This window comes from Ranitomeya variabilis, chromosome 3 (genome assembly GCF_051348905.1).
Source record: "Ranitomeya variabilis isolate aRanVar5 chromosome 3, aRanVar5.hap1, whole genome shotgun sequence".
In the NCBI taxonomy this organism is placed as follows: Eukaryota; Metazoa; Chordata; class Amphibia; order Anura; family Dendrobatidae; genus Ranitomeya; species Ranitomeya variabilis.
In genome coordinates this window covers 115269038-115544953 of record NC_135234.1, presented here as the reverse complement: position 1 = coordinate 115544953, position 275916 = coordinate 115269038, and the positions used below count along the sequence as shown (strand labels likewise).

Here is a 275916-nt window from a genome sequence, read left to right as displayed (position 1 = left end):
CGCATGGACATCAGAGGCGACAACCCAGGAATTATCCTCCTGACCATAGCCCTTCCACTTAACCAAGTACTGAAGCTTCCGTCTCGAAACACGAGAATCCAAGATCTTCTCCACCACATACTCCAATTCTCCCTCGACCAAGACCGGAGCAGGAGGATCAACAGAAGGAACAACAGGCACCACATATCTCCGCAACAATGACCTATGGAACACATTGTGAATGGCAAACGATGCTAGGAGGTCCAAACGAAATGACACAGGGTTGAGGATTTCCAAAATCTTATAAGGACCGATGAAACGAGGTTTGAACTTAGGAGAGGAAACCTTCATCGGAACATAACGAGAAGACAACCATACCAAATCCCCTACAAGAAGTCGGGGACCCGCACAGCGACGGCGGTTAGCAAAGCGCTGAGCCTTCTCTTGTGACAACAACAAATTGTCCACCACGTGGTTCCAAATCTGCTGCAATTTATCCACCACAGAATCCACCCCAGGACAGTCAGAAGGCTCAACCTGACCTGAGGAAAAACGAGGATGAAAACCAGAATTGCAAAAAAAAGGCGAAACCAAAGTAGCAGAACTAGCCCGATTATTGAGGGCGAACTCAGCCAATGGCAAAAAAGTCACCCAATCATCCTGATCAGCAGAAACAAAACATCTCAGATAAGTCTCCAAGGTCTGATTAGTTCGTTCGGTTTGGCCATTCGTTTGAGGATGGAAGGCCGATGAAAAAGATAATTCAATGCCCATCTTAGCACAAAAGGACCGCCAAAATCTGGACACAAACTGGGATCCTCTGTCAGACACAATGTTCTCAGGGATACCATGCAAACGAACCACATTCTTAAAAAATAGTGGAACCAAATCGGAGGAGGAAGGCAGCTTAGGCAAGGGCACCAAATGGACCATTTTAGAAAAACGATCACAAACCACCCAGATAACAGACATCCTCTGAGAGACTGGAAGATCCGAAATGAAATCCATGGAAATATGCGTCCATGGCCTCTTCGGGACAGGCAAAGGCAAAAGCAACCCACTGGCACGAGAACAGCAAGGCTTGGCCCGAGCACAAATCCCACAGGACTGCACAAAGGAATGCACATCCCGTGACAAGGAAGGCCACCAAAAGGACCTAGCCACCAAATCCCTGGTACCAAAAATCCCAGGATGACCCGCCAACACCGAAGAATGAACCTCAGAAATGACTCTACTGGTCCATCTATCCGGGACAAACAGTCTCTCCGGTGGACAACGGTCAGGTCTATTGGCCTGAAATTCCTGCAGCACCCGTCGCAAATCAGGGGAGATGGCAGACAAAATCACCCCCTCTCTGAAGATACCAGCCGGTTCAGAAACTCCTGGAGAGTCTGGCACAAAGCTCCTAGAAAGGGCATCAGCCTTCACGTTCTTCGAACCCGGAAGGTATGAAACCACGAAATCGAAACGGGAGAAAAACAGCGACCATCGAGCCTGTCTAGGATTCAGCCGTTTAGCCGACTCGAGATAAGTCAAATTCTTGTGATCTGTCAAGACCACCACACGATGTTTGGCTCCCTCAAGCCAATGTCGCCACTCCTCAAATGCCCACTTCATTGCCAACAACTCCCGATTACCAACATCATAATTCCGCTCTGCAGGCGAAAACTTTCTTGAAAAGAAAGCACATGGCCTCATCACAGAGCCATCAGAGCTTCTCTGTGACAAGACAGCCCCTGCTCCAATCTCAGAAGCATCAACCTCGACCTGGAAGGGAAGAGAGACATCCGGCTGACGCAAGACAGGAGCCGAAGAAAACCGACGTTTCAGCTCCTGAAAGGCCTCCACGGCCACAGGAGACCAATTAGTCACATCAGAACCCTTCTTGGACAAATCCGTCAAAGGCTTAACCACACTGGAGAAATTAGTGATGAAGCGACGGTAAAAGTTAGCAAAACCCAAGAACTTCTGAAGACTCTTTACCGATGTAGGTTGAGTCCAGTCATAAATAGCCTGGACCTTAGGTGGGTCCATCTCAATAGTAGAAGGAGAAAAAATAAAGCCCAAAAAGGAAACCTTCTGGACTCCGAAGAGACATTTAGAGCCCTTCACAAACAAGGCATTGGCTCGCAGGACCTGAAATACCATCCTGACCTGCTTCACATGAGACTCCCAATCCTCAGAAAAGACCAAAATATCATCAAGGTACACAATCATAAATCTCTCCAGATACTCTCGGAAGATGTCGTGCATGAAGGACTGGAACACAGAAAAGGCATTAGAAAGCCCAAAAGGCATCACCAAGTACTCAAAATGGCCTTCGGGCGTATTAAATGCTGTTTTCCATTCATCGCCCTGCTTTATACGCACAAGATTATACGCTCCACGAAGATCTATCTTGGTGAACCAACTGGCCCCCCTAATCCGAGCAAACAGGTCGGACAACAGTGGCAAAGGATACTGAAATTTGACCGTGATGTTATTCAGAAGGCGATAATCTATACAGGGTCTCAGAGAACCATCCTTCTTGGCCACAAAAAAGAACCCGGCGCCCAAAATGGACGAGGACGGGCGAATATGCCCCTTCTCCAAAGACTCCTTTATATAACTCCGCATAGCGGCATGTTCTGGTACAGATAAATTAAAAAGTCGTCCCTTAGGGAACTTACTACCAGGAATAAAATTTATAGCGCAATCACAATCCCTATGAGGAGGTAGGGCACTGGACTTGGGCTCATCAAATACATCCTGGTAGTCCACAAAAATTCAGGGACTTCAGAAGGAGTAGAAGAAGCAATTGACACCAAAGAAGCATCGCCATGAATTCCCTGGCAACCCCAACTTGACACAGACATTGCTTTCCAATCCAGAACTGGATTATGAGCCTGCAGCCATGGCAGACCCAACACGACAACATCATGCAAATTATGTAACACAAGAAAGCGAATCACCTCCTGATGTGCAGGAGTCATGCACATGGTCACTTGTGCCCAGTGCTGAGGTTTATTCTTGGCCAATGGCATGGCGTCAATTCCCTTTAGTGGAATAGGGAATTGCAAAGGCTCCAAGATAAAACCACAGCGCCTGGCAAAGGACAAATCCATCAAATTCAGGGCAGCACCTGAATCCACAAAAGCCATAACTGAATAGGATGACAGAGAGCAAATCAAAGTAACAGACAAAATGAATTTAGGCTGTACAGTACCAATGGTGACAGACTTAGCGAAGTTTTTTGTGCACTTAGAACAATCTGAGATAACATGAGCAGAATCACCACAGTAAAAGCACAACCCATTCTGACGTCTGTGATTTTGCCGTTCATTTCTGGTCAGAATCCTGTCACATTGCATAGACTCAGGCTTCTGCTCAGAAAATACCGCCAGATGGCGCACAGGTTTGCGCTCCCGCAAACGCCGATCAATCTGAATGGCCAAAGACATTGACACATTCAGACCCGCAAGCGTGGGGAGCCCCACCATAACATCCTTAAGGGCTTCAGAAAGACCCTTTCTGAAAATCGCTGCCAGGGCACACTCATTCCACTGAGTGAGCACAGACCATTTCCTAAACTTCTGACAGTAAACCTCTACTTCATCCTGACCCTGGGAGAGAGCCAGCAAAGCCTTTTCTGCTTGGTCTACCAGATTAGGTTCCTCATAGAGCAATCCAAGCGCCAGAAAAAACGCATCCACATTTAGCAATGCACGATCTCCTGGCGCCAGAGAGAATGCCCAATCTTGAGGGTCACCACGCAACAAAGAAATAACAATTTTAACTTGCTGGACAGGATCACCAGAGGAACGAGGTCTCAGAGAAAGGAATAATTTGCAATTATTTTTAAAGTTCAAAAACCTAGATCTGTCTCCGGAGAACAGCTCAGGAATAGGTATCTTAGGCTCTGACATAGGACTGTGGACCACATAATCCTGAATGCCCTGTACCCTTGCAGTGAGACGATCCACACTAGAAGACAGACTCTGAATGTCCAAAGCTGCAGCTGTATTCTGAACCACCCAGAGATTAAGGGGAGGAGAGAGGCTGGACACACTGCAGAGGAAAAAAAAAAATGAACTCAGGATTTCTCTTATCCCTCTTTTGCGATGCATTAACTCTTTACCGGCCTGCTGTACTGTTATGATCCGGTGGTAGGATCACCAAACTGACCTGATAGGTAAACCTGAATATTAGGACAAGCTCCGGGGATGTGGGAACTATACCGACCGCAATCCTGATCCTATCCACACACACTAAAGGCAGCAGTGGAGCGTTACCTAAAAACCTAGACGCCTCTTCACAGCCTGAGAAGCTAACTACCCCTAGAGAGAAAGCAAAGCCTCACTTGCCTCAGAGAAATGACCCCAAAGTTTAGACAGCCCCCCACAAATAATAACGGTGAGTTAATGGGAAAATACAAACGTAGGAATGAAAAACAGGTTTAAGCAAATGAGGCCCGCTAACACTAAATAGACAGAAAATAGCAAGGAGTCTGTGCGGTCGGTACAAAAACTATCAAAACAATCCACGCAGAAAGTGCAAGAACCCCCACACCGACTCACAATGTGAGGGGCGCACTCTGCACCCCAGAGCTACCAGCAAGCAAAAAATCACATATAAGCAAGCTGGACTGAACTCATCATATAATGAGAAACATTTTCAAGGAAACAATGAGCAAAAGAACTAGCAAGACTTAGCTTCTCCAGCAGGAGACACGTCACAAGGAAAATCCAGGAGAGGTCAGAACCAGTACTGAGTACAACGACAGCAGGCAACAAGTGAAGGTCCAGGTGGAATTAAATAGGGACCAGCAGAGCAGGAAATGAGGCAGCTGAGCCCTGCTACAGACCTGCAGTATCGCTAAAGGCCACCAGAGGGAGCCCAGACGGAATTCACAACAGGCCTCTATATAGTATAATGTACTACCCATAGGCCTCCATATAGTATAATGCACTATATATAGGCCTCTATAGTATAATGCACTCCCCATAGGCCTCTATATAGTATAATGCACTCCTCATAGTCCTCCATATAGTATAATTCACTATCCAAAGGCCTCCACATAGTATAATGACTCCCCATAGACCTCTATATAGTATAAAACACTCCCCAGAGGCATCTATATAGTATATTGCACTCCCCATATGCCTGCATATAGTACAATGCACTCCCTATAGGCCTCCGTATAGTATAATGCACAATCCATATACTTCTATATAGTGTAATGCACTTCCATAGGCCTCCATATAGTGTAATGCACTCCCCATAGGCCTCCATATATTATAATGCATCCTGTAGTCCTCCACATAGTATAATGCATTCCCCATAGGCCTCCATATAGTGTAATGCACTCCCCATAGGCATCCATATATTATAATGCACTCCCCATAGACCTCTATATAGTATAATGCACTTCCCAGGGGCATCTATAGTATGCATTCCCCATAGGCCTGCATATAGTACAATGCACTCCCCATAGACCCCTATATAGTCTAACATACTCTCCAAAGGGCCTCCATGTAGTATAATGCACTCCCCATAGGCCTCCATATAATATAATGCACTCCCCATAGACCCCAATATAGTCTAATGTACTCCCCAAAAGGCCTCTATGTAGTATAATGCACTCCCCATAGGCCTCCATACAGTATAATGCATTCCCCATAAAAAGATACAATTCTCACCTCTCCTCATTCCCCCACTGCTCGGAGCACCCGCTCATCTCTGCACAGGGGGCGCCATGTGCTGATGTCATCATGCCCTCTGTCGGTATCTGCATCATTGATGTCAGACAGAGGAGGAATGATGGGAGAGGGAGTGTGTCGCTCCCTCTTTCATCATTGCTTTTAACTGTACCAGCATCCAGCCTCCTGGTCATGGGCCACATAGCGGTAGGGTGGCAGTGCAGGGAGATCGAGTCTCCCTGCACTGCTGTACAGTGTAACTGTACAGGGCACAGTGCACTCACCGTTACAGTAGCATAGCTCCGGGTGGGCCCCTCAGACCCTGGGGCGACTGTCCTCCCTCCCGCTAGCTATGCTACTGATCAGAGAGGTGGCAGTTAGACACCATCAATAAGCATTTACCAGCTGTGGTGGGGTTTGGATATAAACAGCACGCTGAGCATAACACCACAGGTCCTCCACACTATATAGTGGTTGGTGGCTGTCAGGTACTGCAGCTCCGCTCCAATTCATATCAAAGAAAAAAATCATCCACTGTTAGGACAACCTCTTGTCACAATATTCCCCCATGTAAATAAAACCAGGCTGCACTCCGCTCTGGTGCTGTTGCATCGCTAGACAAAGGCAGGGAGCCAGCACACCGAGGAAATGCAGAAAGCACGGATCTCCGTCCTGACGTGACGTAGCAAATATCCAAAATGAAGAGATGATCCAGCTTCCATATAAAATGTAAAAGTTTAATCCAACATATTAAAATGAGGAGACGACTCCTGGGACGGCATCATACACATAGTAAGGCTGTTGCATCGCTGATGGTGCCGGATGTCCCTTGGCATTGTTGGGTCACGTGAGCTCTGAGGGGCAGCAAAGTCTCATAACAAATTCACTCCTATAAGAATATATTGTGGTACAACACCAAACAAATGCTAAAAGGGTTGTCCACTATTCGGACAAGCCCTTCTCAATCACCATGTTTGCCACCAGTAAAATAACAACACTTATACTCCCCTTCCTTGTGTTTCAGCAGTGTCATTACTGGCTCTCCCGGGGATTGTGTGACATTGTTGTGTCATGCAGTCCCTGCATCCAAAAGAGGTGAGTATAAGTGGTGTTCTTTTACTGCGCTGCAAACATGCTGACTGTGAAGGGGTTGTCTGAGTAGTGGACAGCCCCTTTAAAAAACATCAATGTGCCTTTTTCTTAAGGGTACTGTCACACAGTGCAATTTTGATCGCTACGACGGTACGATTCGTGACGTTCTAGCGATATCGTTACGATATCGCAGTGTCTGACACGCAGCAGCGATCAGGGACCCTGCTGAGAATCGTACGTCGTAGCAGATCGTTTGAAACTTTCTTTCGTCGCTGGATCTCCCGCTGTCATCGCTGGATCGTTGTGTGTGACAGCGATCCAGCGATGCGTTCGCTGGTAACCAGGGTAAACATCGGGTTACTAAGCGCAGGGCCGCGCTTAGTAACCCGATGTTTACCGTGGTTACCAGCGTAAAAGTAAAAAAAAAAAAACCGTACATGCTCACCATCTGATGTCTGTCAGGTCCCTTGCAGTCTGCTTCCCGCTCTGACTGTGAGCGCCGGCCGGAAAGTGAGAGCAGATCACAGCGGTGACGTCACCGCTGCGCTCTGCTCTCACTGTACGGCTGCACTCAGTCAGAGCGGGAAGCAGACTGCAAGGGACCTGACAGACATCAGATGGTGAGTATGTACGGTTTGTTTTTTTTTACTTTTACGCTGGTAACCATGGTAAACATCGGGTTACTAAGCGCGGCCCTGCGCTTAGTAACCCGATGTTTACCCTGGTTACCAGCGAACCTCGGCATCGCTCCAGCGCCGTGATTGCAAAGTGTGACCGCAGTCTACGACGCTGGAGCGATACTCATACGACGCTGCGACGTCACGGATCGTGCTGTCGTAGCGACGAAAATTGCACGGTGTGACAGTACCCTTAGTCGCACAGTAGAGCCATTGGATTTTAATGTTGAATTCAGAAAAAAAGTACGTAGGGTGATATTGGTATTTCCCTATTTATTTGCTTTCCTTTTTCATATTAAACCAACACATTTTTGTAATTTTTGGTACAATATTTGTCATGAGTTCCCCTAGGTTGCAGCCCTTCCGAATCTCCCGTGTTGCACAATGGTTGTAGCTCAACCTGGTGTAAGGGTATGTGTCCACGTTCAGGATTGCATCAGGATTTGGTCAGGATTTTCCAGCAGTATTTGTTAGCCAAAACCAGGAGAGGAACAATTAGAGGAAAAGTATAATAGAAACACATGCACCAATTCTGCATTTATCACCCACTCCTGGTTTTGGCTTACAAATACTGACGTAAAATCCTGACCAAATCCTGATGCAATCCTGAACGTGGACACATACCCTAATAGCGATATTGCACTTCAGATGCTTAGAAATGTAGGCTGTCACGTGTCCGTAGTGTTCTCCAAAGCTGTACTTATGTGGAAGTTTACAGTCTTTCCACTAGATGTCACTGGTACTTCTGATAATTCATATGAAAATGTAACTGTAATTGTTTTGTAATTCAGTTTTCCACCACCAGGGAGCTCTTATTTGTAATAAACAATAGGGAACATTTACAGAAAAAAAAACCTTGTTTTGATTACAATGTGCAGATTTTTAAATTTAGAATGTGTGTATATACACAGCTTCTAATACCTCCAAAGCCATATGATATAAATGAACAAATTATTAATGAAAATTCTACATATAAATATCATGCCTCGTTCAGATGGCTCAGTGTAATGTAAGCACATTTTATCATTCATTTTATGTCAAGCCCAAGCCTGGTCGTGAGTCAAATGACCAATTTTCACAGCAGACTAGAGATCACATTATATACCTCTCATTGGGGCTGACTTGCAGCCATAATTCACATGGTAAAATGCATCCACATTGTGACCATCTGAATAAGGGTCCTCTTTGTAAACGTGTAAAAGGGTATGTGCACATGTTGCGGATTTGCCTGTGGATCCGCAGCGGATTGGCCGCTGCGGATTCGTAGCAGTTTTCCATCAGGTTTACAGTACCATGTAAACCTATGGAAAACCAAATCTGCTGTGCCCATGGTGCGGAAAATACCGTGCGGAAAAGCTGCGTTGTATTTTCCACAGCACGTGAATTCTTTGTGTGGATTCCGCAGCGTTTTACATCTGCTCCTCATTAGGAATCCACAGGTGTAAAACCGCAGGTGAAATCCACACAAAAAATGCAGGAAGTCTGCGGTAAATCCGCAGGTAAACCGCAGTGCGTTTTACCTGCGGATTTTTCAAAAGCAGTGCCGAAAAATCCACACACGAATCTGCAGCTGCAGAGATCAATGAGAAGAGGAGGGGGGCGTGTTGTTTTCTCCTCTGCATGAGGCTGCCTGCTTAAGATTTGTCAACCTCATGCATGGGAAGAAGTACACGCCCCCACTGACAAACCTCTGGTTACGCCCATGTGAACTTTAACATTATAGACTAAACTTTACAACCTAATATCTCTGAAACAGAAAGGAGAAAATAAAAAATAAAAGCAATGTTTTATTCAGCTCTGCAGCCACTATTCCATGATGTGCCCAGTTTAACAAGCTCAAATTAGTGACATGTCCACTTTAAAACAAAGGGTGGTACATGTACTCAGTAAATAACATACACTATGCATCTTGCTTTCACCCACTCCCATAACTGGTGAGGGAGGAGAGTCTTCGCCTATCTCTTTATTCTCAGCAATTGAGCAATGTAGAGATGAGATTTGTGAATGTTGCTTTGCCAAGAATGTGAGGAATTGGGCAAAGAGCCACTCACACAGCGTCACCTTCTTATCAGACAGAGCAATGTGCAGCCACGGGCTGGGGTGTACACAGAAATCAAAAGGGACCCTAGCCAAACTTAGTATATGCCCAACCTCCACTGAGAACTCCCATGAATGCACTATTTTTTATAAAGCGTTACTCCCAAACTAACAAGTTGTCCCCTTTTCATGGGATAGGGAAATACTTACTGATCGCTGGGGGTCACATGAGTGATTGGGTTATTTGTGTACTTCAGGTGAAAAATAAATTGCAGCAAACTTTAGTCAGATTTATGGACCTGGCTATTCCATTTAGATATGAGGCAGCCCTCCATGTGGCCGGGCACACTGTACTTGGGCCAGTCATAGCTGCAGCTTGCGGACATGCCTGATTCAGTGACCCATGTCAACGTAGCCTAAAGTACTCTCTTTTTTTTTTATCTCTGGAGATGCAACCTTGTATCCTTGAGTACTTTTCTCTAGTAGAGCTGTACCTGATGTATGAGGGGGCACCCAAAAATTAAACTATTTTATTCAAGATAACATCTTGAAAACATTACTCCCCATCAAAATACTGTCCATGAAATGATATACACTTGTCCCAACATTTTTTCCACTGTTCAAAACATTTTTTATATTCTTCTGAACTATTGCTGTTAAGAGTCTCCAGCATTTTTTTCTTAACCTCTCCTACGTCCTGAAAACGCTTTTCCTTTAGGTTTTTCTTCATTCTTGGGAATAAGAAGCAGTCACAGGGGGCTAGGTCGGGTGAGTAAGGGGGGTAAGAAACTGTTGTCATGCCGTTTTTCGTCAAAAACTGGTTGATTTTCAATGGTGTGTGAGCAGGCGCGTTGTCACGATGAAACAGCCAGTCCCCGAATCAGCACAATTCAGATTGTCCTTTTCTCACTGCCTCAGGAAATCGCTTTAGCACATGCAGATAGTAATGTTGGCTCTCTGTGGTGTCCTGAGGAACAAATTCAACGTGAATTACTCCTTTGATATAAGAAAACCAAACCATCATGGACTTCAAATTTGATTTCACCTGCCATGTTTTCTTTGGTCTGGGAGATGAAGCTGTCTTCCACTGGCAGGACTGCTTTCAGGATCATAGGCGTAACACCAAGATTTGTCTCCTGTGATCTCTTTTGACAAAAAAAGTCAGGGTCAGTTTGTGCCCGTTCTTTCAATTCCTGACGGTTCTCTCTCTGGTCATTTAATAGGAAACAGAATTTGATTTGGCGCATTGCTCCTTAAAGTTGCTATTGCAAAATAGCCAAGAGTGGGACATGAACATTGGTGGGACATGAGAAAACAGTCACTCTGTCCGCTGCAATAGTTTCTCATGAACGTTACTTGGCCAACTGAGCAGGGAGAGTGTGTAGTAAGTGTACCTAGCAGGAGAGGGCAGCACCTCCAACCCACCTGACTACAGAAAATAATTCTCTTTTTTTGGGTACCACCTCCTATTTTATGATCTCTCTGAAGTAGCGGCTCCTATCAAAGCTGGCCAGACGTATGAGTTTTAGACAGCCAAAAGGTTTTTTGTGACACAAACTAACATCATAGACCGAAGGTGATACCTCTGAATTACAGCAAATAATTTGTCGGGTATACATTATGGAGAGTGTCATCCTACAGGACCTGTATGATATAACCTTGTATGATGTACCATCCTGGTAATTCCACATCACCTCATCAGTGCTGAAAGAAAGTATCAGCTGGAAGGCAAAACCTAAGCGTAAAGCGATGTGATCTCATAGCTGACAGTCATAAAGCAGTTACTGGATGGCAGTATCATATTAAAGCATGTTGAGAAAACAACCAGGATGAGAAAAGTGTATTAATTGCACCCCTATAAAATGTGATTGTCTGGTATATTAGTTATATAGATGCTGACATTGCTACATGTAGCATCAGCCATATTTTAGTTTTCATTCAGTTGATAGAAGAAACAACGCAGTAGCTGGAATCCCTCATTTAGAGAGAATGTGACTCATGCAGCCTCTCCTACATCATGAAACGATAAAGCACTGCATCTGGACTCAAGGCAGTATAATGAGTACATGATGTGCTATTTGGCTCTTTTTCCTTCACTTTCCAGTTTCCTCCAAACAACAAGGAATGCATACAGTGCAAAGATGCCGGTCACCAGGGGTGGACAATAGTAAGAGTTTCTATCAATAAGCAGATGGGATTATAATATAAGTTTTAGGGCAGTAAGGTGGCTCAGTAGTTAGCACTGTTGCTTTGAAGCTTGGGTCCTGGCTTCCAAGGACATCTGTAAGGAGTTTGTATATTCTCCCTGTGTTTGTGTGGGCTTCCTCCAGGTTCTGTGGCTTCCTACCACAATCCAAAGACATAATGATACGGAATGTACAGTTGTGTGGAAAACTGTTTGTCTCCTTCATGATTTCCTAATATTTTGCATGTTTGTCACACCAAACAAATTTAAATATTAGACAAAGATAACACAAGTAAACACAAAATGCAGTTTTTAAAGGGAATCTGTCACCTCATTTTGCTGCTATAAACTGCGGCCACCGGCATCAGGGGCTTATCTACAGCATTCTGTAATGCTGTAGGTAAGCCCACGTTGTAACCTGAAAGAGGAGAAAAACAAGTTAGATTATACTCACCTAGGGGCAGTCCCGGTTCGGTTCGGGTCCAATGGGCGTCGCAGGTACGGGTCCGACGCCTCCCCTCTTCATGCGATGACGTCCTCTTCCTTGCTTCTGTTGCGGCTCTTGCGCAGGTGTACTGATTTGCCCTGCTGAGGGCAGCGTAAAGTACTGCAGTGAGCAGGCGCTGGGCCTCTCTGACCTTTCCTGGCGCCTGCGCACTGCAGTACTTCGATCTGCCATCAACAGGGCAGAGAATTACGCCTACGCCGGAGCCGCGACAGAAGCAAGGAAGAGGACGCCATCGCATGAAGAGGGGAGGCGTCGGACCTGCACCTGCGTCGCCCATCGGACCCGAACCGGGACCGCCCCTGGGTGAGTATAATCTAACTTGTTTTTCTTATCTTTCAGGTTACACCGGGGGCTTATTTACAGCATTACAGAATGCTGTAGATAAGCCCCTAATGGCGGTGGCCACAGTTTATAGTGGCAAAATGAGGTGACAGATTCCCTTTAAATGAAGGTTTTTATTATTAAGGGAAAAATAAATCCAAACCTACAGTTCCCTGTGTGAATAAGTGATTACCCCCTCCCACCTTAAAACATAAATTAACTGTCATTTATCACATCTTTGGGAAGCTGAGTTCAAATTTTGTAGCCAGACCCAGGCCTGATTACTGATAAGCCTGTTCTCAATCCATTAATCACTTAAATAGAACCTGCCTGACAAAGTGAAGCAGACCAAAAGAACCTCAAAAGCTAGACATCAAGCGGCGGTCCAAAGGAATTCTGGAACAAATGAGAAACAAAGTATTTGAGATCTATCAGTCTGGAAAAGCTTATAAAGCCATTTCTCAAGCTTTGGGTCTCCAGCGATCCATAGTGAGAGCCATTGTCCACAAATGGCAAAAAATATGGGACAGTGATGAACCTTCCCAGATGTTGCCGGTAGACCAAAATTACACAGCAACGACTCATCCAAGAGGTCACAAAAGACCCCACAACAACATCTAAAGCACTGCAGTTCTCACTTGCCTCAGTTAAGGTCAGTGTTCATGACCTCATCATAGCAGAGTTCCAAGATGAAAAACCTCTGCTGAGCAATAAGAACATAAAGGCTCCTCTCAGTTTTGCTACAAAACATCTTGATGATCCTCAAGACGTTTGGGAGAATACTCTGTGAACTGACGAGACAAAAGTTGAACTTTTTGTAAGATGTATGTCTCCTTATATCTGGTATAGAAGTAATGCAGCATTTTAGAAAAGGAACATCATACCAACAGTAAAATATGGTGGTGGTAGAGTGATAGTGTTGGGATGTCTTGCTGCCTCAGGACCAGGAAGACTTGCTGTGGTAAATGAAACCATGAATTCTGCTGTCTACCAAAAAATCCTGAAGGAGAATGTCCGACCATCTGTTCGTGACTTCAAGCTGAAGCACACTTGGCTAATGCAGCAGGACAATTATCCGAAACACACCAGCAAGTCCACCTCTGAATGACTTAAGAAAAACAAAATTAAGACTTTGGATTGGTCTAGTTAAAGTCCTGATCTTAATCTGATTGAGATGCTGTGGCATGACCTTAAAATGGCGGTTCGTGCTCAGAAACCCTCCAATGTGGCTGAATTTCAACAATTCTGCAAAGATGAGTGGGCCAAAATTCCTACAGAGCGTTTTAAAAGACTCATTACCAGTTGTCGCAAACACTTGATTGCAGTTGCTGCTAAGGGTGCCCAACCAGTTATTAGGTTTAGGTGGCAATCACTTTATCACACAGGGCCCTGTAGGTTTGGATTTATTTTTCCCTTAATAATAAAAACCTTCATTTATAAACTGCATTTTGTGATTACTCATTTTATTGTCCCTTACATGTGTTATCTTTGCTAAAATATTTAAATTTGTTTGGTGATCTGAAACATTTTTAGTATGACAGACATGCAAAAAAATAGGAAATCAAGAAGGGGGCAAACACTTTTTCACAGAACTGTAGGTTGTGAGCCCCAACGGGGCCAACGATGATGATGTCTGTAAAATTCTGTAGCATACGATGGCGCTATATCATTAAGCATATTAATAAGTAAGCAAACTATACCTCCTGCCTCCCTATATTCATGCACATTCTGCTGAGTGTGCATGTGTTATAAACAGGAAGAGGGAATAAGCAGCTAAAAAACTCCTCTGGCTGCAGCTAAAAGAAGAAAGGATCAAATATGTTAAAATATAACATGCCTGCTATTGATTTACCGTGACATCTCCGAGGCAGATCTGGGCTCTTCCATAGATAATAAATAGTGGGCTAGTAGTGATGAGCGAGTGTGCTCGGATAAGGTGCTGCCTAACAAACAGGCAGGGCCGTATTTAGAGTTTCTCCTGCCCTAGGCACTTTTAGTGCTGCCTCCCCCTTTGGTGAGTATGACACTATCGGCAGTGACTTTGGCAAGAATTGCTGATGTGAAAGTAGCCTTTTGCTGCAGATCCGGCAGTTTTTCTGCATCTGCCGCGTAACGGATCACTTACGGCGACACTGCGTTTGGCCTCATTCATTCCCTATGGGATTTGCGGCACTTGCCGTGATCTGGCAAATGCGGTACCATACCTCCCAACTTTGAAAGAAGGGAAAGAGGTATGTTTGCGGCACATGTAGTGCGCCGCAGCAAATTTTAGGCCACGCCTCTGACCACACCAATTTCACAACTAGTCACACCCATATCTACGTCCCAACCACACCCATTTAGCACTGCTGATCACACTGTTTCATATACAATAATTATAAACAAAAAAATATGGCCACACAGTGCTCCATACTGTATAATGGCCACACATGATGCTCAATACTGTATAATGGCCACACACATGATGCTCCATACTGTATAACGGCCACACATGATGCTCCATACTGTATAACGGCCACACATGATGCTCCATACTGTATAATGACCCCACATGATGCTCCATACTGCCTAATGACCCCACATGATGCTCAATACTGTATAACGGCCACACATGATGCTCCATACTGTATAATGGCCACACATGATGCTCTGTATGGTATAATGGCCACACATGATGCTCAATACTGTATAATGGCCACACATGATGCTCTATACTGTATAATGGCCACACATGATGTTCAATACTGCATAATGGCCATTGGCTACACATGATGCTCCATACTGTATAATGGCCACACATGATGCTCCATACTGTACAATGACCCCACATGATGTTCAATACTGTATAATGGCCCCACATGATGCTCAATACTGTATAATGGCCACACATGATGCTCCATACTGTATAATGACCACACATGATGCTCCATACTGTATAATGGCCACACATGATGCTCCATACTGTATAATGGCCACACATGATGCTCAATACTGTATAATGGCCCCACATGATGCTCAATACTTTATAATGGCCACACATGATGCTCCATACTGTATAATGGCCACACATGATGCTCTGTACGGTATAATGGCCACACACGATGCTCAATACTGTATAATGGCCACACGTGATGTTCAATACTGTATAATGGCCATTGGCTACACACGATGCTCCATACTGTATAATGGCCACACATGATGCTCCATACTGTACAATGACCCCACATGATGTTCAATACTGTATAATGGCCCCACATGATGCTCAATACTGTATAATGGCCACACATGATGCTCCATACTGTATAATGGCCACACATGATGCTCCATACTGTATAATGACCCCACATGATGCTCAATACTGTATAATGGCCCCACATGATGCTCAATACTGTATAATGGCCACACATGATGCTCCATACTGTATAATGGCCACACATGATGCTCCATACTGTATAATGACCCCACATGATGCTCAATACTGTATAATGGCCACCCATGATGCTCCATACTGTATAATGTCCACACATGATGCTCCATACTGTATAATGGCCACACATGATGCTCCATACTGTATAATGACCCCACCTGATGCTCAATACTGTATAATGGTCACCCATGATGCTCAATACTGTATAATGGCCACACATGATGCTCCATACTGTATAATGGCCACACATGATGCTCCATACTGTATAATGACCCCACATGATGCTCAATACTGTATAATGGCCCCACATGATGCTCAATACTGTATAATGGCCACACATGATGCTCCATACTGTATAATGGCCACACATGATGCTCCATACTGTATAATGACCCCACATGATGCTCAATACTGTATAATGGCCACCCATGATGCTCCATACTGTATAATGTCCACACATGATGCTCCATACGGTATAATGGCCACACATGATGCTCCATACTGTATAATGACCCCACATGATGCTCAATACTGTATAATGGTCACCCATGATGCTCAATACTGTATAATCGCCACACATTATGCTCCATACTGTATAATGGCCACACATGATGCTCCATACTGTATAATGACCCCACATGATGCTCAATACTGTATAATGGCCACCCATGATGCTCCATACTGTATAATGGCCACACATGATGCTCCATACTGTATAATGGCCACACATGATGCTCAATACTGTATAATGGCCACACATGATGCTCTATACTGTATAATGGCCACACATGATGCTCCATACTGTATGATGACCCCACATGATGCTCAATACTGTATAATGCCCCTTTCCCATCTTGTATGCATGGCTCATCTCCCTCCCATCCCATATGCATGGCTAATATCCCCCCTCCTGTATGCATGGCTCATATCCCCCCTCCTGTATGTATGGCTCATATCCCCCCTCCTGTATGCATGGCTCATCTCCCTCCCATCCCATATGCATGGCTCATATCCCCCCCCTCCTGTATGCATGGCTCATATTTCCCCCCTTCCTGTATGCATGGCTCATATTCCCCCCTTCCTGTATGCATGGCTCATATTCCCCCCTCCTGTATGCATGGCTCATATTCCCCCCTGTATGCATGGCTCATCTCTCAACCCCCCTGCTCCCGCTCCCATCTTGCATGGCTCGGCTTTCCGTCCTCCTTCATCCCCCCATCCCCTGTCCCCCCGTCCCTCATACTCACCTTTCCCACACCGCGCGGCCATGCTGAACATCCCTCTAGCTCTGTCCCGACTCCCGGTGCAGCACCTTCCTGCGGTCATGTGGTACCGCTCATTAAGGTCATGAATATGCCCATATTCATGACCTTAATGAGTGGTACCACGTGACCGCTCACTCAGGACGAGCTGCAGACGCTGAGACCAGGCATCGCTGGAGCAGGGTAAGTATGACGTCTTCAAGGAGGGTGGGTGGGAGGCAGGCGGCTGGGAGGCAGGCAGGCGGCCGGGGGGAGCTGGGGGCGGTCGATCGGGAGGTGACCCAGGACTTAAATAAAAAAAAACCTTGCTCAGGTGCTGCCCCCCACATCATCCCGCCCTAGGCACGTGACCTCAAGTGCCTAGTGGCAAATACGGCCCTGGTAAGGAACATTCTACTGTAGTGTTGGGGCACATTTTCTTATGCACCACTTTTAACGGTTGTGCCATGGTTATTTCTGATACTGAGGTATCAGTGACTTGTCAGAAGCCATACTGATGAATACCTAATCAGAGCACCACATGAAGACCCCCCACAGGCCGCCCCAGAGTATGAGCATACCATTAACTCAAAACTAAAAATAAAGATTAAACAACAACCACAAGACGGATTTCATCAACCAAGGTATCATTTTCATCAGTATAATGGCGACATCCTGACAGTCTGTAGGTTATTCAGCATAATCCTGCTGACAGGTTCACTTTAAACAGTATATGCTGGAATCGGGATCTCTGTCCCCACACCATATTGTGAATAAAAATCTGGTGACAGATTCCCTTTAAGGGTGCGCTCACATCTGCGTATAAAAAGTAGCTGAGATTCTAGCCTCACCTAGCATCCATATGTCATGCGAGTGTGCCTTTTTTCTCATCTAGCATCCATCTGACATGCGTGTGCAATCCATATACAATGTGTTTTTAACATCAGCTTTTACATACTATAATTTTCTGTCTTTTCAATCTAGTTTATTAACTAATAAAAATCCTGTATACAGATATAGATGATAGATATGTCATTGAGTTATGCAATCAGTGCAGTGTGTGCAGCTTACTGTACATGTACATGTATTTAGCTGACAATAAAATATATAAAAGAAAAAAAATGTGAGGTCCCCCATATTATTCCTAACAGCTGGGGGCTGATATGATTATAGTCTGGGAAGGTAACAGTAAACATGGAGCTTCCAAGTCTATTACGATTAGCCCAAAGCTGTCTACTTAGCCTTTACTGGCTATTAACAAGGAGTGAACCCGCCCAAAAATGATGCAGGGTCCTTCCTATTATTGATAACCAGCAAAGGCTAGGCAGACAACTGCACGCTGATATTAATAACCTAGGAAGGGGCTGTGTATATTGGTCCCCTCCCAGACTAAGAACATCAGCCCTTTGCTGACCCATAAATGGAGCATCCATTAGATGCGCCAATTCTGGCTGTTGACCTCTGCACATCTCAATAATGTAACTGCTCGCTGCATGAGAAATTCTCTTCCTAGGCTACTATTATCAGCCCGCAGCTGTCTGCCTAGCCTTTGCTGGTTATTAATTATAGGGAGACCCCACGTCATTTTTCTTTGGGGTAACTCAATGTTAATAGCCAGGAAAGACTAAATAGACAGCTGTGAACTGACATTACTAGCCAGGAAAGCTTGTTGTTTATTACCCCCTTCCCAGACTATAAACATCAGTCTCCAGCTGTCAGCTATCCCTCAGCTGATTAAGAGAAATATGGGGGAACCCACCCCATTTTTTTCCTTTTATATTATCTATGTATCTTCTATTTTGACGGTTGATGCTGTGAATTTACTGTACTCGGCTGATTAAATGTCGGGATTCCTAAAAGATGGGTGCGTTTAATTACTGGGCCATGGCAGTTTTACATGGCCATACACAGCCAATTCCAGGTGAGGAAAAACTCACAGATCAATCACATTGAATAACATTGGCCGGTTACAACGCTGATGTAAGCGAACCCTAAGGCCATCTACATTTAAACCGTGTGAGTACGATAAATCAATATGTTTATATGATATCGTTTGAGCCTCAGATCATTTGTATATTGTTGGCAGCAGATTTTTACACAAGGAGATGAGCTGCTGAAAATGATGTTCTAAGGTAGGAGTCCCCAACCGGTGGCTTGTGAGCTACATGGAGTTCGCTGTGAAATATAGACGTGTGAAGCCAGTCTTAAAGGGGTTGGACGTCTGTATTATCAATTCAATGCCTTATAGAAAATAAAAAACATTAGGAGCTCACTGCCCACTGCAGCACTGTTGCAATGATGTTGGCTGTGCTGTTCCCGGCGGGTGAAGTGACATAGTTTTGTCACGTGGCTGGCTGCAGCGGTCATGTTAACTATAGTTGTGCTGCATTTACTGCTAACATTAGCAATATTTCATATTTTAGCTATGTATTTTGCTCTATAAAGAATAGTTTTATAGTTGTTGTTTATGCACAGATAGGGCTTATACACATGACCGATTTTCTCATCCAAGCGCTATCCGTGGTTTTTACAGATAGCACCTGTACCTATGATATTTTATGTGGCACATGTCCGATTTTCTTCCTCGGACTGAGTGGTCAACGAAAAAAATATGGAAACGTCCAATTTTGATCCAAGTGTCGAATCAAAATCAGCAATGTAAGTCTATGGGTCTGTGAAAAAATCACAGTCTGAAAAAATGAGAAAGTGGAAAAACTTTTTCTCTCCACGTCTAGAAAAAACTGATGCCACTAATCAAATTCTTATCAAAGTCATGTGACCCTATCTTTTCTGAACATTAGCTGGTTTTGGATGGCCCTCATTCATTATTTGTTCATTTTCTTTTCTGCCTTGTGGTATTTATTACCTTTTTTTTTTTTTACACCAAATTCTTCAAAATAGAGCATGTGGGTTGAGAGCTTTTTTTTTTGGTCTTTTACCTTTCTTTGTACCGTTTTAGAGTAAAAAGCACAATCCTTTAAAATGTTGCACATGTAGCCAAAATTTGCACAAAAATTAGTGACAAACCAAAAATTGCTCCAAGGGGAAAATGAGTACATTTACTCAAACAATTTGAGACTTTTTGAAAATTTACAAATGATGAATCGGCTGAAAAATAAAATGGCGAAAAAGTAAAAAATCGCCTTCAAAATAGGGGACAATTTAAAAGAAGAATATGGCGCAAACCAAAAACCAGCCTAAAAATTGAGACATTTGATAATAATAATGCTATAATAAATCAGGCGTGATATCTTTTTTTATTATTAAACACAATTCAAGGAGGCACAATAGCTTATTATTTATTCTCCCGGAGACATATCTCCAGGGTGTATCCCACCTTCTGTGCCTATTCATTGTCTGTAATTACGTTATTTTTAGTTGGTAGGGATTAGTGATGTTTTATACTGAAAGCAAAAAAAAAAAAAGGCATCACAAATGAACAAAGGAAAAAAAAACAAAATGCTCCAGCTACTGCTTATGTAAATGAACGTATCATTCATTAAACAGAAAAAAAAAGGTTACGACTCTCGTTTCAGTACGGTTTGCTGCATGGAAACAATAAACTGTACATTATGGCCCATGGGGCGCAATAAAAATGCAGCCGCTGTCTATACACTGTTTTTCCATCTCCTAAAAAGAGGGTTGATCCCAACCTTTTGATAAGCCAGATCGTGCAAAATAGAGAAGGAAAATAAATAAATAAACTTTTTTTTTCTGGGAAATATATACTTTAAAAGGTGTTTTTGTTCTTTTTCAAAAATGTATTTTTTAATAGATTTGCAATAGATTTTATCTTTACCTGCATTTTGTAACCAAGTGTGCACCAGTTAAATTGTCAGAAAAGGTATTATTGAATGATATGACCTTTTCTTAAAGGTTAGCGGAGCCAACAGTCTTAAGATTTCCAGCTTGGAAAAAAATAAAATAACTGTTATTGAGAGATTGTCCTAAGTCCAGGAACCTCTGCATAGTGGGGGACCGGAGTGGGGGTCCGGAGCCGGACACAATGGGAACCTGCAGAGATGGACTTGGATTTTGCTGTATTGTGAATAGAGTTCAAAAGCGTCAATCTAAACAGGAATTTCCACTTTCTATTTAAACAAAGCAGCAGCTTGGGCTAAACCTGTAGCATAGCAAACATCACATAGCACAGAGGTGACTGTAATCCTTCTAATAACTAGCACATTAGTCCTTACATTATTAAATGGCTGCAAATATTGTAGTCCTAGGTCAGAAAATGATGTGAAGTAGAAAGAGCTGCTGGGAAGTCATTCCGGGGGTGGAAGATATGTTTTTGTGGCTGATATGTAATTCTTGTATCGTGACCTTGAAAGATAAAGAAATAGACTAGAATATAAAAATGCGTAATTTGAGGCACAATTTGGTGCTGGAGGCATTACTCAGAGCTGCCCGGTAGGCAATGCTGCCCACGGGATGAGGAAGAGGTTAACCACCGTCTTCCCCTCCACCCCTCCTTCCCGCACCTGTGGCAGTATCGATCATGTGACACAAAAGTTTCACCTGGCTGCTGAGAGCGGAACGTAATCCAGAGGGAACCTTAGCTGGAGTGATGGGAGGAGGTGGGGGTGGTCACACAGCAACAGGACTCTGCAATTACACAAACACAGGCACAAGCCAGACAAAGAGATCAGCACAAAAAGGAAAAGGAGTTCAGAAGTCGTAATCAGGAAACGGCCTTGGGTGCCACGGGGCAGGGGGAGAAGGGCATCTTGTGAGCCTTCAACAAAATCCTTCTGCATTAGGCATTATAAAATGTCAGCTTCCTGGACGGAATGTGAAGTGGAATCTCTGGAATGAAGCGGTGTTACGTGTACAGGAACCGATAACACCGCTAGATATGGTGGTACATAAGGAGAAAGGAACATTTTACCTAAAAAAAACCCCCTATCATTTTTTTGGATGTTTAATCTGACTGTAGATAAGAGGGAAAATCTTTCATTTGACCCTTTATGAGATATAATAGGTGCAGGGCTTGTTATCGTTCCCGGACTCTGGAACCTAGTCAGGCCCCAAAAGTCCCTATGACCCATGTGAAATAGACCATTACTATTAAAGACTTACAATAATTGGGGGACCTGTTGGAGCTCTTGCATTGAGGCCCACAAGCTTCAAGTTACACCACTGATAAAATCATTTGTAACGCTATGCAGGTGAATACTTTCGCGCTCTATCACACATGACGTTGGTTCTTGTGTATGTGCATAAATATGTAACGGGAATTGATGGATATGCAGGATAATCAATCACTGCTGTTATCGACAAGATTATATGATTGAGTAAACTTACAATCATGCCATTTAGACACATAGTCCTATTAGGTCACGTTCACACGCTCAGTATTTGGTCAGTTTTTTACCTCAGTATTTGTAAGCCAAAACCAGGAGAGGAATAATCAGAGGAAAAGTATAATAGAAACATGTCACCACTTCTGTATTTATCACCCACAAGTGGTTTTGGTTTACAAATACTGAGGTAAAATCCTGACCAAATACTGAACATGCGAACAGGGCCTCAAGGTTAAAGCTGGAAATACACTGGCTGAACGATCCTACGGCCAATTGTGCATCCATCAGCCATCTTGGCCGTTTCTCCCATACATAGGAGCACTCGTTCAGCTAAGATGAATTTTAGTTTTGGACAGACTTACGGACCTTTACTGCTCTCAAACTATCACGGTTTACACGGACCGACATAAGTTAGGATAGGATAGGTCGACCACAGTCAATGATGGGCAATGAACAATCTGTAGTACATCGCTCAGGACAGATAGGCCGCCATCGTTCTCGGCAGCACAGGTTCTGTTAACACAGCACGATGCACCACGGAGGACGATGATCCTTTGCCCTGCACAAAAGATAATTTCACCCAATGAGTAAGCATTTTGCTCACGTATCGTGTGATCGACACCAGGTTTACACTGAAAGATTATGGTGAAACGAGCACTCATTCATGATAATCTTTCAGTGTAAACAAGAATATTCTGGAAATCCCCATTGTCCTTTTCTCCGCTGTTGCTGATACCTGACCTGGATTTGAAAATGGAGAAGCATTGTCATAAGCCTCCTGGCAGTCAGCATAGGAAATACTACGTTTGTCCACTGCCTCACATAATGACAATATGATACCTGATCAGCACCGGCTGATGGTTTACAGGAAACACCATCAGTGACTATAAATAACAATACCAGAGTGTCATACAGTGCACTTCTCATCCAATCAGTATTTTCCAGCACTTTTCTTGTTAGGAAGGTATCACAGGAATGTCTCAAATTCCCTCACAGTGTGAACAGAGCCTAAATGTTTTGTTTTTCTTTGACAGTCCTGCAAGGCATATTTTGGCTACTAATTAATATGATTACCCATCCATGAGCTTCATGCAATCATTAATGTCAATGTAATTTAAAATAATCTTGCACTGTGTGCTCCTGTAAAAGTTAATCCGATATTGCCACATTTTTTAAAACTGGTCAGCTATGGATGTATCCCTACTGTCCTGCTAAGGTTATTATAAGATTCTAGCCTGAGAGCTTATGCAGGTGGCAGATAGCATAGACATTCTGTGTTCTGCCACATCGTGCCTACACACAAAATTATGTGGGTATTTACTGGTAGAAGCAATGCAGTAATACTCCACAATTTTATTTTGTGCTGTGAGATTCGATCACATTCACAGCTAATCTCAGGCAGATGCAACAGACTTCTATGTCAGACATATGTTAATGGAAATCTATCACCAGGTTTTTGCTACCCCATCTAAGAGCAGCATGAAGTAGGGACAGAGAAACTGATTCCAGCAGTGTTACTTACTGGGCTGCTTGCTGCAGTTTTGATAAAATCGCTGTTTTATCTGCTGCAGATCTAGCAGTTCTCTTACTGCTCAGCTCTGTCTAACTCCTCCCACACCACTGATTGGCAGCTTTATGTGTACACTGTGCATAGGCAGAAAGATGACGGTGGTGGTGGTATTATACACAACTTATGAATATGGAGTACTACATGGCAGCAGGTTTACTAGTCCTCTAGTGATAATCTCCTGCTGATAAAACAATGTTATTATCAAAATTATGGTATGCAGTCCATAATCATCACTGGATTCATTGTCTCTTTCTCTGCTTTACACTGTTCTCAGATAAGGTTGCGAAAACCAGGTGGAAGTTCCCCTTTAAAGGGAACCTGTCAGGTGATTCGGTGATTCATGCTGCCTAAACCACAGTGACATGAATCGCCGCCTTTTTCTACTGCCTTTCCACTTTTTTTTAATAGTTTTTATATATCACTTTTGTAATTTATAGCACTCAATAAAGTTTCTAGTATAAGCATTAACTGTTTGTGTCCTCTCTTTGCTGCAGGAATGCAGCCAGGTACATTATTCTCTGAAAACGCTCGTGTTTTAGTGAAAATATAGTTTGAAGATCCTGCCAGGGATCATAGCCAGACATGACTAGAGCCGACCCGGGGTCGGTGCAGGACAAGTCTAGTTTCCTGCTATGGTTCCCTGATGGATCGATGGATCTTTAAGGTATATTTTCTCTGAAACCTTCCAAAATTTGGACAAGACTGAGTTTCATAGATATTTTTTTTTAACCCTTAACATGAAAGTAAGGTTGATAATATATCTTTCATTTCAAAATCTTCAGTTTTACTCAAATAACTTGAGGCAAAAATGAATGAACCTCATCAAAATCTACTACATCAACTATTTTGTATGACCTCCATGATTTTTAAGGACAGTACCAAGTCTTATTATGGAATGAAAAGACCATAGAAAACAAGGACCCCTAAAATATTACTTTTAATTTTACAAAGCTAAAGTCATGTTCCAAATTGCGGACAAGTAAAAACAGACATAAATAGGGAATAGGTCTTGATCAGGAAGGAATGAAAAAAACAAAAAAAAACAAAGAAAAACATTATGTATCCTAGTAGACCCTATTAGGTCACTATACTAAATCCTGCCTGACAGTGGAGGTTGGCACCTTTAGTTTCTGTGGTATGGCATCCCCACTCATTGACGGCGCTCCCTGATGTCCCTATTATTCCCTACCAAAGAAAGAATGTCCCAATACACCATGTTAACTGTGAAAAAATAAAAATAGTGAGCTGTTGGAAACCCACCAAAGACAAAGGTGTCCTTCCACCAGCCCAGGAGCAAGTTTGCATATGTGGGGGGGATATGGATCCCAGATTGCCCGCCATGCACTGTATTGACATGGCGGGCCAGAGATGCATCCCTGCCATGCAGTTCTCGTTTAGTTTTTCCAACATAATCTTTGGGGCAGGCACATGTGCAGAGATACACCACCCCCGCCATCTTACGGTTTGCGAATTGTCTCATATAATATTTTCTGTCTGTCACTGAGCTCTTGAATGAGTTTGAGGGTTGTATGTATCTACAGAAGGAACAATGTCCACATCTGAAGGTCCCAAGTGACCTGTTCACCAACCACGTACTTTGCTTTTTAGGTGGAACAAAGTGACTATGGACAATGCTGTCCTTAATTGACTTTCCCCTTCTATAGTATATACTAATGGATAGGGGGAATAAAATCACAGATATCTGGATCCGATTTGAGAATCTGCCAATGTTTTTTGAGGATATTAAATACCATTTTAAACTGATCATCGTAGGTACCAATCAGACGCACGATCGGTTGAGAGTCAGTTTTAGGTTTAGGAACTAGGAGTGAAGTTCTACTAGCATTGTAAGCAAAATCACATGCAGAGTTGATGACATCTTCCAGGTATCCTCTGTCCATAAACCTATGTTTAAGATCCATTGATTTTGTCCTAAAGTCACTTAGTGATGAACAATTCCTTCTCAATCTCAAGAATTGTCCCTTTGGAATACCTCTCTTCAGCGGGAAAAGGCGATGGCTCTCCCATCTCAAAAGGCTATTTGTAGCCATAGGTTTTTGATAAATTGTGGTGTTTAGAGAGCCATCAACCTGTCTGGAGATGGAGACATCAAGTAAAGTGATACAATTACCTCCAATCTCATAAATAAATGCAATACCCTCCAGATTGGTATTGAGGTTGTAGGGATTCGGAGAAGAACCCGAGAGTGGACCCTCTGGGTCGTGACTCTAGAGTCCCCGAGGACGAGTGGACCAGATGGAACGACCCCCTATACAGGGAGCGTTAGGAGCAGGTCCAAGGGGGAATGGAGACACAGCAGCTAGAGCCAAAGGGGCGACCAAAACAAAAGAGGGAGACAGAGGACTGACTAAAGGGAACTGGAACAGACTCGGGAAGGTAAATATATTCGGAGACACAGGAGAGGGACACGGAACCACAAGGCTGCAAAAGACAAAAAGAGAAAGAACTAAAGAACTGGGATACCAACTGGAAGGGATAGGAACGGGAAAACTGGTGCGGAACTGAGAAAGAGCAGATAAAGCGGAGACACACTGTGGACTGGAACACTGGACTGACACAGCGGAGACACAGAGCGGGCAAAGCTGGAACCAAGGACAAACACAGCGGAGACACAGGAGACAAAGGACAACAGGCGAAGAAAATGATACAGAGACCGGGGAGCCTAGGGCATAGGAACGCTGAACAAAGTTCAGAGAAACCTACAAAGCAAAGGCATCTTACCTGGGAAGACGCCGGGAAGAAATACCCGATGGACGCCGCCATGTTGGGGCGGAGCCATTGGGTCGCGACCTCCCAGGAGACTCTGCGGCACAGGAGACGTGACTGCGCATGCGCAAAGGACCCAGATGCCGCGACCCAGCGAAGAGAGAAGCAGAGCGGCATGGGACAGAGTTGAGAGCGCGCCGAGGGATAGGTGAAGACAGGTGAGTATGTGCGGTCGTAACAGTACCCCCTCCTTACTCCCCCTCTTTTTAATGTTAGAGAGAAATCTCTTCATGATCAGAGGAGCATAGATGTTCTCTCGGGGCTCCCAGGATCTCTCCTCAGGACCAAATCCCTCCCAGTCAACCAAAAAATAGGTTTTGCCCCTAACTACCTATTTGGCAAGGATATCTTTAACATTAAAAATACCATCAGAAGTACTGAGTTGAGGGGAGTGAGAGGTAGACGAGTGAAAACGATTGAACACAGCGGGTTTGAGAAGAGACACATGGAAGGCATTAGGAATACGTAAAGAAGCAGGTAGCTTCAATTTGTAGGAAACATAATTGATGCGACTTAAGATAGGAAAAGGACCTATGTAGCGAGGCCCCAGTTTGTGAGAGGGAATCTTCAGCCTAATATAGCGAGAAGATAGCCAAACTCTATCGCCGGGAACATATGGAGGAGCATCCAAACGCTTCTTATCAGCAAACCTCTTCATATTACTGCTAGCTCTTTCGAGAGCCTCTTTGGTCTCGCGCCAAATCTAGGAGAACTCCTGGGACAAGAAATCTGCCGCCGGTACCCCCCGAGGTGAGAGAAACAGGAAGAGGAATGCCCGGATGTTGACCAAAGACCACAAAGAAGGGAGATTTGGAAGAAGATTCTCTGGGAAGATTGTTATAAGAAAACTCTGCCCAAGGGAGAAGAGAAACCCAGTCATCCTGATGAGCATTGGAAATAAGTCGCAGGTATGTAGTTAGAACTTGATTAACTCGCTCCACTTGGCCGTTGGATTGTGGATGATACGCGGAAGAGAAATCCAGGTTAATCTTCAATAGTCCGCAGAGGGCTCTCCAAAAACGTGAGGTAAATTGAACTCCACCGTCGGAGACAATATGTTGTGGGAAGCCATGAAGACGGAAGACTTGATGTAAAAAGATTTTTGCCAACTCTGGGGCAGAAGGCAAACCAGGCAAAGCAACGAAGTGAGCCATCTTGGAAAACCGATCCACGATAACCAGGATGACAGAGCAATTCGAGGAACGGGGCAAATTGGTGATGAAGTCCATGGCGATATGGCTCCAAGGGACGGAAGGCACTGGCAAAGGATGCAGGAGACCAGACGGAAGTTGCCTGGGAACTTTATTTTTGGCACAAGAAGAACAAGAAGCTATGAATTCGGAGACGTCTTGATGGAGGGACAGCCACCAATAGTGCCGGGAGATAAGGGAGAGTGTCTTCTTGACTCCAACATGTCCTGCAATCTTGGAGGAGTGACCCCAATGTAAAACTCTCTCTTTGTCTTGATTCGACACTAAAGTCTTGCCAGAAGGCGGAGAAACCACTCTGTCAGGACTCTGAACATTTTTTACCTTTTGTGCATTACTGCCCTTTTCCAAGATGGCGTCTTTGGTCTCATGTGCACTGTGTCTTCCTGCTATAAAACTCCACCCCAGCCTTCAGTCTGTGCTAGAGTATTCTGCCTTGCATCCAGCTCCTGACCTCTGATTACTCCCTGGCTATATACCTGCTCCTGTGAACCTGTGTGTTGATCCTGCTACTCTGCTCTGAGTTCCTGCTGCATACACAAGTATCCAGTAATCCTCCTTCATCTGCTACTCGTGTTTACTTCATCTGCATTTGCTGGACATGTAAGCTGCTGCTGATTGACATGATTAAGGGAGCTTAGTCTCCAGAAACGCGTTGAGATTCTTACCCATATGGTTCATGATGAAGTCTGTATCCTCTATGTTTAAAGTTTGTGAATAAAGAAAACTCTTTTTTACGGACTCGGTGAAGCTGGACATTATTTTCTTTTTTGGTGTTTATTATTTGCACCAAGTGTTGTGGACTTCAGTTTCTCTCTGCACCTGTTTGAATCACCGTGTGATAATATGGACTTTACCACTTAGAAAACTGTGTCCTGTAGTTATCTTGTTCCACGCAAAGAGTCTCCTGAGTTATCCCATATAATTATTACACACTCTCAGAGGAGCAAGGGTGACGATTCTGGCTGGATCAATGATGTGAGCCGGAGAGTCCTCTACATCCAAAGGCTGAAAGGATCTTGAGAGAGCATCCGCCTTGACGTTCTTATTTCCAGGTCGGAAATTAAGTTCAAAATCAAATCGTCCGAAGAATAAAGACCATCTGGCTTGTCGTGGATTAAGTCTCTGAGCAGACTGAACATAGGCCAAATTCTTGTGGTCGGTGTAAATAATGAACGGGTGAACGGCTCCCTCAAGAAAATATCGCCACTCCTCTAACGCTAACTTGATAGCCAATAGTTCCTTATCTCCAATGGAGTAGTTCCGTTCTGGAGAAGAAAAGGCTTTGGAGAAAAAACCACAGGTAACTAAATGTCCGGAAGAGGATCTTTGCAAGAGTACAGCTCCTGCTCCGACAGAAGACGCGTCGACTTCGAGGATAAATGGTCTATTCGCATCAGGGAGATGAAGCACAGGAGCTGCAGCGAACTTTTGCTTTAGAGACTGAAAGGTTTCTTCAGCTTCAGAGGTCCAAAGATTGGAGTTGACTCCCTTGCAAACAAGAGCAGAAATAGGCTTAGCAATCGAAGAGAAATGAGGAATGAGTGTCTATAGTAATTGGAAAAGCCAAGATAACGTTGGATTGCTTTTATTCCAAGAGGACGAGGCCAGTCAAGGACAGCAGAGACCTTCTCGGGATCCATCTCCAGACCAGACTTCGAGACAATGTATCCAAGGAAGGGCAGGGAGGACTGCTCAAAGACGCATTTCTCAATCTTTGCAAACAGATGATTCTCCCTTAGTCGTTGCAGAACACGACGTACGTCCCGTCTATGAGTGGAAAGGTCCGGAGAGAAGATGAGAATGTCGTCAAGATAAACCACGACACTGGAGTAGAGTAAGAAATAAACAGAAGGTTGACAGCACTCACTAGCTGGGGCGCCCGTCCAAGTCCAGGGAACCATCCAGGACCATAGAAATTTCAAGCAATAGAAGAACAGCGCTCCATCCAGGTGTGTAGTATAAAAAAGAAGTTTTATTTTGCCATACAACAGCAACGTTTCGGCCCTAAGGGCCTTTATCAAGCATAACATAGAGAGCTCATAACCGGCTTTAAATAGTGTGTGTGCCACGCAGGGCACCAATCACCATTCAGCCGCCCACCACCCAATAAAATTTGCAATATATTACAAAAAACAGACATCAAAACACATTAAAATACAGTTCACCAACCGCCCATACCACCCCCTTAAGTCACCCACATAAATCCCTTTTCCTCTCATTAATAACATAATCTACTGTTGGTGTCTCGAGCAATCAGCCTCCAGCATCTAGGTCGTCACGGCAACCTCCACCAATCCTTGTGCAGCCATGTGGAAATCATAAACAGAGCGGAGCCAATAAGATTCCATCTTCAAGTGGCGCCAAAAGGCTTCATGCCGCCAATCTGTATCCTCCACATATAAGGATTCTGACGTCCGACCTATCAGGCAATCCCTGACATACCTCAAGGCTCAGGGCGTCATAGACCGGCGTCATCACCACAGGTACGACTCACCCCATGGTCCACGGTGCAGCAGTGGGCGGGACACAGGAGCGCACCGCCAACCGGAAGTATCCGTGTCACGTGACCGCGAGGCGGACCTACCATCGGCAGCGCACACCCACCCGTCCATCTACAACACCGCGTCCAGTCGGTGTTGTAGATCAGCGATCCCAAAATACATTATAACATATCGTCATACATGTGCAACAGTCGAAAAGCACAAGGAGGGGAGTTGATATAGAGCTTCAACGATATTTTGGGATCGCTGATAACATGTAGAGATTTGTCTTAATATTAGTTATGCTTGGATCTGCCTTCTTGATTAGTGGTGTCATTTGACCGTTTGCGTCCTGGTCACCTAGGTGACGCTCCCGACTGGACGCGGTGTTGTAGATGGACGGGTGGGTGTGCGCTGCCGATGGTAGGTCCGCCTCGCGGTCACGTGACACGGATACTTCCGGTTGGCGGTGCGCTCCTGTGTCCCGCCCACCGCTGCACCGTGGACCATGGGGTGAGTCGTACCTGTGGTGATGACGCCGGTCTATGACGCCCTGAGCCTTGAGGTATGTCAGGGATTGCCTGATAGGTCGGACGTCAGAATCCTTATATGTGGAGGATACAGATTGGCGGCATGAAGCCTTTTGGCGCCACTTGAAGATGGAATCTTATTGGCTCCGCTCTGTTTATGATTTCCACATGGCTGCACAAGGATTGGTGGAGGTTGCCGTGACGACCTAGATGCTGGAGGCTGATTGCTCGAGACACCAACAGTAGATTATGTTATTAATGAGAGGAAAAGGGATTTATGTGGGTGACTTAAGGGGGTGGTATGGGCGGTTGGTGAACTGTATTTTAATGTGTTTTGATGTCTGTTTTTTGTAATATATTGCAAATTTTATTGGGTGGTGGGCGGCTAAATGGTGATTGGTGCCCTGCGTGGCACACACACTATTTAAAGCCGGTCATGAGCTCTCTATGTTATGCTTGATAAAGGCCCTTAGGGCCGAAACGTTGCTGTTGTATGGCAAAATAAAACTTCTTTTTTATACTACACACCTGGATGGAGCGCTGTTCTTCTATTGACTGGAGTAGAGTAAGTCACGAAATATTTCGTTCACAAATTCCTGGAAAACCACAGGAGTGTTACAGAGGCCAAACAGAATAACCAAATACTCATAGTGGCCGTCGAGAGTGTTAAAGGCGGTTTTCCACTCATCTCCAGCACGTATTCGAACAAGATTGTACGCACCGCGCAGATCCAGTTTGGTAAAAATTTGCGCTCCTCTGAGGCGATCGAAGAGTTCCGGAATGAGTGGCAGTGGGTATTTGTTCTTCACCGTAATATTGTTTAGGCCTCTATAATCAATGCAGGGACGAAGTGAGCCATCTTTCTTCTTTACGAAAAAGAAGCCTGCTCCGGCAGGAGAAGAAGATTTGCGAATGAATGCCTTAGCAAGATTTTCTTGAATATATTCCGACATGGCTTGTGTCTCCACAGGAGAGAGAGGATAGATTCTTCCTCTAGGCGGGATGGCCCCAGGCACGAGATCTATGGGACAATCATAGGCTCGGTGTGGAGGTAGACCTTCAGCTTCTCTCTTGTCAAAGACATCCGAGAAAGAACTGTAGACATAAGGTAAGGCAGAAAAAGAAGAAGAAGAAACACCCACAGGACGCACCGGCAGCAGACAACGTTCCCGACAGAGTTCTCCCCAGCGCAAAATATTTCCATTGCGCCAATTTAAAATGGGCTCGTGACTCCGTAACCATGGAAGACCAAGAAGTACAGGGTGAGACAGACCAGCTAAAACATAAAATACAATTCTCTCCCTATGCAGAACCCCTACTTGAAGCTCCACCTCGAGAGTAACTTGCGTAATGATCTCCTGTAAAGGTTTACCATCCACGAAAGCAAGAATTAAAGGACTTTCCAAGGTTCTAACAGGGACAGAAAATTTTAAAACCTATTCTAGTCTAATAAAATTCCCTACTGCACCCGAATCGACATAGGCATCCAAAGAAATGTCCTTTCCAGAAATATGCAATAAGACAGACAAAGTGAGGGGTTGAGAGGTATCACGAGCACCTAGGGAGGCCTCTCTTACCTGACCTAGGCGGAGAAGTTTTCTGGACGTTCAGGGCAGGACCGCAACAGATGAGAGGCACTCCCGCAGTAGAAGCATAAGCCTTGAGTACGCCTCTCCTTACGTTGTTGTTCCGACATCTTGAGACGGTCCACTTGCATCGGCTCTGGAGCGGACGCCATGGAGGAAGTTGCGGGCAGCGGACTGAATGGTTTGCGGGTGGCAGGGGAAGGCCGAAGAGATCTCCGCTCCCGAGCGCGTTCCTGGAAACGAAGATCAATACGGGTAGCCAAGGAAATCAAATCCTCTAAAACCGTAGGAGTGTCCCAACCAGCTAACTCGTCCTTTATACGCCCAGAGAGGCCTCGCCAGAAAGCTCCCACTAATGCCTCATTATTCCAGCCTAAATCGGAGGACAGAGTACGAAACTGGATGGCGTATTGACCACAGTTAAGGATCCCTGATGGAGGGAAAAAAGAGCCTCAGTAGTAGAGGCCAGACGTCCAGGTTCATCAAAAACATGACGAAAAGTCTCCAAAAATTCAGACAATCGGGAGACTAGGGGATCGTCTTGCTCCCAAAGGGGATTAACCCATGCCAAGGCGTCATCCTCCAGATGGGAAATCAAAAAGGCTATTTTAGCCCGATCGGTAGGGTAATACTGGGGCAGAAGTTCAAAATAAAGACGACATTGGTTTAACCCTTTCGCGACATGCGCCGTACATGTACTGCGCATGTCGGGTCCCCTGCTTTGATGTGCGCTCCGACGGTGAGCGCACATCAAAGTCGCGACATGTCAGCTGTTTTGTACAGCTGACATGTGCGCACAATAGCGGCGGGTGAAATCGCTATTCACCCGCCGCTATTAACCTGTTAAATGCCGCTGTCAAATGCAGACAGCGGCATTTAACTACCGCATCCGGCCGGGCGGCCGGAAATGACGTCATCGCCGACCCCCGTCACATGATCGTGGGTCGGCGATGCATCAGGAAGGTAACCATAGAGGTCCTTGAGACCTCTATGGTTACTGATGCCGGCCTGCTGTGAGCGCCCCCCTGTGGTCGGCGCTCACAGCACACCTGCATTTCAGCTACATAACAGCGATCTGATGATCGCTGTTATGTAGCAGAGCCGATCGGACTGTGCCTGCTTCTAGCCTCCCTTGGAGGCTATTGAAGCATTGCAAAAGTGAAAAAAAAAAGTTTTTAAAAATGTGAAAAAAATATTAAAAATATAAAAGTTTAAATCACCCCCCTTTCGCCTCATCCTAAATAAAACAATAAAAAAAAAAAACCTACACATATTTGGTATCGCCGCGTTCAGAATCGCCCGATCTATCAATTAAAAAAAAGCATTAACCTGATCGCTAAACAGCGTAGCGAGAAAAAAATCCGAAACGCCAGAATTACGTTTTTTTGGTCGCCGCGACATTGCGTTAAAATGCAATAACGGGCGATCAAAAGAACATATCTGCGCCGAAATGGTATCATTAAAAACGCCAGCTCGGCACGCAAAAAATAAGCCCTCACCTGACCCCAGATCACGAAAATTGGAGACGCTACGGGTATCGGAAAATGGCACTTTTTTTTTTTTTTTTTTTAAAGCAAAGTTTGGAATTTTTTTTCACCACTTGGATAAAAAATAACCTAGACATGTTAGGTGTCTATGAACTCGTAATGACCTAGAGAATCATAATGGCAGGTTAGTTTGAGCATTTAGTGAACCTAGCAAAAAAGCCAAACAAAAAACAAGTGTGGGATTGCACTTTTTTTGCAATTTCACCGCACTTGGAATTTTTTTCCCGTTTTCTAGTACATGATATGGTAAAACCAATGATGTCGTTCAAAAGTACAACTCGTCCCGCAAAAAATAAGCCCTCACATGGCCATATTGACGGAAAAATAAAAAAGTTATGGCTCTGGGAAGGAGGGGAGCGAAAAACGAAAACACAAAAACGAAAAAGGGCCGCGGCATGAAGGGGTTAAAAAACCCCGACATAATTTGGGGTCACCGTTGTACCGAGGTGGTTTAGCCAAATGGGGAGGAGGGTTGGGAGCAGAGGCGGAGGTAGAAGCAGCTGTTTGTAAAGAAAGCTGCCGATCGTCTACCGAGGCCATGTAGCTAAGAATGTGAGCCTGGGTATCACGTTGCTGAGCCAACTCTTGCTGTAGGCCAGCTAGTTGGGAAGCGTTACCAGGATCCGAGGACTAGAGCGAAGAAAGACGAGAATCCATTGCCTTCATGAAGGTCATGATGCGGGTCTGGTTCTCTCGCAAAAAGACTAACTCTTTTTGTGCGTCAGAAGCTCCAGCGGGGTCCATGGCCTTTGCTTACTGTAGGGATTCGGAGAAGAACCCGAGAGTGGACCCTCTGTGTCGTGACTCTAGAGTCCCCGAGGACGAGTGGATGAGATGGAACCACCCCCTATACAGGGAGCGTTAGGAGCAGGTCCAAGGTGGAATGGAGACACAGCAGCTAGAGCCAAAGGGGCGACCAAAACAAAAGAGGGAGACAGAGGACTGACTAAAGGGAACTGGAACAGACTCGGGAAGGTAAATATATTCGGAGACACAGGAGAGGGACACAGAATCACGAGGCTGCAAAAGACAAAAAGAGAAAGAACTAAAGAACTGGGATACCAACTGGAAGGGATAGGAACGGGAAAACTGGTGCGGAACTGAGAAAGAGCAGATAAAGCGGAGACACACTGTGGACTGGAACACTGGACTGACACGGCGGAGACACAGAGCGGGCAAAGCTGGAACCAAGGGCAAACACAGCGGAGACACAGCAGACAAAGGACAACAGGCGAAGAAAATGATACAGAGACCGGGGAGCCTAGGGCATAGGAACGCTGAACAAAGTTCAGAGAAACCTACAAAGCAAAGGCGTCTTACCTGGGAAGACGCCGGGAAGAAATATCCGATGGGCGCCGCCATGTTGGGGCGGAGCCATCGGGTCGCGACCTCCCAGGAGACTCTGCGGCACAGGAGAATCGACTGCACATGCGCGAAGGACCCAGATGCCGCGACCCAGCAAAGAGAGAAGCAGAGCGGTGTGGGACAGAGTTGAGAGCGCGCCGAGGGATAGGTGAAGACAGGTGAGTATGTGCGGTCGTAACAGAGGTAATGCATAGTCAATAAATGATCCATTGTCTCCCCTTCAGAAGACATTGATGTCGTCGATGTAACGGCCCAGAAAATAATCCTGGGGTTCCAGACATCACCCTCGTCCCTGAAGACAAAGGTATCCTCCCACCAGCCCAGGAGCACCTTAGAGACATTAGACTCGGCAAGGATGCACGTCTGGTATGCGATGTCAATACAGTGCATGGAGGCTATCTGGGATCTATATAGTTTTCTGTTATATAGAGGTGGTTCCATCATCAATGAGACAAGAAGATTGGGATAGGAAAATTATCCATCGCAAAACAAGATGGATTTATTTGCTTGAATTCATGAGCCCACTGGGTCTCAATGAGCAGTTATCCTTCACTAGCTTCTTTTTAACCGCCTCGTATTTCTATTTCTGGTCCTGGAAAAATTATTGCTGTGTATATTTGTGCTTTGGACTAATACAGGAATACCATAGGTCATATATTTGTTGACTATTGCATCTTTTTTATCATATATGTACCTTTTTTATTGTCCCTTATTGATGACTTTATCATGAGGAGAAATAGTATTTAAGATGTCAGCATTATCGCTTATGATTGCTACGATTATCTTACTTTCTTTAATGATGAACCCCTAAAGGCCCCGTCTCACACAGCGACGCTGCAGCGATACAGACAACGATGCTGATCGCTGCAGCGTCGCTGTTTTGTCGCTGTGTGGTCGCTGGGGAGCTGTCACACAGACAGCTCTCTCCAGCGACCAACGATCAGGGGAACGACTTCGGCATCGTTGAAACTGTCATCAACGATGCCGAAGTCCCCCTGCAGCACCCGGTAACCAGGGTAAACATCGGGTTACTAAGCGCAGGGCCGCGCTTAGTAACCCGATGTTTACCCTGGTTACCAAAAAAACAAACAGTACATACTCGCCTTTCGGTGTCCAGGTCCCTTGCCGTCCGCTTCCTGCTCTGACAGTGCCGCTGTACACTGAGAGCAGAGCGCAGCGGTGACGTCACTGCTGTGATCTGGTCTCACTTTCCGGCGGCTCAGTCAGAGCAGGAAGCGGACGGCAAGGGACCTGGACACCGAAAGGCGAGTATGTACTGTTTGTTTTTTTGGTAACCAGGGTAAACATCGGGTTACTAAGCGCGGCCCTGCGCTTAGTAACCCGATGTTTACCCTGGTTACCAGTGAAGACATCGCTGGATCGGTGTCACACACACCGATTCAGCGATGTCAGCGGGGCCTCAACGACCAAAAAAAGGTCCAGGCCATTCCGACACGACCAGCGATCTCACAGCAGGGGCCTGGTCGCTGGTACGTGTCACACATAGCGAGATCGCTACTGAGGTCGCTGTTGCGTCACAAAACTTGTGACTCAGCAGCGATCTCGCTAGCGATCTCGCTATGTGAGACGGGGCCTTTATCACTCTCTGACCTTTCAGACTCCGGGTTTTATGAGGTTAAGTTTGATTACATGAAGTTGACATATACCTTTCCCGGGGAGTGATTTTTGTGATGCACACTCTTGGAACTCATGCCATATTACAGATGGCACCTAATACTATCATGCATCCCAAGCTTCATTTGTATGTGCGGACGCAGTGCTTACTGCATCACTTCTGGTACCCATTGAACTGTGGGCCGGAAGGTGCGTTCCATATCCATACTTTATTGTAACTTTGGGTGCGTCTCAAGTCTCATTTTAGCTTAGAGGCAGGTTCACTGCGTCAGTTCCGGTGCACATTGAGAGGTGGTATGCAGAGTGCCCTCCACGCCACCATTACGCCAGATGTAACATTGAGTACGTTCCACATGTGCATCACATCGGATTCATCAGCATGGCCTTTTAAACAGTGGCGGTGAGTAAATTTGTTCATAGCCTACCTTATCTTTGATGTGGCCTTCTGATCCCCTGATGAACTCCTAGGGAATCTGCTGGAGGGGAAACACGTTGGGTAGTTATATGGGATGTTGCTACATACCGCTTAACACCTTCACCCCCGGAGCTTTTTTAAGTTTTAAGTTTTTGTTTTTCGCTCCCCTCATTCCCAGTTTTCGTGATCTTGGGTTGAGTGAGGGCCTACTTTTTTGAGCACTGAGCTGACGTTTTTAATTATACTATTTTGGTGCAGATACATTCTTTTGATCGCCTGTTATTGCATTTTAAATGCAGTGTCGCGGCGACCAAAAAGTCGCAATTCTGGCGTTTTGACTTTTTTTATCGCTACACCATTTAGCGATCAGGTTAATCCTTTTTTTTAGATCAGGCTATTCTGAACACGGCGATACCAAATATGCGTAGGTTTGAATTGTGTTATTATTTTATTTTCAATGGGGCAAAAGCGGTGTGATTAAACTTTTATGTATATATTTTTTATATATTTTTAAAAACTTTTTTTTTGCCATGCTTCGATAGTCTCCATAGGAGATTAGAAGCTGGCACAACTCGATCGGCTCAGCTACATAGAGGCGATGATCAGTTTGCCTCTATGTAGCTGAATTGCTGACTTGCTGTCAGTGCCAACTACTGGGTGGAGCTCATAGCAATTCGACACTGACAACCATATAGGTCTCAAGGAGACCTCTGGTTGTCGTGCCAACGAACCAATGACCCCCGATCATGTGACGGGGTCACCAGTGCTCGTATTTCTGGCCCGATGGCACGATTTAGATGCCGCTGTCGGAGTTTGACAGCGGCATTTAACTAGTTAATAGCCGCGGGTGGATTGCGATACCACCCGCGGCTATTGCGGGCACATGTCAGCTGTTTAAAACAGGTGACATGTCCAGGAAAAGATGTGGGCTTACCGCCGCAGCCCACATCAAAGTGGGGGATACCGAGATCGGCGTACTGTTACGCCCAATGTCGGTAAGGGGTTAATTATGGATGGTGCTTGATTAAGGCTTGAACATAATGGGAATCCCTGCCATTGAGATGATGAACTCCAGTAGAACAACCAGATGAGTACATGATTATTACATCCTGTTTACCTATTTTTTTCTCTAGTGTTCTTTTTTATGGTTATTGTTACATATTTTGCTGTGCATATTATGCACTTGCCCTGATATTAACATAGATGTAGAAATTATTCCTGTCTGCCTCCTCTATTATTAAGGACTAGACTGTGGCCCGATTCTAATGCATCGGGTATTCTAGAATATGCATGTCCCCGTAGTATGTGATTCGCGGCAGACTGTGCCCATCGCTGATTGGTCGAGGCAACCTTTATGACATCATCGTCGCCATGGCAACCATTGACATCTACGTCGATACTGTGCCCGTCGCTGGGGCGGCCTCGACCAATCAGAGATGCGGGATTTCCAGGACAGACAGACAGACAGACAGACAAACAGGCAAACAGACGGAAAAACCCTTAGACAATTATATATATAGATTATCATTATCAGAAAAAGGATAACTAATTTAATTGTTTGATCTAATACACAATTACTAGTTGTTTTTTTCAGACTTAGGGTACCGTCTCACAGAGGCACTTTGGTCGCTACGATGGCACGATCCGTGACGCTCCAGCGTCGCTCCAATATCGTTCCAGCGTCGCTTGATTATCGCTCCAGCGTCGTAGACTGCGGTCACACTTTGCAATGCACGACGCTGGAGCGATAATTTCATGACGTATTTGCGATGTAGAAGCCGTTGGTTACTGTGCGCACATCGTATACAACCTTTGTTACACGACACGATCATACCGCCACAGCGGGACACGTGACGACGAAAGAAAGTTTCAAACGATCTGCTACGACGTACGATTCTCAGCGGGGTCCCTGATCGCAGTAGCGTGTCAGACACAGCGATATCATATGGATATCGCTGGAACGTCACGGATCGTGCCGTCGTAGCGATCAAAGTGCCACTGTGAGACAGTACCCTAACCATTAGTGCTTATCTATCTGAATCTACTACATCTTTGATAATGATATAGGTGCTGAGGTAATCTGATCTGCCTCTACTCTAAGTATTATTTATTTTTGTTTTTTATCATATTTTGGTGGGTTTTCACCAGCTCACTATTTTTGTTTATTTTTTCACTGGTAACAGGATGTATTGGGACATTCTTTCCTTGGTAGGGAATAATAGGAACAGCAGGAAGAGCCGTCAATGAGTGAGGGCGCCATACTGCAGAAACTAAGGGTGTCAGCCTCCACTGTCAGGCAGGATTCAGTGACCTAATAGGGTCTACTAGGATACATAATATTATTTTTCTCATTCCTTCCTGATCAAGACTTTGTCCCTATTTATATCTGTTTTTACTTGTCCACAATTTGGAACATGATTTTACCTTTGCAAAATTAAAAGTTATAATTTAGGGGTCCTTGTTTTCTATGGTCTTGTTTCTTATCTAGGACCCTCATCTAATTTATTATTGGTTTGCTCTAAGAATTGTTATGGCTGGTTTCCTTTCAGGACCATTAGACACAAAGAGGTGGTTGGATGTTGCATGGGAGGTATTTTCTGACATTGAGGGCACTAGTAATTCTATGACTACCCCTACTCTAAAATTTCTCTTTAGAGACCTCCTAGGTGCCTATAAGAATAACATTAAGTCTTGGTGGGTAGTCCAATCATTGGACAACTACATTAAACATAAAATTATCCCACGTGGGCTTTGGATACATGTCGCACCGGCCCATAGGTGCATTTCCTCTACACTGCTAGCAAAGTGGGAGGAAGAGTCAATCTCTTCATCTTTAAGATTTATGCAGATCTTAAATGATGAAGAGAACAAAACCATTGAGAATACATCCTCTAAACCAGAGGTGTCAAACTGCATTCCTCGAGGGCCGCCAACAGGTCATGTTTTCAGGATTTCCTTGTATTGCACAGGTGATAATTTAATCACCTGCACAGAATGATTCCAGCACCTTGTGGAATGCTAAGGAAATCCTGAAAACATGACCTGTTGGCGGCCCTCGAGGAATGCAGTTTGACACCTCTGCTCTAAACTCAAAGAACTGATTGAGAACGCCCTGAAATTTAAGACTGATCCAGACTTTGCTATTAGAGAAGAAACCTTAAAAGTAGCAGTAGAGAGATTTCATCTGGAAATAAAAGATAGAAAACATAAACGATTAGTAAAAGATTGTTCAGAGTTTAAAGAGAGATGGGCTTACCCCTCTCTACAGGTTACTCCAATACCTACTACAGAAGTATTGTCTTCTGGTATAGACTCGTCTGATATAGACTCTACACCTAGCGGATTTCTATCAAGACAGTTTCCGAAGTCTAGAGGTTGGCGAAAAAGGGGGAAGTCAGAGAAAATGGCAGGCTCATAGCTCGGAAAGCAGGCATCAACCCTCATTTGGGTCGGTTGCCTCCTCCTCTTTTTTAGAGGATCGAGATGGACTTCCCTACCATCTACGGAATCGGACAGTGCCTCTAAACAACCAACAGAAATAACAGGGCTTTATAGGATATCTTCACAAAACAATCAGATTATCAACCTCTCCACATATAATCTAACTATGATGGAGAAACAGGTGTTAAGGAAGGGCCTTTACTTTGTCCCCACAACAAGGTTTGATCCTTTCATTTCATAAAGAATCTTAACCTCTTCACTAAGAAACTCAAGTGGAGGCGATTCTTTCAAAAGAATGATTTACACAAGTGTCATCAGCTGGGGATTTCTCATGAAGATTTGTCTGACCTTGAGCTATTTACAGATTTGGCGGAGAATGGGAGTAGGGCAATTGGAGATGGCCCTTTCTCTGATTTAAAGTGTAAAAGTAAATGAATGCCCCCAACAAATGATTTGGATGTACTGAGATATTCCAAAAACTTGTGACAAAAGAGATAAACGATATAGATCCCAGTTTTGATACCACCCGCCCTAATCTGTCTGTCACTGAAAGGACGGCACTTCATGACTTGAAGGATAACAATGTGATTGTCATCAAGCCTTCGGATAAAGGCGGTAATGTCGTTATAATGGATAACACTAAATATGTGGATATGTGCCTTTTTGATTCTATCAGATAGGTCTTCATATGAAGTACTCAGAACGATCCTAAGGACTATGCTTCTGAGTTATCACAGATCCTCACACGGGCTTTCCAACTCAGATTGATCTCAAAGAATTAATTTGATTTTCTACTTCCTAAATTTCCTGTTACATCTACCTTTTACGCACTATCAAAAATTCACAAGGACGTCAGTCCCCTGAAGGGACGTCCTATCAACTCAGGGGTTGAAGCCCTATCTCAAAATTCAAGTATCTATCTAGATAAGCTTCTGCTGCTTATGACGGCCCTTCTCTCTTACATCAGGAATACTAGTGACCTTCTGAATAAACTTGAGGGCATTTCTCTAGACTCAGACACTATCATTGCCTCCATAGATGTGGAGGCACTTTATAGTAGTATCCAACACCAGGATGACCTTGGAGCCGTTAAACACTTCCTGAGTGGTAGAGGGATCCATCTTGGGCCACACAGACTTGAACTTCTTGACTTTGTTTTACAGTGGAATTACTTTCTCTTCAGCGGGAAATATTACCATCAGTTCAGGGGCACAGCGATGGGGAGCCCTTGCACCCCCACATACGTAAACTTGCTCCTGAGTTGGTGGGAGGACACCTTTGTCTTTGGTGGGTTTCCACCAGCTCACTATTCTTGTTTATTTTTTCCCGGTTATTGAGACATTCTTTCCTTGGTAAGGAATAATAGGGACATCAGACAGTGCCATCAGACATACCGCAGAAACTAAGGGTGCCAACCTCCATTGTCAGGGTCTACTAGGATACATAATATGTTTGTGTTTTTTTTCATTCCTTCCGTATCAAGACCTATTCCCTATTTATATCTGTTTTTACTTGTCCGCAATTTGGAACATGATTTTAGCTTTGTAAAATTAAAAGTTATATTTTAGGGGTCCTTGTTTTTTATGGTCTGTTGTTTCTTACCTAGGACCCTCACCTAATTTGTTATTGGCTTGCTTTTATTATGGAATAAACAAGTTGGTGACATATTGCAACATCTATCTTTTTCAAATATTTAAGAACAACAACCTCTTGTAGACCCTGGATGCTGGATGGAGAGTGATGGTCAACTTGTCTCTTGTCTCTTCAGAATTTCCATAGGTATTCAATGTGGTTCAGATCAGGAGACATACTTGGCCACTGATTCACTTTTACCTTGTTATTCTTCAGTAATGCAACAGATGTGTGCTTTGCATCATTGTCATGATGGATAAGTGCAAGTCTACCAAGGGCCACAGAGTGATGGTAACATCTTCTATTTCCATATAGATCAGTATATCTGTGAACACATGACACCATCAATTAAATGTAGCTTCTTGGCACCAGGAGAGTTCAAGCAGCCCCACAAAAGTACACTGCCACCACCATGTTTCACTATAGGCACCATGCATTTTGAAAAGAATCTCTGATTCCTGAGACGTTTTCATGCTATAGATCTATTGACTCTATTCATAGACAACAATGTTTGTACAGATACATTCGATTCCATAGGGCTACAGTCCTCCATATCTTATTTTCAGAGCAGAACTGATGCAAGAGGTTTAGAAGAAAGTTTCCGCTAGGATGCTTCTGAATGGTAACATCCAACTGTTTAATTGTGTTACATTTTCTACTGAATTTCCATCATCATAATGTGCATTTTGGTGGCACGCCAAACTTTAAACTGTACGCCCTGTGAGGCTAAACCACAACACATGCATTCAACATATGTACAGTTCATGTTTTTTGCCATGCAAACACGCATTGGAAATTTTGCAAGATTATCTTGTGTGAGTCACATGGCAGTAATTATAAGGCTGATGTGATAACCTAATATACAGTACACTACACTAGGTGTATTTATCAAGCACTTTAATTATTGTAATTACCCTTATGAATGACAGTAGTGTTTAGTTCGGCATATCTAGATCTAGATCACATGTAACAATATCACGTGTAAGTGAAATTATTATATACTGTCCACATGAAAGTGAAAATAGAATGTCCCCATACTTCCTAGGCCTAGATTGTGTATAGCATGCAGGGGTGGACGAATCCAGGATACGAGGTAATCAAGACACCTAGATATTTTCTGGAACTCATTGGCATGTTATCTTTTGCTATAAATTTTGTTTTTGATTTTTACAGGACTTGAAATGTGTCTATGGATCTTTCTCTTTTCCTGGAACATTATATTAAGAGGGATTGCTTATAAACTTCATTAAATCCTTGGGGATCTACTAATGCCAAGAATGAGGCTGCCCGAGACACCTTTTTGGTTATGTATGATCATTATTTTATTTGCTTCTGGGATTGACAGCTTGGATACTGTATCTCCATCTATTCCATCAAAGTCAATGGAGCAGTGATCATGCACGCATCCCTCGTTTCCAATAGGAAGGTAGCTACTCTCAGTATAATATTGTAACAACAGCAAACAAACAACATAGAAAAATAAAGAAGAAAGAGAAAGGGAAAAAAAGAAAACTAGAGAGGAGTAAGAAAGGATTAAAAAATAGGGCGGATTGCGTGGTTGTCTCCTGAGTCTCACATGATGACTTACATAAAATAAGATTGAAATTCTTTGGAGGTTTGGCAAGAAATTTGATTAGGACAGAATCTACTGGAAATATTTCCTCTTTCCTCTAGAAACACAACAGTCACATGGCTACAACGTTGTTGTAAAGGTAGGGGGGCTCATGGTGTAAACATAAATGTTATATGTAGGCATAGCAAAAAGGCAATGGTACTCAGTAAGCCTTAGCCTTAGCTAGTAAATACCATTGCATTTTTGCTATGTCTACAATGGAATTATTTGGGGAATTTTTAAAGTTCCTTTCATTGCTTTTTTGTTTTTTATTCTAAATATGATATGACTATTACTAAAATTCCATAGGTTGCTCAGAGGATCTCTGCCGATATATTGCGTCTCCCGCCCAAGCTATGTACAGTATGGGAGGGGAGAATACAATAGTGGCGCACTTGTAGACTTGGCGATCACATGGTATTTCCATCCATTATACAGGGTAAGTAATGCCACTTGTCATATAGCCAGTAGCATAGCTACCAGGGGGGCAGAGGGCCCAGGGCCCCGCGCTCTGAGGGGGCCCACCCGGAGCTAGGCTTTGTAACTGTATTGGCATGCACAGCGCGCCAATAAAGTTACATTCTGCAGCAGAGCAGGGAGATACGATCTCCCTGCTCTGCCGCCCAGCCAATATGGGGCCCCTGAGCAGGGTGGGGAAGGGGGGCCGGTGCCTGCAGTAGGCCCCCCGCCTGTCATTGCAGGGTCAACTGTATCTAGCCGATACAGCTGACCGCATTGATGGGAGAAGGAGTGTTACGTTCCCTCTCCCATCATCCCCCTGTCATTGTCTGACGCAGACACTGACAGCGGGCGAGATGACGACACTACCCGGCGCCCGCTGTCAGGAGATGAGCTTGGAGCAGTGGAGGAAGCAGGAGGAAGAGAGGTGAGTATTTATTTTTTATTTTTTTAATGGGGCTGCATTATAGTAGAGAGACTGCCTATGGGGGCTGCATTACAATAGAGAGACTGCCTATGGGGGTTGCATTATAATAGAGAGGCTGCCTATGGGGGGCTGCATTATAATAGAGAGGCTGCCTATGGGGGAAGCATTACAATAGAGAGGCTGCCTATGGGGGCTGCATTATAATAGAGGCTGCCTATGGGGGGCTGCATTATAATAGGCTGCCTATGAGAGGGGGCTGCATTATAATAGAGAGGCTGACTATGGAGGGCTGCATTATAATAGGCTGCCTATGAAAGGGGGCTGCATTATAATATAGAGGCTGCCTATGAGAGGGGGCTGCATTATATTACAGAGGCTGCCTATGAGAGGGGGCTGCATCATAATACAGAGGCTGCCTATGAGATGGGGCTGCATTATAATACAGAGGCTGCTTATGAGAGGGGAGCTGCATTATATTACAGAGGCTGCCTATGAGATGGGGGCTGCATTATAATACAGAGGTTGTTTCTAAGAGGGGGGCTGCATCATAATACAGAGGCTGCTTATGAGAGGGGGGCTGCATTATAATATATAGGCTGCCTATGAGAGGGGGGCTACATTATATTTCAGAGACTGCTTATGAGAGGGGGCTGCATTATAATATAGTATCTGCTTATAGGGAGTGCATTATACTATAGACTGTTCCTATCGGGAGTGCATTATACTATAGACTGGCTATGGGGATTCATTATACTATATGGAGACCTATGGGGAGTGCGTTATACTATATGGAGGCCTATAGGGAGTGCATTATACTATATGGAGGCCTATGGGGAGTGCATTATACTATATGGAGGCCTATGGGGAGTGCATTGTACTATATGGAGACCTATAGGGAGTGTGTTATACTATATGGAGGCCTATAGGGAGTGCATTATACTATATGGAGACCTAAGGGGACTGCATTATACTATATTGAGACCTATGGGGAATGCATTATACTATATGGAGGCCTATGGGGAGTGCATTATACTATATGGAGGCCTATGGAGAGTGCATTATACTATATGGAGGCCTATGGTTAGTGCATTTTACTATATGGAGACCTATAGGGAGTGCGTTATACTATATGGAGGCCTATAGGGAGTGCATTATACTATATGGAGACCTGTGGGGAGTGCATTATACTATATGGAGGCCTATGGGGAGTGCATTATACTATATGGAGGCCTATGGGGAGTGCATTATTCTATATGGAGACCTGTGGGGAGTGCATTATACTATATGGAGGCCTATGGGGAGTGGATTATACTATATATTCTGCCAATGGGGAGTGCATTATACTATATGGAGGCCTGTGGGATGTGCATTATACTATATAGAGACCTGTGGGGAGTACATTATACTATATGGAGGCCTATGGGGAGTGCATTATACTATATGGAGGCCTATAGGTAGTGCATTATACTATATCAAGACCTGTGGGGAGTGCATTATACTATATGGAGACCTGTGCGGAGTGCATTATGCTATATGGAGGCCTATGGGGAGTGCATTATACTATAAATTCTGCCTATAGGGAGGGCATTATACTGTATTGAGGACTATCTGGTGTATTATGCTATATGGAGGCTATCTAGGGGGCCATCATATAGTGTGGGGATTATAGTGATGGGGCCATCATACATTGTTGGAGCCATTAAATAGTTTGGGGGATATTAAGGGGTCATTATATATATGCAGTGAGGGGGCATTATACTGTGTATAAGAGAGCATCATACTGTGTATAGGGGAGCAATACAGGGGGGAGATTCAGGAGATTATTAAATGTAAAGTGGGCACTTATTGTTATAGTGGAACTCAGGTTACTGTGACTATCAAAGGGGCACACAGGGCATTATTACTTTTTAGGGGACAAAATATGGGCACTGTTTTCTAGGGCACTTGCACCCTGCATTACTATATTATAGAGGGTTGCTTTAGAATTTAGAAGGCACAGAGAACCACACAGCAGGTGCAGCAATAGGGGCACATAGAGCAGCTGCGGCTAAGCATTGGGATATCAGCAGGATGAGGAGTTTGTGCAGGTTGGGAACAGATGGTGATGGCTGGAATATGAGAAGTGAAATGTGTCTTTGTTGTATTCTCTGCAGCCGAGTTGTGGCTGGAAGAAGTTGTCATGTCGGTCTGGGCCAGATGGAAAAGATGGGAAAAGTGAACGATTCCATCAGAAAGAACGTCAGCGGTAAGTCATTATCTGTAACTATGCAGTCATCTCTTATATGTTCCGTAGGACTGGTATCTACCACTGATCATATGGCGGTAATATCAGTATTGGTGTTTATATATTATTTTCAGTAACAGCGCGGTCATCTGCTGAGCCACCCAGTTATAATCAAGGTTACCTGGTTAGGGGCCTACTCAGAAGTTTTGCCCCCCCCGAACCAAAACCCTAGTTACGCCTCTGCATGTAGCACATGCTATTCCCATAGTAATTCAAACATCAATAAACACGTAATATTATAAAATATTGGCATTAATTTTGTGGCTTTTGCCATCCTTAATTTAAATAACTACATAAAATTACATCAAAGGAAAAGCCTGACCAGAATAGCAACAAACCTTAACCAGCTTATATGCGGCTCACCACCTACAGCAAGGCTTGCCTACCACGGCGTCCATCCATTGTGACTGCCCAGACCCAAAATATCATGGGACTTGCCATCTAAGAGTAAGTGTCGGTTTAATTTTTATTTCATAAATGAAGAGCACACATAAAAATAAGCAACATTGTAATCTATCTTATCATATAAATCTGCTTCTTTCACCTTAATTCTTGGGTAAAATCTATTTTTAGTGAAGACAGATTTTCCAGAGCTTGAGGCAGACACAGACATTCTGCTGAAAGTTCTCCTAAAATGTCAGTTACAATTCTCTGTAGAACTTTATGAGCACCAATTGTCATCTATCTCAGAAATGGGAAAATTTGTCTTCACTAAATACTGCTCACTCCTTGAAGAGACAGAAGCAGATTTCTCTAAGTTTTATTACGTATCTTATTGTCACGTGCACTATTATTTTATACAAAATAAATAAAATGACAGTTAAGTCGTTAAGTTTATGTCCCTCTCTCCTTTACATACCTGTTCACCCTGCCTCTATTTCACCCTCCTTAATTTATACCTGCAAAATTCCTTATTTTATGTCTATTTCTATTTTGAATAATTGTGTCCACCCTCCCACTGTAGACTCCCTAAGTGACTACCTGGACACTTTATACCCCCTTGTTGCTAATTAACTATTATATTATATTAAGAAAGTGGACAACTCCTGTAAACGAGATGTCTCATCAAGACCACCTCTTATATTAAAACAGATCGTCTGGTCACCATTGGTCTGGCGTTAATTGTGGCTCCTGCTCTGAAAGACTTGTCACAATGTGATGCCATGTTTCTTCTGAAACAAAAGGTGCCCAAAGATGTTAGTCTATTAAAACTAAGGACAAATGATTGTTTTAGCCTACCGATCACAGCCTATCATGCTCCAAAATGAAGTCGGCCACATTTGATTTTTTTCATTTGAAAGTTGAACCAAAGATATTTCATTCAGCAAAAGATCTGTTGTCAACAAAAGATATTTCATTGAAAGAATATTCCATGAAAGATTATTCATCCTGTATCACTGAACATGTATTGGCCAGGCTGAACAAATAGAAGAGGCCATATGGGCTAAAATGTGAATGGCTAGCGATCTTTCTCAATCTACAACAGTAAAGAGTTCAATGGCTGTTAAACTACTTTTATCTATTGTGTACACCTTTATGATGTCTGGGGAAGCCTTAAAAAAACAGTCAAAACACCACTAAAATAGCATATGTCCAAAAAGACACATATGATATCGTCGTGCCAACAAATATCTAATAGGTGCAACAAGTATACAGACTGAGATTGAATATGTACTGTATACACAAAATAAAGAGAGAGACGGAGTGGTAAATTTATCAAAAGGGTTTTACACTTAAAAAGTAGCCCCTAAGGACAGCAGTCATATAAAATATCAAGACCAGTTAGTACTCACCCTTCCGGGTCTAACTCCGGTTCTCCTCCGCTACTTCCTGTCTTTGCCAGTGCATTCTGGCCATGGGCAAGAGCTGCGCGAACATCCTGAGCATCCAGGTTCATCAGTGTGGCATTTGATTGGCCAGAGCAGAGTGATGTCATCTGTGCTGCGCGAAGGTGATATCTGGTCAGACCAGCTAATCGTAAGCCCAGCCTGGCATCCCGGAGGGTACAGAAACTCATGCAGCTACTGTCCACAGCCAGAGAGCACTGACCGTGTAGCACAATGCAATCCGCTCATCTCTAAATACTGTCCTTTGGGGACTACTTTTTTAAAAGTGGAAAAACCCTTTAATACCGGCATTTATATCCTGGGCTTAATATAAAATACCTGCAGGAGTTAGATGCACCAAATTTATTAAGAGACGCACGTTTCTTTCTAAATTAGGCTGGTATCTGCAGGTCATCGGCTGGCGCAGATTCGCACCATAAATTACAGCAAGCTCCGGTGTAAATTATATTGGATGAGATCAGGTTTTCTTCGGCAAAGCTTGACCCATTTTTTCCAACTGCTGTGAGTGTCTGAAAAAGGCAATAGTAGCAAATTATTGTGCGAATATGATGTTCGCCATAAATTCTGACATATTTTATGCCTGAAAACTGATACAGAGGAATGATGAATTCCACCCAATGTGTATAAGGAACAAGATCACTCTTTTCCAAAATCTATAATCCAATCCAAAATACATTTTATTACAAAAAAAGCAAATCAGGACAATTAGAAGCAATAAAAGGTAAATTCACAAAATTTGGTGCAATCAAAGAACGCGTGACCAACTCAAAAACAGCTTCCCACGCTACATACTGTAATCAGGTAGGAGGCAACAGAGGCGCCCAGGAAAAGTCAGGCCAAACCTGTTGGCTGCAGATAATATACTGTATTCCTATAATACACGCTCATGATGTCGAGGGGCCAAAAAGTAACAAAAATGCCAAGTAGATACCGGGCCGAAAATCCTGGCCGCGGAAGTAAAGTCAGCAGATGACCGGACTAGAGATCGGATCTGGGTACTGTGAATCTTTCTGCTCATCTCTTCTTTCCTGTTTGATCCCCCTCTGCTCCAGGGCTGATGCAATGGTGATCCACTCCAGTTTTTCAATCACTTCCATGGGTTTACAGTCAAACACTTGCATGTACCGCATGTAACTGTGGGGCAAAAACAGTCACATGATCAATGGACATGACATCATACCGACTGGATCGGTAGGGATCACTGGAGCAGTGCCCCAGAGCGTGTGCTACATGATTATATTCTTATTATCACAGACTACAGATTACACTTATTGTAATTAACATATGGATTATTATAATTTGTGTGATAAATTACCCTGTGGATTCAAACTCAATAGATATGGAAATTATATCTAAAGAAAGTCAGCAAATGGGACTTGATAATGACATTTCAAAATCAATGAAAAAGATATAAAGGATTGCGGTACTTTGCTAAAGCCTTATCTTATATAGTAAACCATGCACCAGCCGTGTATATTGCTGGGCAAATTAACCATATCGCTAACACGATCCTGGTTACACCCAGAACTGCAAAGTACATAGGTTCACTTAGTATAACAGAAAGTTGAACAGAGAGCAACATCAGAGATTTTTTTAAAGATTACAGTATCTTTAGAAAATCCTATGTCTATAGTTAATGGCAGGCTCACCATGTAGCTAATCTGTCTGTATTGTTTCTCCCTGAGATAAGTGGCATCGAAGGTGTGTGGTGTCTGGTTATAGTCCCCCATAAATTATAGAATACTGTGGGCCAAACCATGTTTCATCAGATCATTCACCGGCAGTTATCTCCACTAACTCCCCCATACACAGAAGCGATCTCTCTCTCAAGCGCTCCTGTGCTCTATGAGAGAGTCACTGCCAGACATCTCTGACGGTGACTTATCTGAGGAGGAACAAAGGATCAGCAGTCTGAAATAGGACACGCACACTGGCCGGGAGCATGTATAACTCATACATACCCTCCGGTAATGGGTCGGAAATCAGCAAATTTCCGCAGCCCACAGTGGAGGCGCTGGGGGGATTCATAAGTCTGCAGTCACACAGAGTGACTGCAGACTTATTGATTTGGACCAGATAACCCCTTTAAAGCAAACAAAATCTTTAGGACAGCATACACATTCATATGGGTGACCTCAGGCCTGAGTAACCCAACCACCACTCGCAATAGCCATGGAAATACTCCCAACAGTATTGTATACAAACAAAAGAGTACCAAAATCCAGAACAAAAAGTGAAATCAAAATAATTTTGTTTTCTAATAGATATAAAGCATCAAAATAACATTAAACATGATCATATCATTAACAGAGTTTTTACAAGACAAAGATTCAGGTGCAGCAGAACACATGCAAGCAACCAGCACAACCAAGCAAGATCATTTAAGAAGATATACCCTTTTAAGTAAAGTGACAGAGCTTCAAGTATCTCCAAAGTTAAATGGTGATGATAGGGGTAGCCATGTCAAAACAAAATGTGGTCAATGTGACATATAGTAAACGTGAAGCTGATCATATTACCACATGGCGTCCACTAAAAATCACATAAGTTCAATAGTTTTTACCTATAGATGTGGTGCCCGTCGCACGTGTGACCCTTATGTGCGTTTAGCGTGGGCTTCGTCAGGGGGCTGAGATGGTGTGATCTGTCCCTGTGTCCCTTAAAACCCCCCAAACACAGCTGTGGAGAATTGCCGTAAACGGTGCATGTCACTGAAAGTCAAGACCCGGAAGTTGCGTCAGCCAAAGGTGCCAAAATGGCGCTGCGGGTCACCCGAAATTGCCGGGTGACGTCACTGACCCGCACATGTCATCAGGCGGCACCAAGACCCCTTTAAAGCAGCAGAGTGCATTGTATGCCACTGTATGGGCAAAGGATGGCATACATTGTTCATTGACTCCAGTTAGAGTTATAGGTGTCATCTGCCCATCTCCTCTCGGGCCTGTCTGGTGGATGCTATTTTTGTCCGTACTATAAAGGTAAAAGTAATTATATTTTGTTATTGAGAGTATATTTTATTATATTCAGTTTGCAAGGTTGATTTTCTCTGGATTTCTTTGGCATATCTCTTCACAAAAATTCTAAATGTACAGTATAAGCAGTGCCATGTATAGCCACAATGCAGAGGATTTCCTCTGGGGTCCCTAAATGCACCTATCAAGGACTAGTCCAAATCTCGCACATACTCTTTGCCATACTCTCAGCTTCTGCGTGTGTACAGTATGTGAACTAAACTTTTGCTTCATAGTACCACAAGTTAAAAGATGAAGATGATGGAGAACACAGTTGACTTACTCTGTGCAGGGGGTGTAGTGTACATTGCATGCACAAGATTTGAAATCAGGTGCAATAAATCCAACCTGCAAGGGAGTGTTAGGGGGTCCTGATTTAAGGACCCTTCTGCATTGTGATTACAGCCAGCAAACACTTTTTAGCATTTTCTTACATTAACATTTCTTATTCTAAGGTAGGGTTCATCATATATCAACGGGCTGCATGATGGCTCATTGGCAGGACAGTTGCCCTATTGCATCACACCAGCGTTTTTGTTTTAAATTTAAGCGCTGGATTGGTGCTTCTAATGCAAGTTCTCTGCACCTAATAATATACTTACCAGCAGCCGTCTTCATCTCTTCCCGGTGCCCTTCTGGTCCCACGTGCCATCTTGTGACTGTAATTTTTGACTGACAGGAAGTGAGAAGTAACGGTCACAAGCTCTCAATGTAAATCTATCAGAGCCAAAACTATAGACTTCCATTGAAAAGTGACCTTTGGCTCCAGCAAATACTGGAGCGATCCAGCGGGTCACAAACTACTGGACAGCGACAGGAGCTGTGGCGATAGAAGGTGAAGACGGCGGATAGTAAGTATGAGACTAGGATCAGGGTTTGGACCTTTACGTTATTGGCATCACTCCAGCACTGCAATAACAAAAACGCTGGAGTGGTGCTATAAAGCTCTGGGGTCCAGAATTAAAATCTGACCAAAGATGACATGTGCAAGGAGTTAATATGTTCTGATCATGTTTGCATAGGCAGACATTGAGTAATCAAGCAGTGCCAAATATTTGGTTCCATATAAACAGGTACAATAAATAAAGATCATCATCTGCTCACGGTCAGCTGGTGGTAAATGCGGGTCAAATCCGCCTGTTCGTAGCCACCACGTGAGATCTTTCGGCATATTGATTATACATTGACCTGAGCGATAGCGCGGTATGCCGTATGCTCATAACTCCCTCTAGTGGTGGCTGCAAGAAGACAAAACTCCATAGTTGAGCTGTACATTTATGCATGTGGTGATCTGGATATAAAATTAATTCTGATCACTTTAAAGATATATTTTGAAACCAATCACAGAATGTTTAATCTAAAATTGTATTCAAATGTGGAGATTTACTTTAAGTTGTGTCTGTCAATTGTTGAATCTCATTATCTCGGGTGAGCCATAGTCACTGAAGATATAGGAGTTTTCTTATTTGTATGTACAAACAAGTCATTAGTTGTTCAAGCAGCAGTCAAAGGTTAAGTGCTACTGTGTTACTCAGTTACACATTTACTAAAGGTAGGGGCCAAATCCCCTTCTACATGTCACCTTTGTTCTGCAATAAATAGTGCTCACAACAGGCATTGCTCTACAGTTTAATTCCAGTATTCAATGACCACTCCCTCCATCTTTAAACTTCCAACAGTTTCGACAAACAACATTAAAAGCTACCAATACTCACAGATTGGCTATTTAAAGACCAGAAAAAAAACCATAAAGTTCAAGGTTCTTTTGCATCCTGTGATAGAGTGGATGTGTGAACCAGGAAAAGAAAAATATATAACTGGTATGACGGAATCTCACATGGTTAGTAGGGAACACGCATGATGACATGTGGAACCTTCCTAAACCTGCATGTTCCTTGCACACTTTTGCCATAATTCTGTCCTATGTTATAAAATATGTCTGCATATTTTTTTTGCATGCATACTGTAACAATTTGAGGGTGAATTGCCGCATTTTGTGGATTATAAGACGCACCGGATTATAAGATGCACCCCAAATATTGAGGAGAAAAATAGGAAAAAACTTTTTTTGATAAAATGGCGGTGCTTCTTATAATCCATGTATTTTATTGCTTACCAGGGGTGGTGGCTGCAGTGAAGCGGGGTCCCAGGATCTCTGCTGGAGGAGGCAAGAGTGGAGCATTGCTGCAGGCTGGGATGAGGGGGTGTTCGGATGTGCGCAGCTGCGGGTGCTCAGTGGTGCAGGGGCTCTGCCGACATTTTGTGAAAGACCAGAGCCCCTGCACTTACATGGTTTACTATGCTGTGGACTCTGTGAAAATGGCTGTCGGGGGCGGCGCATGCGAGAGCTCAGCGCTGAGATCTCATCCCCAAAACATCAGCGATCCACCTCAGTGCTTTGCAGTAGGAAAGGTTTTCCTTTCATTATAGGACTTGTTGACCTCTCTCCAAATGTAACGTTTATGGTTGTGGCCAAAAAGTTCAATTTTAGTCTCATCTTTCCAAATTACCTTGTTCCAGAAGTTTTGAGTCTTGTCTCTGTGCTGTCTTGCGTATTGTAGGCGAGATACTTTGTGGCATTTGAGCTGTAATGGCTTTCTTCTGGCGACTCGACCATGCAGCCCATTTTTTTTAATTGCCTCCTTATTGTGCATCTTGGAACAGCCACACCGCAAGTTTTCAGAGAGTCCTGTATTTCAGCTGATGTTATTTGTGGGTTTTTCTTTTCATCCTGAACAATTTTTCTGGCCGTTGTGGACGATATTTTTGTGGGTCTACCTGGTTTTGTTTTTACAGTGCCCCTGATTTTCCATTTGTAAAACACAGTTTGAACGCTGCTGACTGACATTATCAATTCCTTAGATGTCTTTTTGTATCCGTTTCCTGTTTTATACAGTTCAACTACCTTTTCCCGTAGATCCGTTGACAATTCTTTTGCTTTCCCTATGACTCACAATCCACAAACCTCAGTGGGTGGATGAAAGATGCAAGAGTCTGTCTGGATCCCAGAAACTCACTCAGCTTTTATGCACCCACAGTGATTACAAGCAAACAGGTCACAGGTGATGATGTTACTTTTAGTAGCCATTCAAACCCATTTGTGTCAACTTCTGTGCATCTTATCAGGCCAAAATCACCAGGGTATGTGAACTTTTGAACAGGGTAATTTGGATGTTTTGAGTTGTCATTATGATTTAAAAAGAGAAAATGAAGTCATTTGACAATAAATGGCTTCACCAAACCACTAAAGTTACCTTCACACTAAGCGACTTTGCAGCGAGAAAGACGACGATCCGTGACGTTGCAGCATCCTGCATAGTGATCTCATTGTGTTTGACACGCAGCAGCGATCTGGATCCCGCTGTGATATCGCTGGTGGGAGCTAGAAGTCCAGAACTTTATTTCGTCGCTGATCACCCGCTGTCCATCCCTGGATCGGCGTGTGTGACGCCGACCCAGCGATGTGTTCACTTGTAACCAGGGTAAATATCGGGTAACTAAGAGCAGGGCCGCGCTTAGTAACCCAATATTTACCCTGGTTACCATTGTAAAAGTTAAAAAAAAACACACTACATACTCACATTCTGATGTCTGTCACGTCCCCCGGCGTCCACAGGGTTACGCGCTGCTGCTCAGAGTTTCCTGCACTGACTATGTCAGCGCCGGCAGTAAAGCAGATCACAGCGGTGACGTCACCGCTGTGCTCTTCTTTACAGCCGGCACTGACAGTCAGTGCGGGAAGCTCTGAGCAGCAGCGCGTAACCCTGTGGACGCCGGGGGACGTGACAGACATCAGAATGTGAGTATGTAGTGTTTTTTTTTTTACTTTTACAATGGTAACCAGGGTAAATATCGGGTTACTAAGCGCGGCCCTGCACTTAGTAACCCGATGTTTACCCTGGTTACCCGGGTGCTGCAGGGGGACTTCGGCATCGTTGAAGACAGTTTCAACGATGCCGAAGTCGTTCCCCTGATCGTTGGTCGCTGGAGAGAGCTGTCTGTGTGACAGCTCCCCAGCGACCACACAACGACTTACCAACGATCACGGCCAGGTCGTATCGCTGGTCGTGATCGTTGGTAAGTCGTTTAGTGTAACGGTACCTTAACCATGAGTGGAGAAAGGGTTTTGGAGTTATCATTCATATACTCGGAAAAAAGGCCAAGAAAGCTAAAATTCTTCTGGAGTATGTAAACTTTTGACACAACTGTACCTATAGTTGGGTTCCTACTATGGGTACTCTGCTTTCCCAGATTTTCCAACATAAGATTGCAGGTGTGTGATTGTTATACACATGATTCATTAGGTGAATTTGTAAATGAATGGTATATAGAGCATAAGTGGCATGTGAGACCTTTGTGCGTTAGGGTGCTTTCACATTATGTTCAGGCACCCGTTCAGTGGCCCCGTCGGGGCTTGCATCCGAACTCCCAGCCAAACAGGATTCGGACGTATGCACCGACGGGGTCATGGTGTCGACAGAGCAAATGTGCTCTCTGACGTGCATTATGTTCGAGTGTGTGTGCCTACTAGAGGTGGACACTTAGACATAGTAGACTGCGTCTGAGTGTCTGCCTCCAGTAGGCATATACGCTTGAAAAAGATGCACGTCAGAGTGCACATTCGCTCATTTGCACTTATATAGTTTATGGCCCGTCGGCGAATACATTCGAATCCAGTTTTGCTGGGGGTTCGGACGTAAGCCCCGACGGGGCCGCTGAACGGGTGCCTGAACATATTGTGAAAGACCCTTATTATTTGCTTGGAAGAAGGTGAGGAGCTGGGGCAAACTGGGCAATTACTCAGGGCTCCCATCCATTAAAAGGCCCCAGCAACACCCTTTACAATTGCAGGTTGAATGAGCCGATCAGTGTGTGACATGGTGACATACTGAGAATGGGCTGTGTGTGCACTGCAGTAAAGGTGATTGATGTTGGTTATAGGGGTGATACCTGATTGATGACCTTTTCTATGGATGGTCAGCAAAGTAATATCCCGTATAAATCTTTTTATTTAACTATATAGTCTAGTCTGCAGATTCAAAAGCCATAAACAATGTTATAGCCCTTTTTGACCCATTTATATAGAGCAGAGTTAACAGGCATACTGGAATAGGCTAAACAGCATCTTTACAAAGCTTTCACAATATATTCTCAATAAAATGAAGGTCTGGTGAATCATTTAGTGTGTCATCTGAAAGTTTTTTCTTCTTTGTCCTTTACCTATAAAAAAGAGAGTTTCTGACTTTTCGAGTGACTCATGGTCCTGACTCCTGACCACAGCAAAACATGCTTTATGAACTAAGCATAAGCACTTTATATGAACTCTAACTTAGAGGGGTTCTTTGTGATTTTAAAAAGGTTATGTAAGAGAAGGAATTGGTATAAAATGAAAATTAACTATTACATGTTAAGTCCCCACTACTGCTATGGTCACCTCTGTTCCATGAGGTGATCGCTGCAGGACCCCAGAGAACCTCTGCAGTGGTGGCGCTGGAATGGCACTGGGTTTCAGAAGTAAGGTTTTTTCTCTTATTGTACAGTATCTCCCACTTCCAGACATTTTTCTTACAATCCCAGTCAATCGCTTTTGTAGCAAATACAGAGGGTTATTTATTTATTTTAAAGTGGAGATTTGTTGCAAGTTTTGCATAAGTAAAAATGGCTGATATTTATCAGACGTGCATTGTGTTAATGGAAATCGCATGGTCATGCTGTTGATTCATTAATTGCGGCATAGGAAGTGAGGCAAGATTTACTTATACATAGATATTTCCGGTATTATGTACATTATATTCATTTACAAGGTGTGTGCTTATTGGGCAATATGGAGATGCTTGTGAGTAACAATAGGTTGTGCCAGGGTTTATTCATGCCACCTTAAAGGGAACCTGTTACCTGAATTTGGCGGGCCCTTTTTTCGGTCCGATGGGCGGTGTTTTCGGGTGTTTTATTCACCCCTTCCTTTCCTGCTGGCCGCACGCTGGCTGCAATATCGTCTTGAAGTTGATTCGCTTTCCTTCGTAGAACACGCCTGCGCAAGGCAATCTTGCCTTGCGCACGCGCAGTATGCGTATTCTACAAAGGAAAGCGAATCAACTTCAAGACGATATTGCAGCCAGCGTGCGGCCAGCGGGAAAGGAAGGGGTGAATAAAACACCCGAAAACACCGCCCATCGGACTGAAAAAAGGGCCTGCCAAATTCAGATGACAGGTTCCCTTTAAGGTGAGTTTACATTTATTGACTTTGTGGCATTAAGTGAATGCCGATTGGTAAATTATTATTATTCATTTTTCAACCACCATTATTTCCATGTTGCTGTACATGTGAAGAGGGTTTACATACATGTAATTATTTTATTATTATTTAATGACCTTCGGCTCGATATTGAGCCATGGCGAATTAACGGATAAACGCTCTGCAGGAGGATCGATTTTGTGCAATCCTAGATAGGTCCAACAGGATCTTCTCAGCCATTATCTTGATAGAAAAAATCCATCAGGTTGCTGATCTTCCCTTTCACCTTGTTCCTCCTATTCCTCCGACCATGATGTACTTCTCCAGTGCGCTCTTGGTATGATGCTTACAAAGTAGGCAAGTTGTAGCTTGCTGATCCCTGATTTGAGGGACATGTCTAGCTTCTTCTGTTCCAAAATTGATTTGTTTGTTCTTCCTGCCATCCATGGTATTGACAATATCCTTCCCCAGAACTACGTCCTCGATGTGAAAACCTTGTCCAGTGACTTCATTGTTGAATTGCCCATAGCTATTTTCCTTTTGACTTCCAGTGTCATCACTGCATCTTGAGTAATCATCGATCTGAGTAGATAGAATAGAAGTCCTTTACAACTTGCAGAACGTCGCTGTCCATCTCAAATGTGTCGTGGTCGTACCTGGCAGTAGTAATATCTTTGTCTTTTTTTGTGTAGAGTAGTGGTCCCGTGTTTGAGCTTTCCAATTTGATACTCCTTATTAAGTCCTTCATTCCATCTATGCTTGTTGCTATCAATATTGTATCAGCTGCGTATTTAAGATTGTTGATTATTTGTCCAGCAATTTGGATTCCTTCTATTGAAAATAGCTTCTGCATATAAATTGAAGGGAAATGGATACAGGATCCAACCTTGTCTGATGCCTCGCTCTACTTTGAACCATGCTGTGTTGCTGTGTAGCGTTCAGTCATGGTTGATAAAGGTTCGTAATGAGGATGGTCAGGTGGTTTGACACACCCCCATATCCTTCATGGTATTCCAAAGTTCTTGGTGATAAACGCAGTCAAAGGCTTTGTAGGCGATGAAACAAAAACATCTATTTGTTGCATTCATAGGATCATAAAATCTTAGAATGTTAGTTGGAAGGGACCTCCAAGGTCATCATGTCCAAAAAAGTAAATGAATCTTCCTCCAGCCTCATTTCGTTCACTGAGCCCAATATTTCAATGTTACAACAGTTCTTTGTTTGCCATGGAACACTTTGGCATTCAAGTCTCCCATGAAAATGATTATGTCTTGTTTGGGCATCTTGTCGATTTCCTCTTCAACTTGATCATACAATAGTTCAAAGTCCTTCTCCTCTGTATCTTTCTATCTTGGTGAGTAGAGTTGTATAACTGTGACATGGATTGGCGCTCCTTACCTGCATTCTACTTCAGGATGGTGACGGACAATCTTCAGTTGAGAATAAAAGCGATACCGTTTCTTCTTTGGTTATTGTTACCAGAATAGTAGACCCAATGTTCGTTTGACTGAAAATGTCCGGATTGAGACCATCGTAATTCACTAATTCAGAGTAAGTTGAGTCCAGTTCTGTCAATTTCGGTTATGATGATGTTAAGTTTGCCTTGGTTCATGTTTCATACATTCCAATTCTGAACTTTTTGATATCTATGTATCTTGTAATCTTCTCTTTTGACCAAGCAATATCAGCACCAAAACATTTTTGCGGCTTTGATCCTGGTGCATGATGAGCATTGATCAGGTTGACCATCAGCTCTTCCCCAGTAGCTTGTTGAGTGTCTTCCAACCTAAGGGTGCATCTTCCAGCACTATATCGAATTCCATTAGTTATACTCTCCATCAAGTTTCCTTTGCATAATACGGAAGTAGATTGCCAGGCATTTCTTTCGCGCTGTAATGTGGCACCCGTGAAGGAGCCACATTGACTCAGCATATACATACATGGTCAAAATTACTCTTATTGTGAGTAGTTAAGCAAGTTGAAGATGAAATGATCTCTAAAAGGCCTAAAGTTAAAGATTTTATTATTTATTATTTTTATTTTTAGATTTTATAAAAAAAAAAAAAAATTGTCATTTTTTATTTTTTTTTATTTTAAAAATTACAAAAAAAGAAATGGGCTGATGCAAAAGTTTGGGAACTTTTGGAGGTTTGTGTGCTCAGATAACTTTGAACAAGGTTTCAGACTTTAATTAGCCCGATAGGGTTATGGCTTATTCACTGTCATCGTTAGAAAAGGCCAGGTAATGCAAATTTACCAGCTTCATAAATTTCCGAGCCTCCTCTAACCTTGCGTCGAAAAACAACAGTCATGTGGTCTTCTAAGCAGCTGCCTAGCGCTCTGAAAATGAAAATGGAGGAGGTCCTGAAAGCAGGAGAAGGCTATAAGAAGATAGCAAAGCATTTTCAAGTTGCCCTTTCTTTTTTGAAATGTGCTCAAGAAATTGCAGTTAACAGGAAGAATATCTGAAAGACCAAGCAATATTTCAGTGAGAGCTGCACGTAGGATTGCTAGAGAGGCAATTCAGAACACCCGCTTGCCTGCAAAAGACCTTCAGAAAGATTTGAGCCGACTTAGGAGTTGTGGTACATTAGTCTACTGTTCAGAGACACCTGCACTAATGGAAGACTCATCAGAAGAAAACGTCTCCTGCAATCTCACCATAAAGTTCAGCATCAGAAGTATGGAAAAGAACATCTAAACAAGCCTGATGTACTTTGGAAACAAGTTCTGTGGATCAATGAGGTTAAAATAGAACTCTTTGGCCACAATGATAAAAGTTACGTGTGGAGAATAAAGGCCACATAATTTCAGGAAAAGAATATCTTGCCAACCATTAAATAAGGGGGTGGATCAATCATGCTTTGGGGTTGTGTGGCAGCTAAAGGCACAGGGAACATTTCACGGGTAGAGGGAAGAATGGATTTAATGAAATTTGAAGTTGAAAAGAGGATGGCTTCTATAATTGAATGATGATCCTAAACACATGTCAAAATCCACAATACTCTCCCTCAACAGACACAAGCTGAAGGTTTTACAATGGCAGTCACAGAACTGGAAGAATGTATGAAAATCCCTAAAACAAGAGTTGAAAGACTCTTGGCTGGCTGCAAAAAGGGGGTCCTACAGGGTACTAACCATGCCGGGTGCCCTAACCTTTGCATTGGCCATTTTCCATTTTTTATGGCCCATTTTCCTTTTTGTAATTTTTAAAATGTAAAAGATGAAAATCTACGTGTATATATTTTTTTAAAATACAAAGGAAATGTGTCATCTTTAACTTTAGGCCTTTTATAGATCATTTCATCTTCAACTTGCTTAACTGTTCACAATAACAGTAATTTTGACAAGGGGTGTACAAACTTTTACATGCCACTGTACATACATATAATACACTAGATGGTGGCCCGATTCTAACGTATCGGGTATTCTAGAATATGTAGGTAGTATATAGCTCAGGCCATGTACTATATTGCACAGTGACGTAGTATATTGCACAGCCACGTAGTAAGTGCAGTTACGTAGTATATTGCACAGCCACGTAGTATATTGCACAGCCACGTAGCATATTGCACAGCCACATAGTATATAACACAGAGCACATAGTATATTGCACAGCCCACGTAGTATATTGCACAGTCACGTTGTATATTGCACAGTCACGTAGTATATTGCACAGCCACGTAGTATATTGCACAGCTACGTAATATATTGCACAGCCACGTAGTATATAACACAGAGACGTAGTATATAACACTGCGCATGGAGTATATAACACAGGTTACGTAGTATAAAGCACAGCGATTTAGTATATTGCCCAGCTACATAGCGTATAGCACAGAGATGTAGTATATAACAGAGCCCACGCAGTATGTAACACAGCCCACGTAGTATATAGCAATGTGGGCACTATATGCGTGGTTAAAAAATACTTAAAATAAAAAATAAACATATACTCACCTTCCGAAGGCCCTTTGAAGTCCTGGCGCCGGTGTGCGGTACACGTGGCAGCTTCTGGTCCCAGGGTTGGTATGAGCGCAGGACCTGTGATGACGTCGCGGTCACATGACCGTGATGTCATGGCAGGTCCTTCTCGCATAGCATCTTTGGCACCGTAACCTGCTGCTTGCACTGCCGAGGACAGCGCGCGACGGAAGGTGAGAATAACCTTTTTTTTTATTATTATTATTTGTAACATTAGATCTTTTTACTATTGATGCTGCATACGCAGCATCAATAGTAAAAAGTTGGTCACACAGGGTTAATAGCAGTGATAACGGAGTGCGTTACACCGTGGTCCGTAACGCTGGCATTAACCCTGTGTGAGGGCTGACTGGAGGGGATTATGGAGCGGGCACTGACTGTGGGGAGGAAGGAGCGGCCATTTTGCCGCCGGACTGTGGCCGTCGCTGATTGGTCGTGGCTGTTTTGCCATGACCAATCAGCGACTTGGATTTCCATGACAGACAGAGGCCGCGACCAATGAATATCCGTGACAGACAGAAAGAAAGAAAGAAAGACAGAAGGACAGACGGAAGTGACCCTTAGACAATTATATAGTAGATACACACATTGGTGAGCAAAAGGGTAACAATGTTTTGAACTTTTGACTTTCAGACTCCATATCTCACCATACACTACTGATTCAAACGGGAGACTACCATCACTTGATAGACAATCATGTTGGCTATCTTATACATAAACTTGACTTGCTGATATTTTTAATTTGATTAGTTATGCAGATTCTTGTCATGTCACTCTATTTTTATTGTTTTGCTCAGAAAAATCTAAATTTTATTTTTTATTATTTTGTTAGTATTTTGTAAATCTACTTTTGACTTTCAATATTGCCTGAATCCTTCTGGGCATGCTCTCAATCTAATTCAAGCATGTCTCAACCAAAATCTGATCCCAGGTCTCTTATATACGTTCTCAAAGTTGTTGCATACTGATCGACTCCCTTGGGTATGTACACAGCTTTTTCTTCAATTCTACCCACAAGTGTTCAATTAGGTTGAGGTCTGGGGATAGTGGGTTCAAATCCAGCACCTGTACCGCATTGTCATTGAACCATTTCTTTGTCAATCTCGACATATGCTTCCGATCTTTGTTCTGCTGGAACACTATGTTGTCCTTTTCATACCCATAGTACTCGAGTGTACGAAGTAACTCGTCTTGTAGGATACTCACATTGCTGAGAATCGGACATCATGAGATTCATGACTTTTTGAAACCACAGTAGATTTTCTACCTCCTGACAGGTTTTCTCTCAAAATCCTCCTGATGAACCATGAACAGAAATGAGGGAAATGCGTTAAGGTTGTGGTGAATTGGTAACTATGAGGGGTTTCTAATATCAGTGACAGGTTAAGATTTACTGCAATTACTATGGATCAATGTTTCATATTTTCATTGTAACATGTGGTCCATTTCTTATTTGATACCATTTGAGCACCACTAGCACTTTATTATGGGCACTGACACTTTATCTTATTGTATCTACTGGTTTAGAATTAATTGAGATCCTCACTGTATCTGTGAAAGCATATATTTTGGTATTATCATTATTTCTGCCTTATGCACTGTCACTTTATACAGTATAAGTAATTTGTTGTTATGTGTTTTTTCATACCATGGGCCGTATTACTGGCCTTTATGTATTTCTCCTCTGGTGAGGGGTTCTAAAACCTAGGATTATCTAGGGTTTACCAGGGCAAGACAACAGTGAACGGGGGAGCTACAACTTACATGTTCTATTAATCTGCCAACCTCCTTGGTAAGGTACTGGTATTAATAGGGGATAACTATAAGGAAAGTATTGAGGTTTTCTCTTTCCTCCTCCTCCCCTCAGCTACCTTAAAGCCCTGGTTACACATTTGGCTTATTATTTGTACACAGGACTATCTATGAATGTAGAAGTGTCACTCACAAGCAGAAAACAAAATCTTATCTGTGACAGTTTTCATAAATGGCACCATAATTTAGGGTCTTTTCCACTATAGAGGAAATAATCTATTTCTTGACCTGATGGATTTTTAGGTATGCACATGGAATTATATATTAAATTTATTTGCAATACGAGAGCTTTTCTGTCTCTGCTATGCGTAAAGCCTATGGAGATAATGTTGGTTATACTGTATGTATCAGAAAGCTTTTCATAACTAGAATTATAACTAGAAGTAGTTCTTAGTAAGTGGCATGACAATTATAGTGTTAATGTTGCAATTCTAGATAGCACAGGATAATGTACAAATGTTTGTTCATGTACAATGAAAGAATTTTATGGGAACAATCTCCCCATCCAATGCCTTGGATTATATGGTGATGACGCTCTGGACTTCCTGTTCCAGTAACAGGTTTCCTCCCTTGCAGGAGGTATCATTGTATTCTTGTATGTGGCTTAGGTTCAGTCTGTCTATAAACAAATATTGCTCAGATCTCCATTATATGCAAACTAACAGACTGTCTCCTGCTGCTGCTACTGACGTGACATTTAATAGAGATGAAAATGTCCCTCTTATAACCACAATGTAAAATATAATTTATGCTGCATTTACATGGGCAGATTTCCTGGCCTAATGAGCACCGATCTACAATATTTGCAAGTCAATCAGTAGGCCTTTTACGGGGGCTAGTCCAAACTATATGGAGAACAAAAGATCGTTATAGGTGCTGTTCCATAAACAACTTTTATAAATTATCCAAAAATGTAATGATAAATGAATTATTTCTGGGATCTGGTTCCTGAGAACCCCATCCGTCCTGAGAAAGGAGGCCCAAAGTCACCTGTTAGAATGGCGCAGCAGTGAGTATGTATTGCTTCTCAGCCTTTTGGCTAAGATCAATAGTAGTATAATAATAATAATAATAATTTTTATTTATATAGCGCCAACATATTCCGCAGCACTTTACAATTAAGCGGGGACACGTACAGACAATAAATTCAATACAAGTTAAGACAATTTAAACAGTGACATTAGGGGTGAGGTCCCTGCCCGCAAGCTTAGAATCTACAAGATCATTTGAAAAGGTGGCACACTGCATACAATGTGCTAAGTTGTATACCGGGTGGCTTATATAGTTGTCTGGTGTAGAACCTGGCCCTCCAGGATGAAGGTCATTAGGTCAGGTAAAGGTACCTTCACACTCAGCAACTTTACAACGAGAACGACAACGATCCGTGACGTTGCAGCATCCTGGTTAGCGATCTCGTTGTGTTTGACATGCAGCAGCGATCTGGATCCCGCTGTGCCATCGCTGGTCAGAGCTAGAAGTCCAGAACTTTATTTGGTCGTCAGGTCGGCGTGTATCGTCGTGTTTGACAGCAAAAGCAACGATGTCAGCAATGTTTTACATGGAGCTAACAACCTGTGAGAACGATAAGTGAGGCGCCGTTACGTCACAGGATCGCTCCTGCATCGTTGTGGAGCTGCTGTGTTTGACGTCTCTACAGCGACCTAAACAGCGACGCTGCAGCGATCGGCTCGTTGTCTATATCGCTGCAGCGTCGCTGAGTGTGACGGTACCTTAAGTTTTAGAGCGTGATGTTTGAAGTGCCCCAGATGTGGTAACTCAGGAGTGCCCTAACTCACTGGGCATGGGAAACCCACTTGAGTTTTGGGCATATTTGCACTGCACTTTACCTTTTAATTCTTTTTGAGCACACACCTTTTTGCGGGCCTATGGCTAGGATGGGGAATTTTCAAATTCCCAATTGAAGGTCCAGCTAGTATTACACTAGGAACACCTCCATTATTTAATTCATTGTTTTCACTTGTGTGTCACTCTTTGCACATGTGTCTTTGTCACTATTGATTCTATTGACTCAATCTATTGATTGAGTGTGGTTCCACTCTCCCCTGAAAACCTCTGGCTCTCCTCTCTCGGTAGCAGTCCGGGCAGATGCTGGAAGCAAGATAGGGTCTCCCTTGGCTTCAGCTAGGAAACATGATATTCATTGTTTATTGGACAACCCTGTTTGGGACAATCCGCTTTTTACACTAGGAAATGTGTTGCTAACCAATACACATTTTTTAAACCATGTAAAATGTTTGATCAGCCAATGAACGAGTGATTGCACTTTGTCTGATCACATCCCTGTTTACACAGGCCAATGATTGGGAATGAGGATCTTAACGAACATTCATTCAGACGATAGTTGCTCAATGTAAAAAGACCTTTACACTAGTCCCCCTTGCTACTTCATAGTTTCTCTACAAGAAAACAACCACATGATAGGTTGTAACCTCTTCCACCATCACAGAGCTATTGTCTGGTCAAAGGGAAGTCAGACATTCTGGAAAGGAAATTTCTGTTGTAATATTTATGTGTGGGAAAGGCTGATAAACATTCACAATGAGTCTTTTATTAGCATTCATTTGACTATGCATATCGTACTTACTGCTGAAATAAACGTCCAAAAAACTTATGTATCACAACAGACACAAATGAAGCCAAATGGACCCTAATAGCTTATAATGAGATGCATTAAGTTGAGATGAGATGTAGCTCATGAAGGGGAACCTATCAAGTGACTTATGCTGCCCGACTCACAGGCAGCATGGATCAGAGACCGACTCTGTAATTAAAATTATCCATGTTTTATTCTGAAACACTGTGTGTACTCTGCATAGGTCACTCCCTATACACTTTACCGGTATGCTAAGTGGAGAAGAAATTATGTGGGGACTCAGATAAAATCTTACCCGGAAGGGTTGTGTAGTGGGCACCAATAGCCTGCATTTGGCTGAAACCAGTACGAGATCCACTGCTTCATCCAACAGCAGATCCAGATGGATCCTCCTACTGATAAAGACCTCATGCCAGGGTCGAAACGTGTTGGTCTTGGTATGCACTAACTCTCCTTACACCTTTCCACATTATGTACCTTAGTAGTAATACATTGTGAAGTGCACATCGCAGCTTTTTCCAGCACCCCCTACAAAAGGCCATTTACAATATGAGGATCCATCTGATCCATCTACTGTTTATTCCCTATACAGAAGAGACCTGTCAGTCAAGCAGATCTGGGGGAGAGGCCGGTAGGACCTGCCTTTTGTGACAACTTTGCTTAGTCCTCTTATTCCTGGTTCTGTTTAAAATATATTTTTGGCGAAACACTGCAGGTTTTCAGAGTACAAGACAGATATTTGTAATGATAAGGCTTTCTCTGCCCATAGTTCAGGCAGGATGACTCACCTGATAGATCTCCTTTAATTGTTATAGAAACTGCAGTGGAGGCTTTGATGCTGGTGTGAACAGAGCTACTTGTCCATTGCAAAGGATTTATGCTTCTTTCAACACAGTATAGTTTCTACAGTGTAGTAGCTGATGGGTATTATCTGTATAATACATTGTTTCGTAGCACTGCCTAGTATAGAAACTATTTACATATCTGGAATGAGAAGTCATATATATTAAGAAAGATAACTTTGAGGGGGCACCACGGATCGTGGGATCACATAAGACCTGAAACAAGCAATAACAGTAACAAGGAAAACAGACCAGGTCTTTAGAAACAGGGATCACCAGTGGTATTGACTGTGTGGCTATGCTGTTTATGTAGATACGGTGGTATTATACACTTATTCTACTACTTGTGGGAGTTCTGTGCGGGCTACTAGCCCTATTTTGGGCTTTTGTATATGGCATAAAAATTGCCTTTTTAAATGTTTTTAACTGTTTGTGTTTTGCTACTTATTTGTGGTACATCTCATGTGTGGTGATTCACCACACATGAGATGTACCACAAATAAGTAGCAAAACACAAACAGTTAAAAACATTTAAAAAGGCAATTTTTATGCCATATACAAAAGCCCAAAATAGGGCTAGTAGCCCGCACAGAACTCCCACAAGTAGTAGAATAAGTGTATAATACCACCGTATCTACATAAACAGCATAGCCACACAGTCAATACAACCTTAAGGGATTGGTAGTTTTTGGACGTAGAGAAATTCCAGGAGCATAATGAGAGTTAGTAAGACCCTATAAGTATCTCAATAACAAATGGCCCGGTATGCCCTATCCCCTATGTGATAAAGAAAACCTTATGAAAGCATAGCTAATATGGAAGCTTAACAAATAAGCTAAAGACCCATGTACAATACACAAACCACAGTGCCCCAAACACATATGAACACCGTGCAATCAAATAACCTGCCCGTAAATGGACATAACAGCATGGGTCTACCATAGCTATAATAACCAAATGATGTCAAAGCATTATGTGCAGCTGAGCAGAGTCCTGTAGCAGGCAACGCGGATGACCAACGCGTATCGCCACCAGCCGGTGGCTTCGTCAGGGGTACTATCCAGATGCAAGGTCTGCTACTTAAATAAGAATATCATGTAATACATTACCGAGATCAGCTGTGTCGCTGATGATTCAGCCGCATGGAGCTCAAAGGCAGCGGTATTCCCCACTCAGAGCGCATGCTCCGTCGTATCAGGGTCAAAGGCACACCCATACAGAGTTGCCTGGGTTACTGAACTCAAAGAGAAACGCGCAAGCGCAGTAATTCACTGTGCAGCAAGTGCGCATGCTCCATCCTCACAAGAGCAGAGGTGCACCCATACAAGGTTGCCTGGGTTACCAGACGCTATGAGATAAGCGCATGCACAGTAGTTCACTGCTCAGCAAGTAACGGCGCTGTAACACCCTCAACAGAAGCTGTTGAGCACCTCTGCTCTTGTGACGACGGAGCATGCGCACTTGCTGCACAGTGAATTGCCCGCTACAGGACTCTGCTCAGCTGCACATAATGCTTTGACATCATTTGGTTATTATACCTATGGTAGACCCATGCTGTTATGTCCATTTACGGCCAGGTTATTTGATTGCACGGTGTTCATATGTGTTTGGGGCACTGTGGTTTGTGTATTGTACATGGGTCTTTTGCTTATTTGTCAAGCTTCCATATTATCTATTAGCTATGCTTTCATAAGGTTTCCTTTATCACATAGGGGATAGGGCATACCGGGCCATTTGTTATTGAGATACTTATAGGGTCTTACTAACTCTCATTATGGTCCTGGAATTTCTCTATGTCCAAAAACTACCAATCCATTAAGGTTGTATTGACTGTGTGGCTATGCTGTTTACGTAGATACGGTGGTATTATACACTTATTCTACTACTTGTGGGAGTTCTGTGCGGGCTACTAGCCCTATTTTGGGCTTTTGTATATGGCATAAAAATTGCCTTTTTAAATGTTTTTAACTGTTCCTTACCTACTGTATCCTCACCCATCCCTTGTAGATTGTGAGCCCTCGCGGGCAGGGTCCTCTCTCCTCCTGTACCAGTTGTGACTTGTATTGTTCAAGATTATTGTACTTGTTTTTATTATGTACACCCCTCCTCACATGTAAAGCGCCATGGAAAAAATGGCGCTATAATAATAAATAATAATAATAATAACTGTTTGTGTTTTGCTACTTATTTGGTTGTTCTTTAAATAAAGCTGTGTCTGAACTTGCGTTCTTATCTCATGTGTGGTGATCCCTGTTTCTAAAGACCTGGTCTGTTTTCCTTGTTACTGTTATGTCATATATATTATCTACATGCTCAGTGTCGGACTGGGGTACAAAATGCCTACCAGAAACTTTGACTCTGGGGGCCTACCATTCAGATACATGCAAGTACTACATTATCCTCTTTCACAAATTTACCTCTATTTCTTTTTAATAATAATCTTGGTAGTTTCTGGAATAAATTATGAGATGTTTTTGTTTGTACATAGTGAGTCAAATGTATTGGTCCAACTACTGCTAATGTTGGGCACAGAGGCCCACCGGGGGATTCACCTCTTCCCCTGTGGGCCAGTCCGAGTTTGTACATGCTATTATATCTGATAACTATACACATCTAGTATTCTGATTCATAAGCCCTATGTAAGAATATATAATACTCTATTGACTAGTATTACTGGGGAATAACACTCCAGGCTCCAGAATGGGAAAACAGTTATATCAATAACTGTAGCTGCATTTTCTGTGCTTATATTCATTGCTATAATTAATAATTATAATGATTCCTGACCCATCTAGTAATAAATAAAACTCTTGATTTGCTTTATTATAGGAGGAGTCCACTTTCTGCACACTGTTCTGGAACCATCAGTGGAGCTGTCCAATTACAGAGAGGTTCTGGACTGAGGTTTTTGTTCTTAGGCCCCATTCACACATCTGATTTTCACGAATGAGTACGGAAAATCGTGGAGACGTGTCCAATTTTGATCTAAGGGTCAGGTCAAAATTGGGAATGCAAGTCTATGGGTCAGTAAGAAAGTCATACTTGGATGACATTTGAGTGTCGTCCGATTATCATGGAGTATCATAAAGGTGAAAGTGGAGAAACTTTTTGCTTTTCTCCGTGTGCAAGAAAAACTGATGACACTTGACAAGAAAATCAGATGTGAGAATGAGGCCTTAGGCTTCCTGGTATACCTATTACTAATTTTATACCATAGATGGATTCTTATAGCGGCCACTAGCTCAGTGCCAAGTCACCTACTTTATTGAGCTGGAAAGGAGATCTTTATGAAAACTGAGCTACATGACATGTCTGTCCATTTGGACTGGTAAAAACTTGACAGGACTTTAGGAATTCTTTTGATTAACTTCAATGTTTAATCTTTATCAGGGGCGTGATAACATGGAAAGAGAGCTGACTAGTCTGGGGCAACTAGCGTCCCATCAACTAGTCAAAGCCCTCATTAACATAGTAAATGGGGAAATTATGAATGCTTTTTTAAAGCATTTATTTAACTGAACTACGTTATACAGGGCAGGGTAGAAAAGGAGTTTAATCATACATAGTTGGATGCTGCTGTTTTAGAGGGCATAGGGGCCTGATAGGTTCCCTTTGACAGTTCCCATCAAACACCCTATCACATACATAGCCATCAGCTTTTGTTTTGACCAAAAAATTTATAAGCCTGCTACCATGACAAGGTAGACTGTTTTGGCAGGGCCCTACTCTACCCTAACCTATTAAAAAGTCTTAAAATATCAATACTCCTTTTAGGTATATTTTTATTTAGTTTTCTTGAAGGGAATATGTCACAATATAGACAGGTATCCTCGAGCACTCAATTATAAAAGTCCATGTGATGAAGTAAAGCAAAGTTTATTGTGGAAATTCACAGCCAAAAAAAGAGAATGCCCAGAAAGAAATAACCCAATGTTTTGGCCTTTTCGGCCTTTTTCAAGGGTTTTTCTACATATAAAACCATGTGTCACATACATTTTTAAAAATGATCAATAATACCACATACAGGGGACAAATACCTTCACACCATGGGGGAACCACATATTACCACCACATAGTGACCGAATAATACCACATACAGGGGACAAATACAGCCACACCATGGCATTACCACCACATAGTGAAAAAAACAAAGCTAATATTACTATGAGTGCCATTATACACAAGAGCTCTGTACTTAGCATACAGTGTATAGTGTCAGTGTACAGGTAATACAGGGATCACCAGTGACATTATACATAAGAGCTCTGTATACTGTATAATGTTAGTGTACAGGTAATGCATGAATTACCAGTGACATTATACACGGTATCTCTGTATACAGTGTACAGGTAATACAGTGACTCAACAGTGATATTATACACATATGCACTGTATGTAGTGTATAGTGTACAGATAATACAGTGGTTACCAGTGACATTATACACAGGAGCTTTGTATATAGTGTCAGTGTACAGGTAATACAATTATCACTCATAACTTTATACAGAGGAGCTCTGTATATAGTGTCAGTGTACAGGTAATACAGCGATCTCTACTGACATTATACACAGCAGCTCTGTACATAGTACTGTATAGTGTCAATATACAGGTAACTCACTGATTCACCACTGACATCTCTAGTTGAAGTCATTCATCTTCGTTTTTCTTCTTCAGCCAGCACAGACCACCTTCACTTCTTCCAGTCAGGACACTGCTTCCAGGTCAAATTCCCCAATTTTTCCCCAACTTCTATACTACACCAGATGAAGAAAAAACAGCAACATGATGCTGTCCTTCACAGTAACAAGATTCCCCCCTGCACTGAAAACAGTATCCTCAAAAACAAAATACATCACAGCAGTATTAATATCCCTTAATAAGCCCCTATGGTAATAATACGGCCCCTTGTGTTCTCTCATTCCTGGCCCCTTATGTTCCCTCATTCCTGGCCTCTTGTATTCCCTCATTCCTGGCTTATTATGTTCTGTCATTCATGGCCCCATATGTCTCCATCCTACACCCATGTGTCTCCATCCTGCCCCCATCCACCTCCATCCTTCCTCCATGTTTCCATTCTGCCCCCATTGTGTCTCAATTCTGTCCCATGTGTCTCCATTCTGCCCCCATATCTCCATTCTGCCATCATGTCTCCATTCTGCCTTCATTATGTCCCATTTATCTCCATTCTCCATGTCTCTAATCTGCCCCCACATGTCTCCATTCTGGACCCATGTCTTCATCCTGCCTCCATGTCTCTCCATTCTGCCCGATGAACAGAAGCAGAAAGAGGAGGGGAGCAGGCAATATTGCCCTGATGGCTGCCCTGGTTATGCAGATTCATGTCATTACTACATTGTTAATCTAAATTTAAATTTGTATTATTTTGTCAGTATTTTGTAAATCCACCTTTGGCTTTCAACATTGCCTGAATCCTTCTGGGCATACTCTCGATCAGATTAAAACATGTCTAGACTGAAATCTGATCCCAGGTCTCTTCTACACGTTCCCAAAGTTATTGCTTACTGATCGACTCACTTGGGTATGTATACAGTTTTTTCTTCAACTCTACTCACAAGTGTTTGATTGGGTTAAGGTCTGGGGACTGTCGGGGCTAATCCAGCACCTCTACTTCATTGTCATTGAACCATTTCTTTACCAATGTCGATGTATGCTTTTGATCGTTGTTCAGCTGGAACACTATGTTGTCCCTTTCAAACCATAGTTCTCGAGTGTACAAAGTAACTCTTCAAGTAGGATACTCACATATAGCTTAGCATTGAGACCACCATTGATCATGGTAAAGTATCCAACTCATCTGGCTCTGAAATAACCCCCTATCATCAGGCTTCCTCCTCTGAACTTGATAGTTCCGTCAATTTCTCAATTCGCTAGTCCCTTTTTCCCTTGTTTCTTCCAGACCCATTTCCACAAATCAGAGCCTAGTCTATTGACTTTTGTCTCATCACTCCAAATCACCGTTTCCAATATTCTGCTGTCCACTTTTCATACTTTTTTGCAAACTCGAGTTGATTCTTCTTATGACAATATTGAAATCGAGGCTTCATAACCTTTTTTCGAGATACTCTGTTACCCTTTTGCTTGTCAGTGTATTACTTGCTATCCTGTTGGACTTTTGTAACCCTACGTTCACACTTGCGTCCCGGGGCTTTGTGGAGGGCTGCGTACTTCCTTCGTGAAGCTTCGCCCACTTCCACACTTCTTCCGTTTAGGTCTGCCTACTTCTGCATGCGTCCTGCGTACTTATCTTTAACATTGGGTACGCAGGACATGCGCTTGTCCTGCATACCCAATCTTAAAGATAGGTACGCAGGACGCATGCAGAAGTAGGCAGACCTAAACGGAAAAAGTGCGGAAGTGGGCGAAGCTTCACGGAGGAAGTACTACGCAGCCATCCGCAAAGCCCCGGTATGCAAGTGTGAACCCTGCCTAAGAGAAATGTATACCATCTGTAGACATGCCTAAATGCCATCATACACATGAGACAAATGTCAGCCGATTCCGCAGACATCAACATTATAATGTGTATGGGCGCCCCCAGCTTTTCCCTAACAGATGATGTCAAGGAAGATAAGGCTCGATCACGTCTAAAGGTACCTTCACACTGAACAACGATAACGATAGCGATCCGTGACGTTGCAGCGTCCTGGATAGCGATATCGTTGTGTTTGACACGCAGCAGCGATCAGGATCCTGCTGTGATATCGCTGGTCGGAGCTAGAAGGCCAGCACCTTATTTCGTCGCTGGATCACCCGCTGACATCGCTGGATCGGTGTGTGTGACACCGATCCAGCGATGTCTTCACTGGTAACCTGGGTAAACATCGGGTTACTAAGCGCAGGGCCGCGCTTAGTAACCCGATATTTACCCTGGTTACCATTGTAAATGTAAAAAAAAAACAAACACTACATACTCACCTTCTGATGTCTTTCACGTCCCCCGGCGTCCGCTTTCCTGCACTGTGTCAGCGCCGGCCGGCAGTAAAGCAGAGCACAGCGGTGACGTCACCGCTCTGCTTTAGGGCCGGCGCTTACACAGTGCAGGGAAGCGGACGCGACAGACACCGGAATGTAAGTATGTAGTGTTTGTTTTTTTTTACATTTACACTAGTAACCAGGGTAAACATCGGGTTACTAAGCGCGGCCCTGCGCTTAGTAACCCGATGTTTACCCTGGTTACCCGGGGACTTCGGCATAGTTGGTCGCTGGAGAGCTGTCTGTGTGACAGCTCTCCCGCGACCACACAACGACGAAACAGCGACGCTGCAGCGATCGGCATCGTTGTCTATATCGCTGCAGCGTCGCTTAATGTGACGGTACCTTAATTTAGAACAGCTTATCTTTTTGTTTTCTAAGAGATAAACCAACACCAGTGGTTTTCTCTCATTGGTACAAATGCTCCCAATGACAGAGGCTGGCAAGATAGCTATCAGCCGAACAATCAGCTATCTAAAGTGTATAGAGGCTTAAGACCGTGTGACAAATTTTGGTGCCATGTATACTCATTTCTCCTTGTGAAAATGTAAAATCTGGGGCTAAAACAAAATTTTTGTGGTAAAAATGTAATTATTATTTCTTCACTGCCCAATGGTATAGAATTCTGTGACACACCCGTGGTGTCAATATGATCACAGCATCTGTAGATGAATTAATTGAGATAGTTCTGCTGTTTTGGCACCTCAGGGGCTCACCTAGTGGGTCATAGCACCCGCAAACCATAACAGTAAGAGGGGTCACAGGAAGCAGAGTCGCTGCTTCAGGAGGCCGGTGGAAGCGGTGAAGCAAGGTTGCAGGAGGCAGGGTCGCTGCCTCAGTCTTCCAAGACCTCAATCTGTGCATGCGCCACCTCCAGTGGCCATTTTTTCAAAGCCTACCGCAGAGAACCATACAGTAAAAGTAACTCTGCGGACAGCTTATAAGAGCCCAGGGCTCGTATCATCGCCCAAGTCCTGCCGCCGTCACTGGCCTCCTAAAGCAGCAACCCTACCTCCTGTGACTCTGCTCCACCACAGCCGCCCCCCTGGTAAGCTCACTTCGGATTAGAAGATGTACCCCAATTTTCATCCCAAATTTGGAGGAAAAAAGTGCATTTTATAATCCGAAAAATATGTCAAATGTTCATTTTTTTCCAGCAAAAAATGGATTCAGTTCCTGTGAAGCATCTGAAGGGTTAATAAACTTCTTCAATATTGTTTTGAGCACCTTGAGGGATGGCAATTTTTAGAATGGTGTTAATTTGGGGTATTTTCTGTCATATAGGCCACTTAAAGTCACTTGAGATTTGATGAAGAAAAATGGTTTGGTAAATTTTGTTGTAAAAATTAGAAATCGCTGGTCAACTTTTAACCCTTCTAACTTTCTAACAAAAAAAATTATGTTTCAAAAATTGTATTGATGTAAAGTAGATATGTGGGAAATGTTATTTATTAACTATATTGTGAGACATATCTGTTGGGTTTAAGGGCATAAAAATGTAAAGTTTTAAAAGTGCTACATTTTCTAAATTTTGCCGAATTTCCAATTTTTCACAAATGAACACAAGTCATATCTAACAAATGTAACCACTATCACGAAGTACAATATGTCACAAAAAAAATCTCAGAATCAATGGGATAGATTGAAGCGTTCCAGTGTTATCACCTCATAGAGTGCCTCTGATCAGAGTTGTAAACTGTGACCTGATCAGGAAGGTGAAAACAGGCTTGGGGGCGAAACAGTTAAGCTTGCAGCATGTACTCCTGTGTAAGTAGGAAGTGCTGCCGTGAACAGTAACACGCACGCACGCAGATGATCATATTAAAGATCTCTTTGTGCACATGGAAAGTGTGGGTGACTTGTCTGAACAAACTAGTAAATGTCTTGCATGTAGCAGACTAGCAATTGTTTAACAGCACCCTGAGAACTCATTTACATTAGATGATTTGACTGCCTACTCCATGTTCGTCAATCTGTAGTCATTTAATATCCTGTTTACAGAGGTCAACTGCGCTTATGATATGCACAAAACGATCACTAATAGATCGTACTGTGTACATAGGCTGTCATTGTTCTCAGCAGGACATGTCCGTTTTACACAGGGCAATGTCCCGCTAAGAATACGTTTTTTAAAAGAAAGCCGAAATATCATTTTGCTCGACAAACAAGCATTTTGCCCGTTCATAGCATTAACGGCAGCCTGTTTACACTGCACGATTATTGGGAAACAAGAGTTATTAAGAACCTTCATTTTCAATAATTTTGTAGTGTAAATGCACTCAAAGACCAGGGTCACACTTGCGAGTGTAATGCGAGAAACTTGCGCGAGTCTCTCGCATCAATACCCAACACTGCCGCTGGCACTCGGGACCAGAGCCGGGTATTGATGAGAGAGACTTGTGTGAGTTTCTCGCACTCCTGGATATAGCATTAGGCCAGTCATTACACTGGCTACCCATCCACTCCAGAATCCAGTACAAAACTACTACCCTCATCCACAAAGCACTCCATGGCTCAGCACCACCCTACATCTCCTCTCTGGTCTCAGTCTACCACCCTACCCGTGCCCTCCGCTCCGCTAATGACCTCAGGTTAGCATCCTCAATAATCAGAACCTCCCACTCCCGTCTCCAAGACTTTACACGTGCTGCGCCGATTCTTTGGAATGCACTACCTAGGTTAATACGATTAATCCCCAATCCCCACAGTTTTAAGCGTGCCCTAAAAACGCATTTGTTCAGACTGGCCTACCGCCTCAACGCATTAACTATCCCTGTGTGGCCTAAAAAAAAAAACATAATCAGGTTCCTCGTATCATGTTCTCATACACTTTATGCAGTTAATAGCACTCTGTGTCTGTACTGCTACATACTTAGGCTGTTAACTGGTTCATGCAGCTTTACATGAACACCCGAGCCTTACACTATGGCTGGTCCAAATAACTAAAGCAATTGTTACCATCCTCCTCTCGTGTCTCCCCTTTTCCTCATAGTTTGTAAGCTTGCGAGCAGGGCCCTCATTCCTCCTGGTATCTGTTTTAAACTGTGATTTCTGTTATGCTGTAATGTCTATTGTCTGTACAAATCCCCTCTATAAGTTGTAAAGCGCTGCGGAATATGTTGGCGCTATATAAATAAAATTATTATTATTATTATTAGGCAGGGAATAGAGCTGGAGTGACAGAGGCTCCTGATATACAAATAGCTCTTTATTTCCTTAGCAACTCAAATGCTGATTTCTCAGAAATGGATGAACAGCCTGGCCATGTAAAGGTGTAGGCACTTTTTTGCACAGAGACAAACCCTGTTCTACCCTGGAACAAATTTTGTGTCTTCATGCTGATGTCCCCCAATAGCAAGTACACTCATCTGATAAATTCTCCTAATGGAGAAAGAAACGCGTCGGGAGAAAAACTTTTTTGGGGGGGATAATAGCTTCACTTGTGTACTGCCCTTGTTGGGGCAGGAGCAACTGCAGAGGGCACGACAAGGCAGAGTGAGGGAAGCTTCTATCTGTATGGACGTGACCCGGAGAACAGTCTGCACTTCAATTGGGTGAGATCCACAATTTTTCTTCCTTTTCCATTCAACTTATTACACTTTGACACTTTACTCATTTAGTCCTAACCAGGTGCGGACTGGGGCTGAAATTCAGTCCTGGTATTTGAAATCACACAGGCACATATTGTCCCCATCCCCGAGCCCCAGATGGGACATATTACTAATATTACCCTGGCTGGAGGACAGCAAGGTTTACTACAAGACCAATATTTCTAATGATACCTGTGGCCTGCTGGGGAAAGGGACAGTGTCAGCAACTTTGTGCTCCATCCCAACTCTTAACAATATGGATGTCTTGAGAACACCGATTTTGTTAATAATGTAGCAGACAAGGCAGCCCAAGACCAGACAGGCCCTTCTGGCATTTGCCAGAATTGCCAGATGGCTTGTCCGGCCCTGGTCCTAACATTGCTAGTTGGATATTTATGTCATCAGCATCTTTACAATTGGATGGGAATGCTTTTCTGTGACAGTAGATGTAAGGTTTTGGAATTGGGTTCTTTGCTGCTCTGCTGAATTTTAAGTTATGTTACAAATAAAAGCTAATTTTTAATAGTATCCTCTAGGATGGATGTGTTGTTTAATCTGCCTCTAAAGTTTTCTTCTAATGCTGTCTTTGCATCTTAGCGAGCCTAGGGGTTAGGGTCTTCTGATTCTGCACCTCATTGCCTGCCTCCTCTATTCCTTTTACAGGTCACTGTGCCTCCTTTTTGATATTCTGCGCCGCCGAAATCTCGATCTGTGCACGCGCCACCTCCGGCGCCATTTCATTGAAGACCATCTGTGGAATCACACTGTGCACCTGCTGCCTACCTCAATGATAGAACCGGAGGTATCAGTTTAACCAGCATAACAGCACCACTATGGCCATGCCTTTACTTTATAGTGCTAAATCCGGCTTACAGGTCCTCATCAGTAATTCATCCAGGAGTGTCCAAAGCATTTTGAATCCACAAGGGATTCACAGAATTTTATACCATCTGGTTGTGAAGATACAAATATGATGTTTTCCACTAAAATATTGTTTTAGCTCCAGAGATTTAATTTTCACAAAGTTTATCAGGAGAAATTGGATCTCAAAATTTGTTACACAATTTCTCCTGAATACAGCACAACAAGGAAGGAGCGATATTTGGATTTGGGAGCACAGATTTTCCTGGATAGCTTGTGGGTGCTTTTGGCAGAGCCTGTAAGTGCTAAGGTAGCAGACCCACCTCAAGTGACCCCATTTTTTTTAATTACACCCCTCTGGAAATCTATATGTTGGTGTGGTTGCTATATTGAGTCCACAGATGTTTTCCAGAAATAAGGATGCAGTGGATGCTGCAGAGTGAAAATGGCATACGTGCCAGTTTAGTACCCATGCATTGTGCCCAGCTTGAGACTCGCACCCCATAAATTGTTATGTATACTCTTCCTGCTACAGTAATGCGGCTTAGGCACACTGGGGAGCTCAGAAGGGAATATGCATTTGGATTTGGGAGCACAGATTTTGCTGTTTTTTTTATGGGAGTGGTGAGAGGGGAGCAATGCCACTTTTCCAAACCTCCTATTTTGCATTGACAGATGATGGACCTAAGTGGTGGCTTATTTTTGTGAGATGAGATGAAGTTTTTATCCGTACCATTTTTTGGTAAATAACTTTTTTTTTTTTTTATTTCTTTTAGGCTAGGTTCACTTTTATTGGAAGTACCATGATAAAACATTTATATTTCAAAAAACAGGATTTAGAAAGAACCATTCACTCTAATGAAGTAGACTGACTGACTTTGGACTCTGTCTGCCTTTGTTCTTTTTGAAGGTGCACAAAAGCATAATTGACTGCGCGTTTGTGGATGCTGAAAAACACGAGATGCCACCGTAATACAGGCAGATGGAGTTTGTCAGAGGTCATTTCGTTTTCAAAGTGCCTCTGTCTGCCTCAGTTTAGGGAATGGTTCCTCAGGGGTTCTGTCTGGATTTCGGAGATTTAGACATAAACCCCAACATAAATGCTCAGCGGAGACTGGAGCACAGGGAATAGATTTATATTGTTTTAAAGTTTTCTACATTAAAAACACTTTTATGTGTTGCAAAAAATGTATATTGGTATATGTTTCCTAATCCTATTTTACTACTTTTGAATACACCAAACATCCAACTAGGACTCCAGATGAGCTACTCATGAACATGTTCACCCCATGTAATGACATCCCATAGTTAAGTAATCTGTACGGATTGTGACTACTGTACAGTAAGAATCACTGGCAGGAATCTTTGAGTTGCTGCATGCATAGAAAGGTTTACAGAGGGTCTCTTTTACACAAAGGATGACTGCTATATGACACCACCTGACCTGACTGATTCCCATAGAGAAGGCTGGGCATAATGTCTCATGGTCCAGAGGGGATGATTCGGTTACAGTAGAGCAAGGTTCAGAAGGCTGGGGGTTTTCCTGCTTAAAATTGCTGAAACAATAGTTTCTACAATTTCAGCAATTTTCTGACAGTGAAATTTGTTTTTGAAGAAATCCTTCTTTTGGACAGAAGCTCGCATACACCGTTATGTATAAGATATTCCTGTAGAACATCTACCTGGAAGGAACAAATGTCTTCCCATAGAATGAGATGCTACAATTAGCATCTACACAGTAGACTATAGACTGTGAGCCCTCGCGGGCAAGGTCCTCTCTCCTTCTGTACCTGTTAGGCTACGTTCACATTTGCGTTGTGCGCCGCAGCGTCGGCGCCGCAGCGCACAACGCAAACAAAAACGCAGCAAAACGCATGCACAACGCTGCGTTTTTGCTCCGCATGCGTCCTTTTTTTAATTGATTTTGGACGCAGCAAAAATGCAACTTGCTGCGTCCTCTGCGCCCGGACGCGGGCGCCGCAGCGACGCATGCGGCGCAAAACGCAAGTGCGACGCATGTCTATGCGCCCCCATGTTAAATATAGGGGCGCATGACGCATGCGGCGCCGCTGCGGCGCCCACCGCTAATGTGAACGTAGCCTTAGTGCCTTGTTTTTGCTCATGTTTTATTGTATTTGTCTATATTTGCCCCCTTTTCACATGTAAAGCGCCATAGAATAAATGTCGCTATAAAAAATGTATAATAACAATAATTATATATAATACATTGAATTGTTTGGGGAAGGTATACGAAGGAAGCATTCCACTATGCTAATAATTCCTGATAAGTGTTTTCTTCACTTCCTGAGCCTCATCTTAACCTTCCTTCAGAATTACAATGGAGGGAGGGTATGTACCTGCAGTGACTACAGGAATGCCAATTGTCTCAGCTCTGTAAAGTTGTGCAGTTTTTATGTTCTGTTCCGCACTCATCTGATAGGTCCTTGTTACCTGAATTTGGAGGACACATGATATCATAAACTGTGACAGATACGAGGGATGCTATCTCTTTACCTGGGGCAATGGTCTTTGTTTTCCCTTGGGAACATTGGGGCCATGGTCTTCATGTAACACAAACCCAAACATCGTATATAAGAGCATATTTTATTGAAAAGTTAACTTAAAAACCTAAACAAACAGCAGTTTCACAATAAGAAATGCAAATAGTATATGCTGCAATCTTAACAGGTTACAAGCCAGGCACTTACAGAAACGTCCTGGTATTAGGTACAACTTATTCCCTTCCTGGATAAATAAATACGGTGGGAAGGTGTGATATGTCACATGAATGTTTACTGAATGTCATTTTTATTAACCCTTTCAGTGCCAAATATATTAGGTGGTGTTCACATTGGTCAGTAATATACTTTACGTTTTAGTTTTTTTTTTTTCAACCAGGAGTAGGGTGTATCCTAATTATAAGATGTTTAAAGAATGTTCTATACTTCTGTTTATTTTTATTTATTTATTTTTTATTAAACTAATTCTAGTTTTATATGAAAAAATGCAAGCACAAAAACTGCTAGTAAAAATATAATATTTAAATACAGGCTATCTTTATCTTTCTGCAAAGCTCTGTGCAGCCATATATGAAGTGTGAGTTTATTATGAGGCCATTTTTTAACGATATTCCTCCTACTATACATGCACAGCACTGGATTGAAAAACACAATTTAAGGCCATGTTCACACCTTCAGTATTTGGTCAGTATTTTACATCAGCATTTGTAGGCCAAAACCAGGAGTGGGTGAAAAATACAGAAGTGGTGACGTGTTTCTATTACACTTTTCCTCTGATTGTTCCACTGCTGGTTTTGGCTTACAAATACTGAGGTAAAATACTGACCAAATACTGAAGGTGTGAACGTGGCCTAACAAATACAACTTTTTTTTTCTCTTCATATTCCTAGGAATGGGAAGACGAACATCTAAAAATCGGAGCTGTGTACTATTAAGGCAACAATCACACATTCAGCATTTGGTCAGTATTTTACATCATTATTTGTAAGTCAAACCCAGGAGTGGGTGATAAATGCAGATTATTCTACTTTTCCTCTGATTGTTCCTCTCCTGGTGTTTGCTTACAAATACTGATGTAGAATACTGACCAAATACTGACCGTGGCCTAAAAACAGTTGCATGTTTCTTCATGTTGCTTTTTTTTTCCTTTTTGTCTCCGCAACTGTATAACACAGCCCACTTCATATTACATTACAGTTCAATTATTGTAATTCTTTATTTTATTATTCATTTATTGGGGTCTTTATATTAGATTTGTCTTAGATGTTTCAAGATTTTAGTTTTTTTCTAAGACAAAAAATATTTTTCATTATTTTTCTTATGTCTTTTTTCTTTTACAAACATTTTTTGTAATCGACCTTAATAACTAAAAGTTGTGTTTCAGCTGCAACCACAATAAATATAGATTTACAGATGTGCACTTTTTCATCTCTTGATTTTCCTTTTTTTAAATAATCGGAATTTTTCCAATCCGGGTTTTTCTTCTGTGCTGATGTTACATATGTCTATATACAGTTTAGAAGACACATCAATATTCCATTATGAAAAGTACAAAATGCAAATATGAAAATTCTTGTAAACCAAATCCTCCATTCAAATTCTGCTCATGGGGTTTATCTGCTCAGCGGAGGATTGAGAACAGCAGGGTCTGGTAGACCTATAAATTAATGTAACTTAATCTGATTTTTTTGTTGCCCCTGCTTTTTTGTCGGAGACTTGTAGGCACACACTAACTCAGCCAGTGAAACTCTTTGAAATTGTTAAACTGAGCTAATTAATGTGAATGTGTAACTGGCTCATTTATTAAAGGAGAATGTTTAGAATGTTATTTATTAACAAGGGTCTAATTTATCTACCATGTAATTTACAAAGCTGTAGGAAAAACAAAATTCTGGACAAACTTCCTAGGGGAGATGTAAAAAGTCAATAAAAGAAAGACACACACTTATACAATAAACAGGAACTAGGAGAAAATTAAAAGCAAGAAGAAAAGGGTCAAATTCCAGCCGAGCATTAATGTTTTAGAGGAGGAGGGAGGGGAAAGGAGTGGACAAAGGACAAGAGGAACCTGAAGCCAAGAAGTATGTACTGATACTATCAGTAAAGTCTATAATTTAATCCTTAATTAGAGATGCTTCTGTCAGCCTTTGAAATTGTACATTGGACCCAGAAGGCCATAAGGTTTTACGATCAGCCCTTCCACATGCATTGCCGTAAGCATCTATTGTTCTCTGTTATCAAAAGCCTCGGAGATTTGTAACTACATCTATGCTTCGGCAAAGTGTAGATTTCTAACATTAGTGAATGTCAGCATGCATAAAGCCTTGGTTTATGACCGGTAATATTTACAAGCTATAAAAATTCTAGTATTGATATGTCTGTGCGGTTGGATAAATAAGACATTTACTAAGGCATAAATCTCAAGCCGTTTAATAGAAATAATATCTTCATACATAACCAATAAAAAAAGCTATATACATTGTCTTCATCGATTAAAATACAAATACTTTCTCTGTCTACCATTAACTAAGAAGTGGATGAAGATGGAATGAGTAGGTGAGTACCCCCAGCCGACCCTGCAGCTGTAGATCATTGACTTGGGTCTTGGTATGGAAAGAGTTACATGTGTTAGGCCACCTCATCTCTGCCAGGAGAGATTGCCCCTCCCAGTTCAAGAATAATCTACCCGCGCCAGGACAATGGACAATGGAGAACTACCATTCATGGACCTTCTATATTCACATACATGCACAAACACATCTATAGGCAATGCTGTCTACAATAAATGGTATATAAAATGCTACAGCTTACAGGAGAAGCTTTGTACATGTAGGGCTTTAAGTCAGTGATACTGAGTTTTGTCTCCTTTGCAGGTCAGAAGCCCCTCTATGCACATGATATGTGAAAGTTTTTAAGTTCGTAGAAGAGTTGTTTTCCATTTAAACATAGTCTTTTCGGTCATATCCAGGATTTGTAGACCTGGCTGCTGAATATGCCACTCTTGAAGCAGGGTATTTCTCCTGTTTTGGTGGGCAAGTGCAGCAGAGCATGGCACCACCAAGCATTAGAAGAGCCGATGCTGCCCACCCAATGTACATGGAGGCTCCCAACTCCCTTTTTTGAGCATCCACAACTAGAGGGTTATAGAAATCACGAATAACTGTATTTGCTGACCAGGAGACGGGGATAAGGGTCATGAGTCCTGAAAGAATAAAGATAACTCCAGATACGATCATGATCTTGGCCTTTGCTGATTCATCTTGGACACAGTTGGTGCACTTGGCTCCAATAATGGAAATGAGGACTCCAATTATAGCTATGACGATGGAGATGACAATCAAGGCTCGAGCGGCTTGCAGATCTTGAGGAAGCGCCAGTAGAGAATCATAGACTTTGCATTGCATTTGCCCAGTGCTTTGCACTACACAATTCATCCATAGTCCTTCCCAGATAATCTGGGCCACCACAATGTTGTTGCCGATGAACGCAGTCACTCTCCACATAGGAAGAGCACAAGAAACAACAGCACCAAGCCAGCCGATTATAGATAGGGCCACACCTAGGATCTCAAGTCCCATAGACATAATGGCAGTTGCAAAGTGTCAAATTTTGGGCAAAATTATTATTCTGAGTCTGAGTCTAGCCGCATCTGAATTTTAACACTCCGTTGGAAATGATTTCTCCTCTTTTTTTCAGATTAAACACTCACCACCAAAAAGTGTCCTGTGTAGGGAATAATTTTCTCTTGTTGAATGAGATTCCTCTATCTCCTTCTCTCCAGGTCAGAGATCTTTAGAAGTTGCTCCTACAATCTTTCAAAGTTGTGGAGGAATACGACTTGGTATTGTTCAGTACCTCCTGGTGCTCTCTCGTGATCTCTCCCTGGCTGAGTGTTCTCTCTGGACTACTGCCCAGGTTAGCCCAAGTAGAATATTCTTCAGATATCAGATGGTGGTTTGTCTACCAGTGCCTTCAGACTTCGCTGTCTGAGACGAGCCAGTGTGTAACGGATCCTTGCACCTGTCCTTTATATCTGCATCAGGTGCAAGTGATGTCACAGCACTCGAAGGGAGGAGGGAGTCTTAAAGGAACACTGACACGTTACAGAATCAGATGTTGGGCACATATATTTTTCCCACAGAACATATAAAGAATATAGCAAAAACTCCAAAAGTAAAACACTAAACAGTGGAGTTTAAATGATCTTCTTATCAAACAATTAAACATGTTTTGATTGTAACTACAGAAACACACAAGTATTGTCACAAATTGTGTAGCCTCTTCTGCAATGGAATATTTATCTCTATAGGTACATGATCATACATATGCCTGTATCCAAACTACTTTTACAACTTTTCCTATGCTAAAATAAGACTTTTATCCATATATCTCATTGTAGCGGCAAGTGAGACATTTGACAAGGTATTTATATGCTTTTCATTACCATGTGACATACAGATACAGTCCATCATTATTCTCAGCATACCTTAAGAGATTATTGAAGATTTATGCAATTTCCTTTGTATAGTTTTGCCTTCTAAGCTGTAAAAAAAGTTATTCAGCAACAATTCACCAAATGATGGACTAGCCAATTAAGATCTTTAAACCCTTATACAGATGCTTATACTATGGAAAAAAAATCCATTACCTCTGGATTTTATTATTTTCTTTTTTTACAGTTACATTAGAAATACAGGTATATATATATATATATATATATATATATATATATATATATATATATATACATATATATGCTGCTCAAAGAATAAGGGGAACACTAAAGTCCCACATCCTAGATATCACTGAATAAAATATTCCAGTAAATCTTTATTCATTACATAGTGGAATGTGTTGAGAACAATAAAGCCTAAAAATGATCAGCGTAAATCACAACTAATATCCCACAGAGGTCTGGATTTGGAATGATGCTCAAAATCAAAGTGGAAAATGAAGTTACAGGCTGATCCAACTTCAGTGGAAATGCCTCAAGACAAGGAAATTATGCTCAGTAGTGTGTGGCCTCCACGTGCCTGTATGATCTCCCTACAACTCCTGGGCATGCTCCTGATGAGGCGGTGGATGGTCTCTTTAGGGATTTCCTCCCAGACCTGGACTAAAGCATCCGCCCATTCCTGGACAGTCTGTGGTGCAACGTGACGTTGGTGGATGGTGCGAGACATGATGTCCCAGATGTGTTCAATCGGATTCAGGTCTGGGGAAGGGGAGGGCCACCCCATACCATTATTGACCACTGCCGAACCGGTCATGCTGAAGGATGTTGCAGGCAGCAGATCGCTTTCCACGGCGTCTCCAGACGCTGTCACGTCTGTCACATGTGCTCAGTGTGAACCTGCTTTCATCTGTGAAGAGCAAAGGGTGCCAAATGGAGAATTTGCCAATCCTGGTGTTCTGTCGCAAATGCCAAGCGTCCTGCACTGTGTTGGGCTGTGAACACAACCCCCATCTGTGCACGTCGGGCAATCAGACATCTTCATGGAGTAGGTTTCTAACCATTTGTGCAGACATGCACATTTGTGGCCTGCTGGAGGTCATTTTGCAGGGCTCTGGCAGTGCTCCTCCTGTTACATATGCACTGCTCAAAAAAATAAAGGGGACACTTAAACAACAGAACATAACTCCAAGTATATCAAACTTCTGTGAAATGAAACTGTCTACTTAGGAAGCAACACTGTTTGACAATCAATTTCACATGCTGTTGTGCAAATGGAATAGACAACAGATGGAAATTATTGGCAGTTATCAAGATGCACTCAATAAAGGAGTGGTTCTGCAGGTAGGGACCACAGACCAAAGCTTACCACACTCGTGGTAGCATGAGACAGACTCTACAACCCACACAAGTGGCTCAGGTAGTGCAGCTCATCCAGGATGGCACATCAATGGGGGCTGTGGCAAGAAGGTTTGCTGTGTCTGTCAGCGTAGTGTCCAGAAGTGCTACCAGGAGACAGGCCAGTACAACAGGAGACGTGGAGGGGGCCGTAGGAGGGCAACAACCCAGCAGCAGGACCGCTACCTCAGCCTTTGTGCAAGAAGGAACAGGAGATGCACTGCCAGAGCCCTGCAAAATGACCTCCAGCAGGCCACAAATGTGAATGAGTCTGCACAAACGGTTAGAAACCGACTCCATAAGGATGATCTGAGTGCCCGACGTCCACAGATGGGGGTTGTGGTCACAGCTCAACACCGTGCAGGACGCTTGGCATTTGCCACAGAACACCAAAATTGTCAAATTCACCACTGGTGCCCTGTGCTCTTCACAGATGAAAGCAGGTTCACACTGAGCACATGTGACAGACGTGACAGTCTGTAGACTCCGTGGAGAGCGATCTGCCTGCAACATCCTTCAGCATGACCGGTTTGGCAGTGGGTCAGTAATGGTGTGGGGTGGCATTTCTTTGGAGGGCTGCACAGCCCTCCTTGTGCTTGCTAGAGGTAGCCTGACTGCCATTAGGTACCGAGATGAGATCCTCAGTCCCCTTGTGAGACCATATGCTGGTGCGGTTGGCCCTGGGTTCCTCCTAATGCAGGACAATGCCAGACCTCATGTGGCTGGAGTGTGTCAGCAGTTCCTGCAAGATGAAGGCATTGAAGCTAAGGACTGGCCCACCCATTCCCCAGACCTGAATCCGATTGAGCACATCTGGGACATTATGTCTCGTACCATCCACCGCAAATAGATCAATGGCTGCACTCAACTGTACTTAAGCAAGGAAATGTGCGATACATGAAATGTGAATAGCTTAATGGCTTGTGAAATCTATGAAAAAACACATGAGATGCTTATCACAAGATTTGGCCAAAAAATGTGAGCCCATCCACCAAACGTCAAGGTAATCTCAGATCGGATGGGTACCTGACCTGACTCGCCATGAAGAGCGATCTGCTGCCTGCAACATCCTTCAGCATGACCACTTTGGCAGTGGTCAGTAATGGTGTGGGGTGGCCCTCCCCTTCCCCAGACCCGAATCCGATTGAACACATCTGGGACATCATGTCTCGCACCATCCACCAACGTCACGTTGCACCACAGACTGTCCAGGAGTTGGCGGGTTCTTTAGTCCAGGTCTGGGAGGAGATCACTCAGGAGACCATCTGCTGCCTCATCATTAGCATGCCCAGGCATTGTAGGGAGAACACACAGGCACGTGGAGGCCACACACTACTGAGGATCATTTCCTTGTCTTGAGGCATTTCCACTGAAGTTGGATCAGCCTGTAACTTCATTTTCCACTTTGATTTTGAGCATCATTCCAACTCCAGACCTCCGTGTGATATTAGTTGTGATTTATGTTGATCATTTTTAGGTTCTATTGTTCTCAACACATTCCACTATGTAATGGATAAAGATTTACAACAGGATTATTTCATTCAGTGATATCTAGGATGTGGGATTTTAGTGTTCCCTTATTTCCTTATTTTTGGAGCAGTATATATATATATATATATATATATATATATATATATATATATATATATATACATACACACGACACAGCTCTGACAGAAATTAAGAGACCACTGCCAAATTTTCAGTTTGTCTGATTTTTCTCTTTATAGGTATAGTTTTCAACATGTCCCCGAAGTCCCAAGCAATAAATTTTGTATTTATTTTCAGAATATGAGAAGTGGCCAAAGTAACAAAAAGATGCATTGCTTCCAGACCTCAAGTAATGCAAGAAAACAAAAAACAAATTCATAATCATTTAGAAACAACAATACTAATGTTTTAACTCAGGAAGAGTTCAGAAATCAATATTTTGTGGAATAACCATGATTTTTAATCACAGCTTTATGGATGCTTTCCACCAGACTTTCACACTGCTTTTGGGTGACCTTTTGCCACTGATGTTACAAAATTTAAGCAGTTCTTCTTTGTTTGATGGCTTGATTCCATCTTCCTCTTGATTAATTGCAGAGGTTTTCAATGGGGTTCAGGTCTGGAGATTGTGCTGGCCATGACAGGGATTTGATATGGTGGTCCTTCCTCCACACCTTGATTGACTTAGCTGTGTGGCATGGCGTATTGTCCTGCTGGAAAAACTAGTCCTCAGAGTTAGGGAACATTGCCTGAGTAGACGGAATCAACTGTTTTTCCAGGATAACCGTGTATGCGGCTTGATTCATACGTCCTTCGCAAAGAACAACCTGCCCAATTCCAGCCTTGCTGAAGCATCCCCAGTTCATCACCGATCCTCTACCAAATTTCACAGTGGGTGCAAGACACTGTGGCTCGTACGCCTCTCTAGGTCTCTGTCTAACCAATAAACGACCAGGTGTTGATCTGGGGATGCTGAAAACAACCCCTCAACGGTTCTACATATATTTTCATTTAGCTTAGGCTACTTTCACACTAGCGTCGTGTAACGGACGTCGCAATGCGTTGTTTTGGAGAAAAAACGCATCCTGCAAAGTTGCCCGCAGGATGCGTTTTTTCTCCATAGACTTGCATTAGCGATGCATTGCGACGTATGGCCACACGTCGCATCCGTCGTGAGACGGATGCGTCGTGTTTTGGCGGACCGTCGGCACGTTGCATGTAACTTTTTTTGTGCGTTGTGTCCGCCATTTCCGACCGCATATGCGCGGCCGGAACTCCACCCCCTCCTCCCCAGACATTACAATGGGGCAGTGGATGCGTTGTAAAACTGCATCCGCTGGCCACGTTGTGCTACATTAACACACTGTCCGTCGGTACGTCGGGCCGATGGTTTGCAACGGCCCATACTGACGGACTAGTGTGAAAGTAGCCTAAGAGAAGAAGAGGTCGCACTCTGTATAGAGGACAAAAGTGTCAAAAAAATTCTATGCCAAAGGCACATAGGAGTATGTGCACCATTGGCGGGAAATACATTTTTCTTCACACTTTTGCTGTTTGGAGTGCAACTTTTTTCTCCTATATATCATTATCCATTTGCCAATACACAATAGTGCGACCGTTTGTCACGCTTGGTAGACGCCTTCATGTAGACTCAGGAGCACTTGAACATAAAACACCAGTGGGTTTATTATCTGCAGCATAAGCCACGGTGTTGAAAACAAAAACAGCCCTCCCGGCATGACAGAAAAACCAAACAAAAATAATAGCATACAGTTCAGTCCTCCTTTGTGCGGGGTCCTCCTGAACACTGTTAGGGAAAATCACTCTCAGTCCTCACTTCTGTGGGAAGTACAGCTTCTCCCCACAGCACCACCACAGACTGAACCACAGGCCCAGGTATATCATCACATGAGCTGGTCACGTGATCATGACATCACTGCAGGTCCTCAAACACCTGCAGGGAAAAGGGTACGGTGAGCACCCTCCCACCCGCACTGCGGGTGCTCACATAAAACCGGCCCATGACTGCGTATCGCCAAGAATGGTCCTTAGTGATGCCGCAACATTCCTACCCCAAACCACATTCCCCAAATTATTCTTCATGCCATTCGAATTAAGACATGACAATTATTTCTTTGGATAAATTGGCCACAGCGGCCATTTTTATTAACAGAACAAACATAAATAACACCATTTATACAATTGTATAAACAACTTGAGGGGAGGGTTCTTGGAGCTAATAAATCTGGCACCCAATAGGCAAAAGCCCAAACCAACTTTTTAAACAAAAACCATGTTTACCCTCAGCCGTAACCACCAGCTCGAGGGCACCATGTAACCCGTTTTTCGGGCAAACAAACCCCAAAGCTCCCGAGGTAAACTCCCCGTCCAGAGCCCGTAAACCAAAGCCAGATCAGCCCCATAAAACACCAACTCCAAGAACCTCACCCCCCGCCAACCACGAGCAGCCCTGAACACCTCAGGCTCGCGAGTTCCCCACCACCACCATGGCTCTCTCAACACCTTCCTGTAGAGCCAACATCCACAAATCCAAACCGATATCATTCAAATGAACACCGTCATTTCTCCAAGAATTTCCCACACCAGCCTCCAATTCAAAATGCCGAACTGCCACTCCCCCGTTCCGGGAAACAAAACCTGCCACGGCCCTGTTCAACTTCACCCAGGCCCTATTGATCCCCTTAAGTGAACGTACCGCCCTCCACGTTTTCCTAGGCACGATGTCAGACCAAACTGTCACCATCCCCGGAAAGGATATCCACAATCTCAAAAAGTCAAAACGGATTTCCGAATTAACTCCCTCACCGGCTTAGACCCCAAGTCGTTCCCACCAAAATGCACCACAACAATGTCCGGGGAACGATCCCAACGAGCAGCGTGGGAAAACTCAGATAAAAACCTGCACCACAACATGCCCCGAAAACCCAGCCATCGAACCACCACCGCCTCTCTCTTAAAACCCAGTTGCCTACCATCTTGCCTAGCATCGGCACGAATTGCACCCCAATGAACAAAAGAGTGTCCGAATATCCAGGCCAACAGTGGGGTCTGACCTGTAAAATATAACAACAATTAATACCAACCAAACAAGGACCCAGACCCCACACATAGTAACCCCCATCAATGCCAAACATAAGACAAATACCGATTAGACGACCACCTGCCAATGCGCCAAATAACGTCCGGCCCCAAACCCAAACCAGCAGCCTCAGATGCCGCCCCAATTCTAAATGAGTGTGACCCAAAGGAAAATGGGTCAAGGCCTACCGATGTCAGACCTTTTTTTTTTTTTTTTTTTTTAACACCGCCGTGAACTGAAACCGCGACAAAAACTCACCTTGTCGGTGCCGTAAAAGTGGGTCAGACCTATCAGGCCACAATCCCCAATAATCCTCCAAACACCGATGTGGGCACATGAAATCCCCAACCACCTTCCCTAACACCACACATTTTCCTTTGCCCAACTGATCGGTCTTCGAGCGCCTAATCCAAAAGGCGATCCCTCCAGCCCAAAATTCCATATCCTCCGCCAACAAGCCCCCCGCCTTATCCCTATTAGGGGACACCAACTCTCCGATTCTCAAAGCCCCGAAGAAGGCCAATGAAAACGCCAACCGAAACAACACAGCCTCAAAGTGAGAACTACAAATTCCTCCCAACGCCTCCCCTAAACGCTCCAACATCCCAAAAGATATGGGCCTACGCGTATCGCAAGTCGAAGAACCCTTCCGAAAATCTTTTAATGCCTACCGGATCAAGAAATCCTTAGTAACATCCACGGAACCTTGAAGCTTGAAACCAAAGGCCAAACCAGCTATAAATTTGTTCAGCTTTGACACCGACCAACCCCATTCCTCCGCCGACCCAATCAAAAGCAAAACCGCCATGACCTTATCACCATCCGATTCTACCGCACCCAACTGTTCCAACCACCGTTCCCACATATGCCATGACGATTCATAATCTGACCATGTCTGTCCCGACACCGAGGCCTGTATCAACCGACCTCCTTGTCCGCAACAATCCGCCACAAATGAGAAGGGCATGGTGTTCCTGCATCCTCCGCGTCTGGAGCCAACTCCCGGAAACGCTCCCACTGCAAACGAGACAAAGCATCCGCTATAGAGTTTTGAACGCCAGGAACATGTATAGCTGAAATCCATGCATTCAACTCCAGGCACCGCAGGACCAACTCCCGAACCAGTCTGATTACCGGGGGAGAGGAAGAAGAAAGACTATTAATCACCGCCACCACACTCAAATTATCGCAATGGAAACGTACCCGCCTATCCCTGAACGTACTACCCCAAATAAACACTGAGACTACAATTGGAAACAGCTCAAGCAACGCCAAATTTTTTGTTAAACCAGATTCGCACCACCACTCAGGCCACCCGCCAACGCTCCATTTTCCTCCACAATAAGCTCCATAGCCGACACTTCCCGCTGCGTCCGTAAAAATCTCGCAGTCAAAATCATTCAAATCTTCCTGTTGAATCAAAGCCCTACCATTATAAATGTCCAAAAAACGCCGCCAGATGACTAAATCCTCCCTATGCTCTTTATTCAAATGAATGAAATGATGTGCCGACCGCACTCCAGCAGACCCTCTGGATAATCTTCGGCAAAAAATCCTACCCGTAGGCATGATACGACATGCAAAATTCAAACGCCCCAACAGAGACTGCAACTCTTTCAATGTAACCTTGCGCTACTTTTCACATCTCAGCACCTCCTGCCGTAAAGCCAACAACTTATCCTCAGGCAGCCTACACTCCATCCTCTCTGAATCTATCAGAATACCCAGAAAGCTCAACACCATGCAAGGGCCCTCTGTTTTTTCCCACGCTAAAGGCACACCAAAATGTCCCACCACCCATTCCATGGTAGCCAGCAAATTCCCACACAACAAAGAATCTGGCAGGCCGACAAACAAAAAATCATCCAAGTAGTGGATTACCGACGGAACCTGTGAGACATCTCGAACGACCCACTCAAGAAAAGTGCTAAAGGACTCAAACAGAGAGCACGAAATCGAATAACCCATAGGCAAACACCTATCCAAATAAAATCCCCCATTCCAAAAACATCCCAACAGCGGGATACTCTCAGGGTGAACCGGAAGCAATCAAAAAGCCGATTCAACATCTGTCTTAGCCATTAACGCACCTGCGCCATACCTACGCACCCATTGTACCTCAGCATCAAAAGAAGTATATACCACGGAGCAAAGCTCTTCAGCGATGCCGTCATTAACTGACTGGCCCTTTGGATAAGACAGATACTGAATCAAACAAAACTTATTAGGCTCCTTCTTAGGAACAACCCCCAAAGGCGAAACAACCACCCCTTCCACAGGTAAACCACTAAACGGCCCAGCCATTCGTCCTAACTCAACCTCCTTTGCCAATTTTGTCATAACAACGTCCGCATGTAAATTAGCCGACCTCAAATTCTTTTTTGAAAATGGAATAACATGAGCAGGATGAGGAATCCGAAAACCCTCAGAAAAACCTTCCCAAAGTAACCTCGCCTTTTCCCGATCAGGATACCTATTTAGATAGGGGGCCATCCTTTGAACCTTCACTGGTGTCACCCCCTTGATCGCCTCCCACTGCTGGTTTGCACCTTGCCTTTTTAAAACATTTGGCCGCTCAATACGAGGCCCAAATTTTTTCTTTTATTTCTTTCTTTAAATGAGCCCCTAACGGCCCTTCAAAACACACGTAAACTTCCCCCTTTGCTCTATCATCCAATTTAATCGCATCACCTTTGTCCTTTTCCGTTTGGACCGACACCCCCACCACCGATGCCTGTTCCACACCACTCGCTCCGTCGGACACAACCGCCCCTCCTGCACCCTGACCAGACACCGACAACCATGCTCCTACTGGAGACGACCGCGCACTATCAAGGCTCCCCCATCCAATCTCTTCAAAATCTGTGACATACCCACCAAAAGCTCCCTGACACCTGGGACCCCCACAGTGCTAGCCCCTCCTCTCCCTGCCAAATCGACCCCCCCCATTCCAACATCCCCGAAATCCCCGGATCGAACTCCACTATCCATCACCGCAAAAGGACTAAATGCATACTCACAAGGCTGCGCAGGTGCTGTGTCCCCGCCAGCCGTGCGACCTGAGTCGTGTCGATCTCTGAATTTGCGTGGGTCACTCCCGGATCCGGAATCCTCGGCGCCGCTGTGTTGCTCCTGGCCCGTGCCCCTGGCCTCCTCGTCACCAAGGGGGACCGGAGCAGATGAAACGGACCTCTCACTCAACCTTCTGGGCGACCTAGACCTGGCGGTTGCCAGTCTGTCTCCCTGCTGGGCCCGACCGCGAGGCCCAGCCTCTGTTCCAGTACGACCCCTCCGAACCGAGCCAGGCTGAGATGCTGGGGTCCGCCTGCCCGCCACCCTGCCTCTCTTGACGCCGGCCCTGCCAGGCACCCGAGGTGAGTCCATACCCTGGTTACCGCCGCCGTGCTGCTGCCACCATCACTGCTTCCCCACTGCTCCCTCGAAGCTCCGCCTCCTCGCTGGCGCCACGGCCTTTGCTGCTCCCCACCGGGTAGTACTCACTGCCGCCGTGACCGGCACTTGACCCAGATCTGCAACCACTTCCGGTGTGGCCCGCACCTCTGATCGGGCCTGCGCTGCCGCTGCTCCAGACCGCCGACCAACGCCAGCAGCGCCGGCCGGTGGATTCCTGCCAGAGGGTAGGCCAGGGTGGGTTGGGGCACCGCAGCTTGCACCCTCCGCAGGGTCCGGAGGGGCTCCGAGGCTGGCGTCTGCTGCGTGTACCTGACTCCGGGGACAAACGCTCGGGGGGACGGGTCCTCCTTGACCTGGTCCCCTGGCTTCCAGGACCGCCAAGCAGCGTTGCTAGCTGGTCCTCTAGCCAACCGCCCTGTCTGGACCGCGCCATCTCCCGCAGCTGCGCCATTATGGTTTCCACTGAGGACATCCTCGCACTTCTCTCGTCGCTGAGGTGAAAGGCAATGCCCTTTTCCCGCACTTTTCCCTACAAACCCGCCCCACAAACTAAAACCACCCTTTTCTCCACCCCTTTGAACCAATCCCCATTGCCCCTGGTTAATTTTAAACAATGCACCCCAGTCCCCTTGGCAACGCAGTCATGGGGGGCTTTCATTTTAACTGCGTTCCTACAGCCCACCGCTTTAAACTCTGCACACGGCCTCTCAGTACCTAGTGTGCTGGAAGCACAAAAACACTCCGGTTTCACATCACTGACCGCTGCATGCGGTCCCTCCCTTCCTCTACAAGGCCAGTGACTCTGTCACAATATATATATAAATGTGACAGACAACTTATTCCTCTGGTATGGTCTGATTAACTTTCAAATGTGGCAGACCAGGATGCTTAGAGCGCTGGTCACATTAGGGCTACAGGATGTGCCCACTCCCTAAAACTGCTTGGATGCACTTGTGGCTGCAGTATCTAAAGTTTTTCATCGGCCGGGAATGTGAGCTAGTTCTGTTTCAAAATGATAATACAATACTGTCTGTATTATTCCCAAGTCATGGGACATGACAGTTTGCCTCCTCCAGAAATAGAGGAGTAAGGGTCACATGCTTCCTAGACCCCCTGGAGTTCCTCAGTAGTGCAGCCTCAGGCTTTGGTTCTGTGACTTAAGCAATCACAACATTGAAGATACTCAGCAAATCGCTTTGTGTTTATACATATCAGTCATACACAAGAGAAGTGTGGTGTTCTCCTCTAGCGGGGCACTCTAACTTGTCTTTATGTAGGATGTATGCGACTGGCGCAGTGAACACAGAAGCACTGAAAACAATGTGTATGAAAGAATTCGTATTGATCCGCATAGATCCACATGCGTCTTGAGTACCTATATTTAACATTGTGTATGCAGGGACATGCATTGTATGCATTCGGCAGGCACGTCAAATTGACGCACTGGGATGCATTCACATACAACGCATGTCCTTGCGTACACAATGTTAAATATAGGTACGTAAGACGCATGCAAATCTTTGCGGCTCTTAAGGAAAGAAGTATGCAGGCCTACGCTGCGCACAGAAACGCTAATGTGAAACCGGCCTTAGATCTGGCAAAATACAGTCGCATACACACTACCACTAACAAACTATAGGGGTTGCTTAGGCACCTCCCTATTGGTGAGGGTGCCTTTTATACAAGATGCCTCCCAGTTATTAGTTGGGGACATCTTTGCAGGTAAGGGCTGCCTGCTTAAAAGCAGGGGAGTGCATGCACACTAGACGCGCTGCCTAGAGTCAGTGCGCTGTGCACAGGAGAAGAAGAGAGGGGAATGCGTGGAAGCTGCCAAGATGGTGAGTATGTCAGCGCCCTGCATGGAGAGAGCTGGGGAACCATGTGGGGTGCCAGCAATGGACATTACAACCGCTACACCAAAAATAGGGAATTGTATCCCTTTATTTCTGGAATTGTTTTTGAGTGATTAGACCTCCACCGATCACAATTTTGTGTCCTGCATGATTCAGTAGAAAGCTCCTGCAGTCAACACATCAGATTCTAAAATAATATACAAGCTGACTGTACCAGGGGTGCACAAATATTTTATTATTCTACAAGATCTATCTATCTATCTAGCTATCATCTGTCAGTCACTATTGTGACTTTAAGGATCTGTCCACATGTGGCGTTTTTGCTGCATTTTTTACGCATTGGTGTGTGATTGTGACATACACAGTGTTTTACAGTACCAGTGTAATCAATTAGATTTCTGAATTCTCATCCACTTGCTGTTTTTTTATGTGTGGATTTTGAGCCCTGCTACGTTTAGGCTGAGACACAGAATGCCAGGGTGAACATAACCTAAAAAACTTAGAGACAGGTTCCCTTTAACTTTCTTCTTCCTTTATCTAATAAAATTAGGATTATTTTACATCTTTAGCTAAATAATGAATATATTTTAGTCTCTATTAGAGTCAGATATATATTTGATCGTGGCATTTACTCTTATCTCAGGACGGGGTGGACAAAGACAGAAGAGGGCCCCTGTACTAGAACAATATTTGGGTCCTTCTCACTCATACAGCTCATCATAACGCAGAATTCTTCCAGTAATGGAGGTGGGCCCCTTACCTCTTGGACCCTTGTGCGGCTGCACAGGTTGTACCAATGGTCTGCTCACCCCTGGCCCTGCATTGAAATTTATAAAAAGAAAAACATTAATTGATGCCTATGCATAAATATGGGGACACTGGTCATCTCCCTACACAGTGCTTTAGTATACATAAAAATATACAATATTTCATGCGTCTGAATGTTGTGTAATTGCAATTATTATTGTATACTAATATGATATAAACCCTATGTAGGTAATATTTTAATACTGTTGCGAATAAAAGTTACATTTGATCAAATCTCCATTACCTTTATCTCCCTATTCTTACTCTACTAAATCTCTTAATGATGTAGACTTGATGTGGCAATTTTGCATAATAATAAATCATCTGACACGTTATTTATCACAGCTTGGATCGGTGATTGGCTGCAGCAGTCACATGAAGGAAGTATGGGACGTGATCACTGCAGGATCAGCGGGAACTACCTGAGCAGCGGTTCTGGAACACAGAGGGATTTTACGGGTGAGTAATCGGCTCAGTTTTTCACATACGAGTGCTACTTTTATTCACTAATAGCACTAGTACCTATTATAGTCTATGGGGCTCTTCCCATGTTCAGTGCTTTCCTTGGACTGAGTGCTCAACAATGCAAGTCTATGGGTCCGTGACAAAATCGGACAACACTCAGATGCCATTCGTGTGCTGCAGTTTTTCACTGGCTGTAAGATAGGAGAAAGTGGAGAATCAGTGAAAAATACTGACGAAACTGACTAAACTGATGAAGCGCTGATGAATATCACTGAAGAAACTCGGTCTGTGTTTCTTGTATATCAAAAAAACTGATGTCTGAATAAGGCCTAATAATTGTCTTTTATTTATAACACTTTATGTTAATAGAAAACTTTCTGAAAATCCCAGACAACCTCTTTATTATAATAAGCAAATATGATTCACTGATTAATGATGAGCATGTGAGCAAATGACGATCATAAGAACATATTCAGTGCAAACATATCCACTGGGATAAAAAGGTATATACAGGTACACAATATAAATGACTTATAAGCTCTAATGTATCACATAATATAACACATTTTGCGAAGTTTTCCCAATAAGTGACCAAGTGATTTTGATCATCACTACCCTAATGGTATATGTTTTTTGGGGGGACTACTATAAATAATTACTGCGTTTCAATAACTTCTTCAATCCATCTGTTGCCATTGTTAAAATGACCATTGTTGGCCGAAACTTTCCATGTCAAAGATTCACTGTACCATAAATGACTTTAGCGAAACTCCAAAGCTTATCTCTCCTGGCCTCATCGCCTCCTACATATTATCATTACTTTTTCATCCCCCAGACATTCCATTGCTCTTACTATCTGAAAATTCCTTCTGTATTTCTGTATTTTATTGATATTAATCACGGGTCCTACAGTTTTGCTGGCAACTTTTACAGCTCAGGATGTAACAGTTTCAAAAGTTCATGGTATCGGGGCATTTGAGGTAAAGCTGTGTTAAAATAGAACATGGATTTTTATTTCCTGTATAACTATTTATTTCGTGGATGGCAGTTTCTCATAGGCCAAGTCTGGTAAATCAGAGACTAAAGTAAAGCCGACATTATACTTTATATCATGTCGTCACCAGGTAGATAATGGTAGATAATAGATAATGGAACCTCCCACTCCCGTCTCCAAGACTTCTCACGTGCTGCACCAATTCTCTAGAATTCACTACCCAGGACATTTTCACTAATTCCCAATGCCCACAGTTGTAAACGTGGCCTAAAACCACATTTCTTTAGACTGGCCTATAGCCTCACCTCACTTGTCTAACTATCCCCGTTTTGCCTGTACAACATTTTCTTCAAAATCAGGACCCTTGTAGCATCTGTTCACACACTCTCCATGCACTTAATAGACTTCTGTGTCCGTACTTGTACACACTCTGGCTGGTGACCGGTTCATGCAGTGTTATGTGAATACTCTATTTATCATATTTTGGTATCTGTTGAGTTATGTGTTATTCTGTAACGGCTTTATTGTCTGTACAAGTCCCCTCTAAAATATAAAGTGCTGTCGATTATGTTGGCGCTATAGAAATAAAAAAAATACATTATTATTATTATTATTATTATTATGGACCTTTCAGCTGCTCATACGACATGCCAACATTTAATTAAACATATGTCTTAAAATTTAGCTTTTGAAGGCAACATAACAAACAAGCAGAAAAAAGTCAGTTATGTTGTTAAACAGGTTTTCCAGAAGTTACATAATGATCATCTAAACATAGAATAGGTCATCAATATTGGATCTGTGGGGTACAAAACTTGGAACCACCACTGATCAGCTGATATCTGCTCCAGCAGTGGCCAGTCGTAAGCAAAGCACAAAGCAGAACAGAGCAGCTCCATGTATTGTTTGGTAGTCGCTGTCGATTAATGCAGTTTATCGCCCATTCATGTAAAGGGGAGATAGGCTATAATGGCCAAAGTACCGCAGTCTATCGGTGACCTATGTATTGAATAAGTGCCTCAGTGACAACTGTAACCCATAGACTCTAATGACATTTCTTAAATGGATATGTCATGAAATGGCTCACAATGCATCCAGCGAATAAATGCCATTTCATTTATGGACAACAGCGATAACTGTTGGACATCCGTCACAGCTCCTCTATAATGCATACATCAGAAGTTTTTCCCAACATCTACTTGAAATGGGGTCAAACACAAAATTTCAACATAGCCCAAGTGGCCGCACTGGCCACTTAGAAAAATATACCCCATTTCCTTCTCCACATCTAATAGATTTACATGCAAGATGCTTCATGGTCATAAAAAAAATCACCAAACCGAGACCCAACTTCTAAAATTGAAAGGTATATCCATTGTGTGTATGTAAATGAACCAATGAATAACCACATCTACCATAACTAGTGGCTGTTACATATGTGCAAAAAGAGAGCCTCAATACAATGGCAAGGAAAAAAAAGGAGGGTTAATTTCTGTGCTCTGCTACGAATACCAATGGATGTTCCAGAGAAAGATTCAGGATGTGGTTTATTGTCCAATGCTTCACTGTATGTTTTGCTGGTTCCTCCTCCTCTCACCTTCCCCTTACTGTTGGGGTTCCTCAAGGATCAGTCCTAGGCCCCCTCCTCTTCTCTTTGTATACTGCCCCTATTGGATAAACAATCAGTAGATTTGGTTTCCAGTACCATCTCTATGCTGACGACACCCAATTATACACCTCTTCTCCTGTTATCACGCCGACCTTTTTAGAAAACACCAGTGATTGTCTTACCGCTGTCTCTAACATCATGTCCTCCCTCTATCTGAAACTGAACCTGTCAAAAACTGAACTCCTCGTGTTCTCTCCCTCTACTAACCTACCTTTGCCTGACATTACCATCTCCGTGTGTGGTTCCACCATTACTCCAAAGCAACATGCCCGCTGCCTTGGGGTCATCCTTGATTCCGAGCTTTCATTCACCCCCACACATCCGATCACTGGCTCGCTCTTCCTATCTGCATCTCAAAAACATTTCTAGAATTCGCCCTTTTCTTACTTTCGACTCTGCAAAAACTCTTACTGTTTCACTTATTCATTCCCGTCTGGACTATTGTAACTCTCTACTAATCGGCCTCCCTCTTACCAAACTCTCCCCGCTCCAATCTGTCCTGAATGCTGCAGCCAGGATCATATTCCTCATCAACCGTTACACCGATGCCTCTACCCTGTGCCAGTCATTACATTGGCTACCCATCCACTCCAGAATCCAGTACAAAACTACTACCCTCATCCACAAAGCAGTCCATGGCTCAGCACCACCCTACATCTCCTCTCTGGTCTCAGTCTATCACCCTACATGTGCCCTCCGCTCCGCTAATGACCTCAGGTTAGCATCCTCAATAATCAGAACCTCCCACTCCCGTCTCCAAGACTTTACACGTGCTGCGCCGATTCTTTGGAATGCACTACCCAGGTTAATACGATTAATCCCCAATCCCCACAGTTTTAAGCTTGCCCTAAAAACTAATTTGTTCAGATTGGCCTACCGCCTCAATATATTAACCTAACGATCCCTGTGTGGCCTATCATAATAATAATAAAAAAAAAAAACATAATCAAGTTCCTCGTATCATGTTCTCATACACTTTATGCAGTTAATAGCACTCTGTGTCTGTACTGTTACATACTTAGGCAGTTAACTGGTTCATGCAGCTTTATATGAACACTCGAGCCTTACACTATGGCTGGTCCAAATAACTAAAACGATTGTTACCATCCACCTCTCGTGTCTCCCCTTTTCCTCATAATTTGTAAGCTTGCGAGCAGGGCCCTCACTCCTCTTGGTATCTATTTTGAACTGTGATTTCTGTTATGCTGTAATGTCTATTGTCTGTACAAGTCCCCTCTATAATTTGTAAAGTGCTGCGGAATATGTTGGCGCTATATAAATAAAATTATTATTATTATTATTATTGTCAAAACAAGTGTAGCTTCTGAGGAAGAAGTTTGTTATGCTCTGAAACTTGTCAGAAACAAAACACATTCCTTTTTCCTACATCCTGATTCTTTCTCTGGAATATCCATTGGTATTTGTGGCAGAGCAGAAATTAACCCCCTTTTTTACCTTGCTATCATATCGTGGACAGCCGTGCCTGTAGCAGCCATATCACGTGCACTGTATGTTGTGGTTTCACAACCTGACCAGGTGAGAAACTCCCTGTAGCCTAATATCCTAGTCACCCAGATAAGACATTATTGCACTATTGTTTTTCAGCTTCTCCACATTGCATAATTAGAACCTGTCACATCAAATAATGATAACCTGCAGATACAGTGGTTAATCTGTAGGTTAAAGGGGTTGTCCACTACTCATACAACCACCTCTCAATCCTTATGTTTCCCCTCAGTAAAATAGTAACTTCAGGGCCGGTTTTAGACAAAGTAGGGCCCTGGGCAAAAGTTTTAAGTGGGGCCCCAAATGCTAACATATTGCACCATCACACAGAAACATTTCTGTTGTATTTACAAGCGCTGAGTTCAGGCCGCTAAACGAGCTCAATCGTCAATATTGAAGTCATTCGACGCTTTAGAGTATGTGCACACGTTCAGTAATTGGCAGCGCTTTGGATGTAGCACATGCCCGCTGCCGGCTATTGAACTTAAGTAAATCCGTATGTGTTCATTGAACCGTGCAAATTCACTGAGTCCAGTACATTGTACGGTTGAAATTTATCTTGCGGAGACAAATAAAGATAAATTGACTTGCTGCGATCTGGAAAGACTCGCCACATGTCCGTCTCCACGGATGAGCTGCGGGCGTCTGTGCATGCATAGTGGACATGGGATTTCTTGAAATCCCATCCACTATGCTATAACATCTGGCTGCTGCACAAGTACACAATGTCCCGCATCGTATACGGACCGTGTGCACCTACACTTAATGATTAATGATTGGTAAAGATAGTCCTCAATACAGTTATAAGGAGATGGACCGGACCTCGGGTACCTGCATGCCGGGTCTGGAACTAGATAGGCTGGATCCTCTGTTCCCCGGGGGACAGCCTTGAGGACCTTCCCCTGCAGCCTGAAGGAAGCCTGAGTGGGAGGAACCTTCCTGAAGACCCAGGGAGGCGGGGAGAGACAAAAAAGGACGCACAGCCAGAGAGGAGAAAGTGCGCGCAAGAGGAGAGTTGCAGGCCAGAGCAGAGCAGCGCGCAGAGCAGTGAGTGGCGCGCTCGGACTCCCTTGCCCTCAGAGAGTACTGGCGCTGTAGCAGGCAGCATAGAGGGGACACCGTTACCTGCAGAGCCGAATGTGCCCAGCAGCTCTCCGGAGCGAGGGACCCCTGCAGAGTCATTGAGAGTGGAGCAGAGCTGTGCAGAACTGAGGTGTGCAGAGCAATGCACACAGAGCGGAGCTGAGCCGGTTGCTGCAGCAGACATAGAGAGGAGTGCTTCGGTCAGCAGCACCAGCGCCAAAGAGACCAGCGTTGCCTGCTGCTAACAGCGGGGACCAGGGAGAGCGGGACGTGCGGTGTGTGTCTAGTGATAGCCAGAGAGTACCAGGTGCTGTACACGACGTGACCGTGAGTACAGCACACGAGCTACCCCCAAAGAGAGATCACACACGGGACTGAGACTTGCACCCTGACCTGGGGAGGGAATAGTTGTCCTGAACGTCTGTTACCTGCCTACCCCCCATTTGAGATAGTTAATGAGCCATGTTGGGCTTACACCAAATTAGTATATGGACTAGGCCCAGTGGAAGGTACCAGAGACCGACCAAGGCCGCCAGAAGACGGAACCAGCGACTACAGTACCCTCCAGGAGGAGGTGCTGCGCCCGCCGTTGCCGGTGCTATTTAGTGCACAGCAGGAGCTGCAGTGTGAGAACTTCCATATACTCTTGCTTCCTAATTGTCGTGTTTGAACTGTTGAACTTTACCGTGCCTTTAATACTGTTAATTCTTTACCTCCCTGCGTGGAGCATCTCCCCTGCAAATAAACCTATTAACCCTTGCTCTGCCTCCCATCCGTCACTGCATCCCACGTTCCTGCTTGATATCTTTCACAGTATAATGCAGGTCCCATATAGTAGATATAGTAAAATGCACTCCCCATGGTCCTTGGTAGAGTATAATGCAGCTCCATCAGAGTATCCTGCTGCCACCCTCATAGATTATACTGCAGCCCCCTCAGAGTATAATGCAGCCCCCTCAGAGTATAATGCAGCCCCCCAGAGTATAAAGCAGCCCCCGCAGAGTATAATGCAGCCACCCAGAGTATAAAGCAGCCCCCTAATAGTATAATGCAGCCCTATACAGAGTATAATGCAGCCCCCCACACACACAGTATAATTCAGCCCCCCCACACACAGTATAGTGCAGTACCCCCACACACAGTATAGTGCAGCCCGTACACACTGTGCAGTCCCCACACACAGTACAATGCAGCCCCCCCACATACACAGTATAGTGCAGCCCCCACACACAGTATTGCGCAGTCCCCCATGCACAGTATAGTGCAGTATCCCCACACACACTATTGTGCAGCACACACACTATAATGCAGACAGAAACGTACACACTATAATGCTGCTATACACAATACTTACCTCTCCTCCTCACTCCCCAGCAGCTCTGACTTCTGCAGAGCATCTGATCAGCTCCTCTGCTGAAACACGCTAAGTCACGGGCAGAGAGAGAGTGATGGGAGAGGAAGCATCATGACGCTCTCTCCTCCATCACTGCTTTCAGCCTTATCAGCATCTATGATGCTGATAAGTTGAGTATGCGATGCAGGGAGGGGGCGGCCCCATAGTGGCCACTGGCTAGGGCCCCTGGAGGAGTGTGGGCCCTAGGTGGCTGCCTGGTCTGCCTGCCTCTAACAGCCCTGAGTAACTCCCATACTCACCTCCGGTGCCGGTGCCATTGCAGAGGTGTTGGCACTGGCTCTACTGGGGCTCACGTGACATTAACATCCAGAGGATGTGAGAGAGCAGCCGCAGCTCTGATTTCCTCCAGATATCTGATTTGTCCGACTAAGCGGAGAGTGAAGTCAGCTCTGATTGGCCTCAGGGATCGAGTGACATAACAATGTCACGCAAGCCCCAATTACCGGGAGAGCTAGTGCTAACATTGCTGCGATGGTACCGCAACCTGGAGATTAGTATTTGCGTTATTATTTTACTGAAGGAAAACATAAGGATTAAGATGGAGTTGTCTGAGTAGTGGACATCCCCTTTAGTAGAGTTTGGATGGTCCATGGCTACTGTACTGAAAGGAGCAAATTAACTTTCTTCCTCCCAGGAGCCATCGGCTTTCAGTCATAAAGACATTCCAGCATGGCTACAGTCATCACTCTTCGCATTGTGAGTGGCAGCTGTAAGTACGCTCTGGCACTTTGACTGACAGCTTGCTTTACAGTGCATGAGTGCAGAACTGGCTGTCAGTTACAGTGCCAGGGCATGCTTACAGCTGCCACTCACAGTGCTATGAGTGATGACTATAGCAACGCTGTAACGTGTCTGTATGACTGAAAGCAGGTGGCTCATGGGAAGAATAAAGTTAATATTCTCCTGGGAGCCACACTTTCAGTACAGCAGCCAAGCACATTATATTTGCAGATTAATTGTGTTATCTGACGTGACCGTTCCCTTTAAAGGCAACAGTGGCTCCCATCATAAATGGCTCGAAAACCTTGCAGTCATTAATATGGTAATAATTCCTGTATCTTCTACTTTAGGACAACTTAATCTAAACATTTTTGGTATCTGGTTTTCAGGGATTTATTATTATTATCATTATTATTATTCACTTATAAACTATCAGTGATTTTTGAAGAACTGGGATTCTGATGCTGCAAACAAATTAGAAAAAGCTGTTTGGAAAAAGATATACCGTAATTGGCCTTTCCCAAACGGATTATGTTTATTTATGATTCTTATATAGCGCCAACATTATTAAATTACTAATTACTAAATACCCAACCAGTTTGTCTTTGGATGGTGGGTGAAAACTCATTATACATACATTCCATATTCAAACTTGTAAACTCCTTGGTGGGATTTCACACCAGGTTCTGCAAACCACCAGTGGCAACCGCTGAGACACCGTGCTGAAAATTTCTATTTGGAGCTAAACAATAATCAGTTTTCTAAAGATCATAAAGATCACATCAAGATAAAACTTGTGGAGGTCAAGAAAATATTTGATATTAATCAAATCAAAATTGATTTGTATCAGAGACTTCCAAGGCTTGAACATGGATTCTCCAGCCAGACATAGTTTCTCTTGTTACGCCTGCTTAAGCAGATAAGATAGCGCACATGTATTCCAGAGAATTGGCTAAAGGCTACACTACAACATCTTGTAATAAATGCTGTAACCAGAAATTGGCCTGAATAACACAACTTTAGGGGTGAGTGCTGAGACTCTTTCATTTTAACATGTTAATTAATTAATAAAAAAACAAACAGATGTCACATAATGGATAATATCGGCAGAAAGGAATGTCCCCTCGGAAGCTGCCCTTGAACTATCCTATTACATCTATATAAGACAAAGCAGGCTCATGAGTCATAGGATCTAATATTAAAAAGTACATCACATTTGACTCGTTGAAAGTCTGCGGATAATAGATAATGAGATGTAATCAAATTCATCAAGTATCGCTAAGTTGCCGACTAGATTCCTAAACCTTTCACTAATCAAATTCTTAAAGAAGGTCAGTTGTATGATCAATTTATTGAGTCGTCATGCTGTAAGAAAATCGGTCAGGCATGAAGTATGTTAATGGGGACAAGATGTACACACCATCAACAAAGTTTAAAAGTTCGACAAGTCCACTTTATACTCTGCAGAGCTATAGTACGAATAATTAGTATTTCATTAAAAATGTTCAATTGCTTTGATAGAAGAGAAAGAAAAAACTATGTCACTATTTCGTCTTCTTAAAACCTAAGAAGCTTTTGAAATTTATGTTTTTGTCTTCAAGAAAACTCAAGTTTCATTACCTGTCGTTTGCCTAGAGATAAAATAATATTAAATCTAGAACATGAGTCAATCTAAATAAGCGGGTCTAACGATCCCATACTGAAGCCCCACTCCTGCACTGATGGCACCTAACCTAGACTAAGAGGACAGAACTTCTACATCAAAGAGCATTAAAGAAGCACTCCTCCTCCCATCAAAGTTTTTATTCTCTTAATATATTGCAGTCATCATATTATACAGCACTGTGTACTTACAATTGCTCATTTTGCCTTTCTTCTCTTTTCCATTAAGTCTATGACATCACGTGATTAAAAACTGACTAGCTGAATCCTTCTAAGCTCTGTAGAGACAGGAAGGCTCTTTTCCTTGCACAAGTCATCATTAGAACTACAATTCTATTCACTGCAAAGTCTCTGACAGCTCTGCTCTGCTTCCTGATTTTGTCAGTGATGGCTATGGGTACAATATACTTTATGAATGACTATGGGGTGCATTATACTTTATGGATGACTATAGGCTATGCATTATACTTTATGGTGGAATATGGGCTGTGTATTATATTATATGAAGGATATGGGCTGTGTATTATACTAAAATGGGTGACTATGGGCGGTGCATTATACTACATGTTTGAGTATGGGCTGTGCAGAATACTATATGAAGGACTATGGGGGGGGGGGTTACATTATACTTCTTTTATGGAGTCCCATGACTTCTGTTTACGCCCCTGGTGAGTATAATGGTTTATTTTCTCCTATACATTAACCCCTTCACCCCTGGGCCATTTTCACATTTCTGTTTCTTGCTCCCCTTCTTCCCAGAGCCATAATTTTAAAATTTTATTTTTCCATCATTATGGCCATGTGAGAGCTTGTTCTTTGTGGGACGAGTTGTACTTTTAAACGACATAATTGGTTTTACCATATAGTGGACTGGAAAATGGCAAAAAAATTAAAATGCAGTAAAATCGAAAAAAAAGTGCAATTCCACAATTGTTTTATTTTTTTTTGCCATGTTCACTAAATGCTAAAACTGACCTGCCATTATGATTCTCCAGGTCATTATGAGGTTTTAGATGCCAAGCATGTATAGGTTCTTTTTTATGTGATGAAAAAAATCCAACGTTAGTTTAAAAAAATTAAAACAAATAAAAAAATTGCGTCATTTTCCAAGACCTGCAGCGTCTCCATTTTTCAGGATATGGGACTGGGTGAGGAAATATTTGCATTTTTTAAAAATGTTTTAATTGTTTTACTTTGAATGGGGTGATTGGGGGGTGATTTAAAATGTTATATATTTTTTATTTTATTTTTAAAAGCTTTTTTTTTTTTTTTACTTTTCACTTTCTTCAATAGTCTCCATGGGAGACTATAAACTGCAATCATCCAATCACTTGTGCTACACATAGCAGGGCTTCATAGCTCTCCGGCAATGACAACAACAGGGGTCTGCTGCAGATGCCAACCCATCACCGACCCACAGTCATGTGATACAGGCTCCAATGGGCGGGATTAGTGATGCGCTTCCGGCGCAATCGTGCTAAATGCCTCCATCAGAGATTGACAGCAGCATTTAACAGGTTAACCGCCATGGGTGGATTGCGATTCCACCCACGGCTGTTAGGGGCATGTCAGCTGTTGAAATCAACTGACGTGCCGAAAAAGATGTGGGCTCCGGCGGTGGGGGAGACTCGACATGTGTCGTACATGTACAGCACATGTCGTGAAGGGGTTAAAGAACATGGACATATATACATATATACCAGAATGATGGACATATATACCAGGGTTGAGTTCGTATATACAGTGCCTTGCAATAGTATTCGGCCCCCTGGAACTTTTCAACCTTTTCCCACATATCATGCTTCAACATAAAGATACCAAATGTAAATTTTTGATGAAGAATCAACAACAAGTGGAACACAATTGTGAAGTTGAACAAAATTTATTGGTTATTTTAAATGTTTGTGGAAATTCAAAAACTGAAAAGTGGGGCTTGCAATATTATTCGGCCCCTTTATCTTAATACTTTGTTGTGCCACCTTTTGCTGCGATTACAGCTGCAAGTCGCTTGGGGTATGTCTCTATCAGTTTTGTACATCGAGAGACTGAAATTCTTCCCCATTCTTCCTTGGCAAACAAGGAAGCTCGAGCTCAGTGAGGTTTGATGGCCCCACATGATGCTCAATACTGTATAATGGCCACATCGTGCTCCATACTTTATAATTGCCCCACATGATGCCACACAGTGCTCCATTCTGTATAATGGCCCCACATGATGCTGCGTACAGTATAATGGCCCCACATGATGATGCTAGTGTACAGTCGGGGCTTTAGATGTGTCCCAGCAGCTCTGCTTACAATGCAGGCAAAGATTTTACCACCTGTCACTGTCCACATTGCTGCCTCACTGATCCTGCACATTGCAATGTAGCCCAGCTCTGCGAACTCTGCATGCACTCAGACAACACCACTATGCACTCAGACAACACCACTATCTACTGGATCCACTCCATAACTGCTGTAGTATATAAAGGATACATATATATACTGTGCCTATGACTAACAGGCTGCACTGGATTGCTCTAACTGCTGCCACTACTCCTAGTTATAATGCCTTGTACTGTAAGAACAGCAGGGCCAGCTGCAACAAACACACACACACGTACCTCAGAATGTCCTCTCTCCCTCTCTGAACCACCGGAGAAGACATGGAGGGGGCATGGCCTAATACAAGGGGGCATGTCGGCTGCTTCTCCTGCTTGCTGTGCGAGAGAAGCAGAGTCCCGTCCCGTCCGGGACTGCGGGGCACAGACTCAAAATCGGGACAGTCCCGCAGTATGAGGGACAGTTGGGAGCTATGCTGAAACTGCCCTAACTAAAGTCACCAATGACCTGCTGACTGCCAAAGCCAAGCGACACTACTCTGTCCTGCTTCTCCTGGACCTGTCCTCTGCCTCTGACACAGTGGACCACTCCCTATTACTACAAATCTTCTAATCTCTTGGCATCACAGACTTGGCCCTATCCTGGATCGCATCATACCTAAAAGACCGGACATTTAGTGTCTCCCACTCACACACCACCTCCTCACCTCACCCCCTATCTGTCGAAGTCCCAAAAGGTTCAGTCCTAGGGCCCCTGCTCTTCTCCATTTACACCTTCGGACTGGGACAGCTCATAGAATCTCACAGCTTGCAGTATCACTTCTATGCCGATGACACACAAATATACCTCTCTGGACCAGATATCACCTCCTTACTAACCAAAATCCCACAATGTCTGTCTGCTATTTCATCCTTCTTCTCTGCTAGAGTTCTAAAACTTAACATGGACAAAACAGAATTAATCATATTTCCCCCATCTCACTCGACTCTCCCAACAAACCTATCCATTAAAGTAAATGGCTGCTCACTCTCCCCAGTCCCACAAGCTCGCTGCCTCGGTGTAATCCTTGACTCTGATCTCTCCTTCAAACCACATATCCAGGCCCTTTCCACCTCCTGCCGACATCAACTCAAAAACATCTCCCGGATCCGTACATTCCTCAGCCTAGAATCTGCAAAAACTCTAGTGCATGCCCTCATCATCTCCTTTCTTGACTACTGCAACCTCCTGCTGTGTGGCCTCCCCTCTAACACTCTCGCGCCCCTCCAATCTATCTTAAACTCTGTTGCCCGACTAATACACCTATCCCCCCACTATTCCCCAGCCTCTCCTCTCTGTCAATCCCTTCACTGGCTCCCCATTACCCAGAGACTTCAGTTCAAAACCCTAACCATGGCATACAAAGCCATCCACAACCTGTCTCCTCCATACATCTGTGACCTCGTCTCCTGGTACCTACCAGCACGCAACTTCCGATCCTCACAAGATCTCAGTCTCGACTCCCCTCTTATCTCTTCTCACAATCACATACAAGATTTCTCCTGCACATCCCCCCTCCTCTGGAACTCTATACCCCAACATATCAGACTCTCGCCTACTGTGGAAACCTTCAAAAGGAACCTGAAGACCCACCTCTTCCAACAAGCCTACAACCTGCAGTAACCACCGATCCACCAAACCGCTACACGACCAGCTCAGCCCTCACCTATTGTATCCTCACCCATCCCTTGTAGATTGTGAGCCCTCGCTGGCAGAGTCCTCTCTTCCTGTACCAGTCCTGACTTGTATTGATTAAGATTATTGTACTTGTTTTTATGTATACCCCTCCTCATATGTAAAGTGCCATGGAATAAATGGAGCTATAATAATAAATAATGATAATAATTTCTTGAGACTTTCCCATGATGCTACAAAAAGAAGAATTGTGTTTCAAGTGTGCATTAATATACATCCACAGGTGTGTCTCTAATTAACTCAGATGTTGCCAAAGAACCTTCCAAACACATGACATCATCATATGGGCAGTCCAGAATTGTTTAAAAGCATAGTAATCTTTGTAAACTTTTGACTTTGCAATAATTAATAAAAAATCCTTAAAACATTCTCTCTCATTATTCTGGCATTTGGCAAAAATTAATAAATATGGGAATCGTAATTGAAGCAAAACGGGAAAGGTTTATTCTGATTTTATGTCAGATACTGAGAAAAAAACATGCATATGTGTCTTTTTATATAGTGTATGTAAACTGCTGGTTTCAACTGTATGCACATTTAGTACATGTAAAAAAACATATTGTACTTAGTTAACACTATTTTGATCAAAAAAGCATAAATACCATCCCACCGTGATCCTGTCTCTAGTATACAGTGGGTACGGAAAGTATTCATACCCCTTTAAATTGTTCACTCTTTGTTTTATTGCAGCCATTTGGTAAATTCAAAAAAATTAATTTTTTTCACATTAATGTACACTCTGCACCCTGTGGTGTAGTGACCCCTGTGGCAGCTAGGGGGCGCTCTGTGCGCTCTGTGAGATATGCATGGAGGCGTATCTGTTGTGGTAATAGTGGTGAACCTGTAATCGGCAGTGTTGTGAATGGCCGATATGTGTCGCAGAGGGAGTCTGCGTGGTAAGTCTGATGTATTGTGGTTATGCTGGGACCTGTAGTCCCTCAAGAGTTTGTGTAATGTGTATAGTTAAGTTTGGGTGACTTACTAGGCTAGTCATGAGAGATGGGAGGGTCAGACTAGCCACACATACACTCCCACCCAGGGGAGTGGTTACCAGTATGTAACGTGACCAGGGTGTGGGTCAGTTGAATGTGAGCTCCCTGTGTGTGGAGCTGAGAGGTGTGTCCGATAGGTCCTGTGTGGTTCCTGTGTGGAACCTGTGTATGGACCTGACCGTGAAGGTCCCGAATGGTGCTGGACTGTTCTAGGAATGACTAGGGTCCTGCAAGCACCTGAGTTCGTGGGACTTGGCTTCAGGTGGCCTGGGTATTGGACGTTCCCAGCTGGGGAAGGACGTCCTGAAGAATACCCGGACTAGGCCACCGGCGTGATCCTGGTTACCTGTGGTGACGGGTGGAGGACGGGGTCCAGGACCTATGCTGACGGGTGGAGGACGGGGTCCAGGACCTGCGGTGACAGGTGGAGGACGGGGTCCAGGACCTATGCTGATGGGTGGAGGACGGGGTCCAGGACCTGCGGTGACAAGGTGAGGACCGGGATCTGCGGAGCCAGAGACAGTTACTGTGTGGGGAAGCTGGAGTCCTTCGGTGAGGTCTGGACTGACTACTGTGTATTGACCAGGCGAGTTGGTGATCCCCGTTAGGCAGCTTACCCAGAAGACTGTTAAAAGAGTCGGCAGGTGGAGCAAGGTCTCCCGTCAGGTACCAAAGAGACTGTTGGTGCCTGTTGTGTTCTATGTGATAATGAACTGTGCATTACCCGGTTTATGGCACTTTAATAAACCGTATGGACTGTTTTGTTTATAAACCCGTGCCGTGTGCTTAAATATTGCGGTCAAGCGAGTGTCCCCCAACACACTCAGTAAGAGAAACCTTACAATTGGTGGAGAATTTTGGCAACGATCCCGCTAGCACACGTGGAGTTAATTGCTGTGGCAGAGCCACGAAGGTGACAAGCGTCTAGCTGTAACTCGGCGGGGTTACGAAAGTGACAAGCGTCTGCTGTGACTCGGCGGGGTCACGAAGGTGACAAGCGGCAGCAGTGGAGCCGTGCAGAGCCGTGTGGAGAGTAGCCGCGGTTGCAGCGAGAAGTTCCACAGTAGCCGGAGCTGCAGTGGCTTATGGTTGGCAGCACCTGGACGTGCTGGGTGTGTGTGACTGCAGCGGGAGCTGTGGCGGAACCAGCAGGAGCTGGTGAAGTGACATAGAAAAAAAAATAATAATTTTTTTTTTTTCCCTTTCAGGTTGTGTTGACTCTTAAAGGGCCAGTACAAGCCCAGAGACAAAGGGGTGTACTGTGTGAACTGGGGCCTGAGTGCCGTGGGGAAATCCACTGGGTGTCCCAGGGAGGGGAGTATCCCTAATAGTGAGCGGGGACCCCAAATGGAGATGGTTGCCCAAAAGGGGGCGGAGTCCCAAAAAGGGGCGGTAACCCAAATAGGGGTAATGGCCCAAAAAGGGGTGGAATCCCGAAAGGGGGCTGAATCCCGAACCGGGGTGGTGTCAAAAAGCGGAACATTTGCCCAAAAAGGGGGTGGAGCCAAAAAAAGGGCAGTAATCAGTGAGGAGTCACGACTATGTCCGATTTGGCTGGCAATCAGTGAGGAGCCACGTCTGTGTCCTTTTTGGCTGAATGGAGAGTGTGTGCAGGGGTTGTTAGACCCGGGGAGAGAGGCGTCTTTGCTGAGAACCCTTCCAGGGAGTGCTGGGTCACCTGGGGACGCTAAATGTTGTCAAGTAGCCACTCTCTCCTTTACTGCAGCTAATGTTTCCACATGCCATGAGGTGGTTGTAGTCCCGAGTTTGCCGTGTCCTATGGTAATAGGACAAGATTTGATAACACTGTGGGACTGGTGGAAAAAGGGTGAAGTGTTTGTGGATGTTACGTGGATGGGTGGTAGTATTAGTGAGAATGCGCCCCCTAGAGTTGACAGTCCCAAAGTGAGCGTGACCAAGGAAAATTATAAGCGTGCCCAACTTACGGACATGCCACCTGAACTGTGCCACAATGCGACTGGTAGACGTCTGGCGGATAAAATAAGTGGAACTGACACCCAGACACAGAGAGACGACAGGGCTCTACAGGCTGAAGTCGTGACAGCAGGGGCAGCCATTCCAGAAGTTGTGACCTGTTTAGAAAGGGACGGCTGGTTCCTGGATGACAGATCGGGTGGTGGTGACTCCCAATCAGACGGTGACGAAGGCGGTAAAGAGGGCAGTAAGACTGACTCTGGTATAGGGAGCAAAACTTCCTCCCGTCGCCGAAGACGTAAAAGAGGAAAAGGGGCTGAACCAGTGGCACCTTGTGAAAATTTGATGGGAGATACGGAAGACCTGGAGTGTGTGAAGTATTCTGAAGTCCCTGTGAAGCAGGACGAGGCTGAGGTTGTCACTACTGAAGCCCTAGAGAGGTTTGAACCTGTTAGTAAAGAGACAGTGAAAGAACATGTCGAACGAGAAAGGGTCCTTAGACAAGAGGCTGAGCACAGGCTGAATGAGCTGGAGAAGGAAGTCTCGGAGCTCAGAGGTCACCTGTTAACCTGGCAAGGTGTGAACAAAGCCTTAAGGGAAGATGTGAAAGGGCTCAGAGAAGCATTAAGTGGTCTTCTACAAGAGAAGAAGATGCGGGTTGAAGACTCACATTTGCTAATGCCCATCTTGACCAGAGGTCTGGAAGAGGGTAAAGCTGAAGAAGAGTGGGCGTTAAGAGCCGAACAAGACGGTCACCCGGTTGTGACAGGTGTCTTGATGGAAAAGTCCATGGCAAGGCAGGAGCCACCTGTTCTTGAGGAAAGTAAGACTCCGCTCTTCAAGTGTGTGATAGATGTACCCGAAGAGGCGCAAGATGCATGTACCGGTGAGGGTGTGCATGAGGCCTTTAAAAAGGCAGTAGAAGCGTGTAGTGTGCATTGGGCACTAGAGACGAAACAGTTGGTGATACTGTCGACTAAGGAAGTCACAGTGAAGAGGGTAGCCGTCCTGAAGGATATGCATCTACAGTGCCTCCGCACAAAACAGATGATCCTGTTGAGGAATAATGAAGCCACTCGACGTTTGGAGCAAGCCAGGAAAGCTCAAAGTCGTCTGGGCTTGGTGGAAGACACAGTGCGAGTACCCAGAAATCTGGTGGGGAAGATCATTGGTAGATTTGGGAAAGTGATGCAAGAGATGGTGAATATATCCGGTGTAAAGAGACTGAGGATTCCGGCTGATGATGAGGCCCAGGTTGGTGAAGATGGAATGGTTCCATTCCTTGTTGTCGGGTCCAAGGAGAGTCTAACGAATATCAGAATGCTCCTAGAGTATCGCGTGACATATCTGAAAGAAATAGAGCAGCTAAGACTGTACAGACGGCAGGTCAATAAGCAGCTGCAGAACACAGGTTGGCGACCGCCTTCTTCCCAAGGAAAAGGGAACAAAAGGGAACCCCCAAATAGTGGATTGACTGATCACCAAGGAAGAGTTGGAGGCAGTAACTCCTCAGTTAATTCCATGTTGAGTGACCTAGGTGCGAGACCTGGTAGAGAAAATGTGGTGACTAAGGGTTTGGTGACACAGGCAGACTGTGACTTAAGGGCCAAAGCTCAAGGCCTACGTGTTGACCGCTGGGGGCGGGGTAAACCCAACAAGGGTACGATTATGAGTGTTGCTCAAAACCGTTTGAGACAGTCTTCTCGACTGGTAGGACAAAGGAGTGTGTGTGACCTGTCTCGAGATTCCAGGTGTTTGACAGGTGTTCAACCCTACAGGTGTGAACAGAGGGGGGGGATATGTGGTGTAGTGACCCCTGTGGCAGCTAGGGGGTGCTCTGTGCGCTCTGTGAGATATGCATGGAGGCGTATCTGTTGTGGTAATAGTGGTGAACCTGTAATCGGCAGTGTTGTGAATGGCCAATATGTGTCGCAGAGGGAGTCTGCGTGGTAAGTCTGATGTATTGTGGTTATGCTGGGACCTGTAGTCCCTCAAGAGTTTGTGTAATGTGTATAGTTAAGTTTGGGTGACTTACTAGGCTAGTCATGAGAGATGGGAGGGTCAGACTAGCCACACATACAGTCCCACCCAGGGGAGTGGTTACCAGTATGTAACGTGACCAGGGTGTGGGTCAGTTGAATGTGAGCTCCCTGTGTGTGGAGCTGAGAGGTGTGTCCGGTAGGTCCTGTGTGGTTCCTGTGTGGAACCTGTGTATGGACCTGACCGTGAAGGTCCCGAATGGTGCTGGACTGTTCTAGGAATGACTAGGGTCCTGCAAGCACCTGAGTTCGTGGGACTTGGCTTCGGGTGGCCTGGGTATTGGACGTTCCCAGCTGGGGAAGGACGTCCTGAAGAATACCCGGACTAGGCCACCGGCGTGATCCTGGTTACCTGTGGTGACGGGTGGAGGACGGGGTCCAGGACCTATGCTGACGGGTGGAGGACGGGGTCCAGGACCTGCGGTGACAGGTGGAGGACGGGGTCCAGGACCTATGCTGATGGGTGGAGGACGGGGTCCAGGACCTGCGGTGACAAGGTGAGGACCGGGATCTGCGGAGCCAGAGACAGTTACTGTGTGGGGAAGCTGGAGTCCTTCGGTGAGGTCTGGACTGACTACTGTGTGCCGGACAGGCAAGTTGGTGATCCCCGTTAGGCAGCTTACCCGGAAGAGTGTTAACAGAGTGTGGGGAAGCTGGAGTCCTTCGGTGAGGTCTGGACTGACTACTGTGTATTGACCAGGCGAGTTGGTGATCCCCGTTAGGCAGCTTACCCAGAAGACTGTTAAAAGAGTCGGCAGGTGGAGCAAGGTCTCCTGTCAGGTACCAAAGAGACTGTTGGTGCCTGTTGTGTTCTATGTGATAATGAACTGTGCATTACCCGGTTTATGGCACTTTAATAAACCGTATGGACTGTTTTGTTTATAAACCCGTGCCGTGTGCTTAAATATTGCGGTCAAGCGAGTGTCCCCCAACACACTCAGTAAGAGAAACCTTACAACCCCATCTTGACTGAAAAAACAGAAATGTAGAATTTTTTGCAAATTTAATAAAAAAGAAAAACTGAAATATCTCATGGTCATAAGTATTCAGACCCTTTGCTCAGACACTCACATTTAAGTCATATGCTGTCCATTTCCTTGTGATCCTCCTTGAGATGGTTCTACTCCTTCATTGGAGTCCATCTGTTTAATTAAACTAATAAGATTTGATTTGGAAAGGCACACACCTGTCTATATAAGACCTCACAGCTCACAGTGCATGTCAGACCAAATGAGAATCCTGAGGTCAAAGGAACTGGCCAAGGCGATCAGAGACAGAACTGTGGCAAGGCACAGATCTGGCCAAGGTTACAACAGAATTTCTGCAATACTCAAGGTTCCTAAGAGCACAGTGACCTCCATAATCCTTAAATGGAAGAAGTTTGGACCACCAGAAGTCTTCCTAGACCTGGCCGTCCAGCCAAACTGAGAAGTCGTAGGAGAAGAGCCTTGGTGAGAGAGGTAAAGAAGAACCCCAAGATCACTGTGGCTGAGCTCCAGAGATGCAGTAGTGAGATGGGAGAAAGTTCCACAAAGTCGACTATCACTGCAGCCCTCCACCACTCGGGCCTTTATGGCAGAGTGGCCCGACGGAAGCCTCTCCTCAGTGCAAGACATATGAAAGCCCGCATATGCAGCGCCCCAGAGTCCTGGTCGTTGCAGTAATGTCATTCTTCCACCAGGAGGAGTGATATTACGTCTGAAGGTAATAAAGGAGATCTTCCTACCAGGTATCACAAACCATACACTACACTTCACACTCCAGACCACCAGGGGGAGCCTTGCTCCTATCTACTAGGGCACTCCTCACAGAAGGGTAAAACTGGTGGGCTGGAAAGAAAGTTAGGGAGAAGCTGGCTGGGCTTTGCCCAGGCAACACCTGTCAGGCAGACAAGGGGGAAAGGAGGAACATCGGAGCTGCAGACAGAGGGTCCCTGACAGGGGTGGGATCCTGTCAGAGGCCTAGCAAGACAGAAAGACACGGAGCTGCGCCTGCCCCACGTGCGGCAGCATCCTAAGAAAGGACACGAAGAGAACTGTATTGTAGAGAGTGAGAAACGAAGTCACAGCACAAGGAGAAATCACCGGGGAGTTCTGCTCTGAAATAGGCTGCCTCCTTCTGAGGCGCGTAGCCGGTGGCCGGAACACCGAGGGAGTAATTGACTCTACGCTTTACTTCAGAGACCGGCAGGACAGTCAATTCCAAGTTGGCTGCCCGACCTTAATACCTAAGAAGACACGGTGGCAAATTGTGGGGGTCGGGGCGTCTCTAGGGTCTCTATAAACAAGCCTCAGGCCATCAGTCATATGGGTTTGTCCTATCTATACCATCTGGGGGACAGAGAGGAAGAAATAACATCTAGAACATCTACAAGAGCTGTGAGGCCCTAACGAGAAGCTCAGCAGGGAGGTACTACAACACATAGGCGCTAGTAGGAAGGCTACTGATTTCCACCTGGATAAGGGGACTCTGGATTTGCCTTCGGACCGGCCGGACTCTGCCTACCCTGTGGTCTGTACCCTGGACTGTGGATGCTGAAGTCTTCAGTAAAAGGTAAAGAGACTGCAACCTTGTGTCCTCGTTCTTCACTGCGCCTTACATCATCCACCATCACCACCTACACTTCTGGGAAGCCCTGGGGATACTTCACCTGTGGGAAGGTTTACCATCTTGCTGCCATAACATCACCCCAGCGGACCCCTAAGCAGCGTCGGTCACCCTGACCGAATACCACAGGTGGCGTCACAAACTTCCCCTTTAAAGACCTCTCCCAAAACCATAAAAACTCCTTTCTTTATTGGATGTCCCTCAAAGGACCACGGAGCGGTCGGGCCACCGTGACATCCCCGCAGAACACTGAAGGACCCGGTACCGAGTACCCCATTGCCGTTAACGTGGGGGCGATCCACATAGAATTTGCTAAAAAACACATGAAGGACTCCCAGACTATGAGAAATAAGATTCTCTGGTCTGATGAGTGTACATTGATGAGAAAAAAAATTGAACTTATTTGAATTTACCAAATGGCTGCAATGAAACAAAGAGTGAAAAATTTAAAGGGGTATGAACACTTTCCGTACCCACTTACCTTGTGTCAGCCGACCTCAATTTAGATAAGGGCAGAGCAGGACAGGGGTCTGACTGTTCAGACACCCATCAATGGGAAGCTATACAGATGAAATGATTAGCTCAGAAAGGGGGACCAACACTCCCTTTGGTCTTGCGGTCAGTGGAGCCTCAAGAATATAGGCCCTGTAGGTTCCACTGCTAATTTCTAAAGACATCTTTAGGTGAAACTTCTGCACATTGCCGTCAGTGATACACAGGTTGCATTAATATTTGCACCTTTTCATTTCTCCTGTCTGCTATTGCCATTCTGTGGTAATGCTTTGTTTGGCCGACGTTGGTTTAATGTGTATGGGGGCCTTAAGAATGTGGCATTGATGCTATGTGCTCCCTTTATCTTTGAAATATGTGGATGAACTAATAATTGCTATATTTACAAAAATCTACCAAATTCACAGGTGAGTAGAAAACAAAGTGTCGGAGGTTTGTTTATGTAAGATATGACCTGTGTAGTTTTGATTATCAGGTTACATGTTATCTGGTTCAGATAAGAATTGTTGTACTATTGGCACATACCAGTTTTGCTTTGTTAAATTGTCAGTAAGTTCTGTAACTTGCAGAATATCACAGTGGTCTCAGCACAAGTAAGTAGTGTCTGACTCACATAGGGATTTTATGCAGCACTAGCTTAATCTACAGCACCAAATGTCCGTAGGTGACACAGAAAGGTTAAAATACAAAATAAAGGAATCATTGTTTTTAAAGATAAAAAGCCCTAAAGCATAATAAGGATAATTACTGGTGAATGATAACAGTTACTCATGCACAGTGGCTCAGTGGTTAGCACTGCAGCTTTGCAGCGCTGGAGTCCTGGTTTAAATCCCAAGGACAACATCTGCAAGGAGTCTGTATGTTCTCCCCGTGTTTGCGTGGGTTTCCTCCCGGTACTCCAGTTTCCTCCCACATTCCAAAGACGTACTGATAGGGATTTTAGAGTGTGAGTCCCATCGGGGACAGTGATGATAATGTGTGCAAACTGTACAGCTCTGCGGAATAAGATAGCGCTATATAAAAATAAAGATTATTATTATTATCTCTGGTCAGATATGCAATATGCAGTTCATATTACAGTTTTATATAGCACAGGATCTGTTTTAGGATATACAGTATTATTAGTTGATTTTGTGGATGCTATTTTTTTGATTGTATGCCCCCCTTAAAATCTATATTAATTACCTAAAATTTAGTTTTGGCCACAATGAAAATGTTGAGGCAGATTATTTAAAGAGAACCTTTTATCTTTTCTAATAAGCATGTACAGTTAGGTCCATATATATTTGGACAGAGACAACATTTTTCCAATTTTGGTTATAAACATTACCACAATGAATTTTAAACAAAACAATTCAGATGCAGTTGAAGTTCAGACTTTCAGCTTTCATTTGAGGGTATCCACATTAAAATTGGATGAAGAGTTTAGGAGTTTCAACTCCTTAACATGTGCCACCCTGTTTTTAAAGGGACCAAAAGTAATTGGACAGATTCAATAATTTTAAACAAAATATTCATTTCTAGTACTTGGTTGAAAACCCTCTGTTGGCAATGACTGCCTGAAGTCTGGAACTCATGGACATCACCAGACGCTGTGTTTCCTCCTTTTTGATGCTCTGCCAGGCCTTCACTGCAGTGGTTTGCAGTTGCTGTTTGTTTGCGGGCCTTTCTGTCTGAAGTTTAGTCTTTCACAAGTGAAATGCATGCTCAATTGGGTTGAGATCAGGTGACTGACTTGGCCATTCAAGAATATTCCACTTCTTTGCTTTAATAAACTCCTGGGTTGCTTTGGCTTTATGTTTTGGGTCATTGTCCATCTGTAGTATGAAACGACGACCAATCAGTTTGGCTGCATTTGGCTGGATCTGAGCACACAGTATGTCTCGGAATACCTCAGAATTCATTCAGCTGCTTCTGTCCTGTGTCACATCATCAATAAACACTAGTGACCCAGTGCCACTGGCAGCCATGCATGCCCAAGCCATCACACTGCCTCCGCCGTGTTTTACAGATGATGTGGTATGCTTTGGGTCATGAGCTGTACCACGCCTTTGCCATGCTTTTCTCTTTCCATCATTCTGGTAGAGGTTGATCTTGGTTTCATCTGTCCAAAGAATGTTCTTCCAGAACTGTGCTGGCTTTTTTAGATGCTTTTTAGCAAAGTTCAGTCTAGCCTTTTTATTCTTGATGCTTATGAGTGGCTTGCACCGTGCAGTGAACCCTCTGTATTTACTTTCATGCAGTCTTCTCTTTATGGTAGATTTGGATATTGATACGCCGACCTCCTGGAGAGTGTTGGTCACTTGGTTGGCTGTTGTGAAGGGGTTTCTCCTCACCATGGAGATTATTCTGCGATCATCCACCACTGTTGTCTTCCGTGGGCGCCCAGGTCTTTTTGCATTGATGAGTTCACCAGCGCTTTCTTTCTTTCTCAGGATGTACCAAACTGTAGATTTTGCCACTCCTAATATTGTAGCAATTTCTCGGATGGGTTTTTTCTGTTTTCGCAGCTTAAGGATGGCTTGATTCACCTGCAAGGAGAGCTCCTTTGACCGCATGTTTACTTCACAGCAAAACCTTCCAAATGCAAACACCACACCTCAAATCAACTCCAGGCCCTTTATCTGCTTAATTGAGAATGACATAACGATGGGATTGCCCACACCTGCCCATGAAATAGCCTTGGAGTCAATTGTCCAATTACTTTTGGTCCCTTTAAAAACAGGGTGGCACATGTTAAGGAGTTGAAACTCCTAAACCCTTCATCCGATTTTAATGTGGATACCCTCAAATGAAAGCTGAAAGTCTGAACTTCAACTGGATCTGAATTGTTTTGTTTAAAATTCATTGTGGTAATGTCTGTAACCAAAATTAGAAAAATGTTGTCTCTGTCCAAATATATATGGACCTAACTGTATGAAGAGTACCCGTAACTTGCTTAAAAAAAAAGATAAATGCTTTTTAAAAATTCCCTTAGCTCCCTTGATTCTGCCCCTCATCCCCATTTAGTGCTGGGCTACTCTATTGCTAAGATATTCAATTTTGTTGCATTTGGGGTGCAGTATATGAAATCTCTACTTGTCGTTCAACTGCGTGAATCTTCAGAGTCTTCTCTGGGGAACGTGCTTTCACCCCTCCCTCTCAGATGGCACAAATTACATCTCAACAGTCTAAGGCTATGTGCACACGTTCAGGGATTTTTAGCCCTTTTTTAGCTTTTTCTCGGCCGTTTTCCGCCGAAAAAACGCTAAAAAAACCGCTTACATAAGCATCCCATCATTTTTAATTCATTCCGCATTTTTTGTGCACATGCTGTGTTTTCTTCCGTGGCGGAATCGCATTCCGGAAAAAAACGCAGCATGTTCATTCTTTGTGCGGAATCACGGGGATTCTGCACACATAGGAATGTGTTGATCCGCTTACTTTCCGCATGGGGCTATGCCCACCATGCGGGAAGTAAGCTGATCATGTGCGGTTGGTACCCAGGGTAGAGGAAAGGAGACTCTCCTCCAGGCCCTGGGAACCATATACATGTAAAAAAAAAAAAAAGAATTAAAATAAAAAATCGTGATATTCTCACCTTCCGTCGTCCTCCACAGCCTTCCCACTCCTTGCGATGCTCCCGTTCCCAGTAATGCCTCGTGGCAATGACCTGTGATGACGTAGCGGTCTCGCATGATGCTACGTAATCTGGGGTCATTGCCGCGAGGCATTACTGGGAACGGGAGCATCGCGAGGAGCGGGAAGGCTGCGAGGGCCACCGGAAGGTGAGAATATCACGATTTTTTCTTTTTTTAAATTGTTTTTAATATTAGATCTTTTTACTATTGATGCTGCATAGGCAGCATCAATAGTAAAAAGCTGGTCACACTTGTCAAACACTATGTTTGATAAGTGTGACCAACCTGTCAATCAGTTTTCCAAGCGATGCTACAGATCGCTTGGAAAATGCTAGCATTCTGCAAGCTAATTACGCTTGCAAAACACTAGTGTTTAGCGGGAATACGCATGCCAATTCCGCATGCGTTATACCCGCGGCAGGGAGTTGTGGAATTGCCGTGGAAATTTCCGCGGCAATTCCGGACGTGTGCACATGGAGCGCCCCCAGATGCAGGGCCGAGGGGTACTCGGTACCGGGCCTCTCTGTCTCGGTCTTGGAGTTGTCACGGTGGCTAGACCCGGTCCGTGACCCTGCTAAGGGGCGTCCAATGAAAGATGAGATGATGGTGTGTGGTGTAGGTCGCGGTGAATAACGAGGACACAGGGTTGCAGTCTCTTTACCTCTTTACTGAAGGCTTCTTTCTCACAACTTGTATCTGATCTTATGCCAGATGCCAGATGATATGGCTAGAACGCACCCGTATGACGGGTAGGCCTGGAGTTCTTCCGGGACCCTAGTGTCGCTCTTCTCCCACAATCGCCCTCTATGTCTGCTTAGGTGATTTAAGTGAGACAGCCAACCTATAATTAACTGTCCTGCCGTTGGTTTGAAGTAATGCTTGGAGCCCAATACTTCCTCGGCGTTCCGGCTACGCGCCTCAGTAGGATGTTGCCTCGATCTTACAGCACGACTCCTACTGGTGTTATCTCCTTTTTGCTGTGATCTCGTTTCTCACTCTCCACAATAAACCTCGCTTCTTGTCCTTTCTTGAGATACCGCCGCAATGTAGTGCAGGCCCGGTTCCTTAACGTTCTGTCCTGTTTGCTAGGCCTCTGTCAGGATCCCACCCCTGACAGGGACCCCCCTGAATCTTTCCCCGCAACACCCTCTGCCACAGGATGTTGCCTGGTTCCAACCCAGTCAGCTTCTAACTAACTTCCTATCCAACCCCCAGTTTTACCAGAGTGTGAGGAGTGGCCTAATACATAGTACCCTTTGCTCCCCCTGGAGGCCAGACTATGAAGTGTATTGGTGTCTGTGATACCTGGTCAGGTGAACTCCTTAAGTGCCATCAGACGTACCATCACTCCCCTCAGCGGCGGAGCGTCAGTACTGCAACGACCAGGACCCTGGGGCGCTGCACACATAGCCTAACAGTCTCAATCTTTTCTGGGGGCATGTGCTTTTATCCCTCCCTTCCAGTTATTGCCAGTATCTGATTGGCAGTGTCTGGGGGAGAGGGTTGAAAGCATACGCCCCCAGAGAAGACTGTGAAGAAACTCCCAGTTGAACTGCAAACTGAGATTTCATATACTGCACTCCAAGAGTAACAAATGTCAATATTTCTGCAATGGAGCAATACAGCACAAAACAGAAAAAAGCAGTAGAATCAGAAGAGTTCAGAGATTAATAAATTAACTAGTGGGTGTAACCATAGTTCCCTGCATAGTCATAACATGTCCAATTGGTTCTGATAGTACTATTGTGTGTTCGAAAACACCCTACTGACTTGGGGAATTGTAACATCCCAAGTTGAATGTATTCATACATTTCCCAAAGAATAACAGAGGAATCTTACTACACTGCATACTTCAGCAAAGCTGCCCCATTACTATTTATTTGAAAATACAGTAAAGTCTGTCAGGAAGCCATAATCTCAAAGAAACTACCTTGGACAGACTTGACACTAGTTAATTCATTTACATATTCCAGAGGGACCCCACCTTCACTATTTACCCCCAATACAGTTATCTGGACATACAATGGGGTACCCTGTGTTGCATCCATGGAGTAGTTGCTGACTGGAGCTGCGAGAGTGGAAGCAAGGATAATCACAATACAGCCACATCTGTATCTAAAGGAACAAACCAGAGTCAGATACAGAAGACAAAGCTGTAGTTCAGGGAATAGACAGGTTGTCAGACAAAGGCTGAGTCAGTCAGGCCATGGTCAAAATCAGGAATATTTACAGTGAAATACCTTGTCAGGATAACAAGCAGCAGTGGCGTATCTAGGGGGGGGGCAGGGGGACGCAGTTGGGCCGCCTAATTCGGTGGTCCGCAATGTCTCCCCCGGTGGCTGCATTCTGCCGCCCCCCAGATTGAGTCGGCTGTTCTCTGTGCTGACTGTCAAGCTGACAGCCAGCACAGAGAAGCTGCAGTGCGCTAGCTCCCAACATGTGCGGACATACTGCATGTGCAGCCTGTGCGGCTGCACCGTGGTCTGGCGTAGATGGAGGGGGGCCCCTGCAGGGTGGTTGCAACGTGCAGGGAGAAATCCCTGCAGCTCCGCTGCCTACAAGAGAAAATAGAAGTGGAGCTGCAGCGATGTGACTTCCTGCCCGTGCTTCCTCTCACACAGGCAGCGCCGCTGGATGACGCCATCATTCAGTGGCCGGTTGTGTCAGAGGAAGGCGATGAGATGCTGCGGCAGAGCGTGTGGAGAGGTGAGAGGTTTTGGGTTTGTGTGTGTATATATATATATAGAGGTGCTGTGTGTGTGTCTGTATAGAGAGGTGCTGTGTGTAAATATATAGAGGTGAGAGGTGCTGTGTGTGTTGTGCGTGTGTGTATATAGGTGAGAGGTGCTGTGTGTGTTGTGTGTGTGTGTGTATATAGGTGAGAGGTGCTGTGTGTGTGTTGTGTGTGTGTACATATAGAGGTGAGAGGTGCTGTGTGTGTATATATAGAGGTGAGAGTTGCTGTGTGTGCATGCGTGCATGCGTAGCGCTGTGGGTGAATGTGCAGAGAGGTAAATGGTTTTGTGTGTGTGTGTGTGTGTATGGGGAGGAGAGGCTGGGACTGACAGGGAAAGGACAATAATTGTGATGGAGGGGGAGGAGGAAATGATGGATGCGGTGGAATGGGCAATGATGGAAGTAGAATGGGCAATGATGGGGGTGGGGAGAAGCAATGATGGAGGTGGAAATTGGAATGGGCAATGATGGTGGTGGGGGAGAATGCAATGATGGTGGGGGAGGAGGAAATCATGGAGGTGGTGGGAAGGGCAATAATGAGTAGGGGAAGAAATGATGGAGGTGGTAGAATGGACAAGGATGGTGGTGGTGGAAAGCACATTGATGATATTGGAGGGAGAGAAAATGATGAAGGTGGTGGAATGGGCAAGTATGGTGATGGTGGCGGAAAGGACAATGATGATGGTGGTGGAAAGGGAAGTGATGGGGATGGTAGGGGAAGAGAAAATGATGGATGTGGTGGAAAAGGCAAAGGAGGAAATGATGGAGGTGGTGGAATGGGCAATGATGGGAGTGCTGGGGAAGGAGGAAATGATGGAGGTTGTGGAATGGGAAATTATGGGGTGGTGGGAGAGAAAGCAATGATAGGGGTGGTGGAGAAGGCAAAGATGGAGGTGGTGAAGAGAGCAATGATGGGGTGGGGTAGAGGAAAATAATTTGCATAGATGAGGAAACAGTACAGGAGAATGGGGTGTATGTATGAGGAAACAGTACTGGGGAATTGGGGGCATGTATGAGGAAACAGTACTGGGGAATAGGGGGCATGTATGAGGAAACAGTACTGGGGAATGGGGGGGCATATCTGAGGAAACAGTATGGGGGATGGGTGCAGACAGTATGAGGAGCGAACGGGGGACTGTAGGTGGACACAGTATGAGTAGTGATGTGAAAAATGTATGTGGACAGAGTACGGGGAGTGAGGGTGATGGGATGTGTGCAGACACAGTATGGGGAGTCAGGTGAGCAGGCAGTGTAGAAAGTGAGGGGGGAAATATATGAGGAAACAGTATGGTGAACAGGGGGATGTGAGAGGAGACAGTATGAGGAGGGAGGGGAATAGTGTGAGGAGACAGTATGGGGGGTGAAATGTGATTGGGCACAGAATAGAAACTGAGTAGTGGGGGCGTAGCATGGAGGGACAGTGTAAGGGCACAGCCAGGAGGGGACAGTATACCAAGGAGGGGGAGTGTGATGAGGGAGTACAGTATAAATCCTGGGCCCTAAAGGGGGACACAGTGTGAGAGGACAGCGTGAAGAGGGGGCCGGTATGGAAAGGAGAGGTCAGTGTGAAGAGCATGTACCATAAGAGGGACAGTGTAGAGGTCATATTTTGTGGACAATGTAGTGAGGGGCAATTTTTTTATTCAGGAGCATTATAATGACAGAAAAGAAAAAGCAACGAAGATCAGCTCACCTCCTCTCAGTCCCAGCGCACGGATCATGCAGTGCTGCAAGTAGTACGAAGGAAAAGCAGAAGTCCAGCGTGGGTGATGTCCATAAAAAATACCTTTTATTCCATTTTTGTTAAAAAGCACATAAATCCAAAGTCCATCTTCATATCCATAGACACAAAAACGGGTGATTCATACCAGTGACAGTCACAGGCTTAAAGTGCATTAAAATCAAACGCGTTTCAACGGTCGTGCTGCCTTACTCATTGTGATAAAAATAAAATTAAAGAGGGCTGCCATATAGGACTAGGCCCATTAGGTTACACCCCCTGATCTTGCAGACAACAGAAACAGGGCAACACCTACAGGTAATTAGTGAGTTTAGCCTGAAATTTGCATGTACAAATACTATGGTTGGGGCAGGAAAAAACAAACAAACAAAAAAAAAAAAAAAAACACATATATGCAAGAATTATAACTTATCATTCATAATAATTCATAAGATCCTGCCGGATATTCATGCCTAGGGGGGCTCTGGACTTAAGTTGATACATCCACCATATCTCTCTGTTGGTTATTTTTCTTTTTATATCGCCCCCTCGAAATGGGGCTTTAACCCTTTCAATCCCGCGGACCTCCAGTGAGCTGACGTCCCCATTGTGTTTATGGATGAAGTGTTTGGATGCAGCAGAGCTCTTATGAGTAATTTTATTCACTGCATCAGACAGGTGCCTCCTTATTCTCACCTTCAGGGGACCCCCTGTGCACCCCACATATTGCTGGTCACAGGTGGTGCAATTAATCAAATACACCACATTGGAGGTGTTGCAGTTAATGTAGTGGTTAATTTTGTACGTCTTTTTAGTGACAGATGAGTGGAATTCCTTACTGGTCACCATATATTTACAGCAGGTGCAGATATTGTGCCCACACTTGTAGGTGCCTTTAGTACTCAGTAAAGGCACCTACAAGTGTGGGCACAATATCTGCACCTGCTGTAAATATATGGTGACCAGTAAGGAATTCCACTCATCTGTCACTAAAAAGACGTACAAAATTAACCACTACATTAACTGCAACACCTCCAATGTGGTGTATTTGATTAATTGCACCACCTGTGACCAGCAATATGTGGGGTGCACAGGGGGTCCCCTGAAGGTGAGAATAAGGAGGCACCTGTCTGATGCAGTGAATAAAATTACTCATAAGAGCTCTGCTGCATCCAAACACTTCATCCATAAACACAATGGGGACGTCAGCTCACTGGAGGTCCGCGGGATTGAAAGGGTTAAAGCCCCATTTCGAGGGGGCGATATAAAAAGAAAAATAACCAACAGAGAGATATGGTGGATGTATCAACTTAAGTCCAGAGCCCCCCTAGGCATGAATATCCGGCAGGATCTTATGAATTATTATGAATGATAAGTTATAATTCTTGCATATATGTGTTTTTTTTTTTTTGTTTGTTTTTTCCTGCCCCAACCATAGTATTTGTACATGCAAATTTCAGGCTAAACTCACTAATTACCTGTAGGTGTTGCCCTGTTTCTGTTGTCTGCAAGATCAGGGGGTGTAACCTAATGGGCCTAGTCCTATATGGCAGCCCTCTTTCATTTTATTTTTATCACAATGAGTAAGGCGGCACGACCGTTGAAACGCGTTTGATTTTAATGCACTTTAAGCCTGTGACTGTCACTGGTATGAATCACCCGTTTTTGTGTCTATGGATATGAAGATGGACTTTGGATTTATGTGCTTTTTAACAAAAATGGAATAAAAGGTATTTTTTATGGACATCACCCACGCTGGACTTCTGCTTTTCCATTATAATGACACTTATATCTTTAAGGGTATCGTGTCGATTTTCTGCAAAAGAGTTGAGAAGATGGAAGTCTGCAGAGACGGCTGTGGATGAGAAAACTCATCATGGGGTCTGGACAAGATGAAGAAAAGAAGGAGAACGGCCCCAGAGACGACGTCATCTATAAGGTACCTGGATGTAAATGTTATTTGTGATACTAACTAACTCTCTTGTTTTTATTTATGTTAGGAGCATTAAAGGGGATGTCCAGGTTTGTAATGAGTCTGCAGTCATTCTTTGTGACTGCAGACTTCTGACTTCTCAGAGTGCGCACTGCACGCTGTCAGGAATCTGTCATGCTGGCGATTTACATACATGCGGTTGCAGCGCCCCCACTGCCACAGGGCCGAGGGGTACCCGGTACCGGGCCTCTGAGTCTCTGCTCTGGGGTTGTCACGGTGGCTAGACCCGGTCCGTGACCCTGCTGAGGGGCGCCCAATGAAAGGTGTGGATGGTGGTGGTAGTGCGGTGCAGTGCTGGCCACAGTAAATAACGAAGACACCAGGTTGCAGTCTCTTTACCTCTTTACTGAAGGCTTCAGGATCCTCAGTCCGGAATACGGTTAACCAGGCTGCGCAAGTCCGGCCGGTCCGATGGCACCTCCAGAGTTCCCTTTGCAGGTGGAAATCTGTGCCTACCTTCTAGCGCTTGTGTGTTGTGGTCCTCCCCTGCTGTGCTTACGGGATAGTCCCCACAACTGTTGTGTCTGTTTCTCGTGTTCCCTCACAACTCGATTCTGATGTTCTTCTCCGTACCCCAGATGATATGGCTAGGACGCACCCGTATGACGGGTAGGCTCGGAGCTCTTCCGGGACCCTAGTGTCGCCCCTCTCCACTGGTTGCCCCCTATGTCTTCGTAGGTGATTTGTGTGAGACAGCCCGCCTATAGCTGACTGTCCTGCCGTAGGTTTGAAGTACTGCTTGGAGCCTAGTACCTCCTCGGCGTTCCGGCCACTGGCTACGCGCCTTAGTAGGATGTTGCCTCGTCTCACAGCACGACTCCTACTGGTATTTCTCCTTGTTGCGTTGATCTCGTTTCTCACTCAGCACAATATACCTCGCTTCTTGTCCTTTCTTAGGGTACCGCCGCGATCAGGTGCAGGCGCGGTCCCGTAACGTTCTCTCTGTTCGCTAGGCCTCTGTCAGGATCCCACCCCTGACAGGGACCCCTCTGAGTCTCTCCCCGCAACACCCCCTGCCACAGGATGTTGCCTGTTCAATCCCCAGTCAGCTTCTGTCTAACTTCCTATCCAACCCCCAGTTTTACCAGATTGTGAGGAGTGGCCTAATACATAGAACCCTTAGCTCCCCCTGGAGGCCAGACTGTGAAGTGTATTGGTGTCTGTGATACCTGGTCAGGTGAACTCCTTCAGTGCCATCAGACGTACCATAGCCCCCCTTAGCGGCGGAGCATCAGTACTGCAACGACCAGGACTCTGGGGCGCTGCACGGTCACATGCTGACTAGACATGTGTGGCCTCACTCAATGAAAATGAACTGAATGAGGCCGGGCACGTCTAGCCAGAATGTGGTCAGAAGTATACAAATCACATACTTGTGCTGACATGACTGTCCACCGGCAAGGGAGAATCCTAAAAGTGTGCAGTGCATTAGTTGTGAGAATTCAGAAGTCTGCGATGTCAGGATTCAGCTCTGCAGGTTCCAGTAGTCATCACATGGACACTTCACTCATATGTGATTTTCATACTTATGGTCCTGTGACAACGAGCTTCTCTTCTGCTTCTCTCAGTTTTTCACTGAACATTGAGAGCATTAGGGAGAGGAGCTCGTCGGTACATGACTAAGTGTGCAAATCACATATGTCCTGGGGGGGGCGCCAAACTGAATTCTTGCCCCGGGTGCCAGAAACCCTAGATACGCCTCTGACAAGCCGGCTTTAAATTCGGTTAAAAAGAACTGCAAAAAAGCCACAGAATACAAGGATGAATCCAGGCACAGTAACCAGCAATCTTAAGTACGGTGTGGTACTGGCCCAATGATTACAGTAGAGAAATGATTACACTTGTCAGACTGCTGGACAGCAGAAACACTTATTCTGCCTAATTGGGTGGCACCATAGTTCCCAGCCACACCAGTATCACAGGCCTGGATAGAGCGTGCAACTCACAGTGTTAATGGCCAGTGGCGTATCCAGGGGGGCAGCCGGGGCATGTGCCCCGGGCGCAGCCGACAGGGGGGCATTCTGCCGCCCACACACTGAGATAGTCCCATTCTCTGAGCCGGCTGTCAAATTGACAGCCGGCTCAGAGAAAGTGCTACTCGTCGAATCCCAAGTGTCAGCGGCGTAACTACCACACAGCAGAGCCCCTCCACCACAGAGAGCCGCACACCACAGCTGTTGCTGCCGCTGCTCTGTGCGAACAGGACCTATGATGAGGTCACAGGAGGGGAGGAGTCAGGAGTCACATGATCGGGAGGACCTCCGAGTAGTGCAGGACTCTGCTGGTTCTCATGGTGCTGGACGAGGGTAAGCTTTTGTGTGGGGTCAGGAGTGGTTTGTGTGGATGTAGCAGAGCCGTGTGTGTACGAGGTGTACAGAGCGGAAGCCGTGTGTGCAAGGTGTATGGAGCGGAGCTGGGTGTGTACGAGGTGTACAGAGCGGAACTGGGTGTTTGCAAGGTGTATGGAGCAGAGCCGTGTGTGTATGAGGTGTACGGAGCGGAATTGGGTGTGTGCAAGGTGTATGGAGCGGAGCCGTGTGCGTACGAGGTGTACGGAGCGGAGCCGTGTGGGTACGAGGTATATGGAGCGGAGCCGTGTGCGTACGAGGTGTACGGAGCGGAGCCGTGTGCGTGCGGGGTGTAGAGAGAGGAGCTGTGTGCGTACGAGGTGTACGGAGCGGAGCCGTGTGCGTACGAGGTGTACGGAGTGGAGCCATGTGCGTACGAGGTGTACAGAGCGGAGCCGTGTGCGTACGAGGTGTACGGAGCAGAGCCGCGTGTGTCTATAAGGTGTATCAAGCGGAGCCACGTGTGTACGAGGTGTATGAAGCGGAGCTGCGTGTGTACGAGGTGTACGGAGCGGAGCCGCGTGTGTACAAGGTGTACAGAGCGGAGCCGCGTGTGTACGAGGTGTACGGAGCGGAGCCGCGTGTGCAAGGTGTAAGGTGCTCAGCCGCGTGTGTAGGAGTAACTAGGTGTGGCCATTATACTGTACGCAATGTGTGTGTGTTTGTGCGTGCATGCGTAGCGCTGCGGGTGAATGCAGAGACGTAAATGGTTTTGTGTGTGTGTGTGTACGGGGAGGAGAGGCGAGGGCAATGATGGGGCTGACAGGGAGAGTGCAATAATTGGGATGGAGGGAGAGGAGGAAATCATGGATGTGGTGGAATGGGCAATGATGGAGGTGGAATGGGCAATGATGGGGGTGGGGGGAGGAAATGATGGAGGTGGTGGAATGGGCAATGATAGGGGTGGAATGGGCAATGATGGGGGTGGGGGGAGGAAATGATGGAGGTGGTGGAATGGGCAGTGATGGGGGTGGGGGGAGAAAATGATGAAGGTGGTGGAATGGGCAAGTATGGTGATGGTGGCGGAAATGACAATGATGATGGTGGTGGAAAGGGAAGTGATGGGGATGGTGGGGGAAGAGAAAAGGCAAAGGAGGAAATGATGGAGGTGGTGGAATGGGAAATTATGGGGTGGTGGGGGAGAAGGCAAAGATGGAGGTGGTGAAGAGAGCAATGATGGGGTGGGGTAGAGGAAAATAATGGGCATATGCAGCGCCCCAGAGTCCTGGTCATTGCAGTAATGTCGCTCTCCCACCAGGGGGAGTGATATTACGTCTGATGGTACTAAAGGAGTTCACCTTGCCAGGTATCACAAGTCACACACTACACTTCACACTCCAGTACACCAGGGGGAGCCTTGCTTCTATCTATTATGGCACTCCTCACACACGGGTAAAACTGGTGGGTTGGATAGGAAGGGAGTCAGAAGCTGCCTGGGTTCGACCCAGAGAGGACCTGTCAGGGGTGGGATCCTGACAGAGGCCTAGCACAAGATAGAACGTTACGGAGCTGCGCCTGCACCCATTGCGGCAGCATCCTAAGAAAGGACAAGAAGGGAATTGTATTGTGGAGAGTGAGAGGCGAGATCACAGCATAAGGAAATAATACCGGGAGGAGTTCTGCCCCAAGATCGGCAGCCTCCTTCTGAGGCGCGTAGCCGGTGGCTGGAACACCGAGGGAGTAATAGGCTCTACGCATTACTTCAGAGACCGGCAGGACAGTCAATTCCAAGTTGGCTGCCCGACCTTAATACCTAAGAAGACACGGAGGCAAATTGTGGGAGAGGGGCGTGTCTAGGGTCCCTATAAATAAGCTCCAGGCCTACCCCGTCATACGGGTTGTCCTATCCATACCATCTGGGGGACAGAGAGAGAGAGAACATCAGAAACATCCATGAAAGTTGTGAGGACTATCCCGTGGTGCTCAGCAGGGAGGTACTACAACACAGGCGAAACTGAGTAGTCGGGGCGTAGCATGAAGGGACAGTGTAAGGGCACAGCCATGAGGGGACAGTATACCAAGGAGGGGGAGTGTGTTGAGGGAGTACAGTATAAATCCTGGGCCCTAAAGGGGGACACAGTGTGAGAGGACAGTGTGAAGAGGGGGCCGGTATGGAAAGGAGAGGTCAGTGTGAAGAGCATGTACCATAAGAGGGACAGTGTGGGGGTCATATTTTGCGAAGACAATGTAGTGAGGGGCAATTTTTTTATTCAGGACCATTATAATGACACTTATATCTTTAAGGGTATCGTGTGGAGATTTTCTACACAAGAGTGGAGAAGATGGAAGTCTGCAGAGACGGCTGTGGATGAGAAAACTCATCATGGGGTCTGGACAAGATGAAGAAAAGAAGGAGAACGGCCCCAGAGACAACGTCATCTATAAGGTACCTGGATGTAAATGTTATTTGTGATACTAACTAACTCTCATGTTTTTATTTATGTTAGGAGCATTAAAGGGGATGTCCAGGTTTGTAATGAGTCTGCAGTCATTCTTTGTGACTGCAGACTTCTGACTTCTCACAGTGCGCCCTGCATGCTGTCAGGAATCTGTCGTGCTGGCGATTTACATACATGCCGTCACGTGCTGACTAGACATGTGTGGCCTCACTCAATGAAAATGAACTGTAGAATGTGGTCAGAAGTATATGCAGCGCCCCAGAGTCCTGGTCGTTGCAGTACTGTGGCTCCGCCACTATGGGGAGCTATGGTACGTCTGATGGCACTGAAGGAGTTCATCTGATCAGGTATCACAGACACCAATACATTTCACAGTCAGGCCTCCAGGGGGAGCTAAGGGTTCTATTCACTAGGCCACTCCCCACCATAGTGGGTAAACTGGGGGTCAGGCAGGAAGTTAGATCAGAAAGCTGACTGGGTTGGAACCAGGCAACACCTTGTGGCAGAGGGTGTTGTGGGGGAAGATACAGTAGGGTCTCTGTCAGGGGTGGGATCCTGACAGAGGCTTGGCAACTTGAACGAACGTAACGGGACCGTGCCTGCTCAGCATAGCGGCGGTGCCCAAGGAAGGATGAGAAGCGAGATAGATTGTGCTGAGTGAGAAACGAGATCACGCAAAAGGAGAAATACCAGTAGGAGTCGTGCTGTAAGACCGAAGCAACATCCTACTGAGGCGCACTACCGGTGGCCGGAACGCCGAGGGAGTATCATAACATTCAGCTTCAAGCAATACTCCAAACAGCGGCAGGACAGTCAGTTTAAGGCGGGCTGTCTAACTTAAATCACCTATGCAGTCTTGGGGGGCAACTTGTGGAGAGGGGCGACTCTAGGGTCCCGGAAGAGCTCCGAGCCTACCCGTCAAACGGGTGCCGTTCCAACCAGAACATCAGGGAGGGACGGAGGATTAGCAGAACATCATCTAATCGAGTTATGAGGGAACTTAAGAAACAGACACAACAGTTGTGGGGACTTTCTGTAAGCACAGCAGGGAAGGACCACAACACATAGCGCTAGAAGGAAGGCACTGATTTCCACCTGTGAAGAGAACTCTGGAGGTGTGTCATGATTCTCAATGGCGAGAGAACATAGCCCAGCATATATAAGAACTAGCTCTTGGAAGATGGAATCTAAACTGACCATGAACTAAACCTGCCGCACAATTAACAGTGGCCGGGTAGCGTGCCTACGTTTTATCCCTAGACGCCCAGCGCCAGCCGGAGGACTAACTAATCCTAGCAGAGGAAAATACAGTCCTGGCTCACCTCTAGAGAGATTTCCCCAAAAGGCAGACAGAGGCCCCCACATATATTGGCGGTGATTTTAGATGAAATGACAAACGTAGTATGAAAATAGGTTTAGCAAAATCGAGGTCCGCTTACTAGATAGCATGAAGACAGAAAGGGCACTTTCATGGTCAGCTGAAAACCCTATCAAAACACCATCCAGAAATTACTTTAAGACTCTAGTATTAACTCATAACACCAGAGTGGCAATTTCAGATCACAAGAGCTTTCCAGACACAGTAACGAAACAGCAGCTGTGAACTGGAACAAAATGCAAAAACAAACAAGGACGAAAGTCCAACTTAGCTGGGAGTTGTCTAGTAGCAGGAACATGCAAAGAAAGGCTTCTGATTACATTGTTGACCGGCATGAAACTGACAGAGGAGCAAGGTTATATAGAGACTCCCACATCCTGATGGGAACAGGTGAACAGAGAGGATGATGCACACAAGTTCAATTCCACCAGTGGCCACCGGGGGAGCCCAGAATCCAATTTCACAACAGTACCCCCCCCTCAAGGAGGGGGCACCGAACCCTCACCAGAACCACCAGGGCGATCAGGATGAGCCCTGTGAAAGGCACGGACAAGATCGGAGGCATGAACATCAGAGGCAGTCACCCAAGAATTATCCTCCTGACCGTATCCCTTCCATCTGACCAGATACTGGAGTTTCCGTCTGGAAACACGGGAGTCTAAGATCTTTTCCACAACGTACTCCAACTCACCCTCAACCAACACCGGAGCAGGAGGCTCAACGGAAGGCACAACCGGTACCTCATACCTGCGCAATAATGACCGATGAAAAACATTATGAATAGAAAAAGATGCAGGGAGGTCCAAACGGAAGGACACAGGGTTAAGAATCTCCAATATCTTGTACGGGCCGATGAACCGAGGCTTAAACTTAGGAGAAGAAACCCTCATAGGGACAAAACGAGAAGACAACCACACCAAGTCCCCAACACAAAGCCGAGGACCAACACGACGACGGCGGTTGGCAAAAAGCTGAGTCTTCTCCTGGGACAACTTCAAATTGTCCACTACCTGCCCCCAAATCTGATGCAACCTCTCCACCACAGCATCCACTCCAGGACAATCCGAAGATTCCACCTGACCGGAGGAAAATCGAGGATGAAACCCCGAATTACAGAAAAACGGGGACACCAAGGTGGCAGAGCTGGCCCGATTATTGAGGGCGAACTCCGCCAATGGCAAAAAAGCAACCCAATCATCCTGATCCGCAGACACAAAACACCTCAAATATGTCTCCAAGGTCTGATTAGTCCGCTCGGTCTGGCCATTAGTCTGAGGATGGAAAGCAGACGAAAAAGACAAATCTATGCCCATCCTAGCACAGAATGCCCGCCAAAATCTAGACACGAATTGGGTCCCTCTGTCAGAAACGATATTCTCCGGAATACCATGCAAACGAACAACATTTTGAAAAAACAGAGGAACCAACTCGGAAGAAGAAGGCAACTTAGGCAAGGGAACCAAATGGACCATCTTAGAGAAACGGTCACACACCACCCAGATGACAGACATCTTCTGAGAAACAGGCAGATCCGAAATAAAATCCATCGAGATGTGCGTCCAAGGCCTCTTCGGAATAGGCAAGGGCAACAACAATCCACTAGCCCGAGAACAACAAGGCTTGGCCCGAGCACAAACGTCACAAGACTGCACAAAGCCTCGCACATCTCGTGACAGGGAAGGCCACCAGAAGGACCTTGCCACCAAATCCCTGGTACCAAAGATTCCAGGATGACCTGCCAACGCAGAAGAATGAACCTCAGAGATGACTCTACTGGTCCAATCATCAGGAACAAACAGTCTACCAGGTGGGCAACGATCCGGTCTATCCGCCTGAAACTCCTGCAAGGCCCGCCGCAGGTCTGGAGAAACGGCAGACAATATCACTCCATCCTTAAGGATACCTGTGGGCTCAGAATTACCAGGGGAGTCAGGCTCAAAACTCCTAGAAAGGGCATCCGCCTTAACATTCTTAGAACCCGGTAGGTATGACACCACAAAATTAAACCGAGAGAAAAACAACGACCAGCGCGCCTGTCTAGGATTCAGGCGCCTGGCAGACTCAAGGTAAATTAAATTTTTGTGGTCAGTCAATACCACCACCTGATGTCTGGCCCCCTCAAGCCAGTGACGCCACTCCTCAAAAGCCCACTTCATGGCCAAAAGCTCCCGATTCCCAATATCATAATTCCGCTCGGCGGGCGAAAATTTACGGGAAAAAAAGGCACAAGGTCTCATCACGGGGCAGTCGGAACTTCTCTGCGACAACACCGCCCCAGCTCCGATTTCAGAAGCGTCGACCTCAACCTGAAAAGGAAGAGCAACATCAGGCTGACGCAACACAGGGGCGGAAGAAAAGCGGCGCTTAAGCTCCCGAAAGGCCTCCACAGCATCAGGGGACCAATCAGCAACATCAGCACCCTTCTTAGTCAAATCACTCAATGGTTTAACAACATCAGAAAAACCAGCAACAAATCGACGATAAAAGTTAGCAAAGCCCAAAAATTTCTGAAGACTCTTAAGAGAAGAGGGTTGCGTCCAATCACAAATAGCCTGAACCTTGACAGGATCCATCTCGATGGAAGAGGGGGAAAAAATGTATCCCAAGAAGGAAATCTTTTGAACCCCAAAAACGCACTTAGAACCCTTCACACACAAGGAATTAGACCGCAAAACCTGAAAAACCCTCCTAACCTGCTGGACATGAGAGTCCCAGTCATCCGAAAAAATCAGAATATCATCCAGATACACAATCATAAATTTATCCAAATAATCGCGGAAAATGTCATGCATAAAGGACTGGAAGACTGAAGGGGCATTTGAAAGACCAAAAGGCATCACCAAATACTCAAAGTGGCCCTCGGGCGTATTAAATGCGGTTTTCCACTCATCCCCCTGCTTGATTCGCACCAAATTATACGCCCCACGGAGATCAATCTTAGAGAACCACTTGGCCCCCTTTATACGAGCAAACAAATCAGTCAGCAGTGGTAACGGATATTGATATTTAACCGTGATTTTATTCAAAAGCCGATAATCAATACACGGCCTCAAAGAGCCATCTTTCTTAGACACAAAGAAAAAACCGGCTCCTAAGGGAGATGACGAAGGACGAATATGTCCCTTTTCCAAGGACTCCTTTATATATTCTCGCATAGCAGCGTGTTCAGGCACAGACAGATTAAATAAACGACCCTTAGGGTATTTACTACCCGGGATCAAATCTATGGCACAATCGCACTCCCGGTGCGGAGGTAGTGAACCAAGCTTGGGTTCTTCAAAAACGTCACGATAGTCAGACAAGAATTCAGGAATCTCAGAGGGAATAGATGATGAAATGGAAACCAAAGGTACGTCCCCATGAGTCCCTTTACATCCCCAGCTTAACACAGACATAGCTTTCCAGTCGAGGACTGGGTTATGAGATTGCAGCCATGGCAATCCTAGCACCAAAACATCATGTAGATTATACAGCACCAGAAAGCGAATAATCTCCTGGTGATCCGGATTAATACGCATAGTTACTTGTGTCCAGTATTGTGGTTTATTACTAGCCAATGGGGTGGAGTCAATCCCCTTCAGAGGTATAGGAGCTTCCAAAGGCTCCAAATCATACCCACAGCGTTTGGCAAAGGACCAATCCATAAGACTCAAAGCGGCGCCAGAGTCGACATAGGCGTCCACGGTAATAGATGATAAAGAACAAATCAGGGTCACAGATAGAATAAACTTAGACTGTAAAGTGCTAATTGAAACAGACTTGTCAAGCTTCTTAGTACGCTTAGAGCATGCTGATATAACATGAGTTGAATCACCACAATAGAAGCACAACCCATTTTTTCGTCTAAAATTCTGCCGCTCACTTCTGGACAGAATTCTATCACATTGCATATTTTCTGGCGTCTTCTCAGTAGACACCGCCAAATGGTGCACAGGTTTGCGCTCCCGCAGACGCCTATCGATCTGAATAGCCATTGTCATGGACTCATTCAGACCCGCAGGCACAGGGAACCCCACCATAACATCCTTAATGGCATCAGAGAGACCTTCTCTGAAAATCGCCGCCAGGGCGCACTCATTCCACTGAGTAAGCACAGACCATTTACGGAATTTTTGGCAGTATATTTCAGCTTCATCTTGCCCCTGAGATAGGGACATCAAAGCTTTTTCCGCCTGAAGCTCTAAATGAGGTTCCTCATAAAGCAACCCCAAGGCCAGAAAAAACGCATCCACATTACGCAACGCAGGATCCCCTGGTGTCAATGCAAAAGCCCAATCTTGAGGGTCGCCCCGGAGCAAGGAAATTACAATCCTGACCTGCTGTGCAGGATCTCCGGCAGAGCGAGACTTCAGGGACAAAAACAATTTGCAATTATTTTTAAAATTTTGAAAGCAAGATCTATTCCCTGAAAAAAATTCAGGCAAAGGAATTCTAGGTTCAGACATAGGTGCATGAACAACAAAATCTTGCAAATTTTGTACCTTTGTGGCGAGATTATTCAAACCTGTAGCTACACTCTGAAGATCCATTTGAAACAGGTGAACACAGAGCCATTCAAGGATTAGAAGGAGAGAAAGAGAGGAAGGCTGCAGTATAGGCAGACTAGCAAGTGATTCAATTATGAGCACACTCAGAACTAGAGAAAAAAAAAAAAAAATTTTCAGCAGACTTCTTTTTTCTCTCCTTTCTCAGCCAATAATTTAACCCTTTTGGGCCGGTCAAACTGTCATGATTCTCAATGGCGAGAGAACATAGCCCAGCATATATAAGAACTAGCTCTTGGAAGATGGAATCTAAACTGACCATGAACTAAACCTGCCGCACAATTAACAGTGGCCGGGTAGCGTGCCTACGTTTTATCCCTAGACGCCCAGCGCCAGCCGGAGGACTAACTAATCCTAGCAGAGGAAAATACAGTCCTGGCTCACCTCTAGAGAGATTTCCCCAAAAGGCAGACAGAGGCCCCCACATATATTGGCGGTGATTTTAGATGAAATGACAAACGTAGTATGAAAATAGGTTTAGCAAAATCGAGGTCCGCTTACTAGATAGCATGAAGACAGAAAGGGCACTTTCATGGTCAGCTGAAAACCCTATCAAAACACCATCCAGAAATTACTTTAAGACTCTAGTATTAACTCATAACACCAGAGTGGCAATTTCAGATCACAAGAGCTTTCCAGACACAGTAACGAAACAGCAGCTGTGAACTGGAACAAAATGCAAAAACAAACAAGGACGAAAGTCCAACTTAGCTGGGAGTTGTCTAGTAGCAGGAACATGCAAAGAAAGGCTTCTGATTACATTGTTGACCGGCATGAAACTGACAGAGGAGCAAGGTTATATAGAGACTCCCACATCCTGATGGGAACAGGTGAACAGAGAGGATGATGCACACAAGTTCAATTCCACCAGTGGCCACCGGGGGAGCCCAGAATCCAATTTCACAACAGAGGTGCCATTGGACCGGCCGGACTTGCGCAGCCTGGTTATCCGGATTCCGGACTGAGGACCCAGAAATCTTCAGTAAAGAGGTAAAGAGACTGCAACCTGGTGTCCTCGTTATTTACTGCACCGCACCACCACAGCCTCACCACCACCACCATCATCCGTTACATCATTCACTGTGCGCCCCTCGGCAGGGTCACGGATCGGGCCTAGCCACCGTGACAACCCCAGAGCAGAGACTCAGAGGCCCGGTACCGGGTACCCCTCGGCCCTGCGGCAGTGGGGGGCGCTACAACTTGGCGTCACGAACAGGATTTATTTAAGCCTGAAGAATCAGGTCATGTGTGCCTTGGAACTGTGATTTATTGTGCTTGGACTGTACTTTATTGAGAGACTGTGTACTACCACTTGCCGCCAAAAGTTCCCGCCAAAAACCGCCGCCATTGCTGCGCCAGAGAAGAAGGAGGGCGTGCCATGGGAGGAGACTACCAAAGTGGCGCCAGGAGCGGCGACCGCCCCCTGCGCCTCTTGTTGCAAAGCGATGACCTGCCTCAAAGCAGAGGACCACCCCCTGACCTGCAACGGCAGGAAACGGGAGACGGAGAGGAAGCCCGACCCCGGAGAAATGGCGGAGTCAGATGCATGCACTGCCACCGAATGTCGGACAGTGAAGACGAACAGCAAGTGCCTGAACAAGGAAGGAGCAATCCCGGCTTGCCCTCATCCACCAGGGGAGGACCCGCATCCACCACAGCGGAGGGACCTGAATTCCGTGGGGCTGGTAGCGGAGCTGAGCCTCCCCATCCTGACCTCGGAGCCAGCGGAGGAGGAACCATGGCGGGCGGAGCCTCATCCGGAGACCGCATTGGAGGAGCCGCAGTCCGGGCTGCAGCCGATTCCAGTGCCCTTGTCAACGGACCGGAGCGACATCGGTGGAATCACATCAGGCGCAGGTATGGACGGCATCCCTACGCCCCGGGCCGATTCTGCTCTCCCGACCGATCCGGCTCCCCTGACCGATCCCGCTCCTGTGACCGCTCCTCACCCCAGCAATGATCGTTCCTTCTTGGTGGAGCGGGTGATCCTCACCTCTAACGCAATGGGGAAACTAGTGCCTCCGCTACCAACCAAGATGGGAGAACCCATAGATGTGGGTCTAGACGGGGTGATCCTCCGATGGGACACCCCCTGGACCGGGCCGGATGGGACCCGGGAAGATGGCCTCACCCTTGCGGTACTTACCTGGGAACAGTATAAGCAATGTCTAATACAACACTGGAAAGATCGAGACGAGACCAAACAACCCGACACACAACGTAAAAAGTCTGCTCCCGGCAGGAAAGACGTGGTAAAGCGGGGAACTGTGCTGGCCTACCACCCGAAGAGGGGATGGGGCTCCATACAGGAACCGGGGCTACCGACTGATGTCTTTGTTACTAGCTATAACGTGAAAACCCCCTGCTGCAGTCGAGATGGTGACCCATTACAAAAAGGGGATCAGGTGACCTACACTCGTCATCGGAATGCACAAGGATGGTGTGCCCGGAATGTTCGACGGTGTGAACCTGAGAGAGCGCCCCCTGTCGCCCCGATCATGACTGATCCCGATTTGCCAGACCTTATTCCTATCACCACTGTACGCCTTGTAGCGGCTCCCGAACTTGCAAGCAGCATTAGCCTTCAAATCCAGACACCGGCTGATCTGTGGGCATCTGAGAGACCAACTACCAGTACGGGTGCTGCGTCGGCCGGGGAACAAAGATCACCCCCAGACTTGGAAGGATAAACCTCGATACCATGAGTATGTATATAGTTACTGTTCTACTGTTTTGCTGCTACACCCGTTCAGGGTAACTCTTAAGGGGATCCTTTTGTTGACCCGGGATCCCTATTGTTTTGTTTGTTTTTCTAGTTTTGCACAAGTTTTCAGAACTGCCGCAATCATGAACAGTGCATGATACAAACTTTTTGTACATAGTTTGCACCTTATTAAAGGTGCTCCCTACTGGTTTTACTTAAAGAAGGACTCTTTGTGAAGATACCACACTGGAACCTTTGCTGAGTATGGACTGGTAGCTTGAGAAGACGTGCTACCTCATAGAGACTTGGTCCCCTCTTAAAGGGGATGTTCATTTGTCGCACTTAAACGGTGATATTGCTTTAAGACAGGTAGCAATAATGTTTTGACGAAAGAAAGTGATGATAATGTTTACATGGGAAAGTTATATGTATTCAACTAGTTAATTGTGAAGAAATGCTGATGATGTTCCCTGAAAGAAAGTGAAAGATGGAAGAGAGTTTAATGTTCTATAGGAAATGCTTGATAATGTTGATAGACAATGAGGATAGAAGGTAAACCCTGAGTCCTCATAGGAGTCATGTAGAGATGGCTCAGTGCTCTTAAGTTGAAAGTAATGTTATGTTCTATACTGTGTATAGTAGTTGAAAAGGCAGTAGGCCCGGGCTGAACGGGGCGGTCCTGCATAGAAAGGAGAGGCAGTAGGTCTGGTGCCGTTAGGACAGGCGGTCCTGCAGATTTAAAGAAGGAGAATGAAAAAGTTAAATTGCCTTATAATGTGATTATAAGAAGGTCTTTAGTGGATTCCGAGTGTATGTCCTTAAAGGCAATGTTAAATTATTGTTCAACCATTTTGTACTAGTAGAATACCCGGTTGGGTAAGAAAAAGTTATTTATAGCATGTTGCTATGATATTTAACCATGTTTGTAACGTTCAAGTGTCCTCACCTCCCATAAAGGGAAGCTCTGTTTAAATATACTTATTGTTATTGCACTCAACAAAACTGTATGTCTTTTTGCTAACTTGTATTGTTGTTTTCTTCTCAGTCCCGGAGTACTGTTTTTAACCAGGGGGGAGTGCAGCGCCCCAGAGTCCTGGTCGTTGCAGTACTGTGGCTCCGCCACTATGGGGAGCTATGGTACGTCTGATGGCACTGAAGGAGTTCATCTGATCAGGTATCACAGACACCAATACATTTCACAGTCGGGCCTCCGGGGGGAGCTAAGGGTTCTATTCACTAGGCCACTCCCCACCATAGTGGGTAAACTGGGGGTCAGGCAGGAAGTTAGATCAGAAAGCTGACTGGGTTGGAACCAGGCAACACCTTGTGGCAGAGGGTGTTGTGGGGGAAGATACAGTAGGGTCTCTGTCAGGGGTGGGATCCTGACAAAGGCTTGGCAACTTGAACGAACGTAACGGGACCGTGCCTGCTCAGCATAGCGGCGGTGCCCAAGGAAGGATGAGAAGCGAGATAGATTGTGCTGAGTGAGAAACGAGATCACGCAAAAGGAGAAATACCAGTAGGAGTCGTGCTGTAAGACCGAAGCAACATCCTACTGAGGCGCACTACCGGTGGCCGGAACGCCGAGGGAGTATCATAACATTCAGCTTCAAGCAATACTCCAAACAGCGGCAGGACAGTCAGTTTAAGGCGGGCTGTCTAACTTAAATCACCTATGCAGTCTTGGGGGGCAACTTGTGGAGAGGGGCGACTCTAGGGTCCCGGAAGAGCTCCGAGCCTACCCGTCAAACGGGTGCCGTTCCAACCAGAACATCAGGGAGGGATGGAGGATTAGCAGAACATCATCTAATCGAGTTGTGAGGGAACTTAAGAAACAGACACAACAGTTGTGGGGACTTTCTGTAAGCACAGCAGGGAAGGACCACAACACATAGCGCTAGAAGGAAGGCACCGATTTCCACCTGTGAAGAGAACTCTGGAGGTGCCATTGGACCGGCCGGACTTGCGCAGCCTGGTTATCCGGATTCCGGACTGAGGACCCAGAAATCTTCAGTAAAGAGGTAAAGAGACTGCAACCTGGTGTCCTCGTTATTTACTGCACCGCACCACCACAGCCTCACCACCACCACCATCATCCGTTACATCATTCACTGTGCGCCCCTCGGCAGGGTCACGGATCGGGCCTAGCCACCGTGACAACCCCAGAGCAGAGACTCAGAGGCCCGGTACCGGGTACCCCTCGGCCCTGCGGCAGTGGGGGGCGCTACATATACAAATCACATACATGTGCTGACATGACTGTCCACCGGCAAGGGAGAATCCTAAAAGTGTGCAGTGCATGAGTTGTGAGAATTCAGAAGCTGCGATGTCAGGATTCAGCTCTGCAGGTTCCAGTAGTCGTCACATGGACACTTCACTCATATGTGATTTTCATACTTATGGTCCTGTGACAACGAGCTTCTCTTCTGCTTCTCTCAGTTTTTCACTGAATATTGAGAGCATTAGGGAGAGCGGCTCGTGGGTACATGACTGTGTGCAAATCGCATATGTCCGGGGGGGGGGGGGGTTCGGCGACAAGATGTATTCTTGCCCTGGGTGCCAGAAACCCTAGATACACCTCTGTTACTGACCATAATGTCTCCTCCACATCCAGCACTGCCGGCAGGGTGAATATGGTGGTGCCTCGCGACAGAGGCAGATGTCAATATAGCAGGTCCAGGTCCAGATGTAACACAATCAAACATCTACAAAAACACACATGATATTATGTTGTCTTTAATATCTCAAGTTTTGAGCTCTTGGATGAAAAAACGTCAAGAGATTAAAACTTATTTGCTGGACATTTTGCTTATTTTTTTTCCTTAGATAAGCCTTTTTTTTTTTTTTTTTTTTACAAAAGACTAGAGAAGAATGTCTGAAAAATTGCTATACCTCTATCATGTCTTGCTTTCATAAAAAATGTTAGTACACCAAAAACGTTATAAAAATGCTAAAATCCGAAATACTATATTTGTGGACACCCTCATATTTAATTCTAGGCTTATAATTAAGCTCTGTAAAAATAGCAAAAAATCTAAACAAATTTGAGAAGCCAAAGTCAGATATTTGCTGGCAAAATGTGCCAAAAGCTAAAAAATCATTATCTTAGATATTTGTAACTTTCACACTGATCACATATTGAGAAATTTGTTCACAGTGCATGGCCTTGAATCAACAGATATTGTGTATATTGCATTTGAGCTGCTCTGCCCTGTTAACATCAGTTAAAATCAATTAGAGATGTTCTTTACTTATGAAAAATGGACTTAGGTCTTGCTGCAGTGTAAATTTATTTTGATCCAGCAAGGAGTAAAAAACAGATATAGTCCAGCGTTTCTAGAGGAACTGGTCTTTGTCAGGGACATCTGTTGTGGGTGCAGGTTTGCAAAAATGTAAATCTGACGATCTCTTTCATGTCATGGAGGACCTGTGTGGAGCAAGAGTCGGCAATCAGAAAATACGGCAAGCAGGGTGTAAGCCTTGAAAGGTGTTAGCTGCCTCCAGCTTTATAATCAAGGTGTTAGGGCTCATGCAGACATCCGTGAAGCTCGGTCGGATGACCCATAATGCATGGACTGGCTGCGGGCCTCCAGACTGGAGCATGACCGCACCATATATTTCTATGAGACCATCACACTTGGGTTGGGAAACCCGCGGGCAGTACTTGCATTACGGTCTGTGATTGGACCGAGATCCACGGACGTCTGTACGAGCCCTTACATGTCTTTGTAATCCTGCCTTTTTGTGGAATCAGTGGTCAGTGTGGAATGTTAGGATTACTTTTAACCCCATAACAACCACTGATTCACATTAAAACAGTGTTCGTTAAGGGGCCTTATTCGCTCATCGACATTTTAAACGGAAAGCGGGAATAAATCCCCCTGTGGCCATAATTCCCGTGGTTAACAGCTGTATATGACAGCTGCCAATCCACGGCATCGACCCTGACCAGTTTCTGAACCGATCGAAGCCAAGTAACCCCTTAAATACCGCTGTCAATCGCGACACAAGCATCTATGTGGTTAAAAGGGGTTAAAAGACCGTCTCTGACACTATCAACCCCTGCTCAAATAAAATCTAGTGAAATCTGTGCTCCCAAATCCAAATGTCCCATTATTCTGACCCACACTGTGCCTAAACCACAGTAAGTGACCACATGTTTGGCTTTATTGTAGTGGGGAGAGCTCAATTAACAATTATGGGGAGCGTGTCTCCAGAAGCACAAGCTGGGCACAATGTATGGGGGCACTACAATATATGGCCACTAAACTGGCAGATTTGCAGTTCTCCAGAATAGTCACTGCAGCTCTAGATGAATTCATTGAGAGGTGCAATTTCTACAATGGGGTCACTTTGTGGGGTTTTCTGCTCTTCTGGCACCTTAGGGGCTCCGCAAATATCACTCGCAAAGTATTTTAGCAAATTCTTTACTTCAAAAGCCAAATAACGAGAAATTGCACAATAAATTGTGGGGTCCTGTTTTACCTACTAACCCTTGTGTAACTGACAAATTTGCAACTAATAAAAAAATTAAAATGTTTACACTAAAATGTTACATTTCCACATCCCAAAGTTATAAAATTCTGTGAGGCATTTGTGGGTTGAAATTACTCACTACATCCCTGGATTAATTCCTTAAGCAGTCAATTTTCAAATATGGGGTCATTTGTGTGGTTTTCTGCTGATATGGTACCTCAGGGGCTTGGCTAATGGCGCCTACAATCTATTTAAACATAATCTGCGTACTAAAAGCTAAGTAGCGCTACTTCCCTTCTGACCCCGGCCATGTGATAAAACAGTAGTGTACAACCACAAATGGTGTACTGCCACGTTCAGTAAAAATTGCATAACAAATTTTCTCCTTTTACCCTTTGTGGGAATTCTAAATTTGGTGCTAAAACAGTATTATATAATGTTTTGATTTTGTTGTCACATCTAAATGTTATACATTTTCGTGAATCACCTGTACGTTAAAAATGGTCAGTAAAATCCTAGATGAAATCCTTGAGAGGTCTAGTTTCCAAAATGGGATATTTTTGTGGGGGTTTCTACTGTTTTGGAATGTCAGGGGCTCTGCAAATGTGACATGGCATGTACAACATTTAATCAGAAAAATACCAATTTTCGTATTTACAACCACATTTTAAAAAGTTCTGTGCAGCATGTATGAGTTAAAAATGCACAGCACAACCCAAGATTAATTCCTTGATGGGTCTAGTTTAAAAAATGGAATCATTTGTTGGCATTTCTGCTATTTTGGAACCTCAGGGCTCTGAAAATGAGACATGGTGTCTGCAATCTATTCCAGCTAAAGTTACACTCAAAACACCAAATGTCGTTTCCTACCTTCCGAGCCCTGCCGTATGTCCGAGCAGAACTTTTTGACTACTGGTAGGGTATTGCCATGCTCATAAGAAAATGGGTAACAAACTGTGCAATCCACTTTTTTGAGTTACCTCCTGCAAAAGGGAAAAATTTGGGGCTAAAGCAACATTTTTGTGTAAAACAGGAAAATTTTCAATATGACGACCTAATGTTATTTGAAAAGAAAACGGAGACTCAAAGGTCAAATAGGGTTTTATTTCACAAAAGGAATAGAGGAATCACCAAGAAAATCGCTCACCTGGTGAAACTGATAGCAGGCTTGTAAAGATTTTGGCTGCCGCAGATCCACAGGCATCCTGGCACATAGTGCCGGATGTCAGCTGCTATAGTCAGCTGACACCCGGCCGCGATTGGCCGCGCTCCCCCCGTGAGTGCGGCCAATCGCATATGACGTACTATGGGATAGTACTTCATATGTCAGAAAGGGGTTAATAAAATTTGTACATGTTTTTACCAGATACTCCTTATTCGCCCATTTATTCATACTTTAACTCCTGTGTAGCACCTGAAGGGTTAAAACATTTCCTAAGAACAGTTTTGAAGTATTTGAGGGGTGCGGTTTTTAAAATGATATCACATTTGGGGAGTTTCCAATTTATAGGTTTCTCAAAGTCCATTTAACTCTGAATAGGTCCCTATTGTACATTTGTTGAAAAAATGAGTGTAAATACTTATTTGCCCAAAAATGTCAAACATATTCTAGGAGTGGTACTTTTATTGGCTATTCAGAAAAACTATGTTTGCAAGGTTTCAGGGAACAGAGGCTCCTTCTTCAGACAGGTTTACAAACATAATTTTTCTGGTTAGAAAATAAAGGTATCACTCCTTGAATACTTTTGTCCTTTTTGGACATATACCGTAGGTATTTACATAGATTTTTCTGGCTAACACAGTACCACAATACAAATTTTTATTGAACATTATTTAAAAAAAATTAGAAATTGCTTGAGTCTGTGAATGTTATTCTTTTAAATCCATCAAATTTATGCTGCATAGCAATAATTCTGTTAAACTGTTTTACTCCTGGTCCCTGTGAGTGTGTACTGAGTGTGGCAGGGGCTTCCTGAGTCCGCCCCTGGCAGAAGATAATAGTCCTTCTGCAGTCCCAGAGAGAGAGCTCTAATCAAGATTCGGGTGGAGGCACTGCGCCCTAGAGAGGTGAGACCCCCCATAACACCCAGTGTACCATGGTAGCCCTAAAGGGGTGTTACACTTACAAGATCTCCTTCTCTACTCCCCTCTTATCTCCTCTTCCTACAATCTTATGCAAGATTTCTCCCGTGCATCCCCTCTACTTTGGAAATATATACCCCAATATATCAGACTCTTGCCTACCATGGAAACCTTCAAAATGAACTTGAAGTATCACCTCTTCCAACAAGCCTAAAACCTACGGTAACCATCGTTCCACCATACCGCTACACAAGCAGCTCTACCCTCACCTACTGTATCCTCACCCATCCATTGTAGACTGCGAGCCCTCACGTGCAGGGTCCTCTCTCCTCCTGTACAAGTTGGTGACTTGTATTGTTTAAGATTATTGTACTTGTTTTTATTATATATACCACTTTTCACATGTAAAGTGCTATGGAATTAATGGTGCTATAACAATAAATAATAACAATACCGCTGTGTGGTTGCCAAAAAAAGGGAGTCAAGTAGCCTGTCCAGAAACAGTAGTTGTCAAAATGCTGTGCAATTACACTATTTCTACTCTGGGGAAATTGTGGCCACTTTAGTGGTGTGTGGCAAGAGTGTCAGAGCCCCATTTTCAACTACCTGTGTTACTATTCTTAAATTTTTCTACCAATGGAAGTCTACGAAACTGATGTTTGTGCCACCTGAGTGTGGCTGAGAAGAAAAGCAGTTTGAGCTGTTGCATGAGGTATCAGGGCTCCCAGCACATCACGCCTACCCTCGTCCCTCACCACCTCTTAATTCAATTTGAACTTAAATTAACCCCTTCCCGCAGCGGCTCTTTTTCACTTTTGCGTTTTCGTTTTTCGCTCCCCTCCTTCCCAGAGCCATAACTTTTTTATTTTTCTGTCAATATGGTCATGTGAGGGCTTACTTTTTGCGTGCCGAGCTGACGTTTTTAATGATACCACTTTTGTGCAGATAGGTTCTTTTGATCGCCCGTTATTGCATTTTAATGCAATGTCGCAGGGACCAAAAAAACATAATTCTGGCGTTTCAAATTTTTTTCTCTCTACGCCGTTTAGCGATCAGGTTAATGCTTTTTTTATTGGTAGATCGGGCGATTCTGAACGCGGCGATACCAAATATGTGTAGGTTTGATTTTTTTAATTGTTTTATTTTGGATGGGGCGAAAGGGGGGTGATTTAAACTTTTATATTTTTTTTTATTTTTTTCATATTTTTAAAAACATTTTTTTTTACTTTTGCCATGCTTCAATAGCCTCCATGGGAGGCTAGAAGCTGGCACCACTCGATCGGCTCTGCTACATAGCAGCGATCATCAGATCGCTGCTATGCAGCAGAAATGCAGGCTTGCTATGAGCGCCGACCACAGGGGGTGCTCATAGCAGGCCGGCATCAGTAACCATAGAGGTCTCAAGGACCTCTATGGTTACCATCCTGATGCATCGCCGATCCCCGATCATGTGACGGGGTCGGAGATGCGCTCATTTCCGGCCACGCGGCCGGAAGCGCCAGTTAAATTCCGCTGTCAGGGTTTGACAGCGTCATTTAACAGGTTAATAGCGGCGGGTGAATCGCGATTTCACCCGCCGCTATTGCGCGCACATGTCAGGTGTACAAACCAGCTGACATGTCGCGACTTTGATGTGGGCTCACCGCTGGAGCCCACATCAAAGCAGGGGACCCGACATGCGCCGTACTAGTACTGCGCATGTCGGGAAGGGGTTAAAAACTGTAAATCCTGGCACAGACCCTGTATCATGCATGGCCCATGCCTGACTGCTACTGTGTTATTATAAAATTTATACTGTGAGTCAATTGATGTCAATTTTCCTGCGCTTTGTCCCTAATTTCTGAAAATGTTTGGACTCCAAGCTGGGTCTCCTTCATGTGTGTTGCCTGTAACAGTAGGGCTCCCAGACGGACAGGCCCTGCACCATATCGCCGAACCTGCCCGGGATGGGAGTCAGATCACCACCGGAGTCACGACACAGCTGTTGAGTGATCCGAGACCAGGAGATCTTTCCCTGTCCCTAACACTAGGGGGCGTCCTAGCTTGCCCTATTCACTGGGATACTTCTGAATGTGAAGATGTCAGGGCCACCACTGTTGCCTTATCTCCTGAGTTAGCCCTCCGTCTGTTGTCTTCCCCCACCCAGGGAAGAGGGGCGCTTGTTGTGAATTTGCTTTTTGCTCCCTCTAGTGGTTACTAGTTTTTTGACTCTGGTTTTTCTGTCATTCCTTTTATCCGCACCTGGGTCGTTAGTTAGGGGTGTTGCTATATAAGCTCCCTGGACCTTCAGTTCAATGCCTGGCAACGTAGTTATCAGAGCTAGTCTGCTGTGCTCTTGTCTACTGATCCTGGTTCCAGTTATATCAGCTAAGTCTGCCTTTTGCTTTTTGCTATTTGTTTTGGTTTTGTATTTTTGTCCAGCTTGTTCCAAATCTATATCCTGACCTTTGCTGGAAGCTCTAGGGAGCTGGTGTTTTCCCCCCGGACCGTTAGACGGTTCGGGGGTTCTTGAATTTCCAGTGTGGATTTTGATAGGGTTTTTGTTGACCATATAAGTTACCTTTCTTTATTCTGCTATCAGTAAGCGGGCCTCTCTGTGCTAAACCTGGTTCATTTCTGTGTTTGTCATTTCCTCTTACCTCACCGTCATTATTTGTGGGGGGCTTCTATCCAGCTTTGGGGTCCCCTTCTCTGGAGGCAAGAAAGGTCTTTGTTTTCCTCTACTAGGGGTAGCTAGATTCTCCGGCTGGCGCGTGTCATCTAGAATCAACGTAGGAATGATCCCCGGCTACTTCTAGTGTTGGCGTTAGGAGTAGATATATGGTCAAACCAGTTACCACTGCCCTATGAGCTGGATTTTTGTATTCTGCAGACTTCCACGTTCCTCTGAGACCCTCGCCATTGGGGTCATAACAGTTTGCCAGGCCAGTATTAAATGTTTAATGCATTGCAGAAGAGGGATTATAAGAAAGAAGATTCTGAGTTTTTTTTTTTCTTCTTCCCCTTTACCTCAGAGTGGCTAGGCTTGCTGCAGACATGAATGTCCAGACCTTGATTACAAGTGTGGACCAGCTGGCTACTCGTGTGCAGGGCATACAAGACTATGTTATCAGAAATCCTAGGTCAGAACCTAAAATACCGATTCCTGAACTGTTTTCCGGAGACAGGTTTAAGTTTAGGAATTTCGTGAATAATTGTAAATTGTTTTTGTCCCTGAGACCCTGTTCATCTGGAGATTCTGCTCAGCAAGTAAAAATTGTTATTTCGTTCTTACGGGGCGACCCTCAGGATTGGGCTTTTTCGCTGGCGCCAGGAGATCCGGCATTGGCTGATCTTGATGCGTTTTTTCTGGCGCTCGGTTTACTTTATGAGGAACCCAATCTTGAGATTCAGGCAGAAAAGGCCTTGCTGGCTATGTCTCAGGGGCAGGACGAGGCTGAAGTGTATTGCCAAAAATTTCGGAAATGGTCCGTGCTGACACATTGGAACGAGTGTGCACTGGCCGCTAATTTTAGAAATGGCCTTTCTGAAGCCATTAAGAATGTTATGGTGGGTTTTCCCATTCCCACAGGTCTGAATGATACTATGGCACTGGCTATTCAAATTGACCGGCGGTTGCGGGAGCGCAAAACCGCAAATTCCCTCATGGTGTTGTCTGAACAGACACCTAATTCGGTGCAATGTGATAGAAAAACCGCAAATTCCCTCATGGTGTTGTCTGAACAGACACCTGATTTAATGCAATGTGATAGAATCCTGACTAGAAATGAGCGGAAAATTCATAGACGCCGGAATGGCTTGTGCTACTACTGTGGTGATTCTACACATGTTATCTCAGCATGCTCTAAACGTATAGCTAAGGTTGTTAGTCCTGTCACCGTTGGTAATTTGCAACCTAAATTTATTCTGTCTGTAACTTTGATTTGCTCACTGTCATCTTATCCTGTCATGGCGTTTGTAGATTCAGGTGCTGCCCTGAGTCTCATGGATCTCTCATTTGCTAAGCGCTGCGGTTTTACTCTTGAACCATTAGAAAATCCTATTCCTCTTAGGGGTATTGATGCTACACCATTGGCAGCAAATAAACCGCAGTATTGGACACAGGTTACCATGTGCATGATTCCTGAACACCGCGAGGTGATACGTTTCCTGGTTTTACATAAAATGCATGATTTGGTTGTTTTAGGGCTGCCATGGTTACAGACCCATAATCCAGTCCTGGACTGGAAGGCTATGTCAGTCTCAAGTTGGGGCTGTCGTGGTATTCATGGGGATTCCCTGCCTGTGTCTATTGCTTCTTCTACGCCTTCGGAAGTTCCGGAGTATTTGTCTGATTATCAGGATGTCTTCAGTGAGTCTGAGTCCAGTGCACTGCCTCCTCATAGGGACTGTGACTGTGCTATAGATTTGATCCCAGGCAGTAAATTTCCTAAGGGAAGACTGTTTAATCTGTCGGTACCTGAACATACCGCTATGCGTTCATATATCAAGGAGTCTCTGGAGAAAGGACATATTCGTCCGTCTTCTTCCCCTCTTGGTGCGGGATTCTTTTTTGTGGCAAAAAAGGACGGATCTTTGAGACCTTGTATTGATTATCGGCTTTTAAATAAGATCACTGTCAAATTTCAGTATCCTTTACCGCTGTTGTCTGACTTGTTTGCCCGGATTAAGGGTGCCAAGTGGTTCACCAAGATAGACCTTCGTGGTGCGTACAACCTTGTGCGCATTAAGCAAGGTGATGAATGGAAAACCGCATTCAATACGCCCGAAGGTCATTTTGAGTACTTGGTGATGCCTTTTGGGCTCTCCAATGCGCCTTCAGTTTTTCAGTCCTTTATGCATGACATTTTCCGGAAGTATCTGGATAAATTTTTGATTGTTTATCTGGATGATATTTTGGTTTTTTCTGATAATTGGGATTCGCATGTGGAGCAGGTCAGGTTGGTCTTTAAAATTTTGCGTGAAAATTCTTTGTTTGTCAAGGGCTCAAAGTGTCTCTTTGGTGTACAGAAGGTTCCCTTTTTGGGGTTCATTTTTTCCCCTTCTGCTGTGGAGATGGACCCAGTCAAGGTCCGAGCTATTCTTGATTGGACTCAGCCCTCGTCAGTTAAGAGTCTTCAGAAGTTCTTGGGCTTCGCTAACTTCTACCGTCGTTTTATCGCTAATTTTTCTAGCATTGTGAAACCTTTGACGGATATGACCAAGAAGGGCTCCGATGTAGCTAACTGGGCTCCTGCTGCCGTGGAGGCTTTCCAGGAGTTGAAACGCCGGTTTACTTCGGCGCCTGTTTTGTGCCAGCCTGACGTCTCACTTCCCTTTCAGGTTGAGGTGGATGCTTCGGAGATTGGGGCAGGGGCCGTTTTGTCGCAGAGAGGCCCTGGTTGCTCTGTTATGAAACCTTGTGCCTTTTTCTCTAGGAAGTTTTCGCCTGCCGAGCGAAATTATGATGTGGGCAATCGGGAGTTGTTGGCCATGAAATGGGCATTTGAGGAGTGGCGTCATTGGCTCGAGGGTGCTAAGCATCGTGTGGTGGTCTTCTTGACTGATCACAAAAATCTGATGTATCTCGAGTCTGCTAAACGCCTTAATCCGAGACAGGCCCGCTGGTCATTGTTTTTCTCCCGCTTTGATTTTGTTGTCTCGTATTTACCAGGTTCAAAGAATGTGAAGGCCGATGCTCTTTCTAGGAGCTTTGTGCCTGATGCTCCTGGAGTCGCTGATCCTGTTGGTATTCTTAAAGATGGAGTTATCTTGTCAGCTATTTCTCCGGATCTGCGACGTGTGTTGCAGAGATTTCAGGCTGATAGGCCTGAGTCTTGTCCACCTGACAGACTGTTTGTCCCGGATAAGTGGACCAGCAGAGTCATTTCCGAGGTTCATTCCTCGGTGTTGGCAGGTCACCCGGGAATTTTTGGCACCAGAGATCTGGTGGCCAGGTCCTTTTGGTGGCCTTCCTTGTCAAGGGATGTGCGGTCATTTGTGCAGTCCTGTGGGACTTGTGCTCGAGCTAAGCCTTGCTGTTCTCGTGCCAGCGGTTTGCTCTTGCCTTTGCCTGTCCCGAAGAGACCTTGGACACATATCTCCATGGATTTCATTTCTGATCTTCCGCTATCTCAGGGCATGTCCGTTATCTGGGTGATATGTGATCGTTTCTCCAAGATGGTCCATTTGGTTCCTTTGCCTAAGCTGCCTTCATCTTCCGATCTGGTTCCTGTGTTTTTCCAGAACGTGGTTCGTTTGCACGGCATCCCTGAGAATATTGTGTCAGACAGAGGATCCCAGTTCGTTTCCAGGTTCTGGCGATCCTTTTGTAGTAGGATGGGCATTGATTTGTCGTTTTCGTCTGCTTTCCATCCTCAGACTAATGGACAGACGGAGCGAACCAATCAGACTTTGGAGGCTTATTTGAGGTGTTTTGTCTCTGCTGATCAGGACGATTGGGTGACATTCTTGCCGTTGGCTGAGTTTGCCCTTAATAATCGGGCTAGTTCCGCCACCTTGGTTTCGCCTTTTTTCTGCAACTCTGGTTTCCATCCTCGCTTTTCTTCGGGTCATGTGGAGCCTTCTGACTGTCCTGGGGTGGATTCTGTGGTGGATAGGTTGCAGCAGATCTGGAATCATGTGGTGGACAACTTGAAGTTGTCACAGGAGAAGGCTCAGCGCTTTGCCAACCGCCGCCGCGGTGTGGGTCCCCGACTACGCGTTGGGGATTTGGTGTGGCTTTCTTCCCGCTTTGTTCCTATGGTCTCCTCTCCCAAATTTAAACCTCGTTTTATTGGGCCTTACAAGATATTGGAAATCCTTAATCCTGTATCTTTTCGTCTGGATCTTCCTGTGTCGTTTGCTATTCACAATGTATTTCATAGGTCCTTGTTGCGGCGGTACATTGTGCCTGTAGTTCCTTCTGCTGAGCCTCCTGCTCCGGTGTTGGTGGAGGGCGAGTTGGAGTACGTGGTGGAGAAGATCTTGGATTCTCGCCTCTCCAGGCGGAGGCTTCAGTACCTGGTCAAGTGGAAGGGCTATGGTCAGGAGGATAATTCCTGGGTGGTCGCCTCTGATGTTCATGCGGCCGATTTGGTTCGTGCCTTTCATGCCGCTCATCCTGATCGCCCTGGTGGTCGTGGTGAGGGTTCGGTGACCCCTCACTAAGGGGGGGGTACTGTTGTGAATTTGCTTTTTGCTCCCTCTAGTGGTTACTAGTTTTTTGACTCTGGTTTTTCTGTCATTCCTTTTATCCGCACCTGGGTCGTTAGTTAGGGGTGTTGCTATATAAGCTCCCTGGACCTTCAGTTCAATGCCTGGCAACGTAGTTATCAGAGCTAGTCTGCTGTGCTCTTGTCTACTGATCCTGGTTCCAGTTATATCAGCTAAGTCTGCCTTTTGCTTTTTGCTATTTGTTTTGGTTTTGTATTTTTGTCCAGCTTGTTCCAAATCTATATCCTGACCTTTGCTGGAAGCTCTAGGGAGCTGGTGTTCTCCCCCCGGACCGTTAGACGGTTCGGGGGTTCTTGAATTTCCAGTGTGGATTTTGATAGGGTTTTTGTTGACCATATAAGTTACCTTTCTTTATTCTGCTATCAGTAAGCGGGCCTCTCTGTGCTAAACCTGGTTCATTTCTGTGTTTGTCATTTCCTCTTACCTCACCGTCATTATTTGTGGGGGGCTTCTATCCAGCTTTGGGGTCCCCTTCTCTGGAGGCAAGAAAGGTCTTTGTTTTCCTCTACTAGGGGTAGCTAGATTCTCCGGCTGGCGCGTGTCATCTAGAATCAACGTAGGAATGATCCCCGGCTACTTCTAGTGTTGGCGTTAGGAGTAGATATATGGTCAAACCAGTTACCACTGCCCTATGAGCTGGATTTTTGTATTCTGCAGACTTCCACGTTCCTCTGAGACCCTCGCCATTGGGGTCATAACAGGCGCTACTGTGAACAGCAGTACACCAACCTGACAAACAAGGCTGCACAAACAAGGTTTAACTGAAAACACCAGGCATACAAATTCACTCACATATAACAGAGAAATGCATCGGGGAGTGGAGGAAGTGGAAGGGAATTACCACACTCACAAACCATGCAACAGTCACTGATAACTCCTCCAAAACTCCTTCTCATATGAGCACCTCTCCTCCTAAGCCATGCAGCAAAGGTTAGGTCACACATGGATCTGATTCAGGACCCAGATTATAAAGAGGATGGGAGTGGCTAACCGAGCTCGGCTGAGAGCTCAGATTTTCCAACATGGCCGATTAACCGATTACTCCTGTTCTGCCAAAAGAAATAAACACCATTAAAACGAAGGTGTTCTGGCTCCTCTCTGTTGCAGAAATCTCGTGACAGCCAGACCACCGAACACCTCCTGTGACCCCGCTCCACCAGCTCTGTCGATATCCCCCAGTAAGCTGAATTCGGACTGTAAGACGCACCCCCATTTGATGCATTATTTTTTTCCCTATTTTACTTCTGAAAATTTGGGTTGCATCTTATGATCCAGTGTGTCTTACAGTCCGAAAAATACGGTACATAGATTTCTTCACCAATTGTTAATGTTGTCACTAAATTAACTATAACCCGCAATGTTATGTGTATTGAGGAAATCACCCAGCCCTTTTTAAAAAGCTGTTATAGTGTCTGCCATTATTATCTCTTGTAAGGTATTCCACACTCTGACTGATCTAACGGTAAAGAACCCTCTCCTATTTACCTCTTCGAATTGCCTTTCTTCCACACGTAATAAGTGCCCACTGGTCCTTAGTATAGTCATTGGAAGGAATAAGTCATGCGCCACTCCTCAGTATTGACCAAACATATATTTATACATTTAAACGAGATCCTCTCTGAGGCGTCTTTTTTCTAAGCTAAACAAGTCCAACTTTCTTAACCTCTCATCATATGAGAGGCTTTCCATCCTTTGTAATAATGGTAGTCTCCGAAACTAATGTTTGTGTGGTTGAGCAGAAGAGCAGTTTGAGCTCTTGCTTTAGGTATTAGAGCTCCCAGCACAGCAGGCACACATACCGGTCCTTCACCCACCTCTTATTTTGAACTTAAATTCAAAGCTGTAAATGCCGGCCCAGATACTGGCTCGTAAATGGCCCATGCCTGACTGCTGCTGTGCATTATAAAATTTATTTTGTGGGTCACTTGATGTCACTTTTTCTGGTGTCAGCCCCTAACTTTTAGAAATGTTTTGACTCCAAGTTGGGTCTCCTTCATGTGTTTTGCCTGACTTTGGCAGGGCTATCAGAGCACCAGGCCTACATCTGTCACTCATCCATACTGTTATACTATCCACCTGTTCCTGATCAATGTTTAAGCTAAAAATGTTGATCCAGGCCCTGTCCCATGCATCCATGCTGCGCAGTTATAATATTTGTACTCTGGGTCAATTGATGCCACTTTTCCTGGTGTCTGCCCATAATTTTAGCTGTTTTGGCAGCTTTTTGACCCCCCCCTTAAGGTGTTGTCTATGCGTTTGGTTTTGCCTCCCATTGGATTCAGTGGGGTTCGGATATGTTTGAGGAACTGTTCAGCTACCTGTTTCGTGAACATTAGTACGTTCGCCAATCCGAACCGAACTTTGAAAGGTTTGCTCATCTCTATTCTCCTGCAAAATGGCGCTGAAGGCGGCTCATGCTCAGAATAACCTCCGGCTGACTCAAGCAAAATGCCCCCGGAGGTGGGGCATGCTCATATTAACCTTATGGACCCCACCCAGCAAAATGGCGATGCATGCACAGATTTAGATCTTGACACGTCATTGAGCCGAGTTCCCAATTTGTGCATGCGCAGCCTCGGCGCTATTTTGTTGGAGGATGCAGAAGGTTAATCTGAGCATGCTACACCTCTTGCACCATTTTGCTGGAAAATACTGAGATATGAATGTGGGTGGTTGGGGCTAGCAAAATTTATAAAAGGAGGTTCATATAAATACAGAAGGGCCACAGCATAGCCAAGGACCCTTTCCATAGTTCTGCCCCAATGCACCAAAACTTCTAAGTTGAATGAAACAAAAACCAGGCTACGGAATTTTTCACTACATGTATCCATTAAATCAGTATATCAGGGCCATTATGGCCTTACCTTTATGTTAAATCGTGAGGACAGGTTCTTTTTAAGGAATTCATCTAGGGGTGTTGTGAGTATTTCGAACCCACAGGTGCTTTTCCAGGGTCTTTGTTATACAAGTAACATGAGAACCACCTATACTTCCAGTTACAGATTAAGAACATGAGTGGGGGGCTGGTTTTGTGTTGGATAAATTAGGTAAAATTTGGGGGTATATAATATTTTTGATCACTTTCAGTATAAGGCTGGGATCACATTCTTGTGTGCCAAGCTGAGCACTTATGACAGGGTTTCTGTGTAAATTGAACAAAACTGCAATTCAGATGAAACTCCATTGGAACCACTCAGTAGAATGAGGCAGTTGGAGACACTTTGGACTCCGTTTGGTGTCTGTTGCGGTGTTATCCATCTTTCTAGATGTGGTCAAGTATACTTGTGTGCTAAAAATGATGGTACACTCATGGAACAGAGACCAGACGGAGTCCAAAATGTTTCATTTTAGTGAATGGTTCTGTCGGATGTATTGTCTGAATCACGTTTTCTTGGGATTTTTGTGCAGCATAAGCAATATGTCGGCTATATTATAGATTTGCTGATTTTTTTTGTAGGTTTTTATACTATCATACGATAAAAGTTGTTTTTGTTAGAAACATTTTTTTCGTCGCCATAGTCTGAGATCTGTAACTTTTTTATTTTTTTACAAACTGCTGTATGAGGGCTTATTTTTTGAGTGACGAGCTAAAGATTTATGTGGTACAATTATTGAGTATGTAACATTTTTTATCACTTTTTATTCAGATTTTCAAGCTAAAAAATTAACAAAAACCAGCAATTCAGTTATTGTTTTTATATTTTTTTGCGCGGTTCACCATGCAGTTAAAGCGATAAGACCTATTTATTCTTTAGGTCAGTACAACTTTAGTGATACAAGATTTATGTTATTTTTTTGGCTACTTTTACACAGTAAAAACATTATTCAGCAAAAATGTAATTGTTATTGCATCGCTATATTCTGAGAACTGTAACTTTTTTTATTTTTTATTATAATAAGCTATATTAGGGCTTGTTTTTTTGTGGGAAGATTTGGTTTTTATGTTTTTACATTTGACTTTTTGATTGCTTTTCATTCCATTTGCTTGTGTGCCAGTATGGTGAAAAGGCTCCATTTTTGGTATGTTTTTCATTTTTCATTTACAATGTTCATAATATGGAGTAAGCGTTACAGTTTTATAGTTTGGGTTGTTCCGGGCATGGGGATGCCAATTATATGTACATTTTTTAATTTTAACACTGTGTGATTTTGGGATAAGTGTACATTTTCTTTGTTTGTTGTTTTTTTTTAAACTTTTTTACATGTATTTTATTTATTTATTTTTACTTTTTCACTTAGTATTATTGCGGGACGTGAATATTTTTTAGTTTGACTATTGGTCTCATGAATTGCAGGACTCGTATGACCGGAGCTATGCCAGTGTGACCCGGAGGGTCTGAATGCGGTGACATCACTAAGGAAAAGAGCAGAGGGGCGCTGGTTACAGGGAGGATGGTATTATGTGAGTATGTTAACACACACACTACACTGTATACACATATACACAGATTTAGTGAAAAAAACAAACCTTCCCGGTAGGGCTTCTTTAATTCTTCATTGTTGCCCTTCTTACATTATCTTAGAATTATAACTTTTTTGTTTCCTGCAAAATTGCATCTTGTGTCATTCGTTTGTATCTAAAATTAGTGACTTTCTTTATCTGACTAATGCTACAGTAATTCCAGCAGAACGCAAAAAAAATTGCCTTTTGACCAAATATGTGCAGCCTGCCAAGACAGAAACTAATGGAAGCATTGTGCCGCTCGGGGAGAGGGTGCGGTGGGGTGACGTCACTGCCATGTGACACAGGTAGTGAGCAGATGAGCGAGAGAAGAATGTGACACCTGAGACTAGGGAGGGACAGAGAGATCTTTGTGTCTTCCTGTGTGTTTATGTGAAAATGGAGCAGTGGGGGAAGGGGAGAAACTCCAACAAAACCAATGGAGAGAGATTACCTGGAGAGAGAAAGCCAGGCGTGCAAACAATGTCATAAATTGAAGAGACTGATACGAAATTCACCTTCACTTTGTAATGGGATGGATTTTAGCCTTTCCATATCCATTTTCTATGACATAATAATCAAAAGGGTAACAAATATGGACATACGCATTCATGTTTTTAATGAAAAAAAAACATTGGTCGCATTAAGGGAGTATTCTCACATTTAGAAGGAATATCCTACCCATGAGATAGGGGATAAGTTTCCGTTTGCTGGTGGTCTGACTGCTGGAACCCCACAATCCCGAGAAATGGTAGAGTAAGTCCATACAGAATCAGGAAGTGGAGACCAATGGAGACTCCATACGTGTCACAACGGGAGCTGTGGTGACTCAATCCCTTTAAAAGTAACTCAAATATTTTAGGCAACCTATTTAAAGGGGGATTATACATGTCAAATTGTTCAGGTCCTTGCACTTACCTAATTTTGTTAGATGTTGCCATGTCCTACCAGACATTCTCCAGTTGGGTATCCAGTTGGCAGCCATTTTGGTGAATAACTGTCCATGTGATACGTAGACTGCACAAGTCTGCCACAGCTGCTTTTTAACCATTATAGCTCATAGACGGGAGTCCTGAAGAGTCTAGAAGTTGCTGCTTGTGGACCACAAACTACTAATTCTACACAATGCATGAGGTGCAGAAGTACAGTGGCAAAGTGTTCCCAAAAATAACTGAAAGTGGTCCTTCAGGCTAGTCACTAAGATGAAGCATTTTTTGTTTTGTACCCACATTTCCATAGCACCTGTAGTAGTGCCTCTTAAAGGGGCTGTACATTTTAATCAATAGATCTTTGAATAATAATAAGTTCCACAATTGGATGTGTTGTAAAAAATATTCCTGCTCTGAGATAATCTTATAAATGTGCCCTTGGTGTAGTGTATAATGGCCGTGTCTGACTGTGCAGAGCTGCTCCAGTTCAGGTTCAGTAAACAGGCAGGAGAGCAGGGGATCTCAGCTGATTTTTTTTCTGTGAGGTAAAATATGTTTTTAAACAGGTAGGGAAATGTTTTACTTTAAAGAAACCAGCATCTGTGATCCCATGCTGTAATGTCTGTATATTTTCTCAGGCTTCCTCCCATCCTCTGGACCTATGGTATTATCAGGCAATGTTCTGTGCACAGTCAGACACGGCCTTTACACTGTACACAGCAGGGGCACATTTATAAGATTATCTCAACACAGGAACCTTTTTTAACACATCCAATTGTGGAACATATTATTATTCAAAGATCTATTGATTCAAATTTACTTTATCCATGAAACATCCGCTTTAAGTGACTCTTCTGTTGAGCAGGGGCCGGGGTTCAATAACCCTCTACAACCTCTTGTCTTAGACTTCAGGAAAGTCATCCAGTCGGGAGCCGTGGCAAAAGTTTAAGTGGAAACAAGCCTCCTTAAGCTTTAGTTTGGGTGCTTGACTTGCTGAGTTTCCTAGCCACAGGACGCTGCTTATGCAATTTATCAGTTAACAAATATATTTAGATATGTAAACTAAAAGCTAACCCTCAGGAATACAAAATGTTTATGCTTCAGTAAGTCATATGTGACACTCAGTCATATAAAAAGGCTTACTTCGTGTTGTGCTCTGCCCCCTATAGGTTAAACATGATGCTGCAGCATTCTGTTTGCAGTCAGGAAGAATCCTCCAAAAACTTTCTGCCTATTAGTTATTAGTTCATTGTTAACAAACAATAAGGAAACCAATGACCACAGCTAGACACACATTTCCCCATAAACATTTTTACTTATAGACAGAGAACAAAGTACTAGATTTCTTCACAAATGAGTACTAAAAACAGGAGGACTATAAAATTCCACTTGTGGTATCCAAGCACATAGAAGAGTAGTGTTTTTTTTTAATGTTGCTATTGATGAGAGGGTTGGATGGAGTGCGAGGCGCCTTATTTATTAATAAGTGCTTCCTTCTTAATGAATCAGGTGTGTCTAACAAGTGTGTGCCTGGCCACAAATCTTACTCCAGTCAAAGACTGGAGTAAGATTTATGGCCCGAAGAACTCCGCCGCTCATCATGCCAGAATTCTGGCTTAAAAGCTTTGATAACTTGGGGCATTAGACTTGTAGTTTACTAGAGAATGAACATTTGTCCAGAGATTAATAAAAATCCCTAATTTCCCACCTAACTCTGCACCCAAACTTACCAATATTTCTACAGTGCACCCTAAGGGTCCACTAAGGGCCGCTAAATGACTGCAGATCAGCTGCATGCAAGCCAACCAGCAGTCATGTAATAGTCTGTTTAGGCTGGCAGCCGACTTCCATGCACACAGAATGACTGTGTGCATAGAACATATTGACCTTAGTTGCACATGTACTGAAAAACAATCATTTTTTAACAGGTTTCTTAAAAACGCTCTCACCCAACGAACAAGCATTTTACAATACCTAGCAACACTTATTCCTGATTATTGGCCTGTCTAAATGGGTCCTAAGAAGACTATTTGTCACTTTCCACTAGATTTTCCAACTAATCACAGATATTTTTATGTGCATCTCTTAAAGGGAATCTGTCAGCAAGTTTTTGCTACCTCTTCTAAGAGCAGCATGATGTAGGCAATGAACCTGATTCCAACGATGTATCACTTAATCTACTGGGTGAAGCAGTGCTGATGCAATCAGCATTTAAGATTTAGCAATGCAGCAGAGCTGAGAAACATAATGCCACCCACACCACAGCTTTCTGTGTACATTGTAAATTGACAATGAAGTGCTTATCACAGGGGTGGTGGAGTCAGACTTGCAAGCACATTATATCAGCCAGTGATAGCAATCATAATCACCGCGTGATAAAACCTTCAGTGTAAATAAACAACAGCACACAACTTAACATGTAACACAACTTTAGATTCTGTGTTTTAACCCCTACCTTATGCAGATTACATAGTAAAAAATCTGCTAACAGATTCCCTTTAAAAGGAATGTATCCCCTATAAAATGTTTTAATAATTAAAACCAGATACTAATCTATAATATTTTCTGACTTTATATGCTTTATGTTATGGGAGTAGCCATCTTGCCTATGCTTCTGTTTACAGCATTAAGAGATATACTTTACAGCACCAACATGGACCATAGAAAACAATAAGAGATGTTTATTAACTTCTATGGAGGGGATTTATAGGTATGTTCTTGTATCATTTGCAGAGAGAAAGAGGAAGCTGTGACGTCGCATATTGACAAGATCAAAGATTTAACTGTATGTCCGTGACAATTTCATTGTATCTCTCGCTTTGATTATAATGAGATGACTGCTGGAAAGTGACAGGCAAGGAAGCGTCAGACTGGGAAAGAAGAAGATTTAACCCCTTTCTGCCAGCTGACGGAATAGTACGTCAGCTGGCAGAACCCCCGCTTTGAGGTGGGCTCCGGCGGTGAGCCCACCTTAAAGCCGCGACATGTCAGCTGTTTTGTACAGCTGACATGTGCGCGCAATGAGCGCGAGCGGAATCGCGATCCGCCCGCGCCCATTAACTAGTTAAATGCCGCCGTCAAGCGCTGACAGCGGCATTTAACTAGCGCTCCCGGCCGCGCGGCCGGACGTGCTCGCACCGCTGACCCCCGTCACATGATCGGGGGCCAGCGGTGCATTGCCATAACAACCAGAGGTCTCCTTGAGACCTCTATGGTTGTTGATGGCCGATTGCTTTCAGCGCCACCCTGTGGTTGGCGTTCAAAGTACACCTGCCTTTCTGCTACATAGAGGTGATCTGTGCTTCACCTCTATGTAGCAGAGCCGATCGTGTGGTGCATGCTTCTAGCCTCCTATGGAGGCTATTGAAGCATGCCAAAATTAAGAAAAAAAAGTGTTTAAAAATATAAAAAAAATAAAAAATATATAAAAGTTCAAATCACCCCCCTTTCGTCCCAATCAAAATAAAACAATAAAAAAAAATTAAACATACACATATTTGGTATCGCCACGTTCAGAATCGCCCGATCTGTCAATAAAAACAAAGGATTAACCTGACCGCTAAATGGCGTAGCGAGAAAAAAAATCAAAACGCCAAAATTACGTTTTTTTGGTCGCCGCGACATTGCATTAAAATGCAATAACGGGCGATCAAAAGAATGTATCTACATCAAAATGGTATCATTAAAAACGCCAGCTTGGCACGCAAAAAATAAGCCCTCACCCGACCCCAGATCATGAAAATTGGAGACGCTACGGGTATCAGGAAAATCACGCAATTGTTTTTTTTTAGCAAACTTTGGAATTTTTTTTCACCCCTTAGATAAAAAATAACCTAGACATGTTAGGTGTCTATGAACTCGTAATGACCTGGAAAATCATAATGGCAGGTTAGTTTTAGCATTTGGTGAACCTAGCAAAAAAGCCAAACAAAAAACAAGTGTGAGATTGCACTTTTTTTGCAATTTCATCACACTTGGAATTTTTTTCCCGTTGTCTCTTACACGGCATGGTAAAACCAATGGTATCGTTCAAAAGTACATCTCGTCCCGCAAAAAATAAGCCCTCACATGGCCATATTGACAGAAAAATAAAAAAGTTATGGCTCTGGGAAGGAGGGGAGCGAAAAATGAAAACGAAAAAACGGAAAAAGCTCCGGGGGTGAAGGGGAACCTATCACCTATCACCCCCAAAATCAAAGGTGAGCTAAGCCCACCAGCATCAAGGGCCTATCTACAGCATTCTGGAGTGCTGTAGATAAGCCCCCGATGTATCCTGAAAGATGAGAATATACTCACCCAGGGGGTGGTCCCGATCCGGTTCTGGTCTGATGGGCTTCGCGATCCGGTCTGGGGCCTCCCATAATCTTACGATGACGTCCTCTTCTTGTCTTCACGCTGCGGCTCCGGCACAGGCGTACTTTATCTGCCTTGTTGAGGGCAGAGCAAATTACTGCAGTGCGCAGGCGCCGGGAAAGGTCAGAGAGAAGCCCAGCACCTGCGCACTGCATTACTTTGCTCTGCCCTCAACAGTGCAGACAAAGTACACCTGCGCCGTAGCCGCAGTGTGAAGATAAGAAGGGGACGTCATCGTAAGAAGATGGGAGGCACTGGACCGGACCAAGACACCCATCGTACCGGGACCGCCCCTGGGTGAGTATAATCTAACCTCTTTTTCTCATCTTTCAGGATACATCGGGGGGCTTATCTACAGCATTCCAGAATCCTGTAGATAAGCCCCTGATGCCGGTGGGCTTACCTTTGATCTTGGGGGTGACAGGTTCCCTTTAATGAAATTAAATGATAAAGTATTGTAAACATAAAAATTTGTCTTAAACAATGTTGAAATTCCATATTGACTTGATTTTTATAAATCAGACAGGAGCAGATAAGAGCAGAATGGGGCACATATATCAATACTATATAAAGCTGGAATTTACACTACCTGATTATCATGAGTGAGCCTTCCTAAGAACACTCGTCTTCCGGTAATTGAGCAGTGTGAAGAGGCCACTAATCATAATCACCCAACGAAGGAACATAATGCTTGTCTGCAACACGTCCTGTGTATTTATCTTGATAAATCTCCCCCAATGTCTCCAATCAATGAGATATGGCTTTGGAGATAAATAAATGGACGACATTCAGTATATCCATCATAAATTATTTGCATATTTCTATGGTACTTTTTGTAAATTTGTAAAGTAATGAAGACAGGGTATAGTCGTAAAAACAGTTGAACATTAACTTTTGATGGCTCTAGTGTTGTAAAAGTCAACAATCCACTGTGTACTGTAGTTTTCAGCTAGAAAATGACTTTTACATTTAAACAACATTTATGATTATGACATTACACATTGTGCACATTGCACATTAAGGAGAGGTCGATGTATAGGAGTGGAACTTCTTACACAAACTTAATACATAGCAAAGTACTTGTTTTTTGTAGGTTATCACTATTTAACCGGCAAAAGATTCCCTATAATGACGCAGATTTAGGCACTATGGACTCTGTCATATGATTTGGAGGTGTCTGTATTTTTTTGGTGTGCATAAAAGCACAGTCGGTCACAGTTTTGTTCACCTCTGAAAAAAAAGGACACCACTGAACAGAGGCCAGATTGAGTTCAGAGTAAAGGCCCCGTCACACATAGCGAGATCGCTAGCGAGATCGCTGCTGAGTCACAAGTTTTGTGACGCAACAGCGACCTCAGTAGCGATCTCGCTATGTGTGACACGTACCAGCGATCAGGCCCCTGCTGTGAGATCGCTGGTCGTGTCGGAATGGCCTGGACCTTTTTTTGGTCGCTGAGGTCCCGCTGACATCGCTGAATCGGTGTGTGTGACACCGATCCAGCGATGTCTTCACTGGTAACCAGGGTAAACATCGGGTTACTAAGCGCAGGGCCGCGCTTAGTAACCCGATGTTTACCCTGGTTACCAAAAAAGCCAAACAGTACATACTCACCATCTGATGTCCGTCAGGTCCCTTGCCGTCTGCTTCCTGCTCTGACTGAGATCCGGCCGTACAGTGAGAGCAGATCACAGCAGTGACGTCACCGCTGCGCTCTGCTCTCACTGTACGGCGGCACTCAGTCAGAGCAGGAAGCAGACGGCAAGGGACCTGGACTTCGGCATCGTTGAAGACAGTTTCAACGATGCCGAAGTCGTTCCCCTTATCGATGGTCGCTGGAGAGAGCTGTCTGTGTGACAGCTCCCCAGCGACCACACAGCGACTTACCAACGATCACGGCCAGGTCGTATCGCTGGTCGTGATCGTTGGTAAATCGCTATGTGTGACGGGGCCTTAAGGCCGGCGTCACACTTGGCGTAAGACAATACGCCACGTATTATACGTCCGTACTACGGCCGTAATACGGAGAAATGTTCCCAAAATATTGATCCGTAGTCAGGGTGTGTCAGCGTATTTTGCGCATGGCATCCTCCGTATGTAATCCGTATGGCATCCGTACTGCGAGATTTTCGCGCAGGCTTGCAAAACCGACATCTAATGGATTTATGTGCTCAAATGTTCGGGAAAACATATATACAGTATATATATATATGTCATTGAGACACATATATATACACTCACCGGCCACTTTATTAGGTACACCATGCTAGTAACGGGTTGGACCCCTTTTGCCTTCAGAACTGCCTCAATTATTCGTGGCATAGATTCAACAAGGTGCTGGAAGCATTCCTCAGAGATTTTGGTCCATATTGACATGATGGCATCACACAGTTGCCGCAGATTTGTCGGCTGCACATCCCAAAGATGCTCCATACAAGGCAGGATGGATCCATGCTTTCATGTTGTTTACGCCAAATTCTGACCCTACCATCCGAATGTCGCAGCAGAAATCGAGACTCATCAGACCAAGCAACGTTTTTCCAATCTTCTACTGTCCAATTTCGATGAGCTTGTACAAATTGTAGCCTCAGTTTCCTGTTCTTAGCTGAAAGGAGTGGTACCCGGTGTGGTCTTCTGCTGCTGTAGCCCATCTGCCTCAAAGTTCGACGCACTGTGCGTTCAGAGATGCTCTTAGGCCTACCTTGGTTGTAACGGGTGGCGATTTGAGTCACTGTTGCCTTTCTATCAGCTCGAACCAGTCTGACCATTCTCCTCTGACCTCTGGCATCAACAAGGCATTTCCGCCCACAGAACTGCCGCTCACTGGATTTTTTTTCTTTTTCGGGCCATTCTCTGTAAACCCTAGAGATGGTTGTGCGTGAAAATCCCAGTAGATCAGCAGTTTCTGAAATACTCAGACCAGCCCTTCTGGCACCAACAACCATGCCACGTTCAAAGGCACTCAAATCACCTTTCTTCCCCATACTGATGCTCGGTTTGAACTGCAGGAGATTGTCTTTACCATGTCTACATGCCTAAATGCACTGAGTTGCCGCCATGTGATTGGCTGATTAGAAATTAAGTGTTAACAAGAAGTTGGACAGGTGTACCTAACAAAGTGGCCAGTGAGTGTATATTCTGTATTTAGATTTCATTCAGCGCGATATCTGTGAACAGCCGGTAATTCAATTGCCGGCTTTTCATTTCTCCTGCACAAACCCGACAGGATATGAGACATGGTTTACATACAGTAAACCATCTCATATCCCCATTTTTTAAGCATATTCCACACTACTGTTAGTAGTGTGTATGTGCAAAATTTCAGTGCTGTAGCTGCTAAAATAAAGGGTTAAATGGCGGAAAAAAATGGCGTGGGCTCCAGTGCAATTTTCTCCGCCAGAGTGGTAAAGCCAGTGACTGACGGCTGATATTAATAGCCAGGAGAGGGTCCATGGTTATTGGCCCCCCCGTGGCTACAAACATCTGCCCCCAGCCACCCCAGAAAAGGCACATCTGGAAGATGCGCCTATTCTGGCACTTGGCCACTCTCTTCCCACTCCCTGTAGCGGTGGGATATGGGGTAATGAAGGGTTAATGCCACCTTGCTATTGTAAGGTGACATTAAGCCAGATTAATAATGGAGAGGCGTCAATTATGACACCTATCCATTATTAATCCAATTGTTTGAAAGGGTTAAAAAACACACACACACACATGATTTAAAAGTATTTTAATGAAATAAACACAGCGGTTGTTTTAATAATTTATTGCTCTCTCAATCCATTTGCAGGCCCTCGCTTGGCAAAATAATAAACGCACAGGATACATACCTTCTGATGTCCTATCACGTCCAACGAGGTAATCCATCTGAAGGGGTTAACTAATATTACAGGCACGAGCTGCGATAAACCACTCGCTCGTGCCTGTAATCCCCGGGTGCTGAAAGGAAAGCAGAGTGATCTATACTTACATTCAGTCGCGGTGATGCGCCCCTGCTGGATGTTCTCATGAACTGCAGCCTGGAAACTTTTTCCCACGCTCCAGGTCATATGAGGACATCCTCCAGGGGGCGCATCACCGCGACTGAAGGAAATGTAGGTCAATGACCCACATTTCATTCATTCGCCGGGGAATTACAACCACGAGCACACAGCTGCATTAGCAGGGCTCCTGCTTGTAAATTATTTTAACCCCTTCAGATGGATTACCTCGTGGGACGTGACGGTTCAGCTGAGGGTATGTATCTTGTGCGTTTATTATTTTGCCAAGCGAGAGCCTGCAAATGGATTGAGAGAGCAATAAATTATTAAAACAACCGCTGTGTTTATTTCATTAAAATACTTTTAAATCATGTGTGTGTGTGTGTTTTTTAACCCTTTCAAACAATTGGATTAATAATGGATAGGTGTCATAATTGACGCCTCTCCATTATTAATCTGGCTTAATGTCACCTTACAAAAGCAAGGTGGCATTAACCCTTCATTACCCCATATCCCACCGCTACAGGGAGTGGGAAGAGAGTGGCCAAGTGCCAGAATAGGCGCATCTTCCAGATGTGCCTTTTCTGGGGTGGCTGGGGGCAGATGTTTTTAGCCACGGGGGGGCCAATAACCATGGACCCTCTCCTGGCTATTAATATCTGCCCTCGGTCACTGGCTTTACCATTCTGGCGGAGAAAATTGCGCTGGAGCCCACGCCACTTTTTTCCGCCATTTAACCCTTTATTTTAGCAGCTACAGCGCTGAAATTTTGCACATACACACTACTAACATTAGTAGTGTGGAATATGCAAAAAAAAAGGGGATATGAGATGGTTTACTGTATGTAAACCATGTCTCATATCCTGTCGGGTTTGTGCAGGAGAAATGAAAAGCCGGCAATTGAATTACCGACTTTTCACTAACACCGCTGCGTATTTCTCACAAGTCACACTGCTGGTCTGTGTGGAATCCGTATTTTTCTCGCCCCCATAGACTTTCATTGGCGTATTATTTGCGCAATACGCTGACAAACGCAGCATGCTGCGATTTTGTACGGCCGTAGAAAGCCGTATATTACGGATCCGTAATATACGGCTGATAGGAGCAGCCCCATTGAGAATAATTGTGCCGTATGTTATGCAAGTTTTACGGACGTAGTTTCTGCGCTCTTACGTCCGTAAAACTCGCATGTGTGACACCGGCCTTACTCTGCTGCCTCAATATAGTGAATGGATCTGTCCAGGGTTTCATCTGAATCACGTCATTCGGAGATTAAGATGGAACCCTCAAAGTAAGTGCTCAACGTAGAGCGATAGATAAATGTGATCCAAAATGACATGTAAAATGTTCCCAATAATAGCTTCAACTCAATCCACAAAAAAAAAGCAAGTCCCCACTCAGGTCTTTTATCTGTCAATGGAAATATAGGGGGCTTCCACGTTACTGGTAGCACAAAGCCTCTGGAAAAGCAATATAGCTCCTTGCCCCCCCAAAAAAAATCCGGCAAATTTTGCTCTCTCAAATCCAAATGCCCTCTCCTTTCTGAGCACCACAGTGTACCTAAGCCATATTTAGAGGCCACATTTGGCATTTCTGTTGCCTTGAGAGCCTGCCTAATTTAAGGGGTCCATATCTCCAGAAGCAGGAACTGGACACAATGAATAGACACTACAATGTACTGGGCACTACAACATACTGGGCACTGTAATATACGGGCTCTTCAATGGCAGATTTGCAATTTTCACTCTGCAATACCCACTACTACTTGTTTATGGAAAACACACATGTGAGTCAAAATCGTCACTACACCGCTAGATAAATTCCAAGAGGAGTGTAACTTACAAAAGAGGGTCACTTGAGGGAGGGATTCTGCTGTTTTGTAACTTAGGCGCTTTGTATATGGAGTGCGCAAACTATTCTACAATAATTTTTTCTCCAAGAGTCAAACAGCTTTCCTTCCCTTCTGAGTCTCAGGATGTGTCAAGGCAGTACTGTACAGATACATATGGAATATGGCCACGTTCAGCAGAAATTGTGTGACAAATTTTGTCGCGAAAATGTTAACCCCTTCCCGACCCATGACGCCACGTAGGCGTCATGAAAGTCGGTACCAATCCGACCCATGACGCCTATGTGGCGTCATGGAATGATCGCGTCCCTGCAGATCGGGTGAAAGGGTTAATTCCAATTTCACCCGATCTGCAGGGACAGGGGGAGTGGTACTTCAGCCCAGGGGGGGTGGCTTCACCCCCCCGTGGCTACGATCGCTCTGATTGGCTGTTGAAAGTGAAACAGCCAATAAGAGCGATTTGTAATATTTCACTATGAAAACTGGTGAAATATTACAATCCAGCCATGGCCGATACTGTAATATCATCGGCCATGGCTGGAAACCCTGATCTGTCCCCCCCACCGCCACCGATCTCCTCCCCGGTCCTCCGTTCAGTCCCGTGCTCCCCTCCATCCGCCTGTCCACTCCCCCGTCCTCCTGTCCGCTCCCCCCGTGCTCCGATCCCACCCCCCGTGCTCCGATCCCACCCCCCATGCTCCGATCACCCCCCCGTGCTCCGATCACCCCCCCTCATACTTACCGAGCCTCCCGGTGTCCGTCCGTCTTCTCCACGGATGCCGCCATCTTCCAAAATGGCGGGCGCATGCGTAGTGCGCCCGCCGAATCTGCCAGCCGGCAGATTTGTTCCAGCTACATTTTGATCACTGTGATAAAACCTATCACAGTGATCAAAATAAAAAAAATAGTAAATGAACCCCCCCCCTTTATCACCCCCCATAGGTAGGGACAATAATAAAATAAAGAAAATATATATTTTTTCCACTAGGGTTAGAACTAGGGGTAGGGTTAGGGGTAGGGTTAGGGGTAGGGTTAGAACTAGGGTTAGCGTTAGAATTAGGATATGTGCACACAGTGCGGATTTGGCTGCGGATCTGCAGCGGATTGGCCGCTGCAGATTCGTAACAGTGTTCCATCAGGTTTACAGTACCATGTAAACCTATGGAAAACCAAATCCGCTGTGCCCTTGGTGCGGAAAATACAGCGTGGAAATGCTGCGTTGTATTATCCGCAGCATGTCAATTATTTGTGCGGATTTCGCAGCGTTTTACACCTGCTCCTCAATAGGAATCCGCAGGTGAAATCCGCATAAAAAACACTGGAAATCCGCAGTAAATCCGCAGGTAAAACGCAGTGCCTTTTACCTGCGGATTTTTCAAAAATGGTGCGGAAAAATCTCACACGAATCCGCTATGTGGGCACATAGCCTTAGGGTTGGAAATAGAGTTAGGGTTGGAATTAGGGCTAGGGTTGGAAATAGGGTTAAGAATAGGCTTGTGGTTAGGGTTAGGGGTGTGTTGGGGTTAAAGTTGTGGTTAGGGTTGGGGTTAGGGTTAGGGTTGGGATTAGGGTTAGGGTTGTGGTTAGGGGTGTGTTGGGATTAGGGTTGTGATTAGGGTTATGGCTAGAGTTGGGATTAGGGTTAGGGGTGTGTTGGGGTTAGTGTTGGAGTTAGAATTGAGGGGTTTCCACTGTTTAGGCACACCAGAGGTCTCCAAACACAACATGGCGCCACCATTGATTCCAGCCAATCTTGCGTTCAAAAAGTCAAATGGTGCTCCCTCCCTTCCGAGCCCCGACGTGCACCCAAACAGTGGTTTACCCCCACATATGGGGTACCAGCATACTCAGGACAAACTGGGCAACAATTATTGGGGTCCAATTTCTCCTGTTACCCTTGCAAAAATAAAAAATTGCTTGCTAAAACATAATTTTAGAGGAATGAAAAATTATTTTTTATTTTCACAACTCTGCGTTGTAAACTTCTATGAAGCACTTTTGGGTTCTAAGTGCTCACTACACATCTAGATAAGTTCCTTGGGGGGTCTAGTTTCCAAAATGGGGTCACTTGTGGGGGGTTTCTACTGTTTAGGCACATCAGGGGCTCTGCAAACGTAACATGATGCCCGCACACCATTCCATCAAAGTCTGCATTCCAAAACATCACTACTTCCCTTCCGAGCCCCGGCATGTGCCAAACAGTGGTTTTCCCCCACATATGGGGTATCAGCGTACTCAGGAGAAACTGGACAACAACTCTTGGGGTCAAATTTCTCCTGTTACCCTTGGGAAAATTAAAAAATTCTGGGCTAAAAAAATATTTTTGAGGAAAGAAAACACATTTATTATTTTCACGGCTCTGCGTTATAAACTTCTGTGAAGCACCTGGGGGTTTAAAGTGCTCACTATGCATCTAGATAAGTTCCTTGGGGGGTCTAGTTTCCAAAATGGGGTCACTTGTGGGGAGTTTCTACTGTTTAGGCACATCAGGGGCTCTGCAAACGCAACGTGACTCCCGCAGAGCATTCCATCAAAGTCTGCATTTCAAAACGTCACTACTTCCCTTCCGAACCCCGACGTGTGCCCAAACAGTGGTTTACCCCCACATATGGGGCATCAGCGTACTCAGGAGAAACTGGGCAACAACTTTTGCGGTCCAATTTCTCCAGTTACCCTTGGGAAAATAAAAAATTGTGGGCTAAAAAATCATTTTTGAGAAAAGAAAAATTATTTTTTATTTTCATGGCTCTGCGTTATAAACTTCTGTGAAGCACTTGGGGGTTCAAAGTGCTCAAAACACATCTAGATTAGTTCCTTGGGAGGTCTAGTTTCCAAAATGGGGTCACTTGTGGGGGAGCTCCAATGTTTAGGCACACAGGGGCTCTCCAAACGCGACATGGTGTCCCCTAATGATTGGAGCTAATTTTCCATTCAAAAAGTCAAATGGCGCGCCTTCCCTTCCAAGCCTTGCCGTGCACCCAAACAGTGGTTTACCCCCACATATGGGGTATCATCGTACTCAGGAGAAACTGGTCAACAACTTTTGGGGTCCAATTTCTCCTGTTACCCTTGGGAAAATAAAAAATTCCGGGCTAAAAATCATTTTTGAGGAAAGAAAAATTATTTTCTATTTTCACGGCTCTGCGTTATAAACTTCTGCGAAGCAACTGGGGGTTTAAAGTGCTCACTATGCATCTAGATAAGTTCCTTGGGGGGTCTAGTTTCCAAAATGGGGTCACTTGTAGGGGAGCTCCAATGTTTAGGCACACAGGGGCTCTACAAACGCGACATGGTGTCCGCTAATGATTGGAGCTAATTTTCCATTCAAAAATTCAAATGGCACGCCTTCCCTTCCAAGCCTTGCCGTGCACCCAAACAGTGGTTTACCCTCACATATGAGGTATCAGCGTACTCAGGAGAAATTGCCCAACAAATTTTAGGATCCATTTTATCCTGTTGCCCATGTGAAAATGAAAAAATTGAGGCTAAAAGAAATTTTGTGTGAAAAAAAGTACTTTTTCATTTTTACGGATCAATTTGTGAAGCACCTGAGGGTTTAAAGTGCTCACTATGCATCTAGATAAGTTCCTTGGGGGGTCTAGTTTCCAAAATGGGGTCACTTGTGGGGGAGCTCCAATGTTTAGGCACACGGGGGCTCTGCAAACGCGACATGGTGTCCGCTAAAGATTGGAGCCAATTTTTCATTCACAAAGTCAAATGGCGCTCCTTCCCTTCCGAGCCCTGCTGTGCGCCCAAACAGTGGTTTACCCCCACATATGAGGTATCAGCATACTCAAGACAAATTGGACAACAACGTTCGTGGTCCAGTTTCTCCTTTTACCCTTGGGAAAATAAAAAAATTGTTGCTAAAAATCATTTTTCTGACTAAAAAGTTAAATGTTCATTTTTTCTTTCCATGTTGCTTCTGCTGCTGTGAAACACCTGAAGGGTTAATAAACTTCTTGAATGTGGTTTTAAGCACCTTGAGGGGTGCAGTTTTTAGAATGGTGTCACTTTGGGGTATTTTCAGCCATATAGAACCCTCAAACTGACTTCAAATGTGAGGTGGTCCCTAAAAAAAATGGTTTTGTAAATTTTGTTGTAAAATGAGAAATCACTGGTCAAATTTTAACCCTTATAACTTCCTAGCAAAAAAAAATTTTGTTTCCAAAATTGTGCTGATGTAAAGTAGACATGTGGGAAATGTTATTTATTAACTATTTTATGTCACATAACTCTCTGGTTTAACAGAATAAAAATTCAAAATGTGAAAATTGCGAACTTTTCGCCAAATTTCTGTTTTTTTTCACAAATAAACTCAGAAATTATCGACCTAAATTTACCACTATCATGATGCCCAATATGTCACGAAAAAACAATCTCAGAACCGCTAGGATCCGTTGAAGCGTTCCTGAGTTATTACCTCATAAAGGGACACTGGTCAGAATTGCAAAAAACGGCCAGGTCATTAAGGTCAAAATAGGCTGGGTCATGAAGGGGTTAAATCTGGGGCTTAAACAACATTTTTGCATTAAAAATTAAATAATTTTTTCTTCACTGCCCAATGGAATAAAATTCGGTGACACACCCGTGCTGTCAATATGATCACTGCACCCTTAGATGAATTCATTTAGAGGTGTAGTTTGTAAAATGGCGTCACTTATTGGGGGTTCTGCTGATCCCGCATCTCAGGGGCTGTTCCAGTTGGTCATGTCACCCGCAAACCATAACAACCAAATCTGCACTAAATTTTGGCACTTCTTCCCTTCTGAGTTTTGCACTTTGCCAGAAAAGTAGTCCCTGATTACATGTACGGTATTGTTACACTCAGGAGAAATTGCACAAGAAACTGTGAGGTCCATTTTTTTATTACCCTGTATACAAATGTAAAACTTGGAGCTAAAAACATTATAGTTGTAAAAATGTAATTATTCTATCTTCACAGCCTAAAGGTATAAAATGTTGTGAGGCTCACGTGGTGTCAATATAATCGCTGCACCCCTAGATGAATTGATTGAGAGGTGTAGTTTGTAATATGGGTTCACTTATGAAGGGTTCTGATGTTCTAGCATCTCAGGGTCTCTGTCAATGTGACATGGCACCCCCAAACCATTCCAGCTAAGTTTGAACTCCAATATGGCGCCCCTTCCCTTCTGAGGTTTCCACTATGCCTCAAAAGTAGTTTTCAACCACATATGGGGTAATGGTATACTCAGGAGACATTGCATAATACATTTAATGTTACACTTTCTCCTATTTTCCCTTTTTGAAAATTAAAAATTTGGGGCTAAAGCAACATTTTAGTGGAAAAATGTGTAATTTTCCATTAACTCAGCCAAAGGTTGCACAATTCTGTGAATTCCTCAAGAGGTGTAATTTCCAAAATGGGGTCACTTGTGGAGGTTTCTGCTGTTTTGGCATCTCAGGAGCTCTTCAGATGTGACATGGCATCCACAATCTATTTCAGCCCTGCTGTGTTCTTAAACAGTAGTTTTCCAAAACATATAGGGTATTGGTGTACTCAGGAGAAATCTCACAATATATTTTTGGGGTCTATTTTTTTCCTGTTACAAGGAAAAATTTGGGACTAAAGCAACATTTTTGGCAGGAAAAAAATATATTATTCATTTTCAAAGTTCAATGTTATACATGGTGTCCGCTATAGATTCCAGCCAATTTTGCGCTCTAAAAGTCAAATGGTACTCTTCTCTTCCGAGCCCTGCTGTGCACCCCAAACAGTAGTTCTCCACCACATATGAGATAACGGTGTACTCAGGAGAAAATGTAAACCAATTGTATGGTCCAGTTTTTCCGGTTAGCCTTGTGAAAATAATTTGGGGATAAAGTAACATTTTTGGTGGAATTATGTGATTTTTTATTTTCATGATTCCACGTTATAAAATTCTTTGAAGCACCTGCAGATTCAAAGTGCTCACCACACCTCTAGATAAGTTCTTTGAGTGGTGTAACCACTGTTTAGGCACATGTGGGGCTCTGCAAATGCGACATGGCATCCGCTATCAATTACAGCCAATTTTGAGCTCCAAAAGTTGGAGGGCGCTCCTTCCCTTCCGAGCTCAGTCATGTGCCCAAACAGTAGTTTCCTACCACATAAGGGGTATCGGTGTACTCCGGATAAACTGCACATCAAATTGAATGGTCCATTTCCCCTGTTACCCTTTTGAAAATGCTAAATTTAGGGCTAGATCAATATTTTGGTGGGAAAAAGTAAAATTTTAATTTTTTTCTTCCACATTGCTTTAATTCTGGTGAAGCTCCTAAAGGGTTAATAAACTTCTTGAATGTGTTTTTGAGCACTTTGAGTTGTGCAGTTTTTAGAATGTTGTCACTTTTGGGTACTTTATGTGATATAGACCCCTCAAAGTCAATTCAAATTGAAAGTGGTCCCTAAAAAAATGGTTTTATAAACTTTGTTAAAAAAATGAGAAATTCCAGATACATTTTTAACCCTTCTAACTATCTAACATAGAAAAAAAAATGTATCAAAAATGCTGCTGATGTAAAGTAGACATAGATTATCTACGGGGATGGATTAAGAGTAGCCAGGGCCCCAGGTAGTTTAGAACACGTGCCGCCCCAGGTACCTGATGTACCACATGACATGTCACATGATCCCCTTTGATATATCACGTGATAGGTCATGTGAGTAACATTCAAGTGCTCTGGTGCACATCAGTAGATTGAAAGTGACAGAGAGTATGCACGCTGTGCAAATGTTTCTTTTATGTACAGTACAGCACTATACATAACATGCTATTCTTAATTGTCTGCAGCGGAGCTTCAGGAGAGGTCCTTGCCGGGATATGTGCGCCGTCGATGGCTGGTGCACAAAACATTATGATGAGGGTAATCTGGCTATGGTTTCCCCCCTGGAGCCTTGGGTGGTACCCACATTGCTCTGATTATAATATGCCTATGATTATCTATATATAGTGTGTGGTATATCTCTCTGGTTTAAGGGCAAAAAAAAATCAGAGTTTGACAATTGCTAAATTTTCACATTTTGTCACATTTTCAATATTTTCATAAATAAATGCAAATCATATTGATCTACATTTATCACTAATATGAAGTACAACGTGTCCCGAAAAAACAATCTTAGAGTCACATAAATTGACGCTGGTCAGAATTTAAAAAATTGGCCTAGTCAGGAAGATGAAAACAGGCTGGTCGGTGAAGGGGTTAAAAAACCTTTAATTCAGTTTTTGTCATGGGGTTTTTCATTTTCAAAATTTTTCACCCCATTGGTTTGTACTCTAGGTGGTGTACTACGGCCCAGCTAACCAAGTATAGTGATGTTTCTAAATATGTTTTTAAACAGTTCCTACTGGCCAATTACTATGATTAGTATTATCCAACATAACAATTGGAGGGTTGGCTTTATGGACTATAGGGGCTGACAGCATCCTACTTAAGGTACCTTCGCACTAAAGGTACCTTCACACTAAACGATTTACCAACGATCACGACCAGCGATACGACCTGGCCATGATCGTTGGTAAGTCGTTGTGTGGTCACAGCGACCAACGATGCAGAAGTCCCCGGGTAACCAGGGTAAACATCGGGTTACTAAGCGCAGAGCCGCGCTTAGTAACCCGATGTTTACCCTGGTTACCATCGTAAATGTAAAAAAAACAAACAGTACATACTCACATTCCGGTGTCACGTCCCTCGCCGTCTGCTTCCCGCACTGACTGTGAGTGCCGGCCGTAAAGTAAAAGCAGAGCGCAGCGGTGACGTCACCGCTGTGCTCTGCTTTTACTTTACGGCCGGCACTCACAGTCAGTGCGGGAAGCTTTGAGCAGCAGCGCGGACGCCGGGGGACGTGACAGACATCAGAGGGTGAGTATGTACTGGTTTTTTTTTTACTTTTACAATGGTAACCAGGGTAAATATCGGGTTACTAAGCACGGCCCTGCGCTTAGTAACCCGATATTTACCCTGGTTACCATTGTAAAACATTGCTGGCATCGTTGCTTTTGCTGTCAAACACGACGATACACGCCGATCTGACGACCGAATAAAGTTCTGGACTTTCAGCAACGACCAGCGATATCACAGCGGGATCCAGATCGCTGCTGCGTGTCAAACACAACGATATCGCTATCCAGGACGCTGCAACGTCACGGATCGCTATCGTTATCGTTGTTAAGTCGCTTAGTGTGAAGGTACCTTTAGGGTACTGTCACACTCTACAACTTTCCAACGATCACGACCAGCGATACGACCTGGCCGTGATCGTTGGAAAGTCGTTGTGTGGTCGCTGGGGAGCTGTCACACAGACCGTTCTCCAGCGACCAACGATGCCGAGGTCCTGGGTAACCAGGGTAAACATCGGGTTACTAAGCGCAGGGCCGCGCTTAGTAACCCGATGTTTACCCTGGTTACCAGCGTAAAAGTAAAAAAAAAAAAAACGTACATACTCACATTCCGGTGTCCTTCAGGTCCCTTGCCGTCGGCTTCCCGCTCTGACTGAGTGCCGCCGTAAAGTGAAAGCAGATCACAGCGGTGACGTCACTGCTGTGATCTGCTCTTACTTTCCGGCCGGCAGTCAGTCAGAGCGGGAAGCAGACGGCAAGGGACCTGAAGGACACCGGAATGTGAGTATGTACGGTTTGTTTTTTTAACTTTTACGCTGGTAACCACGGTAAACATCGGGTTACTAAGCGCGGCCCTGCGCTTAGTAACCCGATGTTTACCCTGGTTACAAGCGAACGCATCGCTGGATCGCTGTCACACACAACGATCCAGCGATGACAGCGGGAGATCCAGCGACGAAATAAAGTTCCAAACGATCTGCTACGACGTACGATTCTCAGCAGGATCCCTGATCGCTGCTGCGTGTCAGACACAGCGATATCGTATGGATATCGCTGGAACGTCACGGATCGTACCGTCGTAGCGATCAAAGTGCCACTGTGTGACAGTACCCTTAGATCTCCATGTTACAACTGTACTTTGTTAGTTATATTGTATTGTACACTGCCTCTGGTGTGGTTATTGGATTGAGTCTTTGTATTCTGACCTGGGTTAGCACTAAGTTTACTCTACTTCTTAAAGGGTTTAGCTGGCCTTGGCCATACAATAGGTCATCAATACAGATTGGTTAGGTCACTGACACCCCCACCAATCATCTGTTGTCAGCTACAGCGGATGTAAACAGCACAGCTACCTACACAGTTTAGTGGCCATTATTGAAAATTGAAAGTCAGCTCCTATTCAATTAAAGATTGACCGTGGTAGCTTTTTTGAGTTGATGGACACATACCAATGTTATAATAAATAGTGATGAGCAAGTGTGCTTGTTACTCGAGTTTTTCGAGCATGCTCAGGTGTTTTCCGAGTATTTGGGCGTGCTCGTAGATTATATTTTTGTCTCCACAGCTGCATGAATTGCATGTGGAAATTCCCTAACAAACAGGCGATCCCTGCATGTGTTCAGGTTGTCTAACAGCCGCAAATCATGCAGCTCCAGGGACACAAACATATTCTACGAGCACGCCCAATATACTCAAAGAACACCCGAGCATGCTGGGAAAACTCGAGTAACGAGCACACTCGCTCATCACTATTAAAAAAAACATCTGCATGCTTCCTAAATTTCCCACTTATATCTCAACAGTCCAGTTTTGGGCAATACTGTTCTACAAATATGTGTGTAAAAAGGCTGGTCTTATACAAGCTATGTTTCTAGGCACTATGGATGTGGGGCTCAAAATGTCCCACCCTTTGGGACTCAAATATTGACATGTGAGAACATATTTATAGCTCATGTTGAAGGACATAACGTAACAGCCAATGTATACATGCAATAGATAATTTCCTTGCTTTAGAGAACTAATTATAGTTTTGCAGTTTATGTAATGGTTAGGTTAGGCTTCTATTTATTCTGTCCTCTTGTGCACATACGGTATGTTGTCTGCCTTATAGCAGCCAATTATTCTACACATACATTTTATGGAGAGGCTTCCAAAGTATCACCGTCACCATGAGTAGTTATTTCCCATAATTTTGGCTCTATTCTGGAATTGTAAATAAACAGTTTACCCATACGATACTCTGTAGGTGTTTTCCATTTTTATTTCATCTAGAAACTATAACAATATTTGACCTCTTAGTCATACCATTTGTCATACCATGCCATGTGTTATTTTATTTCTTTTAATGTAGTCTTTAAATTTAGTTGTGTTATATACTGGAGCAACTTAAAGAAGCACCCCCATCAAGGTATGTATTCTTTTAATATATTGCAGTTATCATATTATATAGCACTGTGTACTTACAATTGCTCATTTTCCCTTCTACCCAGTTAATTCTTCTCTTTTCCATTGGGTCTATGACATCACATGATGAAAAACTCACTAGCTAAATCCTTCTAAGCTCTATGTAGAAACAGGAAGTCTATTTTCCAGGAAAGCGTCATCATTAGAACAACAATTCTAGATCACTGCAAAGTCCCTGGGAGCGGGAAGGAGGGAACAGCTGGGTGAAGAGTTGAAGAGGAGGTGAAGCTGCAGAGGAGGGGACTGGGCAGAAAGGGCAAAATGAGCAATTGTAAGTACACAGTGCTATATAATATGATGATTGCAATATATTAAGAGGATAAAAATATGGACCATGGATGAGAGTGCTTCTTTAAGCTGTATTTACAATGCAAGATAATCGTGAATGAGCATTATTAAAAGTGCTCGTTTCACAATTATCTTGCAGTGTAAATAGGCTGCCAATCACCTCATGAACGAACAAAATGCTCGTTCATCGATTGAAATGATCTTTTTGCATAACTCAAAAAATCATTGTTCCCGGAGGTACATTGTCTGTGCGAACAGGACTCGCAATGCTGAGAACAATGGCAGCCTATGTGCACTAAATGATCTGCGTCAGATCGCTCAATGCGCATCATTTACTTTGGTATGCCTGTGTAAACAAGCATTTAAACAACCGCTGATTGGTAAAAGCTTACCGATCGGTGCTTGTATTATGCCACCCATTAGTCCATTTAAATGGAACTTTAGAAGGTTCCCTTCATCTAAGAATGCAATAGAATGTCACCGAGATGTGCCATAACGTTATTATCAGTGTGAGTTGGATCTCTGCCTATGCCAGGAACTATAACATAAATATATTCAAGTGAATAAGATACCTTACAGCTTCTTGTACAGCAGAGGGCCACGAGGTGACATATTGGTATGGCTGACCATATAATGTTTATAGGCATATCACAACTTTTCAGTCCCACTGCAGATGTTGGAGTAGAAAAAAAACTGCCGATGGATTTCAGTATTCGTGATTATTTTCTTATTAGCAAAGATAAACTACCATCAAGGATTTTAGTAGCAGCGTACTGTCCTCTCTCCATTCTGAATACAAAAGCATTCAGCTCAACGTCCACATGGGTGGGAGGTTGGGGTTTGGTCAAAGTTGGAGGCAGAGTTGGACAAACATCTAATGTATATGGGTGCCTCCCAGTTGCCACCTGACAGATTATATCTGGAGACATAACAATCTCAGTCACCTAATCCTTTTGTTTGTTGTGGAGATAAGCCACTGCCATAACCTTTCTTATAGAGAATGCATGAACACAAAGCAAAGCCAAGCATTTCTGTGTGATAGTTTTCAGTCAAACCACCATCTAGTGTGTATGGCAAGCTTACAAGTTTTGTTAGCATCCTGTCCACTAGACAGCGACTTTCTCCTCCAGAGAGAACCCCCCCTTTTTTTAGGAATATATACAAGACATAACGTACAAGACAGAAGAGTAAAACTTATATTTGGCCTCTTTGAATGAGAATTCCACTCTTATTATATGACAAGTCACAAAAGATATAAGGAATATAAGAAAGTCTTCACAGAGATTTCTAATTTGAAGGAGGACCTGCTTACTGTGAAGTGCCTGAACCTCGATACTACTCGTTGGACATTTCTGAGTCTGTGCTTACTAAAAAATTCCTATGTAATAGATGAATTTAATAAACCTTAGTCTTAACCTAAACCACAAGTGTCTTTTCTTACAAATGTCCTTTAACTTAGCAGAAGGTCGAACAATATAGTCAGTTAGTTGATAGCCTGCCAGGTGTGTCCTTACACCATATGCTACTTCTGAAGCAAAACAGAAATTCCATTGTGAACCGTCCAGAATAATGATTGGCTATGAAAATTGTCTTGTGTGCAGGTAACGGGCAACAAAGACTTCTTTACAAATCTGCTAGACTTTAGAAGTGAGAACAAGGGCTAAAAATCTATTTTCAGCTTGTAGACTGATAGAAACATTGGTGGTGGTCAATGAGCCGAGACACCAATGATTCCTCCTCACCCAAAAAAAAGACTTTCCATTTTATTTGATTATTTGCTGTTCACCTTTGCATGCTTATAATTTACATTTGAATAGATTTATTGTTCAGTTGGCACACATATGAGAAGACAAACTACAGTAATCTAGTCACAAGCTTTGCATTGTAAAGATCAGTATTACACAATAATGCCACAAACTGTAGTCTAGAACAATTAACCAATGCAGTAGAGAGTTTCTTTACTCATAAAGTACCTAATATGGTCCAGACTAACGATATGTTGACCAACTGACTGACGACACGATATGGCTGCTGATTGGTAAACTTCAAGCAGAATTATGGGGACCACATAGTCCTCCATATAGAATTATGGGTACCCCATAGTCATCCATACAGTATTATGGGCACCATATAGTCCTCCATACAGTGTTGTGGGCCCCATATATTGCTCCATACGGTATTATGGGCACCATATATTACTCCATACAGTATTATGGGTGCCATATATTGCTCTATACAGTATAATGGCCTCATATATTGCTTCATACAGCATAATGGGCCCCATAAATTGTTCCACAAAGTATAAAAGGTCTCATATATTGCTCCATGCAGTATAATGAGCCTCATATATTGCTCCATACAGTATATAATGGGTGCCATATATTGCTCCATACAGTATAATGAGCCCCAAATATTTCTCCATACAGTATATAATGGTCCTTATATAATGCACGATACAGTATAATGGGCCCAATATAATGCTCCACACATAAAAAAAAATCAAATACTCACCTCTCCCTTTCCCCGCAGCTCTTCAGTGTATTCTGACTCTCCGCATTGCTCAGAACAGAGGGCGCGCTGTAGTGACGTTGTAGCGCCCTCTGCTCTGAGACGTCACACGACATCAGAAGATGCTGAAGACACTGGAGCTGTGGGGGAACGGGGAGAGCTGAGTATTTGAGGGGGGCGGTGCCAACGCTGGCACTGGACTCCCCTGAATAACGGGCCCTATAGCGCACCAGTGTCCCTGATGGCGAGTAGACCCCCCTAACGCCGGCCCTGTTCTGGACATACACCCACAGCAAACTTTACAGGCATGATGTGAACAGTGTTATAGCTTGTCCGCTTACATCTGTGTCATTTGACATAACTAATACCATGATCTGTTGGTTTCACATAAAGCAGCAGGTAAACCTGATATTTTATAGAATACAGATTTTCTTCTTTACATTGCTATTTTATTATAATAATTTTGGCTTGTTTAACCCTGTAGTATCCACCAATACGCTTTTCCATGGCGTTCACTAAAGAATTAAATCTGCACAACTGAATTCATGTTTAAGTGAAAAGCCAAACCTAAATAATCTATTAACAATGTAGGAACTTGTGTCAAATCTATGTAAATACATAGAATAAATTTTCATCTTCATCCTCATTTATAGCAGGTACTTGATGGTGTTTGAAATACACCAATATATTTTAACAGAAGAAGACTAAAATAATGGGCACCACAAAAAATATATAATGCGTGACGATCAAGGGTGCTACATCTAACTGTGCAAAAAGGGGTAGTCTCAATATATTTTAATAGATTTTCTGATTTCTCTACTTCCTTCACTTTGTATAACCCCAAAAAAATAGCAAAATCCTACAATAAAATGTGCTACTAAAGTCCTACCAGATCTTTTTAATGAAAACGTACAAAGAAAACGCTGTAAATTACATATGAATCAGCATGAGTTTTAGCTGTATGTAACAGAATATCACTGCCTGGAAATGCCTTGTGCTTCAAGCGAGGAATTTACCGTGTGCCCTCTACAGGACCGTCTGCACACAGTAGCGTCCACGTCACTGTCCAGGCCGTCACGTTACCTCCATATAAGGTCTGTAGGAAACACATCCGGCTGAGGTCGTCAATTGGTCCTTTTATAAATAAGCCAAGTATCTTCATTGGTTTCCTTTGAACAGAAACATTGTGGTAATGTGATGCTGACCACGTAGATATTCGCACAGCACACCTGTCTCAGACAGTGCAGAAATTCCGGTTCTGTGAGGTACATGAGGTGCGTGTCAGCCGTAAACCTAAGCTTGAAGCTTCTCTTATTAACCCTCCCAGGAGAAATACTGAGCCAGAAAGGTGCAATGGAAAAAATAATATTTCTACTTGTACTATAAATCTGAAGCGCATAATCATGTGTCACCCACAACTCAGGATAATCGGAGTCCAAGTAAGAAATTAGGGAGATGACGTGTTACCGTGTTACTCATTCTGACATATCCTCATCAAAGCTTTCCTGCCTGTAGCATAGGGTCAACAGTGAGGAACACAAGTATGTATTAATATCCACATACTAACCTGGAGAAAAAAAACCATATAAATATTCTATTAATACTGTCAGATTAACACCTTATGACACATTTAATCACCTTGTGCTGAGTGTGCAGGAATATTGTCTGCAGTCTTATCCGTTTGTTATATAATATTTGGGGCCATATACTGGATTATTTCAAGAGAGAGGGTTCAGAAATACGCTCACAAGACATATGGTCAGTCATATTCACTGTCAGTGCCCGAACACCTTAGAGCAGGGGTGGGCAATTAATTTTCCCGAGGGGCCATATGAGAGACCGTGACTGTTGTGGAAGGCCAAATCAATAATCCTCTCAGGATTAATATTAACATATTCATTATAATTTTATATTAATATAAATTGTATCACTCAATATTGAACAGAATAAAGTATGCTGACATCCTCCAATATACAGTTTGCGCCCACACACAGCCCCTTCTATACATCGTATGAGAACACAGAGCCTCTATTTAATGTAAGAGCCCCCACACAGCCCCCTATATAACGTAACAGCCCACACAGCCCCCTATATTCTAAGAGCCACCACACAGCTTCCCCATGATCAGCATAAGAACCCACATAGCCTCCCCATGGTCAGCAGTAGACCCACATAGCCTCCCCATGAATAAGCAAGAGACCCACATAGCCTCCCCATGATCTGCAGGATACCCACATAGACTCCCCATGATCAGCAAGAGACCCACATAGCCTTCCCATGATCAGCAGTAGACTCACATAGCCTCCCCATGATCAGCAGGAGACCCACATAGCCTCCCCATGATCAGCAGGAGACCCACATAGCCTACCCATGATCAGCAGGAGACCCACATAGCCTACCCATGATCTGCTGGAGACTCGCATAGCCTCCCCATGATCAGCAGGAGACCCACATAGCCTCCCCATGATCAGCAGGAGACCCACATAGCCTTCCCATGATCAGCAGTAGACCCACATAGCCTCCCCATGATCAGCAAGAGACCCACATAGCCTCCCCATGATCAGCAGGAGACCCACATAGCCTCCCCATGATCAGCAGGAGACCCACATAGCCTTCCCATGATCAGCAGTAGACCCACATAGCCTCCCCATGATCAGCAAGAGACCCACATAGCCTCCCCATGATCAGCAGGAGACCCACATAGCCTCCCCATGATCAGCAGGAGACCCACATAGCCTTCCAATGATCAGCAGTAGACCCACATAGCCTCCCCATGATCAGCAGGAGACCCACATAGCCTCCCCATGATCAGCAGGAGACCCACATAGCCTTCCAATGATCAGCAGTAGACCCACATAGCCTCCCCATGATCAGCAGGAGACCCACGTAGCCTCCCCATGATGAGCAGGAGACCCACATAGCCTCCCCATGATCAGCAAGAGACCCACATAGCCTACCCATGATCTGCGGGAGACTCACATAGCCTCCCCATGATCTGCAGGAGACCCACATAGCCTCCTCATGATCAGGAGACCCATATAGCCTCACCATGATCAGCAGGAAACCCCAACATAGCCTCCCAATATCCAGCATGAGACCCCACATAGGCTCCCCATGTCCAGCATGAGACTCCACATAGCCTCTCCATGTCCAGCATGAGACCCCACATAGGCTCCCCATGTCCAGCATGGGACCCCACATAGCCTCTCCATCTCCAGCATGAGACCCCACATAGCCTCTCCATGTCCAGCATGAAAGCTCCATAGCCTCCCCATGTCCGGCATGAAACCAGCATAGTCTCCCCAAGTCTAGCATGAGATCCTCACATAGCCACCCCCAGCCAAACATACCATACACATACTCACCTCACTCCCATTCTGCCTATGCTCTCTCAGATGCACCTTACTCTCCGCAGTGCACAGCTAAACAGCTGATGCGATAAAATGACACCATTGTATCAGCTGTCTCACTCACTGATTGGTGAAAGAAGAGGCTGGCGGCCCTTCCTCTACCAATGCATACTCCACTGCCTGCACCTCAAGGATGTAGATGCCGGTGACAGTGGGCAGCGGCAGACAGGCTGGGGAGGGCCTGGGGCGGCCTTGCCCAAGTCTGCCTTAGAGAGATGTTGCCCAAACAGGTATCTCTAGACATTCACATGTTTCCAATGGGGAGAGAACAACTACCAGATGTCCTTGATGACAGCTTATTTGGTAGTATAACAAAAATATTGGTTGCTTAACCCTTTAGTGGCGGAGCCAATTTTGATCTTACTGACTAGGCCAAATTTTTTAATTCTGACCAATGTTACTTTATGTGGTAATAACTCTGGAACACTTCAACGTATCCCAGTAATTCTGAGGTTGTTTTTGGGACACATTGTACTTTATGTTAGTGGTAAATTTAGGTTGATATGGTTTGCGTTTATTTGTGAAAATATTGGAATTTTGGTGAAAATTTAGTAAAATTTGCAATTTTCAAATTATTTATTTTGATATCCTGAAACCAGTTAGTCATGCTGTACAAAATAATGAATAAATAACATTTCCCATATGTGTACTTTACATCAGCATCATTTTTCAAGAGTAATTTTATTTTATTAGGATGTTAGAAGGGTTAAAAGTTTAGCAGCAATGTCTTACTTTTTTCAAGAAATTTACAAAACCTGTTTCTTTAGGGACCTATTTAGATTTAAATTGACTTTCAGAGGCCTATATATTGGAAACTTCCCAAAAGAGATACCATTTAAAAAAAAAGTGCATTCAAATACTTCAAAACTGCTGTCAAGAATATATTTAACCCTTCTGGCACTAAACAGGAATTAATGCAAAGTGGAAGGAAAAAAAATTAAAATCTTACCTCTAAAATGATTTACACAGAACCCCTGGTAGCATGTCATTCTTATTACTGCAGCCTTCCTCACAAACATCACAGCACTCCTGTCCTCATGTGCCTTCTCCATCATCATCCTCCAAGTCAAAAAGACCTCACATGGGAAAGCTATTTCTTAAAAGGGTTGTCCCTTTTCCCATAGGCTCAGTGTTGTGTAAAAAAAATAATTTTGCTTTCCCTCCCCTGGTCCAGTGCTGGTCATCACCACTAGCCAAGTCTCTCATGATCGGCTACAGCGTTAACAGCACTGCAGCCAGTCATTAAGCCCAACAGCTCTACCTATGTAGATGGCTTGAGTGTGAAGTGAGCGGTCTTTCATTGCTGCCCATGAGATCATGTGACCATTCAAAAACTACATTACCCACAACCCCCTGCATCCCGCTGTCCCCCATGTACAGATAACATTTCCTACTTCTTTATCTCCTGCATTCCCTCCTAGTGGTCCCCGGGGCAGAGCTGACAAGAATAAACATGAAGCTATGGTGCTACGCATAGTACTGATAGATAGTACTATAGATAAATGGAATTCCGCTCTGTTCATACCACTTTGTGTGAAGGTTTTAAATCCTTCAGCCTAAAATTCTGTGTTTTTCTATGTGTTGATCATAGCAACCAATCACAGAGCAGTTTTCACTTCAATAGAGCGGTTTAAAAAGCTAGCGTTGGGCTCTGATTGGTTTCTGACAGTTGCTTGTACAGGTTGAGGTGTACATAATAACAAATATGGAAAAAAATTAGATAGGGGATAACTTCCTGATTGTTGGGGATCCAACTGTTAGAACTCCCACCGATCCTGTGAACCTGGGCTCTTCAGAGCCCAGTGTGAATGGAGCAGAGATCGATCACGTGTACTTCTGTGCCATTTATTCCCAAAGGGAGTGGTGAAGATAAGCGAGCGTGGTGCTCAGTTGATTTTCCGGACTCCCATAAGAATGAATGAAGCGGCACTGCAGATGACCTATCACCGATCCATTTAGACCATTGGTTTTCGGGATTGGTGGATCTCCCAGCAGTTAATAACCTCCAAACTTGGGAATACACTTTTTATGGCTGGTACTTCTGTAGGGGGGAAGCAGGGTTGATTAAGATGTCATAACAACAGGTGGACAGGTGGGGTGACATGATGCGGTTTGTAGTTTGATATGCTGATGTTGATGTGTGATTATTTTTATGTATGATAAAAAGGTTTATTTTATTCCTACGGCAGGGGTTGTGTTCAGTTGTTTTCTAGGTTTTACCTTAAGGCTGTCCCTGGGAATGCATGAGGTATGTCCACTAGAAGAACTACACTAAGTATATCAATGTAGCTTGCAGTACACAAGGCATTAGGCAGTTAACAGTTGGGATTAACCCACAGTTGGGGAGAGGTTATGCCAGTTTCATATAGAAAAGTTTTCCAGTTTGGGGAGAGAGTGTTAAAGTTTAGGAGTGGAGTCTAGTCAGTGAAAGAGAGTGGAGAGTAAAGCTGGACAAGGCAGTTTTAGCAGGTGCAAAAGAAGGTCGTTACGGCAGAGTCGAACAGGTACTGTCAGTACAAGTTTCCTCACAACATGAGGACACATCCAAAGATTCGTCCGGACGCCTCGGAAATCTTGGGCTTGAGGTTTGGAAGCGGTATTGAGTGCCATACCCATGTCCCCCTTATGAGAAAGATGTCAGACAAGTCGCAGAGAAAGGGAAGAATGGTGATCTTCAGGGAAGCTGTTATGCTGGAAGGAGGGTCCCTAGGATAAGCAAGAGCAGTTGGGCAAGGGACGAGTCAGGCAGAAAGGAGACGAAAACTGACAGGCCATTAAACATCACTAAAATGGGACAATGTCTTATTCTGTATGTTGCAGCCATGTGTAACTGAATTGCACAGTAAAGCTGAACCTGTTAACCCAGACCCAAGATCTCCTGTCTTGTCTGTAACTACAGCCGGACCCGATCTCATGGACCAGGAGGTAGAAACAACTCCTGGAAGAACAGTGAGTAAAGAACCAACTCCACCGCACCACACACTCCTGACAGGCTCCTGTTTAGAAGAAAGGCATAGTGAGGTCAGTTGTGGCCCACAGTAAACCGGCCCTAGGTCCTCCTTCACTTCTGCATTGCGTTTATCACACAGTCAAAAGGTGCAAGAGGGGAGGATAACTGTTCCATCTTTACAGGAGCATGCACACAGTACCCATGTCAATTTGTACAGTAAGGACGGTTCATTTTTGGAAATTGATTTAATTTGACAGTGTTATTGATTTTAGGATTTTAAGCCACTGAGCTGTGATTTAAATTGTAGGCGGTCTGGTCATCTGCTCCTCCATCCACTACCAATTAGACAAAAGGAGAGCTGTGCAATTTGTGAGCAAGTCTACAGTAGCAAACGGGAATTACTGAGCATATCTAACTGATATATCTGTAAGTGGCACAGAATCATGTCCCCAACACATCTGTTAAAATTAAGTGGTCATACCCTTTATGTCTACACTCCATTGTGTACTTCTCTGTGATGTACAGGGAACATTTCCAGATCATTCTTGGGCAAAAAAGTAATTGTCACGCACAGTGTGGGAAAGACTAAGTGCAACACAAAGGGATGAGAAGAAGGAAGCCCAGACACTAGGGAAAGGGTGAGTAGAGACCCCTAGGCAGATCTAATTACACCCTATCTGCCCTACTGTCCTTAAATTGGTTCCTCACCAATCGCCAAGCAGATAACCTAAAGGTACCTTCACACTAAACGACTTTGCAACGATAACGATAGCGATCCGTGACATTGCAGCGTCCTGGATAGCGATATCGTTGTGTTTGACACGCAGCAGCGATCTGGATCCTGCTGTGATATCACTGGTCGTTGCTGAAAGTCCAGAACTTTATTTGGTCGTCAGATCGGCGTGTATTGTCGTGTTTGACAGCAAAAGCAACGATGCCTGCAATGTTTTACAATGGTAACCAGGGTAAATATCGGGTTACTAAGCGCAGGGCCGCGCTTAGTAACCCGATGTTTACCCTGGTTACCATTGTAAATGTAAAAAAAAAACAGTACATACTCACCTTCTGATGTCCGTCAGGTCCCTGGCCGTCTGCTTCCCGCACTGACTGTGAGCACCGGCCGGCCGTAAAGCACAGCACAGCGGTGACGTCACCGCTGTGCTCTGCTTTTACTTTACGGCCGGCACTCACAGTCAGTGCGGGAAGCAGACGGCCAGGGACCTGACAGACATCAGAAGGTGAGTATGTACTGTTTTTTTTTTACATTTACAATGGTAACCAGGGTAAACATCGGGTTACTAAGCGTGGCCCTGCGCTTAGTAACCCGATGTTTACCCTGGTTACCCAGGGACTTCGGCATCGTTGGTCGCTGGAGAGCTGTCTGTGTGACAGCTCTCCAGCAACCACACAGCGACGCTGCAGCGATCGGCATCGTTGTCGATATCGCTGCAGCGTCGCTTAATGTGACAGTACCTTAAGTCCTGTTTCTCCCTAAAGCTAGGCCTTGGATAGGGAGGGGGTGGGATAGGCACTAGTCGGTCCCCACTCTAAACTAAAGAAAAAAAGGTAGACAGACAAGGGGAATGAACTTAGCTTGAGCAGACTCAGAGAGGTAACAGCAAACGTCCTCAAACAGCTCCATAGAGGAAGTTAGCTGACTGTTACAGCTCCAAGCCTTCACAAGGGAAAATGTGAATATCACTGTCGACTCTCTGCAGCAGACTGGGGATTTATAAACACCCAGGTCCAGGTGTGTCAACTAGTGTCAGAGGGAGGTTGCCGCTGGGTCCAAGAGGCAGAAGGATTAAGAAGGCATCTGTAATGCCAAACGCAGAGACTTTCTGCAGCCAGATGTAGAGTGACAGTCTGTTGCATCTAACACACCTGTGAAAGTAATAGTCTATTACTGAATTTTTTTCTGGAATCTTTTTTTACTCACCATAGAATAATTTGCACCATTGATATTTTGCAGCCTCTCCTCCATCCTCAGCATAACTGTCTACCTGAGCCAAACACACTAATGAAAGGATCAAAAGTGATAAAAGTGGCATTTTATCTGACACTTAAAGAAGCCACTCCCATCAAAGTTTTTATCCTCATCATCATATTATACAGCATTATGTACTTACTTACAATTGCACATTTTGCCTTTCTACCCAGCTAATTATTCTCTTTCCCTTTAGGTCTATGACATCATGTGATTAAAAACTGACTCCCTGAATCCTTCTACGCTCTATGTAGAGACAGGTGGTCAATTTTGCCAGCACAAGTCATGAGTCACTGCAAAAGTCTATAGTGGTGGGGAGGTTGGGTAGGAGCAGCTGGGTCAAGAGTTGAAGAGGGGAATAAGAAATGCAGGGACAACAGACATCCTGTTTCTACATATAGCCGAAAAAAAAGAAGAATTATCAGGGTAAAAAGGCAAAATGAGCAATTGTAAATACACAGTGCTGTATAATATGATGATTACAATATATTAAGAGGATAACTTTCATGAGACTGCTTCTTTAAGTTATTATATGTATATAGCAAACTATAAATAGGCTTTTCAAGTACACATTGCTATCCCATTCATACAAAGTACTAAATAATTACCTGCATGTCCGTGTGACTATTTTTGGTCACATTATAGTACATAAAAAAAATTAAAAATGCTTATATTCCCCAGAATTCCGGTTGCAGCATTTGCTCAGTTAATAATGGATTTGTTTTGTATAATCTCTGGGGTCCAGGGCTTGATTCTACCAGCGGTGTTGTCTTCCGATTATCATGATCTTAAAATGGGGGCAATAAAAAAGGTAGTACCAATTCGTACCAATAGAGAACTGCAAGGAAATTAGGCTAAATTAAGCAGCCAACTGAAGAATATGCATGGGAAGGTATGGAACAGGTATCTGAACCATTAATGAGGCAAGTAGCAGTTTTCATACTTACCCCCTGTAGTCAGTATAGCTATTGGGAATCTGTCACCAAGTTTTTGCTATTTAATCTGAGAGCAGCATCATGTAGGGACAGAAACCCTGTTTCCAGTGATGTGTCGCTTACTAGGCTGTGTCTTGTTTCAATAAACTCAGTGTTTTATCGGCAGGAGATTATCACTGGAGGACTAGCTTCCTACTGCTATTTAGTCCTGCTCTGTGAAACCCCACCTAAATCACTGATTGGCAGCTTTCTGTCAATGCACAGTGCTGTGGGCGGGGTTGAACACAGCTCAGCATTCCTTTCTTAATGGAGATGACCTAAGTAATAACTTACAAATCATCTTTCAGCTCACAACTGGACAGCCACTTTAACTGTATTAAAAATTACAAAAGAATTTAAATAAGACGTTCTAAAGAAATGTATCCATTCTTCACTTATAGAATCATCATTAATACGGACATTAATGTGTGGAATGTCCAGAGACGGTCAGCATCACGTCATCTTCTTTACTTGAGGACTCAGATGACTGTAATTCATGAGACACCTTGGAATCTAGTGCTAACTGAATGTATGATGCACTAATGGGGAATCCGGACATATGGACGCTGTCAAGGTAGAATAGGTCTCATGTCGTCTCATTTAATGTAAAATGGCTTGGTATATATAAAACATTGTACATCTAAAAATGGAATATATGCGTAAAATCTCTTGCCACTCTTGAGAACTGGCATTTGGACAAGCCCTGTGTGGCATAGGATGGCACAGATGGGGGTCTTCTGCTTCTGATCCCAATATACAGTAATTCATAAAAGAAGAGCCACTGCCAAATACTATATTGTAGATGGATGCAACTTCCTGAAAAAATCAGTTGTTTGTTGGGGATGTCATCAGTTGGATGTAATATTTAATGAGATTTATACACTAAGACTCCCAGGAATCAAGTCTTTTCTCCGCAAAATGACATTGGCAAGACTTTGAGCTTGTGCACATGGCCGTATTTTCAGTCCGAGTGCGATCCGACAAGACATTGGATCACACTCAGACCAATGTTAGTCTATACTTACGTGGCCAAATTGTTTTCTCAGACAGTCTATCCAAGGAAAAAAAACCGCAGCATGCACGATTTGCATCCAATAGTCGGATTACACTCGGCCATGCAAGTCAATGACTTTGTGCAAAAAACTGGACTACGCTCCAACCGCACTTTGATGGGGTCTGATTTTCATAGACTGACAGAATGTAGAAGATGGAGAAACTTTTTTTTTTTCATCTGAGAAAAGCGGATCACACTCTGATCAAATGCTGATCAGAGTGTGATTAGCAAAATTGGCCCATGGCTGGAGTTTTATTTAAACAACGAACCCTAAAAATTACAATATAGTTCAACCAGAATGAATAATCTGTTAGATAACTGTGAAAATAAGTCTTAAAGATCCACCTTCATCTATACATTATAAATGCATGCCAATTTTCAACATCATTGTAATCTCTGATTGATTATTTTATACACAGGCTGTATGATAACTAGTACGCTATTTCGGAATGTGCACCTGCTTGACCTTAAAGGTTACTTATCATTTTAATTTTTATTTAAAGGGGTTATCTTAAAGTCTGATAAGGTGTTTCTGTTTTTGTTTTGTTCTGTTTTTTTTTTTTGTGAGATTGGAAAGAGGGGCATAAATGAAGGCTTTGCACCTTTAACGTTTTAGATAACATCCCGGTTTCACTCAAAACAAAAAAGTAGACAACGTATAAGATGCACCTGACTGTAATTGTGGAGTGAGCATTACATGGGACCAAAAATCACATTGGGGCAGCTTTATTGGTATTGTAGGATTTTTAGACAGAGAAAACTCAGTCTACTAGACAATCTGAAAGTGGCCACATTTATCATGGTGAGATTCATGCTGTTTGATAAATCTGTCCAATTTTAAGACTCTAGTCGAAGTTTACTCCGCATATCAGTTGGCTAATTTTGTGGCATAAATGTATGTCACAATTTTGACTCATTTTTTGGTGCGCTGTTTTGCACTTTAAGCCATGCTCCTTTCCTGTTAAACCGTGTGACATGTCATAAAAGGTGTCTGTGTAATTAATTATTCGAAAATAAAGCTGCTTTTTAAAAAAAAAAATAGGAACTGATAAAAATAAACATGATATTCAAACCTGTGTTGTAATCCTTGAAGACACTGTTGCATACATTGAGAAATACTGTCTGTAATATTTCCCTGCTGACACAGTATAATTATACTACATTGGGTAATATAAGGTTTTGTGGACTAGACGATGAAGCAAGTCTAACACTATTACATAAGCACCCCCTCTAATTGTAAAACAGCACACATGATACAGGATAAAACCTGTAAAATATATAAACATATTTGTAAAAACAAAGAACCCGTTAAAACCTGATGTAGCGTAGTCATTGACAATGCCCTTAAAGAAGTCTTTTCACCAAATGTTGAAATGGACACACAGTGTAATAGTAGCTACAGCAGAAAAACAGCACTCCACAATATCTTACTGTTGCAATGTGTGAGATGTAAGGATACTGCTCTGAACTCATGGTCTAACCTCCTGCATGATTAGAAAGTGCAACTGAGTATAACTGTGTCACATAGAAACCCTTCTATCAGCTCTTCTCTCATAAAACTGTTATTATTGGTCTTCCACAATGTCTTACTGTCTCAGTGTGTGATATGTAAGGATACAGCTCTGATCTCCTGGTCTAACCTCCTGCATGATAAGAAAATGCAGCTCAGTATAACTGTGTCACAAATAGTGTTGAGCGATACCGTCCGATACTTGAAAGTATCGGTATCGGAAAGTATCGGCCGATACCGGCAAAGTATCGGATCCAATCCGATACCGATACCCGATACCAATACAAGTCAATGGGACTCAAGTATCGGACGGTATTCCTGATGGTTCCCAGGGTCTGAAGGAGAGGAAACTCTCCTTCAGGCCCTGGGAACCATATTAATGTGTAAAAGAAAGAATTAAAATAAAAAATATTGCTATAGTCACCTCTCCGAGGGAACCGGCAGCGTTGTTTGCTTAAAATTCGCGCTTTTCTTTCCTTACGTGAAGTCCCGGCTTTGTGATTGGTTGCGTCGCAGTCACATGGGCGACGCAACCAATCACAGCAAGCCGTGACGTAATTTCAGGTCCTTAAGGATTTTAAAATTACGTCCCGGCTTTGTGATTGGTTGCGTCGCAGTCACATGGGCGACGCAACCAATCACAAGCCGTGACGTCACGGGAGGCTGGACACGCGCGCATTTTAATTTTTAAAATGCGCGCGTGTCCAGCCTCCCGGCTTGTGATTGGTTGACCGCGACGCAACCAATCACAAGCCGGGACGTCACGGGAGGCTGGACAAGCGCGCATTTTAAAATGCGCGCGTGTCCAGCCTCCCGTGACGTCACGGCTTGTGATTGGTTGCGTCGCCCATGTGACTGCGACGCAACCAATCACAAAGCCGGGACGTAATTTTAAAATCCTTAAGGGCCTGAAATTACGTCACGGCTTGCTGTGATTGGTTGCGTCGCCCATGTGACTGCGACGCAACCAATCACAAAGCCGGGACGTAATTTTAAAATCCTTAAGGACCTGAAATTACGTCATGGCTTGCTGTGATTGGTTGCGTCGCCCATGTGACTGCGACGCAACCAATCACAAGCCGGGACTTCACGTAAAGGAAAGAAAAGCGCGAATTTTAAACAAAGAACGCTGCCGCTTCCCTCGGTAAGGTGCAGGCTGCGTCGGAGAGGTGAGTATAGCAATATTTTTTATTTTTATTCTCTCTTTTACACATTTTTACATTAATGTTGTTTCGATACCGATACCCGATACCACAAAAGTATCGGATCTCGGTATCGGAATTCCGATACCCGCAAGTATCGGCCGATACCCGATACTTGCGGTATCGGAATGCTCAACACTAGTCACAAACAAACCCTTCTATCAGCTTTTCTCTCATAGCACTGTTATCATTGCTCCACTGCATCTCCCCCACACTGCATGCTCAGAGATGAGTTACACATATGTCTGTTGTGCATCTTGTAATCCATCTGCAATGGGAACAGAACTGGGTGTGATTAGATCTCACACCGGAGTAGCTTGATTACTCTCACTGCAGAGCGACTACAAGCTGCTCTTAGCACAACAGACGTAATTGTGAATCATCTCTAGGCTGACAGTGTGGGGAAAGGAGCAGTACAACAGAGCTGATAGTGTTATATGAGGGGGACAGCTGATAGAAAGGTATATAATGTGATACAGCTAAACTCAGCTGCACTGCCCCTCTCCCCACAGTGACTTATGTAAGAAGGCAGACCAGGAGATCACAGCTGCATCATTACATCTCACACATTGAGAAACATAAGCTATGGTGAGGTGTGTTCTTTTCTGCTGCATTGCTGCCTGATTATGATTGGGCAACTCATACAGGGTGAAGAAGTACACCCCTCCAGTGAAAAACAAGTACTGTAATTGCTAATAGTGCTACAATGTATAGCCTAAATTGAAAAAAAAGCAAAAAAAACCCTTTTATTCTGTACTATGGCTACTACACTGTGCAGAATTATTAGGCAAGTTGTATTTTAGAGGATTATTTTTATTATTGATCAACAACTATGTTCTCAATCAACCCAAAAGACTCAAATATCAAAGCTTTGTATTTTTGGAAGTTGGAGTGTTTTTTTTTTAGATTTGGCTATTTTAGGAGGATATCTGTTTGTGCACGTAACTATTACTGTGCAGAATTATTAGGCAAATTAATAAAAACCAAATATATTCCCATCTCACTTGATTATTTTCACCAGGTAAACCAATATCACTGCATAAACATTTCTGACATGCAAAAACAATACCCCAAAAAATTAGTGACCAATATGGCCACCTTTCTTTATGATGACACTAACAGCCTTCCATCCATAGATTCTGTCAGTTGCTTGATCTATTTACGATCAACATTGCGTGCAGCAGCCACCACAGCCTCCCAGACACTGTTCCGAGAGTTGTACTGTTTTCCCTCCCTGTAGATCTCACATTTTATGAGGCACCACAGGTTCTCTATGGGGTTCAGATCAGGTGAACAAGAGGGCCATGTCATTATTTTTTCTTCTTTGAGACCTTTACTGGCCAGCCACGCTGTGGAGTAGTTGGAGGCATGAGATGGAGCATTGTCCTGCATGAAAATCATGTTTTTCTTGAACGATACCGACTTCTTCCTGTACCACTGCTTGAAGACTTTGTCTTCCAGAAACTGGCAGTAGGTCTGGGAGTTGAGCTTCACTCCATCCTCAACCGGAAAAGGTCCCACAAGTTAATCTTTGATGATACCAGCCCATACCAGTACCCCACCTCCACCTCGCTGGCGTCTGAGTCGGAGTGGAGCTCTCTGCCCTTTACTGATCCAGCCTCTGGCCCATCCATCTGGCCCATCAAGAGTCACTCTCATTTCATCAGTCCATAAAACCTTTGAAAAGTCAGTCTTAAGATATTTCTTGGCCCAGTCTTGATGTTTTATCTTATGTTTCTTGTTCAAAGGTGGTCGTTTTTCAGCCTTCCTTACCTTGGCCATGTCCCTGAGTATCGCACACCTTGTGCTTTTTCTAACTCCAGTAATGTTGCAGCTCTGAAATATGGCAAAACTGGTGGCAATTGGCATCTTGGCAGCTTCACACTTGATTTTCCTCAATTCATGGGCAGTTATTTATGGGCAGTTATTTTGCTCCTTTTTTGCCCAACACGCTTCTTGCGACCCTGTTGGCTATTTGCCATGAAACGCTTGATTGTTCGGTGATCACGCTTCAAAAGTTTGGCAATTTGAAGACTGCTGCATCCCTCTGCAAGATATCTCACAATTTTGGACTTTTCAGAGCCCGTCAAATCTCTTTTCTGACCCATTTTGCCAAAGGAAAGGAAGTTGCCTAATAATTAAGCACACCTTATATAGGGTTTTGATGTCATTAGACAACGCCCCTCCTCATTACAGAGATGCACATCACCTGTTTTACTTAATTGGTAGTACTAGTTGGCTCTCAAGCTTGAACAGCTTGGAGTAGGAAAAAATGTATAAAAAGTATCATGTGATCAAAATACAACTTGCCTAATAATTCTGCACACAGTGTATATCATGTGTCCAATAACGTAGCTACCGGGGAGAACAGAGGGGGTGGTGGCCCAGGGCAGCAAGCCAATACAGTTACATTCTGCGGCAGAGCAGGGAGAATCGATCTCCCTGCTCTGCCGCCGGCCGCTATGGGGCCCCTGAGAAGGTGGGGGGCCCGATGCCAGCAGTGGGCCCCTCGCCCATCATCGCAGGGTCAGCTATATCCGCTACATGCTGATACAGCTGACCGCATTGATGAGAGAGTGAGCATTACACTTCTCCCATCATCCCCCTGTCAGCGTCTGACATCACCAACGCCGACACAGATAGGGGTCACGATGACGTCACTGCTGTCACTGTGGGCGCTCAGAGCAGTGGAGGAACCAGGAAGAAGAGAGGTGAGTATTTAATTTTTTATGGGGGCTTCCTTATGCTACAGAGTCTGCCTATGGGAGGATTCCTTACACTACAGAATCTGCCTATGGGGGGCTTCCTTATACTACAGAGTCTACCTATGGAGGGGCTGCCTTATACTACAAAGTCTTCCTATGGGAGCTGCCTTATGCTATAGAGTCTTCCTAATGTTACAGAGTCTGCCTATGGGGGCTGCCTTATACTAGTCTGCCTATGGAGGCTGCCTTATACTATAGAGTCTGCCTATGGGGGGCTTCCTTATACTACAGAGACTGCCTATGGGGGGCTTCCTTATGCTACAGAGTCTACCTATGGAGGGGCTGCTTTATACTACAAAGTCTGCCTATGGGAGCTGCCTTATGCTATAGAGTCTGCCTAATGTTACAGAGTCTGCCTATGGGGGCTGCCTTATACTAGTCTGCCTATGGAGGCTGCCTTATACTACAGAGTCTGCCTATGGGGGGCTGCCTTATGCTATAGAGTCTGGCTATAGGGGCTGCGTTATACTACAGAGTCTGCCTATGAGGGGTTTCCTTATACTACGGAGTCTGCCTATGGGGGCTGCCTTATTCTAGAGACTGCCTATGGTGGCTGCGTTATACTACAGAGTCTGCCTATGGGGCTTCCTTATACTATAAAGTCTGCCAATGGGGGCTGCCTTATGCTACAGAGTCTGCCTATGGGGACTGCCTTATACTACAGAGTCTGCCTATGGTGGCTGCCTTATACTACAGAGTCTGCCTATGGGGGCTGCCTTATGATATAGAGTCTGCCTGTGGGGGTCCATTATACAATATAGCATCTGTCTGTGGGGGTGCATTATACAGTATAAGGTAGGCCTATGGGGAGTGCATTATATTATGTGGAGGCCTATGGGGAGTGCATTATACTATATTGAGGACTATCTGGTCGCACTTAGTTTTACATATATTGCATAGCTAAAGTCTGCATGACTTTAGTCTGCAGTGTGATTCCTAGAAGTGTGTCCTAAAAGTGTGAAGATAACAGTAGAATTAAAACCTGAATTGAATCTAAAGGGAACTGAAGGTAACTGGCCAGTCACTGTAAACAATGTTTCTGTTTGTTTTCACTTTCACCCCTATAATCCTTCACTTTCTGCTAACTCCCCTAATCCCCACACCAAGTAAGGAACTGTTTATCTCTGCTTCAATCCTCCCCATCCATCTCACCTCCTCCTCAGAACTGTTCCTTAACATACAATCCTCTGCCTCCAAACACAGACAGCCCCCTCATGCTCCCACCTGCTAACACTTTCTCTGCTCCTTCTCACTGCTGGTGATATCTCTCCAAATCCTGGTCCTCCTCACTACATTCCCACAGTCATTTCTACCTCCCATCCACGCTCTATCACAAACTTCCGTAACCTCGGTAACCTTATACCCATTCGCCCAGCCCCCGCTTCCCCAGTCCCACTAACAGGAGCTCTGTGGAACGCTCACTCTGTCTTCAACAAGCTTTCCTACATCCATGATCTTTTTGTTACTACCAAACTTTCATTCCTCGCCATCAGCGAAACCTGGCTCACCCCTTCTGACACAGCCTCCCCTGCTGCACTATCTTACAGTGGCTTCCACCTTTCTCACACACCCCACCCCAGCAGCAAACATGGCGGAGGAGTTGGTTTTCTCCTGTCAGATAACTGCTCCTTCACCCCAATCCCACTGCCACCCTCTGTTACCCTCCCTTCCTTTGAGGTGCACTCTATGCGCATCTACTCCCCCTCCAACCTCCAACTGGCTGTCATTTACTGCCCCCCAGGGCCAGCCACCACCTTCTTTGACCACTTCACCACCTGGCTACTTCATTTCCTTTCCGCGGACATCCCCACTATCATCATGGGTGACTTCAACATCCCCATTGACACTTCCCTCTCAGCTGCCACTAAACTTCTATCTCTCACTTCCTCCTTCGGCCTCACTCAATGGTCTTCTGCAGCCACTCACAAAGATGGTCACACACTGGACCTCATCTTCACCCGCCTCTGCTCCCTATCTAACCTCTCTAACTCACCTCTTCCTCTCTCTGACCACAACCTTCTCACATTCTCTTCCCTTTCCACTCCATGTCTACAATCCCCACCCCACAAACTTTCACACCCTCGCAGAAATCTTAAACATCTTGACCTACATTCATTCTCTGAATCCCTCCTCCCTCTCATAGACATAAGTTCCTTACACAATGCGGATGATGCTGCCGCTCTATATAACACCACAATAGCTGTAGCTTTGGAATCTGCTGCCCCACTTACACATACCAAAGCTCACAAAATCAACACACAACCCTGGCACACCAGCCTGACCAAAGAACTGAGGCGAGCTTCCAGGGCTGCTGAGCGCAGATGGAAAAGATCCCACTCCAACGAGCACATCGCATTCAAACAGTCCCTCACTACTTTCAAGACCACACTCGCCACAGCTAAACAAACCTACTTCTCATCTCTCATATCCTCCCTGTCTCACAACCCTAAACAGTTATTCAACACCTTCAATTCTCTCCTCCGTCCCCCAGCACCTCCTCCCTCCCCACTTATCTCAGCTGAAGACTTTGCCTCATTTTTCAAGCAGAAGATTGATAACATCAGAGACAGTTTTGGTCAACAACCCCCAGAGCCCTTCCTCCCGACTTCCCAGCCCTCCACCTTCAAAACCAACTTCTCCACCATTACAGAAGATCAACTCTCCACTCTACTCTCAAAATCGCATCTCACCACCTGTGCACTTGACCCGCTCCCATTCCGTCTTCATCCCAACCCTAACCCATCTCTTCAACCTATCACTAACAACTGGTGTTTTCCCCTCAAGCTTTAAACATGCCTCAATCACACCCATCCTCAAAAAGCCCTCTCTTGACCCATCCTCTGTATCTAGCTATTGCCCTATATCACTTCTCCCTTATGCCTCCAAACTACTGGAACAACACGTCTACCTTGAACTGTCCTCCCATCTCTCTTCTTGCTCCCTCTTTGACCGCTTACAATCTGGCTTCCGGTCGCACCATTCCACTAAAACTGCCCTAACTAAGGTCACCAATGACCTCTTAACCGCCGAGAGCAAGCGACACTACTCTGTCCTCCTCCTCCTCGACCTGTCGGCTGCCTTTGACAAAGTGGACCATTCCCTATTATTACAGACCCTCTCATCCCTTGGCATCACAGACTTGGCCCTATCCTGGATCTCATCATACCTAACAGACCGGACATTCAGAGTCTCCCACTCACACACCACCTCCTCATATCGCCCCCTATCTGTCAGAGTCCCACAAGGTTCAGTCCTTGGGCCCCTCCTCTTCTCCATTTACACCTTTGGCCTGGGACAGCTCATAGAATCTCATGGCTTTCAGTATCACCTCTATGCTGATGACACACAGATCTACATCTCTGGACCAGATATCACCTCCCTACTAACCAGAATCCCTCAATGTCTGTCCACTATTTCATCCTTCTTCTCCGCTAGATTTCTGAAACTTAACATGGACAAAACAGAATTCATCATCTTTCCCCCATCTCACGCGACCCCCCCCCAACGAACCTATCCATTACAGTACATGGCTGCCCACTCTCCCCAGTCCCAAAAGCTCGCTGCCTCGGGGTAATCCTTGACGCTGATCTCTCCTTCAAACCACATATCCAAGCCCTTTCCACTTCCTGCTGACTTCAACTCAAAAATATTTCACGAATCCGTACATTCCTCAACCAAGAATCTGCAAAAACCCTAGTCCATGCCCTCATCATCTCTCACCTTGACTACTGCAACCTCCTGCTCTGTGGCCTCCCCTCTAACACTCTCGCACCCCTCCAATCTATTCTAAACTCTGCTGCCCAACTAATCCACCTGTCCCCCCGCTATTCCCCGGCCTCTCCCCTCTGTCAATCCCTTCACTGGCTCCCCATTGACCAGAGACTCTAGTACAAAAGCCTAACCATGACGTACAAAGCCATCCACAACCTGTCTCCTCCATACATCTGTGACCTCGTCTCCCGGTACTTACCTACACGCAACCTCCGATCCTCACAAGATCTCCTTCTCTACTCCCCTCTTATCTCCTCTTCCCACAATCGTACACAAAATTTCTCTCGCGTATCACTCCTACTCTGGAACCCTCTACCACAACACATCAGACTCTCGCCTCCCATCAAAACCTTCAAAAAGAGCCTGAAGACCCACCTCTTCCAACAAGCCTACAACCTGCAGTAACCACCGATCAACCAAACCGCTGCATGACCAGCTCTATCCTCACCTACTGTATTCTCCTCCTGTACCAGTTATGACTTGTATTGTTTAAGATTATTGTACTTGTTTTTATTATGTATACCCCTCCTCACATGTAAAGCACCATGGAATAAATGGCGCTATAACAATAAATAATAATAATAATCTGGTGCATTATACTATATGGAGGCTATCTAGGGGGCCATCATGCAGTGTGGAGATTACAGTGAGGGGGCCATCATACAGTGTTGAATCCATCAGTTTGGGAGCTACTAAGGAGTCAGTATATTGTGTGGGTGGTACTATACAGTGAGAGGGCATTATATTGTGTATAAGAGAGCATCATACTGTGTATAGGGGAGCTGTACAGGGGGGAGATTCGGGAGATTATTAAATGTAAAGTGGGCACTTATTGTTATAGAGGAGCTCAGGTTACTGTGACTATTAAAGGGGCACACAGAGGGCATTATTACTTTCTAGGGGGCAAAATGTGGGCACTGTTTTCTAGGGCACTTGCACCTGGCATTACTATATTCTAGAGTGGTGCTTTAGAATTCAGAAGGCACAGAGAACCACACAGCAGGGGCAGTAATACTAACAAATACGGCGCCAGCGGCTCAGTATTGGGGTATCAGGGGCAGTAACACGGACACATACCGCAGCAGCGGCTCAGTATTGAGGTATCAGGGGCAGTAATAGGGACACATACGGCAGCAGTGGCTCAGTATTGGGGTATCAGGGGCAGTAATAGGGACACATACGGCAGCAGCGGCTCAGTATTGGGGTATTAGGTGCAGTAATAGAGACACATACAGCAGCAGTGGCTCAGTATTGGGGTATCAGGTGCAGTAATAGGGACACATACAGCAGCAGCGGCTCAGTATTGGGGTATTAGGTGCAGTAATAGGGACACATACGGCAGCTGCGGCTCAGTATTGGGGTATCAGGTGCAGTAATAGGGACACATACGGCAGCTGCGGCTCAGTATTGGGGTATCATCAGGATGAGGAGTTTGTGCACTTTGGGAATAGATGGTGATGGGGCTGGAATATGAGAAGTGAAATGTATCTTTGTTGTATTCTCTGCAGTCGAGTTGTAGCTGGAAGAAGTCGTCATGTCAGTCTGGGCCAGATGGAAAAGACGGGAAAAATGAACGATTCCATCAGAAAAAATGTCAGCAGTAAGTCATTATCTGTAACTGTGCTGTGATCTTTTATATGTTCTACACCAAAGAAGGAAAACTCATTCCCAAACGCGGGTTAAAAAATACATTTTTAATAATACACAATATCAAAAATACATAATCATGTTCAAAATGATATAATAACAATGTACCATAGGGGGAGCATACAGGGACAGAGATACAAGTGGGACACCTGGAAATAGCAGAGCAGCATGCAGACAACAACCTGAAAAAATAGACTGCTATCAAAGAGGTATGTTGTGTAAAAGTTTTTTCTTTTTAATATATAATATATCATATAAATGCTATTAAACCTAAAGTGCTAGTGCAATATATATATCAAAAAAATAAATTTAAATATACAAGACTCTCACAGCATATCCCTTTGCAATGGTAGAAACAAAGATATAGATATAAAAGTGCAGTGTCACATGTTCCAGACCAAAGGTACTGTGGATGTTGTCAAAACATGAGTAATACAAGACAGCAAGTCAAATTAAGCACTGCATATTTACCTCTAGAGTGTAGGTATCCAGGTGTGGTGGGCACCTGGATACCTATACTCTAGATGTAAATACGCCTCCCATCTTCATAGGATGACGTCCTCTTCTTGTCTTCATGCTGCGGCTCTGGCGCAGGCGTACTTTCCCTGCCCTGTTGAGGGCAGAGCAAAGTACTGCAGTGCGCAGGCGCCGGGCCTCTCTGACCTTTCCCAGCACCTGCGCCGGAGCCACAGCGTGAAGATAAGAAGAGGACATCATCGTAAGAAGATAGGAGGCCCCGGACCGGACCGCAACTCTCATCAGACGCGAACAGAACCAGGACCGGCCCTGGGTGAGTATAATCTTTTTCTTACCTTTCAGGTTACATCAGGGGCTTATCTACAGCATTACAGAAAGCTGTAGATAAGCCCCTGATTCTGGTGGGCTTAGCTCATCCTCCATTTTGGGGGTGACAGGTTCCCTTTGTCAAGGACTTCACTATATACAGTTGTGGCCAAAAGTATTGACACCCCTGCAATTCTGTCAGATAATACTCAGTTTCTTCCTGAAAATGATTGCAAACACAAATTCTTTGGTATTATTATCTTCATTTAATTTGTCTTAAATGAAAAAACACAAAAGAGAATGAAGCAAAAAGCAAAACATTGATCATTTCACACAAAACTCCAAAAATGGGCCAGACAAAAGTGTTGGCACCCTCAGCCTAATACTTGGTTGCACAACCTTTAGCCAAAATAATTGTGACCAACCACTTCCGGTAACCATCAATGAGTTTCTTACAATGCTCTGCTGGAATTTTAGACCATTCTCCTTTGGCAAACTGCTCCAGGTCCCTGATATTTGAAGGGTGCCTTCTCCAAACTGCCATTTTTAGATCTCTCCACAGGTGTTCTATGGGATTCATGTCTGGACTCATTGCTGGCCACCTTAGAAGTTTCCAGTGCTTTCTCTCAAACCATTTTCTAGTGCTTTTTGAAGTGTGTTTTGGGTCATTGTCCTGCTGGAAGACCCATGACCTCTGAGGGAGACCCAGCTTTCTCACACTGGGCCCTACATCATGCTGCAAAATTTGTTAGTAGTCTTCAGACTTCATAATGCCATGCACACGGTCAAGCAGTCCAGTGCCAGAGGCAGCAAAACAACCCCAAAACATCCGGGAACCTCCGCCATGTTTGACTGTAGGGACCGTGTTCTTTTCTTTGAATGCCTCTTTTTTTCTCCTGTAAACTCTATGTTGATGCCTTTGCCCAAAAAGCTCTACTTTTGTCTCATCTGACCAGAGAACATTCTCCCAAAACGTTTTAGGCTTTTTCAGTTAAGTTTGGCAAACTCCAGCCTGGCTTTTTTATGTCTCGGGGTAAGAAGTGGGGTCTTCCTGGGTCTCCTACCATACAGTCCCTTTTCATTCAGACGCCGAAGTATAGTACGGGTTGACACTGTTGTACCCTCGGACTGCAGGGCAGCTTGAACTTGTTTGGATGTTAGTCGAGGTTCTTTATCCAACATCCGCACAATCTTGCATTGAAATCTCTTGTCAATTTTTCTTTTCCGTCCACATCTAGGGAGGTTAGCCACAGTGCCATGGGCTCTAAACTTCTTGATGACACTGCGCACGGTAGACACAGGAACATTCAGGTCTTTGGAGGTGGACTTGTAGCCTTGAGATTGCTCATGCTTCCTCACAATTTGGTTTCTCAAGTCCTCAGACAGTTCTTTGGTCTTCTTTCTTTTCTCCATGCTCAATGTGGTACATACAAGGACACAGGACAGAGGTTGAGTCAACTTTAATCCATGTCAACTGGCTGCAAGTGTGATTTAGTTATTGCCAACACCTGTTAGGTGCCACAGGTAAGTTAGAGGTGCTGGTAATTACACAAATTAGAGAAGCATCACATGATTTTTCGAACAGTGCCAATACTTTTGTCCACCCCCTTTTTTATGTTTGGTGTGGAATTATATCCAATTTGGCTTTAGGACAATTCTTTTTGTGTTTTTTCATTTAAGACAAATTAAATGAAGATAATAATACCAAAGAATTTGTGTTTGCCATCATTTTCAGGAAGAAACTGAGTATTATCTGACAGAATTGCAGGGGTGTCAATACTTTTGGCCACAACTGTAATGGTGAGAGGTCCATTTTTGATTCCTAAGTCTTTGCCAGTGTACAAATATAAAAATGTTAATTAATCCCCCTCTGCTGTTCCAGTGGTGTCTGATGTCCTGCTGCCTTCGTTCTTTGCTGACCTAGTTGTGGAGATGACAATACAAATAGAGCATATAACTCCTGCAGACAATCAGAGAAGCCTTAAGGCCCCGTCTCACTTAGCGATTTACCAACGATCACGACCAGCGATATGACCTGGCCGTGATCGTTGGTAAGTCGCTGTGTGGTCGCTGGGGAGCTGTCACACAGACCGCTCTCCCCAGCGACCAACGATCAGGGGAACGAGTTCGGCATCGTTGAAACTGTCTTCAACGATGCCGAAGTCCCCCTGCAGCACCCGGGTAACCAGGGTAAACATCGGGTTACTAAGCGCAGGGCCGCGCTTAGTAACCCGATGTTTACCCTGGTTACCAAAAAAAACAAACAGTACATACTCGCCTTTCGGTGTCCAGGTCCCTTGCCGTCTGCTTCCTGCTCTGACTGACTGAGCCGCCGTACACTGAGAGCAGAGCGCAGCGGTGACGTCACTGCTGTGCTCTCACTTCTCACTGTACGGCCGGCAGTCAGTGAGAGCAGGAAGCAGACGGCAAGGGACCTGACGGACATCAGAAGGCGAGTATGTATTGTTTGTTTTTTTTTACATTTACGCTGGTAACCAGGGTAAACATCGGGTTACTAAGCGCGGCCCTGCGCTTAGTAACCCGATGTTTACCCTGGTTACCAGTGAAGACATCGCTGGATCGGTGTCACACACACCGATTCAGCAATGTCAGCGGGGCCTCAACGACCAAAAAAAGGTCCAGGCCATTCCGACACGACCAGCGATCTCGCAGCAGGGGCCTGATCGCTGGTACGTGTCACACATAGCGAGATCGCTATGGAGGTCGCTGTTGCGTCACAAAACTTGTGACTCAGCAGCGATCTCGCTAGCGATCTCGCTATGTGAGACGGGGCCTTTAGGAATGAAAGATAAATAAAAATAAATATGTAAAACACATTTAAACCTCTACTAGCATTGCCAAGGATAAGTTATAACTTCACTCCATACATCGGTTTTAGAGGTCTTTCCTTTACAGAAACTCATGTCCCCCACCATTAAAAGTATAAACTATAATAATAAGAAAACACTATTTTGTGTGTAGGACACCAGTATAAAGTATAGAACTGTTGATAATTACATTTTTTGTCTACCACTGTAATTGTAAGCATACTTTTATTAATTTTCCCCTTATGGCCAGGACCCATCATGACTGACTGCCTATACCGAGCTTTGTCTAGTGTTATGGTTCTCAATGGCAAGAGAACATAGCCCAGCAAACATACGAACTAGCTCTTGGAAGGATGGAAACTAAACTGACCATGAACTAAACCTGCCGCACAACTAACAGTAGCCGGGTAGCGTAGCCTGCGTTTTATCCCTAGACGCCCAGCGCCGGCCGGAGGACCAACTAATCCTGGCAGAGGAAAATATAGTCCTGGCTCACCTCTAGAGAAATTTCCCCGAAAGGCAGACAGAGGCCCCCACAAATATTGGCGGTGATTTTAGATGAAATGACAAACGTAGTATGAAAATAGGTTTAGCAAAATTGAGGTCCGCTTACTAGATAGCAGGAAGACAGAAAGGGCACTTTCATGGTCAGCTGAAAACCCTATCAAAATACCATCCTGAAATTACTTTAAGACTCTAGTATTAACTCATAACATCAGAGTGGCAATTTCAGATCACAAGAGCTTTCCAGACACAGAAACGAAACTACAGCTGTGAACTGGAACAAAATGCAAAAACAAACAAGGACTAAGTCCAACTTAGCTGGGAGTTGTCTAGCAGCAGGAACATGCACAGAAAGGCTTCTGATTACAATGTTGACCGGCATGGAAGTGACAGAGGAGCAAGGCTAAATAGCGACTCCCACATCCTGATGGAAACAGGTGAACAGAGAGGATGATGCACACCAGTTCAATTCCACCAGTGGCCACCGGGGGAGCCCAAAATCCAATTTCACAACAGTACCCCCCCCTCAAGGAGGGGGCACCGAACCCTTACCAGAACCACCAGGGCGATCAGGATGAGCCCTATGAAAGGCACGGACCAAATCGGAGGCATGAACATCAGAGGCAGTCACCCAAGAATTATCCTCCTGACCGTATCCCTTCCATTTGACCAGATACTGGAGTTTCCGTCTGGAAACACGGGAGTCCAAGATTTTTTCCACAACGTACTCCAACTCGCCCTCAACCAACACCGGAGCAGGAGGCTCAACGGAAGGCACAACCGGTACCTCATACCTGCGCAATAATGACCGATGAAAAACATTATGAATAGAAAAAGATGCAGGGAGGTCCAAACGGAAGGACACAGGGTTAAGAATCTCCAATATCTTGTACGGGCCGATGAACCGAGGCTTAAACTTGGGAGAAGAAACCCTCATAGGGACAAAACGAGAAGACAACCACACCAAGTCCCCAACACAAAGCCGAGGACCAACCCGACGCCGGCGGTTGGCAAAAAGCTGAGTCTTCTCCTGGGACAACTTCAAATTGTCCACTACCTGCCCCCAAATCTGATGCAACCTCTCCACCACAGCATCCACTCCAGGACAATCCGAAGATTCCACCTGACCAGAAGAAAATCGAGGATGAAACCCCGAATTACAGAAAAAGGGAGACACCAAGGTGGCAGAACTGGCCCGATTATTGAGGGCAAACTCCGCTAAAGGCAAAAAAGCAACCCAATCATCCTGATCTGCAGACACAAAACACCTCAAATATGTCTCCAAGGTCTGATTCGTCCGCTCGGTCTGGCCATTAGTCTGAGGATGGAAAGCAGACGAGAAAGACAAATCTATGCCCATCCTAGCACAGAATGCTCGCCAAAATCTAGACACGAATTGGGTACCTCTGTCAGAAACGATATTCTCCGGAATACCATGCAAACGGACCACATTTTGAAAAAACAGAGGAACCAACTCGGAAGAAGAAGGCAACTTAGGCAGGGGAACCAAATGGACCATCTTAGAGAAACGATCACACACCACCCAGATGACAGACATCTTCTGAGAAACAGGAAGATCCGAAATAAAATCCATCGAGATGTGCGTCCAGGGCCTCTTCGGGATAGGCAAGGGCAACAACAATCCACTAGCCCGAGAACAACAAGGCTTGGCCCGAGCACAAACGTCACAAGACTGCACGAAGCCTCGCACATCTCGAGACAGGGAAGGCCACCAGAAGGACCTTGCCACCAAATCCCTGGTACCAAAGATTCCAGGATGACCTGCCAACGCAGAAGAATGAACCTCAGAAATGACTTTACTGGTCCAATCATCAGGAACAAACAGTCTACCAGGTGGGCAACGATCAGGTCTATCCGCCTGAAACTCCTGCAAGGCCCGCCGCAGGTCTGGAGAACTGTTATGGTTCTCAATGGCAAGAGAACATAGCCCAGCAAACATACGAACTAGCTCTTGGAAGGATGGAAACTAAACTGACCATGAACTAAACCTGCCGCACAACTAACAGTAGCCGGGTAGCGTAGCCTGCGTTTTATCCCTAGACGCCCAGCGCCGGCCGGAGGACCAACTAATCCTGGCAGAGGAAAATATAGTCCTGGCTCACCTCTAGAGAAATTTCCCCGAAAGGCAGACAGAGGCCCCCACAAATATTGGCGGTGATTTTAGATGAAATGACAAACGTAGTATGAAAATAGGTTTAGCAAAATTGAGGTCCGCTTACTAGATAGCAGGAAGACAGAAAGGGCACTTTCATGGTCAGCTGAAAACCCTATCAAAATACCATCCTGAAATTACTTTAAGACTCTAGTATTAACTCATAACATCAGAGTGGCAATTTCAGATCACAAGAGCTTTCCAGACACAGAAACGAAACTACAGCTGTGAACTGGAACAAAATGCAAAAACAAACAAGGACTAAGTCCAACTTAGCTGGGAGTTGTCTAGCAGCAGGAACATGCACAGAAAGGCTTCTGATTACAATGTTGACCGGCATGGAAGTGACAGAGGAGCAAGGCTAAATAGCGACTCCCACACCCTGATGGAAACAGGTGAACAGAGAGGATGATGCACACCAGTTCAATTCCACCAGTGGCCACCGGGGGAGCCCAAAATCCAATTTCACAACAGTACCCCACACCGGAGCAGGATCCCCTGGAGCCAATGCAAAAGCCCAATCCTGAGGGTCGCCCCGGAGCAAAGAAATCACAATCCTGACCTGCTGAGCAGGATCTCCAGCAGAGCGAGATTTCAGGGACAAAAACAACTTGCAATTATTTTTGAAATTTTGAAAGCAAGATCTATTCCCCGAGAAAAATTCAGGCAAAGGAATTCTAGGTTCAGATATAGGAACATGAACAACAAAATCTTGTAAGTTTTGAACTTTCGTGGTGAGATTATTCAAACCTGCAGCTAAACTCTGAATATCCATTTTAAACAGGTGAACACAGAGCCATTCCAGGATTAGAAGGAGAGAGAGAGAGAGAAAGGCTGCAATATAGGCAGACTTGCAAGAGATTCAATTACAAGCACACTCAGAACTGAGAAAAAAAAATAAAAATCTTCAGCAGACTTCTCTTTTCTCTCCTTTCTCTGTCAATTAATTTAACCCTTTTAGGCCGGTCAAACTGTTATGGTTCTCAATGGCAAGAGAACATAGCCCAGCAAACATACGAACTAGCTCTTGGAAGGATGGAAACTAAACTGACCATGAACTAAACCTGCCGCACAACTAACAGTAGCCGGGTAGCGTAGCCTGCGTTTTATCCCTAGACGCCCAGCGCCGGCCGGAGGACCAACTAATCCTGGCAGAGGAAAATATAGTCCTGGCTCACCTCTAGAGAAATTTCCCCGAAAGGCAGACAGAGGCCCCCACAAATATTGGCGGTGATTTTAGATGAAATGACAAACGTAGTATGAAAATAGGTTTAGCAAAATTGAGGTCCGCTTACTAGATAGCAGGAAGACAGAAAGGGCACTTTCATGGTCAGCTGAAAACCCTATCAAAATACCATCCTGAAATTACTTTAAGACTCTAGTATTAACTCATAACATCAGAGTGGCAATTTCAGATCACAAGAGCTTTCCAGACACAGAAACGAAACTACAGCTGTGAACTGGAACAAAATGCAAAAACAAACAAGGACTAAGTCCAACTTAGCTGGGAGTTGTCTAGCAGCAGGAACATGCACAGAAAGGCTTCTGATTACAATGTTGACCGGCATGGAAGTGACAGAGGAGCAAGGCTAAATAGCGACTCCCACATCCTGATGGAAACAGGTGAACAGAGAGGATGATGCACACCAGTTCAATTCCACCAGTGGCCACCGGGGGAGCCCAAAATCCAATTTCACAACAGTCTAGACCCTGGGTCACCTTCGGAAGGTGAAAATAGCAATAGTGCTTTTCCATAACACAAATCCACTAGTGCAAATACTGGTGAAAAGTGAAATTAGCAGAAGCTCAGGATCTTTGTCCTCTTTAAATTCCTTTCCCTTTTCCTGCCAGCCTATCATCACACTTCAAGCTGTTTTATGGCTCTAGAGTCCAGTCAAGAAATTAAAAGGACAGTAAACAAATGAGTCGCTCCCTTTACAAGGAGGAACATTCTGATACCAACCTGAGAGTCGCTTCCATCCCCGATGTGTAATCTGAACACTCCTCCTTGTAAAGAAGCCGATTACTACAGTATATAGTTCTGGAACTGTTGGTGTAACATTCACACTAGTGTCAGGTCACATGGTATGTTCAGAACATAGAGAAATGGGGCAAATGTCTAAATATGTATATTTCTACAAGTGTTTCCCTTTACTGACTCGTCTCCATTCTGATTTGCACACCTTTTACATGCTAGATGTTACACTGTACTAAATGGGATTTTATTACATTCTATTCACACAGAGCGGTTTAAGGGGCTTTCCAGTCTTCAACTACAAGTTTGCAGTTACTCTATGTGACTGCAGACTTGTGAATCCTCACATGGTACGGTCTTCCGGCGCATGTGGTCACATGCAGACTAGACTGTATCCGGCCATGTTCAATACACATGCATTGCACATGGCCAATACAGTCTAGTTGGAATGTGGCCGGAAGTATACAAAACATATACTTGCGGTCACAAGATATATGGATATGAGCTGTGCGAATTTCCTTACCCTCGTGGATTCCATTCTCAGCTTGTTATTGCCCGGGCTGGTCAGATATCACATGTGATCCTCACGCCGCACAGATGATGTGACAGTGGGGTATAATTTAAGCGCAGTGCCAGGGAACCCAGAAGTTCAGGAAATTAGCGCAGCTCCTGTATACGGCCAGAGAGCCCTGACCAGGACCATGGACCTGCAGTGTGCAAAGCGATCTGCTCGTCTCCTGTGTGTACGCCTGGCTTCTGGCGCAAAACACCTTACTAAGCTGCAATATTTTTACAATTGCACTGCTCCCTGCAGCTTAATCCGCTAAATGCTGCAGTCAATATCAATCGCAGCATTTAGAAGGCGGAGGGAGGGAGCCCCCACTGTCCTCTGATTGGCCCTCCTGGGACTGCATCACGGGGGCTTGATCGTTGCCATGGTCACTCGATGTTGTCATGACGACATCTGGGTCACTAGGTTCTAGCAAACTAGTTAGATCATGTGCAGTGCATCATCTACCTAACTTGTGTCAGAGTAGCCATACTCCTGCATTCTCCGCCTCTAGCCCCTTCCCCCTCCTCTCCACATAGAATCTTATCAGCACCAACTGCCATCTCCTATCTCAATAATGTAACAATCTGTATTCGTTGAATACAGATTTTACCCATAAATTGATATTTTTGAGAGTGAAGGCAGATTTTGCCTATAAGATATATTGCAAAGCTTTTTTTTATTTTTTGTGTATTGATTTATGGAATAAAAATTAAACTCTTTAATGAATCGGTTCTAAAGACTGCCGATGAACTTTAAAGGGGTTGTCCAGCCTAAAATGAAAGCTCTGCAGTCACTCTGTATGACTGCAGACAGGTGTACCCTACCAAGGCACGCACTGTGCACTGCGAGGATTTGCCTCGGGAGCGGAGGTCAGGTATGCAATGTGCATACTCCGGGCAGAACCAGTCTAGTGGGCACGACCTCGCTCCATACACAGTGCGTGAGCTGGGAGGGTTCACAAGAGTGACTGCAGACTTTTCTTTTTTAGACCTGACACCCCTTTAATCTCCAAAAATATAAACCCTCTTAAAGTAACAACTAAAAGGGAGATAGGCCCACACTTTCTCTCCTTCTCTCCCACAGCGATGTATCTTTATGTAAACTCAAGAGAATTATTTAAATTCAATAAAAACAAAGTTGAAAAAAAAAGAAACAATGTGGGTAATACTCTACAATGTAATGAAAACACAGTATAAGGGAGTGGCGGCACATTCTTAGAACAAATAGTCCTCACATTTCTACCGAAGCCTTCCCAAAATAACTCTCAGCAGATCACTCCCAAACGTCATTATATTATTTGGTAATCTGCTTTCTATGGTGCAAGGATAGGATCACTCCTGGTAGGTCTGATAGAACCTCCACAACTGAAGAGGACTACAGAAGAGCTGCTTATAGGAAACAATACATTGCCTTCAATATCACAGGGATACATTGTAAACTCTGGTTCCCAATCACTGCCTTTGTCTTCAACTTAAACCATTGCATAATGTTCTGGTAACTTTACTGTCCAGTAAACAATACTTATGCGAATGGGACTAGGTGGGGGAGGTATTTTCAAATGCTGAAAGGGAAGCATCATTGTAAAGAATTTTCTGCATATCAATTGTCTTTGCCTGCTTTTCATGATAATGGAGGTGGCACAGCATTGTCCACAGTTTTCTGAGGACTAATAAGATCAAAAGTCAAGTAGTTCCTGGAAACAAGGTCAACAAGGGTTGCTATTATTTATTTATGGAGCACCATTGAGTCTGTGGTGCTGTCCATAAGAATGGGGTCACATATAAGATACAAGTGTAAAGTACAGTCAAGGAACTAACAATGACAAACTGGTACAGAAAGGTTAGGGCTCTGCCCTTGCTGGCTTGCAGTCCAGAGTAAAGGCCTCTTTCACACATCAGTTTTTTGCCTTCAGTCACAATCCGTCTTTTTTTTAGAAAAAAACAGATCCTGCAAATGTTGCTGCTGGATCCGTTTTTTTCTCATAATAATAATAATCTTTATTTTTATATAGCGCTAACATATTCCGCAGCGCTTTACAGTTTGCACACATTATCATCGCTGTCCCCGTTGGGGCTCACAATCTAAATTCCCTATTAGTATGTCTTTGGAATGTGGGAAGAAACCGGAGTACCCGGAGGAAACCCACGCAAACACGGAGAGAACATACAAACTCTTTGCAGATGTTGTCCTTGGTGGGGTTTGAACCCGGACTCCAGCGCTGCAAGGCTGCAGTGCTAACCACTGCGCCACCGTGCTGCCCCATAGACTTGCATTAGCGACGGATTGTGACGGATGGCCTTCCTTTTCATCAGTCTTTTGACAGATCCGTTGTGAAGTCATTGTCCATCGGCCGGAGACAACGGACAAAGGAACGTTTTTTGTGTACGTCGAAAAATCAGACAGCGACGGATCCTGCGCCGACCATCGTTAGCTATAATTGAAGCCTATGGGCGCAGGATCCATTGCTGTTCGTCAAAAGACAGAATCCAGCGACGGATACAGTTTTTGGAAACTGAGCATGCCTGGAAGAATTTCTATTCCTTTAATTTAACCCATTTTTCCATTCAGGGAAAATCTCTCTCTCTCGAATTCTGTTCCTTTAAATTCCGACGGCAGCTGCTTCGATGACAGATCCGTCAAAAAACTGATCCAGTGTATCAGTTTTTAACAATCTGCACAGGATCCGTCTTTTCAACACTTTGACGGATTGTGACTGATTCTAAAAAGACTGATGTGTGAAAGAGGCCTAATGGGGATGGAGACAGTAGGTTGGGGAGATGCGGCAACTCCGGTAGTGGTGAGGTGACAGTGGGGTTATTGCAGGCTGTAAGCTTTCTTGAAGAAATGGGTTTTCAAGTTCCATCTTAAAGTGTGGCAGATAATCAGACATGTTGGGGCACAGAAGTTTAGAGAATGGGGGATGCTCGGGAGAAGTCTTGGAGACAGAGGCGTAGCTAGGGTTTTGGTTCAGGCGGGGCAAAGCTTCTGAGTGGGCCCCTAACCAGGTAAATTTGATTATAACTTGGTGACGCACCCTAATACTATAGTGGATGTAGGAGAAACTCAGCAGATGACCGCTTTGTTGCTGAAAATAATCTATATACAAAGACCAACATTGATATTACTCCCAAATGGTCAGTGGTAGATTCCAGTCCTACAGAACATATAAGAGATCACAGCACAATTACAGATAATGCCTTACCGCTGACGTTCTTTCTGATGGAATCGTTCACTTTTCCCATCTGGCCCAGATCGACATGACAACTTCTTCCACCCAGGACTCGTCTGCAGAGATTACAGCAAAGACACGTTTCACTTCTCATATTTTCAGCACCATCCCCATCTATTCCCAACCTGCACAAACTCCTCATCCTGCTGATAACCCAATACTGAGCCGCTGCTGCCGTATGTGTCCCTATTACTGCCCCTGCTGTGTGGTTCTCTGTGCCCTCTAAATTCTAAAGCAACTCACTATAATATAGTAATACTGGGTGCAAGTGCCCTAGAAAACAGTACCCACACTTTGCCCCCTAGAAAGTCATGCCTTATGTGTGCCCCTTTGATAGTCACAGAAACCTGAGTTCCCCTATAACAAAAAGTGCACACTTAACATTGAATAATGCCTTGAGTCTCCCCCTGTACAGCTCCCCTATACACAGTATGATGCTCTCTTATACAGTACATAACATGATGACCCCTCACTGTAATGTACCCCCACACAGTATACTGACCTCTTAGTAGCCCCAAAACTGTGTGATGGCACCTTCACTGTAATCCCCACACTGTATGATGGCCCCCTAGATAGGCTCCATATAGTATATTGTACCGGATAGTCCTCAATATAGTACAATGCACTCCCCATAGGCCTGTATAGTATTATACATTCTCCATAGGCCTGTATAGTATAATGCTCTCCCGATAGGCCTGTATAGTATAATACACCCCCATAGGCCTGTATAGTATAATGCACTGCCCATAGGCTTGTATAGTATAATGCACTCCCCATAAGCTTGTATAGTATAATGCTCTCCCGATACGCCTGTATGGTATAATGCACTCCCCATATGCCTGTATAGTATAATGCTCTCCCCATAGGCCTGTATAGTATAATGCTCTCCTCATAGGCCTGTATAGTATGCTCTCCCCATAGGCCTGTATAGTATAATGCTCCCCCTATAGGCCTGTATAGTATAATGCTCTCCCCATAGGCCTGTATAGTATAATGCTCTCCCGATACGCCTGTATGGTATAATGCACTCCCTAGAGGCCTGTATAGTATAATGCTCTCCTCATAGGCCTGTATAGTATAATGCTCTCCCCATAGGCCTGTATAGTATAATTCACTCCCCATAGGCCTGTATAGTATAATTCACTCCCCATAGGCCTGTATAGTATAATGCACCCAGATAAAAGAAATAAATCCAATACTCACCTCTCCTCTCCTCCTTTTTGTCGCGGTGTTTGCACATCTCCAGACAGTGAGCGCGGAGTACTGACGTCATCGCGACACCTATCAGTGACTGCGTGAGTGACGTCAGATGCTTAGAGGGGGATGATGGGAGAGGGAGCGTAATGCTCCTTCTGTCATTAATGTGGTCAGCTGTATCGATGATGGGCGGGGCCCAACTGCTGGCACCAGGCCTCCCGCCTCCTCAGGGAAGCCATTGCGGCTGGTCGGCAGTGCAGGGAGATCGATTCTTCCTGCTCTGCCACAGAATGCAACTTTATCGGCGCTCTGTGAATGCCATAGCGTAGCTCTGGGTGGGCCCCCTCCGAGCCGGTGTGACCGCCCCCTCTGCCCCCCCGGTAGCTACGCTACTGCTTGGAGGCGATTGGGTGAGGAATATAAGTGTAGAGGAGAGAAGGATGTCTTGGGTGGACCGGAGATTATGTGCTGGAAGATATCGGAAGATTAGTTCGGAGATATATGAAGGAGACAGAAATTATGGACGGCTTTGTAGGTCAATGTTAGTAGTTTGAACTGGATACGTAGGGGAACTGGGAGCCATGGAAGGGATTTGCATAGGTGAGAAGCAGAGGAGTAGCCAGGAGAGAGATGGATTAGTCAGGCAGCAGAGTTAAGGACAGAGGGTTACATGAGAAAGTGAAAAATATATTTTAAGGTCCCCATACACATCAGACTAACATCATCTGAATTAGCCAATATTGACAGGTTCTGTTAACAGTTTAATATGGGGTCCCACAATAGATGATTGTTGAGGGAAGCTAAGGATCTCGCATGTCTGATTTTGGAAAAGAGATCCTTTTTATCCCTAGTGATAAGCTATCGCCAGAGATATCTAGCAACGACTCTCTCATAGAGAACACTCAGCAGAATGAGCACTTCTGGGAGAGGAGGGTAGAGAGAGCTGCCAGGTGAATGATCATCTGAACCATTGTTCGGCTGACAGCTATATAAAGTGTATGGGTAGCTTTATCCTTCTTAAAGCTATGTTAAAACAAACTGTACATCAAATTTATAGGTCGCTAATAATCCCAACGTACAGTATATGTACAAAGTGGGCATCCAACAGATGTCACTGTATAGGTATACGGTGACATACTGTACATTGACCATTGATGACCATTCTAAATAAAACCCATACTACAGGATGCCTCGGTATTGATAGCATAATTATTATGCCTCTTTTGATGTATGCTGAATAGTGATGAGCCAGTATACTCGTTGCTAGAGTTTTCCTGAGCACGCTCGGGTGACCTCTGAGTATTTACGACTGCTCGGAGATTTAGTTTTCATCGGGGCAGCTGAATGATTTACAGCTACTAACCTGCTTGATTACATGTGGAGATTCCCTAGCCATCAGTCAACCCCCACATGTACTCAGCCTGGGTAGTAGCTGTAAATCATTCAGCTGCCGTGATGAAAACTAAATCTCCAAGCACTAAAAAAGACTCGGAGGTCACCCGAGCATGCTCAGGAAAACCCGAGCAAGGAGTACACTCCTCATCACTAATACTGAAATGACACAGTTTTCCCATGTATAAAGTCGATGAAGCCCTATGAATATGCATTGTGAAGCATTAAAGTGGTATTCACATTTTAGAAATGTATGGCTTATCCACTGAATTTGACATAAATTCTTGAAGGATGTGGGGGCCACATCTTGGATCTGTATCTATGGAAAATGGCTCTCTCAAACACCATTCTACATGGCGATTGGAAATGAATAATGAGGCAGATGGCTATTTACGTGACCCTGATAGAAGTGAATGGAGGGAACCATGCACATGTTCACTCGCTTATCCATCTGTTCCACACCTGGATACAGTGGTCAATGGCTCCTTTACCAGGAAAAATAGTAGATGACCCCTTTTCTGAATACTTTAGATATTTATGACAAATCCGGTCATAGATTGTAAGCTTGCGAGTAGGGCTCTCACTCCTTTTGGTATCTGTGTTATGTTTTATTCTGTAATTCAGCGTTCCACAACTCCGGTCCTCAAGAGCCACCAACAGGTCTTGTTCTCAGGATTTCCTTAGAATTGCACAGTTGATGGAATTATTGCCTGTGTAGGTGATGGAATTATCACCTGTGCAATACTACGGAAATCCTGAAAACATGACCTGTTGGTGGCTCTTGAGAACTGGAGTTGGGGAACACTGCTGTAACGTCTTTATTGTCTGTACAAGTCCCCTCTAAAATGTAAAGTGCCGTGGAAGATGTTGGCGCTAGAGAAATAAAATGATTAATATAATGTGCCGTGAGTGTCTGAGATGAGAACACCTCATTAAATATATATTTGATGGCACGATTGAGATGGGGCTCAGCTCTAGAGCTGGCCAAAGAAACATATATCTTTCCTGACTCCACATTGTCTAGATTTGCGTGTAAACTGCTATAAACAGAGGCATATAAGAAGGTGTCACATACCTTTGGTAACAATTACTTTCAAGGTAAGGAAATGATTAGCCATGCAACCTTCTTTCAATGCAAAGGGTGCTGTTAGGGGATTTTCATACTGTCGAAATGTACAGTAAGGGCCAGATTAACAGTAGACAACTGGAGATTTTTATCTATTAAACATGGAAGCTGGTGTGATCGGCCAATAGTCTAAAGTGTATGGGGGACTCCTGACTCTCTCCAAATGGATGATGTTGGGGAAAGAAGGATCACGAAATTAGAATTCCAATAGATGACTATTTTGTTCGGCATCTCTTCTCTCATACAAAATAGGAGAGCATTTGACTGAGTTGCACGTTAATAATTTTACTGCCAGCTATCTACCGTGTATGAGGGCCTTTAATGTTAGTAGGTTGCTACTACAGACTTTGTAACAGGTTTTAAATTATCAACAGTGAGTGCAATAGCCGGTGGTTTATTTAAGGAATATATTCATAGATCCCTATGTACATATTACACAGTCAAGGACACACTGTGTGCAAACAAATCTGTAAATCAGCCGTTGGTGGACTGAACAGAAACCAAATCTATAATAAAATTTATAACTTCTTGTGTGACGTGTACGTTAGTTACAGATTCACGGATATTCCTTTTAAATGCTACAACTTATGTTCATTTACAAAAACCGTGAAACAGCCACTTTCCTTGGTAGCAGCAGAGGCGTATTTAGTGGGGGGATACGGTAGGGGGGGCGCAGTCGGGCTGCCTAATGCGGCGCTCAGAAGTGCCTCCCCCGGCGGCTGCATTTTTTACGTCCACTGGACTGAGAGTCGGCCGTTCTCTGAGCCGGCTGTCAAGCTGATGCCGGCTCTCAGTGAACAATTTTACTCACGTCTTTTAGGTTTTAGATTTAGGATGGGGGAAATTTACTGTGAAGAGGGGAGATTTATTGTGGTGGGGGAGATTCAATGTGTGTGTGTGGGGGAGATTTACTGTGTGTGAGGGTGTTTAGGGTCACTTTTTACAGGCATTTTGTAACTGTTCATTTTATTGCCCCAAACAACTCATGTTTTTAAAATTGGACTCATTAAGTGGATCCAAAGTGCTTGTTTTTTATGGTCTGTAACCTGTCAGAATTCTATTGTGAATGCTTTGATTTTTTTTTTCCATTGGATACAATTTCTTGTCTGATTTGACAATTATCTGAATGCAGCCATTGACTATAGGGTAATAAGGTCAATGTGCAGCCATTTCTGCAGAAGTTGCTTAAGTAAACCTTATTAAGCACTTACTATTAATGTAATGCAGCTCTGTTTGTGGCATACATGGTTATGATGCCAAATGTGCCCTGAGTGTGGCCCTGCCTTGTGTGGGATTCAGCTACTCAATGTTCTGGAGGAAGGGGTTGTGGAGCTTGCCATGCTGTACCATTGTGGGTGCCGATCCTGCTGGTGAGTGCAGCCAAAATAGAGAAGGGAAGGATTTTTTTCCGGCACGTCCATCCAAACATTAAAATACAAAAATGTATTAGCTAAGCATTAAAATAGCATTAATAAAAAGGCAACCTGACTCGTTTCTGGTGCACACAGGAGCCCTTAGTCATAGGTTGACCATCTAATGTGTAGGAGGGCCTCTCAACAGATGACAAGCATAGAGGACAAGAAGATTGAAGCTGTTTATTTTCAATGGCAGATCATTTTGTTCAGCACAGAGACAAGCTGCTACTAGGGAAGTCTGGCAGCGGCTCACTCTTCAGACCCCCATACACATTAGCGTAATGTCGGCTGAACCCCCTCCAATATTGACGGGTTCAGCTGACAGTCTAATATGCATGGGAGCGCCGGCAAACTGATGTTCGGGAAATATGTAAATTACAAATTTCAAACTGGCAATCACATTTTTCTCCATGAGATAAACTGATGACCAACATGTCACCAAGAGGGTTTCTCATAGTGAGCACAGAAGCACTCAGCTGAGCCTACGCTCCTGTGTATGGAACAGTCAGCTGAGACGGCTGTCGGCTGAACAATCGGCTCATGCATCGTTTGACCAACACTCATCTCATGCGTATGGCCGGCTTTAGAGAACACAGGAGTGCTAGGCCGAGCGAGCGCTCCTATGTATAGAAGAGTTGGCCGAGATGGCTTTTGGCCGGACAATCAGCCTATGCATCGTTTGGCTGACAGCCATCTAATGTGTAGTACCGGCTTTAGAGAACACAGGAGTGCCAAGAGTTCCTGTGTATGAGGGAGTTGTGAGAGCTGAACGATTGTTTGGCCAACAGCTATCTGATGTTTATGGTGGGCATAAGTTTTATTTGTCTGCTTATTTTAGCTGCATTGTTCTTGTGTGCAGCCTTTTCTTTAAAACAGACATCCCCTTTAAGGTGTGGCCCCATTGATGAATGCTATCTATGGAGACAGCAATGGAAATCTGATACAGATGATTACTTTTGACAGAAAAATAGTGTAAGATTCGGTCTAGACAGAAACGTTCAATGCCTTTTTGAAGAAGGTCACCTTTTTCAGCTATTTGGTGGCACTTTCACCCGTGCCATCCTGTTCCTACAAAATGTCACACATTTGCCACACATGACTTATAGTGGTTTTTTATGCAGAACGGCTATGGATGCGAAGCTGTCATATGCCACACCAAATATATGGTCACCTGAAAATTTCAGCAGCCACACTATAGGATGCCTATATGTACTGTACAGGACCAAATTATAGGGGGTAAGTGTCCAGGGGACCTCCGCCACCTATTCCCCTAATTCCTTCTCCGCCACTCCTAGCAGTAACACATGTGAGTCAGTCACAGTGTATTTTCGGCAAGATAAATGTTATACAGCTTGTAATACCAAGGGTCAGGGCTTTGTTCTCACTGCATAGAGCTCAAATGCCCCATAAGGCTGAACGCAAGAAATCCAAGGATTATAATCCATGCATTATAATTGCAATAGGGTGATAAGTGGCTGTCAGATACATCTGGCTACACATATCTCACAGTTGAACAAATAATTTAGAAAGTTAAAATTTAACAGGTTGAACTTTGCAATCCCCAATAATAGTGAGCAGGGGAGAGAAGGGTCACCACAAAATTGCTTTCTCAGGAGCCTGGTAGGTACCCAACATGACTCACGTGTATGGAGAAATATGGTGCAGATAATGAATTAATCAAATGTTAAAAAAAGGGGCTAGGATGTTTGTTTGGAAACAATAGGAGGGTTTTGGAACAATTCCATTTATTTTCTGTTCTAATGGCAATGAAGCAAATATTTTGACCACCCTAGCTATTAAGCTTCCCTGCTATTAATTAAGTCCCATAAATATAAAAGATTAACATGTAATGATTTTTTGTCCGACTCAAGCAGTTTGGTGCTTTGTGACGTAAATTTCAGGCCACAAATGCGTGCCAGCGGCTCTTTCCGACAGGCAATTCACTGCTCAGATTCCTGGATTCTGTGTATATTTCTTGTGCTGATTTCATACAGTGCATGAAAGTTAATTTCTAGGAGATACTCTAGTTATAGGTGGGCTTAGGGACAGGCAGCATATCACATACATGATTAGTCATCTGTGACCTGTATGACAATAGGATGAGGTAACATATTTAGCTTTTTCTGCTTTATGACCCTATTTCCTGTGATTAATACATACGCTGTCCCTAGACTTTCTGTTTTCAGGTTGCAGTGCTATGATACTAGGAAACTCTGTTGGCTCTTGTGACACATACAGCCCAGTGACAATTTTGCTTAGAAGATGGGGGAGGTGAAGGGTGGGTGAAACCACTCATTGTTGTGACAAACACAGAATCCAGCTCAACTAGTTTCATGGCTCCTGGTGAGTTTCTGTGAGATGGAGAACTGGATTAATGCAGACAAACTCCTCCCATGGGTGTTTGGGATATATCTAGCCTCCTGCATTCACACCTCACACTTGCACTCCCTATCATCCAAGACAGAGCATCTTTCTAATTTCTCAGCTCGGCAAAGGAAAAAGAAGAAATGGCTTCCATGGGTCTACAAGTCCTGGGCATCGCCCTTTCCATCATCGGCTGGCTGGGCACTGTGGTCTCCTGTGCCCTCCCAATGTGGAGAGTTACTGCCTTCATCGGTAACAACATTGTGGTGGCCCAAATCGTTTGGGAAGGACTATGGATGAATTGTGTTGTTCAAAGCACTGGACAGATGCAATGCAAGGTCTACGACTCCATGCTTGCCTTGGCCCAGGATCTCCAAGCAGCCAGAGCCCTTATTGTCATAGCCATAGTTGTGGCTCTCCTGGGAGTTATGTTGTCCATTATTGGAGGCAAGTGCACCAACTGTGTGGAAGATGAGTCCGCAAAAGCCAAGATCATGATCGTCAGTGGAATTGTCTTCATCGTGGCCGGAATCCTTACTTTGATCCCTGTCTCCTGGTCTGCAAACAACATCATCAGGGACTTCTACAACCCACTGGTGGTTGAAGCACAGAAGAGAGAGCTGGGAGCCTCACTGTACATTGGGTGGGCTGCAGCCGCCTTGCTTCTCCTGGGTGGTGCCATGCTGTGCTGCAACTGCCCTCCAAGGGATCAGAAACCATACTCTGCCAAATACTCTGCTGCAAGATCTGGACCAGCCAGCAACTACGTTTAATTAGGCACTGTGGACTAAAGGACATTGAACTTTCATCCATTTTTTTTTCTTTCCCTTATAGTTGGACACAGACTGTAGCATGGGTCATCTTAGAAGAGTCACTTCATGATTTTGGTTGTTCCTTCACTCTTAGATATGCTACAATTGCACAAGCCCATCAAAGAAACTCTTTATAGCCCCTGTCCAGCAGAGGGTGCTGTCATTGACAAATCAGATGCTCAATGAAGAGAACTGTAACTTGGGTGGGGTGCGGTTTTGGGTGGGAAAGTAATAACTGATCTGTACAAATATTGGGCTACATAGGTGCATGCAGGCAGTGTGCCATACTTACTCTGGTCAGTAATATGCAACAGTTAAAAAAAATCCAAGCCTCAAAAGCCAAGGGTCCAAAATCTTGTCCGTGTTGTCAAATAAGGAACTCAGGGAGCAGAAAATGTTGAAAGAGAAGAGGGTTGGAAAATGGAACCTACTTGAGATTTATGTTATAGTGATTTATGCTAATGAGATCTAATGCAGGTTGTAATATTTCAGTATTTCATATTGCCAACCATCTGTGCTCTTAGATGAAAGGCAACTCCCAATCATTGACCTGATAGGAGTTGTAGTTCATAAAGGCACTTTTGGTTTTCTGCTACAAGGGCTTTTCTGCCAAATCAAAATGTGAGATGTACAGTAAAACCTGGCTTCTTAGGATGATTTTAATTCTGTATGTATATTTAAGATGATATATACCATAGCTGGTCTTTACATTAGCCATACTATGTAATATGCCCTCCTTTACTGTTCAGACTAACAGTGATCACAATTTACTGTGTGTGCACAATGCTCCTATCTGTGCTTCTTCCATTGCTGCTTCATGTCAGTGAAGAAATATAAATGTATGTTGCTTATATTTTTTAAACTATTATTTTTATATGTTTTCATAAATGTTTATGCTATTCAGATTTTAAAACTTGTTTCTAAAATAAAAACAAAACTTTTAACCAATCTTGTTGTACAAATGTATTTGTTGTGATATACGAGTATTCTTGAAATTCAGGTATGTTTGGAAATATGCATACATGGGGGATACATGGGGGAGAGGCATCTGCATTTGCAAGACAGTACTTGCATGAGATACCTAATCGTTATTTCACTTGAAGGTTGGGGAAGGTAATAACACAGATACTATGCTGTAAGTGCAAATAGAAGTTCATATGACATAATCTCTTCCTCTTTGTGTTTCTTTTCAGTAATAATATATACTACACGATATTGATGTTACATATCGGTTTTTTTATCCAGGTAATTTTTATGGGTCTAATTAAAAATGTAATGTATAGAAAAAATAAACCATTATATTCACAAGGGGTGTACATAGAAGCCATGGGGCCCCATCGCAGAAGAATAATGCAATCCCCATAGTCCTCTATATAGTATAATGCACAGCCCATAGTCCTCCATATAGTACAATACACAGCCCATAGTCCTCCATATAGTATAATGCACGGCCCATAGTCATCCATATAGTGTAATGCACAGCTCATAGTCCTCCATATAGTGTAATGCACAGCCCATAGTCCTCCATATAGTATAATACACAGCCCATAGTCATCCATATAGTATAATACACAGCCCATAGTCATCCATATAGTGTAATGCACAGCTCATAGTCCTCCATATAGTATAATGCACAGCCCATAGTCCTCCATATAGTATAATGCACAGGCCATAGTCCTCCATATAGTATAATACACTCTCCAAAGGCCTCCATATAGTATAATACACAACCCATAGTCCTCCATATATAGTATAATGCACAGCCCATAGTAAGCCATATTGTTTGATACATAGCCCATAGTCCTTTATATAGTATAACGCACAGCCCATAATCCTCCATATAGTATAACACACAGCCCATAGTCCTCCATATACAGTAGTATAATACACAGCCCATAGCCATCAATGTATTATAATGTGTAGACCATAGTCTTCCATGTAGTAGTATGGCTCCCGTGTACTCACAGATTTAAAAAAACAAACAAAACACTCACTTTCCCTCCGCTCCCCCGCCGTGCAGTGTTCTCTTCTGAAGCTGGCAGCTGACTTCAGTATGCAAGCGACGGGAGTGCCTGACATCACTGCCATGTGCCCCCAGTTGCGTGAACACAGATGACAGCTGCTGGATTCTTGATTGTCCAACTCGATGGGTCTGTGCACCGCAATACACTTCAGCTCACCCGTCGGGCTGGGTGGCAGCGATGACCGCTGTGACCACAGTAGTCACACCCCTGCCTGGATGCCAGGTGGGAGGAAATTAACAACTTTAACCCAGCTAAAAATCTTTGTAAATGATAGTGGCACCATATCAGGATTATTACTAGTACTGTTATACACACATGTGGTATTGCTGGTAATGCACACACATTGTGTTGTTGTACATACACTCATATGATATATTATCTATACTATACAAACATACAAATTCATGCATACTCATACTAATAAATATACATTAAAGTGGTTCTTTGTCCTGCTATTGATGAACTATTTTTAGAAAAAGTAATTATATCAGATTGGTGGGGTTCCGACATTCAGTACCCATCAATGATCAGCTGTTATCAGCTCCGGCTAAATATATATAGTGAACAGAACCAAAATGGCATGGTTCTATTCACTGGACACCTTGCACTAGCTGTTACCGAGAACTGCAGTTCAGCTCCTATTTAATTGAATACATAGTGGCAATGACCAATTCAAAATGGATGGGACCTTGCTGTTCCTGCTCATGCACTGTATATATCCGTCAGGACCTGAAAGCCTCTGGTTAGTGGGAGGGCTTGGTGTTGGAACTCCACCCTTACCGACTGGATTTTGGTGAATATCCTTAGGGTAGGTTATCAATATCATAAAGCCAGACTCTAACCACACACATACATAAACATATTACACAGACGTATGTGAACAATACATACACATACACACACACACATAAAGGAGGAAGTAGGCAGCCATCCGCAGCCCTCCTGAACGGCAGCCTAAGGCTACTTTCACACATCAGGTTTTTTGTTTCAGGCACAATCCGGCAAGCTTTGAAAAAAACGGATTCGTTTTTTTTAATGCCGGATCTGTTTTTTTCCTCATAGAGTTGTATTAGTGCCGGATTGTGCCTGATGGGCAGACGTTTCATCCGTCTTTTTCCGGATCCGTCCAAATTGTCGTTTCCGGCGGACGGAGAAAACGTCCAGAGGAATGATTTTTTTGGCTGGCGAAAAAAAGCGTACAGTGACAGAACCGGCCAAAAACGCGCGAAATGGACATGTGAAACACTGAATCCGGCCTGCGGATCCGGCTTTCAAATCATTTTCCATTGAAATCATGCAGATTTTACGTTCTGGTCTCTCTCTCTCTCTCTCTCTCTCTCTCTCCACTATAAACTCCATGTTAAAATAAAAACAGGATCCGGCAGAAAAACAGATCAATTGCATCAATTTTTACAACTTTTTGCAACGGATCCGTTTTTTGGAACATTAGCCGGATTCTGCCTGAAACAAAAAAACCCATGTGTGAAAGTAGCCTAAGAGACCCAATGCTGAACCCAGGGAGGGTAAGTAAAGTGCAGTGTTCTTTTCACATTTATCTAAGCTGGCAGGCAAACATTATGTGAAAGTGGTCAAACCCTTTAAGTGACTAAGGGTGCTTTCACACTAGCGTCGTATGACGCACGTCGCAATGCGTCGTTTTGGAGAAAAAACGCATCCTGCAAAATTGCCTGCAGGATGCATTTTTTCTCCATACACTTGCATTAGCGACACATTGCCACACGTTGCATCCATCGTGCGACGGATGCGTCGTGTTGCGTCGGACCGTCGGCACAAAAAAAGTTACATGTAACTTTTTTTGTGCGTCGTGTCCGCCATTTCCGACCACACATGCGCGGCCGGAACTCCACCCCCTCCTCCCCGGACATCACAATGGGGCAGCGGATGCGTTGTAAAACTGCATCCGCTGCCCCCATTGTGGTTTTTTTTCACAGTATGCGTCGGTACGTTGGCACGTCGCATTGTGACGTGCGTGGTACGACGCTAGTGTGAAAGTAGCCTAACAGGTTTATGAGATTAGAAAAGAAGGTCTGCTATTTATTCTTGAAAAAAAGAGGTCCCATTCAAGTGAATGGGATGAGCTGTGACATCAGACGCAGACTACGGACAATCAAATATTTTATTATACTTTCGCACATTCTCTAATACATGAACACAATATGAAGCAACGTATTATAATATCACGCTTCAAATCTGTATATAGCTTGTAAGTACAGGCAGCGATGATGGGTGAAAGGCGATGCGAGTGACAGAGGAACGTTTGTGGTAACCTCCCATGATGTATTGGATGACTCATATTTGTTGTCATCTGAGAAACAAAACATTTTCATTCCATTGCACGATATCCTGTAATTTCTTCTTAACAAACTAAGTGGACATTTACTAATAGGCTAGTTGCTGAATTACTAACTAGCTATTAGTTCTATATAAGATAATAAGTGTAGCATCATTAATTTTTAAGAGATCACAGATTGTCTAGAGGGGACAAGCTGCCAAAGCTTTCATTTATTGCAATACAGAAGTGTAATATGATTAGAAAACTTGTTGACACTGGAAAGGGGTCTGAACATTCTGAGCCTCGAAGACTTCTCATATGGAAAGTCTTATATCAGTTACACAACGTGAGCGCTTATAAGGTAAATAAAATGTGAGGCCGGTGGTCCACCCCGAGGGGTAATCACAGCTAAAATGTGCTTGTAAAAACCTGTTTACAGGAGTATTTTTGCAAGCATTCTAGCTGCCCCCCAGCAGCACAAGTATTTCCAGCCTCAATAAGGCCTCTTATTCACTCCCTCTTCTTCCCTCCGAAGCATAGCTATAGCAATGCAGACTGTGCTGGGGCTGGGCTATGCCCTCCTGTGACCTGCTACATACCTCCCAAACCTTTTGGATTTTGGGCGCTGTCCATGCTCCATGCACTGATGTGTCTCCTCAAATTGGTGCGCAAACCACTCAATAGAAGCAGTATTGTTACAACCAGCCAGATACTGTATGTTCTGCTACGTGCTACCTACTCAGTGGTCCCAGCAACTACACATACTGATCCAGTGATCTTCTGGCTACCTATAGATAAAGTGTGCTTTAGTGGCAGTCAGAATGAAAGGCTGAATTCCCAATTCCACCCAAACATTGAGTCACAATACATTGCTATGGCGTCATGTGTGATGGCTTGCCCATATTCAAACTAAATGAGCTCCACTGTGTGTTTTTCCTGAAGAAGGGGCATATGTTCCCCGCTAGGAGAAAAGAGTTGGAGGGTCCAGTAGGTGGGTGAACGTACACTTATTCCATTGCTATTTGATAATATTTGTGTTGGTTATAGTACTCCATAGACCGGGTATAGTATGACAAGAATTACCCATAGTGTAATCTCTGGTAATCTTGTGTGTATATGGAGCGCCCGCTGGGGCCGAGGGGTACTTGGAACGGGGCCTGTTCTTAAAGGGGTGGTCACGGTGGCAGTGACCCGGTCCGTGGCCCTGGGCGTCCAATAAAAGGGGAAAGGTGCAGTGGGAATAAAGTCAATTGTAGTAGTGTTCCTGATGCCACGTGGTATTCGGCAAGGGATGGCCGATGCTGCTTAAAGGGGTCCTCTGGGGATGATGGTATTGCAGCAGAGATGATATAGTTCCCCACAGGTAGAAGTTAGTCCCCAGGGTCCCAGTGTAGAAGGCAAAGATGACAGATGGTGTAGTGCCGGAAAGAATTGGAGGACACAAGGTTGCAGTCTATTTACCTTTTACTGGTGGTATGCAGCCACAGTCCAGGGTACGGGTCACAGGTATTGGTGAGGTCCAGCCAGCCTGGAAGCGATTCGGAATCCCCCTAGCCAGGTGGGGTTGAAAGCCTTCCTTATTGCGCTGTGGTTTAAGTCCCTTGCTGCCTAAGGCTTCACACAAGGTCCTCACTTTCTCTCTGTCTCTTTAAGTAGGACACTAATCAGTATGGCAGGCAACTTGAGCCTTTTTACAGGTGTCTCTAATTATGACTCTATATGCTGCTGTGCCTTCGGATGGAATGGTGGACAGACTACTTGGAATCTCCTGCTCGCCGGTTTCTGCTGTGGGGCATACAGTTACCCCCACAACCTCGGTCTTCCGGCCACCGGCTTCTTGCGCTTCAGCGTGAAGGAAGCCCAGTCGCAGCTCCCCTCCAGCTCCTTACTTCTCCTGTGCTTATGCTCCCCTCACAGTCTCTTACAATCTGCTCTGTCTCTCTCTCTCTTTTCTCTTTCCAGGAGTTGCAGAACCACATGTCTGTATGGCCCCAGCTTTCCTCTCTCAGACAGAGTCACTCTGTCCCTGTCTCTCACAGACTGACTAACTCCTCCCCCTGGCCAGAATATATAGGTAAGAGACCCATAAACTGGATCAGAGCTCCCCCTTCTGGCCTGGAGTCAGGAATCACTCTCCCCGTGAGGAAAGCAATGCCACTGTAACAACCGGTTACCTGGGGTGTTACATAGACAACTATATATCTTGCTACATGTAAAAGAGTTGGTTCATTCGACGTTGTGTAGAGCCAAACCCCTTTTAAGAAAAGATTTGGAATAGTATGTCTTTTTAAATATAATAGGATGTGGTGGTCCTTGATGTTGGAGTCATTCGTGGAAGAAGGATGCAAGCAAACACAGATGTTGAGAGATGTTGATTTTTTTTGTTGAAAAACTTTACTCACAAGCAATGAGCTTGGTGGTAGACATTCTTAAATGAGGCAAATAGTTTCATAGTTTCAGCATTCTAAAATGAGTCATCAAATTGATTGACCAGAAATAGATAGTTTTCTGACACCTTGGCCAGTCTGCTGACATTTTCCTCAGCAGCATCTTCATCACTGTGCAATCTCCATTTCACTTTCTAAGCAGTAGTTTAGTGACCACCTCTCTTTGTCCTGTCTCCTTAGCAGCATTCTGCTGCTGTAACTCATCTGCCACTTAACAAATACTTTGGAATTATCCTTATTAATTACAGTATGTATCACAGTCTTTCATACACTGGCATCAGTCTCCTGGTCTTCTCTGGCATTGCACCTCTATTCACCTCTCATATGGCTCTTCGCTCTCTTGCACCTAACTCTTCCTCATATTCCACCCAGTGTTCACTATTCAAAAAGCCCCATAAGCCTAACGGCTCCTCTTTGCTATGGCAATTCTTGCACCTATTAATGACAGTTTTCTATTGCCCAGAGGGACTGGTCTCTCCCATGACGTACAGACCTCACATGCTTCACACGCTACAGCTTGGAGCTTTTCTTACTCTCTGTGGTTCTCTCTAAGTCCGAAGCTACTTTACAAACATAGAAGGAGGGCACCATCAATAGTAGCAACCAAATCGTACAGGGGATCTACCCAAAAGTATGTCAAACAGAATTTAATAAACCAAGGAGAAAAAGAGACATACCAAAAAATGGGGAACACCCTAAATATGATAATATATGAAAAAAGTTTATTTATTACAGTCCAAACAACACATACCACATGAACAATAGTAGTATAAAAACATGAGCATTAAAAACATAAATAGTAAAGACCACCTCCAAGGAAAAGGAGTGAAAACCCCGGACCAAGGGTCAGATGTACACAATAGCCTTATATACTTCAATAACCATAATGCAAAAGATTATTGTAGGACATGACAAAATACTAAAAGTACTGGTATACAGGAAAAAGTTGCTGTGCCTATAGATAGATAGGAATCAATGTCCCGGTTCACGGGTTGCTAGCAAAGATGCAATGTCACCATGTATCCATATTCACAAAGTCCACTAGGATGAGTGGACCCTATATGACCAGCCAAACTCAATAGAACCATGCAGTGTCTGTATACCAGTAGAACGCAGGCTGGCTTGTCCAGCACTCAGTACACTCAATAAAGAAAGTATTACACAAATAAGTGCATGACACTCGTGTGTGGCCAACAGATATGTAACATATATGACCAAGCCCCTCAGCTCAAATAGATGAAATAATGCACCTAATATAATAGTTAGGTCCAGCAAGCATAAAGAAACAGGTACATGTGCCCACCATGATCATCCATGAAAAAGGTTACTTACTGCTGTCTGCATTGAAAAATAACCAAAAATGCAGCTGCAATCTACAACAGAAATATGTGGGGAGGGGGTGGGTACATGACCTGTAAGAGCATGACGGAGCAGTCCAGAATGGAGGATATCGTTGCCAACCTACGTTACCACACTGCGAGTCCCACTATTCATGTCCATACAAAAAGTGTGCTCGATCCCAGAGAGGTCCAGAGGGGGAAAAGAATTAAGAACCCGACGCGTGTCGCCACCGCTGTGGCTTCATCTCTCTAAGTCCGAAGCTGGTGCATCTAAATAAGTACTTACCCCACAAGTAGCTACCTAATGGCACTGGTATTTCTCCAGCACAGCCTCCCTCGTTTCGTGTGTGCACTGTCTTTAAGCCTGACCGCTTCTTAAAGGAACATCCTAGCATTTGCACTCTCTGAGAGACTACCAGGGAATATGAGGGCACACACCTCACTAACCCTGACCCAAGACCCAAGTGGTTCGTTTGCAACCCAGTGCACATTAAACATTAAGGACACAGTGCAAAACCCTTGCCCACCACTGGCATGACCTCATACATTCCATTTGCTACCCAGTGGCACCAAGAATAATGCAGTATTCCCCCTGCTAATTCAAGTCACAATGTCATTACTTGCATCTTATGTGGTTTAATGGTCATGATTTGCAATTCTGTTGTATCACAGAAATAACAAAAATTAAAAAATTACAATAATTATACATCAAGATACCATGGCTGAATAACACAATTACATAAATCTGACTTCAACTCTGCATTGCTTTAGAAAATACAGGAGCGTTTGGCCAACGTGAGAGAAATCCAAGAATTAGCCAGCTGAACGATTGTCAGAACCGTTGTTTGGCCGACAGCCATCTAATGTGTATGGCGGGGTTTAGGGAGCCGTCTGTTGCTGAATCCAGGGCCGGCGTCAGCACCCGGCGTACCCGGGCAAGTGCTGGGGCCCTGGCGAGACAGGGGGGCCCATTCAAGGCCGGCGTTAGGGGCAGGCAGCTGCCAGTGCCTAGGACCACTGCTCCCCCAGGGGCCCTCAGCTAGCGGCACATCATGCAGCTGCTATGGGGCCCCTGTGAGGTAGGGGCGCAGTGGCGTATCCGGGGGGGGCAGCCGGGGCTGTCTAATTATACTCACCTACTCCTGGCGCGGTCCCTGCAGGTACCCGGCTCCCCAGCTTCTTCCTGTACTGAGCGGTGACATGGTACCGCTCATTACAGTAATGAATATGCGGCTCCACCTCCCATAGGGGTGGAGCCGCATATTCATTACTGTAATGAGCGGTAACGGTGACCGCTCAGTACAGGAATAAGCTGCCAGTGCTGGGAAGCAGGGACTGCACCGCGCCAGGAGCAGGTGAGTATACGGGGAGGGGAGCTGTTGTGGATTCTGTTTGTGGGCTCCCTCTGGTGGTTACTGCTGGTACTGGGTGACTTTGGTGGGTTGCGGCCTTTGGTTTCCACCTGTCCATCAGAGGCTGGGTGTTTCCTATTTTACCTGGCCTTTCTGTCATTCCCTTGCCGGCTATCAATGTATTCAGATGTGCTCTGTTTGGTTCCTGCCTACCTGCTCCCAGATCTTTCAGGATAAGCTAAGTGCTGATTTTCAGTTGTTTGGTTTTTTGTCCAGCTTGCTTATTATGTCTCTATGCTAGCTGGTAGCTCTAGTGGACTGAGGTTCTCCCCATGTGCCATGAGTTGGCACATGGGTTCTTGTAATCTCAGGATGTTTTTTTGATTAGGGTTTTTTGCTGACCGCTCAGACCCCTTTTGTATCGTTCTGCTTTCTAGTTTACAGCGGGCCTCAATTTGCTGAACCTATATATATCATCTCTATGTGTGTGCCTTCCTCTCATTTCACCGTCAATACATGTGGGGGGCAACTATACCTTTTGGGGTTCATTCCTCTGGAGGCAAGTGAGGTCTTATTTTCTCTGCAGTACTAGTTAGCTCTTAGGCTGGTGCGTGGCGTCTAGAACCAACGTAGGCACGCTCCCTGGCTATCTCTAGTTGCGTTTGTCAGGCGTAGGGCAGCGGTCAGCCCAGGTTCCATCACCCTAGAGCTCGTCCGATATTTTGTATTACTTTGCTTGTCCCTTGCTATCCCTAGCCATTGGGATTCATGACAGTATAGCCGGCCCACAAAGTGTTAATTGTTTGGGCTGAAGCAGGAGAAAAAGAAGTGTTTAAGGGAAATTTTTTTTTTTTTTTTTTCCTTCAGAGTTTTGCTGCCTAGCCCTTAATTGCTGTCTAGCTGCTTCTTACCTCCTCTTAACCCTTGAATGGCTCTGATATTAGCTGTTTAACATGGATGTCCAGAGTTTGGCTTCCAGCCTGAGTAATCTCGCGGCAAAAGTTCAAAACATACAGGATTTTGTTGTTCACACTCCCATGTCTGAACCTAGAATTCCTATTCCAGAGTTCTTTTCTGGAGATAGATCTACCTTCCTGAATTTCAGGAACAATTGTAAATTGTTTCTTTCTTTAAAATCTCGCTCCTCTGGAGACCCTGCTCAACAGGTCAAGATTGTAATATCTTTCCTGCGGGGCGACCCTCAGAATTGGGCATTTGCATTGGCACCAGAGGATCCTGCATTGCTCAATGTGGATGCGTTTTTTCTGGCATTGGGATTGCTCTATGAGGAACCCAACCTGGAGATTCAGGCTGAAAAGGCTTTATTAGCCCTCTCTCAGGGGCATGATGAAGCGGAAATATATTGTCAAAAATTTCGGAAATGGTCGGTGCTTACTCAGTGGAATGAGTGCGCCCTGGCTGCTAACTTCAGAAATGGTCTTTCCGAGGCCATTAAGGATATTATGGTGGGGTTCCCTACGCCTACAGGTCTGAATGAGTCGATGGCTATGGCCATTCAGATTGATCGGCGTTTACGGGAGCGCAAACCCGTGCACCAGTTGGCGGTGTCTTCTGAACAGGCACCTGAGACTATGCAATGTGATAGAATTCAGTCCAGAAGTGAACGGCAAAATTATAGGCGGAAAAATGGATTGTGTTTTTATTGTGGTGATTCAGCTCATGTTATATCAGCATGCTCTAAACGCACAAAAAGGGTTGATAAATCTTTTGCCATTGGTACTCTGCAGCCTAAGTTCATTTTGTCTGTGACTCTGATTTTTTCACTGTCTTCCATTTCCGTCGATGCCTATGTGGATTCAGGCGCTGCCCTGAGTCTTATGGATTGGTCATTTGCTAAACGCTGCGGTTTTAGTCTGGAGCCTCTGGAAGTTCCTATCCCTCTGAAGGGAATTGACTCTATACCATTGGCTATGAATAAGCCGCAGTATTGGACACAAGTGACCATGCGCATGACTCCCGTTCATCAGGAGGTGATTCGCTTCCTTGTACTGTATAATTTACATGATGTACTAGTGCTTGGTCTGCCATGGTTACAAACTCATAATCCTGTCCTGGACTGGAAAACAATGTCTGTGTTAAGCTGGGGATGTCAGGGGGTTCATGATTATGCACCTCCGATTTCAATCGCTTCATCTACTCCTTCTGAGATCCCTGCGTTTTTGTCTGACTATAGGGATGTTTTTGAGGAGCCTAAGCTCAATTCGCTCCCTCCTCATAGAGATTGTGACTGTGCTATAGAATTGATTCCTGGCAGTAAGTTCCCTAAGGGTCGTTTATTTAATCTGTCACTGCCAGAGCATACTGCTATGCGGAATTATATTAAGGAGTCCTTGGAAAGGGGACATATTCGTCCATCTTCGTCCCCTCTGGGAGCAGGTTTTTTTTCGTGGCAAAAAAAGATGGTTCCCTGAGGCCTTGTATAGATTATCGCCTTCTGAATAAGATTACAGTCAAATATCAGTATCCACTGCCATTATTGACTGATTTGTTTGCTCGCATTAAGGGGGCTAGGTGGTTCACTAAGATAGATCTTCGCGGTGCGTATAATCTGGTGCGGATAAAACAGGGTGACGAGTGGAAAACCGCATTTAATACGCCTGAGGGCCATTTTGAGTATTTGGTAATGCCTTTTGGACTCTCCAATGCTCCGTCAGTCTTTCAGTCCTTTATGCACAATATTTTCCGTGAATATCTGGATAAGTTTATGATTGTGTATTTGGATGATATTTTGGTGTTTTCTGATGACTGGGAGTCTCATGTTTTACAGGTCAGGAAGGTGTTTCAGGTTCTGCGGGCCAATTCTCTGTTTGTGAAGGGCTCAAAGTGTCTCTTCGGAGTCCAGAAGATTTCTTTTTTGGGGTACATTTTTTCTCCTTCTATTATTGAGATGGATCCTGTCAGGGTTCAGGCGATTTGTGACTGGACACAACCTACATCTGTTAAGAGCCTTCAGAAGTTCTTGGGGTTTGCTGATTTTTATCGTCGGTTCATTGCTAATTTTTCCAGTGTTGTTAAACCTTTGACTGATTTGACTAAAAAGGGTGCTGATGTTGCTGATTGGTCTCCTGCGGCCGTGGAGGCCTTTCAGGAACTTAAGCGCCGGTTTTCTTCTGCTCCTGTGTTGTGTCAGCCGGGTGTTTCACTTCCTTTTCAGGTTGAGGTTGATGCTTCCGAGATTGGAGCGGGGGCGGTTTTGTCACAGAGAAGTTCTAATGGCTCGGTGATGAAGCCATGTGCATTCTTCTCTAGAAGATTCTCGCCCGCCGAGCGCAATTATGATGTGGGTAATCTGGAGCTTTTGGCCATGAAGTGGGCATTTGAGGAGTGGCGTCATTGGCTTGAGGGTGCTAAACATCGTGTGGTGGTCTTGACTGATCACAAGAATCTCATTTACCTTGAGTCTGCCAGGCGTTTGAATCCTAGACAGGCTCGTTGGTCGTTGTTTTTTTCTCGTTTCAATTTCGTGGTTTCATACCTGCCAGGTTCAAAGAATGTGAAGGCAGATGCTCTTTCCAGGAGTTTTGTGCCTGACTCTCCTGGAGACTCTGGGCCTACTGGTATCCTTAGGGATGGGGTAATATTGTCCGCCGTATCCCCAGACTTGCGACGTGCATTGCAGGAGTTTCAGGTGGATAAACCGGATCGTTGTCCACCAGAAAGACTGTTTGTTCCGGATGATTGGACCAGTAGAGTCATCTCCGAGGTCCATTCTTCTGTGTTGGCTGGTCATCCTGGAATATTTGGTACTAGAGACTTGGTGGCCAGGTCTTTTTGGTGGCCTTCCTTGTCTAGGGATGTGCGTACCTTTGTGCAGTCTTGTGAAGTGTGTGCTCGAGCTAAGCCTTGCTGTTCTCGGGCCAGTGGGTTGTTGTTATCCTTGCCCATCCCGAAGAGGCCTTGGACGCACATTTCCATGGATTTTATTTCTGATCTCCCGGTTTCACAGAAAATGTCCGTTATCTGGGTGGTGTGTGACCGCTTTTCTAAGATGGTTCATTTGGTGCCCTTGCCTAAGTTGCCTTCCTCCTCTGAGTTGGTCCCTTTGTTTTTTCAGAACGTGGTTCGTTTGCATGGGATTCCGGAGAATATCGTTTCTGACAGGGGATCCCAGTTTGTGTCTAGATTTTGGCGGACGTTTTGTGCCAAGATGGGCATTGATTTGTCTTTCTCGTCTGCATTCCATCCTCAGACGAATGGCCAGACGGAGCGAACTAATCAGACCTTGGAAACTTATTTGAGGTGTTTTGTTTCTGCTGATCAAGATGACTGGGTTGCTTTTTTGCCGCTGGCCGAATTTGCTCTTAATAATCGGGCTAGTTCTGCCACGTTGGTCTCTCCTTTTTTTTGTAATTCGGGGTTTCATCCTCGTTTTTCCTCTGGTCAGGTGGAGTCTTCGGATTGTCCTGGAGTGGACGTGGTGGTGGACAAGCTACATCAGATTTGGAATCAGGTGGTGGACAATTTGAAGTTATCTCAGGAGAAGACTCAGCAGTTTGCTAATCGCCGTCGCCGCGTGGGTCCCCGACTTCTTGTTGGGGATTTGGTGTGGTTGTCTTCTCGTTTTGTCCCTATGAAGGTCTCTTCTCCTAAGTTCAAGCCTCGGTTCATCGGTCCTTATAGGATCTCGGAGATTCTTAACCCTGTGTCTTTTCGTTTGGATCTCCCAGCATCGTTTGCTATTCATAATGTGTTCCATCGGTCGTTGTTGCGGAGGTATGAGGTGCCCGTTGTTCCTTCGGTTGAGCCTCCTGCTCCGGTGCTGGTGGAGGGAGAATTGGAGTATGTTGTTGAGAAGATCTTGGATTCTCGTGTTTCCAGACGCAAACTCCAGTATTCGGTTAAGTGGAAGGGTTATGGTCAGGAGGATAATTCCTGGGTGGTCGCCTCCGATGTTCATGCGACTGATTTGGTCCGCGCCTTCCATAGAGCTCACCCTGATCACCCTGGGGGTTCTCGTGAGGGTTCGGTGACCCCTCCTCAAGGGGGGGGTACTGTTGTGGATTCTGTTTGTGGGCTCCCTCTGGTGGTTACTGCTGGTACTGGGTGACTTTGGTGGGTTGCGGCCTTTGGTTTCCACCTGTCCATCAGAGGCTGGGTGTTTCCTATTTTACCTGGCCTTTCTGTCATTCCCTTGCCGGCTATCAATGTATTCAGATGTGCTCTGTTTGGTTCCTGCCTACCTGCTCCCAGATCTTTCAGGATAAGCTAAGTGCTGATTTTCAGTTGTTTGGTTTTTTGTCCAGCTTGCTTATTATGTCTCTATGCTAGCTGGTAGCTCTAGTGGACTGAGGTTCTCCCCATGTGCCATGAGTTGGCACATGGGTTCTTGTAATCTCAGGATGGTTTTTTGATTAGGGTTTTTTGCTGACCGCTCAGACCCCTTTTGTATCGTTCTGCTTTCTAGTTTACAGCGGGCCTCAATTTGCTGAACCTATATATATCATCTCTATGTGTGTGCCTTCCTCTCATTTCACCGTCAATACATGTGGGGGGCAACTATACCTTTTGGGGTTCATTCCTCTGGAGGCAAGTGAGGTCTTATTTTCTCTGCAGTACTAGTTAGCTCTTAGGCTGGTGCGTGGCGTCTAGAACCAACGTAGGCACGCTCCCTGGCTATCTCTAGTTGCGTTTGTCAGGCGTAGGGCAGCGGTCAGCCCAGGTTCCATCACCCTAGAGCTCGTCCGATATTTTGTATTACTTTGCTTGTCCCTTGCTATCCCTAGCCATTGGGATTCATGACAGGGAGCGCTGCGCTGTGCGATATTCACCTGCTCCTCGTTCCAGCCGCCGCTCCATCTTCTGCAGTGACGCTGAGGTCAGAGGGCGTGATGACGTGATGAGTGCGCACCCTCTGCCTGAACGTCAGTGCTGAAGACGCTGAAGAAGATGGAGCAGCAACAGCAAATGGGGCAAGTGTCTGTATGGAGCATCTATGGGGCCATAACGTTTGTGCAGCACTATATGGGGCCATAACGTTTGTGCAGCACTATATGGGGCCATAACGTTTGTGCAGCACTATATGGGGCCATAACGTTTGTGCAGCACTATATGGGGCCATAACGTTTGTGCAACACTATATGGGGTCATAACGTTTGTGCAGCACTATATGGGGCAAGTGTCTGTATGGGGCCATAATTAACGTTTGTGCAGCACTATATGGGGCCATAACGTTTGTGCAACACTATATGGGGCCATAACGTTTGTGCAGCACTATATGGGGCAAGTGTCTGTATGGGGCCATAATTAACGTTTGTGCAGCACTATAACGGGGCACGTGTCTGTATGGGGCATCTCATGGGGCCACAACGTTTGTGCAGCATTATATGGGACAAGTGACTGTATAGAGCATCTTATGGGGCCATAGCGTTTGTGCAGCTCTATATGGGGTAAGTGTCTGTATGGGGCCATAATCAACGTTTGTGCAGCACTATATGGGGCAAGTGTCTATATGGAGCATCTTATGGGGCCATAATCAAACGTGGGAACGTTGGGAGGTGAGCAGTGTTTTTTTTTTTCTGTAACTAAGAGTGAGTACTGGACTATGGGGCCATTCTTGGGGGGAGGGGGGCTGTGTTGTATGCTACATGTCTGTGCTATATACTACATGGCTGTTCTATATACTGCGTGGGCCGTGTTATATACTACGTGGGCTGTTATATGCTACGTGGGCTGTGCTATATACTAGATGGCTGTTCTATAAACTACGTGGGCCGTGTTATATACTATGTGGCTGTGCCATATACTATATGGGCTGTTATATGCTACATGGGCTGTTATATACTACATGGCTGTGTTATATGCTACGTGGCTGTGCTATATACTACGTGGGCTGTGTTATATACTACATGGCTGTGTTTATATGCGATCATGAATCGTGGTATGTGTTAAAGGGGGGGCCCACTGAGACTCTTTTGCCCGGGGCCCTCAAAAACCTGGAGCCGGCCCTGGCTGAATCATTGTGTGCAGGCACCTGAGCTAGAAGAACTGCGTGTGAGTGAACTTCCCTTAATACAGCACGTCTTTGTGGTGTGCACAGTAACAGCCAAGTCTGCACAAACTTTTCTTAGAATGCTTGAATGCTATTGTGCACACCGCAATGACGTGGTATATTTTCCTTAAAGGGAAGTTCACTCACAAGATTTCTGCTATGGGCTCACATCGGTGTGGGCCAATAATAACACATGAATAATCAATGTATTACTTGGGATGATTACTGATTATTAATATATTTCTGGGAATTTACTACTGGATAAATAAATCTGATCATAAGCGCCTATATATCTTGCATCTAAGCAAAGGCACATGTGATCCATTTACTTCCATGGAAGCTGAGCTGCAGTTCCCTAGAGCAGCGCATTACATTGTGTACAGTGTGTGGTGCTCCAGCTGTTTTGGTGGGATCTACTGATAGCAGATTGATGAGGTATCAAGTATTGGACCCCCACTATTCTGATATTGATTTCAGGGGGGTTATCTGGGACTTTTCTTACTTTTTGCAAAAAACTTACAGGCAGATAGTTGCTAATTACCTGTCGTTTCTGCCCGGAGCTGATCTCTGCTGGCGTAGAGCAGCTATGGACAGCTCCTGACGGTGACTCGCGACTTCTGGCGAATCACCTCTATGGAGCAGCGTTTTCTCTTTCACTCTGCCAGGTTGACAGGAGCATCTCTGCCAATGTCACGATGACGATGATTGACAGCCAGATCGCTGCTGCCTACCTGCAAAGTGCCAGCTGTCAATCAACAGGTCATCTGCAGTGACACCCCATCGACAGAACACAGCAGAAGAGAAGGAACTGCTATGTTGACAGGAGGATAAATGAAGCAGCATAATCGCTGGCAGGAGAGGTTCATGACCACTCTGAGCTGACTGAGGTGACAGATCATTGGGGGCAGAACATGTAGATTGTTAGCAACTGCTTGCCTGTTAGTTAAGTTGAGACACTGATTTGGCTTTTATCCTAAGTCATATTGCAAGACTCGTTAAAGGGTTGATTGTGACTTGTAGGATCGCTACTTCCAACAGGTGGCGCTATAGAGTTTAAGTCCTCTTTTTTCTCAGAAGAGGCAATTTGCATATTAAGTAAGTTAATAAGTTAACTCCATAGCCAAAATAAGTCCCAGATAACCCCTTTGAGGATAGGATACTAACATCATAGCCGTGGACTACCTGTCTGTAGTCTTGGAGGAGAGTAGCACTTGGCTGAGCATTTCTGGCCCTTTTTTTTTAGTAATTGGTAGTTGTCTCACCACCCACATTTCCACCTATCATACTTCTGAGTCATATTTAGGAAAGTTCAGTTACTCTAATAGTTTGTGTACTACAATTATATTTTTATCTTTTTTTTGTTTTCACATTCCTTGTTCAATTTGCTCACACAAAACCTTTTTTTGTGAATATAAAGCCTTTACAGAACACGATTCACTTTCAGTCATACAAGAAATTTACCAGTGATGCCAAATAATGCATTAATAGCTCAATCACTAATTCAGTTACATGGACTGTTGCTTTCAGGCCATGGTCACACTATCAGTATTTGGTCAGTATTTCACAGAGAATTTGCATATTTAATTTCCCAGAGGAGCATGCAAGGCGTTTAAGTCTGCTCATATTCGTATGCCAAACCTGGTATGTCACTCACCACTAGGAGAAACCTTACCCCTTAGATCCCAGTCTTTGCTTCACATCTAGCCAAATCAGATCTCATACTTTGCACTAATGAGGGGAAATACTCTGAAACACTGTGTTGGCAAGTTGAGTTTCTAATTTGTCTTTTATCCTAAATCATATTTCAAGGCTCATTAAAGGATCAATTGTGACTTGTAGGATCACTGCCTCCAACAGGTGGTGCTATAGAGTTCAACTCCTCTTCCTCTAGGAAGAGACAATTTGCATATTACATTTCCCAGAGGAGAATGCAAAGCGTTTGTGAGTCGCCCACAGGGCAGTGGGGTACTCGGTATCGGGTCCGGTCACAAGGGGGATATCACGTTGGCTGCGACTCTGTCAGTGGCCCTGGGCCTCAACGTTAAAGGGGAAAATGTTCAAAGTTTGTTGTGACGCCACCTGTGGGGTTCGGTCAGTAGTTGGACTGACGCTGCATTGAAGGAGTCCCCCGGGGGATGTTGCGGCAGCACAGATGTTACACTTCCCACAGGTGAAGCGGGGTCCCCAGGGGTCCTATGGTGTAAGGCATGGATGGTATAGCAGGTAAATAAATGGAGGAGACAAGCTGTAAGTCTTTACCTGGTTTACTATGGGTGACAGGCCTCAGTCCAGGGCACCGGCAACAGGTGAATTAGGAGTCCAGGTGTTACAGAACCCCCAAGCACATGTTATGCAGGTATTTATATATATAATAGGTTCCATGTGAGATATACACTCACCGGCCACTTTATTAGGTACACCTGTCCAACTTCTTGTTAACACTTAATTTCTAATCAGCCAATCACATGGCGGCAACTCAGTGCATTTAGGCATGTAGACATGGTCAAGACAATCTCCTGCAGTTCAAACCGAGCATTAGTATGGGGAAGAAAGGTGATTTGAGTGCCTTTGAACGTGGCATGGTTGTTGGTGCCAGAAGGGCTGGTCTGAGTATTTCAGAAACTGCTGATCTACTGGGATTTTCACGCACAACCATCTCTAGGGTTTACAGAGAATGGTCCGAAAAAGAAAAAAAATCCAGTGAGCGGCAGTTCTGTGGGCGGAAATGCCTTGTTGATGCCAGAGGTCAGAGGAGAATGGGCAGACTGGTTCGAGCTGATAGAAAGGCAACAGTGACTCAAATCGCCACCCGTTACAACCAAGGTAGGCCTAAGAGCATCTCTGAACGCACAGTGCGTCGAACTTTGAGACAGATGGGCTACAGCAGCAGAAGACCACACCGGGTACCACTCCTTTCAGCTAAGAACAGGAAACTGAGGCTACAATTTGTACAAGCTCATCGAAATTGGACAGTAGAAGATTGGAAAAACGTTGCTTGGTCTGATGAGTCTCGATTTCTGCTGCGACATTCGGATGGTAGGGTCAGAATTTGGCGTAAACAACATGAAAGCATGGATCCATCCTGCCTTGTATGGAGCATCTTTGGGATGTGCAGCCGACAAATCTGCGGCAACTGTGTGATGCCATCATGTCAATATGGACCAAAATCTCTGAGGAATGCTTCCAGCACCTTGTTGAATCTATGCCACGAAGAATTGAGGCAGTTCTGAAGGCAAAAGGGGGTCCAACCCGTTACTAGCATGGTGTACCTAATAAAGTGGCCGGTGAGTGTATGTCCCTAATGTATCAGCCCACAGGCTGCGCCCCTGGGCAGAGGAGACAAGATATCCCCCTTCTGCCCTCCCCCACCTTTGTAATTCCCACAGTAAATATCGGCAGGCTCCGGCCTCCTGCGGCTATTGTAATGTATGTCTGGCCTGCGTTTCAATGGGCCTGCCCTCTGTATCTGTGTGATATATTCTGTGTTCTGTGAATAAAGTGTCTTGAAACACAGGGTGGTACTGAAAGAGGTACCCCAGCTTGATAGACCCCATTACACCAGGCAGTCCAGAGACAAGCAGAATCCCCTTGGCAGGTCAGGTAGAAGCCTTCCACTCTGCGCTAGCTGTAACTGAGGTCCCTGCTGCCACTAAGTGTTCCCAGCAAAGTCCTAATTCGTTCCCCTGTCCTGGGACAGGTACCTGTATGGTAGGCAGCTTGAGCCGTGCTTACTGGGATCTTTTCACGGAGACTCCAAGCTCTAAGAGCTCTAAGGTGCTGCTGTACCACAGGTGAATATGGGCAAAGTCCATGTAATTCTATGCCCTCCATTTCTGCTCTGTGTTTTAGTACTCCACAAAAGCCTCGGGTTCCCGGTACCCGGTTTCTGCGCACTGACTCCTTGGAGGCCTACTCGTAGCCTCCTAGAGTCCTATATTTCCTCTCTGCTCCCTTCCTGTCTGTCCTCGCTCACAGACTTTGTCCAGAGTAATCTGACTCCGCCTCCAAACCAGGATCTTTATCCAGGGAAGCTGCCCTAAAAAAGGGTTTTGAGCTCCCCCTCCTGGCCTGGATTTGGAAGGTGTTGTGTGTGTGATAACCTGCCAAAGGGAATCTCACTCGTCTCCAGGCATAGCACTACCCTCCCCGAGAGGAAGGCAGCACTACTGTGGTACCCGAACTCCTGGGGTGCCACATTTAAGTGTCCTGTTACTGGCTTGCCAGACCTGGCATGTCACTCTCCATAAGTAGAAATCTAACCCCTTAGATCCACATCAGTATTTGTAAGAGAAAACCAGGAGTGGAACAATCAGAGGAAAAGTATAATAGAAACATGTCACCACTTCTGTATTTTTGACCCGCTCCTGATTTTGGCTTACAAATACTGGTTTAAAATACTGACGAAATACTGATAGTGTGACTGTTTACGCACAAAGAATCCCTCATAGGCTCATTGAAGGAAAAAAACAAACAATCTGGGCTCTTAGGTTTGATTCATACTGGTATGTATGCCTGTAATCGGTCCATGTAAATAGGCTGTCAATCACCCAGTGAATGAGGAAAATGTTAATTCGTCTAATAAAATGATTTTTAAGCTTTCTTAAAAATATTTGTTCTCAGCAACACATTGGCCAGTGTCTATTAAATACCTAACCAATCCGCAATCATTTAGCCAGCCAATCATTTTCAGTAGCAGGTCAGTTAGTGTAAACCCAGCTTTACTCACACTCTTGAGGTCCTGTCTCTTGCAGCTGCTCCAATCTTCATTGATCAGCTACAAGGGTGACATCGCATCGACAGTGCTGCAGCTAATCACTGAGCTCAGCGGCCATGCTGTTGTAGAAGGCAGGAGCTGCTGAACTCAGGGATTGGTCTCAGTGCTGTCAACATGACATCACTGCTGCAGCCGATCAACAAAGAGCAGAGCCGTGGCAAGAGGCATCACTGGGACCCAGAGGGTTAAAAAGAGCTCAGTTTTTTTCGTTTGTTTCCCTTAGCCTACAATGGGAGAATCTTTAAAACAATACAACCTCTAAGACTATTTGACTTACTCACTGGATATTACATACAAGTAAATGCCTGATAGGTGCAGAAATCATCTTGCTGCTTTGTGCCCACTGAAGTTTTCCCTTGAAGTCAATGGAAGGTAAAGAAGGAGCCAAGCTTTGGAGTAAAATCAAGGTTTCTGGAACAACAGTATGGGCCTATAGAACAAGTGACTGTGTGAAATGAATTCCAAATTACCATTTTTTGGAAACAGTGTTCGGATACAGATTCTTAATTGGGGCACAAACAGGAAGTTAAAAGAAGGAGACAAATCAGTGCAACACATAAACAATTGTACACTGCAGTGTTAGCAAAACACTCTGTTGATCGTTTTGTAAGGAACACGTTACTTATTTCCATTTCCCTTTATTGATTTATTTTCATAAATCTGTTTTTACAAAACATTTGCTGGTATGAATCTCGTCTACTTTCTCTTTCCTTGGGCTGTTAGATACCTGACTTACACTGAGCGAATACAATAAAATCACTGTTACTTTATAGTTATAAACTGCTTTCTGCAAATATATACAGTATGTTCAGCTTAAACTATTGTTAACACATCCACACAGCTGTCTGAATATGCTGGTAACATGGTGATGAATGGATTATCCAGCTGGCTGGGCGCTGCTCAGCACCGGTAAACTGGGTAATTGCCATGTCATCTTGCTAAAAAAGGACCCCTAGCAGCAGCATAGCTTCCGGTGGAACCATAGGGGGCTGTCGCTCCAGGCCAACTCACATGCAGTAGCCCACCTGGAACGACTGCCATTTACAAATTTATTGGCATGCACAGCATGCACACAGCATGCCAATACAGGTTAAAGGGACTCTGTCATTACAGAATGACTGTTCAAACCAAGTACAGGCACTCGGTGCTCTTTGGTGGGGCCAATCATTTATATACACCTTATAAAGCCAGAGCTGTCAATCAAAGAACAGTTGGGTGTAGATTAAGGGAAAACAAACAGGTGTGAAATGATTGGCCCCACCATGAAGCACTGAGCAGCGGTACTTAGTCATTCTGTGCTGATGGAGTCCCTTTATCTCTTCTGTAGAACACGGAGCCATAATTTCCCTGCCCTTCTGTAGACCATAGGTTGCATACATTGTGAGGGGCTGTGGGGTCCATCATACTGTGTGGCGAGCTGTGGGGTCAATCATGCTGTGTGGAGGGTCTGTGTTGATATCATTCTGTTGGGACCATCATACTATATGGGAGGCATTGGGGTGCATCTTACCACCCAATATGATTAGGGTGCGCTCTCATAGTTGTAAACATGGTTACACTGTTTAGGGGTCCACTTGGATGTTTCACCCTCCTTTGTGCTGATTCCCTAGCTACGCCCAAGACCCCAGTCTTTAAAAAACAGAAACTGCACGAATAATGCCAGACCTGCATTATGCAGCAGCAGCGTCTCTGCCTGCAGTCCCTCTCCCCCTGCAGAGGCACCAGCGTACTCACCGCTGCGGCCCCTGTCCTGCTCCTTCTGGGTCTGCTGCTACCCGGGGTGTGTGCACAGCGCACAAGTCCACGGGCACTGCGCTTAGGGTGCGTGCGCGCACACTTCCCTGTTCTTAAAGGGGCCACGAGCGTTCATCAAGAGTGTCCCAAGACAATATGTCACGACACAGCTGTCGGGTGACCCGGGACCAGGGGCTCCTTTCCTGTCCCTAACACTAGGGGGCGCCCTAGCTCGCCCTGCTCCCCGGGATACTCCAGATGGCAAAAGTGCCAGGGCCTCGACCCTTGCCTTATCTCCTAAGTTAACCCTCCATCTGTTCTCTTCCCCCTCCCAGAAAAGAGGGGGCGCTACTGTGCACTGCAGTACACCAACCTAACAAACAGGATAACACAGACAAGGGTTAACAGAAAACTCCAGACATGCAAAATATTCACTCACATATAACAGAGGAATCCACCGGGGTGTGCAGGAAGGGGGAAAAAACTAAATGGAGAAGGATAAGGAATTACCACTCATACAAACCAAGCAACAGTCACTAGTAACTCCTCCAACTCTCTTTCTTATACCAACTCCTTTCCCTCCGTTAGCCATGCAGCAATAAACCTAGCTCTGAGGAGGATTAGTAACAGAACCCTGATTATAAAGGGAAAAGGAGTGGCTAACCAAGCACAGCTAAGCACAGGGATTTCCAACATGGTCGATTAACCCCTGTTCTCCATATGATGGAGAAGTGCTTTTTCTCAGCGCCGGAGTAGAAGCAATCAGAAGCTGCAGTCTTCTGGCTTCACACTGTCATGGCAACCCCGTGAAACAATAGCTGGAGGACACTTACTATTTAAAGCACCTCCGCCAACATGGAGGTGCCTGTGCAATGTTGTGACTTTGCTTCCTAACACTTTTGTGAGTTCTCAGGTCCAAGTGCTTGTATCCCTGTGCGCTGCATTTGCCAGTGCTTATCTCTACGCCAGCCGGTCAACCGGTCCCGCTGCACCTGCCAGTGCTTATCTCAACGTCAGCCAATCCTGTCTGCATCTGTGGTACCTGTCATCTTACTCCACCTGCCTGCATATATTGGACATTCCCTTGGGCCGCCCCAGCCAACTGTTCCAAAGGTTCAGCTGCCATCTACCCAAGATCAGTCCTGGAGTAGCACCTGGACCACCTCCCTTGTCTCTCCTCCTAACTCGGTGTTGTACGCTGCTGTGTATCGGTGGTCAGATTGGGCGAGGCTCCTAGTCACGCCCCTCCAGGTCTTCCTTGGGCCTCAGCACAGTGGTTTCTCCACCCAGTCCGTTGCACATTATCAGTGCCGTTTACAAGGTCAGATGCGTAGACGGATGATCATGTGGCCTCAAGTACTATATACAGTGGGGCAAAAAAGTATTTAGTCAGTCAGCAATAGTGCAATTCCACCACTTAAAAAGATGAGAGGCGTCTGTAATTTACATCATAGGTAGACCTCAACTATGGGAGACAAACTGAGACAAAAAAATCCAGAAAATCACATTGTCTGTTTTTTTAACATTTTATTTGCATATTATGGTGGAAAATAAGTATTTGGTCAGAAACAAACAATCAAGATTTCTGGCTCTCACAGACCTGTAACTTCTTCTTTAAGAGTCTCCTCTTTCCTCCACTCATAACCTGTAGTAATGGCACCTGTTTAAACTTGTTATCAGTATAAAAAGACACCTGTGCACACCCTCAAACAGTCTGACTCCAAACTCCACTATGGTGAAGACCAAAGAGCTGTCAAAGGACACCAGAAACAAAATTGTAGCCCTGCACCAGGCTGGGAAGACTGAATCTGCAATAGCCAACCAGCTTGGAGTGAAGAAATCAACAGTGGGAGCAATAATTAGAAAATGGAAGACATTCAAGACCACTGATAATCTCCCTCGATCTGGGGCTCCACGCAAAATACCACCCCGTGGGGTCAGAATGATCACAAGAATGGTGAGCAAAAATCCCAGAACCATGCGGGGGGACCTAGTGAATGAACTGCAGAGAGCTGGGACCAATGTAACAAGGCCTACCATAAGTAACACACTACGCCACCATGGACTCAGATCCTGCAGTGCCAGACGTGTCCCACTGCTTAAGCCAGTACATGTCCGGGCCCGTCTGAAGTTTGCTAGAGAGCATTTGGATGATCCAGAGGAGTTTTGGGAGAATGTCCTATGGTCTGATGAAACCAAACTGGAACTGTTTGGTAGAAACACAACTTGTCGTGTTTGGAGGAAAAAGAATACTGAGTTGCATCCATCAAACACCATACCTACTGTAAAGCATGGTGGTGGAAACATCATGCTTTGGGGCTGTTTCTCTGCAAAGGGGCCAGGACGACTGATCCGGGTACATGAAAGAATGAATGGGGCCATGTATCGTGAGATTTTGAGTGCAAACCTCCTTCCATCAGCAAGGGCATTGAAGATGAAACGTGGCTGGGTCTTTCAACATGACAATGATCCAAAGCACGCCGCCAGGGCAACGAAGGAGTGGCTTCGTAAGAAGCATTTCAAGGTCCTGGAGTGGCCTAGCCAGTCTCCAGATCTCAACCCTATAGAAAACCTTTGGAGGGAGTTGAAAGTCCGTGTTGCCAAGCGAAAAGCCAAAAACATCACTGCTCTAGAAGAGATCTGCATGGAGGAATGGGCCAACATACCAACAACAGTGTGTGGCAACCTTGTGAAGACTTACAGAAAACGTTTGACCTCTGTCATTGCCAACAAAGGATATATTACAAAGTATTGAGATGAAATTTTGTTTCTGACCAAATACTTATTTCCCACCATAATATGCAAATAAAATGATAAAAAAACAGACAATGTGATTTTCTGGATTTTTTTTTCTCAGTTTGTCTCCCATAGTTGAGGTCTACCTATGATGTAAATTACAGACGCCTCTCATCTTTTTAAGTGGTGGAACTTGCACTATTGCTGACTGACTAAATACTTTTTGCCCCACTGTACTATGCTATATACTGATGTGTGTGTGTGCAAAATACATTGTGTATGCTTAGTATATTAGATGTGTGAGTGTATGTGTACCATACAATATGTGTCTGTGTGTGTAGGATTGAGCATATGTAGTGTGTGTGTCATCCACACTTCTAAATACCAACACTGCAAAGAACTGTGACTATCAGCAGTCACCAATCAAACAAAATTATGCTTCTTCATCAGGGAATTGGATCATTTAAGCTGTAAAAAAAATCATCTTGTTGGCAGCACATCGCCTGGTGCGAAGAGGAGAGGTATTGCCTATAATGTGATATGCATAAATACAGAAAGTTCTGTTAATGATCATTCTACCCCATCATTCCTTGCCAGCCAGCGTAAGGAGTCCAGTAAACAAGTGCCAAGTTACTTGAATATATTCAATCAAGCGGAAAGAGCATTGGTGCCCACAACCTACTACACATAAATTTCACTATACATTTTAATAGGTATTTTTCTTAAACGCTTACTGTAAAAATTAAAGGGTTATTCCCATAACAATGTCAAAGCATATTGTTAAGTCTCACTGCAGACACCCCACTAATCCTGTGATAGAATAGGCTTCAAAACTGCATTTCCCGCAAATTATTATTATAAAATCCAGAGCTCATCTTGCTTTTACTCATCAAGTAGATTTAAATAATTTTCTCAAGATTAAGACATAATAGCTAAGGCACCTTTCACACATCAGTTTCTTGCCGTCAGTCACAATCCGTTAGCTCGACGGATCCGTCGCAGATTGTGAAAAACTGATGCGACGGATTCGTTTTTTCAATGGATCTGACTAGCGGGTCTGGCTAATTGGATCCTTAATAAATCGGAGCATGCTCAGTTAAAAAAAAGCGGAATCCGTTGCCGGATTCCGTCATTTGACGGATCCGGCGCCCATAGGCTTCCATTCGAGCAAACGACGGACAGCGACAGATCCATCGCTGTCTGATTTTTTTGATGTACACAAAAAGGTTACTTTGTCCATTGTCTCAGGCCACCGGACAAACAATTTTCGACGGATCTGGCAAATGACGGATGAAACGTGAGGTCATCCGTTGCAATCCGTCGCCAATACAAGTCTATGAGAAAAAAATGGATTCGGCGGCATCAGTCGCTGGATTTGTTTTTTCAAAATTTGACGGATTGCGACTGATAGCAAAAAACTGATGTGTGAAAGGGGCCTAACCCTGCTTCTTGTGTGAATTTATATGCATAGAAAGCTCCACATATTTAAAAGTTTGTTTTTTCTCAAGTCATAAAACTTTAAACATTTTTTATATTTATTAGAATAATTAATTCCATAGATAAAAATAACTGCAAGATACCCCCATCCAACTTGAGTTTCACCTGTTTTGGTTTCTTTTGGGTCTCCTCCCTTCTCTCACTCTTTGCCTTACTGTAGCTCCCATGTATGTATGTATGTATGTATGTATGCATGTATTATCTAGGTAGTATAAATAAAAGGTAGTATTTAAAGACATTAAAAAAAACCTTATTAATCAATATCTCCTCACTTACAGTGATGATCGTGTGTGCAATCTTTGATCGGGCATTGGGGTGCTCGGTGTCATGATCCAGGTTGGGGTTTGCTTCTTGCTTTTCCTTCCCCGGCCTAGTTATGTAGGTTAAACTTTCCTGCCTCTCTTTGGTTCGTGGGTGGCTATTTATTGGTGCCACTCCAGGTAACATTTGTCCGTGATAGTTCCAGTCCCTGGCTTGAGCAGCTGACCCATATACCTTAGTGATCCTTCTGCCTCCGATTACCCGTAATTACGCCTAACCCGTTCCCTATCCCTGACTTAGTGTGTGTTTGGTGGTTTCCTACAGTGTATGACTCAACTTGAATTCTGAACCCTGTCTCCTGCTTTCCGTCTCTGTTACTACATTTTCTGTCTGGCTTTGACTCTTTGGCTCGTACCCAGACTATGGCTTTTGTCTCACGTTTTGGATCCTGTGCTCCTGTCTGGTTCCGATTTCTGGCTTGCCTCTGACCACATGCATTGCTGTGACCTCTGGTACTTCTTCCTGTTTGTTGCTGACTGACCTGTCTGACTACTCTGCCATCTCCTGGTGGCGCTCCTCACTTTGCACTGTGGTGCTATGTGGTGAGTGCTACTTTTTCCCCTTATCTGTGCCCCCTGGTGGAGTTTGCGTGCAATTGCCTTGCAGTTGCATTACACTCGGGCACACTCATTATTCGATTGAGTATTGCAGGTGCTTGAGTCCCCCATCAAGCATGTTTTGCGGCTGTTAGACAGACAAACATATACAGGCATTGCCACCCATACACAGTAATGCTGTATCCATATTGGCTACTGGCAGTACTGTGATTGGCTGATCTCAGTGTCAGAAGTGTATAGAAGACAGGGTGATGATATGCTCGTCACGCTCTCCTCCAACCCATCTCTTGGTGCAAGAGAAGATTTTTAGTTTTATGGACCCGGTGCCTAGATGTGGACATTGAGAGTAGTGAATATTCATTTTCAGTTTACATCTGATTAACTGGGCAGCGCTCGTCTCTCACTTCTCTGGTGCTGACAGCAAGAAAAACCCTATTTTAAGATATCACTAGTATGGTAGAAAAAAAAAATCACTTTACTGACTCCCTTTATTTAACGTATAAAAAAAAACCACATGAGGTCCCCCATTTTTAATAGTCAGGTAAGGAAAAGCAGACAGCAACATGCAACACATTCTGAATCCAGACCAAGAGAGGGAGCTCAATACCCGGATTCATGGGAGCTTCCCTATGCTTTATGTATCCTGACCTGGAGGAGGGGCTAGTGTAGTCTGGCAGACACACAGAAGTAGAAGGAAGTCTGGAACTGAGTGCAGACAGAGATGCCTGGCAGAAACGAGGGAGCTGCAGCCTCTGGAATGACAGATAACGTGGAAGGGTTGGATGTGCAGTAGCCGGAAGGGAAGGAGCACAGGAGAGGAACAGAGCTCAGAGGGGAACTGTGGCAGGGCACCCTCAGAGCTAAAGTGCAGTAGCCGGGAACCTGGAGCCCGAGGCTTTTGTGGGACTCTAGGACACAGAGCAGAACTGGAGGGCACAACACTATACGTTTTCTGCCAGCACCATGCCTGAGACGCAGCAGCAACTAAGGAGCCCGGGGCAAGCTTGAGGAGGATAATTTGCATATTCCAGGTGCCTTCTGGGAAAAGCGAAGAGTCTCCCTCAGAAAGAAGATCGTTGGGTACAGCCGGGACCAGCTGCTTGGAAAGCATCACCAAACCGCGCGCCTTACGTCGCGCAAATTTTTGCCTGTAGGACATTATTGCAAGAAAGCTTGGCTGAGTAGATTACACAAGAAGGAAAACACACAGCAAGTCAGCAGGATCTAGGAGCAACATGGCAGATGTGACAACCTACATGGTGAGCTGCAGCATGTGCTACATGTTCACAGATCGACCAGAAGAAGAATCCAATTTCACCTGTCAGAAGTGTAGACTAGTGGCCCTTTTAGAAGAAAAGGTGCAGGGTCTGGAAGAAAGAATAGCAACTTTGAAACTCAAAGGGAATGAAAACTTCCTAGACAGAACAGAAGCATCTGTACTGGTCACAGAAGGTGAAAAAAGTGTCAGAGAACCTCTAAAAGCAGATGAGTGGAAGCATGTGACCAAAAGAAGCAAGAAGACCATGGAGAAATCACTAACCACACAACTGAAGAACCGATATCAAATCTTTGTAGAGGATGAAGATGGCACACCTAAGGATGAAGCACTACCAGCAAGCAAAAAAGAAAAGGGTACACAGCAACAAGTGACAGCAAAAAGTACAGCCAAGAAGCAACGAAGAGTGGTGGTGGTGGGAGACTCACTACTGAGAGGCACAGAAGCAGCCATCTGCAGACCGGACATAAGACATAAGAGAAGTATGCTGCCTTCCAGGTGCGATGATCAAGGATGTGACCGATAGGATACCAAAGCCCTTCAGCTCCAAGGACGTCCACCCATTTCTTCTGATACATGTTGGCACCAATGACACGGCAAGGAAGGACCTACCGACAATCTGCAAGGACTTTGAAGAGTTGGGGAAGAAAGTAAAGGAACTGGATGCACAGGTAGTTTTTTCTTCTATCCTTCCAGAAGACGGGCATGGCACCAGGAGATGGAACAGGATCCTTGATGCGAACAACTGGCTAAGACGATGGTGCAGACAACAAGGATTCGGATTCCTGGACCACGGTGTGAATTACTTGTACGATGGACTCCTCGCCAGAGACGGACTACACCTCAACAACCCTGGGAAACACACATTCGCCAGAAGACTCGCTACACTCATCAGGAGGGCGTTAAACTAGAAGAAGAGGGGATGGGAAGAAAAACATTAGACTCGAACAAAGAAGACCCAGGTAAACATACTCAGAAGGGAGGTAAGAACATTTCTAAAACAATCCACAGCGAGGAGATTGGAACAAAACAAAATCCTCTAAACTGCATGCTCGCAAACGCCAGAAGCCTGACAAACAAGATGGAAGAACTAGAAGCAGAAATATCTACAGGTAACTTTAACATAGTGGGAATAACCGAGACATGGTTAGATGAAAGCTATGACTGGGCAGTTAACTTACAGGGTTACAGTCTGTTTAGAAAGGATCGTAAAAATCGGAGAGGAGGAGGGGTTTGTCTCTATGTTAAGTCTTGTCTAAAGTCCACTTTAAGGGAGGATATTAGCGAAGGGAATGAGGATGTCGAGTCCATATGGGTCGAAATTCATGGAGGGAAAAATGGTAACAAAATTCTCATTGGGGTCTGTTACAAACCCCCAAATATAACAGAAATCATGGAAAGTCTACGTCTAAAGCAGATAGATGAAGCTGCAACCCATAATGAGGTCCTGGTTATGGGGGACTTTAACTACCCGGATATTAACTGGGAAACAGAAACCTGTGAAACCCATAAAGGCAACAGGTTTCTGCTAATAACCAAGAAAAATTATCTTTCACAATTGGTGCAGAATCCAACCAGAGGAGCAGCACTTTTAGACCTAATACTATCTAATAGACCTGACAGAATAACAAATCTGCAGGTGGTCGGGCATATAGGAAATAGCGACCACAATATTGTACAGTTTCACCTGTCTTTCACTAGGGGGACTTGTCAGGGAGTCACAAAAACACTGAACTTTAGGAAGGCAAAGTTTGACCAGCTTAGAGATGCCCTTAATCTGGTAGACTGGGACAATATCCTCAGAAATAAGAATACAGATAATAAATGGAAAATGTTTAAGAACATCCTAAATAGGCACTGTAAGCGGTTTATACCTTGTGGGAATAAAAGGACTAGAAATAGGAAAAACCCAATGTGGCTAAACAAAGAAGTAAGACAGGCAATTAACAGTAAAAAGAAAGCATTTGCACTACTAAAGCAGGATGGCACCATTGAAGCTCTAAAAAACTATAGGGAGAAAAATACTTTATCTAAAAAACTAACTAAAGCTGCCAAAAAGGAAACAGAGAAGCACATTGCTAAGGAGAGTAAAACTAATCCCAAACTGTTATTCAACTATATCAATAGTAAAAGAATAAAAACTGAAAATGTAGGCCCCTTAAAAAATAGTGAAGAAAGAATGGTTGTAGATGACGAGGAAAAGGCTAACATATTAAACACCTTCTTCTCCACGGTAGTCACGGTAGAAAATGAAATGCTAGGTGAAATCCCAAGACACAATGAAAACCCTATATTAAGGGTCACCAATCTAACCCAAGAAGAGGTGCGAAACCGGCTAAATAAGATTAAAATAGATAAATCTCCGGGTCCGGATGGCATACACCCACGAGTACTAAGAGAACTAAGTAATGTAATAGATAAACCATTATTTCTTATTTTTAGGGACTCTATAGCGACGGGGTCTGTTCCGCAGGACTGGCGCATAGCAAATGTGGTGCCAATATTCAAAAAGGGCTCTAAAAGTGAACCTGGAAATTATAGGCCAGTAAGTCTAACCTCTACTGTTGGTAAAATATTTGAAGGGTTTCTGAAGGATGTTATTCTGGATTATCTCAATGAGAATAACTGTTTAACTCCATATCAGCATGGGTTTATGAGAAATCGCTCCTGTCAAACCAATCTAATCAGTTTTTATGAAGAGGAAAGCTATAGGCTGTACCACGGTGAGTCATTGGACGTGGTATATCTTGATTTTTTCCAAAGCGTTTGATACCGTGCCGCACAAGAGGTTGGTACACAAAATGAGAATGCTTGGTCTGGGGGAAAATGTGTGTAAATGGGTTAGTAACTGGCTTAGTGATAGAAAGCAGAGGTTGGTTATAAATGGTATAGTCTCTAACTGGGTCGCTGTGACCAGTCGGGTACCGCAGGGGTCGGTATTGGGACCTGTTCTCTTCAACATATTCATTAATGATCTGGTAGAAGGTTTACACAGTAAAATATTGATATTTGCAGATGATACAAAACTATGTTACGCAGTTAATACAAGAGAAGATAGTATTCTGCTACAGATGGATCTGGATAAGTTGGAAACTTGGGCTGAAAGGTGGCAGATGAGGTTTAACAATGATAAATGTAAGGTATACACATGGGAAGAAATCAATATCACCATTACACACTGAACGGGAAACCACTGGGTAAATCTGACAGGGAGAAGGACTTGGGGATCCTAGTTAATGATAAACTTACCTGGAGCAGCCAGTGCCAGGCAGCAGCTGCCAAGGCAAACAGGATCATGGGGTGCATTAAAAGAGGTCTGGATACACATGATGGGAGCATTATACTGCCTCTGTACAAATCCCTAGTTAGACCGCACATGGAGTACTGTGTCCAGTTTTGGGCACCGGTGCTCAGGAAGTATATAATGGAACTAGAGAGAGTACAAAGGAGGGCAACAAAATTAATAAAGGGGATGGGAGAACTACAATACCCAGAAAGATTAGCGAAATGAGGATTATTTAGTCTAGAGAAAATACGACTGAGGGGCGATCTAATAACCATGTATAAGTATATAAGGGGACAATACAAATATCTCGCTGAGGATCTGTTTATACCAAGGAAGGTGACGGGCACAAGGGGGCATTCTTTGCGTCTGGAGGAGAGAAGGTTTTTCCACCAACATAGAAGAGGATTCTTTACTGTTAGGGCAGTGAGAATCTGGAATTGCTTGCCTGAGGAGGTGGTGATGGCGAACTCAGTCGAGGGGTTCAAGAGAGGCCTGGATGTCTTCCTGGAGCAGAACAATATTGTATCATACAATTATTAGGTTCTGTAGAAGGACGTAGATCTGGGGATTTATTATGATGGAATATAGGCTGAACTGGATGGACAAATGTCTTTTTTCGGCCTTACTAACTATGCTACTATGTTACTATGTTACTATGATAGAGTCCCTGTAAAAAGGCTCAAGCTGCCTGTTGTACAGGTACCTGTCCCAGGACAGGGGGAACTGGAGGACCCTATAGGAAGCTTCAGGCAGCAGAGACCTCACCTTTAATGGCGCTAGATGGAAAGGCTCATGGACCTCTACTGGTACAGGAGAACTCTCACTTGCCTCTGAGCCAGCTGGACCACCATCACCCGTGCCTGGTACCCTGGACTGTGGCCAGCAACCTACAGTAAACGAGGTAAAGACTTTCAACTTGCCTCTTCCATTTATTCACCGGCACATACCATCCACGCCTTACACCATAGGACCCCTGGGGACCCCGCTTCACCTGTGGAAAGTGTAACATCTGTGCTGCCGCAACATCCCCCAGGGGACCCCTTTAATGCAGCGATGGTCCTACTACTGACCAAACTCCACAGGTGGCGTCACGACAAACTTTGAACATTTAACTCCCTTTAACGTTGATACCCAGGGCCACAGACCGGGTCGCAGCCACCATGACATCCCCCTTTGCGACCGAACCTGGTACCGAGTACCCCACTGCCCTGTGGGCGCATCATATGCTTATTTGACCCTTCCCAGCCTAAAGACACCAGCCCTCTGCCACCCCAGAAATCATGCAACACATTAGATATTCCAATTCTGGCACTTAGTCTGGCTCTTGCGGATTACCCTGGTGCAGTGTAATGTCCACATCTGCCTAACTAGGCAGCATTGCGGGGGAGATCACTGAAATGGATGGAAGCGCCGTTTCCATCCATTCAGCAATTCTCCGCCCCCCCCCCCCAGAACCTCATAGGGTCTGCCCGAAAAATGGTTGAGTTTCCCATTGACTTCCATTATACTCTGTAATCGAACCGATGCCTTCCAAGCGTCCGACCTGTCCGATTCGAGTGACAAACACGCAAGCATTTTATGCTCACTCATCACTAATAGTGACCTTATCGCTGGGAGCCTGAACCCTCTTCCTTCCTTACAAACGTGGGAAGTAGAAAGGAGCAGCAATATACATATGAAATCATGATCCTTTTGCTGGTTCTCTAAAATAGTTGGTATCCTTTGTTTTTGAAACTTTTGGACTCTTTTATAAAGGATTTTATGGTGGAATGTTTCATTAGGAATGTGGATACAACAATTTACTTGTGCAATATATATTGCACAGGAACTACTGATACACTCAGCAAGCAAAAAGTCCAAACCATTCAGAATATATCCCTGAGAACAACATTGTATTTTACCATTATATAACAATTACATTGTGCATTTTTCAGCACTTTTTTCTGCTCTGTAAGCTCTCTCTCTAATTAGCAATTGTCAGTGAAATTAGGGGCAGAGTTTGTCTCTGGCACTCTGCACAAATGGAACATAGGAGACTCTGCTCCCCAACCTCACATTTACATACACTCAGAAGCAGCAGCAGCATGGACGACATTTTACAGCAGAGTTGCTGTGAATCCAGTATGAAAGGAGAAAGAGCACTTAGAAGTAACAGCAACATGGAGGACATTACATAGTAGTGGCCAGCAGTGTAGCTGTGACTCCAGTATAGAAGATACAGCACTTAGAAGCAGCACCAACTCTGTGTGTCTCTGCCTCTCACTCTCCTTTGCAGCAGACTTTTACTTCCATCTTCATAAAATTCTATGAGTAGCAGGTGTAGTCTGATTTCTCAGTGAGCTAATAAATCACTTTATCTCTTCCTGAGAACTGATTTTACAAGTGATATGTGAGTGCTGACGGAAGCTCATCTACTCCCTAACCTTGAAGATACATATGAGCTGCTAACAGACACTGTCAGGCGTTTCTGTGACCAGATCATTGAGGGTCAAAGAGAAAGGCATCGAGGGCTGCAAGTGACCCACGGGCTGCAGGTTGTGCACACCAGCTCTATGTACTCGTTGGCAATATGGAAGATTATCTCTGCTGTGTATAAAACAGATGAACCATTCACAACCATTCCTTCTTCCACTTTTATAAATACAGGTATTGTGACTCACAAACAAAAACTAGAAAAACTCGTTCCACTCTTGCTCCTGCCATCATAGTCAGATTCTTAATATAATTGGACTTTAAATGCACACAAAAATTTACCTGTCAGAGGTATGTAAGAATCACCGCATCAAACAATCTTTGTTAGGGATCTAGTATTCTGTGAAACAATAGAGTACTGGTGTCATTGATGGTTATTAGATCATACTAGGCCCACCTGCAACAATACCCTTTAGACTAAGATTGGCATTACACATTAGATGGCTGTCAGCCGAAGAAAGCTTTGGCCTAGAGTTCAGGCGACAGAGAACACAAGAGCTCTTGAGTATGGAAGTGTCGGCTGAGATGGCTATGAGAAAGTCGCTTTCCTGACACGTCAGCTAGCAACTTATCTCAGGGAGAATTGTAATATGGGGGGCAGAAGCTGTGACTGGGGTGTGCATCATCCGTGCTCTGCCACGCTACAGGAAAATGGGGGTCCTAGCTACATGTATATGCTGTGGTTACCTTGTCGATATGCCTCTGCAGACCGCATGCTGTCAATTGACATGGCAGGCCAGGACCAGATGAGGTAGATGGGAATGAGGCAGACCAGAGTCCAAAAATAAACTTTCCTTTACTAAGTAACTTGATGGGAAGTATATACAACAGATGCCAGGCACAACTGCCAGGTGTCCATCGTGTGGGTTGCATCTCTTGTACAGCAGTTTGAGGATGAACATATCTGCACTCAATATCAGCATGTTACATATTTGGAAGCCCAGGTAATGCATCTAAATATGCAGCGTGCAATACTCAGGAGCATTGCAAACCTGGAGAGGAGTTTAGAGCTCACTGAGCATGTACTGGCTGGGGCCATTGATATGGAGGTGGGGAAATTTAAGACCCAGAAATTGGTAGCTGGGTAACGGCTATAAGAAGGGGTAAGGGTAAAAGTGCCAGGGATCCTAGTACTGATTGGGCACAACCTAGTAAATATGCCTGTTAGGACGATATTATTAATGCAAGCCCAGGACTGGGAACGCTACAGCAGGACGTTGCTCCTAGCAACCAGGAAAATAACTGCTGTAGGAAGGAGGGAAATAGGAGTGCAGCAAAGGCCAAACAGATGTTGGCGATATGGAACTCTATAATTGGGCGGACAGACAGAATTAGACGGACAGAGCGTCTTCTGCCGCCGAGACCATACAAGCCGAACAGTGTGTTGTCTGCTGGATGCTCGGGTTTGGCTTTTTCCATATCGGATAGACAGATTGCTGGCTGGAGCAGGGGAAAACCAGCTGTTATGCTACACATTGGTCCCAATGACTAAGTTAGAGGTGGAAAGTCCTCAAAAATGATTACAAGGAACTAGGAGAGAAGCTGAAGTCCAGGACATCCAAGGTGGTTTCAGAAATACTGCCGGTGCCACAAGCATCACTAGAAAGACAGCAGAATCTGGTGAATTTGTGGATACCTCCAACGCTGCTGATTACACAGGTCAACAAAAAAAGAAATTTTTTCTGGTGTCCAAAATATTTTAATGAATTTGGGGTATTTTTGGGGTGCTGATTCTGAATATGCTATCAGTTTTGCCAGATTGGCTCAAGTTTTTGAGATTTTTGGTATCTTATTTATAGTACTTGTTGGTAAATGCGACGCATCATCTCATTAATTTCTTTGGATTAGTACTTGAACTGAGCAGTTCTCAATATAGTTTTGTGTTAATTAGTGTTCTAAAAGTTTGTTCATAGCTTGATTTTTGCACTAACTTTATGTTGTTGTCTGTTTTCCAGTGAAAAGCATGAACTCATCAAGAAGAAGTTGTCTTAACGATCCAGACTCATTCTTTTACATTTGTGGTGAATACACACTGCCAAAACATAGAAGAAACATAACAGACTTCGTAAAAAAAGTGTATTTTGCCTATTTTGGGGTTATGCTTGGGGACCAAGACAAGTTTTGGGCACCACACATAGTGTGCAAAGCATGTATCGAATTATTACGAAAATGGAGCAAAGGACAAAGAAAAAGCTTAAAATTTGGTGTTCCAATGGTGTGGAGAGAGCCAAAAAATCATCATGATGACTGTTATTTATGGTAAACACAGGTACAGGCACATCTTCACAATGAGGGACAGGCCTTCTTGCAGATTCCATGTTACTCCCATTTTCGTTTCTTATTTTTTGGCTCTCTCCACACCATTGGAACGCCAAATTTGAAGCTTTTTCTTTGTCCTTTGCTCCATTTTCGTAATAATTCGATACATGCTTTGCCATGTCACGAAAAAAACAATCTCAGAATCGCTAGGATCCGTTGAAGCGTTCCTGGGTTATTACCTCATAAAAGGACACTGGTCAGAATTGCAAAAAACGGTCAGGTCATTAAGGTCAAAATAGGCTGGGTCATGAAGGGGTTAAAATTCATTGTGGTAATGTCTATAACCAAAATTAGACAAATGTTGTCTCTGTCCAAATATATATGGACTTAACTGTAATTTGCTGGATCTGATCCTGTCAGATAGACCAAATACAATTTTAGATCTATAGGTCCGGAATCATTTGGTATTCCAAACATATATGGCGCATGTTTAAGGATTTACTATGAGAATCCTGTAAAAGACTTATACCCTCCGGTAATAAAATGTTCAGGAATGAGAAAAACAGTGGATAAATAAGTCAGTACAAAGTTTAATAAGAAAAAACCAAAGGGCCTTCATATCCTTGAAGGCCGAAAATACAGAAATAGCATTTGCATTTCAGGAGTATAAAGATCTCAATAAGAAATGTAAAAAAGAAATCAGACTAGCAAAGTTATTTACAGAGAAAAATTGTCAGCGGCACTAAAATAAATCCCCCAAATCTTATAAATACTGTACATCAATGTCAGAAAGGAAAAGCGTATGATATCGACCCCTTAAAAGATGATAATAACAAGATAATTACAAAGAAAAGGCCGAGATATTAACCCCTTTGCCCCCAAGGGTTGTTTGCACGTTAATGACCGGGCCAATTTTTACAATTCTGACCACTGTCCCTTTATGAGGTTATAACTCTGGAACGCTTCAATGGATCCTGATAATTCTGACATTGTTTTCTCATGACATATTGTACTTCATTATAGTGGTAACATTTCTTTGATATTACCTGCGTTTATTTGTGAAAAAAACAGAAATTTGACAAAAATTTTGAAAATTTAGCAATTTTCCAACTTTGAATTTTTATACAATTAAATCACAGAGATATGTCACACAAAATACTTAATAAGTAACATTTCCCACATATCTACTTTACATCAGCACAATTTTGGAACCAACATTTTTTTTGTTAGGGAGTTATAAGGGTTAAAAGTTGACCAGCAATTTCTCATTTTTACAACACCATTTTTTTTTTTAGGGACCACATCTCATTTGAAGTCATTTTGAGGGGTCTATATGATGGAAAATACCCAAGTGTGACACCATTCTAAAAACTGCACCCCTCAAGGTGCTCAAAACCACATTCATGAAGTTTATTAACCCTTCAGGTGTTTCACAGGAATTTTTGGAATGTTTAAATAAAAATGAACATTTAACTTTTTTACACAAAAAATTTAATTTAGCTCCAATTTGTTCTATTTTACAAAGGGTAACAGGAGAAAATGGACCCCAAAAGTTGTTGCACAATTTGTCCTGAGTACGCCGATACCCAATATGTGGGGGTAAACCACTGTTTGGGCGCATGGCAGAGCTCGGAAGTGAATGAGGGCCATTTGACTTTTCAATGCAAAATTGACTGGAATTCAGATGGGACGCCATGTTGCGTTTGGAGAGCCCCTGATGTGCGAAAACATAGAAACCCCCCACAAGTGACACCATTTTGGAAAGTAGACCCCCTAAGGAACTTATCTAGATGTGTGGTGAGCACTTTGACCCACCAAGTGCTTCACAGAAGTTTATAATGCAGAGCCGTAAAAATAAAAAATCATATTTTTTCACAAAAATGATTTTTCCGACCCCAATTTTTTATTTTCCCAAGGGTAAGAGAAGAAATTGGACCCCAAGAGTTGTTGTCTAATTTGTCCTGAGTACGCTGATACCTCATATGTGGGGGTAAACCACTGTTTGGGCGCATGGCAGAGCTCGGAAGGGAAGAAGCGCCATTTGACTTTTCAATGCAAAATTGACTGGAATTGAGATGGGACGCCATGTTGCGTTTGGAGAGCCACTGATGTGCCCAAACATTGAAACCCCCCACAAGTGACATCATTTTGGAAAGTAGACCCCCTAAGGAACTCATCTAGATGTGTTGTGAGAGCTTTGAACCCCCAAGTGTTTCACTACAGTTTATAACGCAGAGCCGTGAAAATAAAAATTCTTTTTTTTTCCCACAAAAATTAATTTTTAGCCCCCAGTTTTGTATTTTTCCAAGGGAAACAGTGTAAATTGAACCCCAAAAGTTGTTGTCCAATTTGTCCTGAGTATGCTGATACCCAATATGTGGGGGGGACCACCGTTTGGGCGCATGGCAGAGCTCGGAAGGGAAGGAGCATCATTTGGAATGCAGACTTAGATGGAATGGTCTGCAGGCGTCACGTTGCATTTACAGAGCCCCTTATGTTCCTAAACCGTAGAAACCCCCCACAAATGACCCCATATTGGAAACTAGACCCCCAAAGGAACTCATCTAGTTGTGTTGTGAGAACTTTGAACACCCAAGTGTTTCACTACAGTTTATAACACAGAGCCGTGAAAATAAAAATAAAAATTTTTCTTTACACAAAAATTATTTTTTAGCCCCCAGTTTTGTATTTTCCCAAGAGTAACAGGAGAAATTGGACCCCAAAAGTTGTTGTCCAATGTGTCCTGAGTACGCTGATACCCCATATGTTGGGGTAAACCCCTGTTTGTGCGCACGGGAGAGCTCGGTAGGGAAGGAGCACTGTTTTACTTTTTCAACGAAGAATTGGCTGGAATTGAGATCGGACGCAATGTCGAATTTGGTGAGCCCCTGATGTGCCTAAACAGTGGAAACCCCCCAATTATAAATGAAACCCTAATCCAAACACACCCCTAACCCTAATCTCAACTGTAACCCTAACCACACCCCTATCCCTGACACACTCCTAACCCTAATCCCAACCATATTCCCAACTGTAAATGTAATCCAAACCCTAACCCTAACTTTAGCCCCAACCCTAACTTTGTCCCCAACCCTAACTTTAGCCCCAACCCTAACCCTAACTGTAGCCCTTACCCTAGCCCCAACCCTAACCCTAGCCCCAACCTGTTGTGAACTCTATTTTTGGGCTCCCTCTAGTGGTCACAAGCAGTACTGTGTAGTGTTGTCTTTCTGCAGGTTGCAGCATCAGCTGGTTCGTTACATAGTTACATAGTTATTAAGGTTGAAGGAAGACTGTAAGTCCATCTAGTTCAACCCATAGCCTAACCTAACATGCCCTAACATGTTGATCCAGGGGAAGGCAAAAAAACCCCATGTGGCAAAGAGTAACTCCACCATGGGGAAAAAAAATCCTTCCCGACTCCACATACGGCAATCAGACTAATTCCCTGGATCAACGCCTTATCAAGGAATCTAGTGTATATACCCTGTAACATTATACTTTTCCAGAAAGGTATCCAGTCCCCTCTTAAATTTAATTAATGAATCACTCATTACAACATCATACGGCAGAGAGTTCCATAGTCTCACTGCTCTTACAGTAAAGAATCCGCGTCTGTTATTATGCTTAAACCTTCTTTCCTCCAGACGTAGAGGATGCCCCCTTGTCCCTGTCTCAGGTCTATGATTAAAAAGATCACCAGAAAGGTCTTTGTACTGTCCCCTCATATATTTATACATTAAAATAAGATCACCCCTTAGTCTTCGTTTTTCCAAACTAAATAGCCCCAAGTGTAATAACCTATCTTGGTATTGCAGACCCCCCAGTCCTCTAATAACCTTGGTCGCTCTTCTCTGCACCCGCTCCAGTTCAGCTATGTCTTTCTTATTCACCGGAGACCAGAACTGTGCACAGTATTCTAAGTGTGGTCGAACTAGTGACTTGTATAGAGGTAAAATTATGTTCTCCTCATGAGCATCTATGCCTCTTTTAATACATCCCATTATTTTATTTGCCTTTGTAGCAGCTGCCTGACACTGGCCACTGAATATGAGTTTGTCATCCACCCATACACCCAGGTCTTTTTCATTGACGGTTTTGCCCAGAGTTTTAGAATTAAGCACATAGTTATACATCTTATTACTTCTACCCAAGTGCATGACCTTACATTTATCCCCATTAAAGCTCATTTGCCATTTATCAGCCCAAGCTTCTAGTTTACATAAATCATCCTGTAATATAAAATTGTCCTCCTCTGTATTGATTACCCTGCAGAGTTTAGTGTCATCTGCAAATATTGAAATTCTACTCTGAATGCCCCCTACAAGGTCATTAATAAATATGTTAAAAAGAAGAGGGCCCAATACTGACCCCTGTGGTACCCCACTGCTAACCGTGACCCAGTCCGAGTGTGCTCCATTAATAACCACCCTTTGTTTCCTATCCCTGAGCCAGCTCTCAACCCACTTACACATATTTTCCCCTATCCCCATTACTCTCATTTTATGTAACAACCTTTTGTGTGGCACCGTATCAAAAGCTTTGGAAAAGTCCATATATACTACGTCCACTGGGTTCCCTTGGTCCAGTCCGGAACTTACCTCTTCATAGAAGCTGATCAAATTAGTCTGACATGAACGGTCCCTAGTAAACCCGTGCTGATACTGGGTCATGAGGTTATTCCTCTTCAGATACTCCAGCATAGCATCCCTTAGAATGCCCTCCAGGATTTTACCCACAGTAGAGGTTAAGCTTACTGGCCTATAATTACCGAGTTCAGTTTTTGCCCCTTTTTTGAATATTGGCACCACATTTGCTATACGCCAGTCCTGTGGTACAGACCCTGTTATTATGGAGTCTTTAAAGATTAAAAATAATGGTCTATCAATGACTGTACTTAGTTCCTGCAGTACTCGGGGGTGTATCCCATCCGGGCCCGGAGATTTATCAATTTTAGTTATTTTTAGACGCCGCTGTACTTCCTGCTGGGTTAAGCAGGTGACATTTAATGGGGAATTTTTATCACTAGTCATTTTGTCTGCCATGGGATTTTCTTTTGTAAATACTGATGAAAAAAAGTCATTTAGCATATTGGCTTTTTCCTCATCCTCATCCACCATTTCACCCAGACTATTTTTAAGGGGGCCAACACTGTCATTTTTTAGTTTCTTACTATTTATATAGTTAAAGAATATTTTGGGATTATTTTTACTCTCTCTGGCAATGAGTCTCTCTGTCTCAATCTTTGCTGCCTTGATTTGCTTTTTACAGAATTTATTTAATTTTCTGTATTTATTTAATGCCTCCTCACTACCTACTTCCTTTAATTCTCTAAATGCTTTCTTTTTGTCCCTTATTGCGCCCCTTACAGCTCTATTTAGCCATATTGGTTTCCTCCTATTTCTAGTATGTTTATTCCCATACGGTATATACTGTGCACAGGTCCTATCCAGGATGCTAATAAATGTCTCCCATTTTCTTTGTGTATTTTTGTGTCTCAGGATATCGTCCCAGTTAATTGCACCAAGATCCTCTCTCATCCGTTGGAAATTTGCCCTCCTGAAGTTTAGTGTCCTTGTCACCCCCCTACTACCCATCTTATTAAAGGTTACATGAAAACTTATTATTTTGTGATCGCTATTCCCCAAGTGACCCCCAACCCTTATATTTGATATGCGGTCTGGCCTGTTGGTTAATATTAGGTCTAGCAGTGCCCCCCTCCTTGTTGGGTCCTGAACCAGTTGTGAAAGGTAATTGTCTCTCATAGTTGTCAAAAACCGATTACCTTTGCTGGAACTGCAAGTTTCTGTTCCCCAATCTATTTCAGGGTAGTTGAAGTCCCCCATAATAATGACTTCTCCTTGAGTCGCAGCTTCATCTATTTGCTTTACGAGGATATTCTCCATTGCTTCCATTAGTTTTGGAGATTTATAACAAACCCCTATCAGTAATTTATTATTTTTTCCCCCTCCCCTTATCTCCACCCACCCACAGGGACTCTACATTTTCATTAAATTCACCTATATTATCACGCAGGATGGGTTTTAAGGAAGATTTTACATATAGACACACCCCTCCCCCTCGCTTATCTGTACGGTCATTTCTGAACAGGCTATAGCCCTGCAAGTTAACAGCCCAGTCATGGCTCTCATCCAGCCACGTCTCAGATATCCCCATCATGTCATAATTATGCTCCAACAACATTAGTTCTAATTCATCCATTTTGTTGGCGAGGCTTCTGGCATTAGTATACATGCACTTGATGTTACTCTCTGTACCTCTATTCTTTCTTAAATTACTAACTGTTCTAACCCCACCCCCCATGCCACCGCCACCCCCAACTTCCTTATTTGTGCCCAGGTCTCTATCTGCACTATCTTCCCCTCCTATAAAATGAATACCCTCCCCCCCATTCCCTAGTTTAAACACTCCTCCAACCTTCTAACCATTTTCTCCCCCAGCACAGCTGCACCTTCCCCATTGAGGTGCAGCCCGTCCCTAGCGTAGAGCCTGTAGCCAACTGAGAAGTCGGCCCAGTTCTGCAGGAACCCAAACCCCTCCTTCCTACACCAATTCTTGAGCCACTTATTAACCTCCCTAATCTCCCGTTGCCTCTCTGGCGTGGCACAGGCAGTATTTTGGAAAATACCACGTTATCCTTGGTTTGTTTTCTATTTAGCTCACCTGGATACTCAGTTCCTTGCCTGCTATCAATGTATTCAGTGCTCCTCAGATTCCTTGTGGCTACCTTGCTCCCAGTCTCTCCAAGACAAGCTAAGTTTTTGTTTGATCATTCTTTGATTATCAGCGTTCATTATGTTTTTTAGTCCAGCTCGCTAAAATGTGATTTCCTCGCTTGCTGGTTGCTCTAGGGGACTGAGTTTCTCCCCCCACACCGTTAGTTGGTGTGTGGGTTCTTGAAATCTCAGAGTGGATATTTTGTAAGGGTTTTTTACTGACCGCATAGATTCACTTTTCTATTTTCTGCTATCTAGTATTAGTGGGCCTCATTTGCTGAATCTGCTTTCACCCCTGTGTATGTGCCTTCTTCTTACCTCACCGTTATTATTTGTTGGGGGCTTCTATATCTTTGGGGATTATTTCTCTGGAGGCAAGAGAGGTCTTTCTTTCTTTCTAGGGGTAGTTAGTTCCTCAGGCTGGCTCGAGACGTCTAGGATTTTTAGGCACGTTCACCGGCTACTTCTAGTGTGTTTGGATAGGTTCAGATTTGCGGTCAGTCCAGTTTGCCACCTCCCTAGAGCTTGTTCTACGTTTGTTACTTAGCTGGAGTAATTTGTGATCCTCAACCACTAAGGATCATAACACCAACCCTAACCTTAGCCCTAACCCTAGCCCTAGCCCTAATGGGAAAATGGAAATAAATACATTTTTTTAATTTTTAATTTTTCGTAACTAAGGGGATGATGAAGGGGGGGTTTGATTTACTATTTATAGTGGGTTTTCTAGCGGATTTTTATGATTGGCAGCCGTCACACACTAAAAGACGATTTTTATTGCAAAAAATGTTTTTTGCGTTACCACATTTTGAGTGCTATAATTTGTCCATATTTTGGTCCACAGAGTCATGTGAGGTCTTGTTTTTTGCAGGACGAGTTGACGTTTTTATTGGTAACATTTTCGGGCATGTGACATTTTTTGATCTCTTTTTATTCCGATTTTTGTGAGGCTGAATGACCAAAAACCAGATATTCATGAATTTCTTTTTTTTTTTTTGGGGGGGGGGGCTCTTATACCGTTCCGCGTTTGGTAAAATGGATAAAGCAGTTTTATTCTTTGGGTCAGTACGATTACAGCGATACCTCATTTATATCATTTTTTTATGTTTTGGCGCTTTCATACGATAACTATTTTATAGGAAAAATAATTATTTTTGCATCGCTTTATTCTGAGGACTATAACTTTTTTATTTTTTCGCTGATTATGCTGTATGGTGGCTAGTTGTTTGCGGGACAAGATGACATTTTCAGCGGTACCATGGTTATTTATTTCCGTTTTTTGATCGCATGTTATTCCACTTTTTGTTCGGCGGTATGATAAAGCGTTGTTTTTTGCCTCTTTTTTTTTTTTTTTTTTTTTTTACGGTGTTCACTGAAGGGGTTAACTAGTGGGACATTTTTATAGGTCGGGTCGTTACGGACGCGGCGATACTAAATATGTGAACTTTTATTTTTTTTTATTTTTATTTAGCTAAAGGAATGTATTGGAACTACCGTATATATTTTTAAAAAATATTATTTATTTAGGATTTTTTTTTTTTTTTTTTACACACATGTAATTTTTTTTTTTTTTTACATTTTTACTTTGCCTCAGGGGGGGGGGGCATCACAGTAAAGTGACAGATCGCCGATCTGACACTTTGCTGTGCACTGTGCCAGATCGGCGATCGCACAGCAGGGAGGCTTCCCGGCGCCTGCTCTGAGCAGGCGCTGTGAAGCCACCTCCCTGCAGGACCCAGATGCAGCCCCGCGGCCATTTTGGATCCGGGGACTGCAGGGAGGAGACGCTCGGTACAAGGTCAGCACATCGCCTTGTACCGATCGTCTCAGGGAAGCACGCAGGGAGCCCCCGCCCTGCGCGATGCTTCCCTGTACCACCGGTACACTGCGATCATGTTTGATCGCAGTGTGCCGGGGGTTAATGTGCCGGGGGCGGTCCTTGACCGCTCCTGGCACATAGTGCCGGATGTCAGCTACGATAGTCAGCTGACACCCAGCCGCGATTGGCCGCGCTCCCGCTGTGAGAGCGGCCGATCGCACTGGACGTACTATTCCGTCCTTAGGAAGTAGAGCCCACCCCACATGGACGGAATAGTACGTCCGATGACAGAAAGGGGTTAAAGAGGCACTTTTCAGTGTTCACCAGAGAACTGACTGCTCCAGGAATCATTAGCAAGGCAAAAATCAAAGTTCCCTATCTGATATAACTAGTTTAAACACAAAAAGAAGTCTGTCTGCATCTGAGCAAAGTAAACATTGACAAATCCCCCAGGCCAGATGGCATTCATCCATGAACATTGAGGGAATTGAGCTTAGTAATTGACAGACCACTGTGTCTCATCTTCTCAGACACTTTTGCCACAGATTTTGTGCCACAGGAATGTAGAATGGCTGACTTGATACCGATATTTAAGAAATGTAAGATGGTGGATACAGGCAACTATCGTTCGGTAAGTCTGACATCAGTAGTGTGCAAAGCTTTTGAGGGCATTATAAGAGATGACCTGCATCAATATATTGCTGAGAATAATATAATAACTGACAACCAGCACGGATTCATGAAAGATAAGTCGTGTCTAACCAACATGTTGGGTTTATATGAGGAGGCAAGTGCAAATCTGTTGGTAATGGGGCTGATGTGATTTATCTGAACTTTGCAAAGTAATTTGATACTGTACCTGGTGGTCCCCAACCATTCTAATCCTATCCTGAGAACCACATTCAGCTCAGAGAGAGTCGCAAGTCATATCCAGCTCCCACACCCTCACATTAGTAGCAACTAAAACTACAATTATGGTCATAATGATAACCACACTTTTTCGACAGATACCACCCCGAAGCAGTATAACAAGATCCAGGGTTTCTCACAATACCCCCATTCAGTATTCTTCCATCAAGTACTTCACCTAGGACGGAGTAATCCTATTTTTACATATACAATAAATGGGAGTACACTCAAATACAGAACGGGAGAAGGACTTGGGTATTTTGGTTACAAGTTGTGATGAGCGAACTCATAGATGTTCAGGTTTGGCCAAACATCTAAAAAAGCTTGGGGGTACCCAAACCTGGACCCCCATTCAGTTTAATCAGGGGCCCAAACATCCATTGTTTGTCATGCTGTCATCTGCATGACAGTGCGGCAAACAAAGGCTCTGATTGGCAGTAAGATTATAAAAAGTCTACAGACAGTCACAGGCATTGGCTGATGAGAGAGTACTACTCCCATCAGCCTTTGCTTGCTTTTGCTGATAACAGAGAGAGCAGATACCACCAAAAGGCGTATTCATCAGTCAGCACCAGTGCTATAAATGAGTAAATAAAATAGGAAATTATGTGGGGGTCTCTTCTATTTTTGATAACCAGCACATGCAAAACTGACAGCTGCATCATCGCTGGTTATCAAGAATAGAGGGGATCCCATGCCATTTTATTATTTAAATACATGTTAATAATATATGGGCACTGGTATTCTCAGCCTGGTAAGGGGCCCTGGATATTGCTCTACACAGCCTAAAAATAGCAGCTCGCAGCTGCACCAGAAAATGTGTATCTATTAGATGAGCCAATTCTGGCACTTTGCCTGGCTCTATCCCCTTGCCCTGATGCAGTGGCAAATGGGGTAATATTTGTGGGGTTAATGTTAGCTGTTTTATGGCTTGTGACATCAAGTTCACAGGTTAGTAATGGATAGGTGTCTATAAGACGCCTATCCATTACTAACCCCATAGATTGTAAAAAAGTCAGAGCAAGAATAAAATCCTTTATTTGAAAGAAAGACACTCATTTATTTGAAATAAAAATTAAAAAGCACAGTTATACTCACCTTATGCCCAGTGTATTGAAGCCCTTGTCTCCTGTAAAAAACAGAAAATATTAAAACCACCATGATAATCACCTAACACTCATTCCATTGAAGCCTTTGCCCCCTGTAAAAAAAAACAACTAGTAAATAACCATATCCCTCACCTGTCCGAAGTGAAGATGTCCCATGGTGTAATCCATGTCTGTGATATATGGTTTACCGCCTGAACGGTGGCATGATGCAACCGTCCAGGCTAAAAACCATGGGAGCAGCTTCAATGACTATTGTTGACGTCATCGAGGCTACCGCAGGTCACTGAGGCTGCATTCTCACCTGCACTTCACCGAGACTGAGACAATGAACTGTGGTGACCTCAATAAGATCATCACAAGCATGTGACCCACTGTAATTTTTTAAAATGTATTTATTTATAGCACAGGCACCGGCTGATGAATACTCCCATCAGTGGCGCCTGCTGTCGCTGTTCTCAGCGACAGCAGGCATAGGCTGATGGGAGTAGTACTATCTCATTAGCCGATGCCTGTGACCAATGGTAAACATTTTATCACTGGTCACAGCTGCTGACTCACACGGTCATCG

The 275916-nt window shown here is 44.3% G+C and overlaps 3 protein-coding genes and 2 long non-coding RNA genes across 6 annotated transcripts; 2 read left to right on the top strand and 3 right to left on the bottom strand.

Moving 5' to 3' along the window:
* Positions 1-21214: 21214 nt before the first annotated feature.
* Positions 21215-32687, bottom strand: LOC143817997 (uncharacterized). Its single transcript, XR_013224249.1, has 3 exons — positions 32607-32687; positions 21667-21753; positions 21215-21471 (listed from the first exon to the last, which is right to left on the bottom strand). It is a non-coding gene; the product is annotated as an uncharacterized LOC143817997 (long non-coding RNA).
* Positions 32688-49940: 17253 nt separating this feature from the next.
* On the bottom strand, positions 49941-187002 carry LOC143815404 (uncharacterized). 2 transcript variants are annotated; one of them, XR_013223739.1, is made up of 4 exons: positions 68887-69058; positions 67724-67919; positions 63716-63805; positions 49941-50413 (listed from the first exon to the last, which is right to left on the bottom strand). XR_013223739.1 is itself a non-coding variant. In XM_077294555.1 (3 exons), exons 1-3 carry the CDS (start codon positions 186936-186938, stop codon positions 50242-50244), a joined length of 408 nt encoding a protein of 135 aa, XP_077150670.1. In that variant the 5' UTR covers positions 186939-187002; the 3' UTR covers positions 49941-50241. The 2 variants fall into 2 exon arrangements, 1 of the variants encoding a protein (XP_077150670.1); XM_077294555.1 differs by lacking the exons at positions 67724-67919; positions 68887-69058 and adding an exon at positions 186793-187002.
* Positions 84155-85755, bottom strand: CLDN3 (claudin 3). The gene has a single exon (XM_077294554.1). The coding sequence runs from the start codon at positions 85322-85324 to the stop codon at positions 84680-84682; it is 645 nt and encodes a 214-aa protein (XP_077150669.1). The 5' UTR covers positions 85325-85755; the 3' UTR covers positions 84155-84679.
* On the top strand, positions 183129-195758 carry LOC143815405 (uncharacterized). The gene is made up of 3 exons (XR_013223740.1): positions 183129-183251; positions 192007-192135; positions 195499-195758. It is a non-coding gene; the product is annotated as an uncharacterized LOC143815405 (long non-coding RNA).
* A 30888-nt stretch (positions 195759-226646) lies between these two features.
* Positions 226647-228345, top strand: LOC143815402 (claudin-4). Its single transcript, XM_077294553.1, has one exon. It carries the CDS (start codon positions 226729-226731, stop codon positions 227356-227358), a length of 630 nt encoding a protein of 209 aa, XP_077150668.1. The 5' UTR covers positions 226647-226728; the 3' UTR covers positions 227359-228345.
* Positions 228346-275916: the final 47571 nt, after the last annotated feature.

Excerpts from the sequence above, each read along its gene's own strand:
- CLDN3 (XM_077294554.1), bottom strand. The coding sequence starts at position 85,324 with ATGTCTATGGGACTTGAGATCCTAGGTGTGGCCCTATCTATAATCGGC.
- LOC143815402 (XM_077294553.1), top strand. The coding sequence starts at position 226,729 with ATGGCTTCCATGGGTCTACAAGTCCTGGGCATCGCCCTTTCCATCATC.
- LOC143815404 (XM_077294555.1), bottom strand. The coding sequence starts at position 186,938 with ATGAAGATACTTGGCTTATTTATAAAAGGACCAATTGACGACCTCAGC. Across the intron at positions 63,806-186,792 it reads GGTCCTGTAGAGGGCACACG|GAGGATTTTGAGAGAAAACC; the intron begins GTAAATTCCTCG and ends ATGGTTCATCAG. Across the intron at positions 50,414-63,715 it reads GATGTCCGATTCTCAGCAAT|TTACATGCGGTACATGCAAG; the intron begins GTGAGTATCCTA and ends TTTGCCCCACAG.